The 266,094-nt window shown below is 43.4% G+C and overlaps 2 protein-coding genes across 3 annotated transcripts; one reads left to right on the top strand and one right to left on the bottom strand.

Annotated features, from left to right (window-relative positions):
• Nucleotides 1–57,442: 57,442 nt before the first annotated feature.
• On the top strand, nt 57,443–233,351 carry PPP1R9A (protein phosphatase 1 regulatory subunit 9A). Of its 2 annotated transcripts, XM_054991016.1 has the most exons (19): nt 57,443–59,015; nt 153,604–153,736; nt 154,945–155,065; nt 170,964–171,068; nt 180,160–180,295; nt 181,026–181,094; nt 183,306–183,461; nt 187,001–187,054; nt 188,921–189,150; nt 190,942–191,038; nt 191,898–192,069; nt 203,344–203,501; nt 203,968–204,259; nt 207,766–207,847; nt 207,941–208,018; nt 215,868–216,069; nt 220,496–220,615; nt 224,308–224,490; nt 226,394–233,351. In XM_054991016.1, exons 1-19 carry the CDS (start codon nt 57,585–57,587, stop codon nt 226,604–226,606), a joined length of 4,032 nt encoding a protein of 1,343 aa, XP_054846991.1. In that variant the 5' UTR covers nt 57,443–57,584; the 3' UTR covers nt 226,607–233,351. The 2 variants fall into 2 exon arrangements, with proteins under 2 accessions (XP_054846991.1, XP_054846990.1); XM_054991015.1 differs by lacking the exons at nt 181,026–181,094; nt 203,968–204,259; nt 207,766–207,847; nt 207,941–208,018; nt 215,868–216,069.
• A 3,686-nt stretch (nt 233,352–237,037) lies between these two features.
• Nucleotides 237,038–261,980, bottom strand: LOC129337397 (serum paraoxonase/arylesterase 2-like). Its single transcript, XM_054991011.1, has 9 exons — nt 261,324–261,980; nt 255,788–255,858; nt 250,711–250,766; nt 250,273–250,438; nt 248,902–249,028; nt 248,406–248,606; nt 243,914–243,995; nt 242,476–242,604; nt 237,038–242,194 (listed from the first exon to the last, which is right to left on the bottom strand). The coding sequence occupies exons 1-9, from the start codon at nt 261,395–261,397 to the stop codon at nt 242,036–242,038; spliced, it is 1,065 nt and encodes a 354-aa protein (XP_054846986.1). The 5' UTR covers nt 261,398–261,980; the 3' UTR covers nt 237,038–242,035.
• Nucleotides 261,981–266,094: the final 4,114 nt, after the last annotated feature.

Below are 266,094 nucleotides of genomic sequence, written 5' to 3'. Positions count from 1 at the left end.
GTCTCTGCTCACAATGTATAACTGTAGTGCTTTTGCTTCCTGCTGAACAAAATCAACACTGCCTCTGGGAGATGGATTCATCACAGCCAGACAAGAGGGACGATAAGGATAGTGCTCCATCTAGTGGTGGTTATTACTGAAGCTTTGAACTTTGTGCAGATGATTGTTTCTTCAGACATGTGAAGGTGAATTATTGGTTTGTAAAATCTCTTAACTGTTTTTTTGAAACATTACTGGGATGAAAAAGAAAAAAACTAATGTCTGTATTGCAGGCAACAGTGGTTCTATCATAATGTCTTTGAGGCTCTGAAAAGTTCATCTGCACATAGCTGTAGTGAGAACATAAAGAAAGTGCAGGCCCAACTCTACACAATGGCATAGTTGTCATTAAGAAAAGCAAAAAGCCCACTACCCCAATAGTGCTATCATTCTCACTTTGCACAGAGCAGGTTGGGGGCTGCAAGAGAAAATGCTGAGTCTGTGTCTCTCACCTCTTCCGGATTAAATGAGGGTGCCTTTCCAAAGTCTCTAAAATCCTGAAACTGGCACTGGAAAAGTCTAGCACATGATGGGTCCAGTGACTTGGATTACTCTTACTGTGCTTCTATAAAGTGACAGAGATCTGGCCTTTAGCTATTGTGCTTTAAACACCAAGTTACTGGAACAGCATAGAGATGTTTTTGTTTATGTTGTTGTTAACTAATGAGGAAATCATATTGGAGTCTATCCTTTGTAACTTCTGTTTTGTACTTTTTAATACCTTTGTAGTTAATAGAACTGGAAATTAAAGTGAAACACAATGAATTAACACAATATGAACTGCATTTAAAAGAAAAATGTGAGATTTACAATGTAAATGCTAAACAGAGTTTATATCCTTCTCATTATACTGAAGTCAATGGGCTAAGAAGGGCTTGACTCTTTTAAAGATTGCAGCATTGGTGTGTGAGTTCAAAGGGACAATGTGCTCCATCATACATTGGTAACACTTCTTATAGATATGAGGCATGTTCTCAAAAGTTGCTGAATATACCAGTTTTAGTAGAGAGGAAATTGTGTACAAATTAAAGTATCCTGGTGCAATCAAAATGCTCCTTTAAACCCTTTTGATACCATATATCTTCAGGAGCTACAGGTGAGTAGCATCCAAAAAAACAAGTATACTACCCAGTCTTGATCCAAACGGTTTTGTATGTGTATGTGTAGGTGTGTATATAGCAAGTGACTTGGAGAGTCTGACTAAAGTTCTGCAGCTGATCAGAAATCATTTGGTTCCATCTTTAAGAAGCATTGTTTGTTACTTTGGGAAGGGAAACCTGTTGGTATGTGGAAGTAGGAGGGTGGAGGCTGAGGAGAACAGAGTCGTGTAGGAGGCTGTCTCCAGGGGCTGGACAAGGATTTATTTAATAAATAGATTGTTTGCTCAAGACAAACATTGCAAATAAAGCTTTATCATCTTCACTGAAGAATCTAAGGAAACATCACAATAGAAAACGTGAGAGGTCAAAACTCTCCATCATTCACATGATGGAGAGACAGTGTTAAGTAGTGGTTAGACTGCTGGACTAGGATCTAAGAGGCCCAGGTTTGAATCCCTGCTCTGCCATAGAATCTCACTGGGTGACCTTGGGCCTAACCTGCCTCACAGGATTGTTGTGAGGATAAAATGAAAGAGAGAAAAATGATGTAATCTGCCTTGGGGCCCCATTGGGAGGAAAAGTGATGTAAAATTAATAAAATTATAGGGAGATACATATGGCAAGCTAAGCAAATAGTTAGTTATAGGCATGTTTCCTGGTAGGAGATTTTGGAGTACAGGAAGATCCCATCATGGTTTATTTATGCAGTTCATTGAATGGTCTTGTGATATCCAGCAAAGAAAAAAACAACCAACACTCTTTTATTATACTCAGTGCTGTGAATAAACAAGTCACAAATACAATGCAGCTTTCATAACATTCTTAGGACTTCTTTCGTGTAGTCTAGTGCTAACTGCTGACCTTCAAACCCTTCCAACAGACTTGAAGAATGAATCAAAAAGGCAGTTATTTGAATGCTAGTTCTGATACAGCAGTCCATAAGTAACCATTTCTTGACTTCTCAAAACTGAGTCCATATGAAATAAAATTGTAAATTTTCTCATTAAAAAAAACTTTTGCCAGTATATTTCTAATTTACCAGAGCAATGCAACAAAAAGGAAACCTTAAGACATTTACTTAGCCAGCTCTATTGCACCAAAGAAAATTGTCAGGAAACTTCTTCCAGAGTTTAATAAATGCTATTTTATTTACATGTGCTTTGAATTGCTCTGTATTGTGCATCTTTTTTAATATAACCTTTGTATTTGCACAGCTCAAAAGATCTGAATTATGGGAAGAAGCATTACTTGCAACAGCTTGGCACCTTCTTTGGAAAATTTATCATATGTTCAGAGAGAGAGAGAGAGCAGAACATACCCTAAAATGGAAGCAGTGAAAAACTATTTTTAAAAAAATGGAAAAATAACTACACAGTTGCTGAACCAGCATTTCTGTAGCCAGAACCCCATGTATCTTTGTGACGCTGACAACGCTAAAGTGGTTATAGCCTGATGTGCCTTTAGGAGTTCCAAACAGTTTCTGTCGTGATGCATAAACCAGTCTTTAGCTGTGTTATTTTTACTGGTAAAATGTATAGATTATATTGGCAATTCAAGGAGATCTTAGTAAAGCAATAAGATGTAAAAGTGGGAAAATATTACACCTCTTCGGATCATGTCTTCCAGGAGGATACACATTCAGGCAAACTTAAGCTCCAACACTTGTAATTTTACAAATTAAACTCAATCAGCTGCAAAGCCAAATGTTCGTATGAATGATTACATAAGAGCATTACCACCAAGTTCTGCATAATGTGCAATATCTAGAAGAGACTTTGAAGAACATTGCATACTAATGCATCATGCCATATGTTCTCATAATGAATCTTCTCAATTCCACCTTCCTGGCCATATCAGGTAAAATACTTACCCATAGTATGTCTTGGTCCTCTTTTTAAATATATTTTTTTTCAAGTTCAATATCTTTATTTAAAAAACTATAACAATAAACTATTAAACTATATACAATCATGAATTTGCAGTCATACAAGAAGTTAATACTAAAATCCGTTAATAAATACATACATCAAGATTAATAAACACATAACATGCCATAGTAAGTAACAATTGAGTGCATTTTAAAGCAATTTAGAGGGTTATATCTATATAATATTTGTCTGGAAAAAAATAGGAGGAATGGAGAATGACCCCCTTCCTCATCTTGCCATTTGGCTGGAGAGAAGCAGGCTGTATTTGCATTTTTGCCTCCTCTGTCAATCCAGGTGGTCCCTTCAGGCTGCATTTCTATGCACACTTACCTGGGAGTAACTGGGACTTCCTAGTAGACAGTTCTGGTTAATCCTTCCCAGGCCTTCCACCTAGGTAACTGTTCTGCCCCTTCCCTTATTTCCATGTGGTAAGTGAGTCTAGACATTTTTGACCTAATGTGACAAGAGCTGGGATGGTAAGCTACTCTTAGCCCTTGCCAGAGCTACTGTGGGGATAATAGCAGGAGTCATTCACCTGGAAGACACTGAAGCCTAGGCTGAGTGAACAAAGGAGGATGCACAACAAACATGATACAGGCTGGTAAATGCAGCTCTCTTGGACACACCTCAGCTCAGCCATACTGTTACCCGAAGAGGTCTCCTTGTGAGTTGGTGGGGGGGAATTAGCAGCAATGAGAATTAGCGAGAAGAGGGGTAACTTAGGGATCTTTTAGTCTATGTATACGGGGATTGTCCCAACTAGAGAACTCTGTCAATAAACAGACAGATGTTCAATCAAAAAGGGTTTAAATTGAAAATAACGGTTCAGAGCACACAGAACACATATATGACACACATTCAGAGCTAACTAGAAAGCAATGTGAAAGTTGGACAGAGTTTGATTGATTGGGTGATAAATACCTATCCAGACATCCGAGAGAGGAGCAGAGCTGAGCGGCTTGCGCTGCAAGGTGGGAGAGGCTCAAACAGAGGTTTGAGGGTGGAATGCTGGATCCACATATGCACACAGTTTGGGCTGAGGGGCAGCCTGCCTTATATTGTGGATCTTACCTTGGAGCAAGAATGCACCTTCTACCCCAAAAACAAAGGCTTGAGTGGTTGGTCCTGGGGTGGGACAAAGGATTGCAAAGTTGTCTCCAGGGCGAGACAAAGAGCTGGCGAGCTGTTTCCAAAGTGGGACAATAAGTTGGTAAACCCGTCTCCAGAGTGTAACAAAGAACTAGGAAGGTCTGATTAAGTTTTCCAGGGCAGAATTAAAGTGATTGAATTATGACTGATGACCTGCGAGGTGGATGGATGAGGCTATCAGTGATCAGGATGAGGCTATAAGTTAACTGCTTAAGAATAGGAAAGTGGTTAAGGTGTGATCACTAGGGTGGTTGTGTTGATTGATTCAGGAACTCCAGGAAGGCCCTATTGTATCAGACTCCATAGAGCGCCTCTGGCGCAAGGGAGGGGGTTGAGCTGGCCTTGCCTGTTTCTCCCCGTTTGCACATTCCGTCTCCTGGGCGGCATCTTGCTTCCTGCTTGGGCTGCAGCTTCCATGTTTTCTGCCTGCTTGGGCAGTTATTCTAGCGCTAGAAGCATATTCAGAGAAGGGGTTCATGGCATATCCTTAACCATAAGCCTTCTAATATTATGGGTGTGGTTCTGACCACTAACAATATAGCTCATTGGCAAGTTAAGTCAAGAGGCAGCACAGCCTCCATCTCCTTTATCCAGGGGTCTCAGGTTGGTACCCTCATGGGCCCATTTTTAATTCAGCGGTGTGGCTGCCAAGTTTGCAGTGCTCCACTACTGTGCACAATTTTCCTGCTCTTTATGCTTGATAATGGTCATTGTGGGCTGCCTAATTTCCATGGCAGCATTACATTTTGCATGTGTGATATTTTAGTGTTATTTTGCTTTCCTATCCCTTTACAGGGGACATGAAAGGGGATAGTATTTTTCTGCAGAATCTGCTCCGTCTTTCATGCCTGGTCCCTTGAGCTGCTTTCATTATTGTCACAAGCCCTGATCAGTTTGATATACATTGGCAGAAGGAAGTTCCAGATGATTCGTTTGACCACCAAAATAGCTCTATTAACCCAAAGCTCCTGATGTTTAAGGAGCAGCCAAGTATCCAACATACATCTCAGAATTAAAGTAGTACAAATAAGGTTCAGAACACAAGACAAAGGTACCATTAATCCTAAATTGTCAAAAATTCACATTTGTAGGGCACTCCCCAAAGCATGATTTGAATCAGTAGCACCTTAAAAGACCAACAATATTTCCAAGCTATAAGCTTTTGAGAGTCAAAGCTCCCTTCATCAGATACCAGGGAGGTCTGAGTCTCAAAAGCTTATATCCTGGAAATCTTGTTGGTCTTCAGGGTACTACTGGACTTGAATCTTGCTCTTCTACTGCAGACCAACATAGCTACCCATCTGAAACTATCCTCAAAGTATGTGAACCAAATTGGCATTAGGTTCATAGCAATGCCAACAGGCATCATTATCAGTAAGTCCAAGAAGGTACAATTTATCAGGGTACTGACCGGGTTTTTTGTTGTTGTTGTAGATTTATACCCGAGGTATACCCGAGGTATAAATCTAAGGCAGTTGATTTGAGAATCTGAAAAAGACTTTTTCCATTGGATTGGAACAGTTTATTTCAAATTCCATCTGCTGCAAATAACATCTAAGATGTAGCTGATGTCTTAAAAAATTAAACATTAATATTATTTATAGGCCTGTCCTGGTGTGAGTCTGCTTCATGGCCTCATGTTCTTTTCCCACTGTCTGTTACATGTAGAACTTGTTAAATTTTGTTTGTTTTTTTGGTTGGTGTTCCCCATCTTTCCTTGCAGGCTTCTATCTACCAGGTTTTGTTCACAGCTGTAATATATTCTGATTTTCCTTAGTAATCACAGCTCTGGAGCCCTCTATAGGTCAAGAGTGGCAATTGAAAAAGAAGCACTCACTTCCTTGTATGAAAAGCTGCCTGTCAAGTCATCATCACGCCAGAGTAATATATTTAAGACTTTCCTGGATCTATAAACTAGTGGGATACTTTAGAAGAGCCTGCCCAAAGAAGTTTGTATTTTAATTTAGAGCAAAATAGATGGATAATATAAAAGAAGATGGAGAGGAGAAAAGAAAATACTAGCTTTATCCACCCAAATCAGTAAAACGCTCTGCAGTGAATGGTGGAGAGTCTCTCAGCTTCTGCTGCATGCTTGGAAAGGGATATGTTTTTAGGTAAAATAATGAGCCATCCTTTGTTTTCTTGTTACTGTTTTGCAACAGCGTAGCAATCTATAGGAGAACAAACTGATGGTGCTTTCTGGTAATTATCTCTATTAAGCCAATTAGAGGAGACTGAAAGGAAATAAATCTAGCTGTGCTTATGACAGCTCTGTTTTTCTCGTCATAAAAAAGTCTGTTGCTAACAAAACTGACCATATTGCTGCTGGCAAAGGAACTACGAAGCCCAGGTATAGGTGTTATAATGCGTAGGAAAGATATGAAATACTATTTTTAAAAAGTGTTATCTCTTGCTTAGCACTGAACGGGCTTGAGTAGATGTCATTTCGTTATATATTTTAGGAAATGGTACAAGTCTGTAAAGCTACTAATTCATCATTTAACCAATGTTATCCAGGACATGTAGTTTTAAAAGACAGAATGGAAAGCTCTGTCAATTTCTCCTCTCTACCAGAGGGTAGTTTTAAAAGACAGCTGCAGAGATGCTCCCTTTGTTAATTAGATGAAATTAACAAACCCTTTGAGGAGCCATGGGACTCTGTCTTTTCAAAGTACCCTCCTGTGGAGAGGGGAAATAGACAGAGCTTATAAACTCTGCCCCCCAACTAACATTGTGTCTCCTTTAACTTGAGCATCCTCATGTAAGAAGTATCATGTAGCGAGACTCTCAGTGCTTTTAAAAAATCTGTGCCCTTCCAAAGGAGTTTCTGTGGCAATAAAGTTCACTTACAATTCCCTCAGTTGCCAAGTAAGCCTCCCTGAGTAACAAGAATAACCCTGTTTACACTCAGCTGGAGTTGGGCATACAGGAAAATGTCAACAGTTCTCTGTCCTACTAAGGGACCATTTCTACATCTGCCTAAACCTTGAAAGGGATCTGCTATGACTTCTCCCATTGTTACAGACAGACAAAATACTTATTTCTTTGAGACAGGAATAATTCCACCTCTAGGTAGATGAAGTCCATTCTCCTAGCTTGTGAAGCCCTCTGCTCATAATTCTTTGGAGGTGTTGAGGATGACCCAGTAGCTAGATATCCAGAGCACTTTCTGTAGACGTACCTGCCTGTCACCCACATAATTGCTGCAAATAACCCTGCAGTTTCCATACTCTATGAGCCTCTCCTCACCTGCTCCACACTAGGCTTCAAGGCTTAGTGGAAGTCAGTCCTCAGTGAAAATATCCTCATATTTTATTCTCTCAGCTATCAGCCTGCCATCGCTGTTGAGTCCTTCAACCTCCTGTCCTTCTCTTTCAATGAGCCCCAGGCAATGACAGCTCTGAACCCTTGTGGGTAGATTATCAGAACTGACAGTGCTGATCATTTCTTAGACAGTGCATCCTAGATGTTGAGGGAGGGGAGGTGTATCCCTGCAGTTTCTTTTGGAACTGAAAGTAGAAGAGCTCTTGTTCCTGCTGGTATTTCACCGATTAGGACACTTGTCCTTATGAGGTACTTTTATGTCCTCGTGAGGAAAGGGTGAAATATTATTTTTTTTCTTGTAAAATTCTACACTAAGTAGGGTCTACATAAATAAGAGGCTGCCTCGTGCCCTGTTTCATTACTGTCTCTAAGATCATCGTACAACTAACTTCACACAATGAATTCCCAGACAGTAGCATTTTTAATTGTGGAACTAAATGCTATTTGGATTCCACTCTGTGATTTCTTGTCATTTATTAAATAGTAATCTTTTCCTAAGTGATGAACGAGGAAGAAAGCAGGCTTTTTTTCAGCTGGAATGTGGTGGAACAGAGTTCCAGCACCTCTTAAAAATGGTCACATGGCCGGTGGCCCCGCCCCCTGATCTCCAGACAGAGGGGAGTTTAGATTGCTCTCCCTGCCGCCTCTGTCTGGAGATCAGGGGGCAGGGCCACCGGCCATGTGACCATTTTTAAGAGGCGCCGGAACTCTGTTCCACTGCGTTCCTGCTGAAAAAAAACCCTGCTCCTTTGACATCAGTTTTGTCTACTCAGACTGGCAGTAGCTTTCTATGGTCTCAGACAGATCATTGTAACGGGAGTTGCTGGGGATTGAACTTGTGACCATTTTCTCTGAGGGCAACCCACAGAGTTCCACCACCTCTTTTCCCAGAAAAAAAAGCCCTGGAAGTATTACGGTTTGCTAGAAGCAAGTCATGATAGCATCTGCCTTTGTGTGTTAAGATATCCCTTGCACATTCTGTGCAACGTAAGAGTGCATGTCTGGCTCCTGAGTATGTTCTCTGGGAAGAAAGTTCTCACTGAAATGAGTGGGACTTGTTACTAAATATGTTTAAGATTGGGGTAAGAATAAGGTAACTACCTTCAAGAGCTATCTAACATGACTATTTCAGGATCATTTTGATTTACTCTCAGAATGTATTGTCGAAGGCTTTCACTGCCGGAGAACGATGGTTGTTGGGGGTTTTCCGGGCTGTATTGCCGTGGTCTTGGCATTGTAGTTCCTGACGTTTCGCCAGCAGCTGTGGCTGGCATCTTCAGAGGTGTAGCACCAAAAGACAGAGATCTCTCAGTGTCACAGTGTGGAAAAGATGTAGGTCATTTGTATCTACTCAGGAGGGGTGGGGTTGAGCTGAGTCATTCTGTAAGAGTTTCCCAGGGTGTGGAATGCTAATGGCGGGAGGCTTCACTGTATCCTGAGGAGGTTCTTTTGCATATGGATTGGTGCTTGATGTGCTAATCTTCTCTGCAGGGCTATTGTCGGGTGTGGAGTGTTTTGTTGGCCTGGTGTTTTTCAGAACTGGAGCCCATGCTCTGTTCATTCTTAAGGTTTCTTCTTTCCTGTTGAAGTTTTGCTTATGCTTGTGAATTTCAATGGCTTCCCTGTGCAGTCTGACAAAGTGGTTGGAAGTGTTGTCCAGTATTTTGGTGTCCTGGAATAAGATACTGTGCCCTGTTTGAGTTAGGCTATGTTCAGCCACTGCTGATTTTTCAGGCTGTCCAAGTCTGCAGTGTCTTTCATGTTCTTTTATTCTTGTCTGGATGCTACGCTTTGTGGTCCCGATGTAAACTTGTCCACAGCTGCAGGGTATACGGTATACTCCTGCAGAGGTGAGGGGGTCTCTGCTGTCTTTTGCTGATCGTAGCATCTGTTGTATTTTTCGGGTGGGTCTGAATACTGCTTGAAGGTTATGCTTTTCCATAAGCTTTCCCATCTGATCAGTAATTCCTTTGATATATGGCAAAAACACTTTTCCTGTAGGTGACTGTTTTTCCTTGGTTGTTTGATTCATCCTGGGTTTGATTGCTCTTCGGATTTCATTTCTGGAGTAGCCATTTGCCTGAAGTGCGTGGTTTAGATGATTAATTTCCTCATTGAGAAAGCGCGGCTCACATATCCGTCTTGCACGATCCACTAATGTTTTCATTATGCCTCTTTTCTGTCGGGGGTGATGATTGGAGTTTTTGTGTAAGTACCGATCAGTGTGAGTTGGTTTCCTGTAGACCTTGTGACCTAACTGAAAGTTTGCTTTGCGGATGACCAAGGTATCCAGGAATGAGAGTTTTCCCTCACTTTCTTTCTCCATTGTGAATTGTATGTTCAGGTGGATGTTGTTGAGATGATTCAAAAACTCCCTCAATTCTTCCTCCCCATGGCTCCAAATGATGAATGTATCATCCACAAACCGGAACCATACACTGGGTTTGTGGGGTGCTGATTCTAGAGCTGTTTTTTTCAAAATGTTCCATGTAGAAGTTTGCTATAACTGGGCTGAGTGGGCTCCCCATGGCCACCCCATCCATCTGTTCATAGAATTCGTTGTCCCATTGGAAGTAACTGGTTGTCAGACAATGATGGAATAAGGCTGTTACATCCTCTGGGAAAATCTGATTAATCAGTGCAATAGTGTCTTTTACTGGAACCTTGGTAAACAGGGATACAACATCAAAACTGACAAGTATGTCTTGTGGATTGAGTTTCAGAGAACTGATTTTGTTGATGAAATCTGCTGAATCTTTGATGTAAGACGAGGTTTTCCCGATGTGGTCCTGCAGGAGATCTGCCAGATGTCTAGCTAATTCATATGTCGGTGAACCAATGGCACTCACAATGGGTCGGAGTGGGACTGAATCTTTATGTATGACCCATTGTGAGTGCCATTGGTTCACCGACATATGAATTAGCTAGACATCTGGCAGATCTCCTGCAGGACCACATCGGGAAAACCTCGTCTTACATCAAAGATTCAGCAGATTTCATCAACAAAATCAGTTCTCTGAAACTCAATCCACAAGACATACTTGTCAGTTTTGATGTTGTATCCCTGTTTACCAAGGTTCCAGTAAAAGACACTATTGCACTGATTAATCAGATTTTCCCAGAGGATGTAACAGCCTTATTCCATCATTGTCTGACAACCAGTTACTTCCAATGGGACAACGAATTCTATGAACAGATGGATGGGGTGGCCATGGGGAGCCCACTCAGCCCAGTTATAGCAAACTTCTACATGGAACATTTTGAAAAAAACAGCTCTAGAATCAGCACCCCACAAACCCAGTGTATGGTTCCGGTTTGTGGATGATACATTCATCATTTGGAGCCATGGGGAGGAAGAATTGAGGGAGTTTTTGAATCATCTCAACAACATCCACCTGAACATACAATTCACAATGGAGAAAGAAAGTGAGGGAAAACTCTCATTCCTGGATACCTTGGTCATCCGCAAAGCAAACTTTCAGTTAGGTCACAAGGTCTACAGGAAACCAACTCACACTGATCGGTACTTACACAAAAACTCCAATCATCACCCCCGACAGAAAAGAGGCATAATGAAAACATTAGTGGATCGTGCAAGACAGATATGTGAGCCGCGCTTTCTCAATGAGGAAATTAATCATCTAAACCACGCACTTCAGGCAAATGGCTACTCCAGAAATGAAATCCGAAGAGCAATCAAACCCAGGATGAATCAAACAACCAAGGAAAAACAGTCACCTACAGGAAAAGTGTTTTTGCCATATATCAAAGGAATTACTGATCAGATGGGAAAGCTTATGGAAAAGCATAACCTTCAAGCAGTATTCAGACCCACCCGAAAAATACAACAGATGCTACGATCAGCAAAAGACAGCAGAGACCCCCTCACCTCTGCAGGAGTATACCGTATACCCTGCAGCTGTGGACAAGTTTACATCGGGACCACAAAGCGTAGCATCCAGACAAGAATAAAAGAACATGAAAGACACTGCAGACTTGGACAGCCTGAAAAATCAGCAGTGGCTGAACATAGCCTAACTCAAACAGGGCACAGTATCTTATTCCAGGACACCAAAATACTGGACAACACTTCCAACCACTTTGTCAGACTGCACAGGGAAGCCATTGAAATTCACAAGCATAAGCAAAACTTCAACAGGAAAGAAGAAACCTTAAGAATGAACAGAGCATGGGCTCCAGTTCTGAAAAACACCAGGCCAACAAAACACTCCACACCCGACAATAGCCCTGCAGAGAAGATTAGCACATCAAGCACCAATCCATATGCAAAAGAACCTCCTCAGGATACAGTGAAGCCTCCCGCCATTAGCATTCCACACCCTGGGAAACTCTTACAGAATGACTCAGCTCAACCCCACCCCTCCTGAGTAGATACAAATGACCTACATCTTTTCCACACTGTGACACTGAGAGATCTCTGTCTTTTGGTGCTACACCTCTGAAGATGCCAGCCACAGCTGCTGGCGAAACGTCAGGAACTACAATGCCAAGACCACGGCAATACAGCCCGGAAAACCCCCAACAACCATTACTCTCAGAATCTTTGCATTTTTCCATTAAATACAAAGCATGCACTGTGATGAACTTCCCATCAAGTCATCTGACCCCCCAATTCCTCTGGAATGAACTTTTAGAGCTAATACTTCCCTTTTGTCTTATTTCCTCTTTTAAATCCTTATTCTGGTTTACCATGGGCAGTTTTAATTTAATCGGCAATGTATTTTATTCTGTGGCCACCAACAGAATTCTGTTTCCCCTTATGCCCTCTTAGCACTAATTGTATTCAGATTTTGGGAGGAAATGGATTTTGTTGTTTCAGTGTTAGAGTGACAAGTTTCAGGATTTCATTGATCTGATGTTATAAATATAATGCATTCTATATGATGTGGTTTTCAAAACAAATCCAATCAATGAATTAATTTTTTTTTCAAAACTACATTGGGTTGTATCCAAAAGTGTTCTTTTGGTGAACACAGTGAAATAGCAGCGTTGTTGGGAGGACAAGGACAGGACAATTCTGCAGATTCTTTCCTCTCACTATAGACTCCCACATTGCCCTCTCTCCTGTGGTTTGTGAGCATCTCAGTAACAGAATTTCAGTCTTCAGTGGACTGCACTAGGAGAGAGATGTGGGTAAATCGCATCCCACAAAATTGTCTCCTTTCTCAGTACCTCGGATTATCCATTATCTTTTTCTTTTCTTTTAAAAATGTTGTTGTTGTTGTTATTGTTGTTGCTGTGCAAATTTACCTAGGAAAAGTTGTACTCCCCACATTGTACTCCCCACTTTCGATGAAGTTCATCTGACCCTTGTAGAGTCGGTTAAGAGCCTAAGGGTTATACTGGATCCAACGCTACTACTAGAAAAACAAGTTAAGGCAGCTGCAAAAAATGCTTCCAACAATCTCACTCTAGCCTGGAAGATGGCTTCTTATCTTGACACAGCTGACCTGGCCACCTGGATCTATGCTAGGGTAACATAAAAACTTGATTATTGTAATGCACTATATATTGGTCTTCCATCTAAGTTAACTAGGAGCCTCCAATTGGTGCAAAATGCCAGCCTGCACATGGACAAAATTAACACGGGAATGCTTGTTTATGGAACAAACAAATTTTTCCAGCTGTTCCGTGGCTGGGTTCAGTGTTTAACAGACCCCATGCCAGTTTCAGCCCATCGGCTGAACCCAGCTCAGGGTCTTTGAAACTGACAGCCCCTGCGCAGGAGAAAGGGGCTGTCAGTTTCACAGACCCTGCTTGGGGTTCAGCCGATGGGCTGAAACCGGTGCGGGGTCTGTGAAACTGACAGCCTCTTTCTCCTGCTGCTCGAGCTGTTAGTTTGTCAGTTGCACAGACCCCGTGCTAGAGCAGTGTGGGGTCTGTAAAACTGACAGCCCCAGCAGCAGGAGAAACGGGCTGTCATTTCACAGACCCCATGCTGGAACTGGCGCCGGGTCTGTGAAATGACAGCTTCTTTCTCCCGCTGCTCTGGCAGCAGAAGAAGCTGTCATTTCACAGACCCTGCACCAGGTCCAGCATGGGGTCTGTGAAATGACAGCTTCTTTCATCTGCTGCCAAGTCTGTTTCAAATGCCCCACACCAGCCCCAGAAGACTGTGCAGGGTGATTGAAATGCCACGGAACAAGGAACCATGAACTGGGAAAAGGTCGGAAGTTCATGGTTCGATGTTCTGTGGAATGCTACAAACCATGAATCACATGGTTCAGGGTTTTTTTTGTTCCATGCCCATCTCTAACTCGTATATACTGCTTATGCTTCATGTTGTCTAATGTGTATCCTAGAATTGATTGTGTTCTGTTTCAGCACTCCTTCAACCCTGTATTGGATCCTTGCTTGTCTCTGTAAACTTGTATTCAGCTACCCTATGACATTGTTTTATGGAAATGTCCATGACGCTGTATGGAAATGCCTGCCCTTGTCCTTGTTACTGATTGTACTGATCTGATACTATGTAATCCACCTTGAGTCTCAGTGAGAAAGGCTGACAATGAATGAATGAATGAATGAATGAATGAATGAATGAATGAATGAATGAATGAATGAATGAACAGGGGTTGGGGGCATTATTGTAACTGTTTTTCTTTGTCATAACTTTTGTAGGGCAGTTTGTGCATTGGGCACAGATCCTTTTAGGGGGAGACAGTGCCTGCAAGCCCAGTTTCTCTGGCAAGGGGATCCCCTCAAGGGATCTAAGGAGTCCATGCCCAGATTGGGGGCTGACAGGGCATCCTTACTCCCAGGTGGCAGGGGATCTACACAGAGGCATCCATCCACATGGTATTCTGTGGTTCCCCCCCTCAGCAGGTGGGCTGAGGGGGCATGGTGGGAGATCGGCAGGCAGGTGGGTCAGCCAATGTTTAGATCCTTACCCTATGTATCACCAATGCTCCACAAGTTCTGCACCAATAAAGTTCTGGCCTCCTTTAACTCCAGCTAAGGTTGTTCCGTGTATTTTGTTGCCTTGCTCTCACCCCCCCCCCCGCCCCCACCCATCAGCACTGGGCCCAAAGACTGACTGTTAATGATTGCTTTCCAATTTTTCAAATCACAGCAATTTTCTTTTTCATTTGAATCTTTAATTTGATTGGATATGTTTGTAAATAATAGATAATTAGACATCTGAAGCTTTGTTAAAGCACTAGGGACTTGAAAATGCCCAAATCATCAGAAATCTCTCCCACAGCCCTGCAACAACTTCATTCTCACTATTATTGGTGACATTTTAGTTCCACAAATGACTAGAGATGGTTTCCATGGAAACTAAATATTCAGCTACACGCATCGTTGAAACAGGCAAATAAGAATATCTGTTTTCTGCTCCTGACCAAATACTTAATGTCACGCATATCTAGAGAAAGACCCTGTTACCAGAACTGCTCTTTATTATAATGGGGAATTAGCTGTAGCAGTCTGTAACTATTAATATTAAGCGAGGATCATAACCTATGTATACGGAGGTCCTGATCCCAGACACTCTAGTGAAAAAGAGGCAGACAAGGAGTAAGGTCCAAACACGTGTATTGAGTGTAGCGTAAGCCTAGCTTGCACAATCATACAAGGAACACACAAGGTCTAAGAAATACAGAGTAGGAAATACAGAGACGTTCGCATTAGCTGGTTCCCAACGATGATAAGGGAAATACTCACAATCCTGGAGCGAAGCAGAGACACGGCAGCGAGGGTGGCCCAATGCCAGCACTGGGACCACAGACGGACAGCAAGGAGGTCTGGATAGGGAATGGCCGAGGCCACAGACAGCGAGGGGTTCTGGATGGGAATGGCCGAGGCACCGAGTGGTCTGAGAGACCAGCTTAAATACCCCAAAACGTACCCTGGGGCTGGTGCTGTACTTGGTGGTTCTCACAGATTAAAACAAAGGGTCTAATGGGCTACTGAATGGCTTGGATGGGCCACTTTGGTAATCAGATTGTGATAAGTGACACCTCAGGAAGAGGGGACAAAAGAGGGAGGGGGAAATCCAAGTGGGCTGAAAGGATGTTCCAGCGGACAGGGCTTGTCCTGATGTCATCAGCTTTGGAATGCGGAGGTTTCTTTGAGATGCATTCTCTAAGTGCTTGGGATGGTCGGCACTTAGTTCCTTCTCCGGGGCGGCTCCTAAGATATGCAGAGCGGGGCGAGGGGCTCTCGCTGCGGACGTGGTGTGCCCGCTTCGCCGAAATGGCTTCTCAAAGCAGTCTTCTTCCCAGGGTCTTCTGGGTGCCTGAGAACATGGATGCCGGCTGGGCATAGCTGGGGCTGGATAGCAGGCTGCCCGGTAGCAAGGGCAAGCTTGGCGACCGGCCCGCGGGAGGCTCCAGGCGGGAACTGACCAGGGAGCGCCTAGCCAGGCTCGCTGGAGGTTTCCCCGGCAGGCGCCCGGCTGCTAGCAGCGGCTTGGGCCCATATGAGGCAGGCTTCCATGGAGGCAGGGGAACAACACTTTAAAACACAGTCCAAAGCAGGGAACAGGCACGGTCCATGGCAGATGGCAATGCAGGCACGGGGCACACTTGTAACACAGTCCAAAGCACACACTGGGAAGTCCAGGCACAGGGCAGGGCAGGGCCGCCCAGAAAAAGAGTCCTTTGTGCAGTTAACCAAACATGAAGTCAGTAAACTACACAGTCTATTGCAGCAGCAGGGTAATTGACACGCAGGCAGGAAACTGACACGTGTATCGGAGCACACACGTGCAAAGCAGTCTTTGGTGTAGCAGTAAAACAGCAACGCAGGAAACTTTAGCACAGTTCATGGCAGGCCTTAAAGCAGGGGAGGGGGCCTACTTGGCAACAATTCCCCCCCTCGGAGACCCCGGGACGTCAGGCGCGCGGGTCTCCGAACTTGACTTCAAAGGCGAGGTGGTCGGCAATGTCCGGTGGTCGAGCTTCGAGCGAAGAAGGAGTGGGAAGGGAAGGAGGGGGAGGCGTCACTCAAAAATTTAGTTTGGAGAACCACCTAATCGAATAAGTGCAATTTAGATCAGCCAATGGGCTGCAGGTCTCTGGGTTCACACCAGGGGGTGTGCTAAGTGCAATCGTCAGAATAAATAGCAATAATTCATAATAGGCAGCAATGATCAATTCATGCATATAAACAACAACAATTCATGTTTGGGTACATTGATCAATTCATGGCGGGAGGTAATTCATACGGAATTCATGGTGGGTTAAAAGCATTAAAACCAGGGGTAATTCATATACATGGATTAATTCATAAGCATAGGATTTAAAAGCAAAGACAATTCATGGTTCAATTCATGAATGTAGGATCAAAAGCAATTCATACAAGGTAAAGTGAAATGTGCAAGCAAGGCATAATTCATTGAGGGTAGGCTAATTCATAAATGGTTAAAATCATAAATACATAGATACATAGGGTTTAAAATGATAATTCAGGAAGTTAAAACCGATTTCATAGATGATAGCAGCAATAGTAAAAGCAAGTGCGGAGAAATAATTCATGGGGGGGTAAGCGGCGGAAGGGTTCATGGGGGCCAGAAAAATACACTCTGCAATTAAAAGACCAACTCATATAGTCAGGTTAAAACCAAATTCATCGAGCTTAAAATCAGAAATAAAATAACCTTTAAGAGAGACTGCTCAGGAGAAGTCCCGGATAAAACCAAATTCATAAAATGATAGATATGCTAGAATTACCTCGGCGGAGGGAGTCAGGTTAAAAAGGCAATTCCTAAGGTTAAAATCAAATTCATAGGGATAAAGTTCATGGGCGCACTTGCAATAGATAGAGAGAGGGACTAGTTCGGGGCTAAATTCATGGGAGTTAAAATTCATAAAAGCAATGGAAGGAGATTCATAAAACCATAGAGTAACAAAGATCACAGGCGGCTCAGTCCACAGTACAGCTGCTGGACTGGGTTGCATATATACAGGAACAAGCAAGCTTAGTCCATGTGCTCCAAAACACACTTCCACCCCCCCTTGCTGTCAGCGTCAATCCGCAGAGCAGGGTCGGTGAGCGGCGAGAAGGGCTTCAGGCACACAGTTCTAGTCCTCATGGAGGTGGCGCTGCTGGCGGTCGTTTGGAGACGGGCCGTGGGCTGGGAGGCAGAGAAACATGTCCCCCCCCTAGTCCACAAGAGGGCCTTGGAGCGGTGTCCGGCAGCAGAGCGTCCATGGGGCCGGTGCAGGATCCGTACACATACTAAAACATAGTCATAGTTCATAACAACATAAGCAATAAAACGAACAAGGGTTAAAGGAGGGCGCCAAGAATCACCATTAGGGCAAGAGTGGGTCTGGATTGTAATGGTCCAGACAGTAGGATAGTTGGAGTTGCTGGAGCTGTCGGCGGCTCCAACAGCCCAAATAAAGTAATGAGGCACATAATAAAACTTGGAAGGCTAAAATAACGATGATTGGGTGCAAAGCCAAATTGTAAATTCCAGTGGCAGTGGGGCTCCAGCCAAAGAGGGTCTCCCACCACGAATGCTCGCCGGTGGTCTTAATCCGCTGGACCAGATCCAAAATCTCCTTTCCGTTGTGGGACACCACCAAAGCAGTAGTGTCCCCGTCCCTCTGGATGCTCTGGAGGGTGCGGTGGAGCTGCGGGTGGGCCAGGAGCTCGTGGATTAGCTCCAGACCGATGCCAAGGGCGACAGGCTTCACATAACGATAGATGGAGGGCGCCACCAGGATCTCTTCTTGGGTCCAGACCGGTACCGTGTAGGTGAAGTCGCAGGCTGCCACCGAAGACAGGTTGCAAAAGCAGCGATTGACTCCCGGGATCACAGGCTTGAGCTGGAACGAGTTCAGGATCACAAAGTCGCAGGCCGTTTGCACACAGGCACATCCTTTCCCAATGTAGATCACAGCGGAGCTGTTCTCCCGGACGACCTCGAAAGAGCACTCATTGAGGGCGTCGACTTGCGGGGCTACACAGGGGTGATGGGGTGCAAAGGCTTGGTCCTGGCAAATGAAGCCGGTCTGGTCTCGATGCTGGCACCCTTGGAGGCTGACGAGCTGCCATCCGGTCGGGGTGAAGCGGGCCCAATGGTCGGGGTGTCGGGCGTAGAGGACTTCGGCGTTGCTGACTTGGAGTCCCAGAGGCACGACTGGGTACACATGGAATGACTCGTGCGCACTGGCCGTTAATAAAAATAATTTAAGCTCCTGGGTGGTCGGCGAGAATGAGGAATTTACGAGAGACCACCAGGATTCAAGCTCCAGTTCTATGGGTGACAATTTGGGCATAATCAATCTTTTAATTTCCAGGGGCAAATGCCCGTCCGTGGCTTGCCGAATTAGCCCCATGGCCACAGCCTGATTCAATTGTTGGGCTTGCATACATGCCATGGCTATTGACACGTTGCGTTCAAAAGACTGTGTTCCTTTGAGCAGCAGAGAAAAATCTCTTTCAATTTGACTCTCCCAGTTAACTAAAATGGAGCTGATCTCGTGTTGCCCATTCGCAATGGAATTTAGGGACTGCACCACCGGTTTACCTAAGTCGGAGATGCTAGTCGTGACATGGGCAAACTTATTAGCGAGAGTCTCAATGTTGACCGAATCCATGATTGCTAAGCCTCCGGCTGCAGGGGCAGTCCAGTCGGCAATGCTTCGTCTGGCACGCGAGAGAGAGGGGGAGGGATCGATCCACAGTTGTAGCCATGCATTCCAACCCTTGCTACCGGCCTCCAGATAGGGAGCGCACTGCGGCAGCCTCTGGGTTATATTTAACTCAGCTAAGTCTATGCGGATCTCTTTTAAAGACATTTGCGGGCGGACTAGAACTCTCTCTCGAATGTCAGTTTTCAAAACATGGGAGCCCACTATATGCGTGCCGCCTTGGCTTAATTGCTTATTGCTAACAATCAAAGGGTCAATTTGGATGGTGTGGGTCTCCTGGGTCCGGATCAGCAGGGAATAATTGCCTGGTTCGTGAGTCAGATTTACAAAGAGCAGCCCAAGCCGGTGAAATTTCTCTACTAGGGGCTTGGTTTGGCATTCGGGCGTCTGTTGAACCAGTATCCAATCGGGTGGGCCGTGTTTGGCTAGGTCTTCCTCTTTTACGATCCAGGTCAGGTTCTCCCAGCGCTCTATAGCAAAGGAGAGAACTGCGCCTGAAGGGGGCGTGATAGTGACTGATGCAGATTCAGTGGTAGTAGTGCCTAGTAGGATGGTCATTCTAAAGGGGTCTCCTGCCTTCCATACTGCGGCCGACACTAAAATTACTTCACAGTATGGTCCGAAAGCCTCAGTGACAAATGGCGAGGTTTCGAAGTTGGCAGGGGTGGTATATTTGTCTACCACCGGGACTGCGGTGGGGGCTGGCCTTATACGGGGAAGAAACATACATGGGATCGGAGCAAGTGGTGACACTGTGTCAGTAGGTGAATAGCACACTAGCTCTTGGGACATGGTTTTCACTCCCACATATAAAATAACAAGCTCTGGGGGTCGGATCCACTGCTCTTCGCAACTGCGGAAGTTAGTGCGGTCCGTGGGGGTGGTCATATTACTCTGCTGCACAACCTTGCAGACCATCATTTCATTTCCTGCCAGGGTATTGATACATCTCCAGTGGGGGTACGGCATTAATTTGGACGGGCGTCCCTCTGTTAGGGTGCCTGCCAGTACGAGCAAACACAGAGTAGCCAGGTGCCTCATCTCCTGGCCTTCCTTTTCCTTTTGTGGTGAGAATATCCTGGGGAGACCTGCGGATATAAGTACAGGTTCCCTGAGTTTCTTGCAGCAAAATAAATGAAGTGAAGTAGGGAAAAAGAGGGAGGGCATTTTTCTGCCAGCACTGTTACTGATTGGGGCTCGAACGAGAAGTCCCGGAGCACTAAGCGAGCCTTCCAGCTTGTTGCTCTGGGGGACTCCTATGCAGAGGCTTCTTTCGAAAGCATGTATATTTCAGAGGGTAATGTCTTTACGTCGAGCTAGGGTCGGCTGTGCGTTAGGCGGGATTATGCAAACTCGCCCCAGGGGTCCCTGGGTGCCTAGGCTATGTGGCCTTCAGGTGCCCCTTGCTCGGTGGCGGGCTATTTTTATTTTGCGGGCTGAGAGCTATCGGTCCGGCTCGGCCTGTCCTTGCCGTTTTAAAAAGAAAAGAAAACTAAAGAGCGGTTTCCATTAACTATAAGGGTTGTTGCTAAAGGAGACCTTCGTTCTATTTTTCTAAAAATGGGCTTTCGTCATATGTTTGCAGGACTAGCAATTTTTGGAGGGACTCCCTCGGGAGGCCCCATCTTCTAGTTAAAAGAAAAAAGGTACATCGGGCAAAAAGAAAAATATACTGAGCAAAAGAAAAATGCACTGAGCAAAAAGAAAAATACATGGAGCAAGAGGCATACGGGTGTGGGGTACTTTTGGGTTGCCCTTACTTGGGGTGTCTGGCATGGCTTCATTAAAACTTCAACATGTCTCCCCCCCTTCTTCTCCCTTATACGGTACGGGCAAGGGAAAAGATTACGTGGGGCGGGCGGCTGCTGGCGGAAAGGGCCGAAATGGGGCCGAGGGCGCTCGGTGGCGTTTATCGAGAAGCGGCGGAGGCGGCCGAGATCTGCCGGCGCCACTGGGTCTGGGTTGTTCGGGGGTCATCTTGGCGCGGGGGATTCTGGCTATGTAAATGAGGTACGCTGCCCCTTGTGCGTGGCGAACGCACCCCAATAACATATTCCAGAGGTAACATATTTACAAACTACTGGCGGGTCTTTTACCTTTGCACTAAAGCGTACTAACTGGTGGCGCCGTATAGCAACTCACCATGACGAATATGAACATGAGTAAAAGAGGGATGTTGGGCTATCTGGGGGTTCTTTTCCAGGGGAGGCACGGCCCTCAAAGCCAAAGCCGACCATCATGCGAAAGCGTGGGTCTGGCAGGTGAGACCCCGAATCTACGTAGATGCGGGATCTTCACCAGCACGGCGGGTGATATATTTTCGAATACAGGGATCACCTTATTTGGTGATTCCACTATGTTCGAAAGAATGTATGCACCTCTGGGCTAAAGCCTCTCCAACCACTTTCACACACAGCAAATCTCTTTTGCCTGTGCAATTTTTTTCCGAACATGCGGCTTACAATCCAATCAAGAATCACTTTCGGTGGTGGTCCTATTTGGCTTTGATTGCCGTGTCTTCTCCTAAGGGTCCCAACTGTGGGGCCCGCCTAATGAAGTTAAAGAATAGAACTGACAAGAAATAAATAAAACACTAAATGATTATATGAAGCCAAGTTGGCTTTTTATATCTAATTTCAAAAGGGAATTGGGCTTCAGGTTCACACACACATAAAGTTAAGACTGCACAACGAAAAGGGACGGGGGCTGCAGGGACTTGAACTCAAGTCTCCTTAAGGTGGCTTTTCCACTCCTGGTTCCAATCCCTTCCAAATTCTGACAGGGAACCAGTGATTACATTTATTTGGGCTTACTTCAGCCTGGGAGAGGACAAAAGGAAGAACTGGGAGGAGGTCAGAATCCTGGTCTGGCCAGTTTTTCCATTTCAATGAGGGGTGGGGGTGCAACGCTGAGTGGGAACAGTTTGTTTCAGACGCTGCTAGCAACTGGGATTCTTTCTGGAATTTGCTCACTTGCATTATTACATTCCTGACTGCACTTACTGCTGGAGGCTCTACCTTTTCATTAAGTTTTGGGCTTGAGCATTTTAAAATGAGGAAACAGATACACAAATATCTCTGAATTAGCTCAAGCACTATTAAACCACACAGGCATAACATAAGGTTTTCTCCAGGGGTGTTAGTCAGGGAAGGCTGAGAGAAAGCTATTTGGTGTGTAGTTGCAAGCACTGGATTCTCAAAGCAATTTAATTCTTTTAAAGGAACTGCATTTTTACTTTTGTTTACCTGTTCTTCAGGATCATTGCAAGAGGGCACAGTCACAGTGGGCTGTGTATAGCTTGGCTGGGGGCACTCTATGGGAGCCAAGACAATTTCCTGGGGAATTACTTTTAAACTCTGCACATGCTCAGAGGCTAAAGTGAATTCTGGCTTCTTGGGCATGGGGGCTGAGGCAGAAATTGGAGGCAAAGGTGACTGACTACTCATTTCACTGCCTTTGGCGGGGCGGGGTGCTGATTCAATCACTGATTGTTCCTCTAAGGTCTTTAATCTGGCCTCAGTGAGTCTCTGGGATTCCAGGAGATTTTGCATCAGGGTTTTTAAAGTAGCAGTTTCATTATTCTGGTTCTCCAGCAAAGTCTGCATGCTAAGGAATTTATTGTGGAGCTGCTCTTTCTCTATTGTGCAAGCATTTAATTTTTCTTTTAATTCCTCATTCTCTTTATTAAGATCATTTATTTTTAAATTCTGTTCCCTATTTACACTTATGAGCTCCTGAATTTTATTTTGCAGCTCTGCCAGATTTCCTTTAGAGGTGTCTGGCAAAGTTGGTGCTGGGTTCTGGGTGCGAATCACCCTTTGGAATCTTTCCTTCTCTCTTTTAAGTTCCAAGCTATTTTTAGTTCCCGGAGGTCGAAGGCTAGCCTCAACCTTTGGTTTTCTCCCACGGGCAGTTAAGTGGGGAGAAGCATGTGTGACCCCCGGGCATCCCTATTGGAAAAAGGGGTTCCCAGCTGGTGGCGGCTCTCCTATTACTGTAGCCACTGGCTGTGTATGTTGGGGAGGGCCTTTCCCAAGGGTGTCTAGAAGGGCAGAGAGAACTGAAGTGGGCTGCTGGTGGAAGAGCTCCATGTCTGCCCCATGATCCTTGAGCCGCTTCCAGAGTTCCCAGCGGAGTGAGTCCCTGGCTGGCGGCAGGCCGCCTAGGTCAGAGGGCTCCTCATGGTCCTTTGGCTGCGGTCTCCAGGAGTCAGCCTGACTTGGGGGAGGGTAGACCTGGTGATTGTAGGGGTGAGGTGCCCGAGGGGGCGGGGGCGCCGAGGGCAGCGCAGGTCTCCAGGGCTCAGAGGGTCCCTGTGGGGAGGAAGGGTAGCGACTGGGGGTGGGCGCAAAGGTTACTCCTGGACGGGAGTCCCTCTGGCTGCGGCCCCGAGTGAAGCTACCACTTCTCCCACGCAAGATGCCACCTCTAGGCTCCGAGTACGAGCTATGCCCTTGGGGCCGATATTGGGAGTGGGGACCATGGTTGGCATACGTGACTGTGTTGATGGGCTCACTCTCTTTCCTATGGGAGGCCGGGGACTTCACATGGCGGATGGCGCCGGTCTCTCGCAACAGGCCAGCAATGCTCCTGATGCGGGATTCCAGCTCTCCCCATGTAATGCTCCCGGGCTCTACTCCTGCTAGGGCTAGGCGAGTGGTGCTGTTGAGTCCATCTATGACTGCTCTCCTGAACTCTAAGTCGTCGAAGTCCGGCATGTCACTTAAATCTAAATCTACCTCGTCTGCTAGTTCGGCTAGGAGCTGTTTCCTGGCTAAATATGCCTCTGGATCCTCTCCGGGTTTTTGAGATTCTGCAATATATAGGGCCTTTAAACTCTTGGTGGGCCACAGGAATGCGCACAACTCTTTCATGGCACCATACTGACTGCGGGTGGCTAGTCTCCGGTTGGAAATATATGCGTTAAGAGAGGTGACTATTTCGGGGCTGGCACAATGGCGAGCCAGCTGAGCTACATCGGAGCCACTGGCAGAGGGCTGGGACATGGTCACGTGTGCAAACCATTGTATAGCTGAATCTCGGTTCAGGGGTCCCATGCGGTCCGCTATGGCTTGGAGCTCATCGGGCCTCCAATTGCGGGTTTCCTTAACTATTCGGTCTGTCTTCCTGCCATCATCGTCTGTGGTGACAATTTCTTTGGTAGCTATCGGATGGAGGGGCTGTGGAGCTTCCTCGGGCTGGGATGAAGGAGGTGACCAACTGTCGGTACTACCTTCGGGGAGGGCCAAGAGGGCTGAGGGGTGCACGGCGGAAATTACGGCCTGTTGCATCCCCAAGTGTCGCTTTAGGGCCTCTAGCTCCCTCTTACAAGCTGAATGGTCCGCGGCTGCGGTTTTGGACTGGTTGTGGTCCGCCATGAACCGGGCGGCATGGGTGAGCTTAGTAATCTCTTCTTGTCCCTCAGTTAATGCGTGCTCAGCCATATCGGCACGAGCGGTGGCCGCTTCAGCCTTGTGCTGAGCGTCCTGGAGGGCGGTAGTTAGTCCTTGCTTCTCTAATATGAAATTGACGCGTTCGGCGCGCCACTCAACTGCCTTTTCCTCATGTTCTCTCTCCTGGTCGGTTAGCTTGGTCCTGAGAGTCTGGATTTCTAGGCGCAAGGCGTCCTGCTCTCGTTTTGACCTCTCCTCTAACTCCTCCTGTGCTGTTTGCAACTTGCTAATTAGGGACACACTGTCCTGCAGGGCGGTGAAAAGTGCCCAGGCTCCATATCTGTCCTTTTTGCTAGACCTAGGTTTCTCCTTGTCACAAAAGTCCTGGAAGGCGCTTCTAACTATCTGGAGTGGGTCGGGTCCCTTGAAGGAACCGGCTTCCCAAGGGCAATCTCCTTTCTTCACTAGCCACTTCTCCAGGCGGGGCACGGTGGGGTTTGCCCGGTACATTTTTCTTTTTAGTTTAAGGCTGATCTCGGGGGAGGTTAAAGAGTGGATCAGCGACACCAGGGGTGGGGCGATTAAAGCTGCTCAAGGGTTTTAACCACTTCTTCCTCTCTATGTTCCTTTTGGGAGGTTTATCCTTCCCTCAGGTCCTCAAGGGTTTTTACCAGGGGGTTTTAAGGTTCTACTTCAAGGGGATTTTTAAGGGTTCTACACTCGGCTCTTCTCCACCGGGGAGAAGGAAAATTCCTATTCCCGTTTCAAGCTTGCCTACAAGCCACGGGACCAGGAAACGTTTACTGGCTCGGAGGGTGCTCTCAAGCTCTCTAAGCCCAAGAACAAAAACGCTCAGTGCTTCCAAGCCTCTGCCTAGAAGCCAAAGCTCAGGGGTCTCCCAAGCCTATACTCGGAAAACCAAAAAGTGTTCCCAAGCCTCTGCTCAGGAACTGCAATTAAGGGGTCTCCTAAGCCTCTGTTCAGGCAACCAGAAATGCTCCCAAGCCTATACTCAGGAACTGAAGTGCTTCCAAGCCTCTGCTCAGAAGCCAACAATGCTCTCAAGCTCTCTGCCCAAGAACTGTACTCAAAAGTGTCCCCAGGCCTCGTGCTCAGAGACAAACGGTTAAACTGTCTCCAAGCCTCGACCAAAAGACCAAAAGCGCTCAAGGACTGCCTCTGCACGTCCCCAAGCAAAATTGCTCAGGAGTAAAGCTTACTGTACTCCCAAGCGGAAAAAGCGCTCAAGAGTTCTAACAACTCCCAAGCAAAAGTGTGCCCACGAGTCCCACTGACTCCCAAGCGAGGTGTGCTCACGAGTCTGACTTAAAACTCGCAAGCGGAAAAGCGCCCAAGAGTCTAACTTAAAACTCTTAAGCACGGTGCGGCCGGCTGCCGCGGGGCTTCAGGAACCTGGCTTTAGATTCCCAAAGCTAAACTGACTGAACAACCAAACGGACTATCGATCCCTTCACGTTTCCTCCGGAGCGGGGATTGAAGCCTAAGTGCTGGCAGGAACGGGGTTTGGACGGGCTTAGGAGAGACGGGGGAGGGCGGAAAAGAGTTTTATATGTGCTGCTTCAGGATGTACATATATCTATAGAGCCTACTTCTGGGATCCCACCCACATAGACGCGTTTAGGCGGCCCGGAAGGTGGCCAGGAACTTCACCAGTTCAGAGGTCCTCACCCACAGTACACCGGTTATAACGGCTGGAGGGCCTCGCGGTGCACCACAAAAGGCAAGTAGTCCAAAGCTGGCTGAAGGAGGAAATGGGGAAAAGCCAACCCACAAGATAGAAATGCTCGCTAGAGCCACACACAATCACACTTTTAATTCCCTGAGCTAAATTGCGCTCTTTACACTGAGGTCTGGAAAATTTTCCTCTAAGTCAGTTCGCTGAAGACACGCGTGTCGACTCACGTGTATTCACACGAACCGGGTTATGCCCGCATTCTCCACCAGTAAACTGTTACCAGAACTGCTCTTTATTATAATGGGGAATTAGCTGTAGCAGTCTGTAACTATTAATATTAAGCGAGGATCATAACCTATGTATACGGAGGTCCTGATCCCAGACACTCTAGTGAAAAAGAGGCAGACAAGGAGTAAGGTCCAAACACGTGTATTGAGTGTAGCGTAAGCCTAGCTTGCACAATCATACAAGGAACACACAAGGTCTAAGAAATACAGAGTAGGAAATACAGAGACGTTCGCATTAGCTGGTTCCCAACGATGATAAGGGAAATACTCACAATCCTGGAGCGAAGCAGAGACACGGCAGCGAGGGTGGCCCAATGCCAGCACTGGGACCACAGACGGACAGCAAGGAGGTCTGGATAGGGAATGGCCGAGGCCACAGACAGCGAGGGGTTCTGGATGGGAATGGCCGAGGCACCGAGTGGTCTGAGAGACCAGCTTAAATACACCAAAACGTACCCTGGGGCTGGTGCTGTACTTGGTGGTTCTCACAGATTAAAACAAAGGGTCTAATGGGCTACTGAATGGCTTGGATGGGCCACTTTGGTAATCAGATTGTGATAAGTGACACCTCAGGAAGAGGGGACAAAAGAGGGAGGGGGAAATCCAAGTGGGCTGAAAGGATGTTCCAGCGGACAGGGCTTGTCCTGATGTCATCAGCTTTGGAATGCGGAGGTTTCTTTGAGATGCATTCTCTAAGTGCTTGGGATGGTCGGCACTTAGTTCCTTCTCCGGGGCGGCTCCTAAGATATGCAGAGCGGGGCGAGGGGCTCTCGCTGCGGACGTGGTGTGCCCGCTTCGCCGAAATGGCTTCTCAAAGCAGTCTTCTTCCCAGGGTCTTCTGGGTGCCTGAGAACATGGATGCCGGCTGGGCATAGCTGGGGCTGGATAGCAGGCTGCCCGGTAGCAAGGGCAAGCTTGGCGACCGGCCCGCGGGAGGCTCCAGGCGGGAACTGACCAGGGAGCGCCTAGCCAGGCTCGCTGGAGGTTTCCCCGGCAGGCGCCCGGCTGCTAGCAGCGGCTTGGGCCCATATGAGGCAGGCTTCCATGGAGGCAGGGGAACAACACTTTAAAACACAGTCCAAAGCAGGGAACAGGCACGGTCCGTGGCAGATGGCAATGCAGGCACGGGGCACACTTGTAACACAGTCCAAAGCACACACTGGGAAGTCCAGGCACAGGGCAGGGCAGGGCCGCCCAGAAAAAGAGTCCTTTGTGCAGTTAACCAAACATGAAGTCAGTAAACTACACAGTCTATTGCAGCAGCAGGGTAATTGACACGCAGGCAGGAAACTGACACGTGTATCGGAGCACACACGTGCAAAGCAGTCTTTGGTGTAGCAGTAAAACAGCAACGCAGGAAACTTTAGCACAGTTCATGGCAGGCCTTAAAGCAGGGGAGGGGGCCTACTTGGCAACAACCCTGGGGTGTAATGAGGCTTCAGGAGATGTTTGAAAGGATACTGTCCCTTCTGCAATATACCTGAAATAAGCATATACAGGAGAAAAGTAAATGCTGGCTGAGAGTTCTCGATTCCTGCTTGCAAGAGCTTCCCCATTCTGTTAAATCAAAGAGAAGTTCTAAATTCACGAAGGGATATGTTTGCAAAGCTGTTCCTCCACAGAAAGAGGAAGTGAACGGACACAATCAGGAACTGGATCCATTAGTTACCATTAATCTGTCGTATCTTGCCTACATGTGGGATAAGAGAGGACCAAGTATCATTTCTCTGGGTCTCTTACAAACTTGAAACACATCTTCCCTCCATTTCCCCTGTCCCCATGAATCTGCCCTGTATATACAATTTCATAAGTTATGAAATGTGCTGTTTCATTTCTGAAATGATACAAACCATGCCATAGTGATGGGCTTGGGTCCCCTAGACTCCTGAGCAACTGTATTTATCCCCCCTTACGTTGGGAGACTTCAGACATTCTTCTTTCCAGCTTCTATTCTGAGCGGTGGAATAGTAGGATGCCCCTATCAGATCCCCCGCCCCATGTCTGCAAAAAAAAAAAAAAACCGTCCGTTCCAGTTGCAAGAAAAAGGGAACAGTGATTTGGCCACAAGATTATTTTAAAGAATTCTGATTATGACGCAATTGTTGATGTCACAATAAAGACTCTAGAAAGCGACATTTTCTTACACTGCTCTCCAACATGTAATGATATCTACTCACTTAGGAAAAAAGAAATACCTTGTGAACCTTGAATCTTCTTCGTAGGTAAGTATAAAAGATAAACTATTCTACCCTATTGCACTTTTTAATTTTAGGTGCTGTTTCCAGACTATTCTTTTTATTTCTTTAATGTTTAGTACTTTAATTTGTTGACTTTAGAACAATCCATGGCTGGTGTGGGATAGTGGTTAGAGTGTTAAACTAGGACCCGGGACCACAAGGCTCATATCTCTACCCTGCCATGGAACCTTGCCAGGTGACCTTGGGCCTGTCACTCTTAGTGTAACTTCCCTCACAAGGCTGTTGTTGTGAGTATATAGTAAAGGAGGGGAGAATGATGTGATAAGCTGTTTGGGTCCCAGTTAAGGATATAGAGGATATTAATTGTTTTGTAAAAAATTCTAAAGGCATTGGACAACTTATGTTATGTAAGGTAAAATCTTATCAAACAAAATCTCAAAATAAACTACGACGTGACATATTCAAGTAAAATGATACCAATATAAATAGGAAGAAGCGTCATTACAGATACAGTTTCTGGCATGCAAGAAACAGAGTGCTAGAATTTAAATAGAACAAACTTGATATTTTGCTGGGATTTTTGGTAAATGAACGCTTGTTGAAATATGAAACTGTCTAAATAAGGGGAACATAAATAGAAGATACGAATGCATACGATCTAGGTATTAATATGTTAGAGCAGTGATCCCAGATAGAGCACATATGGGCACCATGGTACCTGCTGGTATGTTTCTAGGTGTCGGCTTGCTTCTTAAGTTCTGGACTGGAGGGAGGAATTCATAGGATTTTGAATGTAACAGAAAAACAACAGGGAGCCTTGAGGGCTTCCTACCAGTTTAATGATTAGCAAGGTGATGGAGCCATCATGGGAGATGAGGAGCTAGCATGGTGTAGTGGTTAGACTGTCAGACTAGCATCTGGAACTCCCAGGTTCAAATCTGTACTCTGTCATGGAAGCTTACTGGTGACCTTGGGCCAGTCATAAACTCTTAGCCTAATCTACTTTACAGTGTTGTTCTGAAGAGAAAATGGAGGAGAGGAGTATGATGTAAGTAACTTTAGGTCCCCATCAGAGAGAAAGCCAAAATATAAATGAAGTTAAATAAAAATAAATAAATGGGCACATCACAGCCATGAGGCTTGGCCCTAGACACAGACTTTTTGATATCTCTGGGCTTGTGCTTACTCAGGGAACAAACCCTCCCCTTTCTTTGGAAACTGAGAGCCAAACTACAAGTGATGTCTTACACAGGTTGGACACTAGTCGGCTTCCCTCAAGTTTTGATGGGAAATGTAGGCATCCTGGTCTTGCAGCTGTAATGGAGAGCCAAGCTGTAAAACCAGGGCGCCTACATTTCCCATCAAAACTTGAGGGAAGCTGACAAGTGTCCAACCTGTGTAAGGCGTCACTTCTAGTTTGGCTCTGAAACCAAACAGTGTCTCATCCACAAAGCAAAATGCTAATCAAGAGTCCCCTTCCATTTGCAGTGATGTCCACTCTTCATTCTAAAAATTCCAAAAATGGTCATAGATGCAACAAGGTTATGATGGAGTCATACAATATGTACATAAGATATAATTATAGGTATTAATAATTCTGTTGATTCCACTATGTTAATTTTGAGAAAATCTCCCTCTTGAGACAATCTTCCTCAGTTCCCAGATAATGTCTTCTACCCCACCCACGATACCCTACAAAAGATTATTCTTATATCTCATGGCCATTGTATGAGACTTTATTTGGACACATGGCTTATATTGAGTTTACAAGTTATTGGGGTGTTTCTTCTCCTACTTCTGCTATAAGAGAGTGTCTATGATCGTCCAGCTCAGCATTTTTGCATTTCATGAAGCCAATCCAATTCTTGATTAACCCATTAACTCATCCTTAATTTCAGCTTCCACCCAACATCAGCCTATATGGTGATGTGGCTGTTTGTCATTATATGATCCCAGGAATCATCCCATGAGAAAACTAAAGTTTTTCATACTGTAATTGGTGGGGGTGGGGGTGGTCTGCAGCCAACTTTTATGCTGATTTAATCAAAGTCCCACAATCAATACCGTTGGTTCCTAGTTTCCCTACAAAGTGTAAAATGGATTGTACTTTTGTGGCCTTACATACCCAAATATGCATGAAAATTAAATGGAGAAGGCTGATACCGCTGAGCCATTACAGCCAAGCTCTCCTCTATCTTGCTTTTGTGAAATTCATACTTTATCTCTGACAGGAGATTCAATACGACTCCATCAGGGGGATGCTAGAGGCTATTACCAAGAACAATAACATTCCTATAATCCCAACTCTCCCTCAAAGGCAATTATCGTATATTTTCCCACCTTTAAAATGTCTGGCTAGTGAGGTAACTCAAAAGAAAAATGTGTAAATAATACTCCCGGCAATAATTTTAAAATCAGAAACAGAAGTTACAGTATATTTCGCAATTGTATAGAGAGCAGTAAAGATACAATCAAAAGATGATCAGTCCAAAATGTCAGCCTCCAAGGAACTTGCACAATGTGGTGGTCTTGTTAATTCTGAGAGCATCTCTCTCTCCCCATTTCTTCTCACTCCTACAGAAACTCTTCTGCCCACTCATGATACACTGTCAATGATTACTCTTATATCTCAGGGCCAAGATGGACAAGATAAGTTGGACCTAGCCAGTTCTCAGCCATTTCCCCTCCTTATTACGGCATTAAATTGATATGCAATCTGTGAAAATATTCCTCACTTTAAAAAAAAACCCTCAAAATTGCAGCGGTGTAGGGACTTTATTGGGACTGAAGCCATGGCATGGGGTTTTAAGACTCTTCCCATGCCAGTTTTATATTTTGAATTGTCCCATGGGAGAAAAATATATATAGAAACACACATACAGGAAGAAATAATGATAGCTGTTCAGCTGTAATTTAAATATTAGTGGGGGGGGGATCGAATTTTTCCCCTCCAATGGTTCTGCACAACTATATATTGCATGACAGGCACAACATTTGACTGAATAACATTAAGTATTTCCCTTCATTTACAGTATGTGCAGTCAGCAATGTACTAATCAAGATGCAGTCAGAACAATGCCCATTCAGAAACAATGGCAATGTTCTGAATCAGAATAAAATTATTTCTGACATGTACATTAGATTACTGTAATGTGCTCTGTGTGGAACTGCCTTTGAAGACTGCCTGAGAACTTCAGTTTGTTCGAAAATAAGGACGCTGGTGGTGTCTTAATGTCCTACTGCATCGTTTTTAATTTGAGTAATGCACTTTGAGTCTTGGTGAGAAAGGCAGAATATAAATGAAGTAAATAAATAAATAAATGGAACCCACCACAGCTCATATAACACCTGTCTGGGGCCAATTATGTAGGTTTCTGAGCCAAACTTCTGTCTTTGACCATTGAAGTCCTAAATGGTTAGGCCCAAGGTACTTTAAGGACCACCACACCTGTGCTTACAGCATTAGCATCTGGGGCTCCTCTCCATGGGCTTGCATTAACTGAAGTGAGGTGTGCTGGCATGCTGCCCCACGGCTGTTAAGTTTTGGAGATGTTTAATGTTTCCTTGCCCTGGCTTGATGCTTTGATTTTTATGACTTCTGTTTTTATTATTGCTGTTGTGCTTCTGCTTTTAAGGTTTTTTTCACACAAGTACCAACATTTTCTATTTCAACAATTAACAATTCTTGGCGTTTTCTGGATTTTGCATTTCCTTGCCTATTCATTTGATCGCCATCTTTGGCAATGAAAACTGGCTCTATTCAGGAAGCAGCTGTGAAGAACTACTGGCTTCCAGGTAGCTCAACACGCAGCCTCTTTCAACCCAGATTTAAAGGAATCCTTACTTACAGTTAGAGCCAGTGAACGACACATGGTTCAATCAGAAGCAAGATACATCTTTATTGGTCCAGATTTATTCGTAGACTAGCGGTAAATTCATGATGGCTGTTGCATCCTTGCTTGAGGGGGTAAGATGCCAAACAAAGGGAGGAAGAGGACCATCAACTTTTAACACCTTCACAGGAAGCCTACAATAAACTTCTATATTGGAGGGGGGGACTGCAATTCCCATGAGTACCAATTGTTAAAGGGACAGCACATAGTTCTGACTACCCAGATACTGAGGCTTTCTAAGCTGCGGTTACAGTACAGACTCAGAACCATGTATGTCAAAAGTGCTGCATACATGGTAAACTCTGTAGACAGTGACAGCTGCTCAGGAGCTAGGGTTGCCAACTCTGGGTTAGGAAATTCCTGGAAATTTGGGGGAGAAGCCTAGGGATGGAGGGGCTTGGGAGGAGTCACTAATATGTCTGATAGAGTTTAGAAGCAGGAAGCATTGTTATAACTTTAGGATCAGTACATGTATTGTAGGAAATGTGTGGTATATCAAAAGCAAAAGTAAAAAGACTGAGGATTGGTGACCACAAAAGGAGAAGTCAGTATTTTTTTTCTGTGAAATAAAATCTTTATTTGAAATAAAAACAACTTAGCCTTAGAATCAGCATGGATTATTGTAGCCATTCAAATGGTTCAACATTCAGCATTTGGATGTACTACTCCATTCGGCTTCTTGTGTCTACCTTTTTATAGGGTCAGTGTACACATGCAATAAATGCGGGAATTAATTTTAAACTTTCCTACACATGCCATATGGAATTACTTTTTAAAATCTACATGTTTATTCCTAGAGTTACCACCTTTATAGGGTGGATATTATAGAGGTGAGATAGTACCACAGCAATGAAAAGAAGCTCCTACTCTGTCTCACAGGGTTTATTACATCTTTGCCACAGTTCAGCAGACCTCTTTGTAACTGCAGGCATATGCAGTCTAGAGAAGTTGTGTGTCATTAAAGGGAAGGTCTGAGTGGGAGACCTCGGCCCTCCTGTGAGCCTTTATCCTAAAGCTGCTACATTTACCTGCAAAATTTCAGGAACTCAAAGTGGCTAAGCTTTTCATTCCTCCTGTGGATCAGTTTAGAGATCTGAAGTTGAATCTCTTCTTTTACAAGAAGAAAAAGAACATTGTTTCAGAAAGTTCCAGGGCAGTTAGCAGAGCAGTTGGCCAGAGTGAAGATACAAGCAGCAGAATGGAGTGTACTGGTGAGTTTGAGCAACCTGTTGGGGGAAATGTGCTAAATATATAAATTGGAAATACAGCTGGCCTTGGCACGAGAATACCAATTTAGTGGTGGCTTTCTTCTATGGGAGCTTTTGCCATTAACTTGGACAAATGTTCACTTGAAAAGAACATATAAATAAAGGGCCAAACCCACAGTTAGTACTGTAAACTAACATTGCTTGAGTGGCTGAATATGCTGGCTTTATGTCATTTGAAAATCTAGACTAATATAGACTAGGTGTAGTGTTCTAGCACTGTTGTGTATAAACTCCTAATATATTCAAACAAGAGAGGGGACCTGCAAGGGCTTGTGGGAGGGATTTCATTTCCTCCCAGTATTTCCTCTTTCCATTTCCTGAAAGCCCCTATGGCTTCTCCCTTTATTTTGCTTTCTTCTCTCCTTCTCATCAGCCAGCAAGCCTATCTTTATCTGCCTCCCCTCTTCAGTTTTTCTTCTTCCCTCCTCCTGGCAGCCTCTACCAGGGAAAACTAAGGCCCAGTCATGCAGTGCTTGGCTGCCAGGCCGGGCCTTGTCCCACACTGCAGACCCTGCAAGGACTTATGAGGGACACCTCACTTTCCCCTGTATCCCCTTCCCTACACTACCCCTCTTTCCCTCCCACTGGCAATCCCCATATCCTCACCTTTCTCTGCTTTCTCTTCTCCTTCACACCCACCTATCTTTTATCTCCCCTCCACAGCTTAAGATATATGTATTTCCTTCATTTATACCGCACCTTCCTCCACAGGACCCAAAGCAGCATACATCATTCTCTTCCATTTAATCTTTCCAACAACCCTGTGAGATAAGTTAGGCTGAGAATGTGTAACCGGCTGAAGGTGACTCACAACTGAGCATCCACAGCAGAGTGGGGATTTAAACTTGGGTCTCCCAGATCCAAGTCTTAAACTCACCACTGCACCACACTGGCTTTCATGTGATGGCTGCTGTTGAGCAGTAGCAAGCAGTTGGTCATGGGTGAATCATGCAAATCAAATGATATCAAGTTGCCCATGGTTGCTACCAGGCCTGGACCCAATGAGTTCTCCCCAAACCCTGCCACCTCCACTCTCCACTCCCAAATCTACAGGAATTTACCTGGCAACCCTAGACAACTCAAGTGTTTTCTGGCTAGAAATGGTCTTTGTTCCCCCCTCTCCCCTCCCCCTGAGATATACACTTAGTCTGGAAAGTTATCTCCCTTGAGATAAGGATGAGTACCCATCATTTCTTAATGATTGATCTATTACAGATTAATCCTGCAGTGTGGACATACCCAAATGCCACAGTGAAAGCAGTTATATGACTGGAATACTTCAATTTTTACTGTGATCTTTGCCTTCTGCACTTCTTTGCCACCCTTTAGAGTACTCAGAATTCCTTTATGTGCTTGAGATCTCCATCTGTTTTCAAATAGAACCCTACAGAGTCCTTATCAGAATTATTATAATAACCACTTAATTTATCAGCTCCACAAGACCTGTTATTAGGAAAATGTAGATAATGTCAGAAAATGTTGCATAGGTTGAAAGAAGACAGGGATGCCAGGCACTGTTAAGTTGTAGTCCTAGGGACACTTTCTTGGACACACGCCCCATTGAATAAATATGGGGAGACCTGCTTAGGATTGCATGGTTAGTCATTCTCACTGTTCTGTAGCTCCTCTATAGAACTTCAATATGGATTCTCCAAGTAAACGAGAACCTAGATCACCCACATTGCCATTTTCTGTGACGTATTACGAGAACCCCCAAATGTATAGCTGGAATAGCTTTAAGATTAGTCAGCAGCCGTGTGTGGCCCTGTACTATTCCAGCCACTTTTTGCAAAGCTTGCTGGTAAGGATGTGGGGGTACCCCCAGTTGCCATTCAGTAGTGACCTGTTCCTAATAGCCATGGTGCTGCACTGGGTGTAGCTGAAAAACAGAACAAATCAAGCTCGTTTTCCAGAAAAAGCAGGGTTGAAGGGATACCTTTAACCACCTCAGTGCAGTGGCCTGCCTGACCTTCCTTGGGAGAGAGTTCCACACTGTAGGTGCCACCACTGAAAAAGCCCTTTCAGTAGAGGATAATCTCTCTACAGTCTGGTGGCATCTGGAGCAACATCTTGCCATCTGATTTTAATTCAGGTGCCAGCAGGGGGTATAAACAGGAGAAATGTGTTTTTATAACATCCCAGATCCAGGCCATTTATGTTCTTAAAAGTGAGGCCTAGGCTAGCAAACAGGCTGGATCTGAAGATTTAAGAGAATCAGCGCTTATTTGAACTCCTAATTTTTAAAAAAAACCCTGAACTGTTACATTATGGATCAGTTGACATTTCTCAGCTCAGCTCTCATAAAAAAGGGAGGGGGCTTGTATTGGCTGGATTTTTTTCAGATGTGAACCAATGTATCATATTGTATATGCAGCTACACAAGAGTGCAGGTATTGTGGCTATATTAGTACCTACTTTCAATAAGTAAAAGCAGGGCTTTTTCTGGGAAAAGAGGTGGTGGAACTCAGTGGGTTGCCCTCAGAGAAAATGGTCACATGGCTGGTGGCTCCGCCCCCTGATCTCCTGACAGAGAGGAGTTTAGATTGCCCTCGGAGGGCAATCTAAACTCCCCTCTGTCTGGAGATCAGGGGCGGGGCCACCAGCCATGTGATCATTTTCAAGAGGTTCCAGAACTCCGCTCCCCCCACCCCCGCGTTCCCCCTGGAAAAAAGCCCTGAGTAAAAGTATTTGCATTACTAATTGTCCTTGCCCTCAGAACACGTGAGAATTAGCTATCTTTCCATTCTGCACACTGAACAGTTCTGTGTAACTTAAAAATCTTGGAGATTTTTAGATGAATGGACTTGGTTTCACTACCCATTTTGCATATGAGACTAACACAGTATCGACCTGTTCTGAAATCATATTTGCTCAAGAGCTTTGTGAAGGAGTCTTCTACAACGTGACAGTAAATAAATTTCAACTGACAGGGCGCTGTGCTATCTTATGAGTTATAAGTTGGTAGAGTGAAAGAGAGCCTGGCAGCCATGGTGGCAGCATTGAAGAGTCATCATGAAAAGAAACCAGCAGATTTGTAAAGGGAAAGGGAAAGAGGAGATACAACCTCCCTCCTGCACAGTTCAAATCTCTCCAGGGGCATGTAGCTGAGACCTGACAGCGCTGCAGATGTGTGTGAGCACAGTGAAAAATGATCATAATTAAAAACAGAAGGCAGACAACAGGGTCAGGGGCACTGCTAAAGCATTAGTAGTCCAGAAGGGAAGGTGTTTACTTGCAGCTTAGGGCAGTATATACAGAAAACCCCTTAAATGTTGTGTGGCAAAAGAGCTCTTCGCTGTTTTAATCTTGATCTGGTTACATATTTATTTTATTTGCTATAACATTGTATCCCGCCTTTCCCCCTGGCTCAAGACGGCTTATGATAATAATTTAAACATCAAAGAACAAAAAATCACCAACCCCCAACTAATAAAGCTTAACCACAAATCAAAAATGCAATAAAATCCCTGCATCCTATACTCCATTATTACACTAGTGAATAAAACAGTCTTAAAGTACCTCATTAAAGTTTCCAAGGACAGTGCTCCCCTCATCCGTTTGGGGAGCCTGTTCCATAAAGTGCGAGTAACCACCATGAAAGCTCAGACCCGTGTTAATACCAGGAGGGCCACTGATCCTGAGGAAACACCCAGAAAGTTGCAAGGTGAAGGCCATCCGTGGCTCATGCACAGGCATGCGAGGGAGAAACAATTCTCTAGACGGCCTTTAGACAGGTAGGTCCCAGGCCATGAGGGCTTTAAAGAGCTGTACTAGCACTTGAGTTGAATTCAAAAACAAGCTGGCAACAAATTAAACTGTTTCCAGGTAGCCAGGGCATATTCCTGGCAGCCAGTCCCTGCTGCAATTTAATACTTCTCATTTAGGACATAAGGCTAGCCGTTAACATTTTCCACCACAGAATGCACTTTTCTTGGCACATGCAAATATCATCATTAACATATATGAAGTGTATATTTGTTGGGAGAAGGCAGAACCAGTTGTGTATACCACCAAGTATACTTGCAGCAAAAAAGGAGCATGTATGCCATCCACACACACTGCTTCCATGCATCTTCCTACGCAGCCATTATTCATAGCCAGTGCTATTATTATAGTATAGGAGAGCGGCAAAGCAAAAAATCAGCACTATCCTTTACCATGTAATAAAATGCCTGTTTGTAGACACTGATGAATAAGCTTTAGGAAATAAAATTAACACTACATTTCCTGCTTGACAGCGACCACCACTAGGAAATATTACAAAGCTTTCTTTCTCCTGTCTTCATTTATATTTACCTTATTTTGCCTTTCCTTCCAGGTCTCTCATGTTCATTATTCTCTGCCACAATAGGGCCTCCTTTCCATTTGGGGATGAGATCAGAGCTCAGTGTACAGCACTTGCATGGTTCAGCTCCTAGTATTTCCATTCAAAGGGGCTTAGGTAAGCTGAAAGCTAGGAAGATATTTGCCTGAGACACTGGAGAGATGGAGCTAGTCTTAGGAGATGGCAATGAATGGATGATCTGGCTCAATAGAAATCAGTCCTCTGTTGGCTTTGGACATCACTTTGTGCTAATTTCAGTGCAATCCTAAACAGAGTTACACCCTTCTAACTCATTGACTTCAATGGACTCAAAAGGTGTAACTGATTAGGACTGCATTGCTAGTTTGCCTAGGGTCTCTTCACTTCCTTGCTTCTCTTTTAAATATCATTTCAAGCTTACTGTTTTACAAAACTATTTAAATCTCTATTTAGATATCATGAATCCAATGTCTTGTTTATTATTATCTCTTTATTTTCTCTTTTTTATTTAATCTATCTCTTATCTATTTCATTTCATTGGACTTTCTCTTACTAAATAGTACAGCAAAAACAATGTTGTGTGTTTTGAACTTCTTTATTAGTATTTTTTGCAGTCTATTCATCCTATGTTGCCTCTCTCTCTCTCTCTCTCTCTCTCTCTCTCTCTCTCTCCCCCCTCTCTTTGTAGCATTAGACGTGGCCACAGCTGAAAATGAGCTGTCTTTACAAACATGCTATCCTAAGAACTACTAGTTATGTTCAGTCTACGTTGGCTTGTTTAAACTAGCAGAGCTTGACTGAAACCATAAGGAAACACTCACTATATAAGGCCTCAACACTTCCTTGAAGGTCTGCATTGCATCAGTAATGGTGTGCAAGTTATTTTTGTGGGAATCTTCTCCACCATATCTGAACTTGGGGAAACAATAAACTTCTGAGGAACCTTTTGACTATCTGGAACACAGTTTGAAAACCAGTGCCACAGAGGAAGGAAGGATGAGAAAAGGAAGCTGAGGTCAAAATTACAAACAGGAAACAGAAATGCAGTTATAAATGAACCCTAATTAAGCCAGACCCACAATCACTTCATGTTACAGAGTTGCAAGAAAAGGTTAGAAAGGACAAACCACGAAGAAGAGAGTAAGATATCAAGCCATGCCTCAGTAACTTAAATTAATAAAACTAGGTATATTCTGAAATACTGTATCCTAACCAGCATTTTCTGATCTGAGCACAGTTTCTAAAATAAGAGAATAATTAGACAATTCATATGCCTTTGGGAGGGATTTTATTTTCAATTTGTGCCCCTTTGTTTAAAATTAAATTAATTTAAATTTAATCTGTGTGGCACTGTGGATCAAGTACTGGACCATACGCCTGGATCCCAGTTTACCATGATGCAACTACATATAATATTTTATTTTTTATTTTTTTATATATATTTTTATTCTTTTTAACATCTAAAAACAATAGGCTACAAAAAACTACAATAATACAAGGAAAGGGAAAGAAGGGAGAATAAGAAAGGGGGGAAGGAGGGGGTGGAAAAAAGGGGAAGGCAACTTACAAACACTAAACACTACACTTCAATGCTTTCCCTTCATACTGCCATAATTAAAAAAATAGCTTAATAAAGTAATGATGGAATGGTTGATCTTACAAAATACAAATTACAATTCAAATTAAATCTTTTCCCCTCCTCTGGGCCTCGGACGCAGTTCTCTCTGAGCAGCTACAGCCGCAGCGCTCGTTTTACATATTGTCAGACTGTGGCTAAATAAGGTACTCTCTGCAAGATTCCCTTTAGAAGCAAGAATAAGTCCAATGTCTGGCAAAGGAAGCTTTATTGCAGAAAAGGTCCATTATAGTCCACTGTCCTGAATAGGAGACTCAGGATGGTACATGATCATTGTTACCAATGAAGAGCAAGCATAGGATACAGAGTAACAATACCCATCTGGAACAGCCTCCCCCCACAGTTCTCAAAACAACATCTTTCAGTCCTGGGAAGCTGCTCTCCTTCAAGGCCAATGCCTGGTGGAACGGTGTTAGACAAAACAGTCTCCTCTGGTGGGAATGCTGCTTGGGAACTGGTGCACCTGAGGAGAAAATACTTAAACACTAAAAGCATTAGAAAATGGAGTCAGTATAGTTAAGATATATATTGGACCTGACATTTCTGCCCCCCTTAAAATAGATCCCCCCCTGGTTTATATGGGTAGCGAGTATGAAAAGCTTTGGTTAATCTAGGAGCATGAACATGTGCAGAGTTCACCCATTCATCGTAACCAGAATCAAAGTCCTTCCATCTAATGAGGTAAAAAAGCTGATTTCTCTTGATTTTAGAGTCCAAAATTTGTTGTACCTCATAGTGTATTTGGTCGTCAATTAAAGTTGGAATGGGTGGAGCTTTGATATGCCATTTGTTGTCGGTGGGAGCTTTCTTCAAAAGGCTGACATGGAACGTATCATGCACATGGCGAAGGTTCTTGGGCAATGTTACAGCAACAGTCACTTTATTTATTACTTTGCGCACAGGAAAAGGTCCTAAGAATTTCAGAGCGAGTTTGCGGCTTGTCTGAGCTAGCTTTAGGTTCTTTGTGGAAATATACACATGGTCTCCTGGTTGTAATTCCCATTCGGCCACACGATGGCGATCTGCGTACTTTTTGTAATCCAGTTTGGCTTTTTCGAGGTGTCTCTTAATGATAGTCCATTGCTGCACCGCCTCCCCCCACCATGAGGATACATCTGGCAATTTAGAGGAATGGAGAGGGGGTGCGTCCAATGGGAAGGGATTGAAGTGAGTCCCATATATAATTTTGAAGGGGGCTTCTCCCGTTGAAGCGTGTACACTGTTGTTATAGGAGAATTCGGCTAGAGGGAGAAGGTCCACCCAGTTATCTTGTTGGAAATTGATGTAGCAACGAAGGAACTGTTCTAATATTTGGTTTGTTTTTTCGGATTGCCCGTCGGTTTGTGGGTGGTGGCTTGAACTGATACCTTGTTCAATATTCAACATTTTCAAAAGCTCCCGCCAGAAGTTGGCAACGAACTGTCCGCCGCGATCCGAAATCACCTTGGACGGAAAAGAATGTAATTTTACGATGTGTTTTAGAAACAGATCCGCTAGTTTTCGAGCGGAGGGTATAGCAGTACAGGGGATAAAATGGGCTTGTTTGGAGAACAGATCTACCACAACTAAAATACAATTATGTCCTTTTGAAAGAGGTAGATCAGTGATAAAGTCCATGGAGATTACTTCCCAGGGCCTGTTCGGCGTTTCTAATGGTTGCAGGAGACCCGGAGGTTTCCCTTTCCTGGTCTTTGCGCTGAGGCAAACAGGGCAGGAACTAACGTATTGGGAAATGTCTTTGCGCATGCCCGGCCACCAGAATTGTCTTTGAACTAGGTGTAAAGTTTTCAGATACCCATAATGTCCAGCAGTGGGAGCATCATGACAGCGCCGCAAGACTTCCAGCTTAAGGCTGTCCGGGACATAAAACTTGCTCCCAGCTAGCCAATCCCCCTGTGGGGATTGGGTTAGTTTGTTTCGCGGAGCTTTATCCCCCTCCTTCTCCACTTCAGTTTTAAGTTTCGATTTCCATTCTTGGTCGGCCGGGAGGGGCTGCTTAGCACGGCTGCGAGTAGTCACCACGCCCCCAAGTTGCTTAGGTGAGAAGACCGTGTCGACAGTCTCCGCCCGTTTGCTCTTATGTTGGGGCATGCGCGACAGGGCGTCCGCTAAAAAGTTAGTTTTGCCCGGGAGATAATTGAGGGTGAAGTTGAACTTGGAAAAGAATTCCGCCCACCGCAATTGCTTGGCATTCAGTCTGCGTGGGCTTCGGAGGGCCTCCAAATTTTTATGATCTGTCCAGACCTCAAAAGGGTATCTCGCCCCCTCCAGCCAATGCCTCCAGTTTGTGAGAGCTGCTTTCACTGCAAAGGCCTCCTTCTCCCACACATTCCAATTCCTTTCTGCCTCTGAGAACTTTCTAGACAAGAATGCACAAGGCCGCAATTTCCCATCCTCCCCCTTCTGCAGCAAAACCCCCCCTATCGCCGTATCGCTGGCGTCGACCTGTACTATGAAGGGGGACTGTTCGTTGGGGTGGGAGAGGATGGGTTCCGTTACAAATTGCTTTTTAAGGCATTCGAAGGCCGCTTGGCAATCGGGGGTCCATTGTAGTTTAGCAGAGGGTTTTTTGGCTTGGTCCCCTTTATCTTTGGTTTTCAGCAATTCTGTTAAGGGGAGTGTGATTTGGGCGAAATTTGCTATGAAGTCTCTATAGAAGTTGGCAAAACCCAGGAAGGATTGCAGTTCTTTGCGGGTGGTGGGTGTTTGCCAATCCTGGATCGCCTGTATTTTGGCTGGATCCATTTTCAACCCCTCTTGTGAGATACAATACCCAAGGTAAGTGAGTTCGGTTTTATGGAATTCACATTTGGACAATTTGATGGGCAGTTTATTCTTCATCAAGGTGGCCAGGACCTTTTGTACCATTTGAACATGTTCTTCCTCGGTGTCAGAATAAATTAAAACATCATCAAGGTACACCACCACCCCTTTGTACAAAAATTCATGTAAAACTTCGTTTATCATGGACATGAATACAGACGGGGCTCCCGTCAATCCAAAAGGCATAACTAAGTATTCATATTGTCCGAGGGGCGTATTAAACGCGGTTTTCCACTCATCCCCTGCCTTGATACGAACGTGGAAGTAAGCATCTTTTAGATCTAATTTCGTAAAGATCTTACCTTGGGCCACGACGTTGAGAAGGTCTCGGATGAGCGGTATAGGATAGGCGTTGTTGGTGGACACTGCATTTAGTCCTCGGAAATCCGTGCACAGTCTAAGTCCCCCATCCTTCTTTTTCACGAAGAGAACTGGAGCGGCGTGGGAACTAGAGGCTGGGCGGATGAACCCTCGTTGGAGGTTGGTGTCGATGAATTTCCGGAGCTCTTCACGTTCATGGAGACTCATGGGGTAGAGCCTCCCTTTGGGTAGTGAGGCTCCTGGTAAAATTTCCACCGCACAGTCCGTTCGTCGATGCGGGGGCAGCGTGTCCGCTTCCTCCTCCGAGAAAGCGTTTAGAAAAGGCCAGTAAGGTTCGGGTATTTGGTTGACTTCTTCTTGGGTAAGGAGGGCCTTTTCTTTCTGAGTAGGGTCTTCGCCCCAGTTTTGATTCCAACGGTGAAGTTTACAGTTGGCATGATTGAAGGTAATACATCCTTGAGCCCAGTCTATGTAGGGATTGTGATCACATAGCCATTTGCTGCCTAGAATTAACGGGTACTTGGCAGTAGAGCTGATGACAAAGGACCTCTTTTCCCAATGCTGTCCCATGCCTGTGATCACCGGGATGGTTTCAGTTGTGACCGGATTCATGTTGGTACCATCCATTTGTTCAAAAATTACTGGATTTTGTAATTCCCGAGTTGGTAAAACTAGTCCATTGACTAGAGCTGGGGCTATGATATCTCTTGAGCAACCCGAGTCAATAAGAGCTTGCACCCGAATGTGCATTTTTCTCTCTGGGTTGATTAAAGTCACTGGCATGAATAAAATGGACCCAGGTGGCCGGTTCCGTGCAGGGACGGGCTTGGGGCGGATCTGTCGTTTGGGCCCTTTTACGACAGATCCATCTCGTTTCCCGACTGGGGACTTTCTGGATTGACTTCTGCAGATGGGGAAGCGGGATCGTATTCCATAACTTCTTCCGCTTCCAGCCCTCTTTCTGAGGCTGGCCTTTGGGAAGCGCCGCGGCCTCTGTTTGCTCGTGGAGCTGGAGTCGGGCGTTGGAGCGTAGGGAACGGAGCAAGGGTTGGACGCCGTAATTGGAGCGGAGGTCTTTGCACAGGCCGGTAGGGGCATTGTGCTGCAAAGTGACCAGCCTGTCCGCATTGCAAACACAGCCCTTGTTGCCATCTAGCATCTCTCGCTCCACGGGTGGCGTAGCCAGCTCCCCGAGCTCCCTTCTGTAAGGTCAATGGTCTTCTTTGTCCCGTTTGTTGTTGTTGCTCAACCAAACGGACTTCTAAAATGCGATTTTCCACTTCGCAAACAAGTTGAATCCAACCTAACAGCGTAGGGGGATTGTCTTGCATGAGGGCTCTGTCCAAAAGTCTCGGATTAAGTCCTTGTTTGAACAGAATAATTTTTGTGGACTCCTCACACCTGGGGCACTTGGCAGCCAATTGTCGGAATTTCGTGATATAGTCTCTCGCTGCCATGCTGCCCTGCTTAATGGCCTGCAATTCTGTTCGGGCCCTGGTTTCCTCTAAGGGATCTTCATATTGTGCTCTAATAGCATCCACCAACCCCTGGAGAGTATCGAGTTCTGGGGCCCCGATATTATATAGTCCTACGTACCAGTCCGCTGCTTTCCCTTGTAAGCGGGAGCCGAGGTGTTCAATTTGGCTGGCCTCGCTGCCGAAGAGGTGTCCCCACCGGTTGAAGAATTGCACGACTTGCACTAGAAAAAAGCCCAGTTTGGAGGGATCCCCGTCAAAAGTGGCGTCCAGTTTCACCCAACCCATTGGGAGGTCTTGCCTCGGAGCCGGGGCTGGGTAGAAGTCCGCCGGAAGCCTCAATGGCACTTGAGGTATGAGGGGACCCGGTTGTGCTGGCGGTGGCCTCACCGGTTGAGCCGGGGGTGCCGGCCTCGGCTGGGCTGGCGGTGGTGCTCTCGGCAGGGCTGGTGGCGGTGCTCTCGGCAGGGCTGGTGGCAATGCCGGAGGTGCTGGCCGTAGCGGTTGAGGTGCTGGCGGTTGAGGTTGGTGTGGCGGAGTAGTAATCGGCCGCTGAGGGGTGGGTTGGTGGGGTCGCAGTGGTGTAGGTCCCATCGGTTGGGTCGGAGGCGGTCTTACGGGTTGTTCCAGTGGCAAACGTATCGGCTGCAGCGGCGGGGTTAGTTGTGGTCGAAGCGGAAGGGGCCGCAGCGGCGAAGGCCGAATGGGTGGAAGTCCGCGCGGGCTTGCCCCTCCGGGCGTTGTTGTTCTGGGAAGCGTCGGCTGGCCTTTTGGCGCTGGTAGACCATCTCCCGGAGGTTGCCCGACGGGAACAGTTTCGCGCGGTTGACCAGGGGCTCCCTCCCCTGATGGAGCCACGGGTGCTCCCGCTTGGTCCGGCCGGACCGTTTTCGGGGAAGTATGGGGGGGTATCACCGGTGTATCACTTGGCTTTTCCTCCCCTTCCGTAGGCCTCTCAACGGGGGTCTCGTCTGCCGGCACATCCCCTCCCGTGATAGGAGGTTCGATGGGAGTCTCACCGGATGGCACAACCGGGTGGTCCCTTCTCGGTGGAGTTTCCCGCTGAGGGGGAAGTTCCTTGGGTTGTTCTCCCGATTCGCCAGGATAGGTGCCCCCCCCGCCGGTAGGCGACGACCGCTGCTGAACTTCCTCCATCGGATAGGAGATGACACTTTGAAGGGTAGCTATCTGTATCGCCATCTCTTCAGGAGACAGTCTTTCCCCTGCCCCCATTGAGGAAATTAAATGAATGGCGTGAGCCAAGCTTTCTTCCATATCCATCAGCTTAACTTCTAATTGTTGTATACGACTTGGCCCTGGTTGTTCGCTCAGGGAACCTTCATTCGCTGTACTCACCGGGGAGAAAGGGCCCCACGGAGGAGGGTCCCCTTGAACTATTCGCGACCTCGCGGCTAGAATTCCCTTGGCCATACCCGTCACGGCCGAGATGCTGGTATCTACCGCATAGGTGCGACCTCGTATCTGCTCCCAACTTGGTTCAGGGACTTCCGTTGGCTCCTTCCACGGGGCAAGTTCGGAATAATCCCAACTCAGGGCGCCTCGGCGAGACGTGTCCCCCTCCATCTGCTCAAACGTCCTGTTCCAATATCGCCATGGTTGGCTGCTATCTAGTTCCGGGACGGTTTCTAGGCTTCGGCGCCCGTCCATCGAGGCTCGTGGATGGAGTCCACCTGCCCGGCGCTCTCTGGTTTCTCGGGGTCTGGCTCCCCACTCCGACGGGGTGGGCACCGAGATCAAGGGGAGAGCGGTTGCTTTCGGCCTTGCCCCGAGATTGCTTTCGGTCTCGTTTCGAGTACTGAAGTCGATGAGAGGCAGGGTAGAAGTGGAGGCTCCGGTTCCGTTCCCGGTTGCTCCCAGCTCCTGGGAGTCTTGGGTTTGCACCTGTTGATTGTCGGGAGACGCATACGGATCAAACAAAGGATCCCTGTCCGGGACAACCTTGGATTCCGCTGGGCCCGACGCAGACATGATTGGTAACAAAATGTCAGACTGTGGCTAAATAAGGTACTCTCTGCAAGATTCCCTTTAGAAGCAAGAATAAGTCCAATGTCTGGCAAAGGAAGCTTTATTGCAGAAAAGGTCCATTATAGTCCACTGTCCTGAATAGGAGACTCAGGATGGTACATGATCATTGTTACCAATGAAGAGCAAGCATAGGATACAGAGTAACAATACCCATCTGGAACAGCCTCCCCCCACAGTTCTCAAAACAACATCTTTCAGTCCTGGGAAGCTGCTCTCCTTCAAGGCCAATGCCTGGTGGAACGGTGTTAGACAAAACAGTCTCCTCTGGTGGGAATGCTGCTTGGGAACTGGTGCACCTGAGGAGAAAATACTTAAACACTAAAAGCATTAGAAAATGGAGTCAGTATAGTTAAGATATATATTGGACCTGACACATATAATATTTTAAAGTGTCTACAAGTTCTCCTATGCAAGCTCCATTGACATACATTCTTACGCAGTCTTCAATAACCTCTGTTATGATTGTGCCAGATAACTTTTTTTCAGTGAATTGCTGTCTCTGTGTAGGGTCATGTTGAGGCCAGATAGGCTTGGCTGTAGCTTTGTGAGAACTGTGTACTCAAGAACATAGTGCCAGACTTTCTACAATATGGATGGTAATTTACGTACATGCTGATCCATGAGGATAGAGCTGCTGTTTGACTGATGGTGAACCAGAAGGCTTTCTGCTGGATGGTTACTTAAAAGCCAGTAATAAAAATGGAAATACAATGGGTGTCTGCTGCTAGACATGGCCACCATGAATGAGAGAGCTGATAGTTGAGGCTGGCTGTTCCAGCAGCAAGTGTGGGGGAGGGGGAATATGGGGAGTGGGGCTGTGGTTCAGTGGTAGATCATCTGCTTGCTAATGGAATTTCCCAGGATTAACCCCTGGTATTGCCAGTTTAAGAGACCAGAAAAAATAACTAGACAAAGTCCCCGTGAATGAACAGTCAAATTATCCAGAAGAATTTTTCTTTATTTAAGCTATAAACATTAACATAAAAGCTATAAACAAAAATCATAAAAGATAAAGAAACACAACATTCTAAACAAAACACACACACTAACAATACATAGAAGCATAAAATAACAAACAAGAAAAAAAAGGCGAAAGATTTATGCGATCTGAAGAGAAACCAGAGTAAAAACAGGAAAAAAAACCAGAGAAAAAAAAACTCGACTACAAATTGAGTTCCGATTTTCTCTGCAACAAATATACATCATTTTCAGTCTCACTTATTCTATGTTAAACATAAGAGCCCTCTTTTTTCTATTGTTCATGATTCTTGATCCATAAATCCAGATGTCATCAAGTCATTATTATCTATTTCATGTAAAAAGTCTGTAAATGGTTTCCATTCAGTCAAATATGTAACTAATGTCATTTCTCTAATCAGTGAAGTAGTAAATTTTGCCATTGACGCAAACTCCAAAACCTTTATCTACCATTCCTCCATTGTAGGCAATGTTGGAATTTTCCATTTTTGTGCATAGAATACTCTTCCTGCCATGATCAAACAAAGTTCCAAAACTTCTTTCCAACTGGTTGTCCATCATTCCCAACAAAAAAGTCTCTGGTTTCAACTGGATTTTAAACTTCAAAATCTTCTGGATCAATTATTGTATCTGTGTTATGACCTTTACTTTCGAGTAGATTTTTCTTTTAATCTTTCCCTTAACACCCTCTGGGTAGTTTGCTGCCACCAGGAATATTATATTCCAATATATTTTATTTAAGTTTTCCCTTTGGTAATGTGCCTAAGCGTCAGGCTCCTTCGTGGTTCTACGTGGCCCTGAGGATAGGAATGGGATATAGCAATGACAGCTACTCTGGGATATAACAAAACAAAATAAACTTTTATTTAGTCAAGAAGCGTATCGGTTTCATAAACATAGTTCTCGGTTCTTAAAGTTACTCATTCACACAGATCTCTTCTAAGACTTCACACACAGCCTCTTTCTCTAACTCAATATTTCTCTCACAGAAATGCTTAAACTCCTCAGGCAGCACACAGCTAGCCTCTCTTTCTCTGACTCTCATTCACAGAAATATTAAACCTGCTCAGGCAGCACACAGCTGGCCTCTCTTTCCCTGACTGAGTGTTCTTTCACAAACAAGCTCAGTTCAGGTTCCACACAGGTTATATTTCTCTCATAAATACTTCAATATACTCAGGCAGCACACAGCTAGCCTGCTTTCTTCTGACTGAAACTTTTCTCTCTTCATTCCCAGTCTAAACTGCATTCACTCCGCCCACCCTCTCAGTCATCAACCAATCATATCACTCTCATCCCTCTCTTTCACCTCCACTCTTCACCTATATCACACCAAGCATTTAAAGATACATGCACACATTTACTTGAAATCATTACAATCTGCAGCCAGAAACTCTTTGCTTTCTTACATGTCCACCACACATGATAAAACGTCCCTTCTTGTTTAACATATTTCCAACATAGATTTGAAGCATCCTTGTACATTCTAGCCAATTTTTCAGGAGTCATATACGAATGATACATCATCTTATAAAAATTTTCCTTAATACTAGAGTTTAATGTAAATTTCAAACCCCTTATCCACATATTTTACCATTGTTCCATTAATATGTCATGTCCACAATTGTTTGCCCATTTAATCATACATTCTTTTATTTGCTCTTCTTCTGTCTCAAACCTCAACAAAAGTGTGTACATGTTAGAAATAATATGTTCATCATTTGTACAGAGGGCAATTTCAAATTCAGTTTTAGATTGGTCAAAGTCATAATGTCTCTTGTCTAGTTTAAATTTGCATGTAAGAAAACTATTGGCAAACAAGTGCCAAAAAACAAACCCTGAGCCAAGGGAGGGACAGGTGGGAAGCCAGTGGAAGCTGAGAGCTGGGCCCCTCCAGCCAGCTCAGGAATTTATCCCTGACTGATAGACCTGACTGGAGACTGTGAGCTGCAGGTCTGCTGGCAGAGAACACTCCCCCTGCCCCCAACCCAGCCAGCCTTCTGCTGATTGGCTGGTCAGGCAGTTTGAATTTACTGGCTGCCTGTGCAGCTTTGAAGAGGCTACTGGAAGCTGCCAGGCTCCAGGGAAACGGTGGCTGACCTGCACTCACCTTCGTGGCCCACAAATAGGGGCCCCAAGTAAGTCTGGGGCTGGGGTATCACATGAATGCAGTTTATGCAGGAGAGAACTTGGAGAGAAAATGCTGGGAGAAACTTTTATTACCTCTGTTTGCCAATTTTGAGGTCCCCTTTGTCTCCTTGTCTGAATAATAAATCAAGGCTTCAAACTTGGTGATCATAGAAGTAAAAGGTTTATTTAGCGATAAGCCTGATGCAGTCAATTAGGTAACTGAATGCATACAGGAAAGCATCAGTACCTGTATTCGTTACCTTTCAATCAACATAGGGAAAAATTGTATATAGTTTATAAAATCTCATACAGTTCTGTAAACAGTCAGTTCTCAGAAACGATCAAGTCAAAGTACATGATATTCTAACAGTGGAGATTGACAGGTCATAGGCAGCAATCAAGAGGAACACAGTAAGAATAACATTCTTGGATGGCACCATTAATTTCAAAACGTAACTTGGAAAGAATACCCAAGGCCGAAAGCTGAATATCTCTGGATATAAACAATTTTTAACTTTCAGTGTATAGTGGAAGTAAACTCGCTGTGCTTTTTCTCATGGCCTCCATGTTATAATGTAATAATAATTGCAGGAACATAAATGCAAAACGTAGGGTGTAGGAAGAATGTTCTTACAGGCTTTGAGCAGCCCAGACCAATGAATTTTAATTGGAAATCAGGAGGATACCCTGAAAACTCACTAACAGAAAACTGAATGTGCATCCCATCCCAGCTAAAACAAGCTTCGCAATCTTGTTAGGAATGATTTTAGAAAAATGCTGATTTAAACCTCAGGCGGCACAATAAAACCTAATTCATATAGCACACTTTTAAAAAAAAAATGGAGACCAGTTTTACTTAACTGCAGAATGCAATGTCTACCAATGCGGGGCTCGCATTAGTATCAGTTGCATTAGAATGATTTATCTTCCCCTATAACATATCAGATATTAAACTGATAAGAACAGATAACTTGGTAGAGAATGTTTAGCCTTAAAGCCAAAAGGCTGAGAAGCGGCTCAATTAGCTCCTTTGCCTGTATAGTCCAGAGCTATTTCTGTACATTATGGTCTGGATTGTGAAAACTGCTCTGCAAAAGAACATGTGAATGACTGGCCCTACCATTGGACAGAATGTTGCACTAGATGGCCCTTTGTTCCTTTTTGGCTCTATGCTCATTGTTTGCATTAATTGTAATTCTTATAACAGTTCCTCTGTAAAGGCTCTATCAATGTTTTGGCAGAAGTACACATAACAGTGCAATAACAGCGCACATTTCTGTGTGCAAATCTCCTCTGTGGAGATGCGTGTCACCAGATAACAAGCTACACAGATAGTTAATGCAGAACTTCTGCTTTAGTTAGGAAACTCCCTGAGTGAGCAGAGTGGCCACAGCAGGATTCTGATCAAGGGTGGGATGGGGCAGGTGCGGGAACTAGACTCAGAGAATATGTACTTTCTCGAAAACTAACCACCCTTATCTTTAAATGTGAAGGTGCAGTCTTCTTTGCAATAACGAAGATTAACTTAGACTTCTGCTTGCTTGCCTTTAGCCAAACTCCCAGCTCCAACAGCTGAGTTGTCATACATATGAGATCGAATTCGAGATTTTCCGCATACTCAGGGCCCCTCTAGGTAAACAATGACCTCCTCCTTCTAGTCTCTCTCAGGGCTCACTTGGCGCTGAGCACATCTGCATGCTGGATACCTACTTTATTAATAGAAGCAACATTAAGCAAAAGTAGAAGCAACAACGTAGAGTTGAGCTGTCCTCTGCCAGCTGCATGATGCCTGATTGTTATGTGTTGATTCTCAATGTGCGGTGCTTTTAGGGAAATCAAGGAAGGAGAAATAATAGCATCAAGGTTGTGTGGGACTGTTGGGCAAGGAAAGGTGGACATAGTAGAGATTAATGTATAATAGGTTCTTATCTATATAAAGGTTTTGGTGAATATCAGTAAGCTTAAGTACTGTAGCCTTCGCTGCTAGGCATATGCTCAGATTTTCTCCAAATATTCCTTTCCTGCTATTAACAATGATCTTTCCTTATTAATTAATCAAAACATTTATGAATGAATGAATGAATGAATGCAACAAGATATCCGCTGCATGCCTTCAGTTAATGTCCTTGGTAGCCAGCCAAATATTAGCCTGAAGAGACCTCTTTTTGATAAATTCTTAATTATATGGTTTTGTTATCAACAGTATTTCTTTTCTGACATAGCTGCAGGGTGAAAACTGCTCTGACGCTGTCGCCAAGCTGTCAGGCTGGTTAACTATTTCTAAGAAAAACCAAGAAAATCTCCAAAATACTAAGAACCTTTTAAATTAAAATCTTAACATTTCAAACTGTGTATACCCTACTGAGCTTGTCTATTATGCTGGAAATGAAATGTACAATTCACTAAGCGTTGCTCATACTTACAAACCACTGAAACAAACAGGAGTTCATCAAAAGTGTGTGATGGATTGTAATTATAGCAAGCAAAAGCATTACATCAATGTGACAAAGTCTTGATATTATACATTAAACCAAGAATCTAGTGGTTCAGATGATGCAGTCCAGGTTGTTAAGTTGCAACTGAGGGTGGGTTTGTTACATTGCATTTTGCAATTTAGAAGATTATATACAATATATATTATATCTCAGTTAAGGGCTTCTAGTTTAACATTTTTACTGTTATTTTTATGGACTGGAATTGATGTGATTTGAATGTACAGCAATAGATGCAGCTCAGTGTTGCTAGTGTGGCATGACCTCTGAGGGCACCACTAGACAAGATGGTGGGAATTCCATGTTTGGATCTATGTGGTTTTCTAAAAGCAGCAGTAGTGAGGCCCAAATTGGATTGGTCTACAGTACTAATGTGTGTGTGTGTGAGAAAGAGAGACCCTTTCTCATGCATCTTTTTTCTTATTTAAAATCACACACAGAGAGAGCTGCTATTTACCCTGTGGAAGAAAACATTCAGTATCTATAATGTAGGGTTTGGGCATCCACTTAAGAATAAGTCTAACTAACAGATAGAGTTGAGTAATAATGAGTGTTAATAATAATGAACGAACAATGAAATGGAAACTAAAGAGAAGTAAAAAATATAGTGAAACTGCACATAAAACAGCTTTTCATTCAGTTGTGGCCGTTAAGGAGAATGAAGTAACAACTACTTCTTTCTGTATTGCAAGCTGTATTTTGAAAATATTTTAATATACAGGTTACAACTTATATTAATGTTTGGATTTATAAAGCCTTTTGCTTAACCTACATGGTGGGCTAGGGTGCCCCTTGGAACATCAAACACCATTTTCACCGAGCCTACACAACTTTTGAAGCCCGGAATGCCACTCCTCTCCTTTGACCAAGCCCTGATATCCTCTCAACCCCAAATGTCAGTTGAAGCCAGTGGTTGGACTGAACATCAGATCAACCCCTCTATTTTAGCTTAATTGGGGTTCAGTTGTATGATGTGATGAACCAAGATCCACCTTGATCTTGTGCAGCCTGATCCTACCCATGCTTATTCAAAAGTTCCTGGAGTACATTGGGGGTCACTTCCAGGTAAGCATGCACAGGAACATAGCCTTGTTGTTTAGGGAAGGCATCACTTTTTTTTATATATATTTCCCATCTCTTTTTAGAGCAAGGCCAAGAAGAATCAGGCTGGTTGTCGCACAGTGCAGAGTTATGTGATCAATTTGTCCACAAGGGTGCTGTCCGTTAGGTGACCTCAGCATTCTGATCTGAGTTAAATCAACCACACAGACAGCTGGAGGATGCCAGACTGTCTAGATTTCAGAGTTAGGAATCGGAGGCTGAATTTTCACAAACATCAGCATGCAGTATAGTAGTTATATGAGGCAGCCAGTCTGAGCTGTTCACTCATGATTTAAAGGAGGATGCACCTCTCCCCCTCCCCCAATTACTTTAATTGATAAAATAAAACTGGAGTCCAGTGGCTCCTTAAAGACACTGTACAAGCTCTGCAGTGCCACTGTACTCCTCTTTCATTTTGCTGCTTCAGACTAACCCAGCTACCCATCTGGAATCTACATTGTCAGATAGCCTCAGAACGGTTCCTTGCCACTGCCAGCCTCCAAGTAGTGACTGGAGATCTCCCAGAATTGCAACTGATCTCCAGGCTACAGAAGTCAGTTCCTCTGGAGAAAAGGGCTGCTTTAAAAGGTGGATTCTATGGCATTATATCCCACTGAGTTCCTTGCCTCCTCAAACTCCGCTCTCTTCAGGTTCTACTCCCAAATTTCCAGGAATTTCCCAACCCGGAACTGGCACCCCTATTAGAGCAGGGCAGCTGCTGCCTTGTACCTAAATGTGAAGAGCAGGCATTCCTTGGCCTTGACTGTCAGGCGAGTTCTTCTGCAGCAGGAAAGGTTATCAGTTCCAGGTTAGGAAATTCCTGGAAATTTGGAGAGGGACCTCAGTGGGGTATAATGCCATAGGCACCACTCTCCAACCATTTCCTCTAGAACTGGTCTCCGCTGTTTGGAACGCAAGATCCGGAACCAATGGATTTCCAAGGTATGAGCTTTCCAGACTCAGATCTCAAGGAGTGGATAGCAAAAGGAGTCTTTATAATCCAGGCAGACAGCTGGAGGGGTAAAGACCAACTAGATGCATGAACTTTCGAAAGTCAAAGCTCCTAGGCTCATACCTTGGAAATCTAGCTGGTCTTTAAGGAGCTACTGGACCCGGATCTGGCTCTTTTAGTTCAAACCAACACCACTACCAGCCTGAAACTATCTTCAAAGAAGCTAGCTATAAAATATGTTGTAATTAGCTTGGCAGAGCAGCGGTGCTAAGTGTTTGGAAATCAGTTGTAAATTCCAGGCGACCGGCAACCCAACCCTAGCAGTAGGGGCTACTTCTGAAGAGGATCTGCTCTCACTCCTCCTCTCCCCCGGTGCGGACAGCCCTTTTGTGGAAAATAAAAAAAGAACGGACGCCGATGCAAGAAGGACGGGCCTGAGGGCGACCCCAAGCGATCTGTCGAGCATTTCTGCCCCTCGGGGCGTCAGTCGACTGGGGGCCGGGCTGGGAGCAACTCCGCTTGCCCGACCCCGCCTGGCTGAAGGAACGCGGGTCGCCGCCGCAGACCTGGAGGGCTGTGTGGAGGCGGGCTGGCGGCGGGCCAGGCGCTCCCAGGAGGCCGGCGACGGTCAGCGCCTGCCGCGGCTCCTCTCTCCAGTCCCGGCCGGGCTTCCCAGTCGCCGGGCGGCAGCGTGGCTTTGGCGCCTTTCCTCCCTCCCTGCGGGGCGAACCATTGCGGCCGGCCGCGGAGGTGAGGCACCTGTCAGGCGCTCGCGGCCGAGGGCGGCCCAGGCCGGGCGGAGGCTCCCCAGGGCGACCTCCGGAGCGCCCCCGGCCCGCCCGCGCTCCCAGGCGGGGCTGGGCGGGCGGCGGGCCGGCGGGCCGGGGCCGAGCGCGGGAACGTTCCTCCCCCGCCCCGCGCGCGGCGTCTCCTCTGCTGCCGCCTGCAATGGCGTTGAGGAGCGGCGTCGGAGGCGGCTGCTGCTGGGGGTGGCGGCGGAGACGGCGCGGGAGCCGGGGCACGGGACGGCGGCAGCGCTGAGAGGAGGACGAGGGCCGCCGGGCTTGGCGCGCCCACCCCCCTCGCGGGTAAGGCGGCGGGGCAAGCAGCGGCTCTTGGCGCACCGGCGCCCGTGGAGGGACGGTCTGCGGCGGAGCAGCTTTGTTCGGGGAGCTCGGCTCGCTTGGAAGGCTCTGCCCGCAGCCTTCTCGCGCCTCGGCCGCCCGCGTTCTTCCACAGCCGCTCCTGTTGCAAGGTGCTCCGGCCGTGCAGGTCGAGCGGCAGCGGAGCTTTCAGGAGGGCGCGACCGGGGTTGCTTTTGCACCACCTGCCAGGGGAGGGGGTGGGAGGGGAGAGACCAGGGGGGTGAAGGGAGAAAACGGCCGCTTATTCCCACCTATTGCTTCTGTGGATTTCTTTCCTGTGGTTTGCAAACAAGGCTGAAGCAGCAGCTGCGTGCAAGGTGGTGGTGGAAGGGGCTTCCTTGCGCTTTGAGGTTGATGGAGCTCTTCTTCCATGTTTCTAAATGCCCCGCCACGCTTTTTTTGTTGTTGCAACGCTCCCTTTGCATTATTGTGTCGAATTGCATGCTTTTCAGCAGGGGTGCGGAGCAGGAAGGGGAGATTTAGGCAAGGATGCCCGACTCGTTTCCAGGAAGGGGATCGGAGCATTAACAGCCACATGACCTTGCAATGCTTAGAGAAGTCGTGAAGCTTGGCGAGGAAAGGGTAAAAAAATATGTATGGGCGCGAGTCTCGTTACTTGCTAGCCTCCGGGCCGGTGGACGAGAGTGGTGGCAAGGCCGGCGCAAGCCGAGCGGGCCACATGGATTACTTTTGAGGAGCCTGCAGAGAGCCGGTGAAGTTGTAACTGCGAAGGAGGCGGAAACAGAAGGGCGCTAATGAGAGATTTTGTTCTCTATTATTAGTCGTGCGCTGCTCTTCTGTGTTGCTTGAGGGCTGCTTGCACAGGCTGGAAGCAAGACCCGTTTCCTCCTCCACAATTAAACGACACCAAGGGACTCTTCCAGCCCTCCTTTCTCGCTTTCCAGAAGACTAGGTTTATGTGAATCCATAGAAAATGCTCTTTGTTGTTCAGATTGTACTGACACCCAACCCGGGGAACTGAAAATTGGGCCTGAATTGCGGTTTCCCCCCTCTTCTGTGCTCGCCTCCATTTCATTGTACCTTTCCCCTGGTTCTGTGTCAATGCTGTATATATCACAAGGAGACAAGCAAGTCTTACTGGATTATTTGCACATAGCAAGTTGGAGATTGCTTTGCATGAGAGTCCTTTCCCCTTATTTCTTGCAGCGAGTATGTTAATTTGTTTGTTGTTGGTGGAGCAGAACACAGCCTGGTGGCCAGGTGGTGATTCTTCAAAGTCACCTCCCCCCGCCCGGTTACCCAGAGTTGCGCTTAACGAATTTCTCCCTTTCAGACCTTAATAATGGAGAGAGAGCCATACCTCATTCTCTGTCACCATTTGAAGGAAACTTTAGTGATAGTTATTGGTGTGGTGCAGTACTGTTTTGCAGTGGAACAACTTTTGCAGATTTTTTTTAAGCATACCTAATGATTGAAAGATGCATAATACCATGCTGAGGTTCATGCTGTTCTCTAGTATCTTTTTTTGCAAGAAATGCCAATGACAGAAGCTATCTATCAAACTATCTAACTGTTGAATTCTCTTGTAAATTGAATCTGTGTTACTTGATTGTGGAGCTGTTCACAGCCTGTTATGATTGACTTCTGAAAAGGGAACAGGAGGGAATCAGTCCAACCTTAATGCCATACATCTGAGACTAGGGTGTAATTACTTATTTGGGCCCACTTCATTTCTTTCTTTCTGTGGTCCAGGCCTGGGCCCTGGTATTCAAAATGGGTTTGGGGGACACTAAGCCCTTTTTGGCTCTTGTTTACATTATGTGCAGGGGATGGCTTCTGTAATTTTGTCATTTAAAGCTTGAAATAATCCAGTTACTTACTTTGTTTTTTATTTCTACCCTCCCTCTAAGGGGCTAGTGTAAGCTCCCATAACTACCAGGCTTAAATGTACTTAGTTTCAGAGATGGTACCATATTAGTTCCCTTTAGATCATGTTCTTCCATTTTATAATAAAGCGTTGTTATAATTGCAGTAAAAAGTAGGAAGATATCCAAAAGTCATGATGCGAATTGTAATCCTCCTTTGTATTGCAGGTTACACCAACATTTTCTTTTGAAGGTCGTCAGGTTTCCTCTTTGTTTTTGTATCTTGCCAGTCAGCATAAATACAGCTTCGTATCTGGAGGATTGTTTTGCTGCCTTCAAGGATGGCCTTGGCAAAATCCAGTGTCCTTTAAGTACCTCATCACAGTCCTGTCTGGAATTGAGTGGGTACATCAGCCACTATGTATATTGGTTTAACATTCCGAAAATAAACATGATGAAAACTGAGTGTTCAGGGGAAAGATCAAACCTCCGAAGTGCCTCTCCTCACAGGAACGCTTATAGGACTGAGTTTCAAGCATTGAAAAGCACCTTTGACAAACCTAAGTCAGATGGAGAACAAAAGACAAAAGAAGAAGGAGAGGCCGCTCAGCAAAGCAGGGGGAGGAAATATGGATCTAACGTCAACAGAATTAAAAACTTATTTATGCAAATGGGTATGGAACCCAGTGAGAGTGCTGGTGGTGCTGCAAAGACCAGAGGTAAAGCTGGTCCCCTGTCGCCTCAGAGAAGAAGCAGACCTAAAGAATTTGTGGAGAAAGGGGATGGATCAGTTGTAAAGCTAGAGTCGTCCGTTTCGGAAAGGATTAGTAGATTTGATGCTATGTATGATGGTCCTTCTTATTCTAAGTTTACTGAAACACGCAAGATATTTGAAAGAAATATTCATGAAACAGGGCATTCCAATCGCTATTCCCCAAAGAAAGAGATGCTCGTTTCTAATGTTGAACTTCAAGATGAGTGGTGTAGCTCTAAATCTAACAGAGGTAGCACAGATTCACTGGACAGTCTTAGTTCAAGGACAGAGGCTGTCTCTCCAACAGTGAGTCAACTTAGTGCAGTGTTTGAAAATACCGACTCACAAAGTATAATTGTTCTAGAGAAAGCAGAAAACAATGAAGAGTATTCTGTAACTGGTCACTATCCACTAAACTTGTCTCATGTAGACACAAATCTGTCTTCCAGTGTTACAAGCCTTGATGGTTTTAGTCCCATTAAAGAAGCCAATGCTTGGCCTTTGGCAGCCAAACAAAGCACCGTGTCAGTATCAGTTGACAATTCTCAGCCAATCACTAGACCAGCATCAGTTAATGAAAAAACTTCTAAAAGCACTTTGCCGCTTTCAAAAACGAGTGGGATACAAAATAAGGAAGTCCATTATGATTCTGTTGACACTGCTATAACCGCTAGACAAGAGTCAGTGGATGGATTTGCTAGTTTTGATGAACACCCAACCAAGATTCAAGCAGAAACTGAGCCTTTGCAGCAAAAAAAGATAGCGGATGGAGCTGAGACTGCAGAAATAGCAGGAAACTTAATAGCCAGTGATGACATTGCAGTCCCTGAAGCATCGCGTTCTGTTGGCTCCCACTGTGAAGATACAAATGGAAAGGAAGTACAGGAAGACTTGAATAACTTCCAGAATTCTCATGTATATATGCACTCTGATTACAATGTGTATAGGGTACGATCAAGGTATAATTCTGACTGGGGAGAGACAGGGACGGAACAGGATGATCAAGAAGACAGCGATGAAAACAATTATTATGAACCCGACATGGAATATTCTGAAATTAGTGGATTGCCAGAAGAAGATGGAATCCCAGCTGCTAGAAAAATCAAGTTTAGCACTGCTCCAATTAAGGTAAGTTTGGTCTGCTTTGTGTGTGTGTGTGTGTGTACGTTATACAGACAGTGCGTTCTCGCTCTTTGTTTTTTCTGATATTTCAATTCCTAGTTTATTTTTACTCTGACATTGTCCATGGTGATTTTTGGCAAGTGGTATTGCATAATCTGAAGGCTTTTACAATACATACTTCATTCTCATTGGAAATTGAGGATTAATTCGAGCAGATGCGATGGTTTCAAGCTCAGATGGCCTCTTCTTTGCTGCCCATTGAGGACTGAAATAGTCCTCAATCTGGTTTTGTGGCTGTATACATCTTCTTGCTATTTGGGTTTTATTTCCTGTGAAGGAGAGTGGCTGTCTGGCTCCTTGCCATTGCTCAAGTGAATCAGGAATGCAGGTGGCTGAACTGGCAAGATGAGAAACTTGGCCTGTTTGGGGGCAAAACGGCTAATAAAACCATATGGAAGACTGGGGCAGGGACATATAATAAGGGCAAGATGGCCTGGATAAGAGCAGAGACTTGGAAGCTAGATTTGAAGCAGCTGGTGATGGTATAGCAATCCACTTAGCAAGGCCACTTGCAGGAAATAGTGGAGGTTGGGGGGCTGCAGTAAATCCCGCTGTTCAGAATAGCAGCATGGCCTACAGACATAGCCAGTGCTCATTTTCTCCATGTACTTTTCTTCCCCCTGAATTTGCCATAGGCAACTAGGCAGACTGTGTTCCCTAGCCATGGCCCATGGGTTTTTGGTTGCTGATTCCTGGTTATAGTGCATCTGCAAATGTTCTGCTGTGGCAAAAAGGAAATCCATTACTGTAGACTGGCAGGTGAGGGCACATACTGGAAAGGAGCAGAATTGCCCATAGAGCTCTGAGCTGGACACAACAGAGAAGGAAACTCCTATTCCCATTGCCTCAGATATCCAGTGAGATCATAAGGACTCAGCAGATATACAAAGGCTGAGTCGATATTCTCAGACTTGCCATCCATTCTCTTCTCTGTTGTTTCTTAAAGACTCCGTCTCCTCAGGACTCTGTATGTAGACTGGGATAACTGCGGCCTGTGTGACACCATTCTTGCTCAGGAAGCCCTCTGGGATTGCAACCCATGCTTTAAGAAACCCTGTGTCTTGCATGTCGATATATCTATTCTACCTTCCAGATTGGTTTTCTGTGCCCCTCCTCCCCATTCTATGGAGACCCTGCCTGTATGAAAAATGCTGATTTTGCTCCTGTGGGCTGATGGGACAGCTGTAGCATCCCAGCCATCAATATTGTAACCTCAGATCTACTGAGGTTTTCTAAAGTCCAAGGTTCAGTTAGGCAATTAGAGTCTTAGTATTTTACCTGTTTTGCTGAACAGCCTTAGTCTGAGGCAGCCATGAGAGTTGTGTGCAGCTTAGTTCGGGTAAACACCAACATGAGAGTGATGCAAAATAGGCGGGGTATGTGTGGCCCAAATACCCTGTTTTTGTGTGCGAACATCCCAAACGAGTTATCTTTGAAACAGCGTTGACTGTATAAATAAGAGGCACTGCACCAGCGAGGTATGTGGTCTCTTTGGCTTTCTGTATGTCATCAGCTGGATGATTGCTGGCTGAATAACAGAGTGGCCGAACTGTGAACCAGAAGGACCCCACCCTTCAGAAAGGTTTCATCTACAGGTTCAGCTTTCTACTAGTTTTCTAATTTGTGGCTACCATATCCTATTGTATCTGTTTTAATTGAATGTCCTAACTGTTGATTTTATTGTATGTTAATATCCTAGCTCAGGGGTCCCCAACCTTTTTGAGCCTGTGGCAACATTTGGAGCTCGCACACAGTGTGGTGGGTGTGGTGACAACATTGCTGCCACAAAACAGCTGGCACATGAGACAGAACCGGTGAAATTGACGTGTGCAGAGTAGACTTGGCTTATAAATAAATAAGAACAATAATAAAATGTCCCTTTCATGTGGAGGATTATAAAGTAAACTAGCATAGTGATTTAAATGAAGGCTGTGCTGTGGAACCAAGAAGAGCCCCCATTTAAATCTCATCTCTTCCATTCGGTGTTAGGAAGATCCACCATCTCTGGATGCTATAGACTTTCGTACAGATCAGGACTTGCTGTGTATTTTTCTTTTTTATTCACACTTTAAGCCTACCTTTGTGGCTCGTTTGATAGATGTACTGGACAGCAGATCAAATACTAATATGGTAATCTGTCATCCCCCTTCCTTTACAAACTTCAGATGAGCTGTCTTGTTTTTTTAAAAAACTATTTTTAAATACTATATATGGTCTGTTGTCATATTCTTTTATAAAAAGTAGAATCAGATTTTTGGAGATAAGGGAACACGTGAACTAGTTATGTTATTGTTTCCAGCCAGGGAAGGATGAGTTTCCTCTGAACTTGATCTAGGGTAGTAGATGTTCATGTGACTAAATCATAAGGATGTTTCCGCAGAGGAAACACATCCAGAGGTGCTGTACCTCCACCTTCCATCTGTAATGAGAGATTAATAATGCTGACGTACCTGAAAGGTTGTTGTACAGTAGTAGCGCAGTAACGTATGCGAAGGGCTTTGATGTTTGGAAATGGTAAACATGACTGCTTTGTTTTACTGTACAGACGGATATCTTAGGCATGTCTCAGTGCTCTGCAGAGTCCTCCCCAAGGTGAAGTGTTCATTAGAGCTTAATAATCCTACATTTCCACAACCAGTATATTAAATCCAAACACTTTATATAAAACTCTTTTTTTGGCATCACGTTCCTTTAGAGGCATGCCTTTCACTTGGAGAGATGAGCAGCACCCATGAATGTATTCTATGTCATGATGGATTTTTAACCAGAGCAATAGCTGACTTTCCAAAATCATTGGGGCAGAATCAGTGTTTGTGCCAGATTTACACAGGACTAAGCATAGTTGTTGGGTGTCTGCTATGGAGGAATTGTACAGTGCTATCATAAGAATGCGTTCCTAGGCCCATTGAATAAACCTGAGTAGGATTCTAAGTAGACATCCTTAGAGTTGCTCTCAGGTGCCATCCTAAGCAGAGTTTCTAAGCTAATTGACTTCATTTAACGTAGGATGTTAACTCTATTTAGGATGGCATTGTAAGTCTTTGGGAGTTGGCATGCCTGCTTGTGTTTAAGTTAAAATTGAATCTGAGAACGAAATTTTAACTTTGTGAGGATTTAGAGGTAATGATAACTGTTCGATTTATGGAACTGTGAATCTTGCACTAGGGTGAAATGAAACATTGTACATTTGACCATAAAACATACTTAAATTTGTGAAATAATGTGAATAATATATTCTGACCAGTTCTTTCTTTAATTTTTCACAAGATGTTCTTTAAAGTTTGTTCTTGTAAAATACAGGGCATTAAATATTATATGAGCTATTGAAGAGATGCTTTGCCTCACTGTTACTGAATCATTAATCTTATTTTAGTGAATCAATAACCGCTAGCTCCTACTTTATCTATCTGATAATTTTTCTTGAAACAAATGAAGTACAAGCATTGGGATTTATTTTGTTGCTGTGTTTGACTCTTACTTCAGATAATTTGTAAAATCACCAAATTGTACAGAAAAAACCAAGTCTGAAATGCTTCAATTGCTCTTATCTGCCTACATTAACATTTTTGGGTTTTGTACAGTGTATTTTAAACTCTTTGTCTATCCAAATCCCTGCTTTCATGAAGGCACTTGTGCTTGTGCAGTGGGAGGTGTACAGTGTCTGTCGATTCTTTTTTCTCTTTCCAACTCAGCCCCCACACTGCACTCCATGTAATTGCGCACACCATGCCACTCTGCCTTCAGGAGCACTGTTTCATTTGTAGGTGGATACAGCAGTAAAAGGGAGGCAGGAGAATCCCGTTCCTCAAATAGAATGCTTCTTGTGGTTTTCTGGTTTCCCCCCTGCATAAAAACTATAACAGACAGTTTTTCAACTTGTGTATGTAGTAAATACATGATAGAGGATATGGTAGAGGACAAGATTGGGGACACTGGTTCCTGCTAGAGCAGGAGTTTTGTGTGTATCTGCATGGTCTGAAGTTACAAAAGGGTGCCTTGATTTCTCTTTAAAGAGAAATAAAAGAGAAATCTTGCTGTCAAAAGAGAAAAAAAGGGAAATGAGAGGAATCAGTGGCTATATATAAAAAAAAAAACTTCTCTGACTACAAATTGGGGTTGCAGCTTGGTTGGGGAAAAATGAGAGCCAGGAGTCAAACTTAGTTGAAATACTGGATTTTCTGTTGAAACGATGAGGTGAAGCATACAGAAAAATATCCCTGGAATGGTGTAAGATGTAAGAAGGAAAGGGCCTCAGCTGGGCAAGATTGAAGGGTAAGGATTCTATTTCTTAGTTTTCATAGGTCAAAATGGCTAGCAAATAATAGGCTGCTAAATGGGCTAAATATTTACAAGTGTTAACTGCTGAATTCTGTATGGATGTCTGTGTGGACAGAAATGGTAGGAATTAGGTGTGTATCTAGATGGTATCCTATGATGCTATTATTCAGTCCACAGAACTGGAATTATAAGTATTCTTGGTTAATTAGAAAATACAAACTAAATGTTTCTTACAACATAACAAAATGTGTCAAACCTATATAACCTTAAAGAGCCAGGTTATTTAAAAAAAACTATATCTGCATGCATAATGTTAGTATGACTAAATTAAAAAAAATCTTTCCAATATAATTTTCATTCTAAACTTGAAAATTTTTATTTAAGTGGAATGTTGTATTGTGTGAATATTTTATACCACTTTGTGCACTTTAGTTAAACCTGGGATATATAAATACGCCAAACAATAAGTAAATCTGGTTATCTAATTCAGTTTGAGTAATCATTAATCCATTCATATGGGGGCCTCTAGACATTACTTTTCTCCATGGGTATGCTCTCCTTTTATGTGTTCTCTGCTCACGTGGCAGCGATGGGGAAGTACTTCTTTAAAAAAGAAGCACGCCTGGAGAGGGGATTTATTTTGCTGATTTTTCTGCTCCACCTGGAGCATCTGAGCACACCAAAATCAGTGAAAAACACACATGCGTGCGTGTGCGAAAACTGTTGGGAGGAAGCAGCACTCTCCATGGTGCTGTTCCAAGCCCATTCCTACCCCCTTTTTAAATGCAATTCCCCACTGCTGCCATGTGACTGCAGTGAGCACGTTAAGAGCCAGTTTGGTGTAGTGGTTAAGAGTGCGGGACTCTAATCTGGAGAGCAGGGTTTGATTCCCCACTCCTCCACTTGAAGCCAGCTGGGTGACCTTGGGCTAGTCACAGTTCTCTGGTGCTTTCTCAGCCCCACCCACCTCACAGGGTGTTTTGTTGTGGGGATAACAATGACATACTTTGTAAACTGCTCGGAGTGGGCATTAAGTTGTCCTGAAGGGTGGTATATAAATGGAATGTTGTTGTTATAATTAAAATGATTGCATGCACATGCAGAAAAGTATCATATAGAGGCATCCTAAATAAGATGCACAGGATTCATATGTTGAACTGATCTAACTGGAAATAAAGTAAGCAAACTAAACACCCATTTTTTGTGAACAACTGCTATTTTATTAAATAATGCTAATTTTTCAACTGCAGAATGTCATTTCTTATTCTAAATAGATCTATTATTTGTGCTCTGTATGCATCCAAAATATCTGGGCTTGAGCGAACGGCAATGTATCTGAAATCTAAGTCATTAACAAACAAAATATCAGACAATTATGTATTCTTCGGATAAGATGTAAAAACAAACAAACCCTAGCTCCGCCAACAAACATTGGCCATAGAGGACATTGAACTCCTTCAGACAAGCCAGTTCTATTCAATTTTCACCATATGGTAACTGCAAAAGCCAGCACATACCGGGAGGAACAAAATGGAAGGACTTGTCTTAATCCATTGTATAGGTTGGATCCAACCAGCTTTTCCACTGGTAAAAAGGGAGGAAAGGGTCTTCTTTGACCACCAAAAAAGACATGCTGGGGATCATGGGGCCTGAATGGCCAAAAGCCTGTGTGTTACCAGTGCTGTATAAGGAGGAGAATTGGGTGGGATTGAGAGGAAAGCCAGCTGGATCCAACCCATATGTCTTTCATTGATAACTTCATCCATGAAATAGTGTCTTTTGAATGGCTATAGAAAAAGGATCTGTAACTGCTGTTTGCTAGATCCAGTAAAAACAACAACTCTTGCCTTTAGTAGGAGTTGAAATGAGTCAATCTATTGTCCTTACCCTTTTGTTCCTGAATTTAAACTCTTGTGGCTAATGCTGTAGTCACCAGTGGAAAATTCTGTGATAAGCTGCTTTCACTTGAAAGAGAGTTGCTTTAACTATTTTAGTCTCACAGCTTCCTCCACTATGCAGTGCTGCGAAGATGAAAAGTGGCAGGAGTTCTACTGGGGGGAAAATTGACTTTCAACTCCTATGTAGCCTAATTGCTACCTTTAAAAATAAAAAAGAAAAAAGGATATGAGCGGAAGGGGAAGAACCACACAAAGGAAAAACAAAGATGAAGAATAACAATCTGCTTTTTTCCTGGCCACAGTACCTGTAGCACATCCTGTGATTTCTTGCTGCCATTTGCTTGGAATTAGCTGTTTTCCTGATCTCTCTGACATGGATACCGAGAGCTTGAGGCTTTATGTATTTCATGAACAAAAAAGAAAGAAGGCCAAATTTGGCATCAAGAAAAAGCAGGGTTCTGTGCCCTATGGAAATATTTGGTGCATCATTTATTCTGGCTTTACTAGTCATGGAAAGAAGGAAAAATCTATACAAATTTCCTAAATCCCACCCTATATCAGTAGAAATGTTAATACTAGAAATGTGGTATGTCAGTCATTGGACTGCCCAGCATCTTTATTTTTTTATATTTTAGTTTATTAAAACAGAGAAAAGGGATACAGAAAAAAGAGGGGTAAAGGAAGGGGACAAGAAAAACAAATACAAAGCTGTGTGCTACAAGGATTATCAATGCACAGAGTACAAAAATCATAACCTTTAAAAGTATTAGCATAATAATTGAAACTGTTTAATGTATATATTTTCAAATAAACAACACATGCAGAATTCAAACCTATTTCTACTCTTTATCTTAAAAAAGATTAGTCTTGAAAAAAATTAAGCCTAGCATCTTAATTTAAAAAGCAGGATTGAATCAGAGCCATAGTACTGGAGGGGGAGAATGGTTTGAGGCCCCCCCCCATTTCTGTTTGTTCTTTTCAGGGTGGGGGGCACTGATAACCTGGTATGTTTTCTACAGCAGGGCAAACAGCAGCATCAAATATCTGTATGTATGATTTAAATGGGAAACAACTCTTTGAAGGGAAAGATTAAACTATCCTGCAGTGGTGCAGCCGTGATCAAGCCTATCCCCTTATTCACAAGACAGTTATTGGAATGAGAAATACTGAGAAATACTTATCACTCAGCAAAGCAATTCAGAAAACTCTGAAAAATAAAATATGAAGTAACCTATCAATAAAAGTTCATTGAGTTACACAAGATTAATTTGTAGATTTATCACATAAATAGATAGTAATAAAAATAACAGATACACATATCTATGTGGAAGTGTGAGGTGAGTTTTGCCTTTGACTGGAGCCAGGGCCTGCATTAAACCAAGATGCCAACTCTATCCCTATAATCACTAACAACATAATCACTGGACCCAACAACACCAGCTGTACCACCTCAGGCTTATTCATTTGTTCATCTTTCATTATGATATATGCCATCATGTATCAGTAATACCCTTCAACTCTCTATATGGGACAAATGGGTCAGTCCCTAAGAGTAGCAGTTCTTAGGGAGCAAAATTTCAAAAGATTACAACATGAACTTGCTGAAATTGAATTTATATGCACATTTCAAACAATGGCTCCCCCAGGGCTTAATAGGGAGATTGGATTTTTCTCTCACTACAAATGCTGATTTTCTGCTTTTCACACCCCAACTCTCTCAAGCTAATTATAATATTATTATACCTTCCCCCACATACCTTCTGGCTGGATACAACCCTATGTGGTTCCACTTCTAAATATATTTGAAGAAGGGATTTTGACTCTTAAAAGCTTATACTATAGTTGGTTTTTAAGGTCTTATTGGACTCAAACCTTTTTCATTAATATTGGTGGAATTTGAAACATATTTTTATATTGTGCTGCTCAGTTGAAAATGTTGAGTTCTCCTGATAAGCATTTTCATTTGTTTTTCTTCTTGTGGACTCCCATAATGGTATAGATGAGGGATAGAGTTAATTGCACACATAGAAATAGAGTAGGTGCAGGAAGAGCCAATTTAAGTTTCCAAAAATTTAATAACTTCAAGCAAGTTATGAATTGCTATTAGACAAGTCACAGATTTTTGAATTACACTTTGCTTAAAAGGATTCAGACAAGGGACAACAAGAAATTTAAAAAATAGAAGAGGCAAAAAGTGCTCTTCAAAGTCTTGCTGTGGCAAAAATTAGATCTGTTGTATCTGTTCTTATAGCAGTTAAATTTAGGAGCAGACTTCACTCTGCAATCCATTGGCGTTAAGTGCTGCATTAGACTGCCAGCTTACCATGCAAATTATTCCAAGTATTTTATGGTGAAGAACCTGATGTTAATTACTCAAAGACACAGGCCTTTGCCTGTTATCTTCAAAAACAAGGGCACTGTTCATAAAGTAATGGGAATGCCAGTGACCCATTCTGGCTTTGAGTGATCCTGTGTCCAGTTGGCATCATCCAAAATTAATGCTGTAAGTTTTAATTATGGCCTGTAAGTTTTAAACTGTATTAGAGACAGATTCAAGAAACTCCTTTTGAAAAGGAGTGTGGTCAGTGCTTCTTTACCATATGCCTTTGTGTACTAGTATAGTCTAAACTAATTAAGTCTGTAGACCACCTCTTCCATTCCATTCTGTTTTAAGACTATCAGAAACTGAACATAAGGACTCCATTATGCCAGTCCTCCCCCCCCTCCCCCTCACAGTGTCACAGGAACTTCTATCGGACTTTCAGCTCTAGCAGGTTTGTGGAGCAGAAGATAAGGTTATACCTGGAAGTCTCATCTATAATAAACATTGGATGGGTGATTTCTGCATGTTTGTGTTGTATCTGTAGGATGCAGGAAGCATGAAGGCTACTTTTTAAAACCCTGCACAACTGTTTATTAGAAACAACTCAATAAGTGTCACTGGAGATTGGAACTCTTTTATTCCCATTCAGTCTTAATGGACTTCTAAGATAAGTGTTGTGTGCTCTGGTTGTGTGTTTTGTTTTATTTTTTTAATAGCTGTTTTCTGTCTAACCCTGTCCACCCAGTTTTTGGATACCAACTAGTTTCTGTTTCCAGTGATGACCCATGATAGGTCTTTAAATTTGAATTTTGTTCTTGTCTTTTCCATCAAGCCTCTGTAGCATGCCATATGTTGTGTTATAAAATAAAAACTTCTGTTTTTATAACAAAAAGCCCTTGAATTTGTGGATTTGCCGCACTAGCCTTGGGGTTGCCAAATCCCAGAGTTCTAAAATATCTTTTAATTTGCATATCACTACCATTTGCTCAGGCCGCTTTTCGTATCTAAATAGCTTTCCTATTTTTAAAGCTCAATCTGGTCATGTTCAAGAGTGAATCTATAGATAGATACATTGCATTCTTATATATTTCATTTGGCTGCTGCACAATTGGGTTTGGTTTTTTTTCAGAATAGGTAAAAGAGCAGAGTTGAAACCGGAATGCATAATTTAGTGTTGAACAGGTGCTATTGGAATCGATATTATGGCTCTATATTCTTGTTTTTATTGTACAAGACCACTGAGTGGAGGAGGGAGGAAAGGTGTGTGACATATACAGGGCAAGCTTTTGAAGATTTACACTCTTCTGAATCCATTGAAGACAGTAAGCTTACAAGGATGTAACTCCAAATAGAACTGCACTGCTAAGATACCTACTTTTCTTGCTGAGATTTCAATAGATAGAAAGTTAGGTCACTGTTTTATGGGAATTGAGGTTCCTCAGCTAATGATTAACTAGTATTTCCTCTCTACTAGCTGCAAGTGACAGACTCAGTGGGAGAGAAATTTCCAGAAGTTAATCAGTCCAGGATGCCTAGATCACCTTTTGTTGACTTTGAGTTGGGCATAGGGAATGATCTTATATTGGAAATAGGGTTGGATTCTTTGACCTGTCAAATAAAATACAGTCCACCAGTATGTCTGATGTGTGTCATGTATCGTACAGATGCTGCAGATTTCTTTGTAAACTTGTTCGATGGTCAGACTTACCATGTTCAAAGGTAGTAACCAGATGTGAGCCGATTATTTGGAATGTTCAGTTTGTGTTGAAGGGCAAACGCCTGCTGAACTGGTTTGTGTCGGGTTTTCCCAAAACTGTGCATGTGCAAGGATGCTGCTGATTCACACTGACTGGCATCCATTGTCAGACCCAATCCCAATAACCTTTAGCATCGCTAGGGACTATTTGCCCAAACACCAAAAAGTAGTATTTTTATTGTTGGGTATGATGGCTCCCATTGGCACCGTGTTGCAGGACGTCACTGCTATAGGGCATATGTGGTTTGTGCCAATATTTTTGAAGGGGACAGTGAAGAGGTAAGGAGGAGTGCAGTAAGCAGTCCCTATGGTAACCAGGCAGACACTGGAAAACAGGAGGTTCAGGGACCAGATGGGGCCTTAGAGGAGCAAGACAATGCAGGAGAGCTGGGAGTCTTGGCCTTCTCAGTGGGTAATTCCTATGATACATTTGACCACCTGGCCAGCTCTAATCAAAAGCATGTGGGATTCTTTCTTTTCCCAATGTAGAAATCCTGTAAAACACAAAACATTTGCTGATCCTCATGTGTTAAATATTGTGTGATTTTTCCACACAGCTGAACAACATCTGGCAGTGCCAATCATCTGTGAGATGGTGTGGTGCTCCCCCCCAGCCTCTAGGCAAGCCATCCTACTCAAAACACCTTGAGTGTTTTGATAACACTGAAGACACAAGGCATAGTACAGCAATAATAAAAGATTGTAAGGATCTATCTGCAGCCTTATAATCTAATATTAAACACAAGGAATGGGGGGAGAGAGATGATAACTTGACAGCACTACACATCTTGGGCAGGAGGACAGTAAAATCAGCCAGGTGTATATCTGCTGCTGCATTTGATTTTCCTGGGATCAGGGCCTTTGTCTTTTTTTGTTTTGGGGGTTTGAGGTTTCAATTGCAATTTGTTTTTTGCTAGAACAGAGTTGCCGCAAGCAAGCACTTCTCAAAGCAAAACATAACGAGGTTGTAATCTTGATGTATATTGGGGTCCCCAGCCTTTTTCAGGCTGCAGGCACCTTTGGAATTTTGAGAGGGCATGGTGAGTGCCACCCCATAATGGCTGCCTCAGAAGGAATTCCTCCCTTCCTCACCCCTATTGGGGAAGAAGAAAATCCTGGCGGGGGAATGGAACCACTTGCTAAGGAAAGCCCAGGTGCTTACCAGTGTTCCTTATCTTCCAGTAAAAAACACTTTCATTTGAATGAGCGGAACCAATTACAAGCTTTGTCTTGCAATGGCCCCACCCATTTTCTGAAAAGCTTGAAAAGTGCCAAGGAAAGTACTCATGTGCCATTTTGCAGAACCATGATTTAGGTGATTTCTGGTCTGTTGGGAATATTTCTATGCCACAATGTAAAGCATAGCCCCAAGTGTTATATATTCCCTTTTGTGTCAAGGGAAATTACAGTGCAGAGTTACACCCTTCTAAGCCCATGAGTTCAATGGATTTAGGAGAGTGTAACTGATGAGAATTGCATTGCAAATCTTGTTTGCTTATTGAATATTTTACAGGTTGTTTATTTGTAGTTGCAAGGTCTCCATTGGTATCACTTTCCTCCTTGAAAATACATCCAGAGGAGTAGCCGTGTTAGTCTGTAGTAGCAAGATCGAAAAGAGTCCAGTAGCACCTTTAAGACTAACCAACCTTACTGTACCATTAGCTTTCGAGAATCACAGTTCTCTGACGAAGAGAACTGTGATTCTCGAAAGCTTATGCTACAGTAAAGTTGGTTAGTCTTAAAGGTGCTACTGGACTCTTGAAAATACAGGTTTTGATTTCTCTCAGGGACACTTCAGGCCATTGGAAATGTAGCTTCTGGTGACCCAGAGATTTCAGAAACTGTTAGAACATGCATTTCAATGACCTGGTCGAGGAATGACAGGATGAGAGATTTTTCTAGAGGCTGAATATTTCCCTCCTTCTGTTTTCAAGAAGGAGAGGAGGGGGAGCTTGTAAAAATAAATAATACTATAGCTATTACTATATTGTTTTTTGGGGGGATATTTACTATACTGCCCAACTGGGGCTTCTTACTGATTTCTTGAGTTTTAGAATGTTAATGGTAGATTTAGATCTTGTAGAAATTTTTCAGCCCAGGCTTCTAACCCAGTTCAGCTAAAACGGCTTGATTTAAGCTGCTTTAGGCCCAGTGAAATTAACGGTGCAGTTCTATGCTGAGATAGACCCTGCTCAGTCCCCTTGAAGTCAGTGGGCTTAGAAGAGTGTAACTCTGTTTAGGATTGCACTGTAAATCGTATTCCGTTCAAGTACTTCGGTATAATTAAATTCTTTGCTGGCATTAACAGCTGAGCATTTGAATTTACTGTGGAACATTTACACGAGGAGCTTCTATTGAGTGTACAATTGTTTTGTTGTGCTTGACAGTACCATCTTTGGAGGCCTGGTAAGTAGTCTGAGAGGAGCTTGGATGCTGAACATTTGCTGATACTAAGTGGGAATGGACATGACCTATAGTCTTTGCAGGAGGCCACCAGGAACTTACTCTCATGTACACATACATACATACACACATGTGTGTACATGGATTTTTTAAAAAAATCCTTTTTATGAAGTGAAACTTAATGTATACATGAAGTATAACTTAAACAACAACAACAACTGTGCTTATAGGCAGCTCTTCTAGACAGATTAGTGCCCCACCCAGAGTGGTGAGCAAGTTAGTGTTGTTATTATCCCCACAGTACAGCTGGGGAGCTGGGGCTGAGAGGAGGCCATCTACTGAGTTCGTGGCAGTAGTGGAACTTGAACCACTAGAGTGCTGATTCGCAGCTGAACTATTTAACCACTGTGTCCTTATTTCAGCCCTGTAAACTATGTACTAAAAATACAATGAGATGTTGAAAATCATTTTTGGTATATATACACTCACATTAAGCTGTAAAATAATACTGAGTCTTTTGAAGGCCAGATGGTGTACGCTGGCACTGCCGCATCCATGCGTGAAGATGTGCCAGTTTTGTAGCCAAAAAAGGATATTGGCTCAACAGACATTCTGTATGGAATAAAGATGTTACCTTCCTAGGATAAAAATAATGTTAGATGCTCTGAGTATTTAATATATTTAAAATCACTGTAATCGAGATACCAGGTTTTGTTCCTGGTCACCTATAACCTGGACTAGGCCATCGGGAAAGGAAAAGCTTCCCGAGAAGGAAGATTATAACAGTTGCAGATTGATAGTCTTCCACCTCAGTTCTGACAGATAATCACACAAGTGTTCTACATTTTTTAGCATATGTTACAAATAGAAGTGACAAATATGTGTACCAGCTGTGCAGTGTCACAAATTAAAAGTAAAGCAATCTGCTACAGTATCTGTTTATTCTGTCGGCATAGCTCAGTTGCAGATCTGTGTGCAAGTTTAATTGTTTTAAGTTCCTGTCCTGTCACACACATTTATCTAAGCAGAGTAGCACTGAATAGACTGAATTGAACAAAAAAAGACTAAAATGAACAAAAATATTAGATAGGATTTTATGAGCTAGTACTGTGTCAAACAATTTCTCATAATGCTTTAGCAGTCCTTCTCAGGTTCTGACCAAGCCTGGGTAAGTTGGCTAAGGTTGCTCTCCTAAGGATGCTTATTGGGGAGTAAATGTCATTGAACGCAGTGCCTAGGGCTGCACTGCACAGGTGGTAAAATTAGTTGAAATCATGTATTTCTTTTATTTGTGTTCATTTATGGTAGGGAAAGTTGAATCTATACAACATAGAACTCTTTTTTGTACTGTAATTAATGTGAGTTATTTTTTGTTATAAATGCAAATACAATGTTAGCATGAAGGCTTCCACAGATTTCAAAGCATGTTCTCCCCTGTAGAGAGCATGTTAGATCTTTTTGGTTTGGTCAGTAATGGGACTTTATAATATGTTATTTGTAGCATTCTTTAAAGGCAAAAGTAGGTACATGTGGGGGGAAAAGAAAATTCAAGGGCTTCTTCCATTTGGAAAGGACAAGAACAGTTTTTCTGGATTCAAGTATGTTAAGAGGGTCTCTGGAGGAGACATTCTTTTTTTTATATAGCCATATAATTTCAGGTCAGTATTTTGCTGTTTGTTGTATACCCCCACACAGTGATAAGATCTGATATTCTTACCATCATATTGAGTTTGGACGGATTCCTAAGATCATCAGCACGTTCATGACTAACCTATCAGAAACCTCTTCACGCTGTCTGTCATCCCAAGTACTTGCTCTCTGATTGGACGTAGGCAACGCAACTCCTTTAACAGTTGGGGGACAAACCACTGCGAATGCTCCAAAAGCTCAAAGGTCAAATCTCGAACACTGTTTTTAATTGCACACAATAGCATACGTTGCTTATAAATTTGTAGCAAGGGTAACATGGAATTAGATTTTCTTTTTCAAAATTATCAGCAGAGAATTCAGTTTAGAAAAGCTTTATCAAAAAGTGGAAAAGAGAGGGACAGGAGAGAATATAAAGATATAGAAATGGAAACAGATACAAATCCAACATCTCTGATTGAAACTTAAAATATACATGCAGTGGCATTGTCAAGACTTTCTTTTCTAGAAGCACTCCTGTGCTGATGGGCAGTCAATTGGGAAAGTTTGGGCAGCATCAGATTCAGAAGCAGTAAAAAGAATGAGTCTGCAACTGAGCGCTTGCACAAAAAAGGCTGTTTGGATCACGGTCTAGAGGTTTCTTTGGGAAAGGCAAGCTTCTGCTACTCATGGTTTGCAAGGATAAGCTGGGAAATATATTGCTGATCATTGCTGAACTAGAGAAGTTCACAAGAAAGTGATGTATCCCTTGATTTTCATGTGCCTCCTTGCCTTTGTGTGTCAAAACTGTAAGTCACTATACTCATCAAAACACTGTTTCATATAGTGTTTTTGTTTTTATTAACATGTGCTCTGAATCTGGAAGTGCTTTCATGATTTCATTTTACAATTTGGGCATATTTTTAAAGGTGGGGGTGGGGAGAGAATGACGGTACTGGGATTAATCATTTGTAGCAACCAGTAACCCTCTGTATATCATTAACACCATGTGCATGCAGGGCCTTTGAAATGTTAAATTTGCAATGCATCGTTTGCATTGTTCCTAGAAAGGTATGCTGAAGCACCAGCTAACTTGACCTAGCTCTTTTTGCTTGAATTCTTTATCTTTGCAAATGGTAACCAATGTCAAAAGAATCTGCTCAAGAGATTCCTAGGAGAAGCCTTTCTAATTCATTGTGTGGAGGATGGCCATTAAAAAAGCTGTTGAGGAAAATGAATTCACATTCAGCTAGGGGTTTGGAAGGGATGCAGTTATTAAGCCCATATACTGCATGCTGAAGATAAAGAGAAATATTGAACAGATGATTCCTTCTCCTGGCCCCATCGACCATATGTACTGCCTGACTGGTATGATTAAGAACTTGCTTTTGATTTTTGTTGGTACTGAGAGCTTTGTAATGCGTTACTGAAATAGTACAGTATGTAGAGGTTTAATTCATAATGTTTTCGTGACATTTACAGACATTGCTACTAGAGAAGCGTATTTTTGTTTCCATTTTATTACTGCAGCATCAGTTTGCATTTGGACTCCTGCTTTTAATTTCTTTCTTTTAAAAATGCAAGTGCTCTAAGTACTGAATTATGGATAGATTTTTGAGAATTGCAGAGGGTTTTCATTAAAATCAGTTAGTGCTTAAAGGCACAGAGGAATACATAACATACATAAAATGCAGTGAGTTCTACAAGCTTCCTGACAATCATAGGTAAATCAAAGCACAGGACCCGGTGTTTTTTGTTTTTACCACCTAGTAACAATTTAATGATGTGACAGACCTGGAGGCAATTTGAGTAAAATTGTCTGCAAATTCTGTAAACAGGCAGATCACATTGTTTTTAGGCTGTCTTTAGTTTGACATTGATACCTTTTCTAGGCAGACATAAGATCTTTCTGATCATAAATTTTGGCCCTAATCTTATGCTCCTTTTTTAAAAATAGAATTTTTAATGGGAAATTTTATTTAGATCAGAGTTTTGCATTGGTGTAATTCAGTTACCTTGACAAGTCACGGTTAATAAAGGGTAATTATGATTTGTCATGATGGCTGAGGTGATAAACTGTGATTTGCAATTAGTACAGCAGGCCAGCAATCAAAAAACCAGTGTTTGAAAGGAGTTTGCAGATCATGGTTTCTCCCCCCAACTATAGAAAAAAAGGAGTCTTTATAATCCAGAGCTGCCTACATTATAAGAATCCCTTCCTTTTTCTACTCTGATGAAGGGAGCTTTGACTCTCAAAAGCTCATACCTTGGCAATCTAGCTGGTCTTTTAGGTGCTGTTGGACTTTATCTTGCTGTTCGACTGCAGACCAACACAGCTACCCACCTAAAAGTTCCAAAAATGTGACTGTTTAGGAGTGGGATGGACGTGGTTTACGTCAGTTTCTGCATATGTTTCCACTTTCAAAGGTGAGGCCAAATGTCCAGAGCAAATAGGATATTTTTTGTAGTAGCAGCACCAGAATGCAGGAACTCCTTACCATGTCAGTTTTTCAGGGCCAGTAAGACCTTGCCCTCACTGTTGGTTGGCATAATACTGATTTTTTCTTATTTTTGTGTCTGCAAAATCTGTTCTTTTGTGATTATTTAATGGATGATGTCAACCAACTCTGAAGATCTATGCTTCTGGAAGAGAAATATATTTAAAAATAAATATGAATTTGGATAAATATGGATTTGGATGTCAGTTTTCCATGACCACATACTGTTTGGCTAAGAAGAACCAAGCTAACCAAATCCCAGTTAGATCACAAATTTTTTAGAGTAGCTTTTTGGCAAGTCACTGTATGAGCCACAGTCTCCAAAATTGATTGCTCTCATCTTACAGGCTACTTATTAAAAGTGCTTTGACGACAAAACATATAAAATATTTCTTACTTCTTATTTAAAAAAAATTACAGGAATTATTTTAACTTTCTACTTTGTGGAGTCACATGCTTCCCCCCCCGTGTAAAACACTGCTCTTTAACACTTTATAAATACTTAGGATCTAATGTTTTCATTTGTTGTAACCCCTCCCTGAATAGGAAAACACTCAAGTGATAGCCACCAGCACTAGGGACAAGAGGACAAATAGGTAGTGTTTGAATGGTGGTGGTGAAGTGAGGTTCAGTTGGAATCCTGTGCTTGCTTAGAGGTTGATCTCACCCCAGTTCTGACGTTATGTTTGATCTGCAGAACAAGGGGTGAAAATTAAAACACTCCCATTGGAGATCCCCATTCAAATGCCTTCCTCCCTGTTCCTGGACCCTCAATGGAGCACAGGACTCCGATTAATTCTGAAGTCAGTTATTTCATACCACAAGTTAGGCTTGCCGGCTTTAGGTTGGGAGATTCCTGGAGAGTGGGGGTGGGGGTGGGGCGAGCCTGATGAGGGTGGAGTTGGGTAAGGGGGAGGAGGTACGATGCCTTAGAATCCAACCTCCAAAGCTACCATTTTCTCCAGAGTAACTGATCTCTGTACTCTGGAGATCACTTGTAATTAAGCCCGACCCGGAGGTTGGCAAACTTACAACAGTAGTATATAAGCCCTGTTTGGCAAACAACACTCACTTATCAAGGCCCGCAACATTGAGCTATATCACTGTGGTCTTCTTTCTAGAGAATACACTGCACTAGTGTGACTTGGGTCATGTGACTGGAAGATACATAGTAACAACAACTTTGCTGTAGGTGAGGGGTTCTGGGTTTGGATAGGAGTCCAAGAAAAGATCATAAATTAATACATTTCATGATGGATGAGAATGGGTAAAAGGGCACTTTGGCCAAACGACAAACAACCAAGACAAACAAAAATAAGGGCAGGTTATTAATTTTTGTCTTCTCAGAATTCCTGTCTCAGTAATTGTAATCTAGATGTAAATATCGGCTAGGGATGTTCAGACACTTGCCGGTTTGGTGTACTTCCTGTTCATCAATGATGATCAGCAGCCAATTAATTGATGGGCTGTTTGGCTATCTGCAGACTGTTTGTGTCTCTTTGCAGGAACAAGCTACTTAGCAGCCATGAGAACCTGACTGGGAATTGGCTTCTAATCTCTTACTGGTGAAATTGTGCTCTGCACCAACAAAGTTTTTCTTTGAGGGGAGGGGAGCATGAGCTGAATCCCACCTGATTAGCTGGAAGTCAGGTTCTTCTGATCTCCCATCACAGAAACTACTTCCTGCTAGACTTGCTGAAGTGCAACAAATCTAGTGTATGGGTTGTTATGGGGTGGAGTTTCTTTTTCAGACATTCACTTTTATAGATATAGTTGTTGATTTCTTTTAATCTTTTTTAAGAGCTGAGTTTCTTTTTCATTTCTCTTTGAAGAGAAATCAAGGTGCCTTTTAGTAACTTCACCTGTTGCAGCTGAGAAGCAGCTGAGGCAGCGGGAAGGCCTGGCGTGATGGTGGTGGGCCTTCCCGCAGTAGCACTGTGGGGGGGGCAAACGGTTTTGCCCCCACTCACTTCTTATCCCCACATTCTGCGCATGCGCGGGGATAAGAAGTGAGTCATCGGCAACACGGTTTGCCTTTTTTGTCTTAGGATGGTGCCTGCCTGCAGTCTAATACACGCTCAGTTAGGAGTATGTCCCAATTAACACAAAACACCCCTAACTAAACATATATAGGATTGGGCTGTTCACCTAAAAAACGCTCAGGGTTTATCTGCACAAATAGATTTATTTTGGTTTACTTTAACAATGGCAATAATGTTGAACACTAGCACAGAATTACTTTTGCTGTTGCAATAGCCTAAGATTTGTTACTATTTTCATTCTCTCTGCCAGTCGTTTTAATAACGAAGGATTGATTAGCTTGATGGGATTGTACATAATAACTATAGCTGTGCTGTGGTCTCTAGGGGACGAACTAGGCATAACATTTTTTAAAGAGTTGGATTGGGGTCCCCCTGATCCAGCTGTCATCACTTGCTTGGCAGCTGCTGAGAACTAATTTCCCAAGTGGGCAGAGTACGGCATGGAGCGGGGGGGGGGGCTTCCTCCCCCCTAGGTTCATTTTCCCTCCCCAGCTGGTTAAAAAATCATACCTAGTTTGGCCGTAGTATTGTGCACTGATGTGTTGTGTAAGGGGGGCAGTTTATCATACTGAAATCTGTCTCTCCTGTACTAGACCTGTACTCTGCTTTAACTTGTGTGCAATGCACACCAGTTGTAATCCAAATGAAACAGCTATCTCTTTCTTTGGGGGGGAGCATATAGGATTGGGCTGGATTTTGGGGTTTGTTTGGAAACTGAAGGACCTTTAGTGTGTTGAATGGATAAATTGTAGATTTGTGCCTATGATATCAACATTTTATCTGCATTTCAGAGATTATTCTTGTGTGATCTGATTTCTCTGCCACACCAGCAGCGATGATATATAATAACATTCAATTTATATACTGCCCTTCAGGATAACTGAACACCTATTCAGAGCCGTTTACAAAGTATGTTATTATTAACCCCACAACACAACCTGTGAGGTTGGTGAGGCTAAGAGAGCTTCAAAAAGCTGTGACTGAGCCAAGGTCACCCATCTGGCTTAAAGCGGAAAAGTGGGGAATCAAACCCGGTTCACCAGATTAGAGTCCTGCCACTCTTAACCTGCCACTACACGAAACTAGCTACACCAAATTTATGAATAAATAATTGTGAAGATTGGAAGGCATTATAAACCGTTTTAAAGGTTATTCCAGAAAAACAGAGTTTTATTTCATTTATTAGGTTGTAAATAAACCTTACTGTTCTCCCTCTGAGGCGGAGGACATCTTGGGTGATTCTCACCATCGAATCAGGGAGGCAGGAACTCAATTATTTCTTCCTCTTCCTGTTGGTGTGTGGGTCACCCCTCCTCTCAGTTCTTTCCTGCCTCCAGGGAGAGCAGAAGCCTGCAGCGTGATCGCTGAACTTCTTTCACTTGTAATCTATTCCAATCTCTACCCTAATTGCTTACTTCCTTGCTTACTGCCTTGCTCTTACGGCCTCCAGCTAGCTACCTGATAGCCTGTCCTTTATATCCTCCCCTTTTCCCTCTGTCTTTCTGACCTTGGGAGCAAGTCAGACGGCCATCTGGAGATGGACTCCGACGTGAGTTTCATGGCAGAAGAAGGGGAAGAGGTGAGCCCTCAAACGAGCATCACGCCCACGGGTGGCTCCCAACTAACTGGTGCTGTCCTGCCTTCGGGCTCGATCGGGCTTCCAGCACCGATACGGCTCTTGAGCCGTCCGTTCCAGCAAAAAGGCCCAGGAAACAGGCGCCAGAGGCACAATCGGAGCAGCTCTGCCCCCAGGCTGAGCGTGACTCCTCTCAGTGTTCGGCACAAAAGGTGGGAAAAAGCAGCGGTAAGCGCGCCAAGCTACGAACGAACAAGGAGGACGTGGTGGCCAGCCTCTCGCCGGGAGAAGGCCATTCGGAAGCTGCAAGTACAGCCCAACGCCCGCAAAGTGCCGCACTGGAGAGGGATAATGTACAGGGCGTCGATGGGACCTCCCTTACCCCCTCTGCTGAGCTTGTTGCCCTCATTCAGCAGACCATGAGGGACAAATTTGTAAGACTTTGCCATTTGCCCTCCAGGGCTGGCAGTGAGCTGTCCTCCCTCCCCAGTTCCAAGCACCTCAGGGAAACATCTGAAGGAGCCCATTCTCTGGCCCACTAAAGCGGCCCAGAAGGCCTCCATGAATAGAAAGGCTACTGCTGGGCCCCACTGGGGAGAAGGGACGTCCTCTGACAGTGATGACAGAGGAGGGATAATTCTTGTCAGAGGAGGAACAGGAGGCCATCTCCGCTCCAGAACAGCCTGATAGGCTCTTTAAGATGGAGGACTACCAGTACCTCCTGTCTAAGTCCTTAGCAGCCCTTGAGTTACAGGAAAAGAGCAGCGGGGAGGAAGATGAGAATCCCGTAGTCCGTCTCAGGGAACAGGGCATCCATATTTGAACGATATCCTGATCTGGACCAACTCCTGAGAAAAGGCACTTCAGGATACCTGGACAACAATACACCTCTTACAGCTTCATGGCTTCCAGATAAACTTAGAAAAATGTTCCCTCCAGCCCACTCAAACTATACAACACCTGGGTTTGATAATCGACATGAACAGGGGTGCCTTTTTCCTCCCTCAGGAGAAAATACAGAAGACCAAGAACCTCATCAGGTCTGTCCTCCAGCCCAGGTCGGTATCCCTGATGACATTATCCAAACTCATGGGTACGATAACAGCAAACTGCAAGGCCATTTACTGGGGGTGACTACATTCTCGGGCTCTGATGTCACTGTTGCGCCCTTACCAATTTCTCATCATGACAAAGTCAGACATGTCAGTAAACATGCCTTGGAAGGTCAAAGAGAGTCTGCTGTGGAGGACCAAGGATCAGAACCGGAGACAATGGAAGAGTTTCCTTACTCCGCAAGTACTCCAACTGTTCACGGATGTGAGTCTTACGGGTTGGGGAGCATCCTTGGATGGAATCCCAACCCAAGGTTAATGGTCTCCAGAGGAGTCTCAACTCCAAATCAACGTGTTGGACCTGAGAGCTATCAGACTATCCCTAGTCAGGTTTTCTGACACAATTGCCGGATGAGACATCTTAATCTGCACCGACAGCATGTCAGCGAAGTCTTACATCAATCAGCAAGGGGGAACCCGCTCCTCGGCACTTCTGAAGGAAGCTACCAGGATCCTGAGTTGGGCAGATTCACACTTGAAATTGATTCGAGCGGAACATATAAGAGGGCTGGACAATGTACAGGCAGACTGGTTGAGCAGGAAAACCATTCAACCAGGGAAGTGGGCCCCCAAGAGAGAGGTCTTTCAAGCAATAGCGTTTCACTTTGAACTACCCATAATGGACCTGTTCGCGTCCCACCTCAACCATCAGGTGCCTCGGTTCATGTCCAGATTTCAACACCCACGCGCAGAGAACATAGATGTGCTAACCTCTCAATGGCCTCCAGAGTTGTTGTACGCCTTCCCACCAGTACCAGTCCTTCCAAAGCTTCTATGGAAGGTAAAGGAGCAGGGAGCTCTCAAGTCATAGTAATAGCTCCCTGGTGGCCTCGACATCCATGGTTTTCGTCACTACAAAGAGTGGCAGAGGCACCTCCTTTACCACTCCAAATGTGCCCAGATATACTACATCAGGGTCCAATCTGGCACCCTAATTCAGAACAGCTGTGCCTGACTGCCTGGAGATTGGGAGGGGATTTTTAACTAGACTACGCTTCCAACGTAGGTAGTTAGTACAATTTTGGCCTCTAGGAAGAGTTTGACTATTAGAATATACAACACCACTTGGAAGGCCTTTACCAGGTGGACCAAAAGGAAGAAGGTAGGTCCCCTACAACTGTCCCTCGGTGAGGTGTTGGCTTTTCTGCAAGATGGGCTGGATTCTTGTCTAAAACCAGCCACTATCAAGAGGCAGATTGCAGCGCTGGACTTGATATTACCGTTAACAGGGGGACTGAAACTGTCCAACCAACAACATGTTCAACGCTTCCTAAAAGGAGCAACCATACTAAACCCACTGACGGTTCATCGCTTCCCAACTTGGAGACTCAACATCGTTCTCCAGGCCTTGACCAAGCCACCGTTTGAGCCAATGAAAGAAATTCCGTTAAAATGGGTACATTTGAAAACGATATTCCTTGTCACTATCACCTCCATACGAAGAATATTGGAACTTCGTGCACTGTCGATGAAACCTCATCTATGTATATTCCATAAGGATAAAGTGACCTTGCGTATGGATCCTACCTTCCTTCCTAAAACAAGCTCCACTTTTCACAGAAGTCAAAAGATTAACTTGCCTTCCTTCTGTCCCTCTCTGAGACATCCTAAGGAGAGAGAGTAACATGGTCTGGATGTGAGAAGGGCCCTAAAAATTTATCTCTCCAAGACTGAGCGCATGAGAAGGTCCGAATCCCTATTCATTGACATCAGCCCTCCTAACGAGGGAAAGAAGGTGTCATCAGTGGCCATCGGAAGGTGTATCAGAACCTGCATTGCAGAGGCATACAGAGCAGCGAATAAAGCGATACCTGATGGCATTACAGCTCACTCTATAAGGAGCACGGCTACCAATGTGACATTTAACAACCGAGCATCGATAGAAGTGTGCAAGGCTTCTACGTGGTCGTCAGTCTCCACTTTATAAGACGTTATAGGCTGAATTCCTATGACTTGACGGATGCCACCTTCAGGAGAAGAGTTCTCCAACATGTGATCCCGAATAAACACCATAATCCACCCAAGGGAAACTGACTGCTTTGGAAACACCCAAGATGTCTTCCGCCTCAGAGGGAGAACGGATCATTGGACACTTACTGTGAAGGGTCCTTCTCCTCTGAGAAACAGAGAACATCTTGCCTTCCCAAGCTCTTCGTACTCTGGCTCTTTAGCATTGTCTTTCTTGCAATTCTGTGTTTTTTTGTACCATTCTTCCTCTTTCCTTTCAGAGTTATAGAGCTGAAGTTAAAGTTGAAGTTAAGTTGTTACTTGTTACATTACTGCTTCGTGGAGTCATCTGCACTGAGAGGAGGGGTGACCCACATACCAACAGGAAGAGGAAGAAATAATGGAGTTCCTGCCTCCCTGATTGGATGGTGAGAATCACCCAAGATGTCCTCCATTCCTTAGAGGAGAGGGACCCTTCACAGTAAGTGTCCAATAATCCGTTTTCTTTATACTTGGAAATGTACGGGCACAGGATTGGACACCAAACAAATGAGTTTAATAAATGTTGCAGATTTGCAGATCTTAACTGCACTGACTAAGAAACAGCTGCTTCCCATTTCAATACACTTGCTTGTTTTTCCTTAAAGAAATGCAATTATACCTTTTTTTAAATAATAGAGGTAAATCCATTCTTGGTTGATAAGGAGCGCTCAGCATGAGGCTGCTGTTTCTCGCTCTTTAATTATGCCTCCGTCAGGACACAAGAATGCAATTCTAGCACTACTTTGTGATACAGAAATGTTTTTAAATTTTTTCCCCGTTTGGTTCTTGGGGGAGGACCTCCGCTTTCAGTGTTGTTGGCTGGATCCCCCCATTGGTGGATGTAGCAGTATTGTTGCACTATAGCAGTCATTTACAACTGGATTGTCCACACAGGTCTGATTCAGTTGTGCATGATTGCTGTAGCGCAATGAAAGTTACAATATCCAGTGTGATGCACGGATGCAGTCAAAGTTGTCTGCTCTGTCTTCTGGCCTTCTCTATCTTCTGACCCTAATCAGGTCCCCAGCCTTAATCCTTTTTGCCCTGGTTCCTGTTTCTTTACCCTCACCAATACTTGATAAGAAACTGCTATTCTTGCTTATATTCTCTCTCTGCTAAGTTCGCTTCTTCACCAGTTACTTACTCTTTTGTTTTACATTCCTTAACCTCACTCTGATGGTTTCTTTTCCTGACCTTCTCACTTATTTTATGGGGCATTCCTCTATTTCAAGCTAACAGACTGCTCTTCTGTGAGGGAAGAATCTGGGGCTGGGGCTCTCTGTAGCAATCCCTTGTCAGCCCCAGCCCCAGGAGAACCTCAGAATACAGAGAGGAGCCGGGGGGGGGGGAGCATTCTGTGACACCCTCTTTTTCTCTCTCTCAAACATTCCCCAATCCAATGGCCTCTTGGAACTAGTCTGGCCCTCACCCATCTCTGGGCTGGCCTATAATTGTCTGGGGGGATGAACTGACTCTGAACTTCCCCCAGTGCCGTCTCCTCAGGGGCAAGCCCAAGGTGAGTGAAGGTTTGGCAATCTGTTCTCCTGCCCGGCCTTCCTCAAGAGGATTTAAGAGACTGCTCCGCCTCCCTGGCCAGGCCCCAGGAGGCGCCATCTGCTGCTGCCTTCTTCCTCAGGCCTGTTCCCAGGTGCAGACAGTTGCCTGAGCCTGCCCTCCTGCTGAGGTATGGGCCAATCCTGCTGCTTGTGCACCTCTGAGCATGGTCTCCCCCTTGCTCCTTTCCCCACAGCCCCTGTCTGTCAAGCTGTCTGCCTCAGTAGTGCATGGGCAAGGTTGCCTCCTGCCTGAGGCTCCTCTGGAGTAGGTAAGTGCAGGGGTGGGATCTTCACCCCCTGACACAAGCCTGTCTCCATCCTAATAGCACTGTCCTCCATGGCACCCATCCCTGGGTCTTCAAATTGAGAGATGCATCTTAAGGTGTAGTGTTAAAGGAAAGGGGGGTTTCAAAGGTCAATGCTGTAACTTTTTCATAATCTTTTAATTGTCAGAAAAGCACTTCTGCCTTCGTTAATGCAAGTTCCTATGTTTTCAAAGTGTTTTTGGAAAGAGAAGTAGGATCTCAGTCAAACCAAATAAAAATGGGGGCACTTACACTGGGCTTACACAGTGCACATAATTGCTTGAATGTGAGCTCTCTTGGTGCTGCTCCTGGCTTTGATTTAGATGCCAGTTCAAGTCAAATCAAGTCAACATTTATTGACTTACTGCAGACTTACTGACTGAAAACATTACCCTGGGCAGCTTATGTAGCATTCTGCATCAGACAGAAATATGAGCTAGCACATCGCTGCATTAACATAGCTGTTCAAAGATATTCAGCTTCATTATTGCTGACTAAATTTGGAAATGTATTAGATATAAGCACATATTTACATATATCACCAAAAATAAAATAATTGACTAAAATTCTAATAAATCATTTTATGAAAACCTCTCACAACCACTGTTGTGCTGTTTTTCCTCCCTTAGTACGAAAAGAGTGTAGATTGGGATATATTTTTTGGTTTGCAGTAACTAAACTTAAATAGCATGAAGATCCTAAAAGATAAGAATTAAGGGCACTTAGGTACATGCTGGCATAATAATTTTCAAGCAGTGAAATGGAAAATCTAGATTTTAGGATAGGGAAAATACGAACATTATTGGCAAGGGTATAAGTATAAAGATATATACAGTTTCACTGTCATGGAGCAGGCTGTGCATCACAGTTCCTGAGTTTCCAATACAGTGGACACATCTGCATTAAAAACATACATCTGGATGTATTCCACTTTGACCATCATGTCTTCTCTCAGAGAATTCTTGAAATTGTTGTTTGCTAAAATTCGGAGAGTTTTCTGTTCAAGGTTTCTAGCCTGTCACAATAAATTCCCTTGGTTCCCAGGAAGAGGACATGGCTGTTAAACCAGTTTAAATTTAACATGCAGAAGCACCTTGTCGCTGAGCCTGTGTCCAGTTTGCGGAGATTACCAATTAGAGTGAGAAGGGATGTCAGTATCTCTGCCATCAACTTTCAGTTAGCTGGGGATTCACTTCTCTCAGTAGCACCTCACTCTTTGGATCAGAGCAGTAATAGAGCTCTTATTATGGTTTATGTCACATCCTTGCCTCGCGATATGACCTCAGTCTGCTCAGCAGCTCTTTACATACTTTAAATTTATGACATTTTTAGGCATATACAGTTCTTCTTTACATTGGACCTGTGAGTGTGGGATTTGGGAGAAAGGGAGAGTCTTTGTTTGACTGCCTTCCTTCTTCTCTTGACTGGATAGATTCCAGCAAGTATGTGACTGTGATCTCCTTTAGACTCTGGGTAATTATCATGCTTAACAAAGTTCATGTTCAGACAGATCACATAGCTATTGACTGTCCATCTAGTTGACCAGGACTGGGACTTGTGCTGTTCCACAATTAAGGGATGAGTTTAAAGCAACAGTTGTGCTTGGCATGCCTTTTTTGTTCTGAATAGGCTTGGAGCTGACATCCATGCAATTACTTGTCACTGAATCTCAAGAATCTCAAGGAGAGATTCAGTAAGTGGAATGCTCAGGACAGGCTTAGCTCTACCTCAGCTTTGACTGCATGGGGTGGATTTATGAGAAAGGGAGGGAGTTTCAGGAACCGCTGTTGTTGCTTAGGGGAGGATAGGTCATATTATTGCTTCTCAGAAAAGCTGTTCTCTTCGTTAAGTGGTGCAAACAGTCATGGGGCAGGAGATGATTGGTCAGTTGAAACAACTAGTTGCAGTATGAAGGAACAAGCAAGATTGAAGTGGAAGAGCTGTTGAGCAGTACCCCGGACACTTCCGATGGCCAGCTCATGTTTGAGCTATTTTATTATTCTGGTTGAAATGATACACCGTTGAGTGTGTGTTTCCAGAGACAGGTGTGTATTTAAAAACAGCTGTATGAAGGAACAGTTTGACTGGAAGACCTTGGGCTGGGTCTGCTTGATCATTTCCCCTCTGGCTGTTTTTCTGCTCAGTGTTGAGTCCTTCCCCTTAGCTGCTTTTCTGAACATTTTTTATCATAGGTGGCTGAACATGGGAGTTCCAATTTCAAATGGAAAAAAGCAGCTTATCCATTCACCAGGGTGAGCAGCTGCAGTTTAAAAGCTTTAAGAACCACTTTCACCTGTACTTGCAACCTTCTCCTGTCTGTGCCACAGCTGTGTAAGATTGTGACCTTGGTAAATATCCTGTTGCTCCTGTGTCAGACTGTTGATGTGCAGTAATCTTGTTGGCAAAATCATTGGGTGGATGAGGGAATCATCCTCATCTGGAAGTTTTCAGAAAGCTCATTTTAAATTAAATTAAAAATGAAAAGAAAAAAGCTAGTCTTTTAAAATAAAAAGTAATACTAATAGTCATTATGTTAAATAAGAAAAACATTGCCTTACCTAAACAATACTACGCTGTATTAATTTAATACCTCAGTATAGTTAGATTGCTATCTGGCCATGTCCCATCCCTTTAATAGAGATTTACCTTGACTTGGATAGTCCACGCAAGCCCAATCTTGTCAGATCTTGGAAGCTAAGCAGGGTTAGCCTTGCTTAGTCATTGGATGGAATGCATGACCAGGAGCGAAATATAATTCTCTGATCATTACTACAGTTTGATGTAGTGGTTAAAAGCAACAGGACTCTAATCTGGAGAACCGGGTTTGATTCCCTACTCCTCCACTTGTAGCCAGCTTGGGTGACCTTGGGTCAAGCACAGCTCTCGGAGCTCTCTCAGTCCATCCGCCTTATAGGGTGATTGTCGTGAAGATAATAATAGCACACTTTGTAAACTGCTCTGAAAGGGCCTTAAGCTGTCCTGAGGGGCAATATATAAATCAAATGTTGTTGTTGCTGTTATTATTACAGATCAAACTGATACTGCAGGCAGACATCTAAACAACTGCCACTCTAACGTCAGAAACAGAGCACACCTGGCTCCTTCCTTTGGTCTCAGGACATTAAATACCTCTCATCCAGGAGGAGGGACTCAAACATTCTCCCTCTGAGGCGGAGGACATCTTGGGTGATTCCCACTGTCCAATCAGGGAGGCAGGAACTAATTTTCTTCCTCTTCCTGTCTGGCGTGTGGGACACCCTCTCTCTTCAGTTCTGTTCCTGCCTCCAGGGAGAGCAGTCTAGTGGCAGACTAGCTCTGCTACTTTCTTATTAGGACTTTGGTTTCACTTTCACTTTCCAATTCCTACTCCTTTGCTGTTCTCTTCCTTTAATCTTTCCTTTGTCTTTCAAACTCTGTTGACTTAAAACTTTCATAGTTCCTCCCTATCTTTTTGCTGTCCTCTCCTGACTCTTACTGCTCTCCCTGGCTGACTGAGAGGATCACGGCAGCCGTTTGGGGCAGCCACCAGGGATTCTAGACAACCTTCCTAGACAACGGAGAGGAATGCTCCCCAATATTTGCATTGAATGCGATGGCGATTGAGGAATCTGGTGCTGACATGCCTCCTGGCTTGTATGTAGTCCCAGCAACGAGTTGGCACTGACATGCCTCTGCAGCTTGTGCGATCTTCCGGCTACAAGTTGGCCTCAGAGCCACAGAAGAGTTTCAAAGGCCCATCCCACTGATCGGAAGATGGATGCATCTGCGCACTCCTGCTCTGCAGCTGGAGTTGGCGTGTTACCTCAGTCCAGGCTTTTGGTGGGAAAGACACCAGGAATCTCTTCAGCTCTGGCATCACAGTGAATGTGCCCATGTCAACCTCCTGGCTGGAGATTCCACAGCAGGCTTTTTTTCTTCAGATTTAGCCCTGCCTTTACAACAGGACTTGTGCTGGAATGCAGGCAGGGAGACAGCCACGAGCCTCTCCAGCAGTCCGAGTTCAAACAAGCCGATAAGGGAGTGAGCCGGGAGCATAGTCCAGGGAGCCGAATGCGGGGGTCAGAGCCGAAGAGCAGTCAGAGCAGAATGGAGTCGCAGTGGAACCGGGCGGGTCTGTGCGCAGGTGCTTCTGCACCGAAGGAGAGGGCGTCCTGGCTTAAGAGTTCTCACCTGCAGGACGGTGCTGCACTGTGTTACAACTCAAGGTCGTTCCGACGCTGCTTGAGTGCCTGAAGCCTTGCACTTCGCCCCCTTTCCTGTGCAGCAAGCCGCTGTCTCCCTCTGCGCTGCCTATCAGGTTCGGGGGAGCTAGGTGGGGATGCTGCCCTAGTCTCAGGAGCTGATGCAGGTACAGGGGCAGCTTCTGTCCCTGAGTCTGCCCTGGATTCCTCAACCTGCTCTGGCAGGGATTCCTGCTGCTCCAGTCCCTGCTGGTTTTCCAAGCAGCTGACGCTGGAGGAGCTTGGAGTATTCCCACTCCTGTCGTCCTCCCCGAGGTCTTCATCCTCCGAGGACTCAGAGGCCACGACAGGACTCTTCCTGTCAGATGGGTAACGTATGAAGGGTACAAACTTGACTGTGTCTTTGAACCTTTTAACCTCCTAAGACTAACCATGAGGGAAGAAATATATAATCTCTGCTGGGCTGAAACCTCTGTTAATAGTGGTGTGGTGTCTACCTCCTCCTCCTTCCTCCATGGGCAAGGCTGAGGCTCAGTGAAAGAATTTCTGCTTTGCCTGCAGAAGGATCCAGGTTTTTTCCCCATTAATTCCAGTTAAAAAGATTAGGTAGATGATGGGAAAAAACTTCTTACTGAGACCCTGGAGACCTGCTGCCAGTCTGAGTAGACAACACCTTGATGGACCTTGATGGACCAATAGTCTGAGTCAGAATAAGGCAGCGTGTAATGTTTAACAGACAGGGATCCCCACTGAGTAGGGGAATCGCCCTCAGAGAGCATCTGTAAAGGCAAGGAGAAGGAAGAATTCCTTCAGATGTGGAGGAGGAGGAAATATCTCTGCCAGAACAGTCAGCCCAGCTCTCTGAATCTGAGGTCTACCAGTATTTACTACCTAGACATTCTCAGCCTTAGGGCTGCAGGAATTACCCTCAGGGGAGGAGGATTCTTAGACAGGGAATACTAATCCAGACCCCAGGAAAACAAGTGTCTTTTCCTAAGGAAGGTTCCCCAGAAAAGTCCTCCCATTTTCAGAATATTTTAGGAGACAGCTCAAGGCTAAACCATCAGCCAATAAGCAATTCTCTAATGTGGTCAAAAAAACCCTGTACTCGCTAACTTTCTTTGCTATGAGATATTGCAGGTACCTGCGATCGACAGTCCAGTGGCTACACTTCAGTCATCTGGACTCTTGTCAGAGGATGAGCAAGGATCAGTCAGAGACATCTTAGACAAGGAGAAAGAGGTCATGCTGAAGAGAGCTCACGAGGCTATGGCTATGACTATAAAGGCTACAGCCATTGCCTCCAGAGCATCAGGAGTATGGATCATAAAACTGATCCCGCTTCTCCCATACAACAATAGATGCCCCCCTTGAAGGGGCAAAAAGAATTTTGAAGGCCAGTACCTTCAAGGCAGACACCATCCTGGATGCACTTACCTTTTCTTCCAGGACTATGATCTTGGCAGCAGTAACAAGTAGGCACCCTTGACTAAGAGCTTGGCCAGCAGTTTTAAACTCTAAAAATATTGTCCTGGCTTACCACTTTCAGAGAGACAAGCTATTTGGGGATGCCCTGGGAAAGATCTGGGTTGAGACCCAGGACAAAAGAAAATGTTGCCAAAAAACTCTCAAACTATCTGAGAGGCAATCCCTTGGCCCTCAGCCATTTTATTCACAACACACTCTACTAAGGTCCAGATAGGATTCCAAGCGACCATCCTGGGGTTAATCTAGATATCCCTTTAATAAGGGGAAGGTCCTTTCAAGAACCCAATTGTAGTATAGTGGTTAAGTAACTGAATTGTGTTGCAGTACTCTGCTGGTTCATATCTCACTACTCCCATGAACTTACCACACGGCCTTGGGTAAACCATTCCTCTTAGGCCCAGCTCCCCAGCTGTATTGTGAGGATAATGCTTACTTTGTCCCAAGATCAAACAGACAGTTCTTCACACGTAGAAAGAGATCCAACTTGATACCAAGCTCTCTAAGTCAGGACTCGCAAGCCATCCCAGTGAGAGGCCAAGTACTCCTTACCATCAATCCTGGGTTGACATGCAGGCAGACAGCTGGACCTTAGAAATAGTCTCACAAGGCTATTCCAATACAATTTGAAAGCTACCCACCAGAACATTTTGTCATCTCTCCCCTACGCGAAATCTTAACTCAAACTAATCCAACACCTGGGTATTCAAGCTGTGGAGCATGTTCCCCACAACGAAAGAGGATGGGGGAGTCTACTCAACCTTCTTCATATTCCCTAAAAAGAATGGGGACTGGAGGGCGTTGTTAGACCTCAACTGTTCGAACAAGTTTATCAAGTTGCATCACTTCTGAATGGAAACTTTGCACTCAGTCACAGAGGCCATTCAGCCAGAAGAATACATGACATCTACAGATCTCACAGAAGCATACCTCCATCAACAATGCCTAAGATTTGCACAGGAAAAAAAAATCAATTGGCAGTTCTGAGCCATCCCTTTTGGCCTGTCCACTGCGCCAAGAGTGTTCACAAAGCTCCTGATCAGCCCCATTGTATGTCTCAGAGAGAGTGGTATTCATGTTCATTTGCACCTAGACGATCTCCTGATCAGATCATGTTCAAAAGAAAAATCTCACCATAACACTCGGTTCCCCATTCAGTTCCTACAAGCTGGAACACCTGGGTATGATCATCAAAAGAGTGTTGTCTATCCCTCACCAAAGAGTAGGTCAGGAAGACTAAACAGCTGGCTGAGACTGTCATCAGAGTGAAAATCACTTCTCACGACACTACCCAAAGTGATGGGTTTGCTAGTGGCCAGCAACAAGGTGATACCTTGGGGTCATCTACATGCAAGACTGCTTCAGACCTTTCTCAGATCTTATTAACAACAGATCATGGAGAAGACTGATCTACCCATTCAGGTACCACTTCAGATCAAAAGATCCACGACTCCTTGAGACCAACAAATACAGATGCAAGCATCACAGGTTAGGCACGTCTTCCTATCAATATCTTGGAAATGTGAGCGATTTGTCTGGCCTTGTTCCAGTTCAGAGATCAGACAATGAACTCACACATCCTGACCTGTATGGACAAGGTCGCAGACAAGACATATGTAAACAAGCAGGGGGATACAAGACCTTGAGGTGGCACAAGGAAGCGACAAGTATACTTACCTGGGAGGAAGGTCACCTAGTCTCAATCAAAGGCATATCCAATGTCCAGGCATACTGACTGAGCAGGTAGACCATTCACCAAGTGGAATAGTCCCTTAAGAAAGATCTCATCTAATGGATAACATCACACTTCACAACACCTTTCATGGACCTGTTTGGATCCCAACACAACCATCAACTACCAAGGTACATGACAAGGTTTGTTCCATTCACAAGCAGATGCCCTGACATTGCAGTGGTCATTAGGCCTCCTCTATGCATTATCATCCTTACCAGTAATACCCAAACTCCTGAGAAGGATCAAGTAATGGAGCGAAGTGCTAGTGATTGCCTCTTGGTGGCCCCACAGATTGTGCTTTTCCACACTCCAACAGATGGTGATATCTCCACCCCTCATCCTCCCACCCTCTCTGGTCACATTACAACAGGAAATGATTTGGCACTCTCATTTAGACTCGCTCTGCTTAACTGTGTGGAAATAGAAAGGAAAATCTTCCTAAGATAGCGATATTCCGAAGAGGTGGCCGACACTCTCCTAGCATACAGAAAACAGTTCATGGTCAGAATTTTCAATTCCTGTCAGAAAGCCCTCACTCAGTGTGGCAGGAGGAAAGCATTGGACATTTTACACTGCCCTGACCAAACATCCATTAGGACTCGTCAAGGATGTTCCCATGAGAAAGCTGAGAATGAAGACCATCTTCCTTATTGTGGTCACATCTGCCAGAAGAATCTCAGACCTAAGTGCACCATCAGTCAGACGTGAACTCTGTATCTTTCACAATGATAAGGTGATACTTCATACTGTCCCCACCTTTCTTCCAAAAGTCTATTCCAAATTCCATAGGTTGCAAGAGATAAGGCTACCATATTTCTGTCTGTACCCTAAATATACTAGGGAGAGGCTCTGACACAACCTAGACGTCAGAAGGAAGCTCAAGGCCTATCTTCCCCAAACAGTAGAAATCAGAAAGTCGGACTTACTGTTCATCAGTATATCTCCCCTCAATTTGGGGAAGAAAATGCCTTCAGCAGCTGTAGGTGCCAATAACAAAACATATGCTATCGAAGCTCACAAACCTCTTATCGTAGAGGTTCCTAATGGAATAACAGCTCACTCTGTGAGGAGTGCTGCTACCAATGCAGCGTTACAGAGGAACACTTCTGTGGAAGAAGTCTGCAAGGCAGCAACATGGTAGTCGATTTCGACCTTGGTGAGACGCTAGAAATTAAATCTATATTATTCTGCGGACACCACCTGCGGTAGAAAAGTACTGTAGCGCATGATCTCGGATGAAGACCACATCCCACCCAGAAAGTAGAAACTGCTTTGGAAGCACCCAAGATGTCCTCCACCTCAGAGGGAGAATGGACCTTTGGACACTTACCATGAAGGGTCCTTCTCCTATGAGGAAAGGAGGACATGTTGCCCTCCCTGGGTTGTCGTCCTCCACTACCCTGCTGCCTCATTCTTCTACCTCCTCTGGGTTATGCTTTATTTACAGTACATGTTAACACAATAGGTGTTTTTTCTCTCAGTATTGACAGTTCCTGAATGATAAATTCAATGTTACTACTTTGTGGAGTCACCTGAACTGAAGAGAGAGGGTGTCCCACATGCCAGACAGGAAGAGGAAGAAAATTAGTTCCTGCCTCCCTGATTGTATGGTGAGAATCACCCAAGATGTCCTCCTTTCCTCAGAGGAGAAGGACCCTTCACAGTAAGTGTCCAAAGGTCCATTTCCTCAGCAATGGGGACTAATATAATTAGAACTGGATGAGAAGATACAGTGAATGTATTCTTTAACAGTGTTGTAAGCTCCTTTGAGGACATTATAGTCAAAAAGCAGATATAAATGTAGTAAGTAATGAACGCTTCTGTACATCCACACATCTGATCTAAAAATTAGTGCAATAAAGGGCATCATCTCTGTTCATGTTTGTAATGCATGAAAGCAGGTACTGCTCCAGCAGCATGAGGCCAGGTGTAATTGCTTGTGGGTGGTAATGGACAATTACCAGCTGTAGTTGCTTCACATTTACTGAGGATCTGCTTTTCTAGGTGTTAAAAGTGGGTCTAGCTATCCCCTGTACAGGCTGATGTTGTTATGTTAAAATTGTTCTTTTGTTCTCTGTAGACTTTAAATTTTAAAGTGCAGTTAAGAGCAAGGTAATCTGGCCTTGATTGTAAAAGACTTGGAGTGATATATAAAGGCTATTGAGTACAGCAAAAAAAGGCGTAGCTGTATTTCCTTGGACTCCAGCTGATGCATTAACATAGCTTGCTTTGATTTCTCTGTGCCAGTGGGGTTTAATGTAGGTGGAATACTTTCCACCAAATGATAATAGGATTGTACTCAGCCTTTCTAAAATATGTTTATTCTCCCGCCAGATTTCCAGCCTACACCATAAAGTTACGTGATTTGTTTCCAACAAAAAATGTAATTTCTGAATGCAAGCCTTCACTGCATGTAAAACCTTGAAATGACAGTCAAATAATATTTTAGTGTCTCCTGAAATGAAAGAATTGAGATGTATTGATATGCGTTAATCTGTATCTACGTTGCTTTGAATATTTTCATATGTATATAGTGAAGGCGGTATTATAACTTGCGGTGTTGTATCACAGACCTAAGGCTGATGAAACAGCCCTGTTCTCTTTGTTGGTTCCATCTAAAAATTTGGTCCTTTATAAATATTACTAGAGGGACAGAGAAGCCATGGGATGGTAATCCCCCTCATGTCTTTTTTCTTTTTCAGATAAAATAATGGTGAATTTTGTTTATATGGACCTTGTGTTGGGTTCCAGGGAGAGATTAGGGATCTTACTAGTGTACCATCTGCCTAGCTCACCATTAGTGTTTTGGCTGAGCTTGTAGAGACGGTCTCAAGTTTGATATGGAAGACCCTTCAACATTCATGCAGAGACTTTCTTGTCTGTCAAAGCTCAGAACTTTAAAGCGGCTATGGCAGCCACTGGAATGGTCAGGTTGTTTGGGGACCAACAATCTACTTTTCTGTGCTTAGTATCCTTCTCAGCTAATTCAGAAGATTGAGTTATGGTCGCCAACTCCTCTCACCACTTCCCCAGTGACCCCTGCTCAGCGCTCACAGGAAGGCAAAAAATCTCCAGGATCCCTGGCTGATCTGACCTGGAGGAAAAGTCCTTCTTGACCGCAAAGTGGTGATCGCCATTAGCCTGGGCGCATAAGAAAGGACCATAAGAGCCCTTGAGAACGATTACAGTTGGGTGTTTATATTAAATAAATGGTTAGCTCATGTCTAACAACAACAATAATAAAGGGCGCCCCAGGTCAAAGGGGCTCTCTCAGTGTGTCCACGGCCACTTGCTGTCACCACTGCTGCTGCTCGCTGCAACCGTGGGCCACTCTCATTTGGTGCATGGGCCGTGGCGGCGAGAGGCAGCGGTGGTGAGAGCTGGTAGCAGTGGTGGCATTGAGAGCAGCCTGCACTTGCTGCTGCTGCCGCCCGCTCTCATGGCACGGGAGCACGCCCCCTGCCCAGGGGCGTGCTGCACCGCCTGGGGGGCGCCCCAGGGAGCATGCCCCTCCGCCAGCCAGGTAAGTGGGTGCAGGGGGAAAGGGGGGATCTGGGGATCGCCCACCCCCTGGCGGGAGAATGGCAACCCTGCTCTCAATTGTTAGATGTCCGGGCATTATGAACTATACTTGCCACCTGTTGCTTATTTCAAGACCAACAGTGACATCCTAAGTAGAATTACTCCAGATTAAGCCCATTGAGTTCACTGAAAATATTCTTTATTCTGTAGTAAAAATGTACAGTTGCCTGTATTTTATGCACCAGGACTGCAAAAATCAGCTTTATTTTAATATTTTATAAGGACAGTATATTCTAATAAAGTAGTGTTAATGTTCCAACACATATACCGTACCATTTTTTTGTTGTCTGACACAGACATACGGCTGTTTTCTTAAGGCCTTACAATGGTTCTCTAGTTCAGAGCTGTTCAGATGGCAAGCCTATTATGAAAGTTGAATAAAATTAGACTGCTGTCCTTTGAAATGTAGATCATTTTTGTCCTCTGGTCCTTGTCAAATGTCTGAGTTTCTTTGAGAACTTGTGCATGTGTATCAGTTTACAGTTGTTCAAGCAAAATGTGTCTTTAAATGGGTCAAGAGTTTATTGTTTTAGACACCCCAAGGACAGAGTCATAAAACATCTTGCAGTGGCATTTACAGATTTGCAGACATCTCAAGGGTCAGAAGTTGAATACAATGATGGTATTTTTGTTTTTTTTAAAAAAAAGTTTAAAAAGTACTAAATTTCCAAAGTATTGTTTGTTATCCCTAAAAGTTTCCTACTTCATATATTTGTCCCCCACCCCACCCCGCTTTACAAATCCTTTTGCAAACATAATATTTCCCTTCAGGGGAAGTGAAAAAATACACTGTAGATTAAAAAAAAATGTAAGCAAAGGCAGTGCTAAAAGATTGCAAACGTAATATGTTCTACATATCTTTATCCCAAGGGGATCAAGTGCATCTGTTTCTGCAGCTAAGGTATTCTTTGTTTTGTTTTTGCTTTGGATTTTCCAGCAGGCAAACATCTCTGCTTCAGATTCAAGGAAGCACAAAATGTTACGTGAACATAAATGCGGATGGCAAGACTGTAACATAATCCTTCTTAAGACCAAGTTGGCCATGTATTAAGAGGAAGTTAACTATAGCTTCTTTGGTCTCCATTCTGCACTGTTCTTAACAAAAGTGAGGAGGAAGGTGTAAAGGATCTGAGTTGGGTCCAGGGTGGGGAAATTCTTTTAGTTCAAGATTTATAACACTGCGTGCAGATGTTCTTCATTTGTTGGGGATTGTGATTGTAGTGCTAACTCTGCAGCCTACACATACGAAAACATCACGGGTTAGTTGGAATATATTCAGGATGGCCGCTGCATTTGGCTAGGCCTCACATGATTGGTATAACTCCCCCCTCCTTTTTCTGCTATAACTCTTGTGATCCTCATGCACCGCTGCAATGTATAGGTCTGCATGCACAGGCCACTATGTCCTTATTCTGAGCAACATATGGATGTGGCTTATAGGCAGTGGGGCACGCCTTCATGATTAAGATGATGACCTTTTTGGATACTGAATGACTGCATAACCTTCAGCAAACCACAAAGCATTCTAACTTGCCTAATTTTCACACACAAACAACACAATAAATATATCCTTTAAACGAGCAGTGGGATTTTTGAAATGCAATACCACTGCATAAAAGAATAAGACTTAGAATCTGTACAGAGCTTTTACAGCGCTTCACATTTTAAATTCCCCCCCCACATTTTCACATTTTTAAAGCGCTTCACATTTATTATCACAGTAAGCTTTACAACAGTTCTGCAGAGCAGGCCAATAGTACTAACTCTAGACGGGGGCTGAGAGACAGGGCTTGCCTAAGACCACCTTGTGTATTTATTATTTATTTATTTAGAAAATTAGTATGCCTCCTTTCTGGACCAGGTCAAAGCAGCTCACAGCTAAAACAATAAAATAAAACCAAGCAAATAGCAATCAAAATAAATCATACCAATAAAAAGAACTGATAAAAGCAAACCAGGGCAAGTTAAAAGTCTGGAGAAAGAAAAATGTTTTGGTCTGGGGCTTACAGGAAAGTAAAATAGGCGCCAGGTAAACATCAGATGGGGAGAGCATTTAAACTAGTGAGTAGTGACATCTCAGATAAGTGTCCAGTCTCTTCGCTCCTAATTCTAAACTAATCTGTAGATAACCTTTGCTGCCAAAAAATAGAGGGGACCACTTCTCTGTGTTTTAGGGGACACTGGTATTCCTTGGAGGCTTATCCGGATTCCTTCAGAGGGAGGTCAGTAATAGCAAACAGCTTGCACACCTCACTACTGCTGTTTGCCTCCTGCAGTGTGCAGACTCAGGGTGTGTGTTCTCTGGTGCATTCACAGGATGGCCTGGAGCTCCAGGAGGCCTGCATGAAATGATTTTGTGCCCTACAAGAAATATGCTTATCTTTCACAACATACAGGCTAGTCATAATGAGAAAAGTTTCCTGTACTATATGGTGTGAAAGAAGAAGAAATGGTTTATCATCAGCCTGTGTTCTTAGGGTTCCGGCCCTGTAGAGATCCCCTTGGGTACTGTTGGGCTCTCTCTGGGCAAGTGCAGGATAAACAATTATTTAGGTATTTAATTTCTTGGCAATTGATGTAGGCTACCTGTCTGGGATCTGACTGTTGATCCCAAAAGAGTTTAAAGGATTTTACCTCTGGTATTTCAGGTCCTTTTGATTTTTTTTCTCTGTAGCTTTGAAAGTATGTATGATGTATACATTCTAGCAGTTTACAAAGTGAGTTCTAGTCTGTGAAAGTTTCTTGCATGATATATGTTAGTCTTCAAGTTGTTTAAAAAAAATTGTTTTGTAGTGACAGACCAACATGGCTTCTTTTCTGGAATTTTCAATACGTTGCTTAAAGTTGAAAACTTCAGGGTAAAAAAAGCCTAAAACTTCATTCAAAGTTTAAATTTACCTCAGTTTTCTCCATGTATATGTGACATTGAGTTGAATTTAGGATAGGTAAATGCTCAGTGGAGGAAGACAGAATATTTCACCTGTTTAGAGCCATCAGCCTTGCAGACTTTTAAAAGGGCAACTGATACTTAGTAAGCAAAGTCATGGGGTTGTAATTTAGAATGCTTAAACATGAAGGGTTTTTTTTTTCTGGAGCATCAACATAACGATGTCCCCGATTGTCCATTTTTTGTGTGTTCCTCTTCTTTGAAGCAATCTTTTCCAAACTTGGTACTTTTTGGAAAGTGCAGTACAATCACTTTTCCATGTTGTGTGGATAGGAGGTGCACATTTTTGCAGGTCCTGCCCACATCATTGCCATTGTCCAGTCCCCTGCGCCTCTCATCCCTGTACTTCTAGAGGATTTCTTTATATGCCAGTTACCAATTTTTAAACTGTTGCAGCATGTCAGTTTGGTAACTACTATAGTGATATATCAATTACATCTTAACCCCCCCCAAAAAAGAACCTTTTGGTGGGGTGGGGGGGAGATGGTTGTTACAGGGAGGGGGCTGTGACAAAGGAAAATGTAGGGGGAACTACCATATGGATGCTCTGTTGCCACTGCAAGCGCTTCTGCACTTGCAGAATGGTTGTCAGGTCTGGCTTGGCAATTGGGAGAGACCAAGGGATTGGGGACATGAGGTACAGCTGTTGACGATGGCGCAACATCAGTTCTGTGGAAAACCCACTCTAGGAATTGCTGGTGGTTTTACCATAAAGTTTCCCATGGAAGTGATGTTCCATCAACCTGTAGGCCATTTTTTTCTCTTATCACCACTTTGAATGGTGATATTTTTCCTCAGTAATAGTAAAATTAATAAAAATTAAATATTTTTTATTTCAAGCTGAAAATGTTTTGGAAAACTTTGGAAAAATAGACTTTGGAAAAATAGCTCTGCTTTAAGATTTTTTTATTTTATTTTTAAGACTACCAATCTTGGGGAATTCCCTGTAAGCGCTTTCTGTGACAAACTGTTCCAGCCTGTGTTAAATATTAAATATTTTAATTTCAGGTGAAATTATACAGTACTAGGCAGATACTGAAAACGATTCTTTGTTTCGCCGATTCCTTTGAGAAAAGATAGCCAGTAAAGGAATCTAATCAATAATAGCTATATTCTATAAATAAGATCTTACACCTCCATGGAGAATAACGCAGTGCGTGGATGGAGGGGATTTCTTCTGTCATTTTAAAAATTCTGATTTCCATTAAAATGGGCAGATCTAGCTGTACTTTGATGTCATCTGGCCCTGCAAGGCACATTGCTTGGAATCATTTTTACTCTTTAGTTTTCTTGATTTCCTCCCTCCCTCTCACACATGCACATGCACACGCACACACACAAATAGGAGTATTCTTTTACATGATTTTATGGAGAACGATGGATGTGTTCTAGGTGTGCATTGTATAGAGGCTAGAGCATTCAAAGAATAGCTTGTTAATCTGTCTAATGAATAAGAATCTTTGTAAAGCTGCATAATATTTTGCAAAGGAGCTCGTTCCTGCATGCTCAACAGATCTGATTACCATGTGACAATTTACAGTAGCCTTTTGTAGGAAGAAAACAGAGGCCTTCAGAAGCTTTACAAGCATTTAATAATCTTCTGGAAGCCATGGCTTTTATTTTGTTGACAGTGCTCAGCTGGAATTTCATTTTCAGAACATCAAGCTGCAAATTAAAATGCATATGTCTGAATGAAGCTCACACTGACTGTAAAAAAATATATATATATATTCTTGTTGTTATATAATTTCTATACTTCCCAAAGCCAAAGCACTCTGGAGAGTTTACAACAAATATAAAACAATAAAGTACAATAAAGAGACATCAGAATTAAAAATTAATATAAAATAACATAAGAACATTAAAACAGTAGAAACAGTAAAAAACCATTGATAAAAGCACCAAGCTAAATACATGTTAAAATGAGCTTGAAATGAATGTTTAGTTCGTTCCTGTAAATCTAGATTAGGATGGGCAGGGAAAAGTTTGAACATCTTGAAGTATTTGAACACCTAAGAGCGCTGTTATACATTAGAGCAAATGGGATTGTAATTAGAATGTCAGTCTAGGCTGAGTTTAAATCACTGCTGTGCCATGAAAATCCTTTGGTGACTTTGGGCCAGTCATTTTCTCTCAGCTCAACCTCCTTCTCAGGGTTGTTATTATTATTCTTTTATTATTATTTATTATTGTGAAGATTGAACAGTGAGGAAAACTATGTACGTCACTCTTGCTTAGAGGAAACGGGAAATAAAAATGTGCAATACACGTAACTAGATATCTTCTTAGGGAGCATTGCCTTCCAACTTTATTGGCCCTACTGTATGGAGGAAGTGGCCTGGCTCATTTTTATTAAGGAGTGTCTTATAGTTGGTTGCTTCATTCAGTTAATAGTTTTTGCTTATTAAATTGTAAATTGTATTAAATTGTAAATTTAAATAAGCCAGAAGGAAAAGTCATCTTGAGTTATTTTCTTTTTCATTCTTTGTTACTGTAACGCTCACCAATCAAAATTGCTTGAAAAACAATTCAATGTTTACCCTTCAGATATGGCCCCTCTGACAGAAGTTCCCGCTTAGCACTTCATAGTGTGAAATCAGTAGCTTCTGAGAATTGGAGTGGAAAAGCAACACTCTAATAAATAGTCATTTGGCTGCTTTACCCTTTGATTTACCAGCAAAGTGAGTGGTAGACATTCTTTGAGAAACAATGGCTTCATGAATAAGCACAGTTTATGCATGGGAGGTTTGTAAGATGCCTTCAAAATAAGAAAGCACATCTTATCTTTTAGATACATTCATTGTTTCCGCTATTCTTTTTTCAGTTTCCCCCTTTTTTCTGTTATTGACTGTTGGCTGACCTGATTATCTGCAAGTTAATGTGAAAATGTAATCTCTGAAAGCATCTTTGCTGCCAGCAGAAAAGCCCTCTTCAGCTTGTTTTTATTCAGAGATTATGTTCTTCCACGCTGCCTTAGCTTGTGTGTGAATATTTAAATCTACTGTGTATGTGTTATGTGCTGTCAAATGGCCTTCGACCTATGGCGACCCTCTGAAGGAAAGACCTCTAAAAATGTCTTATCATTATCCAGTGCTTTCTCCATGGCAAAGATAGAAGCCTAAAAAACAGTCTTAGCCAAACACAGAAGAGCAACCACACTGGTCAAGCCTCCCATTGCAAACAGAATCTATCAAAGTCCACCAGAACCAACGTCAAACCAGAGAATCCCAGTAGAACCAAACTGAAGCAAGGAACACTGTTACAAGCTCAGCAGAACCAGTATCACTCACAGATGCCAGGCAGAACCTAGGGCCAGTGCAAGGCCAACTGAACCAGGGTCAAATCAGAGAGGGTGATTCTGCACGAATGGTTTTCCCTGCTTCAGCTTCTAAATGGCCTCGATTTTTTCTTGTGTTTCCACACGTGGGAAGGCAATCCTAGCAGCAGATTCGAAGTCACTGCACGTTTTGTCCGTTTTTTTCCCATCCTGCTTTCCCCCGACTTATTTGTCCATGCGCAGCAGATTAGGGATTTTAATCATGCGGAATTCTTTATCCGATGTTCTCCCCACCCTTGCCCTTTTCTCTCGCCCTTCGAATCAACTTAATTTGATCGGCCAATCATGTTTTCTAAGCTACACCCACTACCCTTTCCCTTCCCCTCTTTTTAAAAAAAAAAATGTAAAAAAAAACGTTGCAACGTTTCTGCAAATCTATGCAGAAACATATCCTGTGTCACATGACAACAGCTGACCAATAATGGGTCCATTTTACAACACGCCAAATTTGTTATTTGTTGCTTGCTGACAGCTGACAGTTGAATTTAGGATAGGTAAATGCTCAGTGGAGGAAGACAGAATATTTCACCTGTTTAGAGCCATCAGCCTTGCAGACTTTTAAAAGGGCAACTGATACTTAGTAAGCAAAGTCATGGGGTTGTAATTTAGAATGCTTAAACATGAAGGGTTTTTTTTTTCTGGAGCATCAACATAACGATGTCCCCGATTGTCCATTTTTTGTGTGTTCCTCTTCTTTGAAGCAATCTTTTCCAAACTTGGTACTTTTTGGAAAGTGCAGTACAATCACTTTTCCATGTTGTGTGGATAGGAGGTGCACATTTTTGCAGGTCCTGCCCACATCATTGCCATTGTCCAGTCCCCTGCGCCTCTCATCCCTGTACTTCTAGAGGATTTCTTTATATGCCAGTTACCAATTTTTAAACTGTTGCAGCATGTCAGTTTGGTAACTACTATAGTGATATATCAATTACATCTTAACCCCCCCCAAAAAAGAACCTTTTGGTGGGGTGGGGGGGAGATGGTTGTTACAGGGAGGGGGCTGTGACAAAGGAAAATGTAGGGGGAACTACCATATGGATGCTCTGTTGCCACTGCAAGCGCTTCTGCACTTGCAGAATGGTTGTCAGGTCTGGCTTGGCAATTGGGAGAGACCAAGGGATTGGGGACATGAGGTACAGCTGTTGACGATGGCGCAACATCAGTTCTGTGGAAAACCCACTCTAGGAATTGCTGGTGGTTTTACCATAAAGTTTCCCATGGAAGTGATGTTCCATCAACCTGTAGGCCATTTTTTTCTCTTATCACCACTTTGAATGGTGATATTTTTCCTCAGTAATAGTAAAATTAATAAAAATTAAATATTTTTTATTTCAAGCTGAAAATGTTTTGGAAAACTTTGGAAAAATAGACTTTGGAAAAATAGCTCTGCTTTAAGATTTTTTTATTTTATTTTTAAGACTACCAATCTTGGGGAATTCCCTGTAAGCGCTTTCTGTGACAAACTGTTCCAGCCTGTGTTAAATATTAAATATTTTAATTTCAGGTGAAATTATACAGTACTAGGCAGATACTGAAAACGATTCTTTGTTTCGCCGATTCCTTTGAGAAAAGATAGCCAGTAAAGGAATCTAATCAATAATAGCTATATTCTATAAATAAGATCTTACACCTCCATGGAGAATAACGCAGTGCGTGGATGGAGGGGATTTCTTCTGTCATTTTAAAAATTCTGATTTCCATTAAAATGGGCAGATCTAGCTGTACTTTGATGTCATCTGGCCCTGCAAGGCACATTGCTTGGAATCATTTTTACTCTTTAGTTTTCTTGATTTCCTCCCTCCCTCTCACACATGCACATGCACACGCACACACACAAATAGGAGTATTCTTTTACATGATTTTATGGAGAACGATGGATGTGTTCTAGGTGTGCATTGTATAGAGGCTAGAGCATTCAAAGAATAGCTTGTTAATCTGTCTAATGAATAAGAATCTTTGTAAAGCTGCATAATATTTTGCAAAGGAGCTCGTTCCTGCATGCTCAACAGATCTGATTACCATGTGACAATTTACAGTAGCCTTTTGTAGGAAGAAAACAGAGGCCTTCAGAAGCTTTACAAGCATTTAATAATCTTCTGGAAGCCATGGCTTTTATTTTGTTGACAGTGCTCAGCTGGAATTTCATTTTCAGAACATCAAGCTGCAAATTAAAATGCATATGTCTGAATGAAGCTCACACTGACTGTAAAAAAATATATATATATATTCTTGTTGTTATATAATTTCTATACTTCCCAAAGCCAAAGCACTCTGGAGAGTTTACAACAAATATAAAACAATAAAGTACAATAAAGAGACATCAGAATTAAAAATTAATATAAAATAACATAAGAACATTAAAACAGTAGAAACAGTAAAAAACCATTGATAAAAGCACCAAGCTAAATACATGTTAAAATGAGCTTGAAATGAATGTTTAGTTCGTTCCTGTAAATCTAGATTAGGATGGGCAGGGAAAAGTTTGAACATCTTGAAGTATTTGAACACCTAAGAGCGCTGTTATACATTAGAGCAAATGGGATTGTAATTAGAATGTCAGTCTAGGCTGAGTTTAAATCACTGCTGTGCCATGAAAATCCTTTGGTGACTTTGGGCCAGTCATTTTCTCTCAGCTCAACCTCCTTCTCAGGGTTGTTATTATTATTCTTTTATTATTATTTATTATTGTGAAGATTGAACAGTGAGGAAAACTATGTACGTCACTCTTGCTTAGAGGAAACGGGAAATAAAAATGTGCAATACACGTAACTAGATATCTTCTTAGGGAGCATTGCCTTCCAACTTTATTGGCCCTACTGTATGGAGGAAGTGGCCTGGCTCATTTTTATTAAGGAGTGTCTTATAGTTGGTTGCTTCATTCAGTTAATAGTTTTTGCTTATTAAATTGTAAATTGTATTAAATTGTAAATTTAAATAAGCCAGAAGGAAAAGTCATCTTGAGTTATTTTCTTTTTCATTCTTTGTTACTGTAACGCTCACCAATCAAAATTGCTTGAAAAACAATTCAATGTTTACCCTTCAGATATGGCCCCTCTGACAGAAGTTCCCGCTTAGCACTTCATAGTGTGAAATCAGTAGCTTCTGAGAATTGGAGTGGAAAAGCAACACTCTAATAAATAGTCATTTGGCTGCTTTACCCTTTGATTTACCAGCAAAGTGAGTGGTAGACATTCTTTGAGAAACAATGGCTTCATGAATAAGCACAGTTTATGCATGGGAGGTTTGTAAGATGCCTTCAAAATAAGAAAGCACATCTTATCTTTTAGATACATTCATTGTTTCCGCTATTCTTTTTTCAGTTTCCCCCTTTTTTCTGTTATTGACTGTTGGCTGACCTGATTATCTGCAAGTTAATGTGAAAATGTAATCTCTGAAAGCATCTTTGCTGCCAGCAGAAAAGCCCTCTTCAGCTTGTTTTTATTCAGAGATTATGTTCTTCCACGCTGCCTTAGCTTGTGTGTGAATATTTAAATCTACTGTGTATGTGTTATGTGCTGTCAAATGGCCTTCGACCTATGGCGACCCTCTGAAGGAAAGACCTCTAAAAATGTCTTATCATTAACAGACTTGCTCAGATCCTGCAAACTGGAAGATGTGGCTTCTTTTTTTGAGTCAAACCATCTCATTTTAGGTCTTCCTCTTTTCCTAGCATTATTGACTTTCCCAGAGAAGCTTGTCTTCTCATGATGTGACCCAAAGTACGATAGCCTCAGTTTTGTCATTTTAGCTTCTAGGGAGACTTCAGGCTTGAAGAGCCCTTTTCCAAAGCTCCCTCTATTCATTGTACCTGTAGGTGTGCGCGCTAAAAAAAATTGGTATTTTTCAGATCCAAGTATCTGGAATACCATATATGTTTGGTATTCCCAAGATTCAAGACCAAAAATACTAGTATAGTATTCAGATTTGGGTTTTATTCAGAATTCTGAATATATTCGACTTGATTATTCCCATTGGGGGAATCTTTCCAGGGCACTGGAGGGGCTGTTTTTCAAGCAAGCAACACCAAAATTACAGGGAACCTATTCCTGCCTGTCCACTAAAGATCCCCCTCCCAAAGTTCCAAGTTGATTGGGTCAAAGGGTAAAGTTCTGTAGGCACCTGAAAAAGGCCCCCCCTAGTCATTCTCCATGGTTTCTTATGGGAGGAAAAACATTATCCAGTGCTTTCTCCATGGCAAAGATAGAAGCCTAAAAAACAGTCTTAGCCAAACACAGAAGAGCAACCACACTGGTCAAGCCTCCCATTGCAAACAGAATCTATCAAAGTCCACCAGAACCAACGTCAAACCAGAGAATCCCAGTAGAACCAAACTGAAGCAAGGAACACTGTTACAAGCTCAGCAGAACCAGTATCACTCACAGATGCCAGGCAGAACCTAGGGCCAGTGCAAGGCCAACTGAACCAGGGTCAAATCAGAGAGGGTGATTCTGCACGAATGGTTTTCCCTGCTTCAGCTTCTAAATGGCCTCGATTTTTTCTTGTGTTTCCACACGTGGGAAGGCAATCCTAGCAGCAGATTCGAAGTCACTGCACGTTTTGTCCGTTTTTTTCCCATCCTGCTTTCCCCCGACTTATTTGTCCATGCGCAGCAGATTAGGGATTTTAATCATGCGGAATTCTTTATCCGATGTTCTCCCCACCCTTGCCCTTTTCTCTCGCCCTTCGAATCAACTTAATTTGATCGGCCAATCATGTTTTCTAAGCTACACCCACTACCCTTTCCCTTCCCCTCTTTTTAAAAAAAAAAATGTAAAAAAAAACGTTGCAACGTTTCTGCAAATCTATGCAGAAACATATCCTGTGTCACATGACAACAGCTGACCAATAATGGGTCCATTTTACAACACGCCAAATTTGTTATTTGTTGCTTGCTGACAGCTGACAGCTTCTGAGGTAGAGTGAAAGTGTGATGGAGGGACTTCAGCGTTCAACTAGTGGTCTAGGCATTTCATGGAGGGAGAAAGAGACCGTCCTCAACACAACACCTATCACTAAACCACACCGCTCACGAAGAAAGCAGGAAAGATAGACGCGGGGTCATTGGTAACAATTTTCCCTCCAAATGTCAATAGCCAATACTTTTCCACAATATCGGCGGGAAGTGCTCTGGCCTATCCAATATGTTTATTTGATGCAACGTTTATGTGTAGCAACGTTTTTTTGTGAGAAATTTTTTTCTAATGTGTTGGTTTGATGCAACGTTTATGTGTAGCAACGTTTGGGGGGGGGGGGAATTAAAAAAAATGAAGATGTTCATCGTTCGACACTTCCCCCGGAAAAAGCGATGAGGAATCGATTTGTATTGTCAAAAATTCTGCATGATGGACTTTGAGCCGATGAAATGTGTGAAACAAAAGCCTAATGTGGAATTGGGGAGAAGTGGATTCGTAGGACTCCACCGCGGCATGACTGCTCAGAAAGTCCGATCAAAATTGATCATGCAGAATCCGCCAGAGTCCCAGCACCCAAACTGGCAAGCCAGTAGTACCAAGGCAGTCAGCCAGAGCTGGCAATGGCATATGGCAAGCAAGCAAAGCACATGCATGTGCATACACACACAGACAGACTGTAATGCTCCCTCCCTCCCCCCTTCCTCCTGTAACCTGGGAAACCTGCAAAGGGGAATAAGCAAGCTGCATCAACCTTTAAAATGTGATTCCCAGATATTCCTCAGTATATTAGGATAATTTGGGAATATAAATACTAATTTATCCAAATATACACAAATAAGATAGATATATCTGAGTATTATTTATTTATTTATTGTATTAGAATTTTAGTCCGCCTTCCCTGCTGAGCAGGCTCAGGGCAGAGCACAACATTTTAATTTACATAAAAACACATAAAAGCAGATAAAACACTACAATAAAATTTAAAACACTACATACGATAAAAACATCTCAGATGGTGATGGAAGAGTTACTTCATTTCAGACATGGCCCATATATCCATAGCTATAGCTATATATAGGGTGGTGGACAGATCTTTTCAAGTCAAGTAATACCAAATAGATATTTTGGGGTATTTTTCTAAACCAGATGTACTGAATTGTCCATTACTATGCATTTGCCTTTATAACCCCTTTGAATTATTAAGTTAAATGCTTCAATATCTGTGGTTTAATAAATATTTGTGAGCTAAATAAGCATTGGGAGCTTTTTCATAGATTCTTGACTGTGTCATGTTAAAATACGGCATGATAGAATAACAGTGATAAGGCAATTTCATAAATCAGCAAACCTAATTTGGTTTTAACTCTTAATCAGAGGAAGAAAAGTGTTCTAGGGAGGATGTAATTTTAGCCACGAGGAACAATTAAGTGCCATTTGTCATAGGTGTTCTAGAGAGAGAATGGTACGGGGATTTTGAGTGGAAACCAGTATTTCATTATAAGTTATCAGCAAAGTTAAACATTGAAAGTATATAGGAATTCATTACAAAAGTTCCTGTTTGGACCAAAAAAGTGTTAAAACTCCCAGGGGCTAGAATATAGTGGAGTAAGAATTTTTTGATATCTGGGCTACTAGATACATAGGCCAAAGTGAGAGCAAAGCTGTTGCTTGTGGCTTGCTTTTGTGTTAGAAATACATAGAAAAATCCAAAATCCTTCTTATTAGGATCAACAAAAATATTACAAAATAGCACATTTTCAAGTGCCTTTATAGGTGTGGCATCAATAATGCTCAACAGTTCCCTTGTGGTGCCAATTATACAACAGGCACCAATAGTCAACGCTGGCTACACCTGGTAATGTGTGTTTTCTGGAAAATTTGGATTGGAAACTTTTCCAGAAAAATTTCTAATGCCCCAAATAGAGCATGATCTGATTTACCATGTTTATTTTTGACTTACATGTAGTATACAAAGTTTAAACATTATCCCATGTTAATGTTATGCCCCAATAGTAATAAATACTTGAACTGAAGTATTTGATTAGGAAAACAATCAAGAGCAGTTTAAATTATTACAGTCAAACCAATTCAGAGCTTTACATGGAAAATATTTTCTTGGAATAATAGTTGTAAAAGTTTAAGAGCAAGATTCAGTAGCACACTAAAGACCAACCAGATTTTCCAGGGTATAAGCTTTCAAAAGTCAAAGCTTCTTTCAAAAGACACAAGTAAGAATGGGAATTCTGAGCCCTTATATCTCAGTCAGAAGATGAGAGGGATGTTGCAATGAAGGGAGTCAGAATATGAAGGTACAATGCAAAATGTCACCAGTTTGATTAGAGCAGGGCAGGAAATGCAGAAAATTAGCATCTGTAGTGATAAGAATCCTATTTTCCAATGGAGGGGAGTCCATTGTTCTTGTTGGTCTTACTGCTCCGAGATTTGAATCTTGCTCTTCTACTGCAGACCACCTGTAAAAATTAAAGTACGTTTTAGTATTTTCTTCCCTTTCATGGTTTAAATTTATAAAGAAGAAAAACCTAAAGGCGCTGAAAACTGTTGACATTAATTTTAGTGCACACACTCTGTACGACTTGCTTTGGATGTGGTAAAACTCATCTATTTCAAGATAATTTAACTCTCTTCTGCAGAGATCACTGGGACACATCAGTTTCACTGTCACTCTCTGTAGCATCACTTGCATCAGATTGGTGATTACAAAATCCCTTCCATAATGTGAGGGTACATGCTACTCTAGTATTTCTGTCTCTGTGCCCCTTCTCACACTCTGAATTGAAACCCTGACTCAAATGTGATAGTTGTCTGTCATTGGTGGTAGCCAAGTTAGTAGGCATGGTTCCTGACGTCTTCCCCTAAGGAACCATCTCCTTTTTTGGTGCCATTGTGCTCAAAAGTTTTCTGGAACATTACCAGTATTCCTACATTTATGAACTCTTCATCGGGTTGCCAGGCCTGGCCCTGCAACCATAAGGAAAATAAGGGGGGGGGGACATCAGGGGAGTTGTCCGTGACAATGTGATGCCACTTCTGGGAAAAACCTGAAAGTTGACATCATGGCTCTTTAGGAATCACCAGAAACTGTAATTTTTTACCATAGAGTTTTTGGTGATTCCTAGAGAGGAATGGCATTGCTTCCAGGTTTTCCCTGGAAGTGATGTCATACCATGTTACATATAGTATAGGCCTGACAGCCATTTTTTATTTTATGTTTCTCCTGCTGCCACCCTGGAGTACTGGCAGTCCTAACTCTTCATCAGGCTTGATGCCCAATACAAAACCAGAGGGAGAAAAAATATTTCAGGGCATGATGGAGATGTGCTTTGTACGATGGTGGCATTGCAGCTTATACCTTTCTAAGTACTCTGAAGGCTGTGTGCTTACAAAGATTTAATTCTGCTTAGGATTGCACTGCTAGTGACAAGTTCCTTATCAGTTTCTAGGGTTGCCAACCTCCAGGCAGTGTCTGAAGATCAGGAATGTCCAGGTGACAGAGATCAGTTCCCCTGAAGAAAATGGCTGCCTTGGAAGGTGGATTCTGTGGTATTATACCCTGCTGAGGTGGTCCTCCCCTCCCCAGACCCCACCTCCTAGGGTTGCCAGGTTCCCTGGAGCCCAAGCCGGTAGACAGGGTGTGGGGTGCATGTGGATCAGGAGTGAGTACTCACCTTGCATGTGCATACAGTCAGAAACACTTCCATGTTGTGCCAGGAATGGTGTCATTACCAGCGTGACAAGGAAGGGCTCTAAAGCGAACGGGAGCACTTTACAGAGCTTCTGGTCCCATTCTCTGCATCTCCCCCCCACACCAGCCAGGTAAGAGGTGGTGAGGGGCAGAGGCTTGGAGCAGGGGATTCCCTGCCCCCACTGGAGGACTGGTAACCCAACTACCTCCTCAGGCTCCAAATCGCCTGGAATTTCCCGACCTACCTGGAGCTGGCAAGTCTAGTTTCTAGGTAGAGACCACCTACCAATAGGTGTACCAACTTTTGAACAGAAACAGTGACAATTAGCACAGTATCATGTTGATCAAAGCAAGGAAGCTTCACCTGCTGATTTCTGGAGAATGAGACGCTGTTATGGTTAATAGAGCAGGCCCGGTCAAGATCTGTTTGTTAGTTTTCTGGTCAGTTTGAAACCTTATGTACCAAAATAACAAGCAAGCATGAGGAGATGTAATCTGCTAGTTCTTGTTGTAATGGCCACACAGCATTTTGTAACAAAATACTAATTTTGATAAGTACAAATGAACACAGCCATATCTGAGCAGTACAAGAAAAAGAATACAAGATTTGATGCTTTACACTTATTTCTGTATACCTGGTAGTTTAACTGTGAGAGCACAAGTACATTTTGATAATTTGTTGGCTGCATTGTTATGTCTACGATTTTAAATGATGCTAAATCATCACAATATTTCTTAAAAGCAACACAGATATATCCTATGACCACTTCCTTTGTTGAGCCTTCTTGCAGTCTAGCCATCTGCTAAATCTTCTGCCTCACAAAGAGATTATCCACTTCCTCTTTATTTGTTATTTTGTGGTTGGATTAGCAAATCATTCTGTGCTTCTGTGACCCGTAGATTGCAATGTTCTGTAAAGAGGAGAGTTACAGATAGCAGGAGCAATATTACATTTATAAAACCATATCACTAAACCAGTTAAATGCTTAACAGCTTGGGGGAAGGGTAGATTAATCCTTCCATGATACACTGTGTTCTCTGACCAATTGTAGATGTACTAAAGATAGGGACATGCAGCTTCCTGTTTAATTTGAGGTGCATGGTGTAATGAATACAGGAAAGTCTAGGCATAGACATTGGCTGTGTTTGTAACACTGCTAAGTATAATTACCTTACAATTGGTAAGGGGTAAACATTAAGTGTCATAAGTGTAGTTATTGTCTTGGTTTTCTGATGTCTTTTTCTTGCAATATTGAACTTTTTAAACAAGAAAGCAGAGTTTATTGCTTAGCTGCTGTGATTCATTAACAACAACAGTAATGATACTGTTACGTCAGTAAGCATGTAGTGGTACCATTTTAAGAGGGAGAATCCTTGCAGAGTTGCATTTATATACCCTATTACATTGTTTATTGAAATGTCCTTGAAATTGACTGTACTAACTCACACTGTATAATCTGCCCTGAGTTTTGGTGAGAGAGGCAGACTATAAATAACGTAAATAAAACAAATAATATAGAATGGAGAACCATTGTGATGTAGTGGTTTGAGTGCCTCACTAGGATTTGGGAAGCCTGGGTTCAAATCCCCGTTCTTCCACTGGATGACCCTGGGTCAGTTATATTGTTTGCCTAAATTACCTCATAGGGTTGTTTGAGGACAAAGGAAGGAGAGTTGATGTTTATAGTGTGGTCAGGTCTCCAGGATCCTAAAACCGGTGGCTCGTGGTATGGGGCTTATTCACACTGAATAGCAGTAGGATCAATTATACTACATGGTATCTGTGAGTTTGTGTATGTTACCCTGAAGAGATGGACTGTTCACTACAGAAAATAAGTATAAAGCATGGGAATTAACTGTGTGCTAAATGTAGTGGTGTTGTTAGTGCTTTCTATCTCCAGTGTACATGTGCTGTAGTTACAGCAAGAAGGCATGTATAGAAAACTCAGAAGAACCTGCCAAATGTGTGGGCTAGCTGACACCCCTGAGATTTCAACCTGTCACTCTGAAGCCTCAGAATTTGAGTCTTGAAGAAAACCAGATGTGAGCAGGAAGTTTTGTGTCCTGAGCTCCCAGAATTGTTGTGTTAGAGAAAGGAAGGTATAAAATTTCCCTGTGCCATTTTCCTGATCTAAAATGATTCCAGGAACCACTGTTTCAGGTGGGGGAAATGGCATGTGTGTGAGGAGTCTTACACATTGTCCTCCTTTTCCAGTTAGGGCTCCCATTCCTGATAATGGAATTTTAAACATTGTGTTTGACAGACAGGCAACTTTCAGTGCATGTTGGTTTTATCTTTTATCTTTATCTGGCAAACCTAGGTGTACTTTGATCAGAGCACCTTGAAGGAAGGACAGGAAACAAATCTAATAATCATATGTATTTTCAAAGTGCAGTTTTATTTGTGTCCTGGGAAAATCTCGTATTTTCCTCGTTAGATAATAAAACATAATCTAATAATGTATCTAATCTGAAGGAAGTCCTAGATTTGCAGAAAGATTTGCAAGATTTGCAAGATTTGCAAGAAAGCTTGCAAATTTAAGCAGAGGAAAATTTAAGCTTGCAGAGTTGTTCCTGTTTTGTGACAAGAATGCCCTTTGAATTTAAGACTTTGTTTGTCTTGTCATGCAGTGAGGCTTATGTTTCCAGATTCTAGCAACAAGGAAATTCTGCAAGTTATTTTGCAAGGCTTAGATCAAATTATTTCTTCATTGATACTTTATATTTCTACACACTGTACATTACAATACGTCTCTTTCTTGATAAGAATTTGTGTTTGCTTATTCTAGCTAGTTGCGATGTGTCTTTCTGCTTATGGGAAAGCTGGAGGGTTCTTCCAACCTGATCAGCTGCAAAAGGGAAGAAAAGACAGACTGCAGTTAGTCCATAAGCAGATTAGCACACTGAGCTTCCTCAAGTTAAATTCTGCCCTGAGAAGAATTCAAACCTTTTGAAAGGAATAAATTGCACAAAACAAATGGTGCTTTACTTTCATGGTGCTGCCAAACTCTCTTGGCAGTAGCTTGGGACAGAGTTCAGACAAATCATATTATGGTGTGTCAAACTTTGTGCCAAGTTGGTATGTATTAAATGAAACCATGTGAAGACTGCATCACTTGGAGGGAGATTCAAGAAACTTCGGCATTGCTCTGTGATAATAATAATATTAGAAAACAGAATGCACAGTTACCTGTCATGCCCACTATTCATTCGTTGTTGGAGTTCCAGGTTTCTCAGAGGCCAAACTGGGAAGCAGGGGTGGGGGTGGGAGGGCAACAGGGTACTTACTACTCTCATGCCCACCCATCATACTGAAAAATGATGTGATTTTCTGGCATGAGATGGAAGCTAAGGGTTGCACCTGTGAACAATTCACTAAAAATTACTCCCAAATTTGTATTGAATTGTCCCTAGGCGTGATCCCTAGGTTCCATGTTGCAGTGGAAAATTATGTCCTTTTCTTGTGTGCAGAGGAAGCACATATACACTTCATGTCTGTGCCTCCTCCTGCTGCTTGCTGCATGTTGAAGAAAACACTTCTGACTGGATAACTCTGCTACCAAATGAAATATAACTATTTCTAATAATCTCAAGGTGATGTCAGATAGAATACCTTAAATAAAATCACAGTCATTCCTAGCCTAGACACAGTCAGCAGTCAAGAAGCAGGAACCCCTTTCAGACCAGAAGTGTTGTTCTTTCTTTTTCTAAGAGAGATATGGTGGCATTTTTAACATACCAAGTCAATTAATCAGTACACTAGAGGATAATAAGATTAACCAGTATAGATGCCCTAGATATTTACACATATTATTGTTTCATGTTGGAGTCATGTTTTAATCTTGCAGGAAGCTTCTAAGGTTTCTCTTTAATGCAACAGTGTTTGAAAGTAAGTCATAAGGAAGAAATGCCCATGTTTAAATAGATATAAGAAATAATTCTGCCTTTAACAGAAAAATCAGAAGGCATTCCCCTCCTGCCCAATAATAATACCAATACGATATCTTTGTTGCTAGGCAAATCCATAAGAATGTCATAAAATCATGCTGGGAGATGATGTGATAATGTTTATGGATTTTGATTGTGTCTCAATTCCAGCTTTGATGTGGCCTTAAAAAAAAAAAGTTAAGGCATTCTTAAGTCTACGTTTGGTTAGGACTAGGGATGTGTCCTTCGCGTTTCCGATTCGGGTAAAATATCCGAATCGGACCCGATCTGTAAAGATTTGGGATTGCCGAACTGGAGCCAGCATGCTGGCCTCAATTTGGAAATCCCGAATAAAAGCTTCCCGAAGCATTCGGGTTGCTTCAGGAAGCTTTGGGGCCCGGGTTTAAAGGGCCCGTTCCCTGACAGCTGAAGTTTAAAGGGCCCCTTTCCTGCTGCTTGCTAACCAAACGCGGAAGCAGCGGGTTAGCGGTGGAGCTGCGCGCCACCAAATCCAGCCTTCCTAGTTACCCTGCGGGCCGCAGCAGGCCTGGAGGTGGCAGTGTGGTGGCGGTGGCTCCAACCCTCCCCTCTGCCTTGTGTGGCCACGTGGTGGCAGAGGAGGTGGAGAAGGCCCTTCCTACCCCTCAAATGGCCACCGCGCTCTGCCATTTGACGGGCAGGAAGGGCCGGAGGAGGCGGTCTGGTCTTCCCCACCACCCTGTGGTGCATAATGTGCTGTGTTGTAATTTGCTATAGTGGAAGTTTTAAATGGAAGACTGTCCAACTAAACTGACAGCATTTTTCTGTACCACTTCGCAGTGCTTAAAACAATTTATTAATATCAATAACTGTTGCTAAAATCAGTAGAACTACCTAAAAAAACATATATGCAACATAATAAACACATCCCAGTCATATCAGAAAAATATGTTTTCAGCTGAAAAAGAAAGATTTTACTTTGTCTGTGGAAGATTAATGAAGTGTCAACTTTTCTCATCTCCTCTGAGAGCTGCTTCCAAAGCTAGCACCACAACTGAAAAAGGGCTCTGGATGTGGCCGTCTGTGATCTTCCTGGGAAAAACATCTCTACTGAAAAGTGCATGTGTAAATAATACAGGATTTATGTTACTTGCAGTTTTTTTGTTTTGTTTAACAATGCTTACTCCTATGTAAATGTCATTGGATTCAAAGCCAAGAGATTTAACCTGCTGGGCGAATTGGAGAATTTAAAGAATAAGGAACTGTTCTCAGTGTGCCACGTCTTATTGGAGCAAGTTACATGATTATTTGCTTTTAGTGCATGGCTTCCAACAAAGAAATGGAAATTTAATACTGTTGGAATGCACTGAGCCCTGAAAATTGACTGAAAGTTTTACTAGCCTGCTTTAAACATGTAGATGCCTGCAGTTGCCAGATGCCATCACATGCTATGAAATCACCCAGAAAATATCCTTCCAGTTAACACCCACAACCCGACCTCTTATGTTATCCAGTGTAGCACAGCACGACTTCATAGTACTACAAACTGGAAGATACAACTATTCATATCATCCTTTTCTCTTCCATCATCCTTTCATTTTGATTGTTGTTTTAAAATGTTTGGAAACTGGCAGTATGTATATCTTAACCTTGCACTACTGAGATCCTAACTAACCCCAAAGAAGCATAAAAATATATGGACACCCCCCCCCCCCCCGCATGCCACTTTGTACGGCATTTCTCCTGCAGAAAGGAAGCTCATTTTTCTTTGGCATTTGAGACTTTCATTAAAATGCAATTGGAGTCAGGCCCCAATTAAAGTGGTTTGGAGAAAATGGAACTTTACAAGTCCAAGGTATTGGGGGAGGGGGAGATCCAACTCATAAATTTGTAGAAGGTGGTCTGGTCTACCAGGGGACCACTGCCCACTTTCCTTGGGAGGGGTTGAATTGAAGGGGAAAGTGCATGAGCCAAATTAGGAGTGAGGCGGGGTTGGAGTCTGTTAAGTCCTGAAAAGATCATCAAAATAATACAAAATTTTCAGGTGGCCGGTTAGAGCATAGACAGATCCCTTGATACCTGACCGCACTTTTTAAAAATCAAACCAGACTTTCCTAGATAAATGATTTTTAAAAAATTCTGAACATTTGTCACCTTCTTGCCATAATTGCTGCATCAACATAAAGTACTGTTGCGTTGTTGAATAATAGCTTTTGACTGGGAATGGGCTGGCTGCGTAATGAAATTTACAAAGCAAGGAAGTAATGTTTAAGGGACAGTTAACCATGTTAATTGTCATAGGAATTAACATTTGGGGTAATTACTGACCCCGATACCATCCATGAATCCTTAATACAATTTCATATTTTTGACATTAAATTGAAGAAATTTCAAATATACACCTTATTTTTTATATGGTGTGTCTATGGACAGGTGTTTCTCTGCCTTGTTGGCAACTGGTGCATGAGGTAAATGGCATCTGTCTTTCTAGTGGCATCTGGATAGCTGGACAGGGGCAACCAAGAAGCTGACCTGGTGTGTCTGCCATAGCTGTTGCTAGGGTAGGGAAACCCCCCAGTCTCTCTCAAGAGTCAGATATGTTGGAAGTGGGAAGAGACTAAGCACAGGTTGTTGGTGCCTGCATTAAAGCAAGTTGGGAGGACACTAAGCAAGACATCATTGGATTCTCATTCCTGGCTGCTTATGAGAGGAGCTGGTAGGGGGACAAGGACTAGGGTGTTTGAAAACCCTTTTGTCTCCCCTTCTGAGATGGCTACCAGAGGACTGGTGGCGCCCAAGTATGGAGGTGCTGTATGCCCCCCAAGTCCTGTCATTGGAGAGTATTTGACTTCCAGTATCTGATTAGTAAAGTGGTTTTTACAGGTATAAGAGGGTTAAGAATGGCTATTACATTTGCACTAGAATATACAGTCTTAGTGCACTTCTTTCTGTGGTGCATGCAGCTGTCTTGCAATTACATACAATAACTTAGTAGCTGTTTCAAGAAATTTATGTTTCAGAATGGAAAAAGCTAGCAGCAAACCTACTTTCCCCCTCAAAACATATCAATTTCATTACATTGACTTTTTGTTCTCAAAAATCCATGCCGGCTGATATTTTCTGTATGATGTGTTGGCCCTGCTGATCAATCTGCTTCATAGAATAAAATTAATATGTCTCCCATCCTGACTCTAGTTTCCTGAAGCAAAGCCCCATCAACCACAGCACAGGATTTATGTTCCAGCAACTGGCTATTTTAAATCCTAAATTCCCAAGAGAAAAATAATTGGTCAGATTTTAAGCAAAGCTTACAAGAACAATTTTTTAGCTCCTGGAAATGTTCCCTCCGTTTGTTTTCTCATATCAAGGTCGAAAGGAAGACTGCTTCTATATCATAGGTATACAAATGTATATATCAGGTATAGATGTATATCCCTTGAGTTTTACAAAATGCAGGGTGTAACTGGCTCTCAATGTAACTCTTGAATCCCTTAGAGCACTTTTTAATATTAACATTCTATAATGGTTTCTAAACATATGGTTTTAATTCATATGAAGAAAATGTTGATATATATGTTATTTAGTTATATTGCTCTTATAACTTTAACAACTGTATAAATGTACTGTAGGATTAGCTGGCACAATTAAAGGCAATAAAAGCTTTTTGTAGCATCTTGGTGTTACAATCTTGGCTATTAGCAAGCTTTTTTGAATGTTGTATTCTATTGGACAACATTGTATTTCTCTAGGTAATTGATACAGCACTTAAAATGCTGTAATTAACTTATTTTGAAAGGGAATGAATGCTTTGAATCTGATATGTATTAATGTGTTATTTATTTAAAACATTTCTATATTGCCTTTCCACCCAGATATGGTCCCCAAGACAGTGAACAGTAAAACATTTCAGCATTAAAACATCAAGATATTAAAAGAACACTTAAAATGTACATGTATATACCTTATGTAAACAATTCAATAAAACCTATAAACTCACATAACAGCACAACCGAGGAGAAGGGCCAGTAATGGTTATTGGGGGAACAACAAACAAAACAAAAACGTCTTCACCTGTTGACAGAAGACAATGATAGAGGGAGACAGATTAATCTTTCTGGGGAGGGTATTACAAAATTTTGGTGGTGTGACCAAGAAGGTTCTTTCTCGGGTTGCTACCTATCTAGCCTCGGATGGTGGGGGCATCCAAAGCAAGGTCTCTAAATATGACCAGAATGGATGGGTAGGTTCATATGGGAGTAGGCAGCCCTTTAGATATGCTAGCCCTGAGCTGTATGGGGCTTTAAAGGTCAATACCAACCCTTGAATTGTGTCCTGAAGCAAATTGGGAGCCAGTGTAGATGGAACAAGAATGGAGTGATATGGATGCTGTTACCCACTCCAGTCAGCATTCTGTAATCCCCATATAACCATCAGACAAGGCAGGAGATTCACATATAAAAGGTGAGGATCAGGTGATCTTATAGCCTAGTTCCTAAACAACAACATTCCTTTATGAGTGTACTGGTGCTAAAAAGTGCAGAGTAGTTTCCATCAATGTGATATTCAGAAAGAGCTTTCTTTCCTCTGAGTGATTGATCATTTGATTATTGCCTGTAGTTATCGAACTAAGCCACAGCAAGCCTAAATTCTATTAACTTCAGTAAATGAGCTGTTTAATGAAACCTATCCAGTACTAAGTTATTCATAACATTGTCTTCAGTGGAAGCTATGTTCAGTTTGCTAATGTGTATTCTTATATTTTGGATCCCTTGTTTTCTCTGTTGCACTTATAACATAGTGAAATGTAATTATGATTATACAAGATTATACAAGAGCCTTCACTTTGCAGAGGAATTATATGCATTTAGAGTATAGCATTGCTTTTAGAGATATTATCTTTCTAGTCTAAAAAGTTGGATAATAACATCAATTATGATTTCAGCAGTACATGTGTTTCATTAACATTTATGATATGCAATTTTAACTTCTTTTTCTAATGCATCTTCATTATATCGAATAGCAAACTGGCTGATCCCTGACAAAAGCTGCAAAACCAGGCTGCCCACAGACAACAGATGGGGTCAGGAATGGGCTCCCCGGAGGTAGGGGGCTCCCCAAGTTTTCAGAAAAATACAAATGTATATGTTAACAATGTGAAGAAAAATGCCATGTTCTAACTTATACAGAAGCCATTTTTTTTTAAACTTTGATTAAGAGGCTTCATGTCTGTACAAGCCTTTTGCTAGGAAAATTCCTTCCTCCACACTTCTCCTTTTTCCTGTTAAGAGGCCTCCTGAGAACTAGCTGCTTCCACACTCTCAGCTCCTGGTGTCCTTGAGATAAGGTAACGCTCTTCAGCTCATTAGCAGTTAGTCGAACCTCCATAGCCGAGTTCTCCTTGAACTAATTACCAAACAATTTGCACCTGGTGGACTGAGTGAGTGTGCCAAGAACTGTGGACTTGTTGCACTCCTTCCTCAGCACATATGCACCTCCTTTTCAGGTGACATCAGCATTTGGTACCTGATTGACTAACAGGCCTGGGCTGCTCTGGTTTCCAAATGGCATAAAAGTTCTTAATAATGGAGCTTTACGCTTTTAGTGGGTAACAACAAATGTAACCTATGGCTTCACTTTTGACTCGGGAACTCTGAGATGGACACTGAGGCACCCATCTATTTGTTTTGCTGTGTGATCTAGCTGTTTCGACTTTTGACCAAAGACTGTGGTTTCTGCATCTTTGACAACATCTTGTTTTGCCTTCTTTGGAATTACTTCAGTATGTACTAGCAAGTGCTTACATGCTACAGGCTTTGTTGTTTTATCTTCACATTCTGTTTTGTGATTTTAGATAATCTTGCACCTTATTAATAAATATTTATATATTATTTTTGTGTGGGTTCTTTTGATTCTGAAGCCTCAAAGCTATGAATCACTTCATTAAACTCACTTTGTGAAGCTCGTGAACCACCTACCATAATAATATTCTATTTTGTGAACTCTACTTGCAAATCACCCTTGCAAGGTAAACTTCTGCTCTGTTAATTCCCTCATAGGCTTGGAGCTTTGTCCGTTTGTTCCTCTGCCTTGGGATAGTCAAAGGGACTGGTGGCAGCCTACCTGGCCAATTGTGAGACTTTCTCTCATTGCCAGTTATATAATCTGTGTGAAACCAGCCAACAGGGCAGCCTGTGGCTCTTCCCCTCAGCTGGGTCGAGGCAAAGGTACCCTGTACCTGTGACAAGCCAAAAGAAGAAGAAATCTTTCAAAAGGCATGATGGAAATTAAATATGTTCCAGTTGAGTGTCAGAAGGGACAGTGAAAAGAAATTATTCTTCTCAGGCCCTTGAGAGTGAAAAGAATTGTGAAGTTAGAAATTTAAGGAGATGGATTGGGGATTTTAAAATCATTTCCTTTCCCATACTTCCTAAACATGGAGGCAAAAAACCCTTCTGCACGAGCCATCTTTGCTGGTGCAGTTCCCATACTGCAGCATTATTTTCATGACCATCTGCATCTAATTTGCTGCCATGAGTAATCACTCTGGCTACTACGCGGGTTTTCCACAGCTTTCCTGGGAGCGCTGATACTCTGACTTTTTTTTAAAAAATCTGTTTTCCGGTTGGTTGTTTTCTTTGCACGCACTTTATTCCATCATTTAGTATTCCACCATCATCTGCCCACTTCACATCCTCTACCAGCCCACTTCATTACGATTGGTCACTGTTGTATATGCAGCCACTCCCTCACTCTCCTTTCCATTCCCCCTGCCCCTCTTTCCTCCCACTCTTATTTTTTTTTTAAATCCATCATAGAATCGATGCACCAATGGGTTGAGAGGGAGAAATCCAGTGATGCATCAATGCATCATGCGTGGAAAGAAAGAAACATGTGACATTACCTATGAGGGGAAAAAGAAACATGTGACATTACCCATGAGGGGCATCAGTGACAGAAGTACCAGCTCTCATTAATACTGATGCATTTTGATACGGTGCAGACTAAAAAGAATGGTACCCACTGACCAGACATGAGGGGTGTGAAAGGGCCCAGGCAAGCCACTTCCATACCTTTCTGCTTGACTTCTGGGATAGTGAGGAGTTATGTCCCTGGTGCAGAAGAGGCTAAAGCTTCCAGACCAGAGCAGTCGCATAGTTGAAATATAGGGGGAATTCTTGGGTGAAGGGCATCTCTCCACAACCTCAAATAATCTTGATCTAGAGATTTCAGAAATCATCATTGTCTTTTGTTTTACGTCGGTTAGCAAATTTACTACCAGTTTCAAATACCACTTTACTTCAATGGTTTACTTTTCTCTAAAAGGAAAGGTGAGAGCATTAGAATTTCAACTAGTCATCAAGCTATGCAGAATTGTCTCTTGAATCTGTACTTCACCTGTATCTCAACATTAGGCAGGATGCAAGTGGTCCATGGACTGGAATATATGAAGAACTGTGTGTAATACATTCTTCCCACATTGCATGCACAAGGTGCTTCTTTTTCCACATTAAAACAAGACAAACTAGTCTTGTTTTATTCAGTGGGGCTTACTCTCAGGAAAGTGTTCTTAGTTCTGCAGCCACAGACAGTCAGGAACAAGCTGTACTGATGGGGAAGACCCCACTAAATTTCTTGTAACTCCACTGAGATTTGTCTATGATCAGAGATTTCAAAATATGTCATACACTTATATTTTGCCTTAAAAGCTAATACTATTACTTTGCTGTATGTTGAGCAAGATTTGAGTCCAGCAGCACCTTAAAGACGAACAAGATTTCCATGCTGTAAGCTTCTGAGAGTCAAGTTCCTTTCATCAGATATAGCATCTGGTATCTGATGAAGGGAGCTGGTCTCTCAAAAGCTCATACCCAGGAAATCGTTAAGATGCTACTGGATTTGAATCTCACTCTTGACTACAGACCAACACGATTACCCACCTGAAAATTTGCTGTATACTGACAGTATGGGCCGTTTCCAGATGGCTTACCTGGCTCTGGAACGTTGCACCATCTTGTGGTGAAAATGCGAAATATCGCGTTTTCTCGTGCGAGTTTTGCGCGACGTCACATGACGATCGTCGTCGTCCTTCTGTGCAGCCCCACATTGGGACTGCGCAGGCGCAGGCCAGCCGCGGAGAAGATTCTTTTAGCTTCTAGAAATGTGACGGGGACGTTCGGGCCCACCGCGCATGCGCGTCGGTGTTCCCGCCAATTTTGAAGTACAAGTACCCGAACGTCCCCGGCATTCCCTCAGTTCCTTTTTCGCCGCCGTTCGAAAAGGTTCTTTAGCTGTCGCTCGTGTCTTCGGACTGTTCGTCGCTTGTGAGTTATCGCTTCATTTTCTGGGACACGCCTCCACCATGTCCCATTCCTCTCTATTTAAAAAATGCCAGCAATGTGGCACTAAAATGACCCACTCAGACGGTCATGACCTGTGCCTTATCTGTTTGGGCGAGGGGCACGTCGTGGAGCGCTGTGAGTTCTGCATGGCCTTCACCCCGAAGGCGCGGAACGACCGCAAGGCCAGGCTCCGAGCCTTCCTTTGGGACGCCAACCTTCTGCCGCCCAAACCGTCTGGATCGTCCGGGAGCAAGCCCAGCTCTGTCGCTCCCTCGCCGGCTCCGCGTAAGTCGCCGGAACCGCTCCCCTCGGATCCGACGGGGCCGCCCGTTCCGGAGGGCTCGACTACCTCCGGTTCCGTGAGTGTTCCGTCCAGTCGGAAGGCGAAGAAACGCGCTTCGTCGAAGCCTTCTTCCAAGCCTTTGGCCACTGCGGCTTCTTCGGAGCCCCCGCCAAAAAAGGCAAAGGCCAAGTCGAAAGCCAAGAGCCGTGCTTTATCGCCGGCCCCGACATCGTTGGCTGGTTCGCCTCCCAGATCGGCCCCTCCTGCTGAGGACGTCAGGAGTCTCCTGCACACCCCTTCGCCTCCTCGTACGCCTCCTCCGGTGGTTCCGGACGACTATGAATCGTTCCCTTGTTTTTCGGAACCGTTCCAGGAGTTTGAACGCTCCCTGCCATCTGCTCCGGTCCCGTCGGAGGCCTCCGTTCCGGCGCAGCCAGTCTTGTCGGTTCCGGCGCCGTTTCACCGATCCGTTCCAGTGCCTGCTGCTCTACCTCCTTGGCAGCCTGTCCCGGGCTTTGGGAACGTGGCCTCCTGGCGAGATTTCGTGGCTTGGATCCAGCAGTCCGCCCCCTTCCTGCCTGGCCCATCGGCGCCCTTGACCTCGGTTCCGGCGCCGTCGACTCTGCCACTTGCTCCGCCTGCTGCTCGGCCGCATCGCCATCTTTCGGCTCCCGAGCCTTGTACCTCGGTTCCGACGGAGCGCCCTTCGGTTCCGACGCAGACCCCGGCGGTTTTCTCTGACTCCGAGGATGAAGAGGGCCTGGCGTCTCCATCAGAGTACTCCTCGGACGCGGCTTCCGACCCTTCCCCTGATGATGCTGTGGGGGAGCTCCGTTCGTCGTCTCCTAATGACGACTACAGAGTGTTCGCGGAGCAGCTGGTCCGGATGGCCGCGGCACTGGAGCTGGATGTCGCCTCTTCCACCTCAAAGCCCAAGAGCAAGCTGCTGGAGCCGCTGTACTCTGGCTCTCCTGCCTCGGTGGCGTTCCCCCCTGTCGAGGATCTCGTCGACAATGCCCTCACGCTCTGGCAGACCCCTGCTTCCGTTCCGCCTACGGCCAAGAAGGTCGAGAAATATTATCGGCTCAAGCAGGAGGATTGCCCTTACCTCTTCACCCATCCGAAACCCTCTTCCATCGTGGCCGAGGAGGGTCAAGCTCGGTTCCGACGCGGTTCCTCTTCGGCTCCGTCGGATCGGGAGGGCAGAAAGCTAGATGGCATCGGTCGGAAGGTGTATTCTTCGGCTTCCCTGGGGTTCCGTATCGCCAATTTCCAAGTGATAATGGGCTCCTACAATCTCTTCTTGTGGAAGCGACTATCCTCCTACCTCTCTGACCTTCCCGACGATCGCCGTGCCTTGGTCAAGGCTCTCCAGGCTGAGGCTTTCCGGTTGTCAAAGCAACAGATGACAGCTGGCAAGGACGCCGCCGACTCTGCTGCACGTGCGATGGCATCCTCCGTGCTCTTGCGTCGCCACGCCTGGCTTCGATCTACGGCCCTGCCCCCCGAGAAGAAGGCCAAGGTCGAGGATTTCCCGTTTGAGGGTCCCCAGCTCTTCTCAGAGAAAACGGATGAGTCCCTTTCCCTCATGAAGAAGAACCAGCAGACGGCCAAGTCCCTCGGGGTTGCGCCTTCGGTTCCGCAGACGGGTCCGAGATATCGGTACGGCAGGTTCCGGTCCTATCAGTCACCCTACCAGCAGTTCCAACAGCGCCAAGGAAGGTTCTCCTCCGGTCAATCCTATGGCCACCGTTCCTACTCTGGCCAGCAGCGCCACTCTTCGAGACGCTCCGGCCGGTCCAAGGGACGACAGCAGCCTCCCTCGCCCAAGCCCTCGACTTCGGCGCAAAAGCCCACGGTCTTTTGACTAGACCAGGACGCTTCCCAGTTGGCCTGCAAGGACACTGTTAATATCTTGTTCTTGGACAGGCTACGGCCTTTCTTGCCCCATTGGCGACTCATTACTACTGATAGCTGGGTCCTCTCTATTGTGGCCCGTGGTTATAAGTTATCGTTTACCACTGCACCCCCTCTTTCGCACCCCCCTCGTTGTGCTTCTTGTTGTAATGTTGTGTTACAAAATAATGTTTTGGAGTTGGTTAACAAAGGTGCTGTCCGGGTGGTCGATGTCTCTGCTTCCCCTTGGGGATTTTATTCAAGATACTTTCTTGTGGATAAGAAAGATGGGGGGTCTCGTCCCATTTTGGACCTTCGGGCCCTTAATACTTACTTGAGGGTGGAAAAGTTTAGGATGCTTACTCTGTCACGAGTATTGGAACTCTTGGAGTCAGGCGTCTGGATGGCCATTTTGGATCTCAAAGACGCCTACTTCCACATTTCCATCTTTGAGGACCACAGAAAATATCTCCGCTTTACCTGTGGAGGCGCTGTCTATGAGTACACAGCCTTGCCCTTTGGCCTGGCCTCGGCGCCCAGGGTGTTCACTAAATGTATGGCCACCGTGGTGGCACATTTACGGTCTAGTGGCTGTTTTGTCTATCCATATTTGGATGATTGGCTCCTGGTGGGTCCCTCCTCTGATTCCCTCCGGGCCTCTATCGCCCTCACCTTGTCCGTGCTAGACGGCCTGGGGCTAGTGGTCAATTTGGGGAAGTCTGTGTTGTCCCCAGGTACGAGCATTAGGTTCATCGGGGTCCACTTTGACTCTCTGCTGGGCCGGGCTTATCTACCCCCGGACCGCTTGAGCAGGCTGTCCTGCCTGGCCCGCCACTTCGTGCATAACCGGTTCCAAACTGCCCTCCTGATTCAAACCTTGTTGGGCCTCATGGCCTCCTCCACAGGGGTGGTGTGTTTTGCTCGCCTGCACATGCGGCCTCTGCAAAACTGGTTTGTTCGGGTTTTCAACCCTCTCGCTATGAGTCAACACCGTGGGTTTTCCATCCCGAGGGTGATACAGCGGTCCTTGGTGTGGTGGACTGTCCCTGAGAATTTGTCCAAGGGTTGTCCTTTTGGTCCCTTCCTGCCGGAGGTCACCGTCTTTACGGACGCTTCCAATCTAGGCTGGGGAGGGCGTTGTGGGCGCCTGTCTGCTCAGGGTGTTTGGTCCTCCCTTGAGGTAAACATGCACATTAACCTCTTAGAGCTTAGAGCGATCCGTTACTCCCTTGCTTCTTTTGCAGATGTCATTCGGAACAAGAGGGTGCAGGTCCTGTCGGACAATACCACAGCCTGTTACTATCTCAACAAGCAGGGAGGAACGGTCTCGCTCAAGCTCTGCAGGGAAGCGACTACGCTCTGGAACTGGGCTATTACCAACAACGTCCTGCCCAAGGCCGTTCATATTGCGGGGGAGAGCAACACAGCAGCAGACGCGCTGAGCAGAGTGTTTTTGCCCCAACACGAGTGGTCCCTCAACAGGGCTTACCTCCATGTGGTTTTCCGCATGTGGGGCACCCCGCTCATCGACCTCTTCGCCACAGCCCACAACACACAGGTTCCCCTGTTCTGCTCCCGGGCCGGGATTGGCCATCGTTCACTGGGGGATGCCTTCCAGATACCCTGGTCTCCAGGGCTCTTTTATGCCTTCCCGCCCTTCCCACTCCTTCACAAGGTCCTGTCCAGGATCAGAGCCTTCCGGACCCATTGTATCCTGATTGCCCCTCGGTGGCCTCGCCAGGATTGGTTCCCCCTTTTACTCTCCCTGTCACAGGGGCGGTGTCTCCCGCTTCCACACGCCCCAGACCTGCTACTCAGGGACGGGGTGTGGCATCACGATGTGGCAGTGCTAAATCTGACTGCCTGGCTCCTCTGCGCCCCAGACTAGGCCTCTCTGCTAGGGTGCTTAACGTGATCTTGAATGCCCGAAAACCGTCTACCAGGTTGTCCTACCAGAGGAAGTGGTCACGTTTCTCTAGGTGGTTAGCCCCCAAAGGGGTTTCCCCTTTCACTTGCCCGCTGCCTGTCATTCTGGACTACCTCCTGGACCTGTGCTCCCAAGGCCTGGCGTTCTCCAGTGTTAAGGTGCACATGGCTGCTATCTCTGCCTTCCATGAGCAGATTGATGGGAGGACTGTGTTTGCACATTGGCTGTCCAAACAGTTCCTGAAGGGCCTACTAAAGTCCTTTCCTCCTAGGGCCCATCCTATTCCTCAGTGGAGCCTGACCCTGGTGCTCTCCCGTCTGATGCTCTCCCCTTTTGAGCCCCTGTCTACCTGTCCCTTGCCTCTGCTCACGCAGAAGGTGGCCTTTTTGGTTGCAGTCACTTCCTCCAGGCGGGTTGGGGAGTTGTCTGCTCTAAGGTGTGACCCCCCCTTCCTGCAGTTCTTCCCCGGTACGGTCATGCTCCACACTAGTATGCAGTTCCTGCCCAAGGTGGTTTCCAAATTTCACCTGCGTCAAAAGGTGGTCCTTCCTTCCTTTTTTCCTACACCCTCTTCCCCAGAGGAACGTACTCTACACACATTGGATGTGAAACGTGCTTTATTGTTTTATTTACATCGCACCAAGTGTTTCAGGAAGTCTCCTGCCCTGTTCTTGTGTTACTCTGGCCCTCGCAAGGGCTCGCCAGCTTCTGCCCAGTCCATCTCTCGCTGGATTGTGTCTGCAATTAAACTTTGTTATCAGCAAGCTGGAGTCCGGTGCCCGTTGTTGATTACTGCTCATTCTACTCGAGCACAAGCTGCCTCTGCTGCCTTCCTGCGAGGAGTGCCGCTCCAGGACGTCTGCCAAGCTGCAACGTGGTCTACCGCTGACACTTTCATTAAACATTATTCTGTAGACGTGAATGCACGCCGTGAATCCGCTGTTGGCACGGCTGTTCTGCATTCTTTGTTCACATAGACACTCACACCCGCCCCCATTGGTGAGATGCTAGCTATTCTCCCAATGTGGGGCTGCACAGAAGGACGACGACGATAAACAGGGTTTCTCACCTGTAACTGTTGATCGTCGAGTCTCTTCTGTGCAGACACACATTCCCTCCCGCCTGCCCCGCTGTGAGTGCTTGGTTTACTCCATTGTTTCTCCGGCGGCTCAGGTGAACTGAGGGAATGCCGGGGACGTTCGGGTACTTGTACTTCAAAATTGGCGGGAACACCGACGCGCATGCGCGGTGGGCCCGAACGTCCCCGTCACATTTCTAGAAGCTAAAAGAATCTTCTCCGCGGCTGGCCTGCGCCTGCGCAGTCCCAATGTGTGTCTGCACAGAAGAGACTCGACGATCAACAGTTACAGGTGAGAAACCCTGTTTTTCCATGCTTACAGCATGGAAATCTTGTTCGTCTTTAAGGTGCTGCTGGACTCAAATCTTGCTCAACATACAGCAAAGTAATAGTATTAGCTTTTAAGGCAAAATATAAGTGTATGACATATTTTGAAATCTCTGATCATAGACAAATCTCAGTGGAGTTACAAGAAATTTAGTGGGGTCTTCCCCATCAGTACAGCTTGTTCCTGACTGTCTGTGGCTGCAGAACTAAGAACACTTTCCTGAGAGTAAGCCCCACTGAATAAAACAAGACTAGTTTGTCTTGTTTTAATGTGGAAAAAGAAGCACCTTGTGCATGCAATGTGGGAAGAATGTATTACACACAGTTCTTCATATATTCCAGTCCATGGACCACTTGCATCCTGCCTAATGTTGAGATACAGGTGAAGTACAGATTCAAGAGACAATTCTGCATAGCTTGATGACTAGTTGAAATTCTAATGCTCTCACCTTTCCTTTTAGAGAAAAGTAAACCATTGAAGTAAAGTGGTATTTGAAACTGGTAGTAAATTTGCTAACCGACGTAAAACAAAAGACAATGATGATTTCTGAAATCTCTAGATCAAGATTATTTGAGGTTGTGGAGAGATGCCCTTCACCCAAGAATTCCCCCTATATTTCAACTATGCGACTGCTCTGTGTCCGTGCACTGGAACCCAGCTGCAGGCCAGTAGCTAGCAGAAAGGAGGGGGTTGGAGAAGGGAGTCATCAGGCTCCTCACACAGAATATTCCAGCTCTTGATGATGGTAATTAGTCTGACTGAAGTTGAATAATGGCTTATTATCTGACACCCTGCTGCCAGGTTGCGCCCAAAAGGAATAGAGACTGTTAAGAGCCAACTGATTAGAAAGGAAACTCTTCTTTTTGGGGCTGGAAGATCAAAATTACTTCCAAGTGGGACAGACTCACCACATAGATTATAAATTCTTAGAATACGAAGAAGAAGCTCTCTTTTTTTCTCTGTTCTGTTTTGGGCAGTTCTTGGAACCACAACCCTTGCTTTTACCTAGGGACCCCATCCTGTCCATATGGCAGACATGATGGAGGGAAGAACCAACCATAAGAACTAAAGTAATGATGAATTCTAATCTACTGCAACTTCAAGTTAAGCTAGCCTGTCCCAATTAAACACCTTTTAGGAAGAACTTAGTGTTGGGGTAGAGCACAGTGTATTTTCACTCTTTGCTTATCTCAGAAGCTTGAACAGAACGTGTATCATTTTATGCATTTATTAAACTTCTATTTTGGGATGCTTTAAGTTTGGTATCTGGAAACAAACCATGGCTATTTGGCCTTGCTGTTAGAAATGTAACAAGGAGGCGCAGTGGGGTAGCTCGCCATCATGGTGCACTATTGCTTAGATGTGCAGAGTTGTATTAGATCACCCCAGTGCTTGCTCGTAGAAGTGCAGCAAGAGATGCAGCAATTAGGCAGAACCTTGAAATGGCAATACAGGTACAGAGTGCTAGAAGTATGACTTGGCTTATCAGGAGACACTCTCAGAGTTGTTGGTAGCAGCAGGTTCCTGGTTTGTTTTTGGCAAGGGCAAGATGTGTCATCACCATGTGGAGACTGGGGAAAACCGTGGGGTTTTTCTGATCTCCTGGAGCCCAGTCAGAAGGAACAAGAGAGGCTTGAGAGTTCGAGGTTGCCAGCCTCCTGCTGGGTCATGGAGTTCTCCTGGAATTACTTACTGCTGATCTCCACACTACAGAGATTAGTTCCTGTGGAGAAAATGGCAAACTCTGGCTTACCATAGATTCTGGGTAAAATCCCTCCCCACATTCTCATCTCCATTGGCGCCACCCCCAAACTCCCGGAATGTCCCAGGTCAGGGTTGGCAATCTTAGGTGTCTCCCTCATGTTTTTGAAGTATGGAGAATCTGCTGACCATCGAGGTGAAAACAATAGGCAAAGTTTGTTAACTGCATGAAAATTAAACCATTAACCATTGTTCATGTTCTGAGGTATATGGAGAAGGACGCTCTCCCACCATATTAGCCATAATGTGGTCTTAAAATAATGAGACTCCCAATATAATAAGAGAAAAGTTTTTTCACTTCCACTTCTAGTATCTAATTATGATATTTTTCCATTTAACAGCAGAAAAATATCTCTGTGCAATTCAGTGTATTGTGTTCAAACTTCTTTGTGTCTCTACTTTTTCTTCTGCTGATGAACCTCGTTGCCTTCTTTTGGCTTTTCCCAGTGTCTCTTGTTTTCTTTATTTAAGGGGTGTGCTGCTCTGCGCTTGAAGCTGCGGTATTGTTTTTAGTAAGGGAGATTTTGCTTGGTAATATCATAATTACTACAACTAGGAGACTCCTGTAGCCAGAATTAGTCTCTCCAGCTGTTCATGACATTAGTCCCCCAAGCTGTGCTGTCATGCATGTTTTATATTGTTCTGAAGGAGTCATTGTAGTTTCCATTCCTTAGCCACCCATGTGTTACACTGGCACTAGTGTAGAATCCTATCTGCAGATTTTGGCAGATTCAGAGAGTGAAGGTGTCATGCTCTCCTGTTTCTCTTTCTGGAAATGAACTGGATAATATTAACAGGTAACTGAAGTAGAAAAGGTTGGTGCTTGTGGAAGGTGTCATAGTACGGCTACCTACATTTGACTCCACTTTTCTAAGGCCTATGAGAAAAGGACAAAAATAGAAGTACAAGGGAGAAGTTTTGTAGGGTTAATTAATACATTAAAAATTAACAAGCCACTGGGTTAGGATTGCATACGTCCAAAAGTTCTTGAAGAAATATTCAACTTGTAACTAAAATTGGCCTCCCTTTTACACCAGGTTTATAAAAGGGGATCCAGGAGGATTCATTAACCTAATGTCTTCCCCCAGATGAATATGCAGAATACATTATTAAAGGTAAACTTATTAAACATGAAAAGGAACAACTGTTGCTGAGAAAGAATAAGCATGATTTTCCAAAGGGAAGGCCTCTCTCACCAGTCTTTTGGATTTTATTGACAGTGATATCAAACATGTTTGACATTATATTCTTGGACTTTTGGGGGCGGGGAGGGAAATGTTTCGAGAAAGTCTCTCATCAGACTTTTAAGTAAGCTTAGCATTTACAAAATATTCATCTGATTACATTCTGCCTTTCTTCCACCATAGAATTCAAGTTGGTGTTGATAGGTTTCTTAGGAGATCCATCCAAGCAATGACAAGCCTCTTAAGCTCATGCACATTAAAGCAGAAAAACAGAATGAAAACTGTAGTGAAGAAATCAGCATTGCACAAACATTTGTGCAGATAAAATGCTATGAAGCGTATGCTAGCAACTAGCATCGTTTTAATTCTGTATTGGGAAATTGGGAAGGGTATGATTGTTGTTGAGTTAAATGTCAGGAGTGCTGCTGTTGTTCCAGAAAGTCATTCTAGAGATATCAGAACAATAATCCCTATATTTAATTAAAATGACAATCCTGTCCTTCCCCATCCTTATATGGAGAGAGGGGAGAGGGAAGGAGACTTTAAAGGCATTTTACAGGCACTTTAAAACTTGAAGGGTCATTGTTTGTTATGGAAAGATGCAAACTCTAGAGATCAGGCCTACCACCATGCCCATGGAAAATATTTATGGGGACCCAGGTGCAGCCAAACAGCTGATGGCTGGTAGACATGGCCTCCACTCTGATCTTCCCGTGTGGGTGGTAGACAGGGTCTTCACAGGACTATTTTCTGAGGGGGTAGATCTGGCCTCCAGAGTCGAGGCTGTTCCTTAGAAAGTAATGGATCTTTAAAATTTTAAGCAACTCAGGTGTCAACAACAGCTGCAAGATGTTCCCTCTTGCCAGCTGCTCTTGCCCTCTTGATTCTTGAATCCAGTGTTATCAGGAGTTACAATGTTAGGCTCGGGAGTTGTGTTGGGAAGACAGCAGTGACGTTGGATATTGCCAACCAAACCCACTACCCTAGATGCTGAACATGGTATCAAGTCAGCAATATGCAACTACACACCACTATTAGCCATCTTTATAAAGTGCATTATTTATTTATTTCTTAGCATATGTACAGAAAACTGTTCGAGGTGGCTTACAATGTATTTACAACAGCATTAGGCAGAAAAGGTGTCCTGACCTGGATGGCCCAGGTGAGTCTGATCTCGTTAGATCTCAGAAGCTATGCAGAGTTGGCCTTGGTTAGTAATTGGATGGGAGACCTCCAACAAAGACCAGGGGTGAAGAGGCAGGCAATGGCAAACCACCTCTGCTAATCTCTTGCCATGAAAACCCCACCAGGGGTTGCTATAAGTCAGTTATGACTTGAGGGCACTCTACCCCAGGCAGAAAAGGTAGTCAGCTAGTTTAAAATAACCAAACTGCAACATTTAATCATAAAAATAATCCAAAACCAGTGTGAAAAGGATTATGTAATAATACAACATCTTAAGAACCAAAAAAAGAACAAAACACAAACAAAACAAGCATAAAACCCTTAAAACAGATAAAATATGAAGAGTTAAAAAAAAAAAGATAAAATTCAGCTAAATGGCCAAGCAAATAAAATAATCTTTTACCTGGCATTTAAAAAAGAGCAAATTTTCAAAATGCATAGTTTGCAAACATAGTAATGATGGCAGTTTGCTTTCTGTGGGTTTTAAAATTTTTTTAAAATATAGTAAAAAAATAAGCATATAATTTACAGTGTAGATCCTGAAATGAAAATAAATTGACTGCTGCAAGGGTGTCATGCCAGCTTCTTTCTGTTTGTCCTGTGTTATTTTTCACATACTTTGCTAAAGAGAAAAGGGGCTTTTTGAAAACTGAATTGTGAAACAGTTTTTGACAGCTCCTTCTTTTGGAGAGACATGGTCAAGCATGCAAATTAAAAAGAAGTAAATTAAGATACTCCAGTACAAGCACAATCCACATGGTTTATTATTCCTGTATTCAGTGACTTGGAAGGACATTTATGACTTGAGAATGCTTTGATGCAAAACAGTGGAACAAAATGGTCAACTGATTGAAGTTTCACTACATGGCTGCAATTACATTTTATAATTAATAAACCAGCAAATGCTTAAAGATTCTTAATGTGTTATTACTAAATTAAGTTTCATTTTTAGACATCACTTTTCTATAAATTTGTTTGCAAGTAGGTGGTGGGATAACCATAATAAGAGGAACCCTGTGATGTCTGAAATTCTGTTTTTATAAATTTGGAGCCTGAGATCATAGCTGACATGTTGTCTAATTGTCTAATTATAATTATATATATTTATTTTATCCTTTTCTCAGCATTTTTCTGTCTTGTGGAGTGCTGTTTGTCTCAGCAGCTTTGATCTAACAAGGTGTTATCTGTGCATACAGTGATCAATCATGTAATCAAACTAATATAGGGTTGGTTTTCCTTTGGTGGTGTATGCACAAATGTGCCTTTGACTCATGAGAACTATTTCTAGGAAAATTGTGGAGAAAAAAAAGGAACAATATTTGGTGAAGAACAGTCTGCTAAACACAATGTACATGTTGAGCTGGTGTGCGCATGCATTACTAGACTGAAAGCTCTACTCTTTCCAGTGATTTGTTTGCACATCCGTAGCAGTGCTTTCATTTTTACCGTATGTCACCATGCCTGCATAGTATCAAAAGTTCCTCTGTAAACATTAAGTAGTTTAAACAACAAGTTGCAATAAACTATGAGCACCTCAGTTTGTATGAGAGTTTCAGTCTGGAACAAGGTCAACATACTTGGTCTTGAGTTCAGTATGTGATGCAACTGTGTTTTAAGACAGGAATTTGCTGTGGCCTTATTAATCAATGGTTGTGGCTGTCTTGTAGTATTTATGCAGGTCCAGTGTGTTTCTGACTTACATGCTGCAATATGTAAAAGGTTATGCTTTCATAACCATACCGGGTTTGATTCTCCACTCCTCCACTTGAAGCCAGGTGGGTAACCTTGGGTCAGTCACAGCAATTTGGAGCCCTCTCAGCCCCACCCACCTCACAGGCAGGGCCAGCACCACCATTGAGGCGGGGGCTGGAGGGGTGCCAGGGCGGAGGCACGTGCCATGGAGCTGGCGTGCCTGCCGCACGCTGCCGCCGGCCAGCCCTGCACCGCTGCCGCTGCCACACGCCAATGGGCAGGCGCAGCAGCTGCTGGCCAGGGACGGCAGGTGGCTGGGGCGGCGTGTGGAGCACAGGCAGCCTCTTCGTGCCACCCCGTCCACCCGCTGGCAAATGGCCCCGCCTTTACTGTGTGATGACATCATCCCACAGTCCCCGGGCACGCGCTGTGTGTATGCACAAGTGGCCGCAGGCGCCAGAAAGTCTGGCGCTGGCGGTGCTCACAGGGTGATTGTTTTGGGGATAATAATAACATACTTTGTAAACTGCTTTGAGTGGGTGTTAAGTTGTCCTGAAGGGCGGTATATAAATTGAATATTGTTGTTGTTATAATACCTTGGAGCAGTAAGGAGTAATGTTAACTAGTTGCTTTCCTATTTATTTGCGGCTTTACCATTCAGAGTGTCTATACTTCCTTTTGGACACATGGGAAAAGTGTTTTGTGGTGATATGCTGGTAATATGTGTAATATTGGCATTTGTTCTATTAGAAGGAACTTGAATATTTCAGGGCATATATATTTATAAATGTGCCACTGAAGGCTGCTTTCACAAGATTATTTTGCGGCATAAATATTTTGAGGGCAAGGTAATTGACTCATTAAGGGAATTGTCACAGAATTCCTGGAACATTCACTTCAAAGCCACACCTTGTTAAAAATAGATTGTGAGTTTCTAGCTAAGGATACAAAGTAGGGGCATGCTTGCATGGGAGAGAATCACATGTACAGTTGCTGTTTTCCCCTTCGGAATCTCCCAAGAACTAACCAGCCTTCAGTTTAACCCCCCCCCCCGCATTCTAGCATAATAATAAACTACAGTCTATAAACCATGGTTTGATTGAACTAGTTTAGTGCAAAGTCTGAATGCGGGTTCCCAAATAATTAGCATTCTGAACTATGGTTTGTACCTGACTCAGCTGTGATTTCTGAATAAAGAAGGCCCAGTTTATTCAATAGTACTTCCGTTCTTAGCCTCCTGCAGCCAGAGGAGGAAGCACAGAGCACCATACAAAAAAACGTTACTAGCTGCAGTCATCAGCCTATGGGTACTTATTCAGGACTAGAGATGAGCATGAACTGGGAAAAAAATGAACTGTGCGGTTCGTAGTTCATCGTGTTTCACGAATCACAAATCATGAACTTTCATGAACCTGCTCTGGTTCGTTTGATTCATGAAAATGTCACTTCTGGTTCAGCAGAAGGTCTGCAGAAAGCCGAGCCCCCGTCGCCTAGGAAAATGATTGATTAGTGCCAGGCTGTCTGCAGTGACAAAAACAACCCAAATGGAACCAGCCTAACGTTTGTGGTGGTTCGTCAGAAATGGGCACCGATAAACTGCTGGTTCATGCCAAACTTTGGTTTGTATTTCGGTTTGTACCCCTCTCTATTCAGGACACTTCTTCCACTGCCTTCACTTTAGCCTCCCTCTGCTGGTGATCATGACTTACCACACAGGAATGTGCTTCAGAGATTTCAGCCTCTGGACACTAAATTTAAAAGGCAGTGAAAAGGCGAGGTGGGGAGAGGAGGCATGGCTGTAAAATTTTGTTGCAGGGTGAACTTTATGCCAACTGATCCACACACCAAAAGGAGATGCTTACATATACTAGCAAAGGAATGTTTTGGTTGCACCCTCCCCCCCTAATTGCCTCTTCTCTCTCCTCCTCTTCTCCTCCCTCCTTTTCTATATTTGACCAGTCTCTGTATCATGCATCTGACGAAGAGAACTTGATTCTCGAAAGCTTATGTTACAATAAAATTGGTTAGTCTTAAAGGTGCTACTGGACTCTTTTTGATTTATGGATTAAAGTGACTGTAGAAAGAGTAGGAAGGGGAAGGTTGAGAATCAAAGAGAGAGCTGGTGAGGGCTGTAAAAGATTAATTTGATATTAAGGATTTCCTGAACCAGCTAGATGAAAAGGGGAGGAGACAGAGACTGATGATCTCATTGCCCAGTTTCTCTCCCATTTATTGCAGCTAACTAATGGCAGGCAGGCTGCATACAAAATGAGGCCTCTGCAGTACATTGGAAGGGCAAGGAATTTGGGATAAAATTCAGGGATTCTTCTTGGAGGGGAAAGAAGGCAAGCAGCTGACTAAATGGGATTTAAAAACAAACCATAGTAGACAAACCAGGATTTGTACAACAAACTGTAATTTAAGAAAACCTTATTTTGCTGTGATATCTGAATGCACCCAGCTTGTATTGAGAATTTTTGTCGTCGAAACAGCAAATATTTGGCTGAAGCATGCTTTCCTTATGACCTTTCTTTGGTTCTTAGGCATAATCTATTTTGTTGGTGGTGTTTTTAATCACAATCCAGACAACTGCAATATTTGTTCTCCACCATGTGCCTGATGGCTTTAACTTGCATTTTACAGTTGTGTTTTGGAATATTCCAGATGTTTAGTGGAGCTTTTGTCATGTGACAGATCCGATTGTATGCAAACCACATTAGAAAATTTGAAGATAAACTTGCAAAGTCAATTGAAATCTGGTATGTGAGGCTACTTGAAAAACAGAAAAATCAAAAATACCAGTTTTGGAAGGATGCAGTCTCTGGAGCTTGGCCAAAGAATAACCTCCTTTGGTGTAGTGATTAAGATCGGCGGGACTGTAATCTGGAGAACCGGGTTTGATTCCCCACTCCTCCACTTGAAGCCAGCTGTGTGACCTTGGGTCAGTCACACCTCTCTCAGAGCTCTCTCAGTCACACTTACCTCACAGGGTGATTGTTGTGGGCATAATAATAATGTAATTTGTAAACCGCTATGAGTGGGTGTTAAGTTGTCTTGAAGGGCGATATATAAATCGAATGTTGTTGTTATTATTATTATTCATGTACTGTAAATGTAAAGTTTGCTTATATTGGCACTCTTAACTGCCAAGATCTAATTGACTTCTGTGTTCAATGTTTGTTTGATGTTAATTGTAATCAGTGCTGTCTCCCTTTTGTTTTTTGCTGAAAAGCAGAAAGTAAGTGAAAGAAGAATAGTTGTGATTTTTTTTCAAAGCCTTCCCCATTGGAGGATAAGACAATGAATGTAATTTTTTTTTTGTAAAGTTAAAATGAATCACTATCTGAGTTGTATATTTCTAACTTCATTTGGATGAGATCTTCCTTTACTGAGAAACAGTAACATTAAGTTTGAATGCTACTAAAGTACATTAATTTGTGAAAGTTTGGAACTCCCTCCTCAGGGAGAGTTGTTTCCCTTTATCAGCAGGTCTCTCATCAGCAGGTGAAGATTTTTAAAATTTTGTTTGGCATCTTCCCATTCACTTTTATTAGTGCTCCTCCCTGTTGTGTGCCTTAGTGTTTTTATGTTTTAAATAAATAAATAAGTGTACATTAAATAAATAAATAAGAGTACATAATTGTACTCACAATGATGTTCTTAATCTGCATTGTGTGAAGTGGCCCTCGCTTCAGTTTGAGACAATGAATTTATTCAAATCAGTGAACGCATTTTCAAATAGCTGCGTAACCGGCATTCTTTATTAATTGCTGTTCCAGCTAAAAGATGACATTCTGGGTTTTTTGTAGTTTGATTTTACAGACCAGTCCTGTGCCTATTTACTCAAAGGTAATCCAGTGGATTTTGTATCCAAATTAGGGTTACCAAACTCAAGGTGATCAAGAGATTAGTTCCCCTGGAGAAAATGGCAGTTTGGGAGGGTACCCTACAGATTCTAGGAAAAAACAAAGCCCTAGAGTGACTTCACATCCCAGCTGAGCTCCCTCCTCAAACTCTGCCTTTCCCTGGCACTGCCTCCAAACCTTTTAGAATTTTCCAAGGCAGAATTGGCAACTCTAGTCCAAATACTACAACTGTAATCCCCGATCTGAAAATATTGTAATATTTTTAGCTTATTGTTTTGAGCCTGTAATTTGTTATAATTAATTATGCCAAAACATTATCTCATTAACTTTTAGACTGGATTGTGTTCTCTTTCTCTTAGGCTAAACTCTTGCCAGTTTTGAAACTTCTGTAAAACACAGTATGGTCTCAGAAAAAGTACTAACCAAGTCAAATGTTTGACCTCCAGTCCAGAACTACAATGTTGGTTGTGGGGGTTATAAATGCTCATATTCTTGAATCTGTATTGCTAGCTTACATTTTAAAAGGATAAAATTTCACAAAAAACAGCCTTAAGTATTTCCGATCTGTCACCACAACAGTAGGAACATAGACGTTCCATTTCCCCAGCTCTTTCTCAGTTTGCCTTAAGTATCTTTGAGTTGCTCTGAAGCAATTTTTTTTTTGGCTAGGCTGAACTACAGATGACCTCCATTAGCATGAAAAATAAAAGTTCTTTTCAGCTTAAGCTTCTCTGCTTTGTTTTTTCACAACCCATCCTTTGACAATCCATCTCTGACTTGTAAGATAAGCATTGGTTTGCACTATCTATCTATCTATCTATCTATCTATCTATCTATCTATCTATCTATCTATCTATCTATCTATCTATCTATCTATCTATCTATCTATCTATCTATCTATCTATCTATCTATCTATCTATCTATCTATCTATCTATCTATCTATCTATCTATCTATCTATCTATCTATCTATCTATCTATCTATCTATCTATCATCTATCATCTATCTATCTATCATCGTCTCACTTGGACTCAAGGCGGATTGCACAGTGTAAGTCAGTACAGTCAATTTCAAAGACATTTCAAATAAACAATGTAATAGGCAGGGTTTTTTTTCTGGGAAAACAGGTAGTGGAACTCAGTGGGTTGCCAGCACAGGGGGCAACTCTTGGCAGGAGGTAGTACCCCTGGTACCACAAGCATGTGCGCAAAGTGTGCGCATGCTCCCAGGACCACACAATGATGTCACGTTGGGTCAGCTGGAACAAGGGGGACATTTTTTAAAGTTTAAATCGCCCTTGGCAAAAATGGTCACATGGCTGGTGCCCCCGCCCCCTGCTCTCCAGACAGAGGGGAGTTAAAATTGCCCTCTGCACTGCTCCAGTGGCACGGAGGGCAATCTAATCTACCCTCTGTTTAGAGAGCAGGAGGCGGGGCCACCAGCCATGTGACCATTTTCAAGAGGTGCTGGAACTCCGTTCTACCGCGTTCCTGCTGAAAAAAAGTCTTGGTAAGAGGGTATATAAATGCAAATTTGCAAAGATTTAAAATCAGCATCTTTACCCCAAAATGAAAGGTGGGCAGCTCAATCCTAAGGGGGGTGGGGTGGAAAATGCACAGGGAGAAAACAAAGCCTTGCACGGGCGTAAATGGCTCTTACGTCGATGTAAACCCCTTTTCGCCAGTGCCCGCCCAGGGCGCACTACTGCAGATGGGTTGTCGCCGGCAGGCACGCCTGATGGCCAGGCGGAGGCGTAAGTGCAGTACAAGTTCCCGTGTCAGCGTGGGAGGGGACAGGGCGGGGGGTGCGGCTGCGAGTTAGTCCGCTTCCAAAGCCACTCCAGGCTTGGGAACGCCCCTTGCAGCAGCGGAAAGTTATGCCACAAAAAAAGGAGGTGTAGCCCATAGGCGCCCATTGAACAAGGAAAACTCGGTCCCCTCTCCCGGTGCCCAGCCCTACCCCCGCGGCCCAAAGGAGCATAGGATGGGAACTACCATGGGGGCCAATCCGCATGCGCTTCCGGGGTGGGTGAGCCCCCTCCCCGCACCCAATCACCTGCTTATGCACACCACAAAAGCTTCAGCTGTGCTGCTCATGACGTTAGGTAAATGAGCACGCAGCCGGAGGCTCTGCCCATCAGCCTCCTGCTACGGGGACTTTGTGCATGAGACAGGAGAGTGGGTACTCATGGTGGCAAGCCATGAGTGCACTGGGGGGACTTAGTGGGAAAAATGGGAGAACTTTGCACTCACTCAAGGGAAGAAGGGCAAAATCCAGAATGTCTGGCTAACTAACAGTAACCACTCAAGTCTCCTTGCAGGTTATCTGACTCTGAAGTTCCAACTCAGTAAGGAGAGAGGGAGAACTATCACGTAAGAAGGAGATGGGGCGGCGGCTAACCCGGGTAGCTGATTTGTGCTGGCTGCCCCCTCACCTGACCGCTAGCCTCTTCAGGTGAGGCTCAGCGGGGGAGGGAGTGGTGGCGGCAGCCCCTGCCTGCCCCAGAGGCAGTTGCCCGGAAAACTACTCTTGATGTAGCCATTTGGGGGCTGCCAGCTACCCATCTGGGTGCTCTATTCAGACTCCCTCAGCTGGAGACCCTTCTGGCAGAGGAGGAAGTGTGGCCACGGGTCAAATTGACTGGGTGTTCGTAACTACCTGTTGACTTTCTCCCTTACAGAATAAAATCATCCCAAGGCAGAGCGCGTCCTTGCCAGAGGGTTATGCATCATCTGGTCGCTGGCTGCACCTGTGGGGCTACCACTGCTGCTCTCTACTATATGCATCTTCCCAGATGTTGCAGAGTGGGCTTGGCCTCGAATATGAACTGGGCTGGGTTACTTGCAACACATGTGTCGCTTTCCCTTGTAGTCACGTTGCACTCATCCAGGAGATGACAGAGCATGTCTGCTTCAGCAGGGAGCAGTTTCCCAAGGCAGTCCACATCTCAGCCTCGCCCCAGGGAGCGCAGAACGAGGGCTGAGCGAACTGCCTTGGCTCCTTTTCCAGCCGAGGGATGTTGTCACTTTTTCCAGTTGAAAAACTTGGAAAAACATGTTGAAAAAAACCAAACTGCTGTGTTTGCATGCTTGTCTGACATTGCCAGTAGCCGTCCCCCCAACTCCCCGTCGGAATGTCCTCTCACACATCCCCGCAAATGTTTTCTGGCTCAGAGCTGGGATGGAGGGCTGGGCTCTGCTGCCAAGAGGGGCAGGTGTCAAGTGGTGCCCCGTCCAGCTTCCCTGCCCCCTTCCTCCCCTCAATTGTAACTTCAGGCAGTGGGGTGTGGTTCATTAATGTCTGGGGGAGGTACTGAGAACTTTCTTTCTCTGATAGTCTGAGCTGCTGGCATCTGATAAGCCAGGAAGATGGTCGCTGCATGTGAGAAATTGCTGCCAGGGGGTGGGGGATGTGGAGTTACGTCTTGGAATCTCTGGGCATCCCCCTCCTTTTCACTGTTTGCAGAAGCAGGGATGGACTTGGGAAATGTGGCATGGGGAGGGGCTATCAGTCCACGCTGGGGGATATCACCCCAGGACTGGGGCATGGCTGTTGAGGTCCAACCCGCATTCTCGCATTGTAGAGATGCAGTGATGTGTTCAAGTGGTGGCGCTGCAAGTTTGTGAGCGCTTTTCATTCCTCTTGCTTCCAATCGACCTTCTGGCCCCCCACATGGTTTCCAGTGGGCATTCCTGTCACTCATTGAAGAACCTGCCTCCTCCCCCACACCTGCCTCTCCAGAACCTGGGGGCTAATTAGGAGATCCCCAGAATTGCAACTGATCTCCAGGCAACAGAGATCAGTTCCCTAATATCTGGCCCTACTTTTCAGGGAGGGGGAACCTGTTTCTTGTGGTGGTGGTGGCAACGACGATGAGGGGATTTGCTGGCACGCCGAGCTGCAGCCACTGGCCAGGCCCTCATCAGCAATGGTGGCTGGACGGGCAAGAGGGTGGGTGTCCGATCCGCACCTTAGATGTTACCTTTGCCTCCTCTCCCTGGCAGGAATGTCTGCTCCCAAAGTGTGTGTGGGGGTGTTGGTGAGCTGAGCAGCAGGGATCGCACCCTCCGTATTGGCTGTGCTTCTGCTTGCCGCTCGCCTGCCGTTCTCAGAGGAACGGCGGGCGCGTGCTCTTGGCGGCAGCTGCACCTCGCTGAGCTTGGCTGCCGGCAGGACTCTCCAGCAAAAGTCCATAGGGAAGAGTGGAGTGGCGCTGCATTTATGTCTACGTGTGAGTGACAGCACTGCCTCTCGGTTTAAGATTGAGCTCTCAATCTTCAAAATGAGATGCGCCTGAGAATTTGGAGCGTAGTTTTTGTCTTTTTTCTGCTGGAACGTGTGTCTTAGCTGAAGTTGTTCTAAGCTAAGAGCTATGTAGGAACCATGTGGCTGACATCTTCTCAGATGTATTTTAAAAGGACTTTCTGGAATGTGTATGTTTTGGGGCCCTGTGTGGTAATCTCATTTCAGCACACTAAGCAAGCCTGTATTTTGTACATTCTATTGGAAGCCCGTTAGCTCCATTTGTCCTAAACACAGCCTTTACCCAATACCCCATATAAATAAATTCACTGTTGAAATTGACTGGACAAGATTGAAGGCAACTAATGTTCTCATCTGGTTCAGCACAAGGGAATATCCATAATATTCCTTTTTACTTCTTTTTAAAAAGGCAACATGAGTGCATAAGTGGATAGCCGTGATAATACATTCAGCTTTATGCTGGGAGAGGTCATCTGGAAGTCTGGGCTGAGTTACCACCAGTATGCAGATGACATTCAGCTCTATATTACACTTTCAGCAGATCCTAGAGAGGCTGTGGAAACTGGGAGCAAGGTGCCTAGAAGCAGCTTTGGGATGAAAGAGAGCTAACAAGCTGAAACTTAATTCCAGCAAAACAGAGGTGCAATTGGTGGGAGGACGATCTGATCCAGGAACTGGGATGTCTCCTGTGCATGGGATTGCACTCCACCTAAAGGAACAACTTGGGCATGCTGCTGGGCCTGTGCTTCCTTTTGGATAAAGAGGTGGCAGCAGTTTCTAGCAGTTCCTTTCACCAGCTTTGGCTGGTGAACCAGCTGTGGCCCTTCCTGAATGGGAAAGATCTTGTCACTGTAGTGCATGCCCTGGTGACATCTAGATGATATTATTACAGTGCACTCTTCATGGGGCTGCCCTTGAAGGCTATATGGAAGCTAGTTGGCACAGAATGCTGTGGCCAGAATGTTTATTGGAGTGAGTAGTAGAGGCCAGTCTTGGTCCATTTACATTGGCTCCCAGTTTGCTTCTGGGCTCAATTCTGGATGCTGGTATTTACCTTTTAGAGCCTTTTAACAGATTTAGTCCCGCATAGCTTAAGGACTGCCTTCTCCCATATGAACCTGTCCATCCACTCTGGTCATCTTCAGAGGCCTTGTGTTGGGTGCCTCTGCCACCTGACCCTAGGTGAGTGGCAACCCAACAAAGGGTCATGGCATCAAAACTTTGGAACTCTCTTTCCAGGGAGATTTGTCTGTCTCTCTGTATCATTGTCTTCTGCCAGCAGGTGAAGACTCTTTTGTTTTGTTTTGCATAGTCCTGGTAATTGTTACTGGCCCTCTTCCATGCTTGTGGTGTTATGTGTTTTATATATACATTTTAATGTTTACTGCTGTAGGAAATCTATTTGGGTGAAAAGGCAGCGTTGAACTGTTTTAAATAAATAATAATATCCAACAATGTGTAGATCCCACCCAAGTTCAAGCACTTGATCTGTTAAATTCATTGGGGGAATTTTGAGCATCCCCTCGAGCACGTGCTTGTGTGGAAATCAGTGGGCCTGAAACTTCATCCAGAATATAGTGAGTTGGATCCAGACTAAGTTTTCCAGTGATACAATGGCACTTTTCTGCCTTTCCCTTCCCACTGCACCCTTTGATGTCTATGGAACACTACCCCTGGGGGACAGGAGGTGACCTTGAGGGGTGTCTGCAACGAGAAGAGGGAATCCAAGGAAGCTCTCAGTTTAGTTAGTCTTGGTCTAACCCAGTGTGTACTCGTTTTGGATATTTCCATCACAGAAACGGAGAAGAGAAATAAAATACTGATTAACCTTATCTTGTAAACACAAGAGTTGTTTGGCATTTTACAAAATACTTGGCTTGTACTTAAAGTTGTGACAGATACAGGCATGCGCACGCACACACACACACACTTTTCCTGAAAACAATGAAGATTATACAGTATAAAATATATATATATATCCTGTGTTTTGTAGTTACTGGAGGCCTATTTTCCTTAGCTGTCTCTCTGCTGATTTATCTGTTCCAAGCACAATTTTAAAAAACATTGTTTTGAGTTCTTCAAAAATGTTGGTTTGCTTACACAGCTGATGTTTCCATGCTCATCCGTGACCTTGCTTGCATGCTTGTCTACTCATTATTATTTTTTCCTAAATTATATTTACAGCTGGTACTTCCATACCAGTTAGGGAAATATCACAGATAAATCCCTACTTTTGGCTTGTAGTATCACATCCTTTTTTGCCCTGAATGCCATATTTGGAGGAATTAATGGACTAAATTCTTTTGGAAATGGAAAGCTGTCTGATTTTTTTAGAGGCACTGATGTGATTAAATGTGATATAATACACTTTGTAAGAGCACTTAAAGGATAAAACATCCCTTTGCTTAATGTAGGTAGCTTTACATCTTGCTTAGATGCTGTTCATTGTGCTAGTGAGAAAGAGAGCAAGAATACAAAAATGTCAGCAGAGGGGAAAAAGCTCTTGTCAGCTCAAACGATTTCTGCCTGCAGGTGCAATTGAGTTAAGTTCACATTGTAAAATAATCAAGGACTGGAGTAGCACTGGGAGATTTGTAGCATGTATTCTGATTAAAAGGTTTGTTTTTTTAAAGAAGAAAAACAGTGTTTCTAAAGCTTTTTCTTTAATTCTGTTTTCTATGACCATTTGTGTACACATGTGCACACACATGTTGCCAGTACGTTGAATATAGACATTGGCTGCATTATTACAGGTATTCATACAGTCCACTGAGGCACTCTCCTGTGCAGCTCCCACTGAAGTTAAGAGAAGTGCAACTGTGTAAGCAGTTGGCCTGGCCTCCACCATGTTTAATAGCTGTTTGATAGCCACCTGTGATATAAAAATCACAGGGCCCCTGAATTAATGCAGCCTGATCTGCAGCAAGGGAATTTCAGCCGGCATTGCTGAGTCCCTCCCGGGAGATTAAGGCATGAAAGGAATGTTCATGCAAAATGCTGAGGATCGAGGTGATTTGATTTACTGCCCCACCAGTTGCAGGTGGAGCTGTGACAAGAAAGGGCCTCACTGAGTCACCCCACTTAACACATTCCGATACCCTCCTTCTGTGATTGCACACCCACCTGAGAGCCAGGAACAATCAATCCACACTGATAAGTTCTAATTTGTCCCTGGGAAGATACCGTCCCTATCTAAATGCATCAACTCAGTATACTGCTTCTTTTCAAACCAACAGGAGAACATTTTGCATTTCCTTTATCACTCCCCAGCAGCACCAATCAAAGGTAATCAAACCTTTGTCATTTCCAGGAACTGACCTTTAGGGCCTTTGTTCCAACAGCTGATGGGGCTCCCCATCCTCGGGGCATGCTTTTCCCTATAAGAACCAGGGCTTTGCCCCATTCAAACTGTGCATGCTGTGCCCTCAGATCTGAGCATTATACCTTTAGGACAACTTTCCCTAAGACTCTCTCTCTCCTGGTCGAGAATACAGGACGTTTGAAGCTCTCTTCTTCTGTGGAGCACGCTGCTCCTCTGATCGGTAAATACGCCCCCTCCCTCATTCTATTCCAACCTCTGGCTAATTTCTTAGGACTCTGTGTTTGTGTAAATAATTTTTATTGCTTGTGTGTGTGTATTTTTCCTCTTCAAATGAAACTCTTTAACCTTAAAAGCACCAAGCCTCGTCTGCTACCTTGGGGAAGGGACCCCGTAAATACTGGTGGAGTTATCCCACAGTTACCCCCTCGCATAGCCTTCCTGCTTGCTGCTAATTCCATCCACTTACTTGCAAAGAGCCCCATTCCTGGTAACACCTGTGTTTTTGTGAAGATGTCCTTCATCACTGGGGCTTTGCTTACAGAAACTTCCAGGGAGATTGTAGAAAAGAGCAAGTGTCCAGTAGCACCTGAAGATTCTGAAGAAGTAAGTTGTGGCTCATGAAAGCTCATACCCTACCACACATTTTGCTTGTCTTATAGGTGCTGCCTTATGGGTTAGTCTTATAGGTGCTTCTGGACTCTTGCTCTTTTCTTCTGCTACAGATAGACTAATATGGTTACCCATCTTGATCTATTTCCAGGGAGATTGTTAAACTGACTGTATGGGATGTGTGTAACTAAGATACAGTGCCTGTAGGGCACTGTACATTTTATACTCCTTCTGTATTAATATGCACTTGGAGATTCAGAAAGTAAAACCTGTTCAGGTCAGTTTACAGGTACTTTTTCAGTTGTTTTGGTGAGGGTCAGCACAAAGTCTGTGCATTATCAAACTTAATTCCCTGTTTTGAAGCCATAAGTGGATCTTAAGAACTTAATTCAGAAGGACTGCCTGTGTAATAGACCATATGGTGCAAAATTCTAGTCTTTATAAAGAATTTCCATTATTTATTAAAATTGTGCCCTGATTAGTTGTAAAAATAATAGTTAATATTAGTGGGTGTTACCAATTATTTCAGATGGCTAGCTGTGTTCATCTGCAGTAGAACAGTAAGTCCAGTAGCGCTTTAAAGACCAACAAGCTTTTTAAGGTATGAACTTTCGAGAGTCAAAGCTCGAGTTGAAGTATCTGATGAAGGGAGCTCTGACTCTTGAAGGTCTATTCCCTGAATAACTTGTTTGTCTCTTAAGATGCGATCAGACTTGAGTCTTGGGGTCCAAGGACTTCACACAGTATAGCCTGGGAAGTGGCAAGGGATATATTCAATTCTGTAAGACTGTTGTGGAATTCAGAGTCAGGGAATGAGAAGGAACACTTATATAGTATTATTGGAGGTGAGCTTCCTACATGAATCTTCAGAGGGAGCATCGTGCTGGGGGATGGAGAAAGCTGGACACTAGACCACAAAGGAAATTTTATTTCTTGGTTGATACTAGGATAACTTGCTGGAAATGGGGTTATTTGTAATTTGTGCTTCTGAAACTTCTTTCTCCCATTGTTTACCCACTGTTTTTTCATAAAAAAACAGCATGAACAGAATCAGCACTTAAATAGTCCTTTGTTCAGTTATCAGAACTGGAAACTTGTCTTGTGAATTTTTATGCTCCCAAAATGTGATTATAGGTCCAAGCTGATCAGTGGAAAGTAAAAATAATGGCTTATTTAAAGTCAGAGCAGCCCCCCCCCTTTAAATAGACATGAATTGCATCAAGGCAAATATCTTTAATTGGATGGGGGTATTGATCCAGCTTTAGCAAAAGCAGTAACTGTTTAAGTGACAGTTTTATTTTTTTAAAAATATGAGTGCTGGGAGTTTGATTGATGAACGTACATGCAATTTCTGTTGGTACTTTACACGTCAGCTGTTTCTCCTTTTGTGAGAAAAGAGCTATTGAAAAGCACACAAGTTTTTTTTACCTCATCTGCTTCCTCCAAATGAAACCTTTTGTATGGATGGTACTGAGTACTATATACATTTTTCTGTGATGACTTGCATAGCCATGAATGGGATAAAAATCTTGACAGGCATATATGTCACATACCCAAGGGCAGAAGACACTGTGTTGAAGAAGCATAAATATTTTCTGTCATAAATTATGTGACATTTGTATGTGTGTAGCTATACATAATTACATATATGTGTATCCGTATTTTGAATTTTATAGATTAAAATGCTGGAAGTATTCATGAAAATGCTAATTTTCATTCAAACGCCAGTTTATTTCTTTCAAGTCTGTATGTGACTCAAGCTTCCACAGTGCTTAGAGGAGTGATAGGACAGTGATTTTAGTCAGAGCAGTTCATCTTATATAAGAATTTCTTCCTTTTTCCTGATGACTTTGATGCTTTTTTGGGTTACAGATAACCATAAAATGATGCAGCATACTCATCTGTTGCCTTGACAACACTGAGGCTTGCTAAGGGCAGTGACAGAGATGCTTTCAACTGCACATCATGTTAGTTTTTCCTTGAGGTGTTATTGTTGATTATCTCTGTCCACCATTGCCTTTTTTCAAATGTTTTGAAATGATTGTTTCCAGTTTTCCAGTAGTACGAAGCAAGAGCTTTTCTTCAAGCCGAGTATCTAAACTTAAGTAGCCATGAAATTTGTCATACCGATGAAAACTCCCCACTGGGCATGTGTTGAAAGGCATGTTCTGCACGAACCATGTGATATGATATATGCCTCAGGCATTTCTTGGGTAATATAGAATATCTTGTCATTCTTAGCACTGATAATTTAAGGTCTTGTTAAACTTAGTGGGGTTTTCTTTCTGTTAGTAAGCTTTGCAACCTATGTATGATTAATTCCAATATTTGCTTTCTATATTCAGTGCCAATTATAAAATGAATTATTCATTCAGAATTATAATCTGTTTACAGAGGAGAATATTAATGATCTATGATGTAGAAAATATTTCCAGGATGTAGGCATTTTTCAGGATGCACTACATTTTGAATGACAGTTGTATAAAGAATAAAAGCCAAGAATAAAATCAAGTATCTTCAATAAGTAACTGGGTCGTCGGTGCTACTTGTCTTTCAATCCTCAGACTGCTCAAAGTTTTCTTTTTGATTAAATAAAAAATAGCATTTTCACATTCTTGTCTGGATTTCACTGAATTCATTTTTCAATATGTTAGTAACATCTACAAATTCATTATCTGCTCTCTTCCTATTTTGCAAGAAATCAAGAAAAGTAAAATCAAATCAGTAAAATTTCTTGCTAGAGGTTGTTCAGGCTGGTATGAAATCTTAAAATAATTTTACAGTCCAGCAGATTTATTCCAGTAACAGTGGCTAGTTAGAACAACAGCTTTGTTGAAAGAAACACACTTTCCATTTAGGGTTGTTAATAATATGGCTGAAAGTTGGATTTTTAATGGCAGTGCCCTTTTATTACCTTTTTGAATGATTGCTGCTTTTCTTTATATTCCCAGAAGTATTGTAAGGTTTCCTTGACAATCTTGCTAGTATGAAGGGGCCGGTGGAGTCTGCCAGGGAAATGTGGGATACTATTAGTACCTCTCAAAGCATGTGAACTTCAGATTCAACTCCAGAACGATTGTGTGCTGCAGTGTCATTTGAAACTTGGCAGCAAATACAGTCCTAACCTTGACTTTGAGGCAGTTTTTGTTACCTAAGAAAAGTGTTAAAACCAGGGCTTTTTTTTCAGCTGGAACGCAGTGGAATGGAGTTCCAGAACCTCTTGAAAATGGTTTACATGGCTGGTGGCCCCGCCCCCTGATCTCCAGACAGAGGGGAGTTTAGATTGCCCGCGGAAGGCAATCTAAACTCCCCTCTGTCTGGAGATCAGGGGGCGGGACCACCAGCCATATGACCATTTTCTTCAAGGGCAACCCACTGAGTTCCACCACCTCTTTTCCCAGAAAAAAGCCCTGGTTAAAACTGTTAATATTTTGTTTTGATCAGTAATTTGATTCCTTGAGTGATGTGAGATGGGTGAAGTGTGTGAGGATTTGGTTGAAGAAGAAGTAAGTTTCCCAAACAAGAACATGATCCTTCTTACAGTTAGACAAATGTTCGTAGTGTAAGAGTATGCAATTGCATGTTCTAATTTAATTAATCCTTTTAAATTTTGAATTTAGAGAAGAAGTGAAGAAATATTAATCCAGAAATAGGAGGGAGAATTCTTCTTCCTGTGGTGTTGGTCTTGCATTATTTTAAATTGTGCTGATGAATAAATGGGCCTCAGGCTTCTTTACTGTATTATTTTTATTATATAACTATGGACTGTCACAAAAGGAGCATAATGTTGGCACAGATAGGTATTCTTAACTGGCCTGTACCAAGACACCTTCTCATGGGATAGTAATGATAAAGGTCTCAGAACAAAGGTTATTAAAGTTTATTGGGTTTTTCATAAAGTTTGGCTCAGGCAAATGAAAATTTCTTGTTTCCATGTCCAATCCATGGGGCTAATGGTGACCTATAAATCTCTTTTAGTTGGCCCTGCAGTCATGAAGGAGAGCATACATCTCACTCCTGCCCTTGAGATCTGTTGAGGCATACATGAGATTCTCGCTTAGGTTTATATAAGATCTGTGACAGCGTGCAACTGACCCTTTTCAGTGATGGTCATAACCAGCAGTGGTCAGTGGTGGTCATCTCCCTCTTAAGAGAGCTCCATCTGAACTGAAGTCTAGAGCTTTTCAGTATGGTGACTATAGGTAAACTATGACCTTAGTGTCCATCTAGTCCAGCATTCCATTTTCTGCACTGGCCAACCAGGTATTTTTTTGAGAAACCAACAAACATCACACAGAAGGTGCAACCCCCCCCCCCCCCTTCACACTATGAACTCCCAAATGACTGACTTTCTGAAGTACATTGGCTTTGCACATGGCGGCAACATTCCAGCCTTTGACCACCCTCTCCTTTTCCATCACTCCCTCTAGTTCTTAAAAATCTAAGACCCTCACTCTACTAACTATCAGGACACATTTTACTTGATCTTTATCAGATCACATGCATATGCAGTAAAGAAAAAACACCAACTAATGTATAACATGGAAGATCTTGGTTTCCAAAATACAGGTTAAAGCCTTGCCTAAAACCTGGCACTGTGCTTCTAGGAGACACTTCACACGTGATAATTTTCCTACAGAGATATTATTCCACATAGGAAAATGTGTGTACTTATCATTTGTAGTCAAATATCACATTTTGCTTACTGAGATAGCACAATTGGTTGTGTTCATCACACATGACAGCATAAGTTCCCTTTTCTACAAAGCTGAAATATCAGTGCAGGAAAATCACATGAAAATGGGCTACTTTCCAATTTCAGTACAGTGCAAGGGACTTAGTGTGGTACATGCTGAGAAAATTCTCCTAGTTTACATCTAAGCTGAGAAGACTGACCTGTTGCTACTGGGTAAGAACCACCATGCATGAGTGGGTAGATGCTATTCAACAGCTTTTTGTTCAAATCAGCTTAACTTTGAATAACTGCAACTATGCATGCTGGTTGAGGTGTAGGCTTTTATCAGTGTTTGCATCATGATAAGAGAAAAGATATATTTTGCACGTTACTGATTGTCTGAATAGGGAAATTAAGAGGTCTCCATTACAGCAACCAAGTTGGTCTATAAAACAGCTCACATGCAGGGAGAAGGGGTTATAACAAAGTGGAGAGCTCTCAGGGCTCTCCCTGAAATTAAGCCTGTGAAAGCCACAGGCCTCTCTCTGTTGTCTCCTCCTCCTCTGCCAGCTGGGCCGATGCTGGAGTTTGAGGAGGCACACTCCAGGGGCTCCATGTTGAGGAGAGGCATGAATATGGCAGATGGCAGCAAAGGGGTTGGCGGCAAGGGGCTTGGTGTGGCAGATGACAGGTACAGGGCCATGAAGTGCTGCAAGGAGGAAGAGGAGGAAAAGAGAGCAATGCAAAGGGGAGGGCTGGCTATTAGAGAGGGCTAGCCTGGAACCCACTTTCAGAGGCTTTGCAACCACTCTTGGGTCCTGGCCCACAGGTTGAAAAGAAAATGCTGTAAAATCGTTTCTCTCAGCTATTCCGTGGGATTGTATACTTTTGCTGCAGTTGTCGCTTTAATAAATGTATTATGTGGTTTTTTGTTACTTAGCTTTTGTGAACATTACTGAGAGCTGTGTAGAACAGTGGCATATTTAATACTTTATATTCGAATATGGTTTTGTGTTCCTGGATAATTTATGTGACAAATCTTATGCTTTATCTTACAGTAATATATAATACTATTTATTTATATGCAGCTTTTGTTGTAAATCACAGCCTCATTATTATTAAGCAATTTATAATGTTCCAAGCCCGGCCACTATGCTGATAAAGCACTTACAAATTTTGGGGAGGGGTTGGGGATATTTTTATGAATCTCTATGAATTTTTAAAGTTAAGATAGTGGGGGTTTTTTACATTTGAGTTATACAATTTTTGTTGTTGAATTGAACAGAATACAATTTTTGTTGTTGAATGGAACAGAATTATGATCTTGCTAGATAGTGTGTTCATAACTATGTGGGTTAGGCAGAAGCAGATGTGGTGTATGCAAAAGTATGATAAGTCATCATGGGGCTATTGTGTACTGTAGATGATACCTTCCCCCCATTATTATATCTAATTCTGAACTGGGCTGTGGAGCATGGATGAAAAAGAATCTAAATAATGAGGCTAGGGCCAGACAAGGAGGATTTTTCTGCAAATGTGAGCCCTAGGTTTGCAGAAAAATCTGAAATCTTTAAAAAGAGGGGGGCGCTTCCATCCCCCCCCCCCAATAGAATCAATATTGGTTGCTTTCAGAGACAAATGACCATCGGGATCTCATAAGACTACATTCTGAGATCTTGGTGCCCTTTTCAGGAGGCAATAACAACCACTAGGCTTGGCTTCTGTTAGTCAGAATTAGAGATGGGTACGAACAGCATTATGAACTGAAAAAACCCACGAAAAGCCCAATCGGCTGTTTGTGAACAAGCTGTTCGTGAGGCCCCATTTCAAACGAACAAGTGACCCCTGCAAGCCTCGTTCATTGCGTCTATCAGCCGTTCGTCAAGCCAGACAGTCTGGTGCCTTTCAGTCAATTCCCTTGGCAACATAGGCATGGACTGTCTAAACTCTGTCTCCCTGCACCTCTCGCACTGGGCACAGCAGCCCAGCGGTGCCCGCTGTCCCAGTGCGAGAGGGACGAGGAGATTCTCCCCGCACCTCTCACACCGGGTGCAGCAGCCCGGCGCTGCCCGCTGTCCCGGTGCGAGAGGGATGAGGAGATTCTCCCTGCACCTCTCACACCGTGTGCAGCAGCCTGGCACCACCCGCTGTCCCGGTGTGAGAGAGACGAGGAGATTCTCCCTGTACCTCTTGCACCGGGTACAGCAGCCCAGCGCCGCCTGCTGTCCTGGTGTGAGAGGGACGAGGAGATTCTCCTTGCACGTCTTGCACCGGGTGCACTAGCCCGGCGGCACCCGCTGTCCCAGTGTGAGAGGGACAAGGAGATTCTCCCCACATCTTTCACACTGGGTGCTGCAGCCCGGCGGCACCCAGTGCCACTGGGCTGCTGATAGTTTAAAGGGATCTTTAAAGGGCCACGAACAACGAACATGTTCGTGAATAGGTCGTGTTCGTCAATGTTCGTTGTTTGCTGTTTGTGGGAGGCAATGAACAGCGTGTTTGGGGTTTCCCCCCCCATAAGTTCCCATATCTAGTCAGAATGCTGGCAGGAGTTGACTGAAAAGGGTAAAAGATGAAAGGGATGGAAACAAACAGGGACAGGGGAGAGAAGGAAAAGGAAGAGGGGTGGAAAAACAAAAAGTAGGCAGGTGTAGGAGAGAGAAGGAGGAGAAGCTACCAGGGAAGGGAAGGAGGGAAAAAGCTAGTGAAGCAGGTAAAGGTAGGCTGATGGGTGGGAGGAGGAGGAGGAAGCAGGGAAAGGGGAGACACTGGGAGCTGCCAGGAGAAGGGAAAGAGGAAATCATGTGGAGAGAGGGATAAACGGGGAAATTAGTCATTGTGGGTCCCTCACTGGTTCACCCTCAGAATTCAGTATATGCCAGACAGAAAGATGTACAATTATTTGTGTACAACTTTGGGGCTTAGCAGTAGACTTCAGGAGCTTAGTTAATCGTTTACTCTCATTTCTTTCCAGGTTTTCAACACATACTCTAATGAAGACTATGACAGGAGAAATGATGAAGTTGATCCAGTGGCTGCATCAGCTGAATACGAGTTAGAAAAACGGGTAGAGAAGCTGGAGCTTTTCCCAGTAGAGCTCAGAAAAGGTACACACAGTACACAATGCTATCTAAAGGTAGTTTCTTTTCCTAAAAACCTTTTTTCCCTTTTAAAGATTGACATGAAACAAGAGTTGACATGAAACACCTGGAAATATTTTGACCCTTAAAATGCTGTTAAATAAGTGGTAGTGCAATTCCAGGAAGTTCTGTTTTGCATTTTTATGAGGTAACACATTAATTCTCATGAGCTGTAGTGTTGCACTGTTAAGCTGCCTAAGTCTGATTGACTTCAATGGGATTTAAACAGCCTGGTGTGCAGGATTGTAGCAAATTGCCTGGATTCAAACAAATGGCCAGCCAGTGCAGATCTTTCAGAACTGGGATGATATGATCGTCGTATCCCATCCTGACTGTAGCCTGGCTGTTTTGTTTTAGATGAGGTGAAGATTCTGGATTGTTTTCAATGGTAGCCCCAGACGGAGTACATTACAGATATCTAACCAGGATGTAATTAAAGCATGGATCACCGTGGCCAGATCACACTTACTTTATTTCCATTTTCAGATCTGGACCATTTATACTATGGACTCAGATACATTTATTGTGGGCCAAAGCTCCATGTGCCCACAGGGTATGTTATTAACAGCCAAGGTATATTATTAACAGCTGTGGCAGAAAAATAATCTTTCTCTTTTCACAGCCAGTGTGGCACAGCTGATAGAGTACTGGGCTAGGATCTGGGAGACCCAGGTTCAAATCCCCACTGTGCCCTGAAAGCTTGCTGAGTGGAAGGCCAAGGGTCAGTCACCCTCTCTCTCTTTGCTTAACCTACTTTACAGAGTTGTTGTTTAGACAATGAAAGGGAAGAGGAGATGATGTTGTAAGCTGTTTTGAAATCCTATTGGGGAGAAAAATGTATAATTAAATAAATATAGATTTCTATTTATTTTAGTTAGTTAGCAATGTAGTTATTTTATTTAGGCAGGCTAGCCCTTTTTTGGCCATAAAAATAGAGTACACTGAAATAAGAGAACTGAAATCAGTTGACTTCATGTATACTTATTGGTTTAGGGTTTGAAGAAAACTACCTACCAAATGATGCTGTGTATTGGGTTTATTTTGTATCTGTCTGCAGGTATTAAAACATAAATTAAAATTTCAAGGAGAATTTTGCTCACATGGTTGAACATACTAATCGAATGGAAAATTACTTCGAAAATCAGTTGTATTGCCCTACTTTATTTAATTCACAGATGAAGATGGGCTTGGCATCAGCATTATTGGAATGGGAGTCGGAGCAGATGCAGGCCTTGAAAAACTGGGCATATTCGTCAAAACAGTAACAGAAGGTGGGGCAGCAGAAAGAGATGGCAGGTAAATAAGATTCAGTGTGCAAAAGCTGTGCACCAGTAGCTGTGGTTATGAGTTGTGATCATTTTAAAATACTGATTGGTGCCATTCATGCCATTGGATAAAACCTAACATCTTGTGCCTGTGGAATCTTTTGAGTATTCAAGGTCGTATTGTCTAATGTGCATGTCTGAGTGAGTAGTAGAATCCTACCTGAGCCTAGGAACACTCAATCATCACCCGGTGCTCACAGACTGTGCTGGTCTCTGGGGTTTTGTTGTGTCTAGCTGTGCACAATGACGTCATCAGGTGGACTGGCTCAAGGACGGGGAAGGGATTGTAAGTAACTCTGTATTGAAACAGTACAGAAAAATATCCACTCTAAAAATGAATAGAAAGCTATTGGACAGAATGTTGTGTTTGGCTCCCAGGTGACATTTTTTGTTATGGAACTTTAATTATATCTGGTGTGGAGAGTTTCAGTTAATGAACAGTTAATGCAGCAAAGCTATAAAAAATATTATGAAGGATTAATGCAACCTTAATTTCAACTATCATTTACATATTAATATGGCTTCACATGTCTAGCTACAGCCATTAGTTTTTACTGTGCAAAACAAATATATTATAGATAATTTAAGCCACTGCTTGCTGTGCTCATTCATTGCACAATACTTTCATCTGTGCATTTTCTAGACTTGTATATCTATAGAAAACTGCTGTGTAATTGAAAAGTGTTGAATGAATGAGAGCCTTGATTGGAAATCTCAATTATTACCACATCTTTTATGCACAAGTAATGTTCTGTATACCTTGGATGTTTGCATTCTACAGATTCTGTGTATTTGAGACAAAATAGTAATAGTGAAGTTAGAATGGGTATCATGTGTTTTAAAGTGCAGTCATAACTTAAGTAGAGTAATCCCCTTCTAAATCCATTGATGTCAGTGGTGTTAGAAGTGTGAAAATCTTTTTTATGATTACACTGATAATGGCCCTACTCCATTGCTTTATCTTCAAAATGTAAAGTGCATGGAGAAAAAAGTTACCTACTTTTACCAGCACATTCTCCACAAGTATGGATCCAAGTACATTTTAAAGTAAAATGCTATATGATTGGTAAGGCAAACAGTTTCTGTACAGAAGTAAAGGAAAAGTTATATCAAAGGAAATTGAAGATTTATAGGATAACACCTATCTTAAAATTCCCATATTCAGTTGCAAAAGAAAATATCTAATTTTTGGCTATGTTTTAAAGAAGAAAGTTTGGAGGGGGAGACAGCATTTAATTAAAAGTTATTGGCGGTTCATCAAATACAGAGAATGTGTGTGTGAAATATACATAAATGTGTTTGACAGTCACTGACTTGGTTGCCAAGGATATGATTATTAGGATATTTCTTCTTTTCTAATAATACATTGGGTGTGAAGTGTCAGCTTCCTATATGTTGAGAAAGAATCCAAACAATTTTAATATTTCATCAGTGTGCGAGTCATAAAATCCCAGGCACCTTCTATCTTGGAGCTATTTAGAGATGGGTGAACTGAATTGTAAGGCTGCTCAACGTACCTCTTCACTGACTTGTGGCACAGAAGACAAAATCCCAGTTGTGCATTCAGCGTGTTCCCCATTTCCAGATAATTGATGCATAATAAAAAGCAGTCAAAAGGTATAAAAATGCATGCTGCAGTCCACCCATGCAAAGAGGATCCCAGTGTGGCTCAGTAGATCCCAGTTTTCCTTCTTTTGCAGGGCCAAGTTAGATGTGATAGCTTTCCTAGGTTCATACCCATGTCTGCTGATGTCATATTTAATTTGTAGTTTTTTAACACAGAGCTGCAAGGTTCTCCCTCTGAGGCAGAGGACATCTTGGGAGATTCTCTTTGTTCAGTCGGAGGCAGGAGGTTGAATTTCTTCCTCTTTCCTGTTGGAGTCAGGAACACCCCCTGCTTCAGTTCTTTCTTGCCTCCAGGGAGAGCAGTCGCAGCGGCAGATCACTTTGCCACCTCCTGAAAATCACTTGAACCTTTTTTCTTTCTTTTCTCCTCGTCATCCTTTCTACCTGCTTCCTCCCTCTCTCTTTCTCCTTGCTCCCTTTCCATCCATGAAGGAGTTGGTTCTTCTAACAGAACAGGGTATATATTATGGATATGATCTCCTATTATATTTGGGGTGGGGTTGTAATAAAAGGAATAAATTATACTACCTATGGTCTAATGTGTTGCAACTTGAAATTTAATTTCTCCTGTGGTCTGGAGTGGGGCAGTCGTCACTAATGGGTAGCTCCTCCTCCTTCTCTTTCGCAGGGCCGGCAAACTTGCGATCCTTCAGGGGGAGGGGCTCCCAGGCTTCCTCAGTTTTTTCCGGCCCTGCTCAGCAGGCGGATGCAAGTTTGTGCTCTCCGGAGCAGCGATCCTTTGAAGAAGAAGAATTGTGCAGGCGCGGGCTCGCCGGGGCGAAGGAAGGCTTAGTCCTCCAACCCCCCCCCCTCCCTCCGCATTCAACCTCCAAAGGCGAGCGCAGAGCCGACGAAACCTAGCCAGCTAGGTCCCGGCTGCTGCTGAGAGACCCAGGGGAAAGCGGCAGGAGTCGGAGCCGCGGCAACGCAGCCGAAAGGAAGCCCAGAGGCTCCAAAGCGGCGGGGACTCTACTGAACGCGCCAAAAGGAATCGTGAGTTTTAAACGGCCCGAGGAGAGGCTTTTGGCGCCTTCGGGGAAATGGGGGGGGGGATTGGATTGGAGGGCTGGTGGATGGACAGGGGCTTAAAAGCAGCCCTAGCTCGTTGCAGAAGGCCGGTGCAAGCCACTAATATACGGCGCAGGCCCCAGATCATTCCCCTTTTCTGATTACGGACCTAGTTTGGTGCAAGGAAAATTAACTCTGGCCTCCCTGAGTATGCCAACTATAGGGTACGGAGGGGGGAAGTATTTATGGCCAGACTCTAACTCGCGCCCACGCTTACTTTCGCTTTAGGCTGCAAGAATTTTGGCGGGAATGGCGGCCCAGGCTGGCACGAGTGACAAACAACCAGGGGAGTCAGACATTAATAACATGGACTCCCTGGAGAGCTCAAGTCGGCAACACCCCAACCAAGGGGGCAATGCAGGTGTTGGTGACCCTGACCTTGCAGGTCCAGAGGCAAAAGCAAACATTTTAGCATGGCTTCAAACAGAAATTAAAAGAGGCATTGATAGTGCAGTTAAGGAATTAAAGACAGCCTCTCAGGGAAAATGCAAACAGAAATCCAGCACCTCTAAAGGGAAAAGGAAACTGGAACCTAGTTCCCAAATTGAAACAAAAAAGAGAAAATTAAGTGAACGGCTAGTGGAGGACTCCAGTGAGTCTGATGAGTCCCAGGGTAGTTCTGTACAGTCACCTCACTCATCAGGAAGCGAGGAAGGGGAGTTGTCAGAGGAAGAAGAGACAGACCTAATTCAAACGCAACCTAGGCTTTTTCCTCAGGACATGTACTCCAAGTTACTTGCTAAAGTGCTAAGAACCCTGGAAATCTCTCCACCTGTGGCAGGAAAAGCGGAAACAGAGCCTGTTCACCCGCAAGGCCTGGCGAGGGCACTCCCCAAAATGGGCCCCAAACACTCAGGGGTTCCTTTGCCGGCTATCTTCCATGACACCCTAAGGATGGAATGGGATAACCCTGCAAAACCTAAACTCTACCAATCTGTTTTTCACAAGTTTTACTCACTATGTCCTGATGATGCAAAAAAGATCAAGCTTCCGGTGGTGGATGACCCAGTCACCAGCCTGGCAACCACATCAGTCCTCCCTATGGACTCGGAAGGCATGCCTAGGGACCCGTCAGACAAGAAGATTGAGCAGGCTCTACGCAGAAACTTCGAAGCCTCGGCAGCGTCGCTGAAATCCTCAGCTACCGGCTCCCTGTTCGCCAGAGCGGCATACACGTGGGCATCGGACCTGGCGGCGGCTGGTAGGGAAGTTCCAAAAGAAATCAAGAATGAAGTTAAAAAGATAGCGTTGGCAGCAGCCTTTGCAGCGGATGCCACCCTGGATTCCTTTCAAATGTCCTCTAGGGCCATGGGCTTCAACGTGGCAGCTCGGAGGAACACGTGGCTGAGGAACTGGGACGTGGACCCCCAGGCACGCAGCAAGGTGGCAGCGATCCCATATTCCGGGGACAAGCTTTTTGGAGAGGCGCTGGACAGGTTCCTGGTGGAGAACTCTGAAAAGAAGAAGGTGCTCCCGTCCAAAAAGAGAGACGCAAAGTACAAAGGAAGGCAGTCCTTTCGTGACATCAAAAGACCGGCCAGACAACAGTCAGACAGGCCATTTAAGAATCGCTGGCAAACCAAGCATAGATCGGACAGCAGACCCTTCACCTTCCGGAAATCATCCTTTCAACCTAAAGGGCAGAAGAAAGCCAGTCAAGCATGACTATCCGCACAGAGAGGCAACAGGACCAGTAGGAGGCCGACTTCAAGCCTTCGCGCCCCGTTGGAGACAAACTGTGTCAGATCAGTGGGTACTGGAAACAGTATCCAGGGGCTATTCCTTGGAATTCGAGACGACGCCACGCAGGCGTTTCACCCAGGTGTTTCGAAATCCTTCCCATCGGAAACACCTGGAGATAAAAGGAGCCATCAAGCACTTGCTGCAGATCAGAGCAATAGAACCGGTACCAAGGCTTTGCAGGAAACAGGGTGTGTACTCAATCTTCTTCACCGTCCCGAAGAAGAATGGGGAAATCAGAGCCATCTTAGATCTCAAATGGTTGAACCTCCACATCAAGTCCAGGAAGTTCAAGATGGAGACGATGAAGTCCACCACCTCAGCCATTCAACATGGGGACTTCCTCGCGTCCATAGATCTATCGGAGGCCTACTTACACATTCCCATCTGCACAGCTCACAGGAAGTACCTGCGCTTTGCGTACGACGGGGAGCACTATCAATACAGAGCCCTCCCCTTCGGCCTGAAATCTTCGCCGAGAGTCTTCACCAAAGTGCTAATCACTCTAGTGGCATTCCTCAGAGTACAAGGAGTAGCCCTGTCTCCGTACCTGGACGACATCTTAATAAAGGCCCCGTCCCTCCATTCAGCGGAGGAGGCGGTAGCGACGACGATCGGCTGCCTGGAGGAACACGGATTTATCATAAACCAACAGAAGAGCTTGCTCTTACCGAAGCAAAGAATTGTCCACTTGGGAATGATTGTGGACACAGCTATGGACAAGACCTTCGTGTCCTTCGAAAGGCGACAAAAGATTCTCTCACTGATACGGGATCTCCAGTCACGGAAGTCGGTGGAGATCTTGCAGCTGGCAAAATTACAGGGCATGATGGTGTCCTGCCAGGATGCTCTGCAATGGGCCAGGTTCCATACCAGACCACTGCAGAAGTTCCTGCGCCCCCACCAGAGGTCCATAGCCCAGCGGTTGCGGATAACAGTGAGGTTTCCCCAATCACTTTCCAGGGACCTGGATTGGTGGCTGGCACCAAACAGATTCACCAAAGGATCCCCTCTCAGGGAACCAAACAGAATGACAATCACAACGGACGCCAGCCTACAGGGATGGGGAGCCCACACCGACGACCGGTTTGCCCAGGGGCAATGGATGCAAAGCGAGAAAGAGGCCAGCATAAACCTCCTAGAACTCAAGGCCATAAGAAACGGGCTACTGGAGTTCGCAGACGTCGTACGGAACGCGCACGTCATGGTATACACGGACAATATGACAGCAAAGGCCTACATCAACAGACAAGGAGGCACCAGATCCAAGCGCCTGGGGGAAGTAGCGGACGAGATCTTCCTCTGGGCAGAGAAGAACATCAAATCGATAAAGGCAAGCCACATAGCGGGTCAAAAGAACTCGGTGGCGGACTGGCTAAGCAGAAACAAAGTGGACCAGTCAGAATGGTCACTGAACAGCCAGGTGTTCTTATCGCTATGTCAAAAGTTCGGCACTCCGGAGGTGGACCTATTCGCCACCCTTGCCAACAGAAAGGTTCCGCACTTCTTCTCCAGGTTCAGGGAACTGGAGGCGAGGGGAGTGGATGCGCTGAGTCGGGATTGGCCTCGAACACTTCTCTACGCCTTTCCTCCAACCAAGATTATACCCAAGGTGCTCCAGAAAATTCTGGAACAGAGAGCGAACATTATCCTGGTCACGCCGTTCTGGCCGAGGAGACCGTGGTTCCAGGACCTCATGAGGATGTCTTGTGCGGAACCATGGACCTTGCCATCCAGGGAGGATCTACTGACACAAGGGGAGATCAGACATCCGAACCCGTCGTCCCTAAAGCTGACAGCTTGGCGGTTGAACATCGACAGCTCAGGGAACTAGGATACCCGGAAACAGTAATCACCACAATGCTGGCTTCACGGAAGAGTTCCACCAACAAAAGCTACAGTAAGACATGGAAAACGTTCACGGACTGGTGCACCCAAAAGGGTAGAGATCCTATGTCGACATCAGTGAAGCAGATTCTCTCCTTCCTGCAAGATGGATTGGAAAAGGGCCTGAGCACCAGCACCCTTAAACGGCAAGTGGCGGCACTTTCAGCGATTAAAGGATCTAAGACTGGGAAGTCCCTGACTTCGCATCCTCACGTCAAGAGATTCCTGAGGGGAACTATGCTACTGAACCCGCCTCAGGTACACCGTTTTCCAACTTGGAACCTCAACGTGGTGTTGAAGGCACTCACTAAAGAACCTTTCGAGCCAATGGCGACCTGTTCCCTAAAGATCTTGACCTTTAAGACAATCTTCCTTGTGGGCCTGACCTCAGCCAGGAGGGTATCGGAGATAGGGGCCCTATCAGTAAATAGGGAGTTATGTATTTTTCACCAGGATAAGGTAGTTTTGAGGACGGACCCGGCTTTCATTCCTAAAGTCAATTCATCCTTCCACAGGGGGGAGGATATTGTTCTGCCCTCATTCTGTGCCAACCCCAAGAATGATAGAGAAAGAGAATGGCACAAATTAGATGTGAAGAGAGCCCTAAGCTTCTATTTAGACAGGACCAAATCGATTCGAGTGGGAGAACATATGTTCATCTCCTTCAAAAGCAGCTCTATGGGCAAGAAGGTTTCACTATCAACACTGAGTAGATGGATAAGGGAATGCATTGTGTTAGCCTATAAATCTAGGAACCTTGCCCCACCCGAAGGGATCAAGGCTCACTCCCTTAGAGGGGCGGCAACATCAGCGGCCTATAGGGCCTTCCCCTCATTAGACAGGATCTGTAAGGCAGCAACATGGAAGTCAGTACACACGTTCACCAAACACTATAGGGTTGATCAGCTGGCTTCAGCAGAGGCGGCGTTTGGTAGAAGGGTGCTACAGCACGTCCTGGACTAACCGAATGCCCCTCCCCTTGGATAAACTGCTAGCATATATCCCATTAGTGACGACTGCCCCACTCCAGACCACAGGAGAATGGAAGATTTATATTCACTTACCGTGAAGCTTCCTTTCTCGGTGGTCTCGGAGTGGGGCAGTCGGGAACCCACCCATAAAATAAATATTAATATTAATAGAAGGGGAAATGGAATGAAGAATGAGCAAGAGGGAACGAAGGAACGTTAAGGTCAGGGGTCTACGGTTGTAAATAGTTCCACCTTGGTTAGTGGCCGGTTGTTTTGGCCGAGTTGGACTCTTGCTGTTTTCTAGTTATATAAGTTACAGGACAGGCGAGACCTGGATTGAACCTGCTTTGGGGACCGAAGAGGGCTTGGAAAGGAACTGAGGAAGCCTGGGAGCCCCTCCCCCTGAAGGATCGCAAGTTTGCCGGCCCTGCGAAAGAGAAGGAGGAGGAGCTACCCATTAGTGACGACTGCCCCACTCCGAGACCACCGAGAAAGGAAGCTTCACGGTAAGTGAATATAAATCTTCCATTCATATGTTAAAGACTTGGTATTGTTAACTTCCCTCTCAAGTACTGCTATTGAGTATAATTAGTCCTCTCCTGAATAAAGAGTATTCCATATCTGTATGCACTGCAGAATTACAGTAAATCTATGCATTCAACTGAAGATAAAATACCAGATTTTTTCTTTGGAAAGCTCTGACACTCTTAAAATGTCTTTCTTCCCTCTAACAGAAGTGACATAATTAGATTTTAGATGCCTAGGCGTCCTTAGGTATGAAAATATCACCCTTATTTGGAGCTGATGAAAAAGAACATGTTATATAGAGGCTATGCCAAGCCATCCAACGTATTTCCAAAAATGACTCAGAAAAGGGAGGGAAGACATTGGCAAGGAGGATTGAAAATAACTCTGAGATTTAATTCTGAGTTGATAACTTTTCTGTGATTGTTCTTTGTTCTTCAGGTTCTTATTAAGAATGTGTTTTGACTTTTCAGAATTTTTTTAATAGATTATTATTATTCCTTTGTTGATAATTATTAACTTGGTGCAGATGATTAGCACTATCCGCTGGAAAGGTCTCCTTCGTAAGTACCTCTGAAAATAAATTGCACAGAATGCAATGTGATTCACAGTTCGTTTGTAGATGCCATGCTTTTCAGCCTGGCTTGCACAGGAGAACTTTTGGATGGATTGTAACTGATGACTTTTGCACATTGGCCATTAGGACACAGAAGACTTACTTGGTGCTTTTGTTTACCAAACTTGATACAAAAAAGTGGTAAGAAAGCGTTCCTTATATTGACAAGGAATTTCATTAATTTTGTGGATATTTAATTGTGTGGCTTATGAATGAGTCCATCTGTCTCAATTTAATAACCTTTTGAAACATATTTGCATATTGCAGAACTGAATTTCAAAATGTCAGATAAAAAGTTAATTATGTTATCCAACAATAGGCTCACTCATACAACTACAAATACTGTAAATCAGGAGCTTATTCCCACTTGTTAGTGGGATTTCAATGGGCTTAGACTGGAGTAACTCTGCATAGGATTGCATTGTAACTTCTGGTAAAGTGCAGCCGATGAGTTTAACGCATAGGTGCAACAGCAGAGATTTGCATGTGTACAAATTGATGATGATTGTAGAAGCGAATGAGAGGATCTTGGGTTTGAAAGTTCACACCTAATTGGAAAATAAAAAAAACCTTGTACAAGACATATTTCTGATGACAGTTATAACATGCATGACTTGGAATGATATATTTATAAAATGTGCACATCGCGTGGGACAAGGTAACCTCCCATTATGTATTAGCCTTATTTATTTATTTATGTATTTATGTATTTATTTTTATTTTTAACCCACCCTTCCCACAAGCGGGCTCAAGGCGAAGTACAACATTGATTAAAATACAACTTAAAATCAATTTAAAAACAGATAAAATACTGTGCCCCTTTTGGGGCAACCAACGGGAGTGTACTATAACTGGAATTATAACTGTATTATAACTGGAATACACTGGAGATTAAAAGAAAAGGTTTGGGATAGCCTAGTGTGAGATGGTGAAAACATGAGAGATTGCCATTCCAACCACTTGTAGGGATGTGGCATGTTCAAAACGCCCTCTGCCCACTCTGGACTCGCCGAGGTTGCTACCCTCCCAACCCCAGGGCTGTGGGAGGACACCCCTGCCTGCTTTTGGGAGCCCACACCCCTCTGGACCATCCTTGGAAGTCCAGTTACCCAGCACGTTGGAGTCTCAGAGCTGGAGCAGTATGGGCCAAGGCCTCCCACAGCGTAGGACAGGACACCACTGGGGCAGGCCAAGGTGGCTACACTCCATCCCAAGAGCAGAGCCCTGTAGCAGCAGTTGAGCCTGTGGCCCCCTGTCACCAGTGGAATGGCAGAGGTGACCCTTAAACAACCAGCAGAGCTGGGTCCCCTCTCAGCCGGCCCTCAACCCCAGCTGAGCTGGGTCAACTCAGCTCGTTGCCCCTGGGGTGACTGCACCAGACGCATCTGGGCCGAGTGCCCGGGTCAAAGAGTGGAACCTTGGGTAGGGAAAGGCGGATCCCAGCTCTACTTAGTGAGGGGGTTGTGGCCACTTAAGTTGGAGGGGCAGGCCCAGCAGGGGTTGAGTGACAGGCAGACAGCCTGTCAAGTTCCCCTTCAACAGGGGAGGGTATTAAAGGGGACACTGGGCACCCCAGCGGATTGGTTGTCCTGGGGAAGGAGGGGACACAGGCTCTTTAAAAAGGCTTTTCCCCATGAGGCCGGGGAGGAGACAACTGGTGTGACCTGGCAGGAGGGTGTCACTGTCTGGTGGGTAGGAGGAGGAACCAGATAGCACAACCCCCTCTCCTCCCCAATTCTGAGGCCTAGGGAAGAGCCTAGCAGGCGGGCAGGACGGCGGAAAGACAACTAGGCGGAGCAAGCAACACAAGGGCTCACATGGCATTTTTTTCAGTGAACCTGTTTGACAGCCAGACATTCCCTGTTGGATGCTCCTGATCAAACCATGAGCCAGTCAAGTTGTTTATTTCTCCTCAAGCAACTTGAAGAGCTACTGAACAAGTTTGCCATTGCCTGTTGGTCAGAAGCCGACTTATAGCAGATTGCTTGGTCAGCTGGGGATATGTTTCTGAGAGTAAGGTTCTGATCTCAGGGCATTTCCCTGTATCATAGTTTTGTCTCATAGCTGGAACACAGGAAAGCTTCAGGGGTAATTAGAAGCTGATGGCAGATCAGCTGGGAATGCGTTTCTGAGCCCCCCCCCCTTTAAAAAAATTGGTATTCAATGAAGTTGGTGGTCAAAAGTGATCAGCTTCTGATTGCAGAAAGAAGAGGAAAAAGATTTATGAGAAACGGATGGTGGAGAAAAGAGAAAGCTTAGCTTCTGATCACTGCCTCCCTCCCCATTTCCTACATTTCAGCAGTTCTGGAACACAACAAAGTTTCCAGCTGATCCCCACAATCTGCTAGGAATCAGCTCCTAATTCCCCACCCCCCTCCCATATGTTGCTAGGTACAGAGCACAGTTTATTCAGTAGGAGATCAGAAACTGGCTCCCAGCTGATCCTTCCAGCTGAACGTAGATTTATGATAGGATCAGGCTTCTTGTAGCTGTGACTAGATGTGAATGGTTTAACTGCTCACTGCCCTAAGGAAAAATTGTGCCAAAGTTATCTCTTACAAATGAACACACATTATCCAGATTAGAGTGCTAAAGTGATAAGAGAATAAAACACAACATGTCAAGGATAAAGAATAACTGGATATAAAAGTGATAGCTTCATCTGTTTTAAAATCTCCTGGTTGGATAACATACTGTTCCAAAAACAAAGGTAGTCATGTCATACTGCAGTTATGCCATTTAGTTCTTTCACAGTTTTCTGTTTTATCAAAATGCATGGCACATGCAGCATGTTGACTCATTTGTCAGTGCTGTAAAGCATAAAATTTGGAACTGCCAAAGTGAACCTAAAGAACCATTCACACATCTTTAAAAGGATGGAAGACTAATACAGTAAAGTGAACTAATATGGCAGGCTCCTGAATAACATCAGTTATTTTGTACAAAGGTGTCATGTGTAAACATGCATACAGCCCAAAGGACTCACCAGCATTTCATGTTCAAAATCAAGATATTTAAAATGGTATTCTTCCCTAACCCTGGGTTACAGAATCATATGTTCAGCACACACATACATGCATGCATGCATACATACATGTGTTTGCACTTTGGGTAGCTTTGTCATGTTGAAACCTGTGTGTAGTCCCCAGTAATGTCTGTTTAGAAATTCTCAGTGGAAATTGAGAACATAATTTTTAATACCGGGTTCAGCGCTCAACTGATCTTTGTGGGGGCAGGAAGTTAGCTGCAGTAACTATCACTTTTCATTGTGGAACACCTGTCCTTTTCCTGCCTCCATGTTGTGCTCTCTTGTTTTCAACATGGAGACAGGAAAAGATCTGAGGATGGTATTGCACCTGACTTCTTGCTTTCAACAGGGAAATCTGAACCAATATTCAAAATGATGCCATCAAGTTCCAGATAAAAGGAACCTTCATGGCGAGTAACCAGTGTTCCAGTCACTTCTTTAAATCATGTAATGTTGCTTTTCATAATGAAACAGAGCAAGTTTGCCGTTCGCAGTGCCAATTTTGATTGGGTCTCTTTCCAGCGTGAACTTTGAAGAGCTGTATGCAAAGGGAAGCCCATGCCAGACTTTTCAGAATTTTACTGCAGCAGCTATAGCAGCTGAAGGGAATGGTCACTTTTCCCCACTGCATTTTTTAAAATTCAAAATGTTTATGGGCCCTTCCCCTTTTCCTCCATCAAGATCCACAATGTTCAAACAACAGTATGAAATAAACAATAAAACAGAATCAAAAATCATGTCAGCATTGGAAAAAAAACCCAAGCTACAGCAATGAAAACAGCAAAATTTGCCAGGACAATAACTAGATATTAGTTACCCCAAATCATTAATCTGCAATTGCAGTGACTTACTGTCTGACGATGCATGAGTCAAGCAAACCTCTGTCTTAGTGGAGTTACATAATTTAGGCAGGACTGCTAAAAAGCCTTTGCCTTATGTAGAGACAACAACCACTGCACAGCACCTAAAGAAAACAGTAAATCATTTTATGGTGACCTCAGTGAACACATCGTTCCATATGGGAAAAAGGTTCTTTTGTAGAGCGATTATAAAAAATAAAAATTCAATAAGGTCCTGATTGCTTTATTCTATTGCTGCATTTGTTTATAACTCTTTGTGCATCATGGTCACCACCTATGGGGTTGGCATTGAGCTCCCCTCTTGATTCTTCTGTCCATTTAAACGGCATGCCACCCTGCCCCAAGGGGATTTGGATGATAGAGGTTGTGCAACTTGAAACGCTGCATTCTGAAACACTTTTAATATTTGGAAGTGGTTGTTATCCGCTCTAAGCCCACTTGCGGGGAAAGCAGGATATAAATTTAATAAAATAAAATAAATATAATGGAGATGGAGAGTGCCATCAAGTCATAGCAGACTTATGGCAACCTTTGGTGGGGTTTTCATGGCAAGAGACTAATAGAGGTGGTTTGCCATTGCCTGCCTTTGCAGCCCTTGTCTTCTTTGTAGGTCTCCTTCCAATTACTAACCAAGGCTGATCCTGCTTAGCTTCTGAGATCTGACGAGATCAGGCTTGCCTGGGCAATCCAGTTCAGGGCACCCATATAATAGGAACTCAGTTTTACATGAGTTCTAAGCCTTCTAAGCAGGAATCACATTATCTCTGTTCTGTACATTACTGATGTGTCTAGCCATGCATTAGAGAACAAGAGTGGAATATAAAACTGCTTAGATGAACAAACCTAGGTTTATCTGTGAAAAGAACGAGCCTTGAAAGTCCTTGGTCTTGCATAGTCCCTCTTTCCCCTCAAGCGTGGGGTACCTTTTTTGGCTTCTTCCAAACCACAGTTTTGTCGCCATCAGACTGAAGGATAAACGGTATTTTGTTTTCTGGCTACAAACTGGGATTCTAAACCAGGATTAAATTGTAGTTTATATTCCTGCTTTATAGGGAATAATAAACAGCAGTTTGAGGTTTTGCCCAGTATACATGTCATAACAAACTATGGTTTTCTTAGTAAACCATGAAGTCGCTAATATGTGCCCTGCACACAAGCAAAGGAAGAATGCAGAGTGAGAGTCAAGTGCCTGGGGGGCTTTGTTTGTTTGTTGCTGATTTGTCTTTTGCATTATCCATGCATAAGAGAAAAGAACAGAATATATGACTGAATTGAGAAATCCTGCACAAACATCAGTAGCAAGTAAAATACTTCTTCACTCAATGAGTAATTAAGTTGTAGAATTCACTGCCAGAGGATTTGAAAGCAGATTAAACAGTTTTCCTGGAGGATATGTCAATCATTGGCTACCAGCCATGGTGAATAAAAGAAGCCTCCACAATTAGAGGCAACAAACTTCTGAATGCCAGTGCTATGAGGCAGTGTCAGAGGAAGGCCTTGCTTTTTTGGTCCCTTCAGGGCAATTGTATGGTCACTGTGTGAAACAGGATGCTGGGCAAGATAGACCACTGGTCTATTCTAGCAGGGCTTTTCTTATGTGAATGCAGCCTGTGTGCAATGTAGCCAGCTATCCCCTTTAAGAACTATGGACTCTGTTACCAGCAATCAGGGATTCTGCCATCTGTGCCAGCCTCCCCAGTTTGGACTATGAACTCTGTTGTCAATGCCTGTCTCCTGAACCAGAGGCCCTGCCATTTGTGCCTGTTTCCTGACTCTGCCACCCCTGCCTGCCCTACCTTGGGCATGGACCTGGCAGCTAGCAATGACGCACAAGCAAGGAGGATTCTCTGTGAAATGGACTAGGAGCCCCCTGGCCTGCCCTCCAGAGGGAAGCCACCGCAGAACAGTCCTGGGTCCACCATAATGCCCAGAGCAGCCTGTGAGCAAGCCCATGAAAACACAGAAGCAAACCAGAGGGCAGCCATGTTCTCAGGCAACAGGCAGTAACTACGGACGGTTCTCCTTGAGTCCACCATTTCCCCACCAGGCTCATTTCACGTTCTGAGGTCCTGCCTCACCCTGATATGCAGATCGCTGGCCACAGCCCTGGGACGGAAGAGATGTGCTGGCTGAACAAAACACAATGAATTCATATTGATGCGCCCATCAAGCACCAACATTCCAAGCTGATCCCATCAGTACGACCCAGCTTCCTGTCAAATCTAATCAACCTGCCCTGCACTCCTTCCCTTGCTTTTGTCCCATCCCAAGGGTGTCACTGTCTCACAATCAGATCCTAAAGTGGCCCATCAGAATCCTGATATGAGCCCATCATATCTCTTGTTAGCCCATTATATCTTTTGTTGAAAACATCCTGAGAACCAGTCCCAGGCCGACCCCCACAGGGCTCTTCCTCAGGACATATTTCAGCTATTTAAGCAGGCTCTGCCTGACACTAGGTGCTCGGTGGTCGGTGGTGGGCACCGTGCCCAGTGCCTGACGCCGGGCTCAGCCGGGCGCTGCACCCCATCCCCAACCCAGATGGCCCCCCCAACCTCACTGCTGGAATCTCTGCTTCTCACCGTGATCAGGTAATGTATTGCCTTTCTCTGCCATCGATCTCAAGTGGGAACCTGCTAATGCAAATGTCTTTGTAACTCTTTCCAACTTTTGCTTCTGAGTACATGTATGTCTGCTGTATGTAAGTGCTATGTCAGGCATATGCAACACTGTTAGTAAACATTATTTATTTGAATATTAGCCTCTTTCTTGTCTGAGTAATCTGATAGACTGACTCTAGTATAGTTGGTTAAAGATCCGTGCTAGCTCAAGCCGAACTGCTTGCTAATTTCCCCATAAAATAGCAGTTCTGGTAACAGCAATCCTGCTATAAAAGTAGGAAGGGGGTTCATTTTTCGCTGTCTGAGTGTGTTCCCACATCCATGTGGGATTGGTGCACCAATATAGATGCTGATAGTGAAGTATCAAGTATGTTCAGAATTCCAGTTTTTATCTTAACTCCTGTGAAAAATTGAAAATGTGAACGATTCCTGACAAACCTCAGAAAGCTAAGCAGATCTTTCAGTGGAGAGAGAGATCTGACCTCTGTGCTCTGGGTTCTCTTTTGCATCTACTGTTGCCTGGATATTGCCCCAATGCTGTCAATGCAAAATCCACATTTGGGGATTCAAGGTTGTACATACGTATTTGTAGAACTGCTACTTGCCTGATAGTGAATCATTGGTCAATTATTCTATTTATTTCTCCTCCAACAACATGAATAACTGCTTTAAAAATAGCTCTCTCTACTTCACATGATAATTTTCTGTTCCTGAAAAAATGCAAGACCACCTTTTGCTTTTTAACTCTGAGATGGTAACAGTAAACAATTCTTTTTAAGTCTATCACAAAGGGTCAAGTGTGTGTTCATGACTTAATTATTTTGAAATGATACATTTTTTTAAAAAAATGACTGCTTGTTATATTTTGCTGAATATTCATTACTTATATGCTGTCCATTCTTTTTTTTTTTTTATGTTCCCTGAAAGGATCAAAGTAAACGACCAAATTGTAGATGTAGATGGAATCAGTCTGGTTGGTGTCACACAAAACTTTGCTGCAACTGTTCTCAGAAATACCAAAGGAAAAGTCAGGTAACCTTTTGGGAAAAAAATCTTTATAGAAAACATTTTAATCTGGTATGCTGACAATGTTGCCTGATGATATAACTACCTCCTCCATAATGGGATGAAAATCTCTATATGGCCAGAAGGCTCTATCCTTTGTTGGATCTCTTAATCCCATGAAGGAACAGGGCAGGTACAAGTGAGGAAAATGAATATAGGACAGCTTTCTATGGGTCTTTTGTTAAAATCATTCATTCTCCCCCTCCCACCTGCTGCCCCTTCCCTGCTTACCTGGCCAATAGGGTGGGGAAGAGGCATGCATGGGAAAGAAACACATGCATGTGCTCCCGTGTTCTCCTGTTGTGCCAGTGATAGAGGAGCCATGGAGCGCACTGAAGTCCATTCAGTAAAAATTACCTCCAGATGGGCAATTTGGCCTCTGGGGCCCATGGCAAACCTAAACAGGCCTCATTTATCAAGCAGAACTTTTAGACTGTTGCTACAAGTAAGGTTTAAAATGTTGAGCTTTTGTAGTAAAGTGGTTATGTATGTTAGTGTTTGGAAGCCAGTCTGAATGCTGAAATTAAAATACTTCTCTCAGAATAAATGGACAATCCTTACGTTCTTGTGGTATGAATCCTAATATTGCATAATATATGTGTGTATGTTCTTCATTTAATTGAAAGACCAGTCACTCCTCTTGCATTGTAGGCATGCATGACATTTTACATTGTACCTTCTAGCAAAATTCAGAAACCTGTGATTTTCTTGGAGTTAACAGGCTGTCATGTAGTAGTTAGCAGACATGGGTACGAATCAAAATATGAATCAAATTTTGTGACAAATGGGGCCGATTCATGTTTCGCAAAACATGTTTTGTGAGACTGCAGTTTTCACGAAATTCATGACTTTTGGGGCCGATTTGTTCGATTCGTGAATGATTCATAATGCCAGACAGGCTGGCGCCGATCCATTAATTCCCTAGGCAACATAGGCACAGAATGTCTGCAGACCTTTTGTTGTCATTGGAAACCCCAATCTTAGCCCACTTACCCTTGATAGGCAGCTCTCTCTGCGAACAGGAGCAGGGAGCAGAGGGGTTAATCCCCTAGGCAACTGAGGAGATGGGCCTTCTGTAGCCATGGGAACACCAATCTCATCCCTCCAAACCCTGTTAGGCAGGTCTGTGTCTGCCAACCAGAGACCTCCTGTTCTGCTCTGTATGAGCATTTCTTATGTAAGGCATAGCTCTCTGCCTCATGCTTTTCAGTTCCAGTAGACAGAGGGAGAGGGAAGACCAGTTGCTGGGATCTGGAGTGCGAGAGTGGAATTGGGAGTTTGGGGCTGGGTTTGCTTTTGCTTTGAAAGAGACTGAAAAGCCTCTTTCTTATTTTCAGCTCTTAGTCTTGCTGGGAAGGTCATTGGATGAGGGTGCCTGGCTCTGGGGCCTAGTTTGACTGAGGCCTACCTTTTTTTCTTTAGTTTTCTTTGCTTATATTCTTATTTAGAGCATTTGTTCTTGCTGGCTTGTTGGGTGAGGGTGGGTGGAGGAGAGAGCCTACTGAAGTCTTCCTGCGAGTTTGGCAGACCACAGATCCATCTAGCCTCAAACCTTTCAGTTTCAAGAGGCCTGCAGTACAATACAACCTTTTGCCACTTTTTGGGTCTCTGCATCTCCTCTGAAAAGCTATTCCACAAAGTGGGGGGCAGGGTTCTGTTAGAGGAAAAATGTACCTCTTAAAAAGAAGCTATTACTATGATGTTGTGGAGTGTTAGTTGGTGTATGGCCTCAGGTAAGACTTTTAAAAGGGACAGTATAAATCCCTGAAGGAAGGTTTGTCAGTGATCCCAAGAATGCCTGATGTAAATCCTCCAGGTGTGAGTCCCTATCCAAGGACTTGGAGAAATGTGATTGTAAAATAAATTGCAGATCATGCATTTTGTGGCTCATTCCATGCTGTATCCAGTGGCGGCGCAGTATTAATCCCTTCATCATCTGAAAGATGAACAGGCAGCAGTTGTAACATCTAGTGTAACTGGCATGTTTATATTAGTATTGTTAATACAGTTACACTTCAATTTAATTAGTATATAAGCTATAGCAGCAATTGAATTGTAAATAATTTGTTTTATTAGTGTTACCAATTTTCATTCTAAATATATCTCATTAGTGCACACACATGCATAGTTTTGATGTTACTGGTATTTCTTCCTTAAGTATTTCTTTCTGGTTTTTTAATAGCCATAGCTTAAAGGGATTTTAGTTCTTGTACTGTAAGATGTCCTTGATAAATTGCACAGAAGATGTTTTGAAAGAAGTTAAACTGCAATTGCTTGTTTGATTTTTCTGGAAAGATTTGCTCGATATCACTTTGGAACGCTTACAGGACACTCCTGTTTAGTGACTTCGTTTCCTGCCAGAAACTTCACAAGCATTTTGTTTAATGGTCATGAGTCATGACAATGGAAATCAGTGACCTCGAATAGAATTTTTTGATGTAGCTTCCGGATATAGTGCAGCTCTACTGTCTTTAGCTGACAAACTGAAGAAACAGTGAGCACAAAAATGTGGCGTCCACCTTTTGAACTAGTCTGGTTTTGGCACAGGAAGCTGTGGCAAATGATCCACATGAAATATATCCTTTCATCATTTTGCCCATTAGCAGGCTTTAATAAAAAGAACCTAAATTGTTTAGCCTGTCTAACTTGGAATGGTTTTTTTTGCAAAGGCATTTGGCACTTTGAGGAAGATAAAAATAATTGCATACCTCCTGGGCTTTAATGAGAGTACTATAGCAACCAGTGATGGTTTTTCTTGTGTAAATATCATGGCCTGTTGAAATGTTTTTCTTAGCTTTCTAGTTTACTGTTACCCGCTGCAAATCCCTCACCTTGGTACTTTTTTTTTCCTGACAGAATTAATTAAATTTCAGAATATATGCAGTGCTTCCATTTGACTGAGGTCAGGTCAGGCATCTGGTATTCTGTGGGGATGCAAAGCCTGTGTCCTGGCTTCTTCTGTCCCATTTCACAACTCTGCTCTGTCCTACTGCTGTGTTTTGGTCGGTTCTCTCTTTCACATTGCAGGCTGGGGTGCCGATTGTGTAGAGTTCCTTCTTTCTTCTCTCAGGCTTGCATCTTGGGTGGGATAAGTTCCCACCCTCATTGGAATCCATAAACAGAGATTAACTGAATGTCTAAAAGTGCTGTGAAATTTCAGTAGGCTGTCATGTGAGCCCTATTCTATTACAGCTGGAAAAGATACCATAATCTGAATTCAGAGCAAGGTGGGAAAGGTCTGGGGAATTCTTGAAAATCTGTCATCTTACATCACTTTTAATGGGCTGCTTGGCAGTATGAGACCAGTGACACTTCAAAGCTTGGGAAGTGTTGGGCATGCTTGAACCCCTGGAAAACCTGCAGATGAGCTTTCATGTGAAACATCTTGTTTCACAAGGAATGCAATCATGTCATCATAGGATTTAAGCATTAGGAAACGTAATAAGCCTGTGCAAGCTTGCCAGCTAGTAATATTGATTTAATACCACTAGTAGTTGTGGTCTAAGACTTGGAAGACATAAGCTACATTCACTACAAGAAGTCTGCTTTTCATGGGCAACAGATACTGTGGTGAGGAGACAGTGGCCTCTGACCTGTAATTCCAAGCCAACGATATGCACTCATACCTTAATAGTGCAGCTTGCTACCAGAGAATCCGATTAATTACAGCTGACCCTGATACCCACTATAGTAATAATTATTACAGCAATTATTAATAATAATAGATGTGTCTATGCTTCATGAGAACGGTGGGGCAGTTTCTCAGCTCTCATTTCTGAACAACCTCTACATATATCATTGTGCAGGCAGAAGCATATGGAGCAGAAACATATGGACATCCAGAGAGTGTTGTTCCCCTCTCTTTCTATCTGACAACGTCCCTTAACCCAAACGTTTATTTACACTGTAGATTTTAAGTGGTAGAGCCATAATGTATAAATTTGCAGAGTTGGACACCATGACCCTATCATTCACTTTATATTAATAACTGCGCTTATATACCACTCTTCTAGACAGATTAGTGCCCCACTCACAACAATGAACAAAGTCAGTGTATTATTATCCCCACAATACAGCTGTGGAACTGGGGCTAAGAAGAGTGGTTTACCCAAGACCATCTGAGCTCATGGCAATAGTGAGATTCAAACCAGCAGAGTACTTATTTGCAGCCAGCCACTTAACCACTATGCTACAGCAGCTCTTGCATATTCTTTTGTCTGGTATGAAGGGCTCATGTGAATGTAGGTATAGATTCATAATTCTTCCACTTTCCATGTTATTGCAAATAAATAGTGCTCAAATTAAAAGATGTTTTCTGCTAAACCGGTTTTTGTCTTCCTTAGTTGTTTGAGTATTTCTAAAATCATTCTGTGATGGAATTCACTCAGATTGACTGACAAAGTAAAAAGTATTTATATTTCCCCATGTATCTGTAGTGGCTCCAAATAGTCTCAGCTAACAGTATTTAGATGGTTATTGATCATTAAATAGATAGCCTCCCATTGTATAACCTGAACCAGCCTGCATTAATATAGTTTTTGATATTATTTTAAGGATAATCTGACTTGTCATGTTTCTTGGGGTTTGTGTTTAATGATATTCCCCAGAAGTGACTCACACGTCTCTTCCCCTTTTAACCAAGTTTTGTTGGCAGCATATTCAACTCTGACTCTCCCAGATCTTAAAGCAACACTCTAACCACTATACAGTTCAGGTTGTTACATCATATTTTAGGACACCACTAGGCATGCATGATCTACAAGAAAGTATCTTACACATGTTTCTTTCAGTTGGGCTTGCATAAGCAAACTTCTTAGTGGACTTTGCTTATTACCCTTTCATTTCTATGATGTGACTTTGCAATTTATTGTACTTTCTATATAATCATTCTGTATAGCTCTTAATGATCTCTGGCTGGTGCTAAAGTACATGTCTAGTTCTAGTGAACTAGTTATGGGAAGTGTATAATTAGCTAGTTTATAGAAGTTTTTTATGTTTTGTTTATTGTTCTTTCAGGCAATGAGTCTGAACATGCCCCCTTCTACTGCTGAGTTCTGTCTACATAATCAGAACTGAAATAAATTTAAATATGTAACTAAACATTTTGCTCTTTGAAAATTCTTGCTCTCCGTCCATAAGACTACAGAAGCATATAATGGCAGTATATACTATTTTAAAGCTTATATTATTTAAATTGTGCTGGAAAACATTGGGCCTTATACCAGCCTAACATACTGGGAACCGCTCCCTTCCCCCATACATTGCAAAGATTGCAACTAGAAACCCAGTTTGTGCATTCAGATGAGCTCCAGTTCAGATGTCATTGCTTGTGACTGGATCTATTAAGAACCAGTTCACATGAGCATGTTATTGAGACAGCTTCAGGTATAATGTATGATAGCTTTGTTGATCTGTTTTCTTGTGGGCAGCATCCATCAACAGAGGCAAGTATATTGAGTGGTAAACTGACCACCCAACTAACTCCTGCTTCAGCTCCTTGTATGACATGTGGCTGAGTTATGCTGGTTTCGGAACAGAACCTTACCACAGTTAACAGAGGCTTGTTCTGTCTCTTCAGGTGTTGCATCTCAAGGTAGCCTCAAGTCCCCCCCCCCCCCCTCCACCTTACTGAGACCCATGTTCTTTGCATCCCAAGTTCCTTTGGCCTTCAGATGCCCTAGGTGTGAGGAAAATTCAGACAGTTTGATATTAAAAAAGAATGTTTCTATTAAGACAGGAAGTCTCCCTAGGTACTCTCAAAAGGGAAGTTGTCTGACTGTGTGAATTCTCCAGGAGGACATTAATCATGGGACATTAATCATTTGCCCCTCCAGAGCGCCTCACACCCATAACACCTCAAGTTTTCAGGACAATATCCAAATATCCCATAATCTCCATCACAATGGAAGCTTACTTAATAATTTAATCATTAGCCTCAGAAGTGGCATCAAGCCACCTTCTGGCCTTAACAAACCTTAACTCAGATAATCCAGAAACCAAACCTAAGTACCACCTTTTCTCAGGGTCAATCAAAATGACAGAAAGTGTTGTACAAGCTCGAAAGCTTGAACAATATTTTATGTAATTTTGGTTGCCTATAATAAAAGCTGCTACATGGATTTTGTTCCCCCACCCTGAAGCCCAGGTAAATCCAAGTGAATAAGAAAGGCACACCCATTTTTATAGTTTGGCTTGCTCCTTCCAGTGCTGAAATCACAAGATGCTCTTCCTTCCACAACCACTGGATGCTGAAATCAGTGGACCATCCTCATCAAGACAGGCAGAGAAGGTTTTCTTTACCCCATGTTGTTCTCCATTCTGAATTCTGCCTTCCACCTCTTTCTACCCTCTCCCCACTCCTTATCTCATCTGCCTCCTGTCTGTGGTTAGACTTCCCTATTGTCATTACATCCTAGTCAGGGACCCCTTCCTTCCTACCCAAAATTCCTCCCCTTCATACTTTTTGGTCACATTCCAGGCAACCCTTCACCTCTCTCTTCCATTCAGGGTGTTTTTCTCTGGACTAATGAAGTGGGAGGAAACACAATTTGAATGCTAAAAATAACTTTAAATGAGTAATTAGCTTAAAATATCTAGGATTGTGGACTGCCACATGTCAGTTACTGCTTCAGTTGCTGGCTGTCTGGTACTATTTCCATTTTGATTCCTCTCTATTATGTACCTCTATAGAATAATCAAGTTTTCTCTAAACTGTGGAGCTTGCTGCTTGAGTCATAAAGGGATCCTGGTCAAGAATGCTACTGAAATGGACGCACAGAGCCCTTCCAATACAAATACATAGACCAGGGACAGAGTTGCGTTCTTCCCTTTACAGGGAGGGTTCAGGAGGGCCTGGAGCTGGATCTTGCTAAGTAGCCTTACCACCTCCATTTTTTGGATTCGATGAGGGAAGTCTATGTTTGGTTAATTGAAGTTTGTGTTTGCTTAGTTTTCTTGGCTGCTTCGTATTTCTGGCAAGGTTCAGCCACTGCCTTTCCCCGTCTGCCAGATCTCCCAGTTCTTAGAGCAGTCAGATGAACAGCATTTGATCAACTGAGGTGGAGAGATGATACAGGGATAAGGCAGACAGCTGCAAGGGAGAGGAACATTCGTGGCCTATTTCACAATTCCCTCTCCTTATCTTAGAAACAGCAATGACCTACACTTGTTCGTATTGAAGGATGGTGTTATTGTGTCATTTGACCCATTGTTTCTATGTGTTTGATAGTTCTATTTCCGTTCTGAGATTTTTATGACCAGAAGATTTCACTGGCTGAAGCATAAATGTAATGTTGGATTAATATATGAGTTAAATTACAGATTTCACTCTGCTGATTTTCCTATGCCTTGAGTGTTATTTTTAAGCAATAACATGCTCCCACAATAAGCTCCAAACAGCATTAATTCTCCTTTGAAAGTAATTGTTGGCTACTGTGTGTACATCAAATTGCATTCCTGTCTGCTTCTCCATGACTTCATGTCTGCCAAATGACATATGCAGAGAGGAAGGTGTTCTTGAGATCTTGCATTTATAGACTGATGCAGAATCTTAAATACGAGTATTGAGCAGCTTCAGACCAAACAATCCATTTCTTATAAAGTAAAAATTCCTTGTAAAATAGTAAGCTTGTATCCCAATAAGCAATGGCCATGTATGTGATAAGGAAGCATTTTAATTGGTTTTAGAGTATAGCTGGAGTCACCATTTCTCTTGCATGTAAATATCTGTTGCTTTTTATTAAAAGGCTATAAAAGGACTCCTCATTCTTTGCTTTTGTGATATGGCAAAAGATGGAATTACATTCTGTGCCAAAATCCACAAGACTTGCAGTAAGAATAAGTTTAATATCCAGCAAAACAGATGTTAGAGCCATGCGCCTGCACAGAAAGGAAAGGGAACCAGAGGTAACAGGACAATATGTATTTCCTCTCGATAGTCAAGGAGCAATGGAAGTACTGGCTAGAAAACATGCTGATGAAGAAGATAAACTGGCAATGCCTGAACCATACAGGCAAAGTGTGTTCATTTAAGCAGTTAGAGGGTGAGCGGAAGATTGAGGACATGCTCCAGGCCGAGAAAGGAAGGCCTGGATTTTGTGATTAATGTTTGTATTTGAATTGTGTGATTAAAACTTACAGGTTTGCAGTAGTTCCATAATTCTGATGGATTAGAATATAAGTAGTTAGGTATTGTTTTTTAAAAAAGTGAACAGGGCTCTAAAGAGCTCCTTGGGTTTACACAATCTAAATACCTTGTGCGTTTTGTAAACGGAGAGCAAGCATATAAACGTTCTAAATAAATAAAATCACTCCCAGGCATGTAACCAGGATTCTCTGTCCCCGCCTCTATTGCAAGTACATACAGTACTTCTGGAAGTTCCCTGCAATATGGAAGCAGTTTGTCATGCAGCATAGAAAGCTCTAGTTGGAAGGGAAATCCTCAGAAGCTTGGTGGTGTACATGGAGTTCCTTCTGTAGCCTCTAGAAGCAAATAGTGTGCATTTGATCATTCATTCATTCCAGCCACAGCTCTCTGAGACCAAGAGCTTTGTAGATGCTTCTTCTGCATATTGTTATTTTATGTAATGCTTGAAAATAGTTCTGAACCATTAAGGGACACTTACTTATTTAGTACTACCAGGTTATAAAAATCCAGGTGTTGCCCAAGAAATTGGCACATAGGTTACTTGATAGAAACTATCTCCTCCTTCCATTTCTACTATGGCTTGTAAGTTCTGTTTCTTCCTCGTCCTCTCTCTTGGAGATGAGAACATATTAATGGGGACAGGATCCCTCTTCTCACTCAGATCACCAGCTCTTGGTCTCTCAAAATGGCTCCTGGAAACATTTCTTCATCCGTGATTGTTGTATTTGTGTTCCATCATAGTACTAGATTGTGAAAGAGTCCCAACAGGGGCAATAATAAAAACTTCAAATTTCGTATGTTTCCAGTACTCAGTAATTCTAGTATAATTGTACATTTGATTTTTAAAGTGAAATGTTTTGGCATTTAATAGGAGAAGCCAGGGAATGATTTGTGTGCTACTGTTCTTCTCAGGTTTATAATTGGCCGAGAAAAGCCAGGCCAAGTTAGCGAGGTGGCTCAGTTGATTAGCCAGACTCTGGAGCAAGAGCGTCGCCAACGAGAACTCTTGGAACAACATTATGCACAATATGACGCAGATGATGATGAGGTAATGTGTTTTGTTAGCACTCCTTCTTCTGTAACTTCATGAGGTTCCCTTGTCTACTTGGATTTCATGCTGTCTGATGTTTTGTCTAATCACAGTGGGAAGGCCTGGATTTTGTGATAGAAAGAATATTCCACTCCATGTGATCATTATCACAGCCATGCTGTGAGTGTGCGCGCATGCACGCACACACACACACAAACACAATTTAAATATGCAAGACAAGGTTGTCTTTGGAACAAGAACCATTGTGTGAATTTGACCCACTGGTCTAACTCAAACCAGTGGGTGCACTGTGCAGAATAGATTCTGGCCCATTGGATCTTGGTAAAATTGCAACAGCTGCTGTAATATTGTGGTTAAGTGATTGGGCCCCTCCTCTCATATATTGTGGGAATATAAGAATACTGACTATGTTCACTGCTTACAGTTGGTGCTAATCTGTCCAGTAAGCACACTCTTACTAATATTATTATTATTTGCGACTCACCTGGTGTGGCATGACTATCACTTAGTTGGTGTTTGGGATCCTTACATTTTTCCTAAATATAAAACTGTTGTTAAAGCTCTACTTTCCCTATGCCCCCCCGCCCCCAAACAAGCAGGAGTCTTTGGTCTGTGTGTCATTATCTCCTGGATGATTGTAAAGTATAAAAAGGAAAACATGACATTATTGATCATAACATTATTGATAGAAGAGTTGTTATTTAATGCTTGTTGTCAAATCTTTTAGAGTACTGAGAGAGAATTTCGTGGAATCTTAGACAACTACAGTAAAAATAACAACTGTTACCTTAAAAAGGTTTGTGAAGAAAATAACTTGTCTCTGATTTGTCACTTCCTATACTATTTACTAAACACATTTTAATAAATGGCTTGTTAGTTCAGCATAATTTCTCAATAGCTACTAATGCTGCTATTAGTAGCTACTAATAGCTACTAATGCAGTCCCTCAAAGAGGCCAGAAGATGTTCCTGTGTTGAGATCTTTCCTGTGGTTGATTAATTGGATTGGAGTTAACTAAATTTGTTTAACACAGAAGGTAGAAGATTGCTTGAGAGAATCCTGGAAATCTTGAATCTGTGTCATTGATGCAAGTTAGACACTGCTAGAGAATCCTGGGAAATGTCTTTTATTTGCTGTGAGCAGAGACAAATGACTACCACTGACCCTTGTATTTGTGTACATCTCCTTTGTATCATCTCTCAAGGAAACTGTGTGATATGATGTAATAATATTTACTGTTTCCATTGCCCCGTACAAATGAAACTCAGTAAATTGGAGTAGGGATGGAGATTTCCTGAGAGGGAGGACCTCTTATAATAAAATTTGTTTATTAGATTCCCCTCAGCACCTGCATGTACAATGCCCAATTTTGATTGTGATGGTGGCCTGTGTGGAGAAGTAGCTTCACTGTTCTGCCTCCTCGTGCAATTTTTTCAATCTGAAATAGTCTGGTGGGCTCACTTTGGCCCATATGGACATCCACATGTATCCCAGTGAATACAGTGGTTTCTCCAGTGGACCAAACAGTACCCCCAGACGGTTTGATGTTGGGATAACTGTTCAGAAAAAGGACACAATATGTAATTTTTTAAAAGAGGGCCAATGGCAGTTATGCATCCTCTAAAGCATAGTTGGGCCTTTAGTGGAATCTTAGAAAAGGGAAACTGTATTGCCCTGCTTTTTCTAACCCAGTAAAAATTCTTGACAGAGCTATAGGCATTCTAGCATCACCATATTAAAACAAACTTCTGGACTGATTTTCATACTAACCCCTGTGGAGTTTTAAGAAGAGGTAGAATCCATAAGGTCTGATGGACTTAATCTTGTGAGGAAGGCACCTTAAAGATGTGAGAAGACATAATGGTTTTCTGACTCTCCATTGCTTCTTCCACCATATAGGTCTTTCAGTGCAATCCTATGAAGAGTTACTCCAGCCTAAGTCCATTGAAATCAATGGGCTTAAACTGGAGTAACTCTTCTTAGGATTGCACTGGTTATGACATAGAAAATTCTTAAATAGGTTCTCACCTACTTTCTGTATATTAGGCTATGCCCTAGATAAATGGATAAATTAAATAGACGTATGGGCAGATGATGACAGGCACATGCCCCTGACCTAGATGGTCCCAGTAGCCTGATCTTGTCAGACCTCAGAAGCTAAGCAGGGTTGGCCCTTGTCAGAATTTGGATGGGAGACCACCAAGGCAATGGCCTCTTAATTCTCTTGCCTTGCAAACCCTATGGGGTGCCATAAGTTGGCGGCAGCTTAAGGGCACTTTACATACATAGGGGCAGACAAGAATGACTGAGTAATTAAGGGGGGAGGAAGCCGTTTTTGAGTTCCTATCTCATCTCTGACAGTAGCTGATTCATACATTATAGAGTACAATGGTTGCATTTGGGTCTCCACCCTGTGTAGCAGTCATACGTGAGCTGTGGATTCCTGTCAACACCTGCATGTACAGTGCCCAATTTTGATTTTGATTGTAGCCTGTGTAGAGAAGTAGCTTCAATGTTCCACCTGCTTGTGCCATTTTTTTCAATCTGAAAAAGTCTGGTGGGTTCACTTTGGCCCATATGGACACCTACATGCATCCCAGTGAATACAGCAGTTTCTCCAGTGGGCCAAACAGTACCCCCAGAGAGTTTGATGTTGGGAAAGTTGTTCAGAAAAACAACACAACATGTAATTGTTTAAAAGAAATTTTGTTTTCTAAGCCATTCATCCGCTGATTCTAGGATTTTGAACTTGCACCTACTTGGCATACTTCTCTAAAAGATTCTACCCTTTGTTACCTGCTTCTCTGTTTGTTTAACTTGTAAATTGCTTTATCTGTCGCCAATGAAACAAGATGCAATAAATGCTTTAATTCTCTACTACTTGGCATACTTCTCTAAAAGAATCTACCCTTTGTTACCTGCTTCTCTGTTTGTTTAACTTATAAATTGCTTTATCTGTCGCTAATGAAACAAGATGCAATAAATGCTTTAATTCTCTGCTACTAAGACAGGGGAATATGCGACAGATGAAGAAGATGATGATATGGGACCCATCCTTCCGGGAGGAGATATGGCCATTGAAGTGTTTGAGCTTCCTGAAAATGATGACATGTTTTCCCCGACAGAACTGGACACCAGCAAATTGGCTCACAAATTCAAAGAGGTAAGCTTGGAGACCTTGGCATTGGCATTCAGACAGTATCGATTTGCGTCATCTCATTCGTTCAGTGATCTGGGCTCCTCTCTGAATGATTTAAATTGATTTCCTACTGGCTTGTAAAATCAATATATGCAAATAGCTTGAGTGAGACGAATTTTTGCCAGGTCTTTTAAACATCTGTTACAGGAATGGGTCAAGCTACTATTCTGACAGTGATCTGCAAACAAGCTAATGTGATTTATTAGAGCAAAAGCTGCATTCTCAAAACCACTTACTGAGCTGGCCACATTGATTTCAATGAAATTACTCATGAGTACACGGGCAAGGGCTTGCTGCCAAGAACTTTATCCGCCTTTTCTTTCCTGTAATCTAGCTGACAGCCATTTGGCTAACCTTGTCCACTACACTTTTACCACAGAATCCAAGGATGTAATTAATGCATTAAAAATTCCTACCTGTGTAGATCTTCACTTTTAAATTTAGAATAAACGTCTTGGCCTTTATCTTATACCCTAAAATCTACATCTTCCCAAATGAATTTTGCAGTACAGTGTTCTTGACAGGAAGGATACAATCATTGTCTGAAAAAAGGGGCTTGCCGTCAGTCTGGGCCATATGGATTTGGATTCCGAAAAAAGTCAGGATTGGAAGGTTCCTCAGCAAAGTCGTGTGGGAGATGCGTCAGGGATACCTACATCTTGGGCCAGCCATGTGTATTTATTCGCATGTCTTCCTCACATACAAAGCATAGAGAAGGGATCTATTTTTAAAATGAAAATGTGGGTAAGAGGAGCTTTATCTTCACCCTCCCAGCCTTACCTGTAACATCAGTGATGATGGGCTTTCTCCCCATTCCTGTCCCATCTCCTAGCATTGCTTGAGAATAAGTGGCCAAGGAGGGGATGTTACTAGTGAAACAGTCAGGTATGGTGCTGGCTTTTCCATGTTCATCCTTTCCCGAGTTCTGGTATCATTGCAGACTGTAGTATTTTATTGCTTTGTGATTGAGAAGGCAGCTGTTTCTTATCTGTTCCCTACAGTTCTAGAAATGGCCCTGGAGCCACTAAGATAGTGATTTCTTTTTCCTTCCCTCTGAAGAGCAAAGCAAAGTGGCTTAAAAGCCCATTGCCCCCCCCGCAATAACAGCAGAATGACCTAACTAGTGCAGCAGAGAGTTCTTAGGGTCTTTGGAAGATTTATTTATTATTTGGGTTCTATATTCTGAGTTAACTCAGTTAGCAGCATAGGCGTACACACATGTTTTATGTTGCAAAACATCTTTTTAAAAGCCTATCAGTGTCAGAGGATTATTTTTGATATGCAGACAGAGAGCCTTGCTGAAGCTTGTCGTTTGGTGGGGTCTTGTGCTGTTTTTGACTCACGTGATCCTCGTTTGCTTCCTAAATTTGTAATAGGAAACTCTGTCTGAGCACAGGAAAACACTGTTCCTGAGCCGGATTGTCAATAACAAAACTATTTGAGGAATATGTTATTGTTATGTTATTTACTGAGCATACTAAATAAGGTTGACTTCCTTATAAAGTTGTTTTTCAGACATCATTAGAGGGAGCCTAGAAGCTTTTTGTGTGCCACAGTTCACCACACAGCCCCATCCATTCTACCATGCTGCTGCGAAGCAGGAACTCTGCTGGACTATTTACACTCGTGTGGTGAAACAGACATCTGCGATTTACTGTTGTGTGGTGAAAATTGCCAGATTTGCAAAAACTGTTCTTGTACAGTGGTTGCTTAGTAAGTCTAGAGGCAGGCATAAATTTCATAAAACCACAGCCCTGTTTCTTTGTGAGAATCAAGGCTTGGCATATGAGAATTCAAAGGCAGGCTTTGTTTGCTTTAAAGTCATATACTGGATAATAAGGTTTGGTTCAGACATAACGCAAACTAATCATGGTTAATGTGTTCAACTAAATATGAGCTGTTCTGCTAACTATAATTAATTGGGGTCCATCAAGCCAGGATCTGAAGCCATGGTTTCATGTTGATTTTTTGGCCTCAGTAAGTCTTAACCATGCTTTCATGTGATATACAAACACAAGCATTCCGGCTCTCTGGAGATGGCAACAACCGATGCCCCAGACTTTGCAGCTCCAGCACCCAAGAGTCTGCACCGCCCCACAGGTACTCATGTGGGCCAAGGCTGCCCTCACATCTGTGCCCCTTGGCCTCATCCAACAGTCCATTGCTGCACACCCTGACCACCCCCTCCTGGACTCTCAGGGGCTGGAGCTGCCTCTCACGTGCTCTTCATATGGCCTGGGCACATGGCATCCATGTGGCTGGGTCACAAGGCTCCCATGCAGCCAGGGAACGAAGACCAGGCTGCCAATGGACCCCACTCTGGGGGTGAAGAACTCACAGCTGCTCCAACTCCAACCCCTGACCAAGCGCCAAACAGTCCCACCGAGGCAGGGTGGGGCCCTGTTTCTGTCCCAGCACCTCAGAGCGGGATGGGGTGGGCAGCCCCCTCCTCAGGCAGTGCTTCCTACAGACCTGTGCTCCTGCCAGTGGCTAAGAGATTGGCCCACATGCTGGATTTGGGATTGAGGAAGAGGCCAGGGATAAAAGGAGGGATCCAGACAGAGGCAGAGGAGAATGAGTGGAAAGCCAGGAGAAAGAGAAAGGTGAGGCAGCCTGGGTTATGCAACCCTGTCCCACTCTCCCATTTCTAAGGCCTGCGAAGAGCCCTCAGGGAGAGGATCGACAGGACAATGGATGGTTACACGAGGACCCTGCCCCTCCAGCGGGCCTACATTGGCTTAATCCTGGTACTGTCCTTGTACATTCCCTCGCTAAAGAGATACCTGCCCAGAGCAAAGGGGATTAAAACAGGATTGGTCAAGGTGAAGCAGGATTTGAATGACTATGTCTACCAACTGAACCTTGCTTTCGCAAAGTAATCATAGTTAAAGTAAATCCTAGTTCAGTGTTTTGTCTGAACTGAGACTTAAGTATGGAGCTTAAAGCTGGAAGAATGGTTTACTCTTTCTTTTGTTTTTTAAGCTAGCTGTTGTCCTCAAATCTGGCTCTGTTAGTTAACCATAGGGAGCGTTTTTGATTGCAGCAGGTGGATACGTTGTCTCGTCTGGTATTAGAGCCTTGTAATCGCCTCTTCTCCGAGTTAGCTGACCTCTGTGACAAGCCTGCTTAATCCATGCAGTGAGGCTGTCTAAGAATACTTGTATGCCCTGGGACATTAAAATCCAGGCTAGCCACCACACTGAGTGCAATGATTGGTATTTCTTCTGCATCCTCCAAGACATTTTGATTTGCCCGGGTAGATGGGATATACTGATCTGATATTCCGAGTGGCCAGCCAGCAATGCTTTCTTTAATTAACTTGCATAGACTGAGTCATTTTCCAAGCTAGATATTTTAATTTACAGTCTACTGCACTGCAGCACTTCTGTGGGCCTTCTGCTGTGTGCTACAGTATTCAGGAGGCAGTGCAGAAGTCTCTTTTGAAAACATTGGAGCCTTTGCACTTGCTGCTCACTTACTCGCTGTGTGATTTCAATTTTCAGTTGCAAATCAAACATGCAGTCACCGAAGCTGAGATTCAGAAGCTGAAGACAAAGGTAAGAACTGTTGCTGAGTACTAAATGGTGATATTCTTATTTTCAGCTGATGTAGGCTGTGCATCCAAAAGGAGGCAGAGGAAAAAGTAAGTTCTTACCAAGAGATCACAACGAAGAGGGTGCTGTGGCTCCAGAGAGCTTATTTGGTGCAGATAGTTTTATCCAAGCCTCAGTGGGATCAGGAGGATTATAACTGCAAAGGAATAGCTGCAGTTGCATATTACATTTTTACTCCTTTTGAACGTCATTATACTGCAAACATCTCTGGAAGGAAATAGTAAAGCATTTGCTTCTCCCATCTGGGAGAAATTGCCATTTTCTGGCTTGTTCTCGGAAGCATGAGGTTTTCTTTTTCGTAGGAGAGGAAGGATGAGACGGGTAAATCAGAACTTATTCTTAAAAATGCTATTATATTGCTTTAGGAAACACAGTTGAGTTTATTACATTGAGGAGCTTATCTGGCCCAGAACCCTGAGGAGGTGCTACCAGAATATTTCTTGCATCTAGCTAAAGGCCACACAATCAAGCAAATAAAACACATAAGCAAAACTTAAATGTGCCTTTTGTTATACTATAATACTTTGTTTTAAAATTAACTTGTTTCTGTCTTTCTTTCTTTGAATTCAGAGAGTTTCTTAAATTTTCAAAGTTTTCAGTTCAAGTGTTTTTGAACCGAAAATGCAAAGCAGAATGTTTATTTTTCTAAAGATCATCCCTGTCACTCATTTGTGTGAAATTAATATGCATCGTAATTTATTTTTACTGATACAATGTTTCCTCCTTCTGTTCAATTATTAGAAAACATAAAAGCCTTTCTCCTTGCAAGACTAAGGCCTACATTGAATAAAAATCCATGTGGGTGGACTATTGTCGCCTCTTAAAAATCTCAAGGGCTTTAGTAATTTTGAAGCTTGGCTAACTGTGTATGGTTTGTAAAATATAAATCTTAGTTGTGTTTTTTCTTGGTTCTTATTTTTTTTTCTCCTCCTGGAATTCTAAAGAATACACAATATTATACATGCGTAATCAAGGAAAGCTGAAATCATTGGAAGTTAAAGCCACAGTTATGAGATTGGTACCATTGATTTAAGCAAGGCAGTGCTCTGATGTGATAAGACCAACAAAATAACATAATAATATTAGGAACATTGCTGGCAATTTAAAACATTTAAGACTGGAACCAAATTCTGCTTCCAGATCATGAAGATACTTAGTACTCTAACATTGCAATCCTAAGCAGAGTTTCTGCAGTCAGCCCATTGATTTCAGTGGGCTTAGACTGGAGTAATTTCTTAGGATTGCACTGTAAGGCAGCAATCCTAAGAACACTCTTCTGGAAGTAAGCCTCTGTTAATAAAATGGGCTTGCTTCTGAGTAGACCTGCTTGAACTTGCTCTATAAATGTTTAAATGTAGGTTGTTACTCCTTATACGGTAATTCACAACAGTAGTTATGAACTCTTTCTGCTGGTAGATTTATTTATTTACTTTTGTTTATGTTATTTATAGTCCGCCTTTCTTACTGAAGGTAGATTAGACAGTCTGTCTTGTTTAAGCACATATGACAAAACTCCAAGCAATGCAAATGCCAGTATCCTCTCTTTTTCAAAGTGCGTGGTGCTGAATATTACAGGCTCATGGAAGAGGCAAGGAATACTAGGAGGAAAAGTACATTTCTCGGGTCATCATTTTACCTTATTCAGCATGGACTAGGATGATTCTTTAGTGCTCTAAAGTGCCAGCCTCTGCATTTTAGTAATCCATGTTCAATAACAACAGCAGCAGTGTGGATCTACAACTGCTATTGTGGGCCTACAGGATTTCTAGCCAGCTTTGAATGTAAAAGCCTCTCCGTTGCTCCATCTAGCTGCAAGCTGCCGAGAATGAGAAAGTGAGGTGGGAGCGGGAGAAGAATCAGCTTCAGCAGAACATTGAGGAGAACAAGGACAGGATGATGAAACTGGAGAGCTACTGGATTGAGGCGCAAACTCTGTGTCACACCGTCAATGAACACCTGAAGGAGACTCAGAGCCAGTACCAGGCCCTGGAGAAGAAATACAATAAAGCCAAGAAACTGATTAAGGACTTCCAGCAAAAGTAAGCAGCAGCCCATGAGCTGAGATTTGTTAATTTGGCTGTGTACAGGTCATACATCTTCACCCATTGCCAAGTTGGGTCTGGTGTTCCCGTCTTGCATCATGCATAACACAATGACACGTGAGTTGTAGTTTCTCCTCAATTCCTGTATGTTCAGTGCCCAGTTAGGATCAGAATGTGGAGCACATGGTTTCAGACTTCCACCCTGTGTCATTTTTCCAGCCTGGAATAGTTGGTGGGGGGACTGTTTCCCCCAAATAGCAAATAGGGTGCTAAGTGGAAAACTGAAGCCCCTTTTCCATGTGTTCTGTGAGCCTGATCCTAATCAGGCACAACACAACACATGTGAGGAGAACCCACAACTTACATGTGATTTGTTCTATTTGACACAGGGTGGTGACCCCAACCTGTGTACAGCCTCCTTCTCTTCATTGTCCCTTTGTTGGGGAATGAGGCACTTGCTATGGGCTGTGTCCTTGTCAAGCACGTGGTTTCAGGAAGTTTTCATTCTCAGAAATTGTAGGCAGCAATGGTGGTAGCAAGTGGCCAGGTGAGTGAACAGCAAAGAATTGCTTTCCTTAATTGCTCACTTGCCTTCTCCTTCACCACCTCTCCTTTCTTCTTCTTTTGAGAATGAAAGCTTCCTGCACATGAACAAAACAATCCATCTCAAGCAACCAGCAGAATGGCTGGAGCAGAATGGCCAGTGACTGGGATTTCCTTTTATGCTACAGTCATACATGCATTGAAAATAGACTTCAGAGTGCATTCGTGGTAGTGCAAGTCACTTCTTCGTGTACTCCTTTATGCAGCCTAAGAGCATTGTGTGCCAGGTCCTGCTCAAGTACAAAAGAGAGTCTTGAAAAAGTATGCCTTCCTAGTAGATGCATCCAACACTGCATGTCTGTCAGAGCAAGGCGGTCCTATCCGGCACTGATCCACTTCTCTCTGTTGATTGTTGTGGATGCTGCTAAAGACAGTATATTAAAGTGTGCCTTCAATCTTTATCCAGGGAAAAATGTTCCCCCAGCTATCAAGCATTTGGGAAATGCTGAGTACATAAATCACATCGCTTCTTCTCTTTTGAAATACAGCACAAAGCCCTGTAATGTAAATGTCATTTTTCACTTTGCTACTTCAAAGTACCAAGCTATTTATAAAGAGTGTTGCTCAGGACTTTTACATGATAAAGGACAGTCATTTCAACCTTGGAAGAGGGGAGAACTGCAAATTCAGTGATTTGAAGGATGCAGTGAGTGGAACCAACGCTTAGAGCTTCCAAGATGTATATTAGCATGTTTGCTTAGGGAGCTGGTTAAAACGTATCACTAAAGCAAGTTTATTTCTAACTCTCCAAATGTCTAAATCTGTATCTTAAAACATAAAATTAGCATCAATAAAATAAAGAAGGATTTAATGCCCAGCACACCAGCAAATGTCACAGCTAAGTTAACTGAGAAACACATAACCTCCATGCCATGTGTTGATAACAAGTATTAATTTAGTTTCATTGATTAGGCTGTGCAATTTACAGGCAAGAAATTATTCCAATTAATCTGTTTAACAGCATAACTTCGATGTACTCATTTTAATATAAAAGCATTCATTCCATACTTCCTTCTCCCATGCTGCTGCATACGCATTATCATCAGCTTAGTATAAAAATCTCTTATCAACACAGCAATTTCTTCTACTTCTATACTTATTATAGTGTACTGCAAGAGCCAATACTTTCTAAACCTGTTTAAAAATTAAAATTTTGTTCTAACCAGAAAATTTTCCCCCCTTAAGAGAACTTGAGTTTATCAAGCGACAGGAAGTTGAAAGAAAGAAAATAGAAGATTTAGAGAAAGCTCATTTTGTGGAAGTTCAAGGCTTACAAGCTCGTGTAAGTATTTTTAGATACATTGTTTTACATTATTTTTGAACTGTAGCTAGTTGCCTTGATACACAGTATAAATATTTTAAATAAACTATGTTGCTATGAAGAGAAACCGTGGCCCCTTAAGAACTGTGACTCCTCACCTAATGATTGTTACTGTCTGCTACTGAGGTTGTTAAGCATCTCCTTGAGGGGGGGGCAGTATATCTCCTGGTCATGGCATTTCCTAGAAAGACTAAGCCGCCATCGCAGCAGAGAGAATGTCCAAAGGCTGATCTCCGCCTCCCCCCCCCCCCCGGCCCAGTCCTCAAGCAGCACCCCAAAGTCAAAAAGGTGCCATTCAAGGTCGCTGCAGTCCTAATCTCCTTTTTTATTTTTGTTGTAATTCTTTATGTTTTAGCTGTCTAACATCATTTTGTGGATTTTATACTGCAAGAAGATTGTCTCCGTGTTGGATAAAAAGTATCATACTATCAATGTTATAAATAATTCAGTACATTTGAATTCTTAGGGTCTCAGTATGTGAAATGCAAATTGAGTTGGGGGTTTCCCCAACTCAACTCACATTTCACATCTGATCTGGGATGCACCTTAAAAACAGGGCCGGGGAATCAGCTCTGGAGCTTAGTGTGGCGCTGGGAGGAGTTTCAGATTCCCCCTCTTTCCACCCTGCGTTGTTTTCTAAAAAAAAATGGCTGCTGGGTGCGTGTGTTTGTCCTGTTGTGCATTCTGCATGGCTGTCCACATTTCACTTACTTTGTAAGAAGACTCTTAATAATTGTCTTTTCATTTGTGAGGGAGGAAATGGCTGCAATTTTTTAATTTAATTTAATTTTTTGTTAATATTGGAATGTGTTACTCCTAGATTAGAGAATTGGAAACAGAAGTTTTCAGGCTGCTGAAACAAAATGGGAGCCAAGTTAACAATAACAACAACATTTTTGAAAGGCAAACCTCTGTTGGAGACATTTCAAGAGGAGATGGAACAGAAACCCTGGATGCAGTGCAAGTGTCTGGCTTGGATACCTTAAATCAAGGTTTGTCTGAACCATCTGATAAGCTTGATAATGCTACCCTTTCTCTGTGATACAGTTGTAGTGATGTTGCAGTTTTCAATAACTATAACTGATATGGTAGCTATCATATGCAGTGTCATCTAATTGTAATACCTGTAGAATGTATACAAGTAACTGTATTCTATTCCATCTTACTTAAATTCCATTCAGCATTTACATTATGCTAATAAAAATATTAAGAAAGCGTGTGAGATCTCTTCTGCATCCATTATCTGTTTTTATTTACCCCTTGTATCAAGGCCCAGAACATCACAAATGGTTGCCTCAATTGGTTGTGACAATGGTTGTCACAATGGTTTGCACATGCTAGGTGTCCACGAGTCACCCGCTGAAAGGGTAGAGAGAGAAACAATTTGGAAGCCCCACTATATCTCTAGAATCTCCTCCTGTGGGATTCTCTTAAGTTTTCAGGGCTCAGGCAGACTGATCTCTCCCTTCCTCCACTTTTCCCCTTGAAATGACTCTGAGTGCCTCTTAACATTCCGTTCCTCCTGGAGTACATTTAGTCCTTACCGGACTCCTTGTTGTTTCTTGTTGGTTAATTTATGAAAGCCATATTCTTCTGTATGCCTGGTGAGTCTCTCAAATAGGTGAGGAGACCTCACTTATCTTTTGGTGGCCCTGTTGAGCAGCTTTCATCGGCCATACAGGGCCCAAACAGTTTTTTTATTAGATATAGGTTTGGATCTTAAGCAGTGCAAGCAGAATCACTCTAGGAGGAGGCAGATTTCCTGGTTTGTGTATGGGGCTCCAGTGAATAAATGAAGCCTTATGTGTGCAGGGGTGCCCTGCTTCATCTTAGCGATAATGTGCTCCTTGTCAATTTGCTGATTTGTCTATGGGATGACCATTCTCAAGATTTTGTACATCACTCTAAAATAGTAAGGCAGCTTCTTGTTTTGTGAATTCCGGATCAAAAATTGGCTTTCTGACTGTAACAATTACTTGACCAGAACTGCATATTTTAAAGGAATTTCCTTTAGTAATATTATTCATTATATACACTTTTGAAGATTAGAAATAATAGCCCGTTATCTAACAATCACCCTGTGCATGTTTGCAGAAGGAGCTGTAAAGGGGAGAAATCCTGATGATGTTTTTGGTAAGTGCTTCTCTGAAGCTGAGTGTTCTGATGTTTGGTGTGTGTAGAAGTCCATTGTGACAGTCAACTAGTACAGTGACCGTCCTTTCCGTTGTGGAACTCAGTGGCCCTGATACTGTTCATACATGTTTGTAGCTTAAAGTACCCGATACTTCTGTTGCTTAGCAGGACTGTGAAGACTCACATTAGTAAATATTATCTTTACTTACGGCTGAACTTTTATCTGGAAAGAGCAAACCTAGCCACTATCACATATGCCTTAATAACATCCAGCTTGGACTACTGGGACTGCCCTGGAAGATGATCCAGAAACTTCAAATGGTACAAACTGTAGCTGTTTGGATTTTGACTCAGATCTGCTTCAAAATAACATATAATGGCAATACTTCTTATGGTTGGAATATTTAAATTGCTTCACTGAAAGTACCTGAAGGCATCCCTATCACATTTGGCAGGTTCTGGAGTCCACCTAGGAGGCCTTCTTGTGCAGAAACTTGTGTTATCTGTGATTTGTTTGGTGGGCACTCAAGGGTGTATGTTTTCAGCTACTTTCTCCAAGCTGTGTGACTCTCTTCCCCTAGGAAGTCTGAGAGCTAAACCACACAAGATGAATTACACAAGGACGCTCAAGTGAAGGGAGACGCAATGTTAGCCTGGAAGCATAGTTTGAATTTCACCTCTCTTTACAGAGCCAGTTCCTCTGAGGGTTTGTTAATTTCAGATCTCTACAGAGAGGGCAAAGATTGCTCTTCAGAGGGTTTGTTAATTTCCTCTTTGCCTCCAGGAAGGCCCTGTCAATTATTAACAAACCCTCTGAAGAGTGATCTAGCCCAGTGGTTCTCAACCTGAGGCCATATGGCCCCCCAGGGAGCCCCAGGATATTCCAAGGGGGCCACAGGTAAAAATTGCATAAATGGGGGGCCACGGCACGAGACTAGGGGGCCACAGAGGGAAGTGAGAAGTGAAGAAAACAGAGAAGTGACCGAGAAAAGAAAACAGAAAAGACAGTGTGTGGGGTGCTGTTTCTTCATGCAAGTGTAACCCTGAGTCCACTAGGGGGAGCTAAAGAGCAGGGGTATAGCAGGGGTAAAGAGCAGGTTTGGTGTAGTGGTTAAGAGCATGGGACTCTAATCTGGAGAACCGGGTTTGATTCCCCACTCCTCCACGAAGCCAGTTGGGTGACCTTGGGTGAGTCACAGTTCTCTGGAGCTCTCTCAGCCCCACCCACCTCACAGGGTGATTGTTGTGGGGTAATAATAACACTTTGTAAACCGCTCTGAGTGGGCATTAAGTTGTCCTGAAGGGCGGTATATAAATCGAATGTTACTATTATTATATAAGGAAGAAAAAGCGCAATTTCCCCAGAGTTATTGGGAGGCCTGAAGGACTCCAGATTTTGTTTTAAACCTACATATTTGATATTCTAGGTATACCTTTATAAGGCTACCTTTATACCGGTAGGACAGGGGGGCCACAGGAAGGAAACAAAGTTGGAAGGGGGCCACGGTCGGAAAAAGGTTGAGAAACACTGATCTAGCCTGCTCTGTAGAGAGAGGTGAAATTAACAAACCCTCGCAGGAGTGATCTAGCCAGCTCTGTAGAAAGGTGAAATTAGAACTACCCTTCCTGGCTAACATTGTGTCTCCCTTCACTTGAGGGGCCTTGTGTAATTCGTCTTGTGTGGTTTAGCTCTGATTGTCCCCCCTTGTAGTCTGAAAGATCTTGAATTAAGTTGCTGTTTGCCTGAGGTATGAACCTTGTGTGTGGGTTTTTTGTTGTTGTTTTCAACTTACCTTGCTGCCTGTGTTGGGGGGGGGGAGGGTCTTGTTAGTTACCTGAATGCTTTTTATGAATTAGAAAGCTAGCACATAAATTAACTAAAACAAATGAATATCTTACGTTTTGATACATTAATGTAAATCGTGTATATGCATTTTACATGCTGAAAAATATTAACAGTTTGAAGTCATCAGTACTCTGTTAGGCTGATGTTCTTGTGTGCAAATAACTGTTCAATTTAAGTGGCAAGCCTGTGAGGAACCACAGGTAAAAGGATAATTTGGAACCCTCACAGCTTTTCCCACCCAAGGATTCTCAAAGCTTTTATCCCCTCTTTTTTTTTTTAACTGATACTCAGCTACTTTCAACAGTCCATCCCTCCTGGAACATATTTAGTTCTCATGAGGCCATCGTGCCTTGTCTTTTTTCTCCTCATAGGAAGTAGAGAGGAAGACACTTTTCTGTTAGAAAGTCATCAGTAGGAGGACTTAAAATAAACCCTTGCTTGATACTGTAGTCCCATTACATGTTGAGGGTCCCCTATTACTGCTTTTTATGGTTCAGTTCCACATTGGGAGATCTGGTAATGGCTCCTAAATGTAGATCGGACTTTGGTGTAGTGGTTAAGAGTGCCGGGACTCTAATCTGGAGAACTGAGTTTGATTCCCTGCTCCTCCATATGAAGCCAACTGAGTGACTTTAGCTCAGTCACAGCTTCTAGGAGCTGACTCAGCCCCACCCACCTCACAGGGTGATTGTTAAGGGAATAATAATAACATACTTTGTAAACCCCTTTGAGTGGGTATTAAGATATCCTGAAGAGCAGTATATAAACTGAATATTATTATTTAGCATATTATATGGCAAGTAAAGATCAGAATCAGGTCTCTGTTCTTTGTAGAAAATATTACTGAAGTGAAAAATTACAGTCAGAATGCAGAGTGGTGTGTTTGTGTGTGTGTGTGTGTGTGTGTGTGTGTGTGTGTGTGTGAGAGAGAGAGAGAGAGAGAGAGAGAGAGAGAGAGAGGCTGTTCCTCAGATGCTGTTCTATGTCCAAAAAAGTGCTTTGGGGTGACTTAGTGAAAGCACGTTAACAGCGCAAACCTATGTTGATAGATGCAGATGTTTGACCAGTCTCTGTATCAGGCATCTGAAGAAAACTTGATTCTCGAAAGCTTATGCTAAAATAAAATTGGTTAGTCTTAAAGGTGCTACTGGACTCTTTTTGATTTAACCTATGTTGAGTTACTCCGTTCTAAGCCTGATGTGAGAAATGTTATGTGTGCTCTGTAACACTTTTCTTTAGATTGAGTTTTAAAAGCAGTTAGGAAAAGGACACTTTTGGACAGGAAGTGCACACGTTTCTTTGTGTTGTTGGTTGGCATTTTCCCTTTGTGCATGTTTTCTCTGTATATCAACCTAACTGAAATATTCACGTGATGGGTTAAATTGGTATTAACGTTTCTATTACATTTGTTCTTGAATTCTCTTTTACTGTAACTAATTGTGTTAACATAATTGTCTTAGGAGAGGGCAAGAGGGCATTAACTCCTGAAGACAATTATGTTTAACACAGTAGTGCCCTCCTAAATTGAAATCCTCTGTCAGTACTCTTGGTGAGCTATTAAGGCTATTATTGTTTCCAACACCTTATGAAGATCTTATGGACTTAAGTAACCATAGTGACAACATCTCAGCTGGCTTCATCAAAATTATATTTGTGCTTTGATCCCTATTATTCCCCCCCCCCCACCCCTGGCCTAGTAATTTTACTTACATCCACCTCACTAGCAGGATCAAATTCTTCTTACATAAGGAAAGGGGAGAGCTGCCTGAATAAGGATGGTTATAATGCCTGGTTTTCATGAGACATATTTGCATTACATTACCACCATATTTTATACAAGCTTCACAGTGTGGTTGTTAAGTGGAACTCTCTTAATTCCACACAAACCAATGTGCAAGCTGAAAGGACTGAAGTTACAGAAGGACACACAGAGCTCCATCACGTGGTATAAACAGAAACTACACTATCACATATCACATAGTAAAAAAAAAACCCTCAAAGATAAATGAATGAGAAGTCAAAGAGAATTCCTTTTTTGAAAGAGGAAAAGAAAATAAGAGGAACCAGTTGCTATATCTAAAAAAGAAAATTTCATAAAAAGAAATTCTACCCTCCCTGTAATGACCCTACTTCACTGTCAACGTTTCTCTTAAAGAGTGCTGGAAATTGTAATTTTGTAATTGTTGTAAGGTGGCCCCTATGAGGGCAGAAAGGCAGGATATAATGTTTGTAAAATAAATAAATTGATGCTGGTGTGAGATTTCTATTCAAGGTTCCTCCTAAGTATTCTCCGCAGATCCCAGGGTTCTTTGAGGAGAGAAAATTACCGTTGAATCCTATTTGAATCTTTAGGGCGGATATACCCAAAACTTCCTTGCCTTGATGGAAGCTTCCTATAATGTACAGTACGTCACTGTGGTCCTTTAATGTGAACGATTGACAAAACTTAGTTGCTGTTCTTGCCTGTGCTGCTGAGTGCTCCTTGTGCCTTGGAAAAGGCCTAACAAAAAAGTGATACAATAAATGACTTTGCTGATTTTATACTAGTTCATGATTTTCTCCTGACATTAGTATTCTTATCAAGACTGCTGCTCTGAAATACTGAGCTCTTAGATGCTGCAGAAGGACCAAATCTCATTCAAACTATATGGATTAACTAGTTTGCAAGCCTTTTCAGTAACTGGTTTATCCATGGGGACTGCACAGTGCACACCTAAATAGCAGTGTCCCAATATCTCTGTTCCGTTACTCTGTCTTTTTCCAGCTTCAATCATTCTTGAAAAATCATGAGTCCTGGCCTGCAAGTATAACTTCTTTGAATGTTTTGCTGTGGAATTGTCTATTGAACTATCATCACCAACAAGCTTGTGATGTTAACATGAGCTATGCTACATTCATTCATTCATTTATGCTATTTATAGACTGCTTTCTTACTGAAACTCGAGGTGGGTTACACAGCATAGGTCAACACGATAAACTGCTCGGACATTCAATAAACATTCAATAAACAAAACAATAGGGTAAGGATTGCTGAAATTGAAAACAAGCAGAAATTTGATACTAAGCTGAAAATAATGCTGAAGTAAAGCATGAGCAAATTGACATGGCATATTACATGAGGAGGAACTATCCAAGAGGAGCATACTTACAGCAACAGGCAGCACACAGCAATATAGTCTACAGACCCTATCACTTTCTAGCACACCTCTCTGAACCATTTCCTTACAGCACAGTCCTATTACCTGTGTAAAAAAGCCCTTGTGAATAATTAATTTTTGCATAGTCTGTGGAAAGCCAGGAAAGTGAGTGCTTTCCTGGTCTCTTCTGGCAGCTAATTTCATAAGGTGGGGGCCGCCACAGAGAATGCACGTGTACAGGCACCTTTTGCTTTTGCCCATTTGTAGGGTGGCACCTTGATGCCTCCAGGATTTTCGTCTCATGGAGGCCCCCACTTTGATCTACATATGGTCTCAGCATGGGCCTAGAAATAGAAGATGTAGTCTGCATCAAACCAATATCAAATAATAGTGAGTCACACCAAGAGCATATTGGAATACAGGGCAGCTCATCCATCTATAACAACAACAACATTCGATTTATATACCGCCCTTCAGGATGACTTAACACCCACTCAGAGCGGTTTACAAAGTATGCCATTATTATCCCCAGAACAAAACACCCTGTAAAGTGGGTGGGGCTGAGAGAGCTAGAAGCTGTGACTGACCCAAGGTCACCCAGCTGGCTTCAAGTGGAGGAGTGAGGAATCAAACCCAGTTCTCCAGATTAGAGTCTCACGCTCTTAACCACTACACCAAACTGGCTCTCGCCAGTTTGCAAAGCCTATTCCAAGAGAGATTAAACTGGAGTGCTATCTTCCCAAGTGCTTTGGAGTCTCTTCCCTAAGTAATCTGACCCTAATGAATGACCCAGATTCCCAAAATAATACCCCCCCACACTTCTTAACAATTGTACAGAAAGACTTTGCCTTTCTCCAGGGCTTTTTTTCAGCGGGAACGCGGTGGAACAGAGTCCCGGGATCTCTTGAAAATGGTCACATGGCTGGTGGCCCCGCCCCCTGATCTCCAGACAGAGGGGAGTTTAGAGGACAAGACTATATGTCAGAAAAAGGAACGCCTTTGCTGATTATGGGGTCTTCACATGGATAGTGATTTGAGTAACAACCTGCAGAAGGCCCTGTTCAGATGAGCAAAGCTGCCATTCGTGGGCCATAGGGTAGATAATGAGAAACGAAGGCCATGAAGGCTTTGTATATGATAGCCAAAACCTTGAATAGAGCCCGGTAACTGATGGGAAACTAATGGAGTGACTTCAGAAAGCAGTGTAATATGCATGATTTGCCAAGCTCCTGATAATAATCCAATTGCCAAACTGGAGTCTTCTAGTTGATTTCAAGGGAAGACCTATGTATAGTAGTCTAATCTCAGTGTTACCATGGCATGGATCCAGGTGGCTAGATCAGCAGTGTCAAGGTAGTTTGTCTTCTTCTGGGCTAAACTGAGTTTGGAGAAGGCATTCTTTGCAGCTGGATCAACTTCCTTGTCTAGCATCAATGCTGGATTCAGTATGACCTCTAGTCTCTTAACTGAGTCTGCAAGGGTCAACTGAACTCCATCAGAAGTGGGGAGCATAGTGTCCTTCAATAATTTAGCATCCCAACCAGCATCACTTCCATCTCACCTGGGCTCAATTTCAATTTGTTCACCTTCAGCCATTTGACCACAGCTATCAGGCAGTGGGTAAGGATTCTACTACATCACCAGGGGATTTGGATAGTGAGATATAGAGCGGGGTGTCATCCACATATTGATGGCATCCAATTCCAAAGCTACAAATGATTTCTTCTAAAAGCTTTACATAGAGGTTGAATAACATGAAGGATAAAAATGTGCCCTGTGGAACTCTGCCAGATAGTTCCCTCAATGAAGATAGCTGGTTTCCAGTAACTACCCTTTGAGTCTGCTCCATGAGGAACGATTTAAACCAGTCCAAGGCACATCCCCTGAGACCTGCTTCTGCCTCCAAACACCTCAACAGGATGGCATGATCAAAGGTTGCAGGTAGATCCAGGAGGAGCAACAAAGAAGCAGATAGAAGTCATGAACTAAAGCCGTGAGAGCCACCTCTATCCCATAGTGCAGCCTGAAACCAGAAAGAAAAGGGTCCAGAGCACCAGATTTATCCAAAAAGACTGGGAAGTGGTTTGCTACATACTCTTAATCATTTTGCCAATTCTGTTCCCAATTTTCCCGTCAAATTGCCCATTCAATTTATTTATTTAAGGAGTTTGTATGTCACCTCTCCAGACCTGCTCGAGGCGACTCACAAGTGAAACAACAAAACAAAACCAATCAAGACAATAAAAAATCAATGAAACAGGTCAAAACAAGCTGAGCCAGTAGAATAATTTTTTAAAATTTATTTATGATTTCTTCCTCTCCCTCCCCCCTTTTCTCAGTCTATATCCTCTCCTTTTCCAGTGATGGAGCATACACTTCATACAAATAATAACATAAAACTAATTACCCTGTTTTCCCTATCCAGGAGAGCCTGATCTCATCAGATCTCAGAAGCTAAGCAGGGTTAGTAATTGGATGGGAGACCTCCAGCGAAGACCAGGGTTGCAGAGGCAAGCAATGGCAAACCACCTCTATTAGTCTCTTGCCATGAAAACCCCACCAGGGATCACCATAAGTCAAATATGACTTGAGGGCAAGATTTCATCTTTTTCCCTATCAAGAAGCTATTCCTTCATTACATGGGGATGGGATATTGCTTGCTGTGGTTAATAAGAACAAAGTGTCAGAGAAAGCAGCTTTGTTTTCCAGAAAAGGTCAAAGGATGGATTCATAAAATCAGTTTTCTGCCACTATATACTCCCTATACCATAGAATCTAGACGAAGGGTCATCTGTTAAGCCTAAATTCTTTGACCCAGTTAATAGAGCCCATTGCATGATCCAAGACTTGTTGATTGTACTTTTATTGTTGACTGCAGTGCTCCTTACTCCTGAGCCTTCCCAATGGCTTCGTTGACCTGAGGCCTTTTCATACACTCACCTCGCTCCTGGTTTTTTTAAAAGTGAAAGCTCACTTACTTGGCCTGGTTTTGTTTGATTCATTATGTATGCACTTCTGTCTCTCTGTTGGATTTCTCTCTGATATTAATTGTCTGCACAACTCCTTCCCCCTCCCATTGGAAAGAGAGTTCTGATTAGAAGAAAGAGCCTCTGAAAATGCTTACCTTATTGCATGCCATTTGTTTTGCACAAGTATTAAACTGCTAAAGCAACCAGTAGCCAACATCCTGCCAGAGAATCTCTCCCTCTCTTCTCACAATTGTAGCATATACAAGTTCTGGCTAGAGCCATCTTGTTCTAAGATATCAAGGCAGTATTTACCTGATCACTAAAGCCAGAATCTGTTGTGAAGGTTTATGGGATCTCCTCATGGTACAGGTGCTGAGCCTTGATCATCCATTTTGCATTTTTTGTGAGAGTAATCCTAATTGCTGTGATTGTAAGCAGAGTGATCTATAATTACACTGTGTAGCAGAGATGACTTGAGGTTCAAGTCATACAGAAAACTTTAGTTTACATGTGTATAGTAGGGTTGCCAACTCCACCTTCCAAAGCAGCCATTCCCCCCAGGTCCCTTTGTCTTTCCTCGTAGGTCTTGGTCTCCAGGTCCCTGATTATCCTGGTTGCTCTCCTCTGCACCTACTCCAGTTTGTATCCTTTTTGAAGTGAGGCCTCCAGAACTGCACACAATAACTCCAGGTGGGGCCTGATAGGGAGCAGTGTAGTTGTCTGATAGTGAAATCCTAAGCAGAGTTATACCAGTCTAAGTCCATTGATTTCAGTGGGCTTAGACTGGAGTAACTCTGCATAAGATTTCACTGTGAATCTAGAAATTGAGGACTCCTTGCATTTGTAGCATTTTGTCTCTGCGATAGATATTGCAGCAGTAAAAAGCTGCTGGATATAAATGGAATAGATGTAAGCTGAGGGATCACACAGGGAATTAACATCACTGTAGATTTGTTTACTCAGATTTAGAATTTATGTTTCCAAGATCAAGATTAGCTCAGTTCCTAAAACGATAATTCTGGGAAACCTTTGACAAATCAAGACAAATAGATGAAGATTTCCTTTCTTGCTGTATGCCTATCTCATCAACTGCAGATATGTGAGCTTGGTTGGATTAGTAAAGAAATGGGTATTAAATGGGTATTGCTTTGCAATCCAGGGTGAGCATTCTGTAAGCAAGTAAATTCGGTTCTCTGATCTCCATTTCAAAACCTACTAAGGTGGCTGTTCAAAAATTATCCCCAAATAGCTGGGGAAGAAAATTCTGCCTTAGTCAACATGTGTAATTCTTAAACATTTAGTTGCTTTTTAGATTTGATACTTTAGATCTGATGTTTTTGTAGCTTGATGCAGGGAAGGAGACAACATAAGGCAGAATACTTAACACAAAGATTTATTCTTCTGTCCTCCTTACAGTCTCTGCTATACTTTCTCCTCCATCTTTCATTTCCCCTTCTGCTTTTACTTATCAAGATGATTAAGGGATTGGAGCACCTTTTGTCAGGCTATGGATGACAGGATATGGCAGACAGATCCCTGGATCATTACAGCAAGACACAGGCCCTTGGTTAAAGGAATCAGATCTTTTCCATATGCACAGGTCCATAAGTTTGCTTAGAAGCAAGGATGCATCTGAGCAGTACAACTTCCTTGAAAGGAATAGAGGCTTAAGGAAAATACAGATCTAAAATACTCAAACATTTCCCGCCTCCCTAACCCACAGTTTTGAGCAGGAAAAGTCTGGGAACCTTTTGCTTATACATCAGCTAGACAAGATAGAAAGGAACGTTAACATTTCAGACATCCAAGGTCATTTCGATGAGCTTCAGAGAAATGCCCAGCTTCAAAGAAATACATGAATTGCACAGCTGTGTTCTTAGGCAGAGAAGAAGGGCAACGAAAGTGATGCATATAACATTGGTAATGTGAAATCAAATCACAGTATTTGACAATTAGCATTCCCTAGAACCATGACATAGCTGGAGGGTACAGACATACATGACACCTTTCCTATGGGGAAAGGCTGATCAGTCTAGGACTAAAATAAGTGTGTGGCACCTCACCAGTCTTGCATACAAACAAGCTGGATGTGTGTTTCTGTATACAGAAATGCAGACCATGTCCCCAGATACTAGAATGTTTAAATGGATCCAGTGATTTCATAGCCATTTCCCCCCACAGATTTTAATGAAGCCGTCCCTGAGACAGACAGACTGGACTCTAAAGCACTGAAGACTCGAGTGCAGCTTTCAGTTAAGAACAAAAGGTCACGACCAACTAGAACAAGACTATATGACAGCATCAGCTCTACAGATGGAGAAGATAGCCTTGAAAGAAAGGTGACGAGTATTTTCTTCTTCAGTCACTACCTTTTCACTTGGTTGCCCGAGTGTCTTTGTTTTAGCACAGGCAATATTGCTCATCTCTGATAGTATGTTATAATGAAGAAGTGTTTGGGCTTTTTTACTTGGAAGCAAACGTCTCTTTTCTTGCAGCAGTTCCAAGGTTTTTGTTTTCATTTTGTGTGCCTTATAACAGAGCATATATTGTGGAGATCTTTTTCTAGCTGTGCTGTTATTTTAACAACAACAAAATGACACATTGTGCTGAGCAGGTAACCTCCTTTTGGTTCAGAGAAATTATATCTATGTCTTGCCATAGAAAATGTGAACAATTGAAATGAAAGAAAATTAACAGTGTGAATTCTTGGGACAGGAGCTGGAACAGACTTGAATGTTCAAAGTAACTTTGTGCTGCTTGTTTCTTGTATGGCATAATCTCCTTCATAATCTCTTGTATCAACAGCCTTCGCACAGTCATGGTAGTCCTATGCACATTACAAAATCGCCTCTGCCCATGTGTATGAGAGCATCCTCACCAGCATCAGATTCTGGTGCTTCTTCCCTTTCCCCTGTGGCTAGCAGTGCATCATTTACATTTGACAACCTAGCTGGAACTCAGGATGAAGGACCACAGTACGCAAGTGTTGGTTGTTCCCATGGAGATACTCCACTCTCCTCTCCTTCGAAGTCCTGCCAGAGCTATGAACATTCTCCTGTGCATCAACCAGCCTGCAAGAGTACCTTCCATGGCAAAGGTATATGATTTGAAAGAGCCTCTGCATCACTTTTTCTCCCCAAATGCAAGTATTTCATTAGTACCTACCTACTCAAGGGACCCACCGAAAACTTTTAAAATGTACTTTCTAGTTTCCTAATTTTTTATTTGTCTTTCTGAATGTTAAAATCAAAATTATGCTTGCTAGATTGTTTTTCAATCTTGGGCTTTTAAATTAAACACATCTGGAATTATAGAAATGACCTGTATGCAGTAGTAAAGTGGGTAGTTTGCCTCTATCTTAAGAGCAGTAAACCCAGGCCAGCCACAGAGAAGGTAGCTTAGCATCAAAGAAAAGTTTGCAACAACCATTTGAAATAGATTTGGAAAGTCTGGTTTCAAACAACCATGTTTCCTATTAATAGTTATCTCCCACAGGTTTGCCCTTAGTGTTTCAAAAACCTTTCTGTATCCATACCCCAGGGAAGGCTTCGTGTGTGCTACAGAAATAGCATGCAGTTAAAACAGAACTTGTTTCCAGACCCTTTTGAGGTTTATGTAAAAGCCTGAAAGACTGCCCCCACCCCCGCTTCCCTACTTCACGCACAGATGTTCAGACTGCAGTGGAGGAACTTTGCAATAAAGTTTCCATGACATTCAGGAATGACTTGTTAGGTGATGTTGACCAGGTTGCTGTCAAAAAGACCCAGTGCAGAGGAAGAGCTGACTATGCACTTCCGTGGAATCTGGCCGGCATGTCTGTAGGCTTATGTGCACATGCATTGGGATGTTGAGAATTATAGTCGAGATGTCAGTGCAGCAGTCACTACACAGGAGTAAGTGTTATAAAGAACGTAAGAAGAGCACTGATGGATCAGACCAGCGGTCCATCAAGTCCAGCATCCTGTCTCACACAGTGGCCAACCAGTTATTCTGGAGGGTCAGTCAAACAGGGCGTAGAGGTGGAGGCCTTCCCTGCTTTGCCCCTGGCTCTAATATTCAGATGTTTACTGCCTCTGAATGTGGAGGGTCCCTTTAGTCACCTTGGCTAGTAGCCAGTGATGGATCTATCCTCTATGAATTTATCTGAATGGATTTGAGTCCAGTGGTACCTTAGAGACCAACAAGATTGTCAGAGCAGGACCTTTGAAGAATCAAAGCTCCCTTCTTCAGATATTATTTATTGTTGAATTATTTATTGTTGAACAAAGAAGCACTTCCTTTTGCCCGTCCTGAATCTACGTCAACTTCATTGGGTGCCCCCTGTCTCTGTCATAATTTTATAAATCTCTATTGTGTCCTTCCTTAGTCATTTCTGTTCTAAAGTTTTCTAAATAGACTCTTCAGCCTTTTTGCATATGAAAGGTGCTCATAGGTAAGGTAATCCAACCTCTCCCATCATCTTGGCTGCCCTCTTCTTTACTTTTTCCAGCTCTACGATGTCTTTTTTGAGATACAGCAACCCAAACTGCACACAATATTCCAGATGAGCCCATGCCATGGATCTATGCGGGGCATTATAATATTGGTCATTTTATTTTCAGTTCCTTTCTTAATAATTCCCGTCATAGAATTTGCCTTTTCTGCCGCTGCAGCACACATTTATTCCAAATCAGCGGCTTCATCTGTGTGCCAGGGTCCCAGTGGAGCTTCTTCCAACATAAAAATGTACAGATTCGTTTTAGTGGAGGAGAGGAGAGGTGTCTGTAACTCCATTCGCGCTTGTCTCAAAGCCCATAGAGTTGGTGCAGCCATGCATCCATATATTGGATATTACGTGGAAGAGGATTACTATGTAGCCCAGTCCTCTCCACTTCCTCTCCATAGTTCCTCTCCACTTCCCATGATTTGATGAGTAATGCAGATTGAGCCTGTGCAGGTTGTTCTCCACATCAATTACAGAAATAAGATATTTTTTCTCTCTGTTGTTTTGTCGCTCTTTTGTGGGTTAGGTTTACTGGGTCTTCTAAAAAAAGAAGAGTCGGACAAATAGGAAAGGTTTTAATTTTTTTAAAATAATCAGCATGATCTTCACAGAAACAGCTGATTTATCTGTTTCACAAAGTGATAAATGTAGAAAGGAATATACAGAATGACCTGGTACAACAAGGAATGGTTTCCTCTGCACATAATTGTTGTGCTGTAGCAGTCATTTGCCACTCATGTCTACACAGGAAAATCCCATTGCAAGTGATTGTTATAGTGCAACAAGAGCACAAAATTCAAACCTATGTGGATATAGCCAGTCTTAGGTGGATATGTTTTTCTGAAGATAGACAGGAACCAAGAGCAACTGCTGAAATGAATAAATGGCTAATTGTTCACCTTTAGCCAGGTGCACTGAAACCTTCAGAAGCCTCACAAAATTAATCCTCCTTTCAATCTCCATTCATAACATGTTTAGGATGCCTGTTACAAATACACAGTTTTATTCAGCAGTAGCGATGAGATGCTTTGGAGTTGTTTTCTTGCCCTTGTAATTTCTTTCATTGCTTCCTCTGTTTCTCAAGGCATTTCCTCCATGTTTTCTCGAAAAATTTACAATAGAACTGTTACTATTTGGTCCTTTGCATAGAATTGCCAAGAGATAATATCCCTTACGTAAAAATAGGCATTCTCTGTACTTTATTTAAAAAATGGGCCACTATTTCAAATTGGTGTAGAAGGAGCAATGTAATTAATTATTTTAGTAGCCATGGCCCGTGACTCACGTTTTATAATTATTTTGGTCTCTGTATTTTCTCTTTTGCTACTCAGGCACATGCAATTTGTTTTCTTCCATTTATCTTGGACTTCCTTGCTCTATATAATAAAACTATGTATGAAAGTAAATATCAAATTAGAAAACTATTCACAGCCCTTTATTTGGGATTTATTGGTGGTAAATAGGCTAAATGTTGGGAACAACATGAAGAAGTTGAGGTGGAGAAAGAACCTGTTATGATTGTGAGAAAAATCTATAATGAAATAATGCCCAGGACTGTAGTCAAAAGAAAGCATAATATTCTTGGAAAGAAAAATCTGGCACATAAGTAGTTTTCTTTTAATTGTTTAAAAATAAAAAGTGATCCTACTGCCAAAGAGGCAAGCTACTCTTGAGGATCTGGTTGCTTGTCTCTTCAGCAGTCAAAAGAATTGTGACAAAAAAAATCAAAGGAATTTTCAACTGTGCACTTACAGTGCTTTTAATCACAGCCTTTCTGTGAGTGGTAGGAAGGATCCAAGATTTTTCCAGCTTTTTCCAGCTGCAGTTATCCCCCTCCCTTCCCACTACAACCTACACTGTTCCAAGTGGTCTTACAACAACATTTTTAATGGCATGTGGAGTTGCAGAAAATTGATTCCATTCTGCTAACAGAGTTCCACCTTTGGGTTTCTTTAGATCGAACCGAAGGTCTTTTTCCTGTATCCAGACCATACTTTACAGTCATAATGTCAATGAAAGCATCTGATTTTAAGAATGTAGAAATTTCTGGGGGCGTAATGAGTGCTGGAATATTAATAATGATCATGAACTGTGTTTGTCCATATGCAAATATGTCCTAGATGGTGCCATAGGTATTCAATCATCAAAAGCGACCAGCTTGGGGCTTCCAAGACCAATAAAACCAAAGTTTGGGAACCTGGGGTAAGGACCTAAAAATCTTGATTCTCATTCATAAGATACCCAGTTAAATCCCTTTTTGAATTATGTAGCATATTGACTGTCTTAATATTATAGGACTCGGTTGAGGAAGAGTGCTAACAAGGGCAAGAAACGAAGAGATAAAGAAGCAGTTAGGGTCTCTATTGGCTGCAGGTATGGAACAGATTCAGGCCAGAATATTTTATTGTTATGAACTTATATTTTACCTTTCATGGGGCAAAATGGCTTTGATTATCTCATTCATGGTGTAGATCACTAGTTGTTCTGCTTTAGAGATGGGAGACTGGCATCCTGATCCGCATACTCAAAATGTGCATCCCCCTGATGTACATCCCCCCTGATGGCTCTTATTTCGATGTAACTGTGCATGGGATTGCAGTTCATAGCAGAAAAGAAACAGACTCTCATAGATTAAGATCTGCACTCCTGCCTTCCTCGCCGAGAACTGTACTGAAACAGGCTCTCCAATTTGGTTTAGATTAGAGATATAAACAGCGCTGAAGCCATGCAGTAGAGTGGTACCATTTAATACTGTGCTGTTGACTTGAGGTACACTAGACAAAAAAAAGTCTGGCCATCATAAGTTGCTGGAAAGTACTGTTTTTTCCCCATGAGAAATGGGTTAAAAGGGCCAAAGGCTAATTCCTTGATGTACTTCCCCAGGTATGATTAAACAGTGAATGAAACTCGGCATTCATTTCAACTTCCTATCAGTCAGCAGTGTCTGCTTTGGATAAGAGACTCTCTTGTTTAGTGCAGTCCAATTTAATGTGCTAATTCAATGCAAGGCATTGGTTACTGTTTAACTGTTCCAGCTCTTATGGCTAGTTCCTTGCTTTCTGTGGAGGATTTACTTCTGGTGATCCGTGAAGATATTCTCACTGCAGTATGAGGCTGAATAAACTGTAGGGAAACACTGATTTCTTGACAGCATCCCATTGCAAACCATGATTCCATTAGAACAACTGATTGGTGTAGAATTAATCATGTTGTCAGTTAGATGCCTAGTGTGTTGTTTTTGCGCTTGTTGAAATATTCATATTGATTTGAAGGGAACACTTTTCCATGGGTACACAAAGAAAACCCTTTCAATGGAAATGCTACAAGTTCAACTGTCGTGCAAGGAATAATTCTGGTCCTGTAGCAAAAACAAAAGTGTAGCACGTCATTTCACATACACAACACTTTTGTTCTTCCATAGAATAAATGAGATCTAGTGTGAATTACAAATTAAGATGTCTTCAATTTGACTCTCGCTTGTACTGTTAACTCTCTAGGGAGCCCTGTGCAAGCCACTGCCACTCACTTAGCCCTTCTGCATCCCTCCCCCAGTCTTCAGGACACAGTTTGGTGTAGTGGTTAAGAGCGGCAGGACTCTAAGCTGGAGAACTGGGTTTGATTCCCCACTCCTCCACTTGAAGCCTGCTGGGTGACCTTGGGTCAGTCAACAGCTTCTAGGAGCTCTCTCAGCCCCACCCAACTCACAGGGTGATTGTTGTGGGGATAATAATAACATACTTTGTAAATCACTCTTAGTGGGTATTAAGTTATCCTGAAGGGCAGTATATAAATCAAATGTTGTTGTTATATAATACTGACATACTTTACAGGGATGTTGCAAGGAATTCAATAAGATAATGTGTATGAAGTGCACTCAAAAGTACTATAGAAATGTCTTTTCTGACTTTAAAGCTTTTTTCTTCTGTCCTTCAAGGACATCCCCCTCCCATTCAAGGCCCTTTTCTGTGGATCAGAGGGAAAGGCACTTATTTCCATAACACCCTGCTGCACCAGCAACCTCTTGCCCACAATGTTCAACTGGAAAAGCCCTCAAGTGGGAGAAGGAAGGAGCCCCTCCTCCCTTTGCTGCCCTTCACCAATTGATAATCAGCACCATATTTCCTCTGCATGCTAAAGTTCCACTTAGGTACCTGACTAATAGCTACCAATAAATCTAACTTCTATGAATTTGTATGATTCCCTTTTAAAACCACCTAAGGCAGTAGTCCATTACCCTGTCTAGTGACAGAAAATTTCATAAGCTTAATTATATATTGTACAAAAAACTCCTTTTTTCTGCACTGACATTTACTAACTTTAAATAGAACCTTTCTCCTCTTTCCTCCACCTTCTAGAAAAAAGGATGGTAACATCTGCATTTTGCAGGTGTTTCCTCACAGAAAATTATGAGCCTGGTTTTATTTATTTATTTGAGGCCTTTTTAACCCTCCCAAATTCAAGACAGATTACAGTGTTATTTATAAGGCATATCAGATTAAATCTGGCAATTAAAAACACAAAGCACGTTAAAACCCCATCCAGCCAGTTAAAGCATGCACATCTTGGCCACAAAAAATTACTCATTTGGATAGAGGCCGTTTTCACACTGCTTACTGGCCATGGAACATCGCACCAAGCTCCTGGAACAACAGCATCTTCGTGGCGTGATTTGACATGAGAATTCGCGTGAAATTGCTCCAGGAAGACGCTGTTGTTCCGGGAGCTTGGCATGATGTTCCATGGCCAGTAAGCAGTGTGAAAATGGCCAGACTCTTCTAAGTGACTCCAGCTTGCAGGTGGCTCCAGAAGATCAGCAATGAGGGTGCCTTCCTGACACATTCAGGATGGCTGTTCTACAGTATGGAACCACTGCAGAAAAAGCTCTGTTTGGGGCAGAAGATGACTGCATCTGCCTACCAGTTGGCGCTTTAAGCAGGCCTTGATCTGAGAAATGGCATTTCTTTATTGTATATTGTAAAAGGCAGTCTTACAGAAATGAGGGTCCAAGGCCATGAAGAGATGTACAGGTAATAATCTGAAAATTGAATTGGACCAACGCTCTTGAAACCAGTGCAGCAAGCAAATTCCAACCAACACCCGCAAATGAGCGTTCTGTACCAGTGTAACTTTGCCCTTCAGAAGGATAAGTCGTTATCACTATATCCTCCAGGATTTCAGCCTTGCCGACCAGTATTACCTCCATCTTGTTGGGATTCAGTATCAGCAAATTTATCCTCAGACTGCAGCTGACATGCATTGGCCCAGTACAGTTGACCATTGCTGCCTGTGGTGGTTTAGACAAAAAAGATGTGTAGTTAAGTCTCATTGGCATACTGATGATATTCTACTCTGAAGCAGTGGATAATTTCCCACAAGGGCTTCACATAAAGATTTTAAAAACCCTGTGGATAATACAGAGCTCTGCAGCTCACTGTGAGGAAGATCTCACCCAGTTCTGACTCCCCAGCTACAATTCTCTGGAGAAAGCTGACAGATGATTTGAACCACTGCTATACCATGCCTCTCAAACCTGTCTCTAATTCAAAATACTTCAGCAACGTCAAGTGATTTATCACATCAAAGGCTGCAGATAAATGTAATGACAGTAGAAGGGAGGCTGAATCTTTTTTTAAAAAAAATTATAAATTTTATATAGAAAAAGAGATAGAAATAACAATTGAAAGTGCATAGAATCTTATACAAAGTACATTGGGCTACATCAGAGAGAGTATATAGAGTATATAGTAATAGATTTGAGCTGCATGAAAGATATAATCAGAAAATATAACATAACTGAACATCATACTTTTACTCATCTCCCTCACAAAGGGAGTCGAGTAAAAGCAGCCTGTGCTTAAACTAAGGTCATCTACCAAGGTAGCTAATGCCATGGCTGTAATGCAGTCCGGCCTGAAGCCAGATTGAAAAGGATCAAGGGCAGATGTTCCATCCAGGAAGCCCTGAAGTTTCTCTGCCATTCTCCCTTTCAGTCCCATCGTTCTTATCTGCCGTAGTTTTCTTCAGGGGAGAGGGTGAATAACTGCTTCCTACCTTTGTTTTGTGAGCTGCTTGCAGTATTCATTGCTGGTTCCAGTGCCTTCTGCTGGCCCACTTTTTCTGGCTAGTAAGAGCAAAGATTAAGGCCTCACAAAGGAGACCCTCATAACCCCCCCCCCCCAAATCCTCTTGTTCAGAGAAACCAAGTTGAAAACATCCATAAATGGACCGGCCTGTTGACCAGACACAACTACTGGAGGTGTGCAAGAAAAAAAAATTCGGATTTCTCGCTTTGGAAAATCCGAAGCAAGAAAAAAAGTCGGAAATAACCAATTTCTGAGGTGGCAAGCCACTTCGGAAATTGCTTATTGACTGGCTTTGGTATGCTCCATAAAGATTCGGAGCACATGGAATAGCTTTTAAACTTCCAGCCCAGCCACTTATTTTACCCAATGGGGGGAGGAGGGGGTTCCTTCCTCTCCCCCCATTCTGGTGAGGGGGAGGAGGGGATTCCCTCCTCCCCCTCTCATCAGGTGAAATATGTGGCGGGGCAGGAAGTTAAACCCTACACTTTCCTAGCCAATCCTACCCCCGCTCACTTGGCCCACTGCTGGCCAGGAAATCCCCCGACCCCTTCCACAGTGGGTGAAGGACGCGACAGAGCTATAGGCATGAGCCTACAGCTGTGTTGCGGAGTGCTTCCTTTGCCCGCTGCACAAGGGGCCAGGGAATCTCCTGACCACTTCTGCAGTGGGCAAAGGAAGCGATGGGGCTGTAGGCATTAGCCTGCAGCCGCACCACAGAGTGTTCCCTTTGCCCACTGCACAAGGGGACAAGGAATTGCCCGACTCCTTCCGCAGCGGGTGAAGGACGCGACAGAGCTGTAGGCATGAGCCTGCAGCCGTGCTGTGGAGTGCTCCCTTTGCCCGCTGCACAAGGGGCCAGGGAATCCCCTGACCCCTTCTGCAGTGGGCAAAGGAGGTGACAGGGCTGAAGGCATCAGCCTGCAGCTGTGCCACATAGTGCTCCCTTTGCCTGCTGCAGAAGGGGCCAGGGATTCCTCTGACCCCTTCTGCAGCCGGTGTGACAGGGCTGCAGGCTTTACCTGCATTTTAACCTCCTAATCAGCTGCTTGGTGGGGAGTTCCCAGCCAGGCAGCTGAATCAAGCTGGCAGGGTTAAAATGCCCCTTTCTGTGACACTGCACAGACGGATGGACTCGGCTGCCTGGTGGGGAACTCGCCACCAAACAGGTGATTCAAGGGTTAAAATGCCTCTTTCTGTGCGGCTGTGCAGCGCCATGGAAAGGGGCATTTTTAACCCCACCAGCTGGACTTGACTGCCTGGCAAGGAAACCCCCGACAAGCAACTGATTCGAGGGTTGAAATGCCCCTTTCCGTGCTGCTGCAGAGCAGCACAGAAAGGGGCATTTAAACCCCTTGACCTGAATCTTCTCAAAGCTATACAAATTGCTTCGGGAATCTTTGATTTGGGGTTTCCGAAATGGACCCGGCATGCTAGGGCTGTTTCGGAAATCCCGAGTCTTTACGAATCAGGTCTGATTTGGGTATTTTCCCCGAATTGGAAACCCAAATTGCACTTTGCTCTATTGCACCATCAGAGTAGATGCAAAAACTTTTATCAGCAAAGAATTGTGCATGCACATAACAGCTAATACTAATTCCTGTGAATGTTGGGACTACATCCTTAGAGGCACTAATTGCCTAAACACTCTAAATAATTGTTCTGAACCTTTTCTTTGCCACTCTTTCTGAAATGAACTCTATATTACAGTATGTGAGATTCAGTCCAAATCTTCCACCTCTCCCACCATCTTCCAAGCCTCTTCAGTTCACCCAGTTCTGTCATGAATCATAAGGCCAGCTTCCACCATCTGCATGGGTAAGGGCATCCAGGAGTATCTATTTCTATGGCCCCAGTAACCCCTTATTCCTTACTTCTACAAGGGTATCAACCAAGTTACTATTTCAGAACCTGAAATCCCCTAGAGCATTCTAGACTCCATCTAGATCCATAAGTTTGCAAAGGTGGAACATTTTAAGTGATCTGTTGTCCCTGCAAGGAGTAAGCTGCAGAGTCACCTGTACTTCCTGCAGACAGTGGTCCGACCACGACACATGTTGAGTATACAGCTTTCTTTCCCTCCCATTGGTACACTCTGTGGGCACCACTTTATACTACAGTTGCTACTAGCTGCTGCAGTGAAATGTCCTTGCACCACCACTGTGTGTGTAAAGTGCTGTCAACTAACAACCAACTTATGGCAACCCCTGCTGGGGTTTTCAAGGCAAGAGACTAATCTCTGCCTCTGTATAGCAACCCTGGTCTTGGTGGTCTCCCATCCAAGTACTAACTAGGGCCAACCCTATTTAGCTCCTACCATCTGATGAAATTGAGCTAGCCTGGGCCACCCAGGGCTCCCCCACTACTGCTGTCGCTATATGTGATGAAATTAGCCTCTCTCTGCTACGGCCAGTTTGCCTACTTAGTAGATTCACATTGGGGGCTTCACTGAGCCTCCTCTTCCCCTTACCTCACTTCTGTTTCCACTGGTGCCACTCAGTGGTTTTTCTTTATGTTCTTAAGCATGAAATATTTGCTTCATGGAAGCTTATTGTGAAGTCTCAGTTTAGGGACAAATCATTTTTTGCACAGTTCCTTTGTATGTGTATAGTGGGCATGGGAGGTGTTAACAGCCAGTTAGCCAGCTTCTTTATGAAGAAACAATTTTATGACGGAAAAAAGCACAAAACAATTCAAATCTTTATTAAAAAAAACTTTAAAAACTTATGGCAATATGAACAAGTTGACTGGTTTTATAACTATTTCTATTCTGAAATATTTTTAACATCCTCTCTAATTTACTTGGCTTCCGATATCTACTTCCCCAAGACTGTAAAAAGAGTTTCCTTACTTGGTTGCTACTTTATCCAGTTAACTCTTCCTGTACCTGTTCTTTTCCAACCCATAGAATCCTGTATCACTATTTCAAACAACATAACTGAATATTCTTTTGGAATATACATATTTTAAAAACTAAACATATTTAAAATCTATAAATCATATCCAAAACTGTGTGGTGAAGTCATTTCATCACAGCTACTAAATGCACAGAAATATAAATCTTAAGATTGGCAATATTGCTTCAGATTAACATATATATGGAACTGAGATGCATAGTTGTTTCCACTAGATAATAATCTCTTCGTGCCTTCAGCATCCGAATAAAAAATCAGATTAGTTTCCCGCTTATTGGGCCCTTCGGTTCTTGCCCCCCCCCCATCATTACAGGCCCTTTCCTGCCTTCTTCATCAGGCTCCCCATCCTGATGAAAAACTGCAGGCTACGTGAATTCAATTTCCTTGGGCAAAACATGAGTGATTAAGCCTCAGAACTGAGTTTAAATAAGAATTTAAAATAAGGCATTTACAATTATATGTGAGCCCTCTGGTTTATTATGAGCCAGTAGACAGCAGAGTTCAGAGAAACCTATATACTTGTGCGATGCTGCCTGGGGAACAGAATCAGATTTCTGGATCTCAGTCAAATACAGTGACTGTCGACCCAATCGTAAAACACCAAATTATGATAAAATAACAGAAAACTAGCCCTGCATGTCTCACAGGGTGCTAAGGCAAGCTGCCCGAGGGGGGGGGGGGGAATGCTTAAACAGTCAAGTGACAGAAAGCAAGACAGTTCTATGCACAGTGCTCTTTTAAACCCCTTTATTTTGCAGTTATGTTTGATGAAGCATGCAGGCAGGACTTCCAAAATAGCATATATATGTAGGGGGAAAATACTGCAGGTTCAAATCGTACAAGTTGAGAAATTACACTGGTTCTACCATACAATTGCCTCCCCGAGTCTGTGGCTTGAACCCTAAGGTACTGTTCCTTCAGTGCAACAGCAGCGGTTTTGTCAAAAGAGCCCTTCCGTTTGCAGTAGAATGGAAGGACATTTTTGCAAATTCCCCCTCCTGATCCAGAATCCTTGTTTGTCCCCCACACTGTTCCTTCCGCAAGAGCATGATTCCAGGGGGGCACAAAAGGTTTCAGTGAGAGGGAGGAGGTGGAGAAATTGCCTTGTGCCACTCCACTTTTGTTGCCACTTAGAATCCAAGACAATATATTGTTGGGTTTTTGTGTGCATTTTCTTTAGAATTTTTAAAACCTAACCCATTTGCTTGCTGCTTTGTGTTTAAACAGGGTATCTAAGGAGCTGTTGGAGAGTTCAGCAAGTAGCACATCTGTAGCCAAGCGATCCCCCTCTCTCCCATATAGCTCTATTCCATTTACATGGTATGGAGAGAGCAGCAAGGGATCCAGTCTTTCCAGCAATCTGCCATCTCCGGCCAGCTCAACTGATCCTTCCTCTGACAATCTAAGTCCAGCTAAAAAAGGGTGCAAGGTAGAAAATGCAAAGTACCTTCTCTCCTGTGCATGGAGTTGCATAGTCAGGTTGATGTTAGTAAGAGCCAATGTGATAATAACATCAAGCAAAAACTGGATCACAAAAGAGGTTATGATGCACATTCCAGGCTATTCCTACTTTGTTTTCTGTGTCTTGTTTTCGGTGTATAGTATGTTCTCAACCTGCCACCAATAAGTTTCATGGAGGAAAGGTGGGGAATAAATAAATAAATTGCATGGGCTTGGTTGGTTCCAGCAACTTCAATAGACATTTCTGTAGCCTTCTAATTTGGTAATCCTTTGATTTAGCATCCTTTCTCCCTCAACAAGCAAAAAACAAGATGACTTTCATCTATATCTTTGCATTTTATAAGCATAAAGTATATATTAAATTATGAAAGTGCATGGAAGTATTTTTACAAAAACATACTGCTTTGACTGCCCTGTTGGATTGCAAGTGCAATCTATCTTTGAGCATTACATTCAATTCCATTTTGCAGTTCTTTGAACTAAGAAAAACTGAATTATTTCTGATGTGTCATTCCCCTTTTATGTATGTGCATGTTGCTTTCAGTACAGCAACTCAACAACATGCAGTGGTACTCTTACATGGTCCATGTATTAGTGTTTTTGTGTGCAATGTTTCTTGAGCATTTCATGATCTGTATGATGGAGAAAAGGCAAAACCTATGACTCTGATGTTCCAACACCACATCTTGCCAATGTGTGGTACCATTTGAGACAAGTCCCATTGAAAAGAAGCCTCGTTGCAGATCTTCCATTTTATGTGTGTGCTGTTTGCACAGGATTGATTATCAGTTGACTATGCCCACAGTGACCATTTATTCATGGACATTTGTTACTGCTTCTGTTTTGGCTTTTGTTTTGGAATATGTAAGCTTGACTCTTGGGGGCAGCCAAATGGAATAAGCATGTAGTAATTGCAATTGCACCAAGAAAGCCAAAATTAAAGCAAAACAATATGCTTATTGGATGCATCCAGTAAATACAAAAGAATCTCATTTGAATAAAGTAGTATTTAACCTAATGAACAGAAACACTGTCTTGCTTTGTGAAACAGGAAAAGATTTAATGAGTAATAGGAGTATGGGAGAGGGGTTGTGCTTTTGTTCTCTGCGTATATTTTCAGAACTTGATGTCATTGATTCAGCTTTCTGATACTTGGAGACCTAAACGCATTGGGGAGTTCATACTGTTAAGCACTTACAGTATGGCGATATTAAGAACTTATAACTTTCTAACGTTTAGGTTGTTTAAAACACAATTTTATCAAAGACTTGTACTTAGTTGAAACTGCTTTAGCTAGAAACTGGGCTAAAAATGTCATAGCACCTGTAATGAAGGAAGACAAGTACAGTAAAACATTTAATTTACCAGCACTCCACTATCCATTTTGTCCACACTATGCTGTCCGGCAGAGTTTTTCCAGGTTGTGAAGAGGGTTTTATCCCATGTCTCAGAGGATGTTAACCCAGAAAACGTACAAGCTTGCTGTGATACCTATTTTGCAGATTAAAATTGCTGGCATCCACCACAAATTAGACGCCACAGTTGGACTGGCTCAGTGTTATTGGAGCACAGTTTTGTCCTGATTGTATGGGTGATTTTCAGATGGTGTGGCCTAATGAAGTGTGCTGCCCACCACATTCAGTCTTGATTGTTGACCCTCATGGCTAATAGTATCATGCCTTGCTGGATTGGTTGACTGGGTCCAGGAGGTTAAAAATACCTCTTTGCATATTGGTGTCACCACCAATATGCACATGACACCCAACTGTTTTCTTCTGAACAGCTAAGTCAGGTAGATCTGTGGAAGTTCTGTGTAAGTGCCTGGAGAAGGTAAAGGGGTGGATGAAGGTCAATAAACTGGAGCTCAATCCAAACAAGAAGAGCTACTGGTCAGTGGAGAAGCTCCTCAAGGACTGTGGAGCCAGTCTATCCTGGGGCGGGGGGGGATTGCACTTCTGAAGGAGAACAGTTTGTAGCTTGGGAGTGTTATTGAATTTTAGGCTGTGGTTGGAAGCTCAGGTCTCCTCTAGCACATAGTGCCTTTATCAGCTCCCGCTGGTTTGCCAGCTAGAGCTGTTCCTCAAAAATCTGGCCTCAGTGATCCATGCCCTGACGACATCCAAGTTAGATTACTGTTACGCACTCTGTGTGGGGCTGCCTTTGCAAATAGTTTAGAAACTTCAGTTTGTCCAAAATGCAGTGCCCAAGCTACTGTCGGAGGTTAGTTACAGGGATTGTATCATCCCCGTGCTAAAAGATCTGCACTGGCTACCCATCTGTTGCCACGCACAATTCAAAGTGCTGATTCTTACCATTAAGGCCCTAAATGGCTTAGGGCCAGGTTACCTGAAGGACGGTTTCCTCCCACGCTGTCCAGCCTGCCAGCTAAGATCTGCCTCTCAAGCCCTGCTGTCTGTGCCCCCACCTTCAAAGGTGCAGCAGGTGGTTACTAGAGACAGGTGTTTTCTGTTACGGTATTTTTGCCTTTGGAACACCCTCCCCCTTGAGGCACGCTGGTGCCCACCTTACTATCTTTCAGGCACCAGACCAAAAGACCAGCTTCTTAATTACCTGCTTCTGTTTCATGGAGTTTTTCTGCTGATTAAGTCCAATAACCTGTTTTTTTATATTGTGATGATTTTAATTGTAAGCTGCCTCAAGCAGCATCTGAAGAGGTGGCATAGAAATATCTTAAATAAATAAATAAAATGGATATTTCAGCATCTTTTCTAGTTAGGACCAAAGCAGTCTTTGTTCAAGTGGACCTCCTACAATAACAAATAAGTCACAACTTGGTATTCTTAGTATTTTACAAAAAACGAGAGCTAGTTGTAAAAATGTCATAGCTGCTGATGAAAACTAACCTCAGGTTTTTCTTTTGCATTTTTATCCGAAAATATTACTTGTTACAATTTCCAAGCATGCTGGAGCCAAAAGCTTAATTTAATACATGAATGCTTTTCTTTTTCCAAGTCATCTTTTAAGTTTCACTTTCAAAGCAGGCTTATGTTTCTGTATGGTTGCTGGTTTTTAATCTTTTGTGGTTTGCTTGTTTTAATTAACCTCAAAAGTTTCACTGAATATTTTGATGTTGAGGTTGTTTTAACTGCTTTTTTTCCAGATCTAATTTATGCCATTGCAAAACTCTTCAAATGACTATTTGGGCAAATTTCACCAAATGTACATACCACAGTGTACTCTGTTGAGAATTGTTCCTTTGTTGTTCATCCTTACTATAAAGTGTGATGCTTCGTTCATTACATTTATAATGAGGAAAATGTCTGGTCTGCGTCTTTGTTTTGAGTGCTCCTGTCTTTCCCATAATCAAGGCAATTGCAACATACTATATAGGTTGAATAATGTACAAAATGATTATTAAAAAAGAAAGAACTCTGACAGCACATAACCCACATACACTGGGCACATATTTTCTGGTTGAAATTCTTACACAGCACTGATATTGTAATACAATAAGTGTATCTCTTTTAATGACACATTCTGTAGGTTAAGGAAAGGACTAGAATCATTGTTGCTAAGTCATTAGAACTTAAGAGGTTTTCTTGGAAAGCTAGGTTTGTGGTAGTAATTTGGAAAATGTTATATCTGACAGAGATACTGGAATTCTACCAGTGTAGTCAATTATCCTGAATCCACTTTCTATTCAATTCTATTTGATCTACTTTCTGGTAGAAGAAAAATGTTATTGGAGGCTGGATACAGAAGATCTTGCAAAAGCTAACAAGGAAATTAGAGAATGGATGTGCATGTGCGTGCATACATTCTGATGTGTCCAGTTGTATACATACTATTTCTAAAAGCAGGAATGTCCAAGACTCTCCATAGAGTTTCCATGGTTATCCAAGAACACTGGGCAGAAACTCACAGAAATAGGGGTTTCACATACCCCTCTTCAAAGCATCTGAAAATAAGGCTCAAAATATTACTGCGGATGGAGCTACAGGGTACGCTACATATTGTTGACAGATCCCAGTAACTTTTATCATGTAGTCCAGATTTGAGTGAATAACCCATTGGTCCCTGCCAATACACTTCAGTTCACAGGGACCCAACACAAGTTCTGTAGTCTCCACAGCTGATTTCCTCCAGAAAAATCCAGTACTCTATGCTGAGTACTACAGCTTCAGTCCAGGAATATACATAGTTGTCTTCACAGTTGGAATGCAATAAGAACAATGCTTCTTATTTTCAAAAACCGTTCAAAACAAAAGCATTTTCACTTCCTCTGTACACTCCAACTCAACTCAGTTACTTGTCACAATCGATCCTGAGCTATGCTTGCTCAGCAAAGGGGAGAGGAAACAAATTCTCCTGGGAAATGTAAGCCTATTCTCTGTTCTTTAGCTGATGGTGGCTGTTTGTCTTGTCCTTTACAGAATTTTACTTTCAACGATGACTTTAGTCCAAGCAGTACCAGTTCAGCTGATCTAAGCGGATTAGGGACAGAACCGAAAACCCCAGGAATTTCTCACTCCATAGCACTGTCATCTGATGAGGTATCTTACCCAAGAGCTATTCATATATAATAGGAAATGAGTTACTCCCTGTGGAGTTGTTATTAATGGACTAAATAACTCTTCACTTGATCTTGGAAACAACAGGCTTTTAGGGCTGCCAGAAACAACAGACTTTTAAGGTTGCCGTTCAGATTCAGAAACCAAACAATAATGTGCCTGTTGATGAGTTCGAGCATCAAGGAGGTGTATTACGACCCATCTCGTTTTGAGTAATAGTAACAACAGTGAAAACTGCGGACATTATCTAACCTATAAAATTATAACCTATGTAACTAATTGAAGAGGATAATTCAAATCAGCTGCAATGCACGTCATGATAAAACATGATGCATAACACAGTGTTACTGCATATAAGCTGCAAACAGCAATAATAATGCAGTCTAATGTCTGGCTAAAAAACATCTGAGCTTGAAGAAGGGCACCTTATGTTTCTGGATTGTTTCACTTCAGAAGGCAGATGACAGATCAAATGCTTAGGTGCTCCCTAAAATGCAGAACTGACAGCATACACAAAAAGAAGCTTGTTAGGGAGAAGATTCAAGCCTAACCTTTGCCCTGTAATGTTAATGTTAAGTGTGCACTGGCTTTTTCACACAACAGTCCATTCAACTACTGGATTCTTCTTGCACCCCATGTAGTAGTATAATCTAAAAATGGATATCACACGAGGCTGCTGATGGTGTGTTCTGCTTTACAGTGGGATATTTTTCATAGACAAGTGTGAGAATTTGCACACAATCCACAGTGCACATTTCTAGAATTTTTGCACCATGGAATGAGATTATCCCCCTCCCATGGCAGCCCTAATGCCCCCCTAAGTCTTGTTCCTGGGGGAGAGGACCCACAGGAAGAGGATTGAGGAGGTTAGCAGCTTGGATTGAGGAGGCAGGAAAATCTCGTCTCAGCACCTGCAGAAAAGCTGATGTGGATCTAAGCATTTGTATTGAAATAGATCATTGATTTGCGTGCTTTTGGGAAGTGTGTTTTTTGGGGAAGGTATAGGTTTGGATCCAGCCAGCTTTTTCATTCTATTTCACCCAATTATTAACAGCCCCCATCACACATGACTTTCATCCATGCAGGTCTCATGAGCTCCAGCAGAACATTTTTGGTAGTCAGCAGGGGTCCTCTCCTGCCTTCTTTACCAACAGAAAGATTGAATGGATCAAACCTACATATTCCCAAAAGGAAACACTTTTATCATCCACATCCAATGAAGTCGGCTCTGGTTCTTGAGAACTTATGCCGTAAGACAAAATCATTAAGCTGCCACAAGCTGTTCTTGGTCTTGCTATAAAAAATTAACAAAGCTACCCTTTTATTTTATCTTTCTGTCTTTGCCCTCTTTGCCTTTAAATACGTTTCTTTCTCTTAATGTTAGAACCTCAGTTTCACATGATTAAAAACAATTTAAGGTCATTAGGACAAATGAGGCTGAACATTGAACAATGTGATAAATGGGAACAAGGTCTTTCTTCGCCCACCTTTGTTTTCTTAGCCAAAACTACTGCAGAAGACACAAGATTACTAGCTGGGTCTGCCCTCTCCTAAGAATAGTTCAGGGGTCTATGCATAGAGCCACACTGGCAAAGCAGAACAGCAGTGATCTCTGATGGTGACATCAAACAATGGCCTAGTAAGTAGCAAGAGAAAAATGGCTTACTCCAAAAGAGTTTTGTTAGCCTCACAACACTACACTCCTGTAAGTCAGTTTGGGGGTTTAGTGGCCCTTCTGTCATATGCTTGAACAGTCACATGTAGGTAAATATAGATTTGAGTGAGATTTAAGCATAAATAATCAGGCCATAGTGGAAAGGACAAACTCTCTTACAGTTTTAATAGTTGGATAGTTACAATTTGATTGTCATTAGATTCTAGCGGAATCCTCACTTATCTAAATATTTTTACATGTTTTGTTGTTTCTGTCCATAATGGTTTTTTCCCCCATTTCTTTATTGCTTGCGCTTGTCAGAGCTTGGATATGATTGATGATGAGGTGAGACAATAATGCATGTTTTGCTGGGGTGCACCGATTTATAGCTATCCCTTTCTGAATCTTCAGGTTTGCTTTTGTGTAGTAGATTTTCATGTTGAAACTTATGTCTGACTCACTAGTGTTAATAATTTCTTTCCTTTGAAAAGCCTTTCAGTTGTATTTGACTTGGTTTTTTAAGATCTTGAAAAGAAGATGCAATATTAAGTTTAGATTCAACATACGGGCATTTCCCAATCCTTACCTCTCTTCAGGCAGTAGAATGTGATGGGAACCTATTGATCACCCCTAACAGGGTATCCTACTATATATTTTTCCATAGATTTCATATTTTATTATTATATTTTATCTGTATTCCTTGCTAAAGAATTGTTGCCTAAGAGAGTTGAGGGTTGATCACATAGTAATGCAGTTAGACTTGCACTGCTTTATCCTCTGAAACGTTGCAAATGTTCTTCTGAGCTATATATTCTAAAACTCAAATGCATTTTTATCACCCTAGAAAAAGTGCACCCGTGACTGATTCCCTAATAATGTGATCAGGGCTTTTTTTCTGGAAAAAGAGGTATTGGAACTCAGTGGGTTGCCCTTGGAGAAAATGGTCACATGGCTGGTGGCCCCGCCCCCTGATCTCCAGACAGAGGGGAGTTGAGATTGTCCTCCACACTGGCAATCTAAACTCCCCTCTGTCTGGAGATCAGGGGGCGGGGCCACCAGCCATGTGACCATTTTCAAGAGGTTCTGGAACTCTGTTCCACCGCGTTCCAGCTGAAAAAAAGCCCTGAATGTGATAATTCCTTTTAGTAATGCTCTCTGCAGGTCTCTCTGTTGGAGTGTGTGGGAGCTTGCCAGTCGTATCTGTTAATTGGCTCTATTAATCGTGCCCATGAGCTACCCCTGAACTTGATTGTCCAGCATAAGATATTCAGGTAGATAATGACAGTGGTTATCAGAAAGAGTCACTAGATGCTTTTGGCTTTTTGAATATGGGGTGTATTGTTAGATGTATTTTAAACCCTGTGTAACTTCATGATCAGAGGCTCTGAGCATCTGAGTACTGGATGCTGGTGAAAGTTTTTAAAAAAGAGAGCTGTTGGCTTCATACCCTGCCAGTTTGGTGTAGTGGTTAAGATTGGCAGGAGACTAATCTGGAGAACCAGGTTTGAGTCCTCAGTCCTCTGCTTGAAGCCAGCTGGGTGACCTTGAGTCCGTCGCAGCTCTTCCAGAGCTCTCTCATCCCCACCCACCTCACAGGGGGATTGTCGTGAGGATAATAATAACACACTGTAAACCATTCTGGGTGTAGCATTAAGTTGTCCTGATGGGTGGTATATAAATCACATGTTGATGTCATGTGCATCTACAAACATTTATTTAGTTATTTACTTCCTGTACATCCGTCCTTTCTTTCCAATGAGGACCCTGAAGTGGCTTCCATCATTCTCATCTCTGCCATTTAGCCTCACAACAGCCTTGTGAGGTGGGATAGGACACGTTGAGCCATTGATGAAACAGAATGCTGGGCTGAATGGATGTTGATCTGACCCAGCAAGGCCATTTTTGTGTTCTCATCTCTGAGCAGATACAGGATTCAGATAACGTTTGAAGATGTGCCCTCATGATGCTCAGCAGTTACCCTGTTTTTCTATCCTTCACATCGTGCAACATTTTATTACAGATCCTTGATGACGGACAGTCTCCCAAGCGTAGCCAGTCCCCAAATTGCGCCGTTCAAGAATGGAGTGTGCAGCAAGTTTCCAACTGGTTAATGAGCCTGAATTTAGACCAGTATGTTCCTGAATTCAGTGCCCAGAACGTAAATGGAGAACGCCTTCTTCGGCTGGATGGTAGTAAGCTTAAGGTAATTGCCTTGGAAATAAAATTTAGATCTTTGTCACCAGGGAAATACGTTGTTATGGAAAATACTTTGTGTAGATGAAAAAAAATCCCCACAAACACTATGGCATGGAGGAAACCTTTGGTACCTATAATGAATAATAGAAAGAGAGCAAATTGCTGGAGAGTGTGATTGCACTGATGGTATAACAGTTGGAAGTCGGAGGCATCATTATCTCTGAAAATCAAGCCTTGGGTAGATAGATGTTAGCACTTAATGGGCAGTTTTGATATGCAAAGTTTATCACAGGATTTTTAATGTGGGAAGAGATGGCACTGGAGAGTAATGGAGATGGAAATATATGGCCAGGGATATTGTATGTTTAGTCTAATAATTAGGGATTATGTCAAATTTCACTTTTTAAATATATTATATGGCTGACTCCACTAGTCTATAGTGTTAAATGGGTACTTATCCCATTTGGATAGTGAAACTCCTTACTAAGGTGTCAAAAAGCCACTGTTAATGTAGAAAATGCAGTTCTCTCAAAGTGTGTTATTGTTAAAGATGAAGTGTTTTTTAAAGGAAATTGAAATACGGTTTTATATTTCCAGACATAAGTTTTTTCATCCATGCACATAGCAGTCAGTTTGGATCTTGTAATGTGAAACCATTACATGTACCCAAATGCTCACTTCCCCTCTTGCACACACAAGCAGGGTCTGTTAAGATGTCACTTGAAATCATGGTGTATCTAAACCAACTACTGTCAGCATGATCATGGGCCACTCCAGTATAGCAAGGATCTGTCAAATCAGAGAGCGACTAAGAGCACTTCTTCATTGGGTCTACAAAGCTACCCTGCAGGCTGCTGCCCCCAACAGTCCCCAAGCAGCTTCTCTGTTGACCAGCAGCACTTCAGTCTTACCTGGACTGAGCTTCAGTTTATTGGCTGTCATTCATCCCATTCCCTTTACCAGGCACCTATTCAGGTGGAGGAAATGCCAGGTTTTCAGGAAAAAAATACTAAATTGTTTTTATCAAGAATTGAGAGGTAGGTACCCCACCACATTAAACATTACAAGTGATGTATGTGCAGCCATTGCAAAACAACAACAAAGTTCAGGAGCCATAGTAGTTAAAAACATGGTGACCATAGCTACCACATTAAGAAGAAAAGGCAACAGCTGGCTGTGATTTCCTTCCAATGCTTACAAGCTTCCTGCCTGCCAACTTATTTGTAAGACAGCAAGTGGTGTCTTACAAATGGTGTAAGACAGCAAGTGGTGTCTTACATTAGGTGGTGAAAATGGAGGAAATGGCATGGGCAGGTAGGTGGCCAGGCAGACCAGTGAGTACAAGGGGAGGGTGGGCATGAAGAGAGAAAGGAGACAGAGCTGGAGGAGGGAAAGCGCTGGGATATGACACTGGTCCTGAGGTGAATTAGTAGGCCAGAGAAAGTGGAAAGATTTCTCCTTTATTTTTTAGCCTACTGTTCACACAAGCACTGATGCCATGACCTAGTTGATTATGGAAAAGAGTGGAAGGAGCCCAGACAGGGACATCAGCTATAGAAAGTACTGTCTTAGATTTACAAGAAGCTAGCTGAATTCTGATGTCACCGATGAACCTTGGTTTGTTTGTGACAGCAGCAAGTCAAGTTCTTGGGTGCACACCATGGCTTAGAATCCTGTTTAGTAATCAAGAAACAACATGCAATTTGTGTAAGTGCCCTATTTGTAGTTTATCAAAGACTACCTTGTTTGCCATTTTTGTGCTGTGCATGAGGGAATGAGGGGAGAGGAAATCGGTTGAGGCATTCGGTTGAGATTTGATCATTACATCTGAACATAGCCACCGTGTTCGTGTTTTGCCAGTCACTTGAGTTTGACCATAAAGAAACCGTTATTTCTTCTTTTAACATTAGGCCCTTGGTATGACACCTTCTCAGGACAGAGCAGTCATTAAAAAGAAAATTAAAGAAATGAAATCATCTATAGAGAGAGCTCGTAAAGCCCAAGAGAAAATGGAGAAGCAAAGGGAAAAGCTGAGGAAGAAGGAAAAAGAACAGCTACAGAGGAAGTCCAAGAAGCCTGACAAGCATTCCCCAGATCCAACAGATGGCGCTAGTGAGCAGTGATGCATAAGAGTTACCAATTACCATTGTATTGGGACTGGGAAGGCATTTTTGGGGAGACAAATGCAAAACAAAAACTTACTTCCCATCTTGCTTGTCTTCATTACACAGAGCTCTGTACCCACTTAGAGGACTTTACATAGAATAAACAAGGGAAATGTAGATTGTTTAGCTACACTTTCCTGCAGCTGTAAAATATGCTGCAATTTTTGACTTGTTCAGCAGCTCTGAACTATGATGGTTAGTTTATTTTCTCATCACTGTACAGTCAAACCAGATGTCCAGCCTGGGATCAGCACGAAGCTCCTCCTCACCCATCCCATCCCTTGCAAGTGTAATAAGTTGCAATAGGCTGGTTTGTTTCCAATCTCTTTGATAATCGGTTAGGGTACATTATTACATGCTGACTCTACTGTATGCCTGAAACTGCCCCTCTCAAAGAGCAATGCCCTGCAGGCTTCCGTGCACTTTTTTTTTGAAAGCGACTAAACTGGAATTCACTGCATATCAGTTACTGCTGATTTTCAAGGGAATAACTGCCCTCTTTGTCCTGCTTTGAACGCCCTTCTGGTGGGATTCAGTTTGCAGCAATTCTTGGGAGGTGAGGCTGCTCCCTACCAGCGACATAGTTGCAAGAACTGAAATTGTACGCCGGAGATAAGAGACAGAAGTAATGTCAATATCCTGTTCCCGCATAATCAGAAGGAAAGGCAGTTCCTGTGCGTGTCCCCCTCCTACCCACAGCCACCTGAACTGTACAGTAATTTAACTCAAGAAGGAAGCAAAGCCTTAACTTGCTTATATGGGTCTGGAGAGTAACATTTACCCTCTGGATGAAGTTAGATTTATAATACTAGCACAGCTTGTGGTAGAACTTTAGAGTACAGGTTTTTTTTTTAAAAAAAAATATATGGTCCTCATATCAGAGGGCTATATACTTTCCCACAGCATCCTCTGAGCCTTCTTTTCTCAAACGATTGTGATCCAAAAAGTACTTTTTTGTGTCTTCTGTAAGGAAAATGACCCATCCTCTAGGTTTGTTTGTAGCATTCAGGGAGGGCAGGATGAGGCTGACTGCTGTTAGAGAGCTTGGATTTTTATCTGTTCACGCAACTTTTAAAATGTATTTCTCCAGCAAATGCACTTCTAAAAGAAGGGAGGAGGAAGAAGAAGATGCCAATTGAGAAAATGTGAATTTTACATTGTGGTTGCTTGTTAGTAGAATAATGCAGTGAAGGGGAAGTCTAAGTAACACCCCCCCCCCCAAAGCAGCCCACTGTTTTATTAAACAGAACAGGGGGTTGGCCTTTGAAAGGTCACTTCAAAATATGTGAACCAGCGAACACTCTACAATATCTGGACTAGTGAATACTGTATAATATGGTTTTGGAATGGTCCCTAAAGGAGAAAGAACATGGTGTAGCCATTTAAATCTCATCTATTTCATTTTTAACTCCTCTTCCCCTCTAACCCCAATTTTTGAAAAATCATTGGGACAAAAGTATTTAACACTGCCCAGATCATGCCCAACAGTATTCCCAAAAAGGATAGCAATAGTCCCAAGTTCTTTTTTCCACGCATTTTTTAAAAATGCAGATAGGATGGAATTACAACCAAGTGATCTCTGGTTAATTTGTTTTTGATTGGTACTCAGTTTTTTTTTAAATTACTTATGAACTGAAGTTTCAACAGACGAGTTGTGTTCAAACGTCAGAAGCTTTTACAGGGATTCTGTTAGTCACATACTTTGCTGGTGTGCCCAGATGAGCTTTGAGCCTTCACAAACTGAGATCGGGATGCTAAAAGCAAGGCTCTTTTTATGTCTGTTTCAGCAGCAATTGCTTCTGTGACCTGCATGCGGCACATCTGGTTGAGTAATGGCTGCATCCGCCATCCCTGCTCATAAATAGAAGTGTTCCATGTTTCTGGTGCAACATTTGGACTGAAATCTGTAGCTAGAGAGTCCTGTAGATTTGCCCTTTACTTTACTGGGAAAGTTTCCCACGGGCAATAGCCCTGGAGAGTCATTGGCAGCCAGATGCAAACCAAGCCTTCAGCAGGACTGGCGGCGTTACTTGATGGGCACAGGCTTGCCCATCAACTCCTTTGGTGTCACCGCTGAATGGAGAGAAGAGGCCCGCTTCGCTTGCTCCTAGGCCATTTTAACAACCTAGTCCAGCTCTGGTTAAAGTAGCAGTGTTACACTAACAAATATGCTAGTCTAGATAACTAAATACTTCCTTGCGCTGTCAGAAAATAGGTGGGCAGGTGGTGGGACTGTTTCAGAAAGGATGTTGAATGGAAAATAGTTTCTCTTCTAGGAGGCAAATAAAATATAACAGAGGCCTGGTCAAGCTATTTCTTTAGTATTTATTTAAGCAGTAATAGCATTTCTATTTAGGCAAAAGAAAACTATCTGGGAGAAACTGGAGATATTTTAACTATGAAGTCAATGAAGGCACTAGATGCTCAATTTCTCTTTTTAAGTTATGTTTACATGCTGGTAATTTAAAGTGGATGTATATACTACTAAAGTGTATGGGCACTTCTCTCTGCTTTTATATTATTTATGGGTTTCCCCCTTTGTTTTTCTAAGACCCCAGGGGACTGTATTGTGTTGTATATTGATTTTTGCGTTCCTACTGTTTAGAACTGTATAAATTGTGTTTTTATTCTACAGATAGGTAATTTTGATTTAGGTCCTGTAAATATTCTGTTCTTGGGTGTATTGCTTCATAGTAATTTTTAGAAGTGAACAGTGAATTTTCACTTGACTTTTTAAAATTTAAAATTGAGTCTAAATTTACTTTTACAAAAGAAACGCATACAGTGCAAATAGACTAGTGTGCACAGACATAGTTGATAAAGCCAGGCCAGAGTGCTGTTTTTCCTTGTAAGGTCAGGATATGGCTTATATTCTGCTGTTCTTTGCTCTTGGAGATGGTAAAAAATCTTTCCTGTTCCTTCTGTTTTGTGAAGCTGTTCATCATATTTACAGCATAAAGATTTCTAAATCTGTCTCCATTACTTAATGTCCACTGGAGACATATTTGTGATATCATAGGAAAGGCCTGGATGGCAGGAATGTTCGTTACTAACACTCGAAGAGTCCTGGCTTTGCCTTCGTTACGTAGCTGTCCAGCAAACTAGCACTTCCTCTCATCACTGCATCATTGGAAGACGAACTCCCTTTCACGACAAAGCCACGAAAAGGAGTTGGGTTAGGAGTGGACAAACCTAGATCGGACAAGGGGTCGGCTGCCTAGAATTCTCTAGAGCATGTGGACTGCAAAACAGCCTTTTTGTATTCAACAACAGCTCGAGTTGGTCCATACGTTACACCGGAAGCCAAAAAGAAAAAAGGAAAGATGAGTGAATTCCATTTCTTCCTCCCCTTATTAAGTTGTACATTACCACGTATTTGACCCTTGAGGATAGTTTTTTGCCTTGTCTCCTTTTCAGTTTAATCTGTTTTATATGGCCCATCCCCATGTTGGCAATTTCTGCCTGCTGTGTACAAGTAAGGGACACTTCTGCTTCAGTCAGAAGTTTCACAGGTTTCTAAATATTTGCATGCACAGATCATTCCCCGGTGCTGATATCTGGACTGGGGCAGCAGCCCTTGGCTGAGGCGCTGCAAGGATCTGCCAGAAATAAGAGCCACTTTTGTGGGTGCCAGATGACTATAAGACACTCTCACTTTATTTAGAGCCCAGACAAGTTAGAAGTGGAGCATTCGGCTTCCAATTGGTTAAGATCTGCTCAAAGTGAGAGCTCAGCAGAGTCCTCCTTGACTGCCAGCTGATGTCCCTTAATCACACTGTGGCCAGAAGAAAGACCTTAAAAGTGCATGTAGGAGGACCATGAAGAGAGACGTGAGGGTTTAGGATGGAGCTCACAGTTGCCTTGAGCTAGCTCTGCCTGAAGCAACCAGTGAAGTCCTTGCATGCCCATTGGCTAGCATTGAGATTAGGATGTACATTTCTGCTTGGCACATCGGCATCCCTGGCTTTCATACATGATGAAGCCTTCCCATGTGTCTCTAATGTTTGCGTTCCTAATTCACTCAAGTCTAGAGAAAGCTGATGTTTTTGTCCTTTTCAATCTTTGTATTATAAGAAGTATTCATTATATTATTCAGTGTATTATTATTATAATTCATTGAATTATTCATTTTATTATTATTATTATAATACGAATGAACTTTTCATTCATTGTCTTGTACAGTGAATGACAACAGGGTTGCTTCCTTTATAACTAAAGCTTAAAAATGGCTTTTTCTGCTGCATTTTGACAAATTGCTTTAATTCTCTACCGTGCCCAACAATGATTTGTCAGAATACATAACACACATAACGGCCTCCAGGTCAGACACACATACCAAAGGCCATGATCAGAATTTTCATATATACTTCTAATTCAGAATTAACTCAATTTGTTGGGTAGTTGAGTAAGACTTTTTCTGATGCAGGAACGAATTCCTCTATGCCTTCACATTTGTGCTTTGAACTGGGAAGAGAAACTGCTGATCTGTTTATAGCTTTTTTCCTATGTATTGAAAATCACATCTTGTTTCTTTGTTCATAAAACCACAAAAAAAAGGAAGGCTGTTTGCATTTATGTAGCTCCTGTATATTCAAACTGAGCAGTGAAAGTGTAGAAGTGATGGATGCCTGTCTTAATTATTTTGGTTAAATGAGAACAACAAAGTATTCTAGTAATGGGAACATTTTCAAAGGTGAGCTGCTTTAAATATACACTCCTGTGTGCTCATGTTTGTTTGCACACAAATATACCTGCGTTCCAAAGAGGTAAGAATCTCTGTAGACTGAACAGCTGTAGTCTGCTCACAAGGGGGTACTAGTCAAACCTCAAGGAAGTGACAGCCACAAGGCAGAGAAACAATTCTGAGCATAGCCTCTCTTGCACAAATTTAGTGAGTAATATGGGTTATGCATTACCTTTTATATAAATGAGGGACCATGAAATTTTAAAGAAAATGGTTTCTTAGAACTTCTCTTTCCCCAGTGTTTTCTCTGGATGTCTCTTTGCATGTTGTCTTTTGGGGGGTGGGGATTGATTTCCTAGAGATTTGCTATTGAAAAGAACTACTATTGGGGATATTTTGTAAACTGTATGCTTGAATTCTGTTGGGAAAGCTTTGAGTTGTTTTTACTGAACTGGGTTGTGACTTTAGAAAAGACTTGGCCATTCAGCACACATGATTGTGGGTCATTTGCATATTGCACAGTCCTTTTGTTTAGTGTTCTTTTCTTGGTTTATTGCATTTTTCTAACCCTTGAGAAAGTGTCTGTTTGGAACGCTGTTATGCCCCGGCCGTTCAAATGAGCCGTCCAGTGTTGTCCTGGGCACAAGTCAAGACATTCTCTTAACTGGAAAAAAAGGAAATCTTTGTAGCCATTGAGTACATGGTTGGTTTCTCCTTTTTAAGTGATGGGAGCTGCTTCTTTCATTTGAATGTTCAGGAAAGTAATCCATTAAGCAGTATTGTACCACAGTACCTGTATATTTCAGTGCACTTTCTTATGTTATCTGCACAGCGCTGTGGTAATGTCAGAAGACCGGTGCCACAAGGGTAGCAGAGGCCCTGGTTCCTCCCAGCCCCACCCTCATCCTTTCCCCAAGCTGGGGCAACTCTCTCAAGGGAGGAGCCACAACCTGGTTTCCTCCCGTTTAGCCTGGGTGTCTGGTGTCCTGGGCTTTCTCAGTGCCATCCATGCTATAATGTCTTCCCATCCCACAAAGGTAACACAATGCTGGGGGCGGGCCTCTTGTCACAACTTTAAATGAAATGAACATAAGATACGTAGTAGCAGTGCTCGGTGGGTTTTCCTTTGCAGACTTTTTAATTTTGGAAGACCTAGACCTTCACAGCGCTCTTCGTGGTTAGCTTTGAATGGATATTTGTGGCACCTCAAGGAAGCCCTAGCTGCAAGGCCAAATCCAATTCCCTTTGAGTTCAGGGGGATCTTTGCTAATAAATTACTACTAAAGGGTGATCCAAGGGGAATACAAAAACTTTTAAATAGTATCAAAAACTATTTTAATTTTTTTTTAAAAAATCTGCAAATGGCAGTGGTCCAGTGCGCAGAATTAACAGCCCTGCATAGAAATATGTTCCATCAGTTTCACTGCCTTGCTCCTGCTTTTTCTATGAAAGTTTTCCACTCCTATTGCCATTCAAGTATCTGGTAACATTCCAGAGTGACATACTGCTAAGCCAAGGTTTCTCAACACCCCCCCACACACACACACACCAAGAAGAACACTGTTACCTGCTGCTTAGAAACACAACACAAATGGGCTTGTTAGTCAAAAGGGAGCAGGTAGAGAGTTGTGTTTTGGGGATTTTTAATGTATGAATTGCATGTTGTTCTGGTATCTTTAATTTTGTACATCTAGGTGTCAAATTGCCTGCATGGAAGATGCTCCATTGCCCTGTCTGAGTTTGTATGCTTGTGCTTTCTTAGTTTGTCCTTCTCTAAATGGCTAAAAAAATTAAAGAGGGGGAAAAAAACTCTACGTTTGGTTATTTGGAAGCATTTAAAGTAAACAAAAAAGGCCAGTTGCCCTTTGTATTCTTACAAATCCTTTTTAAAATTAAAAAACACCCGTGATTAACTTGTTAGTGTATCTAAACTTCTTGCCAGTGAGTCTTGTTGTTAGACAACGAATGCAATAAAAAGAAATACTGAAACTCAGCAATGGAATTTTTTTGGCGTTTCACCCTGTTTGTGCAATAGTGGGGAAGATAAAGGCTGCAAGCACTATCTAGTCCAGAGGTATCAAGGGCAGAAAAGAACAGAGTACGGTCTCTGGTCTCCAGGCTGCTGCTGCTGGTAGACCAACAAGCAAAAAGGCTGACAAGTCCCACAGGAGGAATGGAGAGCCAAGAGTAAGCAGGAAAAGGCAGCATGTAGGGTGATACACAAAAGGAGAGAAGGGAGGGGCTTGGGTTGGTTCAAGCCAGCAATTTAGCACAATCTGGTCCATTTTCCTGCTTACTACAGCCCATATGCTACACAGTTTTTGCCCTTGCAGGTCCCAGGGGATCCCAGCATGGCCTTTTGGGGCTCAAAGGGCGATCCTTTTTCGCAAGCTTTTCAAACCCATGTACTCTTCTCTGGGTTTCCTGAAAAAAGGGTGAGATCAGGGCTCATTTCGAGGGGGAACACGCAGGAATACAGTTCCGGCAGTTCCCCAAAGAGGTCACGTCAGGTGGCCCCACTCACCTGACTCTTGGCCATTTGGGGCCCATTTCAGCCTGGATTGGGGCCGAAACAGCCCGGATAGGAATCTCTGACAGGTGCTGGATCACTCTCCCGCTCAGCAGCGGCCTGATCCTGACCATTTTGGGCCCTTTTCCGGCCATTTTCAGCCCTTTTTGCCCTTTTGGGCCCAATTTTGGCCCTGAATGGCCAGGATTGGACCCAAAACAGCCAGGATAGGTGGTCAGGGGGTGTGGCATATGCAAATCAGTTATGCTAATGACACACTTCTGGTGATGTCAAGGGGTGTGGCATATGCTAATGAGTTCCTCTACAAAATGACCCCTGGGTGAGATTAAAATGTGATATATAAATATATTCTTCCTAATCATTGCACGGGACAGCTGCTTCTTCCTTTATCTAATTTGTCATGTGTAAGGTAGCCCGAAGCCCAGAGGAGCTTTCTGGCTGAGACCAAAGCCACTCATACTGTGAGCTAGTGCCTTAGCAAATACTAACCAGATGAAGTAATGTGAAAACAGATCAGTGTACCTTGTCATGTGTTTGCCATATTAACCTGAAAGGGGCAGCATTTTTTTCTACTTTTAGTGTTTGGAGAAACACTAAATTCATGTACAAGTTTACACACAGTTGGCCCTGTGCCCCTCTGGGTTCCAGAAGACCCTTCAATACCCTCCAATCCTAATGCATAATTCAGATGATTGGCAGGGCCTCCTCACCCCAAGAGAAATTACTATAGTGTGGATTGAATTGCTAGTTTAGCTGAGTCCAGGTAGAGGATCCTGTTTCCACACTTGACAAGGATGGAGACAGATGGTTTTGTTACAAAATCTCTAACCAAAGAATAGGATCCTGTCAGGATCTCATCCTTGCCAACGAGTATCTCCTCAGTCATGTCTGCATTCAATTTCAGTTAGTTTACCCTCAGCCATGATGACAGAGAATAGATAGTGGCCCAAAACTGAAACCAGCTTCAAAGCTACAGATAATCTCCCCCAAAGGTTTCACATACATATTAGAAACCAGGGGTTTTTTTCTGGGAAAAGAGGAGGTGGAACTCAGTGGTGGAACTCAAGACTGCACAATGACATCACTTTGGGTCAGCTGGAACAAGGGGAGAGTTTTGTAAAGTTTAAATTGGCCTCAGTGAAAATGGTCACATGGCCAGTGGCCCCGCCCCCTGATCTCCAGACAGAGGGGAGTTTAGATTGCTCTCCGTGCCACAGTGGCTGCGTTTGGTGGCACAGAGGGGAATCTAAACTCTCCTCTGTCTGGAGTTCAGGGGGCAGGGCCACTGGCCACGTGACCATTTTTAAGAGGTGCTGGAACTCCGTTCCACCATGTTCCCGCTGAAAAAAAGCCCTGTTAGAAACTATTAAGGAAAGCAAAGAGCTACACGAAATCCTACAGGCAAATCCCACGTTGTTAGTTCAGAATCTCTGAACAGGATTGTTAAGAAACCTCATGTACTGATCCAGTATGCTAAGCCCCACTCCCAATGCTTTAAATGTATTTAGCAGTTGACTATCAAAAGGCATCAAGAGATCCAGCAAAAGCATCCCCTGTCAGCAGAGACAGAGATTTCCACTAGGGCAATCAATGCTGTCTCTGTCTCATTTAATTAGTACAGTTTTATCTTGCCCTTCTTCCAAGGAGTTCAGGACAGCATACATAGCTTTTGTCCTTCTCTATTATGTCCTCACAGCAATCGTGAGGTCGGTTAGGATGAGAGGGCATGTGACTGGCTCAGGATCATCCAGTGAGCTTCCAGGAAGAGCGACTATTTGAAATGGGGTCTTCCATATCTAAACACTACACCTGTTCTATCCAGGCCTGAACTCTGATTGGGAAAGGTCAAGGGGCAGATATAGCCTGAAACCCCAAGAATTGTGCTGCCACCAGTCTATCACCTTCATTCCAAAAGAGAGATTCAAACCCACTAAAATTTCAAGAGCTTTCTGGGAGTGAAGTAGTTGAATATGAAAACCCTAACCTAAGGACCACTCCAACTTCCTAAGTGTTGTGCTCACTGTATCTAGACGCTCAGCCAGATACACAGATGTAAGGACAGAAAAACCAAAGCCCTTTAGTACAGGCCTCCTTGAAACAGTTTCATCAGCTACCTTGACTGATTCACTTTTGGCAGCCTGGGCCCTCGCCCTTTCTCCTGTTCTAAATACAAGGTTCTGCCTAAGTTTTAAAAGGCACAAATCAGAGCATTTGTGTGGCAGCTTTCATGAGGTAATAATGAAGCAATTTTTAAAGTAGCCCTGCAATAGGCAGGGCCTACATTGTGTTTGTGTGCTACTAATACTTAATGACTTCTATTTTACAAGCAAAATTGTTTTATGAAGTAGGCTTGTGGGACTCATAATTGCCCACCTCCTCAGGCAATCAGAGAGACTTAAAGCCAAGGAGGTTCAATAATGAGGTAAGAGTGGAACTGAAGATATTTTTAAAAGGGTTCTCATCATTTTATTCCATTTCCCCTGCCTATTAAAGAGGCAGATTAATTTATTCAAATAGTTGTACCCCACTCTTCCCCCGTCCACCTCCAAGGGACCCAAACTGGCTTACAAATTACATCTTGGGCTGATTCTGGAGCAAGAGGCTGGCTGATTCATCTGAAGGCAGGGCCTAAGTGCCAGAATGCAGACTTGCCTCTGGCTACACTCTAGCTTTATAGTACTTGTAATGGGAAGGGAAAATGGAATGCTCGGCAAGGTGAAAGAAGTTCCAATCTTTCCCTCCCTGCCAAAGAGGACATGTCCATGCTTGGAACTTAACTGCTGCAGTTGGAATCTTGAGAGTTGTAAGCTTCTGAGAATAATTTCCACCAGGGCTTTGTTTCAGCTGGAACGCAGTGGAACGGAGTTCCGGAACCTCTTGAAAATGGTTATATGGCTGGTGGCTCCACACTGTGGAGGGCAATCTAAACTCCCCTCTGTCTGGAGATCAGGGGGCAGGGCCACCAGCCATATGAACATTTTCTCTGAGGGCAACCACCTCTTTTCCCAGAAAAAAGCCCCGATTTCCACTTGATGTGTGTCAATTACACAAAACAACAATTTCCAAGATTCCACAGAATAAAATCATTGAAGTTCAAGTCTAATTCTGTTGCACTGCAGCTGAATTGAGAGAGTGCCTCAAAGAAACTCAAAAATTATTCTGCCTCTTTCTAAACTACATTTTATATATAAATTTTTTATTGTAGGAAGCTGCTAGATTGCCAGTTTGACTTAAGTAGCGAAGAAACAATAGAGAGCAACGTTTATAAGACTCTGGACAAACAGACAATAATCCAAATAACAAGGTGATGGCGTGATGGGGAAGGCGAATGGCACAAATGTATTAGTAAAAGTGTATTTCCTCAGAGTTTGCTTATAAATGTACTTGCTATCTAACACATCCTTAATTATGAGATAATACAATTTTTTAGCCCTGCAGTTTTGATGGGGGGGGGGAATCCCCCTTTCTATTTTGCTTCTCCTTTCTGCAAACTAACTATGAGATTCTTTTTTTTTTGCATCATTTTCTGGTCCGTCACTGAATTTTTCTGTAATCTACATGCAATTTTTAAACATAGTTGTGCATTGGCAAATGACACATGGTGGGTTCTACAATATGTCTACGCAATATAAACAAATCTATAAACCAAAGGTGAAAAGCAGCAATCCAAAACTGTTAACACAAATATAAACTAATATAAAACAATGAAAGAGAACATCTACCTAGCTGTTAATATAATGTTGTGTAACAAACAAACATAAATACCATCTTGTGGAATTATTTTAGCAATGGGAGGCTTTTAATAAAAGCTCAACTTTTATTAAATTTTCAGCAACATGCTTATCTCTTTATTCCACAAAGCATCTGTTTTATGGAGTTGGTAACACAGCAAGGGTAACCCTCAGAGCTGCAGAGGGTTTCACTTGGGAAACCAGAAAAAAATGCTCGCTTGCCCATTCAGGCTGAAAGAAGGATAACTTCCAGTCTAGTTACATATGGCTTTCGTTATTTACATGCTAAAGAGAAACAATTGGCCGATTCAGTTGGGGTTTCTTTAGTAATAAGAACAATAGAAGCTTATTAATTAATGGAGGGAACAAAAGACGACTGTTTTAGTTAAATGTTCAAGTTTTCATGTTCTTGAAACTGCCTGGGGCGAGCACAGATCTAGTTTCTGTTGGTTCACAGAAATAGGCTTAACATGCCATTGTAGGAACTAGCCTCCATCTTCTCCCGCAGAAGTTCATTTTGTTTTAGAGTGTTATTTACAGAGAGATTTTTATCAAAAACATGTCCAGATCTTCACATCGAACAGGCCCCAGGGCAACTTAATATAGCATATAAATATCATGTAATTAAATTCTGCTCTATTGGCTATGATAAATTCCAGAATGGGATTTGTGTTGCCACAATTGTCTAGTAAAGTCATATTTTCAACAACAGCAGATCCACAGGTGGTTCCAATCAGCCCAAGCGCCACAGGAAAAAATCCCTACTACATACCCAATACAGGACAGCAGCACAAATTAACAGCTACTTCTAAGACTTTAACATTCCTTTCTAGTTTCAGCAAATGCAATAACATTAGATACTTGAATTTTGCAGCTTTCATATGGCAAAATGGAAAAATTCAAGAAGTATTTCATGAGACTGCTAGCCTAGTTACACTCTCTTTACTGCTCCGGGGGTTAGACGGATTGGCTACTGCTCACAGTGCCATCAGAGTTTCGAGTGCATTCATACCTACTTTTAAAAACAGCAGTAGTATGCCCTGCCATTCTTCCAAGTAGCTCTATATGGGTCCTCCCTCCTCCATGTATCCCAACAACCCTGAGACATAAATTAAGCTGTGTGTGTGTGTGTGTGACCAGCCTATCCGATAATCTAGCATGTTTTAACCCCATGGACACCCGCTAAAGTGTTCCCTGATGCCCACTTGTTTCTTCCCCAAAGAGCCAATCCTGGCTTTCCTCCCATCAGAGTAGGTGATTTAGAAAAAAACAAGCTGTGTCACCTTTGTCAAGAAGCTTTCATTTGAGAAACATCTGGCTCTGGTTTGGAGAGTGCTTGGCTTGGAATCTCCTAATGCTTTGTGGAACCTCCCAACATTTGGAGATTGGACCTGGACACACAGTAGCTACCCTTAAAATCCCATCCCCACCTTTAAATCCCATCCCCCACCCCACTTACCTGGTCAGGCGGAAGGCTGAAGCGGCCCAATGCTGTGCTGGCCAACTGGCTGGTGGGGAAGGCCTTCCCTGCTGTCATTGCCATGCAGCCACGGCTGACAGAGAGGGCCTTCCCTGCCACCGTCGCTGCGGCCACTGTGGCCAGCCGGCAGAGAGGGCCTTCCTTGCCACTGTCGCTGTCGTGGCTTGCCGGCAGAGAGGGCTGCCGCCGCCACCGCTGGAAGCTAGTGGGCAAGAGGGAGGCTGCCTCCTCCAGTGGTAAGTGGGGAGAAGTGGTGGTGGTGGGGTAAGGGTGGGAAATGGGTACATTTATATGGTCCTGCTGCTTGCGAAAGGGCCCTTTAAACTTAATCCCCGGAGGTCCCAAAGCTTCCCGAAGCATTACGAATGCTTCGGAAATCCCGAAGCTTTTCAGATCAGGCCCGATTTGGGTATTTTACCTGAATCAGATACCCGAAGCGCACACCCCTAAATGCCACTGCATTAAGTCCATAGATGACTAAAGGAAAGGGCAAAGAAAAAGCCCTTTCAAGTTAAAAATAAAGAAGAGCCCAGAAGCAACAATGGCTATCAACAAGAATTTTTTTTAAAAAAAAAACATAAAAACCAGAAAGTGCCCCCCTCCACCAGACACTGTATCCTATCCCCTGACTAAAACAGTGCCTTTTACATTTTTTTAAAAAGCCCCATGAATATCTGGCAAAATCATTCCTCAGAGCACAGCCATAGTTCACAATGAGATAGCCAACAGTCCAAGCAGATATTTGCAAAATCCCTCCATAATTATAGACATATGCAGCATCAACAGACTGTTTACTTCTCCTCTCTGTAGCTAAAATCACTGCACATTTTAAATATGTAGAAGCCTTAAAGCTGTTAAGTGACTTTCCAAAGACAAGGACACAATTTGGTAGCTGGAGGGGGATTTAGCCAATGATATCATATATCATCTTCCTAGGGGTCACGGAAAATTGGGAAAAGACAGTTTAAGCATGACTACAAAAATGTGTTAGCTACACTAGGAAGGCAGTAACAGCAGGGTGCACAGCTCAAGTGAAAAGCTAGCAAGACTTTCAGGAAAATTGTAGAAAGCTGTTTTACGCTGTGTGAGGACTCCGATTTCCTCCTATCATGGCCAGATGCATTCTTGGGATGCACAAAAAAAGTCTGCTTGCCATTTCTAAGACCAATTATGCTTTAGCAAAGTTCATTAACAAGAAATGCTTTAGAAATAATCTATTTTAAAGGGCCTCATCTATACCAGGCCATTAGGAAATGCCACTGCTAAACACAGGTTGTTTTTGTTATTCAACTTATAGGGCATTCCTAAACAGAATTACATCATTCTACGAGCACTGACTTCAACAGACTGAAAAGAATTTGTACTGTTGGTAACAGAACTGACTGAAACAAGAGTAGGTTGAATTGCAAGGTACCTTGAATTCTGTTCTTTAAGAAAAAGGCAACCCGTTCTGGGCTCTTTGCCAGGTCACTGTCAATGAAAAGGCAGCCGTGGCAGGTGTGTGTGCATGCAGGCGCAACAATTTTTTGCAGAGTATAGAAAGACAGGAAAGTTGGTAAGGTAATCTTCTTGTAAGAACTTTTAACCCAGAGATTATTAAGCAATTACTGCAGTTTAATGACATTGATTAAAATCAAAGGAGCCACCACCAAGCACACAAGTGATTTTCATACTCAATGCTGAAAAATGAGTCAGGGAAGCTGTACTTGTCAGCTGTAATCAGGGCTTTTTTTCAGCAGGAATGCGGTGGAACGGAGCTCTGGCACCTCTTGAAAATGGTCACATGGCTGGCAGCCCCACCCCCTGATCTCTAAACAGAAGGGAATTTAGATTGCCCTCCACACTGCTGGAGTGGCGTGGAGGGCAATCTAAACTCCCCTCTGTCTGGAGATCAGGGGGTGGGGCCACTGGCCATGTGACCATTTTCACTGAGGGCAATTTAAACTTTAAACCCCCCCCCCCCTTGTTCCAGCTGACCCAAAGTGACATCATTGTGCGGTCTTGAGTTCCACCACTGAGTTCCACCACCTCTTTTCCCAGAAAAAAAGCCCTGGCTGTAATGATGTTCTGGCTGCTCCTCTCCAGCTCCTAGAAGAAATGTTGGGGACACAGACATGGTGTCGCATTCCACTCCTGTTCAGCTGTGATATGGAATCCTTTAGAGAAAAGAGGAAGGGGCTTGCTTGCCTCCACCCCAATACAGTCAGTGCCCTCTGTATAATCACAAAGGGAAATCTGCTTCCATTAGTCAGACCGAGAGCATGGTACTTAGGATGGTGCTATTCAATAATTGTTCTCTCAGTTGTTCAGAAACAGGAATGAGATCTAGAATTAGCTCTCCTCAGTCCTGCTGGACAGCTGAACAACATAAGTCATGCCTTTCAGAAAAGCTCCACTCATACAGCCCCACCTGACTCATGCACATGTGCCTGGATCAAGAAACATGCGCTCCACCTAGACAGGTCTGTCTATATAGGGGCAAGGCTTATGTATGAATAAACACAAAGTAGAACATGAGGAGCTATAGAAAAAAAACTATAAAAGCCTCAACGTTTGAGAGCTTTCGACAATTGACTGACAATTTAAGAGGTATCCCAACAAAACTACAGTGCTTGTAGATCATTTCTTGCATTGCTGAGTCATTCAGGGCGTTCTTTATTTTCTTCCACGGAGCTAAAAGCAGCCAGTCATAAGTGGCCTTCTGTGTAGGATATCATGTCCTTTCTAGACAAAAAGGAATTTCAATCTCCCAATCCAACCATGCTGCAAAAACCCAACATTTCTTCCAAGCGCTGCTGCTTCTTTTTTATAATAAGTCGTTCTTGCATTACTTCCTTTTAAAGAGAAAAGTACCCGATTCACCTTGATTGAAGTGCAGTTTGGACTTAGTCGTTTCAGAACTGCAGGTGGCAGATGACGCTTGCTGACCCTTTTCACTGCGGGGAAGTCCACGATGGGCAGGTTACAGCTCACAGGACAGAGCTCTGTGAAATACAGTGCCAATAAGTAGCTTCTTGCCATACACTGTGGCAACTGAGCTTCCTTGGATTACTGACCCATCATCAACATATACTTGACTGACTTTAGGCTTCTCAGAAAGGATATCCTGGATGCGAAGGACCTTCAAAGGAGACAAATATTAGCATTAGTTAGAATACCTTTTCTACAAAATCTGTGCTACTACTTCACAGCTATGAAGATCCTCCGTCTTGGAAGTCAAACTTCCTTACAGATGTCTTCAGGAAGTAAATTTTTAAAAAACGTCTTTATGAGTTGCTCTTCCTTTAAAGGACTTCCAAGAGAGAAATAACAACTTGTGAAGTTTGGTGTTCTCTCATTACCTCTGATCAGAAAAGCTGCCAGGTATTTTTCCCCATAATGAGAAAGTAAACTCCTACTAACCTCAGAACCAGGAAGGTTTTCTAGATCATAAAAGAAAAGCTTGAAGCCATTGATATGACATCCAATCCAAATGTCTCCAGTGTAAGGATCTACTGATATGTTATCAATTAGAGTGTCCAACTGCAGCACCTAAGCAGTTACAAGAAACCAAGCAACATTGAAGAAAGCTTGACATTGCAGTATGTCATGTTGAACCTAACTACTTTTACCCATAATGTGCATGTTTACTTGATGACAGGGTGGAAGGAAGATGGAAGACATTAGCTAGGCCAAAGTTATTGACATCTACAAAGCCCTAACCTGGTTTTAGCTTCCCTTTTGGAGTAGGCCTATCAAAAAGTAGCTTCCTGCAAATGGGTAAGATTGGCAATTGCCCTTACATATGCACTCTCTGTGGTGGCTCCCACCTTGTGGAATGGCCACCATGAGATAATGCTCCCGCACTTTTACCATTCTAGAGAATGTGCAAAACAGAAATGTTCAGAAGGGTATTTTCATAAAGGGATTAGAATTGCAATATAATAGAACAGTCCAGGAAGCTGCTTTTATAAAAGAACAGAGTTGTAGTCTATTGCATTGTTGATTATATGTATCATTCTACTTTTACTGCCTTGTCTTCTACCTTTGTAATTGATTCTACATGGTTTATGGTGTGTCATGCCTTAGACAGTTTTCTGTTTGCATTGCTTTCTAATTCTGTGATCCTTTCTAATTCTGTGATCCTATTGTGGATATCCTACGCTGTCTCAGCGTAGGATATCCATTGGCTCAGTGTTCAGAATGGAACCTCTTCTTTGTTGGCCACATTCCTTAAGAGGAGCTTTCAGGGCTTTAACCCAGTCCAGGGGCAACCATGCATGTCAATTCTGAGTAGCACCAGGCTCACAATATTGCTGGAGCCAGTGGACAGACACCCTCAGTGCAGTGGCCAGCATAAGTTCCCAGTGCACACGTGCATCTTCTTTGTCCCTCTAACTACAAACCTTCACATGGCCCCACCTCCTAATTGACAGTGGATGTGGCTTGATAAGAGAATGTTGCTGATGTCATTCTGCCTTCAACACATAACAGAAGTCTCTTAACTCACGACAATATTAACCATTAATGGATTCACACACACACACTATAATTTAGCAGGAACACACGAATACATATTTTCATACCAATAACTAAATCAACTTGAAAAATACCCAACATCCACATTTTTGTTTCAGAAATACAGTTGGATCCAACCAGCTTTGCTGCTGGAGGTAAATGGAGGGAGTCCCCTTTGCCCACCAAAAAAACTATGCTGGGCATCACAAGACCTGCATGGAGCAAAGCCATGTGGGACAGAGCGGGAGAGGAACTGGATGAGGCTGAGTGAAAAGGGTGATTGGATCTAACTCATACAATGAATACCTGGATTAAATTTTGTTCCACAATGGCCAAAGCTTACCTTCAAAGGAGTTAAACTGAAATTGGCATGTTTTTCCAAGACATGAATGTTGTGATCCGTTAAATCGGCAACATAGATATACCTTGAAGTGAAAGAATGGGAGTTTGAAAAGCAGATCCATTTCTTCTGATACCTTCCTTCCAGTTTTAGATTCAAAAAACCTGAATTACTGCCTTTAAGTCATTTGTTAGCTGAACTCATGCTTGTGGTAATTTAGGGTGTCGTTTAAAGGCCCATTATAGTTTAAATACCACAAGTCTATGTCTGTAAGAGTAATGCCATGAGCAGGTTAAACACACACAAACACACACTTATATCTCCTATCATTCAAAAGTGAAAACTCCAGAAGAATCTTGGGACAAGAGTTAATGTGTCTATGAGAACTGATCCTATAGATTTATCCCTAGGATGTTAGTGGTCTAGTCCTCCAAACAGGCATGAAGTCAACACTACCCAATGACCCTGAGGAATTCAGCAGTTCTCTGCATGTCCCCCCTTAACTCGCCATCTCAGCCACTTTCTACCTCAGCTTGTATGAGGCCTTCATATTACATAATCCTCAGAAAGTTATTTTCAGTTTGTAAGAACACCAAGAGTCTCTATCATCCTCTAAATATCAGAGGATTGATTTTGCAAGTTTAAGCTACCTACTATTTAAAATTCCACATTAAGGCTGATGTCCACCATGACATTAGCATCTTAATCACTGTATTTCAGAAAACAAATATCCCAGATTCGGTTTCGTTTTCCAGACCATGTCAGATGCTCCTTTCCGCAGGTCCGGGAGGAAGAGCCCAAGCAGCCTGACCGGGTGGTTGACCTGCGAGGGTTAACCCCCAGGACTCCCAGTGAGGGGGTCAGGGTCCGGAGTGCTGCGGGAAGAGCCCCCTGAAGTCGATGCAGGGGGTAAATTGCCCATCTGCTCCTATGGAGGCCGGCAGACTTGCGCAGCACATCGTGTGCTGCCGGGCCATGGAGAACGGCAACAAGCAGATTTAAGGTGAAAACCTGTGAGCAAGCGAACCCCTTCTGCTATTCTAAGCGTATGCGAAGGATTGGTGAGAGTTGAAGCTAAGAAGGTCCGGATATCTCCCCCTTCACTGAGTTTCGGAACTTAGTTGGCGGTCTCCCCCCCACCCCAAGATGGCGACGAAAAAGCAGAGCCCTGCTGTGAGCAAATCGGTTTCGGCGACGCTACAGGGGAAGGGAGAAACTCTTGAAGAGGTGGTTAAACGGTCGGTCATTGAAGCTATGAAGCCCTTTGTTGATAAGCTAAATGAAATCAGACAAAGGGTTGGCTCAGTTGAGAATGAAGTGAAAACCATTAAAGATGCAGTGTCTGGGGCAGAGCAATCTGCTCGGGAAAATGCAGTACTCATGAAAGCAACAAACAAAGAAGTAAAGCTTTTGGAGAATCAATTGATAGGATTACAAGTGGATTGTGCTCAGACGGTATTGCGTCTTCAGAATGTGAAGGAGGAGGAAAGTGAAAACTTAAAGGATTCGGTGTCGGAACTTTTGGCGTCATCCGCAAAGGCAACTAAAGAAGAGTTAAAAAGCGATATTCTGGAAGTCCGTCAGACATCTTCAAAATATGCAACGAAGCATCAGCTGCCTCGCGAGATTATTATTGATTTTTCATGTAAGAAGACTCGGGACACCATCTTATATAATTCGTACAATGTGGACTTGGACTTTCTGGGCAACAAGGTTAAGATATTGAAGGACGTTCCATTTTTAGCTCGGAAAAGAAGATTCAAATATATAAGGTTTGCAGCTCTTCTGAGGAAGCGTGAAATAAAATACAAATGGTTATTTCCGGAAGGCATCTGGTTCAGATATAAAGACCAAGCCTACAAGATAATATCGGAAGTACAGCTGAGGGACTTTGTGCTTAATCATCAAGAGTTCCAGCAAGAAGAAGATTTAGAATCTGAAGGGGGGAATGAGGAGGAGGGAGTGAGCACAGCTACTGTAGCTGTTCAGAGAGAACTGAGACCGAGACCGGGGGGGGGGGGGGGAGAAGAAGACCTGATCCTGACTGTAGTTTGTATTTTATAAGATCTACCAATCTAATAGCATATCAGAAAGTTTAACTTTAAATAATTGTATTATGAAGGGAATACAATACTTGTAGATGTAGTGTGTGTTTTTCATATGTTGTTCTTTCCCTCTCCCCCTGTTCCCTTTTTCCCTTTCTTTTTTTTGTAGTTTTTGATGTTAGCAATTAAAAATAAAAAAATTATATAAAAAAACAAAAACAAATATCCCTTGTCAACCAGTGCTAGCAACAGCTATAAACCAATCTGATTAAAATGCAACTGCTTAAAAACAAAAGCAACAATGCTTCCAGTTAAAACAACAAAACCCAAAACCTAATGTCGCATTTATTCAAAAGGAAGGTTCTCCTAAAAAAAACAGATGTTCCTAAAAAAGAGGCTACACATAAAAAAAACAACGACCTTGACTTTAACATGACCCACCCCCCTGGCCTCCAAAGAAGCCAGCCAGCCAAAGGGGTCCTCCTCCAACCAACTTCTATCTTACCAGCCCCCCTCCGTAGCTGCAAGCTCCCAAGGGCTCCACTGTCTCAGCAACCAGGGTCCCTGTGCCTCTTGGCAAAAAAACATCAATCAACATGAGACAGCTTCTGGAGTGGGCACTTCCTCTTCCCTCTATTCTGACAGCCAATGGAGAAGCCTGGCTTTTCTCTCCCTCTGCACTTCCTGGATGTTGCAGGAGCTGCTCCCAGTTCCAGCCCCACCCTGGCTGATGAAGAGGCTGACCTTTCATCTCCTCCAAGCTTCTGGAGGAGCCAGAAAGCACGAAGGGAAAAGAATGCACTGGCAGCACTTCGAGGATGTGTGACTGACCAACCCGCCCTCTTGCCTCTCTCTGTAGGCACAGCAGAGAGGCAGGGTGGCCCTCGATCAGCTGTTGCAGTGGCAACCCCCTTCAGCAGACCTGGCTGGTAAAGGAATACAGACTTTATATAAATTTGCATCCAAATTTAAGGCAACCACCCCTTTTTAATGCCCCCCAAAGTTAAAAGAAATCATCTTGTATTCAAGTAAACATGACACATCCTCTGCTCAAGATTCTAAATGTAATTCTTGGTGTGTGTTTTTTTAAAATGCTCTCCCTTCTGTCCACTGTCCCTTTTGTGGTGGCCAGCCAGGGCTTGGCAAGCCTTTGTAAATCACAAAGACCGAGCCAGCCACAATTTGCAGCCAGGATTCCGTGTGCCAGCCTTGCAGCCATTCTGGCTGTTGGGGCCCAGGGAAGGAAGGGCCAGTGGCTGCAGGCAACGCAGCTCCAGAGACCAAGTGGGGCATCTCTTCCTCCCCCCTCCAAATTTAAAAGACCATTTAGAGGTGTATTTCTTTTTTAATTTCAGGTTGGGTTTTTCCACAGAGCATGCTTTTCGGGAACCAAAATTCCAGAACTGGAAAACTGTGCCCAAACGTAATTCCTAAAATGAAAACACATCCTATTGTCCTGAAATTTTGGCATACCCAAAAGAATACTTTGTAGAAAAGCCAACTCTGGAATTAAGCCATTGAACAAGGGCAAGCAGGTAGGTGGTAGGGATGTAGATGGGGGGAGGAGGGTGGCAGCTGTATGCTCTAGTAGCAACCCCCATCAGGGTGTATCGGCCCTGTCAATTCCCAGCATCTTCAGTTAAAGGATACCTGGTAGTCTGTGTTGGGAAATACCTTTCTATGCCTTGAGAGACTTGGTGAGCTGCTGCCAATTATGTTCTTGGTGTTTTGTTAATACAATTAATCAGTTGCTAAAACAAAATTGTGTTCAGATCTGCTTGGAGGGGAGGGGGTTCTATCTAATGTTATCTCATCCTACTTTTATGCCTTAGTCTTTTTTGTCCTAGAAAAAACTTTTTGGAGAATGGAGGGGGTTAGTAACTCAGTTGTAACTCAGCACCCCATTTTGATCTCTCTACAACAGTACTGAAATACTGCTCTTTAATCCAGTATGTGGTGGCAGCTACTTTAGATGTGATTTAGGTCCCAGTGGTGAAGCTGGAGAAAACAGTCAACCATCCAGTTTGTCTTGCCAAGTTACCCCCTGGGGATGCTGAGATAAAGAGATGGAGAAAGGTTCTTCAAGGGACCACAGAAAGGTAAGAGGAAAATAAGCAAAATGAATGCACCACATTTTTAATGGCATCATAAAACAACCATATGAATATCAAAGAATATTCTGCTTTTTTGTACTTCATATCTGAGTTGGCAGGGTGTGATGGAAGGGGGGAAACTTTCAAAATCCTAGGAGTGAAGAGGAGTCCACCAATAAAAAGCCCAGCTCTAGATCCAAAATATGCCCATGCAGTGCACTCCTAACCAGAGCTACACCTTTCTAAGCCTGCTGACTTTCATGGACTCAGAATGGGATAATTTTGCTTAGGACTGCACTGTGAACCACAGTTTCCACATTCATGCCTTTGCACATCATAAGCTTGTTAGAAACCTACTGTCCATCTGGAGAAATGTTAATTCCATTGGCAGAGTAAAATCCTGATGCCACTTCCTTAACTTCTTTTGGGCTGTAGTAAATAACGTTTGTCCAGCTCAAACCCAGAAACATCTCCAATAACATCAGGGGCAGCTCTGTGAAATAATGATCATTGGTGGCATAGAAACTGTCCGGACTCAGAGCCACAATATCATTCACACTAAAAGGAAAAGACAGAGAAGAAATCCAAAGATACACATCAATGATTGCACAGGCTGTGTTGTGTCACTATGAAGTGACCGATACTTGTCCACAAACTGTTCTGTCAATGATATGGACAGAAAACTGGATACACAGTCTGGCAGTCTAGAACTGCTCTGATTTTGGTGCCTTCTAGCTTCAGTCCCTGAAATGATGTATGCAAATGAGACACAGATGCTCAGTACATTTTGCAAAATGTGTTCTCAAGTACTCTGCATTCCCCAATGAAAGAGAATAGATTTAATATTATATACCTCGCCAGAAGTTCATGCTTGATAGTTTTAAGATGTACGAGAGAATTATCATCCTCCATATATTTAAATAGTTCCACTGTTGACTTGTACTGTGGATGGTTTACAACAAAGAGATACACGGAATCATCTATGGACAGTGGGGGGAAAAAATCAAGTCAGTTTGACAAAGCCTAACAGGAAGTTTGAATGAACCGTGCATGGAAAAACAAAGCAATTATACTTTTAACCTCCGAATGTATGTGAGAAATGCAAAGCAATAATCCCTCTCTTCACATCATGAGGGTATCCTAGCAGCAGCCAAGATCTCGGATGAGTTTGTTCCTCCTCTTTTTGCAGGTACTTAACCTAGAGAAGAGGCATAAACCATCTGGCCGTTGGCTCTTAGCCTGTGTTAGGCAGCTCTGTAACCCAGGCTGGGTTCATTTAAATTGTCTCGTTTAAACTGGTTAAATTCTATTTCGGTATCTTTATGCAAGTTACTCTGGGTCCCTTACTGGAGAAAAGCAGCTTTCAAATATCCTAAATAAATAAAAGGCAAATCTGTCTTCTGTTCACCCCTCCTAACAAAGAATCCGTTTGCTCATCATAGAAAGCCCCAGATACCCTGTGCAGATTTCAAGAGTAGAGTTCTTGCTTTTCCTATGAATGCAATATTTTGGTACATACCAAAATATGTACAAGTCGTTGCTTGGGGCAGCAGTATTTTAGTGATGCTAGGGAAACACTATGCAGACAGAGGGAGAAAAGCCGCAGCCAGTCCTTCATCTAACAGAGAGATTCAAACTGTACTTCTGTTTTGATGCTAAATTGGAAGCATGAAAAATTCCCATACAGAAGAGGCTTCCGGACCACAATTAAGAGATCTGCCATATCCCTTTAAGTTTAATGCATAAGTGTGTGTGTGGGAGGGGGGGGACAAACAGCCATTCCTTCTCCTGCTCATTCTTCTCATTGGTTCCTTAGTTTCCACCTGCAGTAATGAGCAGGACTCCAGAACCTGCACAGACACCACATCTACTATGTCCATTGACTTCAGTCATTATCAAGGGGCAGAGAAATCTCAAGAGTCGTGATCTACATACAAGCTCTGTGTGTGCGTGTTTCCTGTCCCTTTAATAGAGGCTTAATATGTAGACATGGGCAGCTGATGCTTTTCATGGCATCGAGGTAATAGCATCCCATCAAGGAAAGGACACGATTTTTCATTCAAGCAGTTGGCAACCCTACAGTATGTGCCAAGGTTAACCATTTTGAAGTTCCATCAGTTCCCATTTGAGAGCTTAGAGCAGGAGGGCGAGGAATGCTGAGTGACCTGCTTCAATGGTTCGTTCTGTAGCCTTCTTTTCCTTTTCTTATGGGCGTTCTACTTACCATCTCCAATGTATGTGCTGATTCCATGAGGGTTGAAAGATGCCAGATCGAACCCACGGCTGATTCTGAGCTCCACTGGTCGAGGATTTTGGTCATTTAAATCTATCAGCAGTATTTCTCCTCTTTTATCTGGTGCAAAGCTCTGTACCCCAGGGTATTTCAAACCCTTTAAAACCAAAAAAAGATGGTCTTTTGGAATATGGCAAGAATATTCCACAAAGAGTAAAGAAAACATTTGTCATCGGATAATGTACACATGCCTGATGTCCAAGCCACAGATCCAATTCTTGCCCCTTTTAACCTACAATCGCATTGGAGAGGGTGCCATCAATTACGAACTAGAGACAGCTCAGGCCTGCCATTGTCAGCCTTTCCTTCAGTGAACTTAGAACAAATCCTTCAACAGGGCTGAGGAGAATCGAGTGAAGCAATACTTACAGAGCTGATGAAAGCCAAGCCATTAGGAAGTATGTCAATATCTTCCGAGCCAGTCTCTGCAGAGAAAAGAAAAATCCTAATAAGAAACATGTGTGTGAGGAGTCAATAGTGTGGCGCTCAAGATTATTTTTAAAAATGTAGTACTGTTTTTTAATTAGTGTCAGAAAGCCTATTTATTCCTAAACCTTTTCTGGTAAACAAAAATGTTTCCCACTGCTTAGGTTCTTTTGGGTGTGGATTATCCCAACTTGCAGCACTTTAACGTTTATGGCATCTGCTCCTCTTTCTCTCTCCTCTAGCTGTTTCCATTTCCTTTGCCTTCCACTATTTTGTTTCCCCCCTACAACTCATTTTCCTCCCTTTCACCTAAAGCAAATGCTATGAGGAGAGGAAATCTTTGGCTAGAAAACAGGAGACAGACAAGGCTTTTCTGAAGCACAGGCCATTGAGAGGCTCACAGGCTGTTGGTATCCAAGGAACACCACCCCCGTTCCATCTCTGACCCCTCTCTCTCATGCCTGAGGAAGAAAACAAGGCAGAGTGCTGTGACTCTAGCCTTTGAAAAGTTTTCTGAAATAAGCAACATCAGAATTATGGCATTATTAACAGGAAAGGAATTGATGCTTTAGTTTTTGCAAAAAAAGGGGGGGCACCTAAATAAGCCTGTGGCTAAAGCATTTAAAATTTTATTTTACTTATTTTATTTTATTTATGCCGCGTATAGTCTGCCTTTCTCACCAAGACTCAAGGCGGATTACACAGTGTGAGATTAGTAGTCAGTATCAAGGACATTTCCATAAACAATGCCACCGGGTAAATAAGCACAAGTTTACAAAGACATAGCATTAGCAAGAATCCAATATAGAGTTGAAGAAATGCTGAAACAGAGCATAAGCAATTCTAGGGCTGACATTAGACCACATGAAGCACAGGTAGCTCATAGGAGCACATATTTTATGCCTCTATACTGCCCCTTCCACCTCTCTTTTCCAAGCCTTTGACAAAAACTTAGGGTTGCTTGCTGATTGCCTGCCCCAACATTCCAGTTCTGTTGTTATGGCCCTAGATTTTCTCCAGTGCCCCAAGGACGAGAGCCACGATTCAGCCATCAATGCATTCTAATAAAACAAACGGTGCCAGTAGCAAAATCTGGGGTTGCTTTTTTGTTCAAATAAACCCCCAAATTGTTTATACAATGAAAAGAAAAATACAGTCTGCAATAAAGAAGACACAAGCCCAGGTCCATGCTGGAACACAGCTCTGGACATTTCCCAGCACCACGTTTTTGCCTCCGTCAGCTCAGAATTGCTGAAACAATTTTGAAGCGCGCAGTTTCAAAAGCAACATGAAAACTGAGACAGGGAGCAAAAATTATTGAGGGAGGGGGGAAATGAACAGGGGTATGGATGTGTGCATCCTTATGCATGCCTGAGGGATGTTCTCTTTATCCCTGCCATGTGTTATGAGTAGAACACAGTGTTCTAAGTTTCAACAGTATATTTTAGTTCAATTGCAGGCAGGGTTCCCGCGAACGTGAGTTCCTGCGCTACGGCGCAGGAATTGTCACCACTCAGCGCAGAGCTGAGAAGCCCCAGCGCACGGAAGGTGCTGGGGGAGGAGCTGCGGCTCTGTGGGAAGAGCTGCGGCAGGAGCCGGTGTAGCCTTTCCCTCCCTGGGCTCTGCAGCCAGGCTCAGGGGAAAGAGCCGTGGCAGGCGTCCATGCACGGCCTTTCCCCAGCCCCTCGCCAGGCGGGGGGGGGGGGAAGAGGCGCGGGAGGTGCCCATGCAGCCTTTCCCCAGCCCCTCGCCAGGCTGGGGGGGGGGGAAGAGCCACAGCAGGTGCCCATGCAGCCTTTCCCCAGCCCCTCGCCAGGCGGGGGGGGAGAGACGCGGGAGGTGCCCATGCAGCCTTTCCCCAGCCCCTCGCCAGGCGGGGGGGGAGAGACGCGGGAGGTGCCCATGCAGCCTTTCCCCAGCCCCTCGCCAGGCGGGGGGGGGAGAGGCGCGGGAGGTGCCCATGCAGCCTTTCCCCAGCCCCTCGCCAGGCTGGGGGGGGGGGGAAGAGCCACAGCAGGTGCCCATGCAGCCTTTCCCCAGCCCCTCGCCAGGCTCGGGGGGGGGGGGAGAGGCGCGGGAGGTGCCGGCGCAAGGCCTTTCCCCAGCTCCTCACCAGGCGGGGGGGGGGGAGCCGCAGCAGGTGCTCATGCAGCCTTTCCCCACCCCCTCGCCAGGCTTGGGGAAAGAGGCGCGGGAGGCGCCCGCACGAGGCCTTTCCCCAGCCCCTCATCAGGCTGGGGGGGGGAAGAGCCGTGGCAGGCGCCCATGCGGCCTTTCCCTGGCCCCCTCGCTGGGCTCTGGAAGAGGATCCACGGCAGGTGCCTGCGCAGCCTTTCCCCAGCCCATCGCTGGGCTCTGGAGGAGGCACTGCAGCAGCCGCCCGCACAGCCTTTCTCCGGCCCCCCGCCAGGCTTGGGGGGGGGAGAGCCACAGCAGGCACCCAGGCAGCCTTTCCCCTGGGCTCTGGAGGAGGCACCGCAGCAGGCGCCCGCACGGCCTTTCCCCAGCCCCTCGCCAGGCTCAGAGGAAAGAAACATGGCAGGCGCCCGCGCGGCCATTCCCTGGCCCCTCACTGGGCTCTGGAAGAGGAGCCATGGTAGGCACCTGCGCAGCCTTTCCCCAGCTCATTGTTGGGCTCTAGGGGAAGAGCCAAGGCAGGCGCCCACGTGGCCTTTCCCAGGCCCCTCATTGGGCTCTGGAGGAGGCGCTGCGGCAGCCGCCCACACGGCCTTTCTCCGGCCCCTCGGAGGAAAGGGCTGCGGCAGGCATCCACGCGGCCTTACCCAGGCCTGTTGCCGGGTGTGGAAGAGGAGCCATGGTGGGCATCCCCAAGGCCTTTCGCCAGCCCGCCAAGCATCCTCTCTGGCCCAGTGCTGGAGGAAAAGGTGGCAGCGGCAGACACCCATGCTATTTCTCACCAGCCCACCGAGCAGCCTCTCTGGCCCACCGCGGGTGCTGGAGGAGGAGGAGGAGGAGATGGCGGTGGTGTTTCACACTCCTAGGGTTGCCAGCTCCAGGTAGGGAAATACTCTTTTTTGTGTGTGTGTAAATTCATGACTAAGGAAATCTATTTTACATGCACACAAAAAATTGACTTCCTAGTCACAAAGACTTGCATGGCAAGGAAAATTCATGACAGAGCTAGGGTCTGAATCTGGAAATTTTACACGTGCTGGTAAGACAGGCTGTCCTCTAGTTAAATTACTCCATGGGGAGTGGGGAGCTGCGGCCTCAGTTTTACCAGTATTTTTGTACATCAATGGTATTCTGCTTATATCTTCAGGGGAGAATAGATCATTGCAATACAGTGTAATAAAACAGAATGGCAAGCAAGGAGAAGGCAGGACTTCAATGCTGACTTTACGCTTTATGACTTAATTTCATTTCAAAGATTCCATGACCATAACTCACAAAGAGAAAAGGAAAGAGTTTCAAAGCCATGAAGCCTCTAGGGTGACTAAAGGCCAGTTCTAGGCTGTTCCAATGAGCAGCTCTCAGCTGGAAGCTAAATAGGTGCTCCCCCTGCAACTTCAGCCAGCTTCCTTCTTCTTTCTGCAGACCTGGCCACAGAAGAGACAGGAAATGCCAATCGACAGAGCCGAGGTAGAGGGAGGAATGACTGCACATCACTGCACATCACATTCTGTTTAGGATTTGCTTGTGGGCAAAGAGGAACCCTTACTGAAGCTCTTCTGCCTGATGTTGCCCAAAATGCAAAGAAAACTCTGGCAATACACTGATGCCTGTGGAAAGAAATGGTGTCTGAGCCATTTGCAGGCATGCTTCACAACACCTTTTTATATAAAACATAGAAGGGAATAGCCAGAGAGTGAGTGCATTGCAGGGCTGGATGATGCACAATTCTTCTTCTCTGTAGATCCAGAGGAGTTAGCCATGTTAGTCTGTAGCTGCAAAATAGTAAAGAGTCCAGGAGCATCTTTAAGACTAACCAACTTTATTGAGGCATAAGCTTTTGAGAACCACATGCCTAAGTGGGTGTCATCAAAATATTGATGGCACCCAATACCAATGCCTCAGACAACCTAAATCAAAAGTCTTTTAATCAAATGGATTCTGGTTTTTGAAAAGGCGCACTCACAACTTGCAAGTTGCCGCTCACAAATTGGATTTCTGGCTCTCAACACTGCACCGCTTAGAGGGAACATTGATTGCAGGTAGCAATATTAATACCACACCTTAATTTTTTTTCTTAAATAACGTATTTCTCTTCAAGTACTGATTTATCTCATGAAGATTCAGGCTGCTCCCCACCCTGGCAAAACAAGACACTCCTTAACTCCTCCTGGTTGTTTTTTTATCCCTGCCATGGGCTGTCCTTGGAAGGCAAAATTACTCCAGTATTTCTTATTGGCAAGGATGATTCTCTAGATAACCAGTTTGCCTCACAGGAACTTTGGCCTGATTATAAGTTTAGACTTGGTACAGTTGGGTTTTCCCCTAACAACCAAGCCTAACTGTGGACACCACCATATCACAATGTTCGTTTAGAGACAATTTCTGTTTGATCCAAACACAGAAAAACCCTCTTCAGTTTCAGTACCCTCTCCTCTAGACACATATCATTTCTGTAGTGAACTCTGCCTGCTGATAACCTCCACCCCAGCATAATCTACCCTTTCATGAAATATGTTACCAGGAGATATACAGCGGAGGGTGTGCCCTGCTCAAAGGGCCAGGCCGTCCCGACTGTTCAACAACGGGGCTTTAAGCTGCTATTTCAGCTGATACAAAAGGGCAAATGGTGACAGCTTTCTTACTCCCCTTGACTGCAAGTGATGAAAAAGAAATAAGGCCGTGTTCATCATACACAGCTGTCTACACACTGCATGCCTGCTCTTTTCTGTACAGTCTCCAAAGCTGTTATTTAAAGCTATTGTATTTATGAAAGACCCTTTTTAAAAAAAGCCACGACTCAAATGTGGGTAAGGTTTTCTGAAATAATAGATCTGAAAGTGAAATCTCCAGGACTCCATTCCAACAAAGCATGTGATATACCTACCAATTCCTTTAATTAGGTGGCAATTAGGAAGCCGCTTTGGTTTCAGTTCACGCGAGGCGTTCATTCTGTGCCTGCAAGGGAAAAGGGCAGCGCTGAGCATTTTGCCAAAGTTCTGCAGTGTTGTTACTGGCAAGGCCGATTCTCTATTTAACAACAGAACAACTGGGCAAATGACAAAACATGCAATATACAACTGTATATTTTAATCCAGGCATGAATTGTACTTTCAGTACTGAAGCACCAACTGCTTTTCTCATTTTCCATTTCAGTATCAAAGGACAGCAAGGAAAAATAATGGTTAAAGCTGCACTCTTGCACTCATGAGGGAATAAGTCCCCACTGAATGCAAAGGAACTTCCTTTTGAGCAAACATGAAGAGGGACTTGCTTGGATAGAGTTACAAACATGTGACCTTTGCAAAGAATGTTTGATTTGTTGCACAAAAGATGAAGGGAAGACTCCTCAAATATTTAAAGAGACTGCCAAAGCAGACAGTCAGAAGAATTGCTTATCAGAACACTTAAATGTGGAAATATCTGAGAAATGTAAAAGTTGTTTTACAAAGTGGAACCCAATTTTAAATGACAGCTCAACATAGGTGGGATAAAGAAGAGGGTCTGTTTAACTCTCTCCTACTCCAAACCACCCCAAAGCCGCTTTACAGGGGAAAACTTACTACTGTAATTGTCGAAGGCTTTCACTGAGAGAATTCTGTCTTTCGGTGCTACACCTCTGAAGATGCCAGTCACAGCTGCTGGCGAAACGTCAGGAACTATAATGCCAAGACCACGGCCATACAGCCCGGAAAACCCACAACAACTTACTACTGTAATGCTCCTTCCCATCCCCCCAGCACATACAGAAGAAGTTTGGAGGTGATGATTTTCCATAGGGAAAAAGGCATGAGGGGAAACCGTTCCTCTCTTCGGTAAAATTGCAGTATCAGTAGATGTATGCTGCTTAAAAAGCCTTATATATAATAATCACAGAAGAAAATGTACTGACCTAAGCAGAGTTACTCCAGTCTAAGTCCATTAGAATCAATGGGCTTGGACTGGAGTAACTCTGCTTAGGACTGCACTGTTGGTAGTCACCCTAATGGAAAAACAAAGAAAAACGGGTCCAAATGACAGCAAAGATTACTTATGGCACAATTCATAGAGAAGATCTCTTGCAAAAGCCTCATTTATAGGAACAGGAGCTATGCTATCATGCACTTGTGTGGCTTCCGTTAATTTTAGCAAAGCTTATTATGCCCAAGATTTTTCCTGTGGATTGTGTTTAGGAGACACCTGGAGACGGTTCTAGCAGGACTTCCAAAACTGGCATGGTTCAGTCTAGGACATCATGTCCTTGCAGAAAGATGGCCCTAGAAGGCCTACAGGCTATCTTCTAGCTTGTAGAAGTTATGGCTGCTCATCTCAGCACCTCAACGCAATTTGGGATGATCCCTGGTGGACTCAAAAGTTTTCTTCTGGTGGAGCACTAATAAGATGCTCGTTTCAATCAGGTCTACTCAGAAGTAAGCCCCATGATATCCAGTGGGGCTTGCTGCCAAGAATGTATCCTTAGAATTGCAGCCCTAGTGGAGATTCTCCAGATGGTGAATTGCCTTTCTCAATTCCGTTCAAAAGTCCTAACCTCCCTCTGCTATCTTCAGCCCTTCTGCAAACTTAACCAACCTTCTTAGGTTCTCCCTCTAGTTTTAGTGAGACTCCTTAAAGTCCTCCCCTACCCCCAATATCCAGCCTCTGAGAAAAGTCTTCTTGAGCCTCACCTTGCCTGCAGGTCCACCTTATCTTCTGACACATCACCACCACCCCCTTCTCAATCTGTCAACAGGTGACGTCTTCCTTGCCTCCTACTTTTCTCATCTAGTAAGCTGGACTGGGTTGAACAATCAAACGTTCTAGGCAGCTGCCATGGGGCAGAACAAATTCAAGAGCTATCCAGCCCACGCCAGAGTGAGCTCTGATTTTCATATTGCTTGTCTCATGCTGAAGTTATCTACCAAGCACTCTCACACAGACACTCAACCATCTTTCTCTAGCTGAAGCAGTATCCCTGGTGTTCCAATTAGTGTTTAATACTAATAAGGGATCCTTTCGTTATTGCCTGTTGTGAAGTTCTGTTTACTTAATTTATACCCCCCCCTTTCCAACAGAGACCCAAAGCCACTTACGACATTCTCCCTTTCTCCATCTTATCCTTAGCTCTCTTCCTCCATTGCACGGTAAGAACTAGATAGCTGTTAGCTGCTATGTTCTTGATCGCCCAGTTCTTTTTTAATTCACTTTTCTGCTTACAACACAGGTTGTAAGGTAAGTAAGATTGCAACACAGATGGCTTATAATACAAAGTACACCTAACACTCTGAACAAGTGAGCACACAATCTCTCAGTACATCTTCCGGGTGTGGCTGATTGTTCTTTACTGGAAGGGGCCTCACCAACTATCTTCTGCTATGTCTGAAATTTTATATATCCAGAGAAGAGTTTTTCTGCTTTTAGAGTTTGAATAGATCCCTTGTGTGGATCTGCAGTACTTTTCAACTCCACCTAGACTTATTTCACTGTTTATTATTTATTTATTTTATTTATTTGTGTCATTGATAGTCCATCTTTCTCACTGAGACTCAAGGAGGATTACAAAATGTGAGAGTAGCACAGTCAATATCAAGGACTTTTCAATAAACAATGCCATAGGGTAAATAAATGCAAATTTACAACAACAGAACATTAGCAGAAATCCAATACACAGTTGATGAAATGCTGAAACAGAGCATAAGCAATTCTAAGACTGACATTAGACAACAGAGGACTACCCAGTGGAGTCATCCTTAAAGCAGCAGGTAGTACATAGGAGCACATACTTACGTACATAAAGCAACATAGTGGTAAAGTCTATGGTCTCTAATTCATTAGCGAAGCGTCTCTTTGTGACCACCTCCTTACAATACAGTTCTTGTGTCTGAGTAAAAAGCATTTTAATCATTCAGTTTTGCATCGTTTGTGGAAAGCCAGGAGAGTGGGGGCTCTCCTGACTTCCTCAAGCAGACCATTCCACAGGACAGAGATGCCACAGAGAATTCTCGTGTAAGGGCAGCTGTTGATTTTGCCCATGTGCAGGGCGGCACCTGCAAGAGACCCTGTTCAGATGAGTGAAGCTGCTGTGAAATTACATAGGGAGAGAGGCAGTCCCATAGGTATCCCAGACCAAGGTCGTGAACAGCTTTGTATGTGATAACCAATACTTTGAACTGAGCACAGTAACTATCAGGTAGCCAATGGAGCGACTGCAGGATGGGAGTGATATTCATGCTCCTGCTTGCTCCTGATAACAGCCAAGCCACAGCATTTTGCACCAACTGGAGTCTCCTAGTTAACTTAGACAGGAGACCTACGTATATTGCATTTGATACTGCTTACTGTCATTAAGTATTTGCCATGGCTTCTGTGTTTATTTCCAGTGAGCACACAACGGGAATCACTTTTCACTGGCAGACTTTGCAAAAGAAACAGGAAAGCAAGGAATGTTGCAACTTTGCTTAATATTGTCATGGTGTCGCCCAGCCCATACAGCCCCACTGCAGCATGCAACAAAATAACAAGGCGTCATCACTGATGTGTTATTATTTATAACCGGGGTGCCTGTTGCAAAAAGGTTGGAGATGCCTCATTTAAATCATCCCCAAGATAACCCAGTCAACAGTGACTCTCTAAATAATTCAATCTTGAGAGTGCCAGTGCAGTTCATCTGTTGGACCATGCCTGGAAAGACTAGTCTTCCAGTCCTCATTGAATCTAAACCCACAGAGTTGCTATGCATGTAAAATGAAGGGAGAATTACATGTGGTGCTCCAAGCTAGTTTGAGATAAAGTACAATAGATCCTCTTGTGAAAGAGTATACTTATTTATACTACTAAGCAACAGAATTCTCCATATTTCCTTTTGAAGACTAAAAGGGAAAAAAATGCTCATTACAGTCAAAATCAAAAACATTGGATCATTTGAATTCTTAGCTCCTGGTTTAACTAGGATACATTTGTCCAACAGCAGAAGACACCTTCAAGCATGACAGAAAAAAAGGGCTGCAATCAGTATCCTTCTCAAAGCCCCTTGGAAGTAAATTTTGGTAAAATAAATTGTATTTCAAAACAAATATATTTATGTCATTTGGTTGCCCTGCACCACACTTGGGGATCGATATGTCTTCCAAGTCACTGTGTGGAATAACCATTCTTGTGTAATATAAATTCTCTGGGTCCTCCTTGGAGAATGCATGGGACAGGGACAGGAGTTTAATGAACATTCGCTCGCAGATGCAAAGCTGCTATTTCCTTATAACTGCGTGGATGGATTGGCAGATGCTTACACCTTCATAAGGGTCTGGCAGCTCTGCATAGACTTGTTTGCTGTGATAGTGATTCGCCTTGTGCCCAACGCCTCGGGGCAGACCGCAGAGATTGCTGCTTAAGGGTGGATCCGACTGTTTAAGTCAATGGGATGGCAACTTTCCTAGGCTGGGTTTACTCACTGCTTGGTCAAGAATCCTCCAGAGGAGCCTGGTATGCTGGCGGAGTTCTTGGAAGGAAAGAGGGCTATAAAGGGATATTATAAAGGCTTGTTGGGGGTGGGGGTGGGGGTCAGAACTACCAGTTGTTTAATGAGACATGACATTACAAATTGCTCTGCACAAAAATGAAATACGGGGCTGGCAATGTTGCCAGTATCTGGTTGGAGACCGTATCCAAGTCATGGTGGTGTGTAGTTTAGGGTGGCTCAAAACTCGTTGTGGGGGGTGGAGGGTGGAGAGGTGTGTGCCCTTCAGTTCCTTTTTCAGGATCATCACGCAGCGCGTTGCTGAGCACGGAACCGGAAACTGGGAATTAGCTTCAGCTGAATGCACACCAATCCTTTTCGCCCTGCCTATTGTGAGAACCCGAAGAAGGCATTGCAAGTGCAACCGTGAAGCTAGACGCTGTTGCTCGGTGGAGGATCCGCGCTTCCGTTGCAACCAACCCCCCTCTTCCAGCTCCATGCCCTTGTGCTCGAATCAGCAAGTCCATTTATGCCCAGACGTGTCCGAAAAAAGGAACCCCTCGGGGGTTTTGCCCTCCGGGAGAAGACCGCACTCGGAGCCAGGAGAACGCTGTTCTAACCGACTGCTTCCCGAGGCGCGCCTAACTGCGATAAGAGCCGCAGCCTATTCACGATCCCTGAGTGAGGAACAGTTACATCTTCACAAGTTTTAATCCGAAACAGAGTTACTCCGAAACAGAGTTCCAGACTGTGGGCTTAGACTGAAGCAACTCTGTTTAGGATGGCTCTGTTGATGTAGGCAGTCGCCAGGTTGTCCCAAAGACAGCGCCCTAAACATTCCCAAGCCCCTCTCTGAGCGCAAAGGCGCTGCGCTCCCGCGCACCAGTCCGGCCAGACGCTCCTCGCTCCGCGGAAATTCCGGGTGTTGCCACGGAGCAAGCCGAGGGGTGGGGGTGGGGGGACTCGTTTCCTTCCCCTCCCCACAACGACTTACCGAAATCTTATCAGCCTCTCGCCAATCAGCGCTCCGACTAGCCCGACTACGGCCAGCACCAACAGCTTCCCCATGGCTGAAACTTCGTCTCCAGGAGCTGAGCGACGCCGAGTCCCGCCGGGGCCAACTTTTCAGCGGGGAGGCGGCGGGCGCGGAGCTCCTCCCAGCGGCTGCAGCCCATCCAGGAGCAGCGCAGCTCCCTCTTTGTGCTCAAGCCCCTCCCCGGGCGGGAGCGTGTGGGACTGAGGCTTTGCTCCCCGGCCTGTGCGGCCCTTGGCCGTCCCGGAGGCTTTGGAACTGGCGCGCTGCGAAGGAGCGAGCGCCGAGCAGACGCGGCTGGCAGCTCTTTCGGAGCCCGAGCAGGCCGGTGCAGCTCCAGTGCCGTGTGGGCAGTTCAGCTAGGAGTTGTCCGGTGGCGCCTCGCACCTTCCGCGGAGGCGAGCGTTTGGCGCCAGCCCCGTCGAGGTTGCAGCAGCGCCATTGCGATATGCAGAGGCGCGCGATAGCCCTTCAGGGTTAGAGCCGTAAGGGCAAAGAGGCCTCTGGGCTTTGGGTTATTCGGGGGGCAGCCATTAATGGCTTAGGGAGGAGCCTGTTGCAGCGCAGGAGCGCACCGGGCAGTTGAACCATTGTCGCCTCATCAATATAACTTATTCTCAATGTGGCCAAATCTATGGCTACTAAACCCAGAAATCAGAGCCATGGATAGACGACAGATCTTCTGGTAAACCTGAAAAAGACCTCAGGGTTGCAGAAAAATGTGGAATCCTACACAAAAAATCAGAAAGAGATTAAAATGGTTGTTGGGGGTTTTCCGGGCTGTATTGCCGTGGTCTTGGCATAGTAGTTCCTGACGTTTCGCCAGCAGCTGTGGCTGGCATCTTCAGAGGTGTAGCACCAAAAGACAGAGATCTCTCAGTGTCACAGTGTGGAAAAGATGTAGGTCATTTGTATCTACTCAGGAGGGGTGGGGTTGAGCTGAGTCATTCTGTAAGAGTTTTGCATATGGATATGCAAAAGAACCTCCTCAGGATACAGTGAAGCCTCCCGCCATTAGCATTCCACACCCTGGGAAACTCTTACAGAATGACTCAGTGAAGCCTCCCGCCATTAGCATTCCACACCCTGGGAAACTCTTACAGAATGACTCAGTGAAGCCTCCCGCCATTAGCATTCCACACCCTGGGAAACTCTTACAGAATGACTCAGCTCAACCCCACCCCTCCTGAGTAGATACAAATGACCTACATCTTTTCCACACCGTGACACTGAGAGATCTCTGTCTTTTGGTGCTACACCTCTGAAGATGCCAGCCACAGCTGCTGGCGAAACGTCAGGAACTACAATGCCAAGACCACGGCAATACAGCCCGGAAAACCCCCAACAACCATCGTTCTCCGGCCGTGAAAGCCTTCGACAATACATAGAGATTAAAATGCCCCAAACAATAGAAACAGGAGCACCTGTAGCTGTAGGAAACAAATTCTGTCTCAGTGGCTGTTACTAGGCAACCACAATTGACCGTCTTGATTTCTGTCAGTGAAAGGCTATTTTGCTTTATGAGGGAGGACTCAGTGGGCCATGCCTGCCAGCGACCACCATGTGACTTGCTACCTCCTAACTCAGAGCCAAGCTACAAGTGATGCCTGACACAGGTTGGACACTTGTCAGCTTCCCTCAAGTTTTGATGGGAAATGTAGGCATCCTGGTTTTACAGCTTGGCTCTCCAACTGCTGTCCAATGAACTTTTCAACTGTCACTTGTCCAACATTCCACCAAGCTGCCTACATTTCCCATCAAAACTTGAGGGAAGCTGACAAGTGTCCAACCTGTGTTAGGCGTCACTTGTAGCTTGGCTCTCATATGACTCACCCTGGCTTTGCTGCTTGCTACTATTCAACAGCAGCCATTGTGGCATGGTGATTAGTTTTAGATTACGATCTGGGAGACCCAGGTTCCTGTCACCACTCTGCTGTGGCAGCTCTCACTGGGTGACCTTGAGCCGGTTATACATCCTCAGCCTAACTTACCTCACAGAGTTGCTGTGAGGATAAAATGGAGGAGAGAAAAATAATGTAAGCTGCTTTGGGTCTCCCATTGTGGAGAAAGGTGGAGCATAAATGAAGTAAATAAATCATAAATATAGCAGAAAATGGGCAGATAAAAGATAGGTTGGTTGATGCCTAGGAAGGAGAGAAGGAATCAGGGAAAGGTGAGGATATGGGGGCTGTTGGGAGGAGAAAAAAGGGAAATGTTGTGGGGAGGGAGATACAGCAGAAAATGAGGTACACTTGCAAGTCCTTGTGAGTTTCCAATGGTGTAAATGGGCAAAGGTGGCCAGCACTATGAAACTCAGCCAGAATTTCCCCAGGTAGAGGCTGCCAAGGGGTGGGAATGAGGGAAAGCTGAAGACAGTGGGGCAGATAAAGGCAGGTGGGTGGGAAAGAGAAAAGGAGGAGGGAAAAGGGAGAGGCTATGTAGGCTTTCAGGAAAAGGAAAGGGGAAATAATAAAGGGGGAAAAAAGATTCTCCTGATACAAGTCTTCCACTTGTTGTGGTCTATTCGGTGACACAAGAGCCTGCTTCTTGGGTGCGTTACCTGACTAATTTTTCAGGTTGGTAGCAGTTTTTGTCTGTAGTAAGACAGCAAGTTTTGAAAAGTTTGTTGGTCCCTAAGGAACCACTGGACTCGATTCCTGCTGGTCTAACTAATATTTCTTCATTTTAAATTATTATAGGTCCACATTTCTCTGAAAAAAAAATGAGAGCTGAGGCAGGTAACAAACTGGTGCAGCAGAGTTCTCAAAATTTAGCAACCTGGAAGCCCCCATTAATATTTGATTGTGTTTCTTTTTATCTACAACCCCCACCCCCTTTACTAGTCCCTCCCTGTATTGGCTTGCTCCCTTTCAAAATATCTGGGGTCTGCAAAACAATACCATGAGATTTACATTAGCTATGCTTTAAAAGCAAAATAAAACACAAGTCTACTGGGAGACTAACATGGACTTTCTCATTTATGATTTCTCATTTATGATAACATACCAATATAACTTACTTTCTAATTGGATCTGCTTATCATGTTCATCATCAGCGGAGTAACTCTGCTTAAGATTTCAGAGTGAGAGTGAATTAATTATTAATTGGATCTTGTTTTTAAATGGACCTGTCTTTGTATTATCTACCCAATCTTGTTTTCAGTTTTTAATATAAACTCAGCAACCTCAGGGCACTTCATGCATCTGATGAACTGAGCTCTGACTCTCAAAGGCTTATGCTGGCCTGGAATAGATTTTGTAGACTTTAAAGACTCCTGTTTTGTTTTGCCTTTGCAGATTAATACTGTTACCCACCTAAACTTTAAAAAGGAATTTTAAATAAAATATTTGTGTCGTCTGTTTATGGCCTATAAGGTCGGTCTCAAAGAATGGCTGATTCAACAAGCCTGCACCTCTAGGGGAAGCTGGCTTGCTAATATCCGTCCAAATTTTTGAGGCCTCTCTGTTCTGACTCTGATAGGAAGTGCTTGAAGCAAGGGGTCCACCCAGCTGCTGAAGGCCAAGTCCAACCTTCTGAAGATCACCGAGTTCTGGGCTGCTGTTTTGTTAGCTAGGTTCAAGTTCACAGGTTGCACAGAAGCAAACCAGCTGCATGAACTGGCTGAACCAGCAAGTCAAGTATTTTGGCCAGGGTTTAAATATCCTGGAGGGCAAGAAGCCCTACCTGTTCTTGGGCTTGTTTAAGTCCCAGTACTGCGTGCTCAGGCAGTGCTACATGCCATTAGGCAGAATGCAGGTTGCCAGCCTGTTGCGCCTTCATTGATGAGTTGCTTCCTTGCAGGTCTGCCATTTGTCACTCCTGCTGGCTGTGGGGAGAAAGGGACTAATCATCCAGGATCTGACCTTACAAGGCATGGGACTGGCTGCCTTGCAATCTGGCACAATGGCAGCATCACCTGCCTTCAGGGGCGGGTCGTTCAGCTGAGGCCTTGGGGTCCTGGCACCATGAGTCTGAGGGAGGATGTGGAGAGCATCCAGTGGTCTCAGGTGTCCTCTGAGCCTCCTGGTTCCCCCCCCCCCCCCCGGTGGCCTCTGGCTCCTCCTGGTTGTCTTCTGAGGAACCTATGCTGGAGTCTGGTCCAGGAGGGGTGGGTCATAACAGTCTGAACCCCAAACAAGTGGGCAAAGTGTGACGTATGCTAAAAGAGATCATGCTCCTTTTAGGACATCAGGAAACTGAGCTTGGAAAATCACATTTTTTGCCACTAAGTGGCCTTGCTTCACCATTTTGCTGCTCCTCTCAACATACCTTTCAACATAATTGTGAAGAGAGGCAGGAGATGTGGCACTCTCTCTTTGTACAGCAGCAAGGCCTTCCAAAAAGAAGCAAAGAATATGGCATCTCTATAAGAGCTTGCAACCCAGCATCAGGTGGATCCCCAGTCCCCCTGAGGGTCGCACTCAGGACCACTTGTATTTGGCTTACATCATGTAAAGGTGTGCTGTGTCTTAGGAAGCAAGGTTGTCCTTTGCATGTGAGTAGAGGTATGGAATTGGTTGAATGATGCTGGAATATTCCTTCCATTATTTCTTCCTGATAGATGCCTTCTGTGCCTGGGGACATTGCCTGGAGCAATGATGTGATTAGTGAGCAGTGACAGTCTTGCTAAGGACTTTGCAGGAGTGGCTATTGTCATTTGGTATGAGCTGTTTTTACAACTATTACTGTTCATTTGGTTTTGCTGCTGAGTTTACACCACATTAGGCCAGTG

The sequence above is a fragment of the Eublepharis macularius genome, chromosome 11 (assembly GCF_028583425.1).
Source record: "Eublepharis macularius isolate TG4126 chromosome 11, MPM_Emac_v1.0, whole genome shotgun sequence".
Taxonomy (NCBI): domain Eukaryota; kingdom Metazoa; phylum Chordata; class Lepidosauria; order Squamata; family Eublepharidae; genus Eublepharis; species Eublepharis macularius.
Note: the sequence above shows the minus strand (reverse complement) of the source record. Positions and strands in the feature narration are given on the sequence as shown.

What these genes read in the sequence shown, in the direction of transcription:
- LOC129337397 (XM_054991011.1), bottom strand. Translation starts at nt 261,397, where the DNA reads ATGGGGAAGCTGTTGGTGCTGGCCGTAGTCGGGCTAGTCGGAGCGCTG. An exon ending in CAGCACATACATTGGAGATG is followed by an intron (nt 249,029 to 250,272) that starts GTAAGTAGAACG and finishes CACTGTCCATAG; the next exon opens with ATGATTCCGTGTATCTCTTT. An exon ending in AACATTTCTCCAGATGGACA is followed by an intron (nt 243,996 to 248,405) that starts GTAGGTTTCTAA and finishes TTTCACTTCAAG; the next exon opens with GTATATCTATGTTGCCGATT.
- PPP1R9A (XM_054991016.1), top strand. Translation starts at nt 57,585, where the DNA reads ATGATGAAAACTGAGTGTTCAGGGGAAAGATCAAACCTCCGAAGTGCC. An exon ending in CCCAGTAGAGCTCAGAAAAG is followed by an intron (nt 153,737 to 154,944) that starts GTACACACAGTA and finishes TTTAATTCACAG; the next exon opens with ATGAAGATGGGCTTGGCATC. An exon ending in ATTAAGGACTTCCAGCAAAA is followed by an intron (nt 189,151 to 190,941) that starts GTAAGCAGCAGC and finishes TCCCCCCTTAAG; the next exon opens with AGAACTTGAGTTTATCAAGC.